Source organism: Cetorhinus maximus, chromosome 15, assembly GCF_964194155.1.
Source record: "Cetorhinus maximus chromosome 15, sCetMax3.hap1.1, whole genome shotgun sequence".
NCBI lineage: Eukaryota > Metazoa > Chordata > Chondrichthyes > Lamniformes > Cetorhinidae > Cetorhinus > Cetorhinus maximus.
The window spans coordinates 94,298,252-94,586,609 of NC_135893.1; the positions used below are offsets into that span (position 1 = coordinate 94,298,252).

The following is a 288,358-nucleotide window of genomic DNA, read 5'->3' on the forward strand; positions in this document are numbered from 1 at the left end:
ATTGGCCTCCAACAATCGCAAACATCTTCCTTGGTGCTAGGTATGACTCTAACCAATGGAGAGTTCTCCCTCTGATTCCCATCGGCTTCAACTATATCCAAATTAGGATGGCGTGTGACTTTGGGTGGTTGTGGGGAAGCTTCGTTCTGGTTGTTAGTTGCCAAATTTAGATTTGAAAAGCATTCAGATTCAAGAAAGAAGGTAAGACTGAGGGAGGCATGAGGTCTTGTCCTGGGGGAAAAAAATGAGTTACAGTAGAAACCAAAGCAATGAGTTTTATTAAAATGCAGTTAGAGTGTTGAAAGAGGAATAGCATGTATGAACGACAGGTAGGATGGTGTGTACTTGGAGGGAGGAGAAAAAAAGCTTCGGAGGAGCAATCGCCATAAAGAGATTAAAAATACAAACTAGATCGTGTTACAATGGGAAGTGAGAGGTGAGGGTCGACCTAAGCGATGAGGTCAATCAATACCTTATCCAGAAGACGTTAGAAAAACTTCCCCTGACGTGGGAAGGTTCTTCAAGCCTTGGGAGGACGGAAGCTTTTATAAAAAGGTTAAGAGCTGTTGTGCCAGGGATGAGGGAATCAAAATGACTGGAGCTATCGCAATGAAATGGCTCCGCTGCAAATACTTTGAAAGCAAATATAATAATAACATTTAATAACAAACTCAGGAATACCATATTATCACCGCAGTTTACTTGTAAATTTGGTTAGTTGGGAGTGCGGCACGGTGCATTATCCTTATACCAAGTAGTCTTTGTCTGCTCTACTTTCCTTTATGCCCGTCAACCAAGAAATCAGGATGCACCATGAGTGAACCCCTATCTAGCAGCAGGCTAGTTCACTCTGCCTTTCCCCTTAGGAGCATTGATGGTTAGGTTATAAACTTTGTAAATACGTCACTGAAGTGCAGTTATGTGACAGTACGCACTAGCAGTCATGCTCACACTTAGTCCTGAGTCTGTCGAAAAGTCCAAACAAGGAATGACAAAGAGAGTGTAGTAAAATACTGTTAAAGAACATAAGTTCATCCCAAATCCTTATCTCAAATTCAGAACGCTAATCTGATGGCCAGTCAGTATTAATGCAGGCTTGCTGTTGTAAAGGTCACTGCCCAGTATCTTTACAGGCTAAAGCTTTTAAAGAACTCCTTAACAGATGGCTTTTTTTTTCAGGTTAAGTAGCATTAGAGAAAATCAATCACTGGAATATCACAAAAATGCAGCCTCCCAGCTGGCAACGGGGGCTGCCATTACTTTTTTGTCGCGCGCTCTCTGAGCTCTGGCAGCGTCAGCATTTCCGGGGCAGATTTTTTCCGAGGTCTGTCCTTTGGCACGCTGAGGAAGTCGGGCGGGTCGCCACTGAGCGGGGTGGAGGGCGCGCTGGCAGGGGCGCTGCGGGTGGTCGAAGGCTGAGCAGCTTCGCTGATGGAGATAGTGGGGGCCATGATCCCAATCTTCTCATTCGTGGCTTCCTGAGTTTGCTTCTCATATTCTCGAACTTCGTCCATCGTCATATCTGCAAAGCAAACGAGGGCGGGGTAGAAACAACAGAGATGAGCCACGTATTGAGCCTCTGGGGCTACAGCCGCGCCCGCGCGTTTTTGTGACCACCGTTGTGGAAAACCCATCAGCTCAGATCGACAAACATGCGCGCGGTTGCTTAGCAAAGAAACCCCACCATTTTGTGATTCCCTCATCTCCCCAGTATCAGATAACCCCACAAGATTTACAGTCCACCCAAGTAAGTCAGCGATAGGTCAGGAACATTCATTTGACATTTCCTCACATATAAATATACAAACATCATGGATGACTTAACACGCTTCATTTCGGAATGAAGGGAAGGCAGGTCTGTTTGAGACATGTGACTTCATACTGTGTTCCTCGGCTTCCTGTACCAAATATAAGAAACAGCAACAGGCCCCTCAAGCTTTCTCCGCCATTCAGAAAGATCATGGCTGATTTTCTACCTTAACTCCACTTTCTCACCCTACCCCCATATCCCTTGATTCTTTTAATGTCCAAAGAAAACGGAGGGAGGTTTAAGGCAACTCATTGATCCCAGATGGTTTCAGAGCAGCTCTGAAGAAGGGTCATACGGACTCGAAACGTTAACTCTGTTTCTCTCTCCGTAGATGCTGTCAGGCCTGCTGAGTTTTTCCACCATTTTCTGTTTTTATTTGGTTTCAACTGTTGCCGTGCTGCTTTGAAGCTTTCAGCCATTGTTACCCAACCTCAGCAGTGGAGAACTTTCTGGAAGCACTGACGTTTTGAAGATTATTCATTAACATCCTGCTGGATGAGCACCTCATCCTGGAAGACCCTCAATCTGAAGCTGTCAGTCAGAATGCTGTGCCTCCAAATGCAGGTTGGAAGGCCTGTTAAAAAGTCTCCTGTACCAGGGAAATCTTGGGCAAGTTTCTAATATGTACTCAATTTATATTTGACTTGCAGAGTTAGCGTCTTAATGCAGGAGCATCTGTTGAATTCTTTTCTCATCAGGGAAGGGAATACAACCAAAGGAGGGTTACATCAATTGCAGAATATGATATACCGTTCGTTATGTTGTGATATGATTCATGCCGTAACATTGTGGGTCTGTAAACAAATGAAAAAGGCTTGCCAAACGCTTTCCCCCAAAGTTTGCTGACTCTGTTGAGTCAGCAAATTGTGGGCTCAAGTCCCGCTCCAGAATATCGGGCACATGCTCCATGCTGCTATTTGCAGTGCAGTACTGAGGGAGTGCTGCACTGTTGGAGGTGCCGTCTTTTGGATGAGATGTTAAACTGAGTCTTCCCTCTCAGGTAGTTGCAAAAGAACTCCTAGTACCATATGAAGAGCAAGGGATTCTACCCTGTGTCCTCACCAATACTTATCTCTCAACCAACATCAGCAAAACCGATAATTTGGTCATTATTTCACTGCAGTTTGTGGGAGCTTACTATGCACAAATTGACTGATTGTAGCATCTCCTACACCAGTGACTGCACTTCAGAAGTGCTTCATTGGCTATAAAGTGCTTTGGGATATCCGTGTGGTTGTAAAAGGTGATATATAAATGCAAACTCTTTCTTTTCCCTTTTAAAATCGCATGGCTGCCAGTACTTAGTGCTGCTATATGAAGTTATGTGGAACTGTGAATAAGCATGCACACAAACATAGGGCATAGAAACTTGGATCGATCTAAGTGAGGTTTCCTCATCAGGGTGCAGCATTCTCCATCTGTAGAAGTAAAAGTTAGCCATATAACTTCTTTCGGAGCTAACTAGTCCCACCATAATTCCTAACTCTAAAAGCTTAGCGACATTAGGCTGAATTTTTATGAAACCTAATAAATAAAAGTGATTGGAAAATACTGTTTCATGTAGCTTTGTTTAGCGCACTGCACTTACAGATCTGTCCATGAGAATATTACACTAGTGACATGAATATTTGTATGATTCAGTTGATCTCGTAACTGATGTTTACCCAAGTGAAGTTTAAATCTACAGTTACTGTAAATGGGATAGATATTCAATCCCTCTCTGTGTTTGCTTTTAAATGTGCCCAGAACAACTAGGTGGTATGGAATTTTAAATAACAAACACACCCATTTATTATAAAAGCAGCTATTACTTTCATTACAGTTTATCTGGATTTCTCTTTTGCTCAGAATTAGTGACATCCACAAAATAATCTACACTGAAGAACAGGATAGGTTCATCTGCGTTGGCACGATTTATTCCAACCTCGATGCTGTAAACCATCTGATTACTGAATATTCAGGTGCCGGGAATTCCCTCAGGATTGCTCCCACCATACCGTAAACGCAGGGAAAATTCTGCCGAGTGGCTCCCAACAAACCTTCTACCATAGGAGATCCAGAATAGAGACACTAAGGATGACAAGTAAACTGGACTTGGCACCATGGGAGCCAAGACAACATTTCAAAGGGCACAATAAGCTCTCCGAATGAAATTCAAAACTTTATTCAATAGGCTTATTTTAGCGGTCATAGAGTGAGCTCAATCTGAAAAATGTTACATGGTGCTGGTAGCTCTTTTGAAACACCAGTTTGTCCTGTGCATTGATGTGAACCTTGGCGGATTCATGGCTTCTTAATGATGTTTTAAAGAGCTCCGTCCTGATATTTTGTCATCTTGGGTGCAAACCTACGGAATTCCAGTAGAGGGCTCCCAAAGCCTTGAGTTCCAACTAATCTATACTGGTGTTTATGGTCTTCAACAAATCCTTCTATCCCTTTCTCCCTCTCCCTAGCTTTCCCTTAAATAAATCAATGTTATTCACCTCAGCTGCTCCCCGTGGGAGTGAGTTTCCACGTCCTAATCACTGTCTGAGTAAAGATGTTTCTCCTGAATTTCCAATTGCATTTATTACCAATTATCTTATGGTTACGCCCCCCTAGTTTTGGTCTCCTTCACAAATACAGAGGATGTGGACATAAGGGCAAATAAAGGTTAAAATGTATTTTGCTTTTAAATAAAGATCAGCTTTAGCCTCCGGCTAAAATTGCAGTCATTGGCAATCACAATGCTTGAAGAAAGATCTTGCTTCTCACTTGCCTGCTCAAAAACAGCAGGTCAACAGTGGGACACTATGGTATCAGAGGGAATAAGTCATTGCCTCCGTTTCCAGCCCAGTTTCCAGCAGGCCCGATGAGTTAAAATTGGAACCATAATAATCTCAGCCCTAAATTTGCTTCAGCCTGCATTGTATGCTGTTATAATGCATAGTTCATTATAAATACACAAAAGGTACAGCTCCTGAGAAGGAGTATGTGCTGAACAGCTAAGGAATAGCAATTCACAGACTCAGTGAGTAAGAAATGGAGATGGGATAATGTAATGGAAGAATAGAAGACAAAACCGCCTGCGATGTGACAGCCCTGCGGGATTGTAACAACCGAAATGGTTTTTTGTTCTGCTGTTATTTCTCCTTAAACGTGGTTTACTGTTGAGATTAAAAAGGAAGAAAACATCTAAAGGTTTCATGCTGGAAACGCACAGCATGTCCAGTCAAAGACAAAAACCCTTGAATATTTCAGCACTTTCTGAAACTTTTGTGCGCCAAAAGAGTTTTTGAGAGTCAAAACCTTGCACTTGGGATTCTTCCTTGTTCCGATTCTGACTGACACACTGAATATCCACTTTTTAACAATAAGTTAGCGCTATATGTAATCAAGTTCCTTCGGTGATTATAATACCACTCAACAAGAAGTCAAGTAGATGTTTGAATGAAAAGTATTCTTCAGACATCTTTCAGCACCACTTGAGTGCTTCTAAATGCATTTCACCTTTTCAGCACAATACTGTAAAATTATCCTGTCAACTTGTGGTGATAAAGAGAACGTTTACAAAAAGGACGTGCCTTCTTTTTAAGAATCGTAATTTCTCACATTAACTGGCAGACTGGCCTCTACATGGAACCCCAACATACTAGTCAAAGCCAGCAGCATTCACCTATTACACTGCAGCTATTGGTGCTTCATTAAAATATGTGCAAGAAACACCAGTGATAATAATGTAACGCATATGAAATTATCATCAGCTTAAAGGGCTGAATGCTGCACAGGTGACATTAAACGAATGTCCCTTTACCCGGACGGAAGAGAGAAACCGAGAATAAAAACCAAATGACCATTTTAATCCAGTCATCATCGGTTATCACAAGTGGGTCTCACTGATCCACAAATAGTGATTAACCTAAACAATGGGATGTAAAACAAGCTGCTGCCTTGACAGCGCCCGAATGCCAAGACCAATTTCAGCACCTAGGAGTCTACAGAAGTCAGGTCGCTGTGATCTTGGGGGGGGAGGCAACACTTGGAACACTGGGAACTGCCACACTTCATAAGGGGCATCCACACGTGGCTGCGCAGTACAGCAAACACAAGAGATTCCAAATGTGAAATCAAGGCAGTGTGAAAAAAGGTTAGGGAAGCTTAAATCCTACACTGAAGAAACAGGAAGATTAAGTGGTACTTCGTTAGGGTTGATAAGATATTAAACAATGAGTTAGACCCAGTGGGAGATAATGGGGAAAAAGTAGGGAAAAGCAAACTCAAAGCAGATTTCAGAAAAAGGGTGATAAGTGTTCTGGAATAATATACCAGTAATCAAAGGCACTAACGGAATGTAAAATGCAGTTGGACGCTCGGGTTGGACCACCAGAGGAATATGCTTCAAAAGGCAGAACATGCTCCTCAGTTGTTTAATGCAACTATGAAAGGAAGGCAAAAGCAGAGCGGTTTTAAAGCATTACTTGAAGCGTCTTTGGAGCAATCAAGAACTGCTGTAAAGGTAGATTATGATGTTGTGAAGCTGAGAGGATCATTAGATAGATGAAGTGGAATAAGTGGGTTGTTGTGTTCGTTTACAAGGATGTGCAATTACACTAAAATTACCCTGAATCATATTTATCTTCGCTAAATCCCATCATTAATCATTGAAAGGGCTGGCCTGGCCTGGTGCCAAAGACTGAGAAGGCTGGTACTCTTTAACAAAAGCTATGTGTGGGCATCTTCAGGGTGTGCGGAGAGCATAATCTCTAACCCAAGGGGCCGTAGTAGGAGTCCATCTCTGTGGAAATTCAAAAAGTTGCTGGGGTTGGATAGACTGGGGAACCCTTCTGATCAGAGTTAATGTGTGTTCTGTATGGATTAATGGTAAAGTAGTGGGCTTTGATACTGAATTCTTAAAAACTGTTAGGAACAGAGGAACATAGAGCTTAAGAGTAGGAGTAAACCATTCAGCTCTTCGAGTCTGCTCCACCATTCAAAAAGACCATGGCTGATCTGATTGTGGCCTTAACTCCACTTTACCATCTGCCCCCACCCCCCGATGATATGGAGTTTACCCTTATAGTCAGGGGACAGAGTAGTGATTATGTTACTGGACTAGTAATCCAGTGTGTTCCAATCCAAGCAGACAGTTTGCGAATTTGAACTCAATTTTAAAAATAAACTCAGGAAATAAAAAGCTGGTGCCAATTCAAGTGGCCATGAAGGTGTCTTACTGTGATACTGCCTCACTGATATCCTTGAGGGAAGGAAACCTGCCTGTTTTACGTGGGCTGGTCTATATGTGAGGCCAGTCCTGCACTGTCAGTCCAGCAGACACTCGAGTTGTACCAAAGCCCACTACCAGTGGTTTAGGAAGTCAGGAGTGCGAATGAATACTCTCTGCATGCCTGGATGAGTGCAACTCCAACAACACTAGCGATTCGATGCATCCAGGACAAAGCAGCCCATTTGATTGGCACCCCATCCAACACCTTAAACATTCACTCCCTCCACAAATGGCACACAGTAGCAGCAGTGTGTACTATAGGCAGGATGCACTGAAGCAACTCACCAAGGTTCCTTCTCCAGCACCTTCCAAACCCACGACCTCTACAATCTCTTTTTAAAATGTGTTCTTTCTTGAGATGTGGGTGTTGCTGGCTGGGCCAGCATTTATTGTCCATCCCTAATTGCCCTTGAGAAGGCGGTGCTGAGCTGCCTTCCTGAGCTGCTGCGGTCCATGGGGTGTAGGTGCACCCACCGTGCTGTTAGGGAGGGAGTTCCAGGATTTTGACCCAGCGACAGTGAAGGAACGGCTGATATATTTCCAAGTCAGGATGGTGAGTGGCTTGGAGGGGAGCTTCCAGGTGGTGCTGTTCCGATCTACCTGCTGCCCTTGTTCTTCTAGGAGCAGAACTTTACGAGTTGGCGAGTCGGGGTGGGGCCTGTTCACCGACGCGTAAAATGACGCACGGTGACTTTGAGGGGGGAAACTCCTGACGTCACTGCGCCCGATTTAAATTTTCAGGAAGGCGGGGGCGCAGCAAAATCAGCTGCGCACCCGCCAACCTGTCAATGGCCAATTGAAGCCATTGACAGGGTCAATTAAGTAATTAAAGTTTGGCGGGCAGGCCAGGAGCCCAGGCGGGAACTAGAAAAAACATCAAACTTCACCCTTGGGCGGGATGAGGTTTCATGTAGGCTTTAAAAAATTTTAATAAAGATTTTGTAAAAATTATGGACTTGTCACATGAGGGGACATGTAAGGGAAATTTTATTTTTCTATTTTTATCTTTTTTACATGTACAGCCGATCTCCCTGAGGCAGCACTTAGCCTTAAGATGAGATGACTTAGATGAGTGCGCTCTTTCCTGTGCATGCGTGAAAGAGCGCACTCTCGATTTTGGGATTCCCCCCCTGCCCGCATAGTGCTTCTGTGCGGATGTCACGCTGGGCGGGCCTTAATTGGCCCGCCCACGTAAAATGGCACCACGCCTCTGATCAGTGGCGTCGATCGGAAGCGCGCCCGCACGTGCCCGCTCATCAACTTCCCCCCTTCCGACGGGGGGAAAATTCAGCCCTAGGTGGTAGAGATGAGTGACTATGGTGGAACCCAATGTAAACATCAGTGAGCAGGCTGCTGCCGAACATATGTGCTGCTTGATAGCACCATTGACAAGGTGAAGAACAAGTGCAGCAGATGCAAGGGACCACCTTCTCAAGAGCAATTAGGGATGGGCGACAATAACTGCCGGGGGGTGGGGCGGGGGGGGGCAGCCCTACGTCCTATGGACGAATAAAAAATTAAAGGCGCAGGACCATCTCCTACTTCGGAAGGAGAGCCAATGAGCACTCGAGTGAGACAAGACCAAATCTCAACCCAACAACAGGATTAAACTGAACAGAGCACAGCTGTTAGTACAATTCAATCTGTTTCCTACTGCTCTTCGAATCATTGCAAAAGGAGAAGTTATGTAAACATAGAACGATAGCCTCTGCCACCCCCTCAAAAAGGAGCTTAATGGTTGTGAGATTGCCTGCCGTGCAGTCATTTTAACCGATGTTTGCAGGCTCTGTCACTGTTCCTTTTCCTCAGTTTGGATTCACTGCAAGAAAGCGAGCTACACAATCATTCAATCTGAAGCATCATGGTTCTGATTTTGCTTCCCCCTCGTTGTCTGCCTTCTCCTCTTAAAGAGTGGTACGTCACAGAGGTCTGGTCTCAGCTGTGCCAAGTAGGCTTATAATCCTTCTCCCGCATGCCATTCATCAAGTGTGATCACTGAGCGCTGGGCGTTACCAGGCTACCTAGCTACCAAGGTTAGTGCAGTCAAGCCTGAGCCTGTTTGTGCAAGCACCCTGTTCAGCCTGGGTCACAGGGTGAGAGAGACGTTCGACAGTTTAACAAATAGTATATGATTACAATAGTGCCCTGAGACCATGGTTACTTCTTTCAGAAGAGGATGCAACCTGCAGCGGGGGAAACAAATCAGGAGAATCTGCATATGGCAGAAGGGTTGGTCACCAGAGGATGCAACTGAAGGGATTGGCAAAGGTAATCAGAGGGGGAGAGGAGGAGGAGGCTTCCTTTAAACAGTGATTTGTGATCTGGAATTCGCTGCCTGAAAGGGCAGTGGAAGCACATTTAACAGTAACATTCAAAAGGGAACTGGGGATTATTTTTGAAAGAGAAACATTTTGTGGGCCTGGGGTCGGGGAAAGAGCAGGGGAGTAGGGATGGTTGGACAGCTCTTTCAAGGGGCCAGCACAGGCAGGGGTGGGCTGAATGGCCTCCCTCTGTGCTTTTATGATTCTATGACTCAATGCTTTCTGGGGTCTGGGTTAAAAGTTCAATTTTTGCAGTTGGGTTTAATTGCATTTGAATATTCCGGCCAGTTCCGAAATGCGTTATTAATGTGCTGTTCTTAACCTAACCATGGCATTTGATACAGTGAAAGAATGTTTACAATGCAGCAATTTGGCAACAAAAATCCCCTCACTGCTTCCAAATTCAGTCAAACAGAGATTAGGAAGATTTTCACAATTTAAGTAACTAAACTTTGTAACTTTGAGCAAACAAGTCAGTATGGGTTTCATCAAGTTACTTTAGTAGAATTGATCTCATAATTCCACACATTTAATCAGAAACAGGGTCAAATGTCACTATGTGGATGAGCTGAGGCCTGAGGGGCGTAATGGTTGTGTCACTCGGGCTGACTTTGGCAAAACATCATATTTTTGTATATAAATGTTCGCGTATAAGCTGCGGGGGAGGGTTATTTGGTCTGGGTTAGGAAGAACAGCTGTTCCTGCCCTGGGGTGGCGGTGGGGAGTGGGGGAGGGGGGCGGGGAGCGGGGGGGGGGGTGGGAAGAGAGGGTGGGGCTGAAGGAGCTGAGAGGCACAGAAGAGGTTGGGCCTGGGCCTGCATGGGTCTGGGTCTGGGGTCTGAGGCCTGGGCCCCAGAAGAGCTCGGCCCCCCGAGAGCAAATGATGGTGCCATCTACGGGGGTCCGCGAGAATCTGGGGTGCGGATCTGTGGCTGGGAAAACCCCCGAGCTGGATTTATTCGGAAGAATTTGAAATGTGGGGTCTGGAGCAGGATGGCCAAGCACCCTGGATTTTAAGGAATAATCCCATTCAACCGAGGCGGATATCCTGTGGCCCAGGCTGTATGTCCCCGGGACGCGGTTTTTCCTGTCAGATCCTTAAATTTCGTGCGTGCCGTGTATGTATCTGCGCACTCGCATTGCTCCCTGGCTGAAGGAGCTGATCGGTTCGCCAGGACTCCCACCCCTTCGCGCTCTGGCGTGTTCGCCAAGGATTCCCGCCCCCCCCACCCTCCCCCAATGGTTTGGCCCAGCACCACCCCGCCTGCCTTCACAGGTCTGCCAGGAACCACCCTGCCCCCACTCAGACAAGTTCACCGGCAACCCCTGCCCACTCATATGGTCCCCACGCCCCAAAGTGCCCCTTAATTTCACCCAACCCCCACCCCCCACCTCTTGAGAGGTGGTCACCCTGGCTTGGAGCTGGGAGAATGTGGAAGAGCTGACCTGGGACTTTGGAAACTCAGCCTCTTTACATAGAGAAGCAGGTTGTATTTGGCATAACCAAAGAGCGACGGTGCTCAGGGTTGACTTACAAACCATGTGGTATATATTCCATCTGCTCTGGGAGTTGGAGCAGCGTACCCAGTGCTGGAATGTCAGGTCAGGACATGAAACTCAAACACAGCGGCAGTGATCCAGGGCAAATTTTCCTGCTGTTGCTTCTACAAACCTACATTTGCACAAGAAATTGAACCAGAAAGAGAAAGTACCGCCGTCCCCTTCTTCCACCCCACCCCCACAAGGGCCATCTGTCACTTGTTCATGTTGTTCTTGCCAGAGTGCTTACCCTTGTTCTGCTATTACCACATTCTGCTTTCTGACCTTAATGCCACCATCAGCACCTCCTTTAGCCAGTCCCACTACCCTTAACAACCCTTTGTCCTTTTGTTCACGACATCTTCGTCAATCTCTCCTTTGCCTCTACCTATCACTGGCCTTCTATCCAGCTTCACCCGCTCCACCCTCCCTTAAACAGTACAAATTTCATCACATTTTTACTTCTCTTTAGCTCTGATGAAGAGTCATACGGACTCGAAACATTAACTCTGTTTTTCTCTCCACAGATGCTGTCAGACCTGCTGAGTTTTTCCAGCATTTTCTGTTTTTGTTTCAGATTTCCAGCATCCGCAGTGTTTTGCTTTTTATATAAATCCAAGTCTTTATTGGTTAAAAGTCACTTCTTATTTCTTATTAGCAACTTAACTTTTTGAACAAAGCAGGAGATGAGCCCGAGAGAGGAAGTCCTTTGCAAGGGGAAGTCAGCAGGTGGTATTATGGAAGATGGGAGCATCGAAGTATTGTAATTCTTTACGAGTATTTAATTCTTTATGTGTTTATGTCATGAATGTAACTTTTAGAGGCAGTGAGGTGAATGGGAAAACGAGCATGGTTGCAAAAGATAAGCTTTATCTGTCTCAGGGATTTGATTGGTTCGTTTTGAGATGGTTGCTGGTCGTTTGTTCAATACATTTTGATTGATTTGATTTTTTTTTAAATGAAGGAGACAGTTAAACCAAGCAGGACTTTTTTCGGCAGGTGGACATTTTTCCATGCCCCATAGATGGCTGCCAGACCCAAAAGGCTGGATAGTCACATAAGGACTGGGGTTTCTTATAATTGAAGAGCATCCCTGGGGTGCAGGGTTGGGAGTTTGAGGTGGGGGGGGGGGGGGGGTGGGGGGGGGGGAATGGCAGAGGTTGTGGGGGGTGGTGGAGACTGGGTATAAAGAAAGGATGGGATGTAACCTCTTGACTTTTAGGGGTTGGGCCTGTTGATCCTTGCCAATCCTCAATCATTGGGATCATTAGTATTTTGGAGGTTGGCTCCAGGACGTCTGCTGGAGACTTGGGCCAGGCCGGGGATTTTTGCTTCAATAGCCTCAGACACCTGCCCATCACCGTGGCGATGCAGACAGCCTCTGGGCTGCTTGAAGTCCTCCTTTTAAAGATGTTGAAGCCGCCTCTCTGGCCTGTGCAAGGCCTCACTCTGAACATTTGCTGCTTCTACAACCTAGGCTGCAAAAATGATTCAGGGCCCCTCGCCCTTTGACCTTCGAACTCTGGGCCGAATATGCATCCCTTTCGTCCACCATTCAAACCAGGCGAATTTGCAGAGAATGTGTAGGAGGCTGTCCCTCCCTGATTCGTATTTAATTACCTCATGCCTGCCCAGAAACCCAATTGTCCAGCCCTACTTATACCTGGGCTACCAAAAAGAGGCCTTGAAATCTAAGTAAAGCTTATTAATTTCTGAAGATCTAATAACTGGTCATTTAACGTTACATGTACAAGGCTGAGGGAGCATTCACAAGGACATTACTCTACAATTATATCAAACAGCACACATCCCTTCAGCAAAACTCAGCACATAATGTCTAACGTTAGATGTGATTGTGTGATTGGACAGCACTTGCTAAACAATTAAATAATCCTCAATGTGCTAAGAATTACACAAACAACCAATTTAAGATTATCAGTTGGGCTTGCAATATAGCTCACTTAGGCTTGATGGAAACTACACACATACATACATACGATGGGACCTGCCCTCTTCAGGCAAAAGGAATATGTCGAGGCATTGGTACCTTTTTTGAATTAAACAAGCAAAAGCATAGGGTCAATATTTGCCTGGAACATTTTACATGGCAACGCCTTGTCCAATCAGAGTCGACTTGCCAACCAATCAGCACTCTTTTTTCGATGCTGTACAAGATGCTGCTCCCTTTGAAATTTGGTTTTCTTGTGTCTGTCCTGATGATTGCGAGACGAAAAGCTTCAACAGCATCTTTTTCTTCAGCAATGCTCTTCGAGCAGAATTTTCCCCTCATCGGGCGGCTGTGCGCCCGACCTGAACGGGAGTAAAATAGTGCGCGGTGATGTCGGGCAAGCGTCCTGACATCATCGCGCAGTCTTGCATTTGTCATGAAGCTATCAATGTATATATTATTGGAAAATATTTTCCTTTTAAAATAGAGGTTTACCTTGTGGGTGTGGCTTAATTGAATTAAAGCCAGCTAGTCTGGGTGCTTTGATGTGTATTAGTTTTGATATGTAAGAGAGGTGGAGTGCATTTTCATTTCTTGAATAGAGCATTCAAGAAGTGGGGTGAAAACTACCACCTAGCTAGCAGATACCAAGCAATATGCTTATATTACTAATAAAATTGGTGCTATGAAAGGGGTTTTATTGTTAAAAGATGAAGTTCAAAGAGGCTGGTGATACAATGAGAATTTACATTCAATGAGTGGTGCTAGGTATAACTTCAGCAGTTTTATGCGTGTAGCACAGAGGCAACGTGAGATCAAAGCAGCTGTAAGCCTCCAACTGGCTCCACAGGAACCAAAGTGAAAAGAACCTAATTTTGAATTTGTGAGGTGAAAATGCTTTGCCTGGTGTTTGGTTAAGTCTATGGGTTGCTGTTGCCTTAATGGAGATTAGTTTGGGAATTTGTTAAAAGTTATGATAGTAGTAATTTGTAGCCATGTATCTGTGTTTAATGTGTTGTAACTTATTAAAATGTTTCATCTAGTTTAATATAAAACCTCTCGAGAACTGGTGGTCTGGTTCCTGAAGCTATACCTTTAAGAAATATTACAACTAAGAAGATTGTGGAGGAGTTAATTCAATATTTCAAACAAAATGGTTTGCCTAAAGAAATACAATAAGATCAGGGGTCAAATTTCTTGTCACAGCTGTTTAAGGAAGTAATGGACAGCTTGGGGAGAAAACAGTTTAAATCAACAGTTTATCATCCGGAATCACGAGGAGCTTTGGAAAGATGGCATCAAACTTTAAAAACCAAGACGAAAGCATACTGTCAGGATTATGTACAGCATTGGGATATAGGAATTCCATTTTTGTTATTTGCTATTAGAGGCACTCTTAATGCTTTGATTGGTTTTTAGCCCTTTTGAACTAGTTTATGATCATGAGGTAAGGGGACCACTGAAATTGATTCATGAGAAATTGGTGGGTCAAAATTCAGAAACTACTCTCCTGAATTACATATCAAATTTCAGTGAAAGATTGAACAGAGCGTGTGAGTTGGCTAGGAAACATTTAAAGATATCACAGCAAGTGATGAAAATGAAAGCAGATAAGAAGGCTAAAATTCGCAGTTTTGTTTCTGGAAAGAAAGTACTAGTTTTGTTAGGTGATTCATTAAATGCAACATTTAGTGGGCCTTACAGGATTGAAAATAATTGAGCAAAGTAAATTATTTAATAAATACTCCAGATAGAAGAAAGAAGCAGATGGTGTGTCATGTAAACATGTTTAAAAAGTACGTTGACAGGGAAGAGGAACAAAAAGAGGTTTTAGTGATGGTGGATGGTAAGAAAGAGGTGGAAGTGCAAGACTCTGAAATTGATTTTCCTCTAAACAAATTGGATAATGAGGGGGTACTTGAAAATTTAAATGAAATATTGAGTTACCTTCCAAACAAGTGTCAAAGTGATTTGGGAAAGCTATTGCAGTCACACAAACCTATTTGTGGAAATAAGTTGGGAAAGACACATTTAGCTTTACATGATGTACGTATAGGAATATCATCTACAACAAGGCACCAACCTTGTAGATTAAATCCAGAAAAGTTATCATAAGTGCAAAAAGAAATTGATTTCATGCTTCAAAATGATATCGTTGAGTCTAGTTGCTGTAGCTGGAGTTTGCCTATTGTACTGGTAAACCAGATGGGACACAAAGACTGTGTGGGGATTATCGAAAGGTGAATGCGGTGACAAAAGCAGATTCATATCCCATACCATGGTTGGAGGATTGCATTGAGAAAGTGGGACAATCGAAATTTATCACAAAGATTGACTTGCTAAAAGGATATTGGCAGGTACCGTTGTTGGAGAGGGCAAAGGAGATATCAGCTTTCGTAATGCCAAGTGGACTATATCAGCTTAGTCATGCTGTTTGGTATGAAGAATGTACCTGCGACATTTCAAAGGCTGACAAACAAAGTAATTGTGAGTCTAAGGAATTGTATGGTTTATATTGATGATCTAATAGTTTTCAGTCAGACGTGGGAGGAGCATTAACAGCTTCTGGAAGAATCATTTGTTCAATTACAAGAAGCTAATTTGGTGATGAACTTGGCTAAAAGTGAATTTGCAAAAGCGCAAGTTACGTATCTAGGCCACACCATTAGATATGGTAAGGTGGCTCTGTGAGATGCGAAAGTCAAGGCTATCGTGGATTTCCCCCTGCCTACAACAAAACGAGAAGGTTTGAGATTTCTGGGCATGAGTGGGTTTTACCTGAAATTTGTACCAAATTTTAGCAGTGTGGTTGCTCCACTGACTGAACTATTAAAAAAGAACAAGATGATTCAATGGTCACTGGAGTGTCAGAAGCCATTGAATAGTTTGAAAACTGTATTAACTGCGACACCAGTGTTGGCAGTACCCAATTATGCCAAGCAATTCAAATTGACCACTGATGCAAACGATATAGGCATTGGGGCTGTACTGTTACAAGAAGATGACATTGGAATTGAAAAACCAATAGGGTATTTTACACGGACGCTGAGTGTACAACAGAGAAGATATTCAATGATCGGAAAAGAGTTTGGTGTTAGCATTGCAGCATTTTGAAATTTATGTTGCAAACAATTCATCTTGGACAATTGTTTATACAGACCATCGTCCTTTGAAGTTTTTGGACAAATTTCGAGCTAAAAGTGCAAGGCTTTTCAGATGGAGTCTATTAATACAACCATTTAATCTACGTATTAAACATGTTGCTGGAAGAGAAAATCTGTTCGCAGATGCATTATCAAGAGTTTGAAGCTTAAAGGAAAATGGGGCATTTAAAAACCTGGGCACTGAACTGGAGTGATTGCTGTTGATACCAAGGACTTGTGTGTATATATATATATATATATATATATATATATATACACATATATTGTTATGCTAATGCATGCACCTGGTAATGTAACAGTGTAATAAGTATAGGAGATAGTGTGAGATGGGTTATTAAAAATGAAGCCATCTTTTAGAATTATGACAGTTCATTTTCCGATAAGAAGGGGGACGTCATGAAGCTATTAAAGTATATTTTATTGGAAAATATTTTTCTTTTAAAATTGAGGTTTACTCTGTGGGTGTGGCTTAATTGAATTAAAGCCAGCTAGTCTGGGTGCTTTGATGTGTATTAGTTTTGATATGTAAGAGAGATAGCGTGCATTTGCGTTTTTTGAATAGAGCATTCAAGAAGTGGGGTGAAAACTACAACCTAGCTAGCAGATACCAAGCAATATGTTTATATTACTAATAAAATTGGTACTATGAAAGGGCTTTTATTGTTAAAAGGTGAAGTTCAAGGAGGCTGGCGATACAATGAGAATTTACATTCAATGAGCAGTGCTAAGTATAACCTCAGCGGTTTTGTATGTGTAGAGCAGAGGCAACGTGGGATCAAAAGCAGCTGTAAGCCTCCAACTGGCTCCACTGGAACCAAAGTGAAAAGAACCTCATTTTGAATTCATAAGGTGAAAATGCTTTGCCTGGTGTCTGGTTAAGTCTGTGGGTTGCTGTTGCCTTAATGGAGATTAGTTTGGGAATTTGTTAAAAGTTATGATAGTAGCAATTTGTAGCCATGTGTATATATTTAACGTGCGTAAATTAATATGTTTCATTTAGTTTAATATAAAACCTCTTGAGAACTGGTGGTCTGATTCCTGAATTTAAAGTTGCATCTCAAACTTAAAATTATAGGTTATGACAGTTGTTTAAAGTTTCCCTCTGGGATTTTTAAATAACTCAGCTTTACCAACTGCATTGGGTATAACACAATATCTTGCTCGGCGGGCGCGAGCGAGAGGCAGCAGCGCACTTGCCGACAATTAAGAGGCCTACGAAGGCCCTTAATCAATTAGTTAAATCGAATTTTTTGCTGCCCGTCCAACTGTTCGGGTTGGCAGGTGGGCGAATAGGCAAGACGGCCTTTGCATTTTTAATGAAACCTGAGGCACGGGCGGGATGAGGTTTCGGACATTAAATTTAAAAAAAAGTTAATAAGAACTCATTTTGAACATGTCCCTGCATTTGTGACAGAGTCACATGAGGGGACATGTTTTCCTTATTTTTGAATTCTTTCCTTTTGGTGTTAAAAATCTCCAGCTCCCTGAAGGGAGCTTTCACTGAGCGCATTCCCCCCGCACGTGCGCACACTTCAGCACTCGCGCTCCTCTCGCTGCTCCCCCCCCCCCCCCCCCCCCACCCAGGTAGTGCTGAGCCCCTCAGCCACTAATTGGCCAGTCAGCGCGAAATCGCGGTCGAGGCCCGATTGCGGGTGGTGGCCGATTTCACGGCCGCTCCCGGGCCCACCCGCCGAACGAGGTAAAATATCCTGCCATTCATTTCCAAATCCTTGAGTTTACTGCTGGTCTTAGAGGTGTGGGAAGCCACGAAACAATACTTTGCTGCATTCAGTTGTTGTAAAAAAAAAAGAAACCTTTAGAGGCTCAGTGGTATCCAGACCTTAAAAGTTGAATGATGCCCAGCTGTTCTGTATAAAACACTTACAGTTTGACCACAATCCTTGAGAGGGCAGGTTCAAAGCATAATTCCAAAAAGATATAAAATAAAATATGTATATGTAAATACTCATAAAAATAATAAAGGAAACAAATAAATCATAAAAAAACATACATTTGTCCAACAGAAACTTTATGGGTCGGGGGAAGCAGGGGCCTGTGATCCAATTTTTTGGTTGGTTTCAACTTGCATCTGGCACTCGAATTTGCGGACTTCCTCCAAAGTCAAATCTGTGAAAAGGTCAAATAGGCTGCTGACTGCGGTCATGTAACCCTTCAGCCGATTCAGTAAAGGTGGGGGAGGGGAGAAAGTAAGTTACAAGACAGGAGCAGCTGTCGCATTAGTAAAGAGCCAGTGAGAAATGTCGGGTGTTAGTATTTTTTTTATTGGAAAGAAGCAGAAGTTGGAAAAAAAAACAAATCGAAGATTTTTCGGAGATTGGCAAGCGGCGATGAAAATACACTGAGCTTCGATCGAAGATCAACTTGCAGCGCGAAGATTGCAACACTCTCGTGTGTTGCAGCTGCAGGCATAAAGTGCAGATTTGGTCAACGAGAAGAGACATTTCCTCAGAGAGCCTGAGGATTCAGCTCCTGCGCACTGACGAGACTGAACAGTGGGCTCGTTGACCCAGACTAATAGATACACTGTGCAGGTCGGGGTACAATGTTGTAAAATTGGAGAGGTGGGAAAAGATAGCTGGTCAATCAAGTCTGCCTTGTGCTTCAGGATGGCCGGGGATATAGTGGGACCGAACACCTTCCTCCTTGTCCTCCTCCTGCTCCCCCTGTACATTTTGCCCTTCAATAACTAGCCAGAGCAGATTGCTGCTTTATTGTAGAACTTGCCGGAATTTTCACCCTGACATTTTAATCGATTAGCTTGGCTGGATTACCAGATTATCTCCCGGGCAATGGAGACAATTTTACCTCAGTGCCTTTAAAAATGATTCATTGTTACCACCTTTACCTCAGCCAACAGTGTTGACCAACTGTGGTCAAAAGAACAATCCTCTGACAAATTCCCCAACGTATCCTGGCCAATTTTAACCCTCACTCGACACAGTCCAAAAAAACCACCTGGTCATTATCGCATTGCTGTTTGTGGGACTTTACTGTGTGCAAATTGACTGCCGCATTTGGAATGTCCTGAGGTTGTGAAAGGCACAATACAAATGCAACTCTTCCTTTCTTCAAATCTGCACATAATTAAATGCAGCCACAGTATAGACAGGTTTAAAACCAGTGTCAACTGTTCCCATTGCATCCACTACAAAAAATATTTTTCAAATAATGTCTCTAAAAATTCAACTTAACCGGCCCTCCAAATCATTCCTACCCCAAAGAGTGTTATTTGGAAACATCGCAATGCCTTCTTGTTTTAGGGCTTTTCTGCATCAAATCTGAATTTAATTTGAAAAAAAAAAATCAGAAAATAAGAGGCTGGAATCAGAGAAATTGAGGCAGCTTTGTAGGATCGTCATTAAAACAAAAATCAAACTCCTTCAACAGTGTCCTACAGGGAAAGGAACCAGCTGCCCTTACTCAGTCTGCCTCACAGGCGACTCCATTCCCATAGCAACCCGGTAGGCCACCTAATTAACCCACCATCACCTTCTTAGAGTAACTCCGGAAGGTAATAAATGATGGCCATGCCAATGATGATTACGCTGGGAGATTGAAATCAAAAATCACCCAGTTTTTTTTATATATATATATATAGTCGATACCTGTGCAGACAAGGCACCATTTTGAATGTAGAGGTCCCTTTGCACATCTTTTACATGCCAGGCACAGTCTGGGGCATCGAGTGTTCCATTTATCAAACTGTAAATGTGTCAAAATGATGCAGACTTTGGGAAATTTATAGAAAACATGGGAATAATGGCAACTCTCACGCATTTATTTCTTTTGACACAGTCATCAGGGAGCCTTCTATTCCGCAATGATCACCTGTCAGTGTTGGCAAAGCTCTCTCTAAAAAGCTCTGAAGGCGTGCTCTGTTTTTCTAGAAGCTCTGGGAAAGTACCAAAAAAAAAACCAGCACATCAGCTGGGAGTCTGACGGAAACCCACAGGGGATCAACTGCCTCCCGGGTCCAGCTGAACAACTCCACTATCAGCTGCGCAATTGTTCTGCCAACTCTTAGTGTGGAGGGGGCTGGTGGGGTGGGGGAACGGGTGGGGCATTCAGAATCCAGCTGCTGCAATGCAGTGGCCAAATGTCTCTCCAGCCTCTTAGGCCCCATTCAGGGCAAGCGTCAGGTGCCAGTGGCCCACCCCAGGGTAACGACGCCAGGCTCAGAAAGCTGCCAAAGCAGTCATCAGGAATTTTGGGGCCTAATTAAATTCCCAACAGGAAAATGATCATATGGAAACCACGCTGAGCACTCGTTCTTGGAAAAGGAAACAGGGAAGGAAGCGGAAGCTGAGCGTTAGCCTGTGGCCCTGCACCGGTGATCTCTCAGCTTGCCACGGGTGCTTTTAACTTGCCTTGTCTGCAATACACCTTTAAACAAGGACAGGCTACACACGGAAGATGAGGCCAGAAGATCATCTTGAGGAGCTGACAGCTGCATGATAGCAGCCGAGGCCTGGGATCAAGTTAACTAGCCCACAGCCACAGCTGGGGAGCTATACATTGTGTGGGAACAAACTAACCTTGGAGAGATAAGACCCGTTAGAGAGGGAGGGGGAGTTCGAGAAGCAGGGATATCTGCACGGTTATGAGACAAATTGTTAATCTGATAATGCTGCTATTTATCTACCTAATTAAATATGCATCAAATGGAAAGCTATTTGTGTGGTTTAAAACTTTAATTATCTCTCTCCTTTACGCAAATTTATAAATGCCTAGCTCCACAAGGAGGATCTGAATCATTCTTAATATCTGTATTAGCAGCATGCGGCTGCTGGTATTTAACTGACCAACATATCCACCGGTTACAAATCTGCTTTATCGTGCTGTCCTCCGTCTTCTGCACTATAATTTCAGCACTACAAAAACTCTCATTAAGGATTTAGCTGGTTCCAAGGTCTATTTAATGAGTTGGGATGAAAGGTTTAGCATTTTATCCACTCCACTTTTCTTTTTCACTGGCGGGGGGTGAGCGTTGCTGGCTGGGCCAGCGTTTATTGCTCATCCCCAAGTAGGGGGTGGTGAGCCGCCTTCTTGAACCGCTGCAATACCTGTAGTGTAGGTGCACCCAGTGCTGTTGGGGGTGGGGGGGGAGGGGGTGGGGGGAAAGTTCCAGGATTTTGACCCAGTGACACTGAGGGAATGGCAATATAGTTCCAAATCCTGTGCTAAAGTCTCTCACAATCAGCTGCACTGAAGAGGCAAAGCAACAGATTTGCTGCAGTGTGTCATCTCCAATTTCTCCAGAGTAGGGTGTTTTGCTGTGAAGCTCCAATGGGATTCCTATTGTACACTCCTGTTATTTACATCCCTCAATAGTGCACAAGGATTAAAGCAGTTTCTGATTGCCAGTTTAGCTTCTCAACCTCTTGGTGGGAACTTTCTTTATTTTATTTGTTTTTTTTTTAAACTCATTATTGGAAAGTGAGTGTCGGTGGCCTGGCCTGTATTTATTGCCCATCCCTAACCGCCCTCCAGAAGGTGGTGGTGAGCTGCCTTCTTGAACCGCTGCAGGCCATGTGGTATAGGTACACCCACAGTGCGGTTAAGGAGGGAGTTCCAGGATTTTGACACAGCGACAGTGAAGGAACTGTCTCCTGTTTCCAAGTCAGGATGGTGAGTGGCTTGGAAGGGAACTTGCATTGCAGGTGGTGGTGTTTCCATGTGTCTGCTACCCTTTTGCATCGGTGGTGGCAGGGGTAAATGTTTAAGGTGGTGGATGGGGTGCCAATCAAGCGGGCTGCTTTGTCCTGAATGGTGTCGAATCTCTTGAATGTTGTTGGAGCTGCACTCATCCAGACAAGTGGAGAGTATTCCATCACACTCCTGACTTGTGCCTTGCTGAACATTTTGTGAAGATCCATTATTTCTTGTTACAGGAGAAGAACCCTTTCCCCAAATGGGCTTTCTACTAGCACAGGGGAATTTCCTCTCTATTTCAAAGGGACAGGACAATTAGGGGGAAGTAGGATAAGAAGAAGCTGAAGGATATGTTGTTACCCTTTTCATGCCTCCCTCCTTCATTCATTCATTGGGCTGAATTTTCCTGGCCCATTGGAGATGGGCTGGGAGGTGCGAGGGCTGACAAGATGGCAGCAGAAGGTGTTGGGATCATAAGGAAGAGGGGAAGTAGGCCATTCAGCCCACTCCACCATTCAATAAGATCATTATTGGATTGTGATCACGTTCCTGCCTGCCCCCCCCATAGCCCTTGACTCCCTCGTCAATCAAAACATCCGTCTAACTCATCGACCAATGTCTTCCTGCCATCATGGCATATTGCCAGTGGTGGGGACTTTGACAGCATGGCCACTCCCAGGCAACCAATTAAGGGTCACTTCCCTCTTCCATGGGCATAGTATAATGAAGAATTTACATCCATTTGGTATTCAACCACACCTTCAATGTGTAGACGAGTCTAGCCCGTTGGCAAGATGGGAGCACTGTGCCCTTGTGATCAATCACCCAGAGTAGGGAGGAAGAGATACTCACTGGTCCAGTCCTTAGACAGGGCAACATCACCTGTCAGCTGGAAACACTGCAAGGTTACAGCTGGATAAGAGAAAAGAATGAACACTTGCTCTCCTGTCACCTGAGTCAAAGGAAGGCGAAATGGTGGGCCCTATACAAAGGAGGAAGGAATGAACACGTTCTACGCCTCAAATTCAAAGCAAAGGGGCAGTTCTAACCCAACCCTCTCAGGAAACTGATGGGATCGGGTGCAATGCTAACTTAACAACTCCTCCAGATTTCACCCTCCGTCTAAGTCATCCAATCTCGTGGGTTTCTTGCCTGGTGTGATGGGTTCAAACGCCAAGACGTGTTTGCCCGATGCAATAAGAGAGGCAGGGCTGCAGCGCTTGACAGAATTTGTTTCAGTCAGGATGACAGTCTGTTAACTCCAGTGTCATTTCAAGCAGAGAAGCCCAAAAATTTTAATGGAAATAGTGCGAACATCAGATCTCGTGGGCTTACCTCCGCGGTGCCCATTTTGGGACTACTGTCAAGATGATCAAGCGCTCTTGTTAGTAGAGGTTAGGAAAGGAAAGCACAGGTGACAATCATAGTTATCTCAAGATCTCAGGGGAAATGCCACATCCAAAAGAAGGGGCAGTAATATGATTTGCTCATTCAATACTCCTGCAGAATATTTTGACAGGAGCTAACAATCAGATCTCTGACATTTTAGTGCAAGTGAGCGATTAGCAGCAGAGAATGTTAAGAGCTTTGCTTCATTTGCCAGAACGGTTTGACAGGAGACAATATAAACCACAATTTTAATTACAGTAGATCTACAGGGGATCTGAGAATTAATAAGAATATGCTGCAATGCATACCACAAAGCAACTTCAGGACAATTCTATTTTTTATTTTAAACCTAACTCACTTTAACCAGAGCTCTCAAAAGGTTCCAGTGCCATTTTCCAGTGAATTCCAAATGCACACTTAATTGCAAGCTGATAGAGAGAAACCTGTCCTTCCATTGGCATGAATATAATTAACTGCTCTTGTACAGTCAGAAGACTTGAATAATGCTTATGAGTTGTGACTAAGGCCAACATTTGGGCTGTCAAGCTGCAAGACTGATGAAGTGGATTTATGCAAAGGTCCTCAAAGTCCCGTAAAGTAATGTTTTACAAGCTTATGTAAGGGCTTCATTCCAACCACAAAAAGCAACAAAGCTAATATTTCCAGTACTGTGAGCTGTGCAGTGTGACATCTCGTTAGTGTACTTTCCTCCCGCTAACAGGAAGTAAATGGCAACGGGCAGTCTTTCTGTTATACCAGAGCTAAAACAATTCCAATCATAACAAGAGGTGATGAAGCATCAGGGAAGGATTCAGTGGTGAGAATTTTGGTTTCCTATTTCCTTCACTGAATCATGCTCAAAGGCAACAGGAACTAACGAACGTGAATCTGTGTTTTAAATTTTTTAAAAATTCATTCACGGGATGTGGGCGTCGCTGGCTGGGCCAGCATTTATTGCCCAGCCCTAGTTGCCCTTAAGAAGGTGCTGGTGAGCTGCCCCCATGAACCGCTGCAGTCCATGTGGTGTAGGTACATCCACAGTGCTGTTAGGAAGGGAGTTCCAGGATTTTGACCCAGTGACAGTGAAGGAACGGCGTTATATTTCCAAGTCAGGATGGTGAGTGACTTGGAGGGAAACTTCCAGGTGGTGGTGTTCCCATCTATCTGCTGCCCTTGTCCTTCTAGATGGCAGTGGCTGTGGGTTTGGAAGGTGCTGTCTAAGGAGCCTTGGTGAATTCCTGCAGTGCATCTTGTAGATGGTACACACTGCTGCCACTGTGCATTGGTGGTGGAGGAAGGGAATGTTTGTGGATGTGGTGCCAATCAAGTGGGCTGCTTTGTCCTGGACGGTGTCAAGTTTCGAGTGTTATGCTGCACTCATCCAGGCAAGTGGAGAGTATTCCATCACACTCCTTACTCGTGTTTTGTAGATGAGGATTTGACATTCAGATCCTAATTTTCTGAATGCTCTTACATCAAAATGTGCAAATTATTTCCTTGGCATTTCACACTCCTCCTGTCATTTGCTGCCTCTCCTGATGGGAAACGGTTATCAAAAACCACCAGTTCACCCCCAAGTAGTGATCTTGTTTTGATGTAACTTCAGTCTTTCCCAGTACGGAAACAATGCTCATAAAATATATATTCAGGACTTTGGACAACACTAATGAAGGATGGGATGATGTGTGGTGTCCAACTTTGGGTTGTGGGGGCGCAGGGGGGCAGGGGTTGGAGGTACATATCTCAACCAGCCATTACTGAAAATGGAATGGAACATTCCCGACTGAAGCTGTCATTTTTCTCCCCAGTCTTATTACAACAGCCTTGTTGTCATGGTGATGCAGCGTGCTGTAACATCAGTACAATCGTCATTTCTCATACCACTGAATTCTTGAATTCTAGACGCGGCCACAATCATTGCTTAGTAAGTCCACTGCAACTGTAGTACCAGCATTTGAAAGGGTGCAAATAGTGAAATGGAGATTTACTCAAGTTCTTCCAAGGGATGTTTTCAGGAATTGAGCTCAAATGGGAGGAATGAGTCACCTATTTCTTGGTAGCGTGTCTGGAGGCTTTGTACGTGACCTCCCAATCACCTTGCCCAAACAGCCTGGTTTCCCACCACCAATATTGCTAAGTTCAAAGTAAATGAGCAAAACATAATTTTCTTCAAATGCCCCAAAGATTTTCCTACATGGTTTGCCCCCAGCAGTGTCACAGTTATTAATCTTTAATTCCTGGAGACTCCAGGGCAGCCCCTGGGGGCAGTTGGCAACCTTACTTCTGACACGTGTTGTTACAAACTTGGTTGCGGGGGGGCGGGCGGTGGGTGGACTTTGTGGTAGTGGGGCGTAGGCTGATTCTGTGGAGCCTGGAGAGGGGATTTGCTGCTCCTCCCAGCCCCACAGAAACAAAGATGCACCAACTATCAGGGTCCTCTGGCCACCAGCTGATGCCAGTCAGAGAGCTCCGAGTGCCAACTCTACCCAGTTCAATCCAAAACTGGCAGCCCAGCTCCAATGCGCACCACAGGGCACTAAGCAGCATTGTAAACGACCCTGACACAGGAGGACTGCTCCAGTTGCCTAGCAGTAGGCCTGGGGGAAACGGTGTTGTTTCCATAGTGATAAAAGGGGAAATGGGTCATTGCCCATCATACTTTGGGTGGGTACTATCCCCTCCTACCCAACACCCCCCCCACAGCCACTGTTTCCACAGGGTTGGAGACCTGAAAATACCACCCCCCCCCCCACCCCCACCCACACACAAGCAGGATTCCTGCTATCCTGGTGCATTATAACCTCACATGGTGGAATATCATAGTCTTCTGTGACTAGCAGAAGGAAACCTCCAGGTATTTATAAATGGAGAGTTGAACCGGAGAGTAACTAATTGAGCCCAATACGGACTCTTTCCCCAAAGCCTCCTGTGTGCTAATTGGTAGTGCAAAGCTGTCTATGGAGAAACAACACTGAACAGACACAGACAGACTCGACACTGACAATCAGATTGTCTGTGAAAGCACTGCCCATATAACTCTCAGGTGAAACCTGCCCACGAGCTGCATCAAGCCTCTGCTGACTGGCAGTCATTAATTTTAATGATGGTTTAGCTTTTGTCAGCGCCTGAATGAAATGGCTTTGGGCTGGACTCGTGAAGATATCTGTGGAGAGGTGAGTTGTCACTTATGACCTTACTGATTTGGCCAATTCGCAGGAACACTCACCGAGTTTAACAACCAAGCTAAAAATCATCAAAATCGTCTTCTAACCTCCACGTGTGTGCAGTGAAACAAGTTACCACAAAATGGTGGGGCAAATCATATTATTAGAATGGTTACAGTACAGAAGGAGGGGCTATTCGGCCCATTGACGCTGAGCTAGCTCGCTGCAAGAACAATCTGGCTCGTCCCACCTCTCCATCACCCCCACTCCCTGATGCTCGTTCCTGTAGACCTGAAAATTCTTCCTCTTTAGGTGCTTATTCAATATTCTTTTGAAAGCACGATTGAATCTGTCTCCACTGCCCTTTCAGGCAGAGCATTTCAGATCATAATCATTCACTGCATTAAAAAAAACTGTTTTCCCACGTGTCGCCTTTGATTCTTTCGCCAATCGCTTTAAAATGTTTCCACCGGTTCTCGTCCCTTCTGCCGGTGGGATCCGCTTCTTCCTCTCTACTCCCGTCAAGTGTTATATTGACCCATTCTGCTAAGTCCCAAATTTCCACTTTGCCACTGGGAATGATTTTCGGCCCCCGCCTCTACACTTTACGCTGGGAAAAAGGGACTCAGCTGAGTGTTTCTTACAAATCAACCCCCAACCCGATTTTCAGGCGAGCCAATAGGTGGCCAGCACCCCTGTGGATAAAAGGCGGGAGCCAAACTTGCCTCTGTACACTCGAGTCTTGGGCCTGCTGCTAATTTCCCCTTTGCAGTGTCGACAGGCGAGTCTTGTACTGAGCATGTGCCGCTTATTGGAACTAGACCTTGAGAGGACTAGTTCTCTACCTGACCCCACAAAGAAAAACACTGCGACCTGCTATTGGCTACTCAATGTGCTCCCTCCTCCGTTACACGAGTGTGCCACTGCGCTAAAGAGGCACCAGGTTTCCCACCTTCCCCCATGCTTGGACTCATGAGCTACCCGATAGTGCTCATTAAACACTCAGGCCTGGATTTTTCCTATGGCGGGCGGGCTGGGCGGGAGCGGGCGCAGAGCTGATCGCCGCTCGCGATCAGCTGCGCGCTGCCATTTTACGCGGGCGGGCCGATTAAGGCCCTCCCAGTATAACATGCGGCCGGAAGCGCTCAACACTACCTGTGCAGGCTGGGTGGGGGGGGGTAGAGAGGGTGGAGGAGGGACAGTCGGAACCTGCGCTCTTTCGCGCACGCGCGTGAAAGAATGCGGCAATTTCCCTGCGGCACGGAGCTGCCTCAGGGAGATTGGACGGTTATGAGAATTAATAAAAAAAAAATAGATTTAAAAATTTATTCAAACATGTCCCCTCACGTGACTGTGTCACATGAGTTGGGACACGTCTGAAAAAGGTGGGAAAATTTATGTATTTATTTCATTAAAGCTTCAGGAAACCTCATCCCGCCCGTGGATGAGGTTTCCCGAAAAACACGAAGGCCGCTTGGGCTTTTCACCTGCCCGCCAACCTTAAGGTTGGGCGCGCAGCGTTCCGAACTATTTTAATTACTTCTTTACTGGCCTTAATAGGCCATCGACATTTCGGCAGGCGCGCAGCTGTGTCTGACTCGCAGCCGCTGAAGGAAATATCAAGATGGCGCACGATGGCGTCGGGACGCACGCGCGCCATTTTACGCGTCGGCGTGTCGGGCCCCGCCCCCGCACGCCAACCGGACGATTCAACCCTCAGGGTCAAGGGCCATGGGTCACAACAATCTTAGCAGCGCCCAGGGCAGATGGGCGCCCACACCACTGAATAACATTCACTGGCTCCCAACAGAAACCTCTACTTGCGACTGCGATCCTGGACCTAGCAGCCCAGCGGAGAACGCTTGTGACTCGGACCGGGCGGCTTTAAAAAGGCGATGAGGGCCAATTCACTAATACATGGCTTGATTTGAACTCCACCCACGAATACCGATTCAGTGAAAAACAATGGGTGGGATTGTCCCAGAAATTGGAAAAGTCCGGTATCGGGCGGGGAAATCGGCGTGTGGTTGTCGGCGTCTTCTGCTGTATCGTACGCCACTTGGTTTAAAAAATTAAGAGGCACGGGTTTTACACCGGATCTCTGATTCCCCCACCCTGTCCTGATCTCAGGCCTTCAGTAAACCAGGCGCTATATTTAAAGGGTGCCCCTGCACAGAGCTAGCTCCCTTCAAGGGATAGGGAGCTGCTGGTAACTGCTTGCTGCCAAAGGGAGGGAACATGCTGCCCCCAAATTTAGTAATGCTTCCCTTGGGCACCTGCTGGACACAGTGCAGGCCCACCGTAATGCCCCTACCCCCTGCTCTGGGTGAACAGCCTCATCCGAGGTGACAAATCCAGCATCCAACACGGCAGGCAGTGGCAGCGGTGGTCGGCGCCAACGCCCTCCAAAAGAGGACAGCCACCCAGCGCCGAAAGAGGGTGAATGATCTCCTCTGTTCCGCCAGGGTGAGTCACTTATCACTCTCAACTCACCCACTCACAAACCCATCACACACCCACAGGGATCTCACTCACTGCCAGCTCAAGGGGCATCACCATTCATTCTCCCACATACACCTTCATCTGCCCTGCGGATCCTGCCCTCATCCCGTCCGTGGCACCACTCAGCACCCGCTTATGCCAGGCATCCTTCTCACCTGGCCTGGCAGGCATCCTGCTTTAGACTTTCTCCATCTGTATTCATGCAGGACAAGCTGGCACACAACAAAATGGAGAGGTCGCAAACTGGTGAAGGGATGCCTGTTCACAAGGTCCTCACAGGGTTTGAAAACAGAGCCATCCAGCTGTCCGGCGATGATGTAGGCCATTCCTGTGCTGACGGTGAGGTCGCTAGCACTAAACCAAGTGAGGATCCAGCAGTGCAACATCCATCAGACAACCATGCTGTGAGTCAGTTCCCCTATTCCACAGTCCCCTGCCATGCACTAAATATCTCTCCTTGCTTTCACAGGCACATCTGAGAAGCAGCCGAGGGGGTCCATGACCCAGGTCCACGACTCCAGCCCCGAGGACAGCATGCAAAAGGAATCCATAGACACCAACAGTGAAGATCTGTCACAGCGCTCACCCACACCCTCCACCAGCGCAGAGACACACACCTCAGTGGGACCTAGTTCTAGAGTAGCCTCAGGGTGGCAATCTGGTGAACACATCGCACTGTCTGATCCACAGCAGGTGGAAGCCGCGACTTCCCAGGTTTCTGGCACTCAGAGGACTGCTGGAGGCCAGAAATCTGCTCAGTCCAAGTCAGATGAAGAGACTGGACTCCGTCAGACCTCAGTGGCAGGAGCGGCAAAGGCAAGCTCGGGAACATCGGGAAGGGATGTCCGCTGCACTCCTCAGATTGCAAGGCACGATGGAGGTCTCCTTCCGCCTTCAGCCGGAGGTGATAGTGCCGGCATGCCAACGCGCAACGGTCAATACTGGTAGGATGGCGGCCGCCATGGAGACATTGGTCCAGGACATTGGTCCTGCACTGCTGCACTCCATTGCCAAGGCACTTGCAGGCATCCAGCCAATAGCAGAGGAGCAATCATTGGCACTGTGAGGAATTAGTGCCGCTTGAGTGCGCACAATTGCTTAACTAAGCCGATTTCAAGCATGTCAATTGAGCTCAAGCTAAATGCTCTCAGATGCGGAAGGGTGCTCATCTTTGACATGTTTTGGAATTTGCCTGGCTGTTTTCTTCCCCTCCTCCCCAGCAAGTGTTTATGCTCAAGCTTCAGTATGTGCTGCCATGAACCCTTCCCCTTGCACTGTCACCCTTGCCCTGAGGTTCCCTTCCACCCGGCACTGTCGCCCTTGCTCTGGCACCACAAGCCAGCCGCGGAGAAGCCGCTGCGGACACTTTCCTGTGACCCACCCCCCCACCCCCACCCCGAATCTGCAGAGCAGCTTTCTTGCATTGGGATCATCGCGAGTGTGTTGCGCAAAGTTATGTGCTCTCACCTCCAAGTTCCCCTCAAAGTTCAGGTTGCCAGGTGCACGCCTTTTAAAGGCAGTTGTAATTCGTTCAGGGGATCTAGCTAGGCCAGCATTTATTGCCCATACCTAATTGCCCTTGAGAACTGAGTGGCTTGCTAGGCCATTTCAGAGGGCATATAAGAGTCAACCACATTGCTGTGGGCCTGGAGTCACATGTAGGCCAGACCAGGTAAGGATGGCAGATTTCCTTCCCTAAAGGACATTAGTGAACCAGATGGGTTTTTACAACAATTGACAATGGTCTCATGGTCACCGATAGACTTTTAATTCCAGAGAGTTATTGGAACCAAGTTTCACCATCTGTCATGGTGGGATTTGAACCCAGGTCCCCAGAGAATTACCCTGGGTATCGAGTCCAGTGATAATACCACTACACCACCGCCTCCCCTAATCACCCTCATGTGGGGGTGATTCCGACGTGTGGCCACAATAATAAGGTGCAAATACATTCAAACTAACTCCCTGATATTCAGTGGTGGGAAACGCGGCTTGCCGTTGATTGGGGGGGTGGGGGATGGGGCGGGGCGGAAGGGACAATCGCTTCCTGGGTTGCCGGGAAACCCCGCCTGGGGTTTTCTCGCGCGATCCTCCAATCTCACCACCGAACACGCCCGTCATGATCGGACGCGGAAAATCCTGGCCAATGTTTCTGCTCTCCTATGCCTGGGTCACCAATAGTATAAGAACAACCCGCAATTACTGAAGTGATGCACTATGACATAAAAAATGTGACATCAACTATGAAAGTTAAATATATATATTCATGACTTGGACGAAGACTGAAGTAGAAATTTGGAGGAAAAAAAATCAGCGGAAGACTTTTGCGTTCAGTTACACATCAATGGTGACTGTGAAGATTATTAAGTGAAATCTGGCGTTTGGAAGTCAACAAAACTTTGATTTTGCACGACTCTCATAAGAGAATTAGCTGAAAAATGTAGTTGTATGGCAGGCATGACTCTGGCAGGTAAAAAGCAACCCCATTTGTCCAATCTGCTAAGACAGGTTGTGAAATGGTTTCGAAAATTGAAACGTTAGACATTGAGCACCTTCCTCACTGTGTGCTGAACTGAGTGGGTGCCTTTGAAAAATAGCCTATGAAAGACATATAGATTGCGAAATTTGATTCATCTTCTCAACGGGTCTTAAAAAAAATATTAACTTCAGAAGTCAGAAATGGATGTGTCAAAAATATAAAACAAGTATTCCATTTAAACTGAACATAAAAGGTAATGATACATTCACTGATGCCAAACTCCCAATAGGCAGCTTCTTGCAAAGGGAATGTTGGTTTGGTGATAGGGGTACAATACCATAGTGACAGCTTCACTTAATTGCAGTTCCCCGCCAGGAGCATGCATTCATGAATTGGCCCTCACTACCTTTTACAGGGTGCCTACTAGCTGCTAACTGGAGGAAAAACACGGTTCACTGCCGTAGGCTAATGTATATTCTTGATGCTCGGAACAGATAATTTTCCTGTTACCATAGATTAAATTTCAGCATGCTGGTGCTTTTAGCCAGGGATTTTTTTTGTGCAATTCAACAGAGCTTAACTCCACTGTCAGGACTTAAGCACGTCATGTAGACTGACACCGACACTAAGGGAATACTGTCGGAGGTGCCCTCTTTCAGATAGTGGGCCAATGTTTACCTGCCTCCTCGCGAGTGCAAAAGATCCCAAGGCACGATTCAAAGAAGCACAGGGAGTCCTACTGATGTCCTGGCCAACATTCCTCCCTCAAGCAAAGCTGCCATTTGTCCATTTGCCATATGTGAGGCCGTGCTGTTCATAAATCGACCTTAACTTTGGCCTACATAATGATGACTGCACTTTAAAAATAGTTTATTGGTTGTGAAACCTTTGGAACAAATAGAGAATGCGATAGGGTAAAGGAAAAAAATACTTTTATTTTTATTCATTCATGGGATGTGGGCTTCGCTGGCTGGGTCAGCATTTATTGCCCATCCCTAGTTGCCCTTGAGAAGGGGGTGGTGAGCTGCCTTCTTGAACCTCCGCAGTCCATGTGGTGTAGGTACACCCACAGTGCTGTTAGGGAAGGAGTTCCAGGATTTTGACCCAGCAACAGTGAAGGAACGGCGATATATTTCCAAGTCAGGATGGTGAGTGACTTGAAGGGGAAATTCCAGGTGGTGGCGTTCCCATCTATCTGCTGCACTTGTCCTTCTAGCTGGTAGTGGTCATGGGTTTGGAAGGTGCTGTCGAAGGAGCCTTGGTGAATTTCTGCAATGCATCTTGTAGGTGGGTACACACTGCTGCTACTGTATGTCGGTGGTGGAGGGAGTGAATGCTTGTGGATGTGGTGCCAATCAAGCAGCTGCTTTGTCCTGGACAATGTCAAGCTTCTCGAACGTTGTGGAAGCTGCACTCATCCAGGCAAGTGGGGAGTATTCCATCAGACTCCTGACTTGTGCCTTGTAGATGGTGGACAGGCTTTGGGGAGTCAGGAGGTGAGTTACTCAATGTACAATTCCTACCCTCTGACCTGCTCTTGTAGCCACAGTATTTATATGGCTAGTCCAGTTCTATTCTGGTCAATGGTAAATCCCAGGATATTGATAGTGGGGGATTAAGTGATGGTAATGCCATTGAACATCAAGGGGTGACGATTAAATTCTCTTGTTGGAGATGGGCATTGCCCAACACTTGTATGGCACAAATGTTACTTGCCACTTGTCAGCCCAAGCCTAGACATTGCCCAGGTCTTGCTGCATTTGAACATGGACTGCTTCAGTATCTGAGGGGTCACGAATGGTGCTGAACATTGTGCAATCATCAGCGAACATCCCCACGTCTGACCTTATGATAGAAGGAAGGTCATTGATGAAGCAACTGAAGATGATTGGTCCTAGGATACTACCCTGAGGAACTCCTGCAGTGATGCCCTGGAGCTGAGATGACTGACCTCCAACAACCACAACCATCTTCCTTTGTGCTAGGTATGACTCCAACCAGCAGAATGTTTTCCCCCAGATTCCCATTGACTCCAGTTTTGCTAGGGCTCCTTGATGCCACAGTCAGTCAAATGCAGCCTTGATGTTAAGGGCAGTCAATCTCACCTCGAGAGTTCAGCTCTTTTGCCCTCGTTTGAACCAAGGCTGTAATGAGGTCAGGAGCTGTGTGGCCCTGGCGGAACCCAAACTGAGTGTCAGTGAGCAGGTAATTGCTAAGCAAGTGCCGCTTGATAGCACTGTTGATGACCCCTTCCATTACTTTATATGTTGGAGAGTAGACTGATGGGGCAGTAATTGGCTGGGTTGGATTTGTCCTGCTTTTTGTGTACAGGACGCACCTGGGCAATTTTCCACATAGCTGAGTAGATGCATCTTTCATGACCTCAGGTCGTCCCAAAGCACTTTACAGCCAGTTAAATATTTAAAGTGCCATAAGATACAATTTCTTTTCTTCCGTAAATAGGTTCAGTGATCTGGATCCGAGCCCTTTTCTTAAATTTTGCTTTGTCGTCAAGTGCAGTTCAGTTTAACCTCAGTCAGACGGAGCAAATGGAGAAAGAGCATAACATGCCAAAGGCTTGGGGTATTGCAATTTAAAGCAGTCATAGGCAAAAAAAGTGTGGGCGACTAACGTTTTTTTTTCCACTCTGAGGGGGAGGAGCTGCACAACATTCTACTCATGGCAACACTGTGCACAAATAATGCGATAATGCTTATTTATGGCTTTGTAAACAAATGGCTAACTTAACAAATAGATGTACATAAAGGTGGTACACCCCTTCCCAAGCCTCTCTTTTGACCTTGGTTTCTCGTTGGAGTGCGATGGAAAGCCTATAGATTTTCACTTCTCTTATCTTATATCCTGTAGCCAAGCTACACAATGGAAATTGCACCTTAATCAGATTTAACTTGTTGCAGTAGGAACAACATTCCCATGATGCAACGTGTCATGTAATTTGCTAGAAGGCAAATAGCAGAGAATATTCTGAACAAAGAGAAAGTCTTTTTTTTAAAAACAAAAAGGCAATTTCCACACAGACGTACAAATTAGGAGCACGAGTAGGCCATTTGACCCCTCGAGCCTGTTCCGCCATTCAGTCAGATCATGGCTGATCTGATTGTGGCCTCAATGCCACTTTCTTGTCTACTCCCTATACCCTTAGATTCTTGACCAACAAGGGAATCAATCTACCTCTGCATTAAAAATATTCAATAAACCTGCCTCTACCGCTCTCTGGGAAAGAGAGTTCCATAGACGCATGACCTGCAGAGAAAAAATTCTCCTCGTCTCAGTCTTGAATTGGATACTTCTTATTTTTAAACTCTTCAGGTAGATTCAGATTTCAGACCAGCAACTAGAACATCCTAAGCTTGAAAGCAACTGACTACAGTCGTTTTTACCAGGACTAATGCAAATATTTCTCCTACTGAAGACACCTCATATGATGAGCACACAATTCATTACACTGCAATGATGTTTAAGAAACTCATGGGAACCTGGTTGAATGCAACCGGTAATAACAGCCTCAGAAGGCTACTGATTGCCGGTTGGGTGGTGTAAATCTGCCTATTAGAGTAATTGGGCAATGCAAGCACTGTTTCAAAAACAGATAAAAGCAAAAAACTCCGGATGCTGGAAATCCAAAACAAAAATAAAAATTCCTTGAAAAACTCAGCAGGTCTGGCAGCATCTGCGGAGAGGAACACAGAGAGAGGTTCTGTTGAAGAGTCATACGGACTCGAAACGTTAACTGTGTTCCTCTCCGCAGACGCTGCCAGACCTGCTGAGTTTTTCCAGGTATTTTTATTTTTGTTCAAAAGCAGATGTTTGCCTCTGATCCAGTTTTTTACTGCCAGAAAACACAAGATACATATGCATTAGGAGCAGGAGTAGGCCACTTGGCCCCTCGAGCCTGCTCCGCCATTGAATAAGGTCATGGCTGATGATTGTAACCTCAGCTCCACATTCTTCCCTACCCCCAATAACTTTCGACTCCCATGTTAGTCAGGAGTCTATCTACCTCTGCTTTAAAAATATTCAATGACCTTGTCTCCACCGCTCTCTGTGGAAGAGAATTTAAAGATGCATGACCCTCAGAAAAAATGTCTTCTTATCCCCGTCTTAAATGTTTAAACGTTAAACTGTGTCCCCCTAGTTCTAGTCTCTCCCATAAGGGGAAACACCCTTTCAGCATCCACTCTGTCAAGTCCCCTCAGGATTTTATATGTTTCAATAAGATCACCTCTCATTCTTCTAAGCTACAATGGATACAGGCGCAGTCTGTCTAACCTTTCCTCGTAAGATAACCATCCCCGTCCCACGTATAAGCTGAGTGAACCTTCTCTGAACTGCTTCTAACACATTTATATCCTTTCTTAAATAAGGAGACCAAAACTGTATACAGTACTCTAGATGTGGTCTCATAAATGCCCTGTAGCAAAATATCCCTACTTTTATATTCCACTCCTCTTGCAATAAACGACAACATTCCATTTGCCTTACGAATCACTTGCTGCATCTGCATACTAATTTTTTGTGATTCATGTACCAGCACAGATCCCTCTATATGTCAGAGTTCTGCAATATCTCCTATTTAAATGATATACTGCTTTCCTATTCTTCCTGCCAAAGTGGACAAGTTCACATTTTCCCACATTTTACTCCCTCTGACAAATTTTTGCCCATTCATTTAACTTATGTCCCTTTGCAGATTCCTTATGTCCTCCTCAGTTTTGCTCCTTATGTCCTCTTCACAACTTAAAATAGCTGTGCTTCCCTCTGCTTTCAAAACACCACAAGTTGTCTCTTTGTTCATTTTTTTATTCATTCAAGGGATGTGGGCGTCACTGGCTAGGCCATCATTTACTGCCCATCCCGAATTGCCCTTGAGAAGGCGGTGGTGAGCTGCCTTCTTGAACCGCTGCAGTCCATGTGTAGGTCCACCCGCAGTGCCGTTAGGAAGGGAGTTCCAGGATTTTGACCTGGCAACAGTGAAGGAACAGCGATATATTTTCCAAGTCAGGATGGGGAGTGTCTGTCTGCTGCCCTTGTCTTTCTAGGTGGCAGTGGTTATGGGTTTGGAAGGTGCTGTCTAAGGAAGCTTGGTGTGTTCCTGCAGTGCATATTGTAGAAGGTACACACTGCTGCTACTGTGATGACTATGTCAGGCTGATGCTCGACTAGCCTGTGAGACAGTTCTCTCAATTTTGACACTAGCCCCCAGATGTTAGTCAGGAGGACTTTGCAGGCTCGGTGTGCTGTTGTCATTGCTATTGCCTAGGTCGATGCCAGGCCGTCCAGTTCTATTCCATTTAGGCTTTTTAGCGGATTGATACAACTGAGTGGCTTGCTAGGCCATTTCAGAGGGCAGTTGTGAGATAACCACATTGCTGTGGGTCTGGAGTCAAGTGCAGGCCAGACCAGGTAAGGGCGGCAGATTTCCTTCCCTAAAGGACATTGGCGAACCAGGTGGGTTTTTACAACAATGGTTTCTAGGTCCTCATTAGACTTTTAATTCCAGATTTTTATTAAATTTAAATTTCATCATTTGCTGTGGTGGGATTCGAACCCAGGTCCCCAGAGCATTACCCTGTTCATGTGATGTGACACATCCAACCAGAGATGGCAACTCTGTCTGGAAGGTGGCGAGAAGGAGTCCCTCTACAACTTAAAAGGGGGCATTAGCTTGCCTCAAGCCTCCAAACGAGGCACTCTTTTCAAAGATACTGCTGAGGGGGGCCCATAACAGCAGGCAATCAATGGCTGTCAGTCCAGGTAGCCGAAATGCACCATTGAAATAGCCTAGATTAATAGGTGTTAATAAGGTCGCTTCGATCACTGTGGTCTGAGGGCAACCAATGCTGTCACTGGATTGCTATAACGACACAGCATTATTTATATCTTTTGGAGAAATGAAGTCAGTTTCATTGTTAATAAGCAAGAGCTGCATAGAGGGTTGAAGCCGTTTATAACCACTGGGGTTATCAGAAAGTCCTGCTAACTAGGGCTAATTTGAGATCACATTCTCTTTATTGCTGCGATTTTTATTCCTTACCAATTATTTACTCCTTTCACATCCCCACTACTTGTTTTTCTCCAGGAGGGGAAGGAATCAAAGGGAAAAAATGAGAGCCTGCCTTTCCTGATCCCCAAACTCTGTTGCCCAGGTTACAGGACAGGTGGCATGCACCTGAAGTGAGCACCAGAGGTCCTGGTCCCGGTGTGTCTGAACTCGGTGGGCTGGCTGATTATTGTGGCCTCTTGTGCGTTCCCAATTTTCATCGCTCTCCCTCTGGCGGCCATGCCTTCAGCCGCCTGGACTCAGCTCTGTAATCCCCTCCCTCCCTCAGCCTCCTGGGGGTGAGAGGGTTGCCCTACAAGGAAAGAGCAAGTAAAATGGGCCTACATTTTCTGGACTTTAAAAGAGCGAGCAGTGATCTCATTTAAACATATAAAATTCTTAGATGGTGGGGCAGGGTAGATTGAGGTTGTTTCCCCTGGCTGGAGAGTCTAGAACTTGGGGACGTAGTCTCAGGATAAGGGGTTAGCCATTTGGGATTGAGGTGAGGAAAAATTTCTTCACTTAGACAGTTGTGAATCTTAGGAATTCTCTACGACAGAAGGCCGTAGATGCTCAGTCATTGAGCATATGGAAGACAGAGATCGATAGATTTTTGCAGACTAAAGGAATTAAGGAATCATGGGAAAAGGGAGGGAAAGTCGAAAGGTTCAATCATGATCTCACTGAATGGCGGAGCAGGGTTGAGGGGCCGAAAGACTATGTCTGTTCCTAGTTATGTTATTACCCCGGTGCCTCCATTAAGGTAGTCCGTAAAACCGGAGGCTGGAATTTTCCAGCCCCTCACGTTGGTGGGATCTTCTGGTCCCACCGATGTGAATGGACATTTCAGTGGCTCGCTGACCCCACCATAGTGGGGCTGGAAAATTCTGGCCTGAGTCTTTGACCAAACCTTTGGTCAGTTGTCCTAGTATCTCATGTTAATCCACCTTACATTTTGTTAAATAATCGCTCCTGTGAAGCACCTCGGGGTATTTAACTATATAAAAAGGCACTATATAAATGCAAGTTGTTGCTGATCTATAGGTACCATTACATGCAACTGAAGCTTCCTGTAGGCTATGTTTGCTCTCCATACATTTATTTTTCAAGGGTCACCAGTCTACAACCATCAAAGGAGATGCAGCACACACTATACACAGCAGATTGCAAACTTCTTCATTCATTTCTTTGACAGGGGCAAGTTGACCAGCAGAAATGGAAAATAACCCCAAAACTGAAATTAGCTCTGATTAACATTGATGATGTCTCAATTTAACCTGCAGCACCGCTAGTCAGAATTCCTTAAAGTAAGTTATTTTCGGAATTGGTTGTCCTGGTAACCTTGAGAATAGTTTTATGTCAGCATCTCTGGACCCAGTCACCTCGAACTCTTTAAATGAGAACAGGAAATGCTGGGGGTAATTCAGTAGGTCAGGCAGCATTGGCGAAGAGAGAAACAGAGTTAACGGGCTGGGTTTAACAGCCCCCGCCGGGCGTGTTTTTGGCGGGGGCGGCCACACGTCAAATATGTTGGGTGGCTAGCCCACTAGACCACCCACCGTAGGTCTACTGAGGCCCTTAGGTGGCCAATTATTGCCCACTTAAGGGCCTTGATCTGTCTCCAGTGCCACACTGAACAGTGAAAGGTGGGCAAGAGTGAGAAAGCTGATTTTTAAATCAACTCGGTGAAAAGGTGGGAGTGAGGGGTGGGGTACACCTGCTCTGTGCAATTGGGGACCCCCTCCCCCACCATGTTCTCTACCTGCCTAGCCTCCAGACCTCCACCCACCCCCATCCCTAGGGGGCCCAATCCCTCCCTGCATTAGAAGTCCAGGACTTACCCGGTTCTGGATGCCACGATCGTATTCCCAGGACCTCCTTGCAGTTCCAGCAGTGCCCACTAGTGAGTGGCGGCACTATTGGGACTGCTAGAGTTGCTGGCCAATCAGACTGGCAGGCAGCTCTCGAGAACGGGGCTTCCTTTCCACTGAGGGGTAGAAGTCCAACACTCACCCTGTTCAGACCATTCCCGGTACGTTATCGCTGCAGGGCAGGCTTTTTAAAATTTTCTGTCGGGGGGAGAGCAATATGCACCCCCTGACCAGCCCCTGTAAAATTCAGTCCAACGTTTCAAGTCAATAAACCTTGGTTAGAACCTCAAAATCTTTGGGCTGAATTTTCAAATGGTCATGGTGGTGGGACTGAAGGCGGGATGGGCTTGCAATTTCCCACCACCAGTTGACCTGGTGGTCTCCTACCACGGTCCCACCTCTTGAGGCATTTCCACTCCTGAAAGTGAGGGTGGGTGAGGGGGTGGTTGTTGCCTCAGCCTTGGGGTGCCCCCTCTCGCTCTCCTACCTACATCGACAGCGCCCACCTCTGATGGTGGGGCTGCCAATCTCAGTGCTGGAGGGCCTCCTATTAGCCCTTCAGCCTTACGCGCCAACCTGCCATCCTTAATTGGACAACATTAATTGGTCTGCTTGCTAAAAATCACTTCAGACATCAGGCAAGTGAAGCAAAGTAGGGTTGGGACCCAGAAATGCACCTGACATCGGGGTCCTGACCCCAGAGCCCCATACTTTCCCCCCCAAGTTCTGAGCTGACACTTACCAATGAAGTATATGATATGATTATTGCAAATTAAGTACCTAACCAGGACATCTTGCACCTTAATGCTTGCAAAGGCAGGCCAAACACTCAACAAGCCATTAAGTTTATTTTCCACTGTGTTCCATCAAGCTGTGAAAGCGTTCCAATTAAAGTGGAGCGCACACTAACTCACAGCTGACTCAACAAAACAAAATTTGGTGGTGCTGTCAGCAAAAATACTGTCCTTTTCAAATTGGTGCTCGATTCCACAGCAAAATGGCCTGAAGGATTTTAGGAAATTGAATTTCCCCCTTCTTGTTTCGATTTGACTGTCGAGATAAGTTTATAGCCTTTGAGGCAGACAAGTATTTCCTCCTCCAGAGGATTATGTAACTTTCAGATATTGTATGAATGACGTGTAGCTACAATGAGAGTGCTGGAAACAAGTACAGACCGTACGTATCCACGGGTCAAACATGAATGATATCCATTATTAAAAGTCACCCCTCTTGGGTGTTAATATTGAATTCAACTCGAGTGGACGTACATGCAGTAGGAACCTGCTTATCGGAGTGCAGGGCCAGCACTCAGTCAGAAGGGACAAATCTGCATTTTGTGCAACGCCAAATAAAATCTAAAAAAGCAAAATACTGCAGATGCTGGAAATCCGAAATAAAAACAGAAAATGCTGGAAATACTCAGCAGGTCAGACAGCATCTGTGGGGATAATAGAGTCAACGTTTCAGGTCAATGATGAACGGAAGATTTAAATCTAATTGTGGACTCGCTATCACCTGCTATATACTACTGTGTGGCACTAGGTCACCCAAAGTGTCAAATTGCTACTGTTGGGATTCATTGGAAAATGGTCACCTTGAACTATTGTCATCGATAGTGCTAAAGCTCTTAATATATCTGTCAAAGAAACCAAACTCCTTTCCTTTTCCTTTCCCACTTACATACACAATACAAGAGAGCTCTGGTTAAGAGATATTGATGATGTGCTATTGCTTTACATATATTAAAAACAATCACAATTGTTTAGATTAACTCACCACACCATTCATCCACCCAGGCAAAGGCTTGCCGATGACCTATTAGCAAGATGTCCCTGATGACCTGCAACAAGAGAAAAAAGCATGATTGAATTCATTTTGGCAGTTACCTCTTTGTTTAACCTTTGAAGCAATGCTGATAAACAATTATGGACAAATGTTTTATTCCGCTGAACATCACTTTATTTTATTTGGCAATTAAAGATGTGAACACAACTTATTTCTGGTTCATCTCAGTCCAGTGAAGACAAATCATTGAAAAGTTCAAATTTCACCTAAAAATAATGGATTCATCCCCTCCCCTTTAATTTCACCGCTCAGGTATCTCATTGCCTTATTGGGCCAAGGTCTCCCACTTTAGAAGCTAGACACCATCCAGGACAAAACAGGCCGTTTGGTGGGCATCCCTGCACACCACCTTAAACATTCACTCCCCCCACCAGCAGTGCACAGTAGCAGCAGTGTGCACCATTGGCAAGATGCACTGCAGCAACTCGCCAAGGCTCCTTCAACAACACCTTCCAAACCTGTGACCTCTGCTACTGAAAAGGACAAGGACAGCAGGCAAATGGGAACACCACCACCTGCAAGATCCCCTCCTAATCGCATACCATCCTGACTTAGAACTATAGCTCTGCCCCTTCACTGTTGCTGGATCAAAATCGTGGAACTCCCTCCCTAAAAGCACTGTGGGCGTACATATACCAGATGGACTGCAATGGTTCAAGAGGCAGCTCACCACCACCCTCTCGAGGGCATTTAGGGATGGGAAACAAATGCTGACCTTGCCAGTGACACTCCCATCCCATGAAGGAATAAAGAAAAATTGCTCTCTTTCTCCTACTGCATGGAGTCTCCTAACAGGAATTCTCCTTTTGTTTGGAAGTAACTGAGACTTCAGACCAAATATTTTCCAAAGGCTGACACCAATGTTGCTAAAGATCTCTGCGCTTCTCCAATTCTGGCCCCTTGAGCATCCCTGATTTTAGTAGCTCCCAATTGGCAGCTGGGCCCTCAGCTGCCTAGACCCTAAAAGCTCTGGAAGTCCCTCTCTAAACCTCTCCACCTCGCTTCCTTTAAGATGTTCCTTAAAACCTACCACTTTGTCCAAGCTTTTGCTCACCATCCTAATATCGCCTTACGAGGCTCTGGGTCAAACTTTGTTTGATAATTGCTCCTTTGAAGCACTTTGGGATGTGTGATGACATTACAGGCATTATGTAAATGCAGGCTGTTGTGTTAGGAATGTGGGGAGGTAGAATTCAGATATAACACAGCTGGCTGTCTCTCCCCACCCGTCCCTGATTGGTGCAAAGTGCCAGGTGAAACTCCACCAAACTGAGCGTTGGTGACTGGTGGCCTTCAGGGATGGGAGTAGAAAGTCTGAAGCTTACATTAACAAAGCGAAAGGTGGAGGGAAAAGTGTTGCTCTGACATGACTGTCAAAACAGCCTTTTCTAGATCGTCCGGACAGCAGGAACGGAGCGTAGACTTTTCCCCAAAACCTGCCTCTCTGACCAAGATTTTGGTTACTTGTCCTAATATCTCTATGTCATTCAGTGTCATATGGTGCTTGGCAATGCTCCTGTGAAGCACCTCAGGATGCTTTACCATGTTAAAAGCGCTACATGAATGCACGTTGTTGTTTTTGCATACAAAAGCCGATGACACAAACCAGGTTATGTGCCCTGGGCAGTCTCACTGGGCTGTTTGTGAGGTATTGCTGCTTTCGCTTTTGGCTCCCTCCAACTAGTTGAACAGTGCCAATGAGCTCTTAATAAGTCGGTAAATAAAGCTTCCAAAAACTGTGCTGCCAGGTCCTGTCTGGTTGTATGAGTGACAGTGAGTACGCAATTCCTAATCCTTGGCTCCCAGGTCTCGACTGTAAATATCCTTGCGGAAAAGTCAACGCCCCAAAACAAAAGGAGGGAGAAACAAATATCGCAGCCACCTCAGTTTATAATTCTAGTGTCATGCAAACTGGCCATGGGTTCTGCTGCTCCCCATTGATCAGAATGGCATTATTTGTAGGGGGAATGTTATACGTGTCCGTCAACAGAGCTTCAGCTAGATTCCAACTCAGCTTTCCTGGAATTTGAGAATGCATCAAGGAAATAACTGAAGTATCAAGAGTACAAAACTCATCCAAAGTCACAGAAATATTTCATGCGGGGCAGGATTTTTCAAGTGGCAGGGTTTCCCGCCCCGCCATCCCAAGGGTCGGCGGGGGGTCGTATCGCTGCTGATCGAGGCAGTCTCATGTCGCTTTACGCTCCAGGGGTAACTGGCTGCCTCGGGACCTCCACCCCTCAACTCAGGCGAGGTCCTGCCTCAGAGCAGCTGCCAGCTCCACAGACCCAGCAGCGCCAGCAACAGCAGTGGCCAAGACCACCTGCGGGAGGCAGACATTGTGTGGGGGGGGGGCGAGCACCCGATGTAGAAAGGGGCCCTTCCTTTTCCCACCCAAATCCCGACCAGGGTGACCTGCCGGGTATCTTCCCCTGCCCCGATCCCCCTCTCAGAAGCCTCAAAATTGAGGCAGGGCAGGAAACGGTGGACAATAATCGACCCAGTGACTGTGAAGGGACGGTGATATAGTTCCCAATCAGGATGCTTTGTGGCTTGGAGGGAATAACACCCCCAAGTTTCCCATGTGCCTGCTGCCCTTCTAGGCTGCAGCGGTTTGGAAGGTGCTTTCAAAAAAGGATGCAAGTGCACCTTGTAGGTGATGCACACTGCTGCCTCTGGTGTGTTGGTGGTGGAGGGAGTGAATGTTTAAGGTGGTGGATGGAGGTGTCACTCAAGGGGGCTGCTTTGCCCTGGATGGTGTCAAGCTTCTTGAGTGTTGTTGGAGCTGCACTCATCCAGGCAAGTGGAGAGTATTCCCTCACACTCCTGACTTGTGCCTTGTAGATAAATGGTGGACTGGCTTTGGGGAGTCAGGAGGTGAGTTACTCACCACAGAATTCCTAGCCTCTGACCTGCTCATGTAGCCACAGTATTTATGTGGCTGGTCAACGGTGACCCCCAGCATCTTGATAGTGGGAGATTCAGCAATGGTAACACTGTTGAACATGAAAGGGGGTTTTTTAATTCCAACATAGATATGGCTACTGCCAGGCACTTGGGTGCCACAAATATTAGTCCTCACTTTTCAGTCCAATCCTGAATGTTGTCCAGGTCTTACTACATGCATGCACGGACTGCTTCAGTAGCTGAACAGTCTCAAATGGTACTGAACACTGGGCTTAAAAACCTCTAGCTTTTTTCAGCCCTGACGAAGGGTCATCGACCTGAAACGTTAACTCAGTTTTTCTCTTTCCACAGATGCTGCCCAAGCTCCTGAGTATTTCCAGCATTTTCTGTTTTTATTTTAGATTTCCAGCATCCGCGGTATTTTGCTTTAGACTATGAATTCATATAGTAATTAGCAGCAGGGCATCTGGTGCATTTACAAAGCTATTTTTACTCTGTGACAACGTGCTACAGCATGAAGTGTGAACGTTATAAATAGAACCACAGTTAGATGAGTTTCACTAATGACACCTTCTCCAGCTAAACTAATTACTTCTGAAAAAGAGGAACCAAACTGTAAGCCAAGGGCAGAAATGATTTTCGTTTCCTGGGCAAAGTGGAAAAAAAAAGCCTCATTTGATGATTGCAAGGATCAATTACAGTAAAAGACTGATGACCATTCAGCATTAAGACCAGAGTACCAGAATCACGCCAACTCAATACAGGCAGTCGGATAATCCCCGTCACAGTTTACCTTAACTGCAAAATGTAAAGGGCCTTAATGGTTTCCGAAGCAAGTTCGGATTCGGAACCTGGCAAAAGTCCATGGCTGCGAATGCAGCTTTTCCAATTTAAAACAAAGACCATCATTCAGCATTTGCTAAAGCAAATCCTATCACTGGGTATCAGGTGGGTCAATGGTGACATTTTAGGTGGTGTTTAGTGGAGGTGACAGGGATCTCGTTCGCCATTTAGAAAGCGGGAGATCCGTATTAGGGAAGGCCTGCCATATTAAGGACAACTCGGGCACTTCACTGGAGAGTGTTGGGCCTTTCCTGGGATCAAGGGCCCCAAGAACAGGGGCTCTGCCTGCTCGAGAGCTGCTGACCAATCAGAGGCTGATGGCTCTATTGCGCGGCAGCACCACCAGGGAGGTAGTGGTTGCTGCCGGTACTACAAGCACCCGAGGCTCAGGGTCACCCATGGACCCAGGCCATAGGTGAATGATGGCGGGAGGGGTGGGTCACAGGGGGAGGTGAAGGGTGGGAGTTGACAACAAGGGCAGGGGGGGGTGGTTCTCAGCTTCCCCTGTTCCCAATACTAGGTCGGTCAATCAGGCACTGAGTGCCTTTGAATGAGGGACCTTCTCTGGGAGCCGCAAGGAACCCTGCTTCATATCAGCAGCCTTTAAGCTGGCATTAATTTCCCATCCTCCTGACTTGGTCAGGACAAGGGGTGGGGAGGCAGCATGGTCTCCATCTGCCAATCTCCTGCCTGATTAAACCACCCCACCCCCTGCTACCAAACTCACCATGGGGGGAGCACATTAAATTCCACCCTGTGTAATGAATGATACCTGCCAGCAGGGGGCTCATTTGGGGTGCCCTTGTCTAAATAAAGTGCCTCTGTTCAGACTCACGAGTCATTCTGTTAACATCCAGTTTACATACATCGCGCAATAGAAGTATCGTTACTGCACAGTCATTATTAACCATCAGTTTCTTTAAGAGGTATAGTTTAAAATAGCATTCTCAAGTTAGTGCAGCTGCAACTCGCTAACTGTTACCAACGAGAATTAACTCATGTCTATAAACATTGAAGGCGGCCAAGGAAATGGGTTTAAGATTCAAGAAGCTGATTCCAGATTCACTTCATGTTATTAGAGATCCACAGAGCAGGTGGATAGGTGACCAGTGATTGACCTGTAGAAACATCAGAAATTTACAGCACAAAAGATGTCCATTCAGCCCATCTTCTGTGCTGACTGGAAAGGAGTTATCCCATCCTCCCAGCTTGTGTTCTATAGCACTGCAGGTTACAGCACTGCATATCCAAGTGTTTTTTTAATGAGGGTTTCTGCCTCCACCACCTTTTCATGCAGTGAGTTCCAGGCCCCTATAACCTTTCGGGCAGAAAGGTTTCTCCTCAACTCCGCTCTAATCCTTCTACCAATTACTTTAAATCTATGCTCCCCGGTTACTGATCGCGCGGTTAACAGAAATAGGTCCTTCATAATTTTATGCGTCTCAATTAAATCTCCCCTCAGTCTCTTCTGTTCCAAGGAAACCCCCCAGCCTATCTAAGACTTCCTCATGGCTAAAATTCTCCCATTGCTAGTAGCATCCTTCTGAATCTCCTCTGTACCCTCGCTGGTGCAATCACATCATTCTCGTAATGCAGTGACCAGAACTGTATACAATACTCTAGCTGGAGTCTAACCAGCGCTTTATACAGTTTAAGCATAACTGCCGTACTTTTCTTGCTCTATGCCTCTCTCAATAACGGAAAGTGGCCAATATGCCATTTTAACCATTATATGTACCTGTCCTGCTGCCTTCAAGGACCTGTGGGCATGCACCCCCCTATCCTTCCGTTTCTGTACACTTCTGGTCAACACATTACCAGGAGGATATGGTGGCGTTGGAGAGGGTGCAGAGGAGGTTTACCAGGATGCTGCCTGGTCTGGAGGTTATTAGCTATGAGGAGAGGTTGGAGAAACTCGGATTGTTCTCACTAGAGCGACGGAGATTGAGGGGCGAATTGATAGAAGTTTACAAAATTATGAGTGGCATGGACAGAGTAGATAGTCAGAAGCTTTTTCCCAGGGTGGAAGAGTCAATTACTAGGGGACATAGATTTAAGGTGAGAGGAGAAAACTATAGAGGAGATGTGCGGGGCAAGTTTTTTACGCAGAGGGTAGTGAGTGTCTGGAATTCGCTGCCAGAGGTGGTGGAGGAAGCAGGTACGATAGTGGTGTTTAAGAGGAAGCTTGACAAATACATGAATAGGATGGGAATAGATGGATACGGACCCCGGAAGTGCAAAGTGTTTTAGTTTGACAGGCAATCTGATCGGCGCAGGCTTGCAGGGCCGAAGGGCCTGTTCCTGTGCTGTACTTTTCTTTGTTCTCAGTATCCTATTGTTTATCGTGTACTCCCTTTGCCTTGTTTGACCTCCCCAGTACTTTACTGCAGATTCCCCGCAGGGCAGGTCGGGGTGTCAGTAAGGGGCTAGAGAGGGAAAGACTCACATGTGATAGAATCAGTACTCCGATGAATATCAAAGCTGGAGAACAGAACTGATCTGCTCCCCTCAATCAAAGCATGAGGTACATTCTATAGATCTTCTGTTGAGGGGAGGGTTGCAGGAGAAGGTTGTAATATGATTGAAGCAAGCAGTACAGGCTTTGAAACGTTCTAATTACCAAGAGCAACTGTCGGAATAGAAATGTTCCAGGCTGCGGTCATTGAGATTGCACACGTCTTTCTTGCAAGCTTAACTTTGAAAAAAAAAACCCTTTTAAAATGCCAGGTAGTTATTATTCAGTCCTTTCCTCGTTTACTGCCAATATTGCAGGGTGCACCTGCCCAATTGTTTTCAGCAATTGCTCTCCTGGACGCTTTTTCCTCAGCATGTTTCCCATCACTCACTGGACTTCGAAGCAGGTCTATCAAACCATGAGGGCCACCATAGCCAAGTATGACCCTGGCCTCACTCGGTGGGGGGTCGGTGGGAGGGGGAGGGGTGAGTCATCTTATCCCAACTTGCTGGGCAGGGAATCCATGATTTGGGTGGGAATGCTGGTTTTACTCCCTGTCCAGTAATGCGCCCCGTGAAAGTGGGAGAGATGGAAAACCAGCATTTCAAAACTGACAAGATCATTTCCCGACGGCCTTATTCAATTAAAGTTGCTCCCTTGACCTCTAACCCTGCGTGTTCTCTAGCAGGAACCCCAGCTCCTTCCTAGAACGGGGGTGGGAGGAGTACTAACACACAATGCGGGACATTCCTACCACTACTGGGCTGGGGGTCGGGTTACCTCAGCAAAAGACTGGGAAATCAAACCTGGGATCTTCCTGTGCTATGTGGCTCAGCCACTCAAGTGAGTAAACTTGTTTTTTGTCTTTCATTATTTTGATGTTCATCTTCAGGAGCCCAGCTGTCTCAGATCCCAGCTGAATTGATAAATAAGCCGCTTGTAAAATGGCCATGCACAGTTATGAAGGCATTTATATTTATCAGTGTTCCCATAATCCCATAAAGTACTTTCACTTTCCAGCTTGTAAAAGCTGACTTTAGAAAATTCTCGAGATGTCCTTTAAAATCTGATTACATATTTTCCAAGCAGATGGGGAAAGTCAGTGGCAATGATTAAACACAAACAATAGAGCCAGCAACTGAAACCTAACTTCATTCAGAGAAAAACTGACCATTTTCAGAGTCTTCCCGAACTAGAATAATACACCCGGACCATTTCCCCCACTTCTGCCCTCACCCCCTTACCCTCCCTCCCAGAACCATGATAGGGTTTCCCCTTCGTCCTCCCTTTCCATCCCACCAGCCTCCGTGTTCAAAAGATCACCCTCCGCCATTTCTGCCAACTCCAGCATGATGCCACCACCAACCAAAAACATCTTCCTCTCACCCACTCTATCAGCACTCCGTAGGGACCATTCCCTCCAGGACACCCTGGTCCACTCCTCCATCACCCCCCAACTCCTCATCCCCCTCCCACGACACTTTCCCAAGCAATCGGTGGAGGCGTAACACCTGCCCCTTTACCTCATCCCTCCTCACTGCCCAAGGGCCCCTTCCAAATGAAGCAGCAATTCACTTGCACTTATTTCAATGTGGTCGACAGCATTCGCTGCTCACAACGCAATCTCCTCTATGGTGGGGACACTAAACGCAGTCTGGGTGACTGCTTTGTGGAACACCTTCACTCAGTCCGCCAGCGTCACCCAGACCTTCCTGTCGCTTGCCATTTTAATTCACCATCTTGCTATCGCGCTCCCATCTGTGTCCTCGGCCTGCAGCAATGTTCCAGTGAAGCCCAATGCAAGCTGGAGGAGCAGCATGTCATCTTCCGATTAGGTACCTTACAGCCTCTGGACTTAACATGGCATTCAACAATTTCAGACCATGAAATTTCTTTGATTTCCCCCCCTCCCCTCCCCACAAAGTGACAGTATGTAACTTGTTCCCATCTTTTGCTTTCAGGAATTCCTGACCCTCGTTCTGCTATTGACACATTCCGCTATCTGACCTTTATGCCGCTATGAACGCCTGCTTTAGTCTTTCTACCACTATCATTACCACTCCCTTTGCCTTGTGTCCATGACATCTTCGTCATTTAATCTCTCCTGAGCTCCCACCTTTCCCTGACCTTCTATGTTGCTCCACCTACTCTACACTCTCTCTTCAACAGCACATTCAACCCATCACATTTCTACCTCTCTTCAGAGCTCTGAAGGAGGGTCATACAGACTCAAAACATTGACTCTGTTCCTCTCTCCACAGATGCTGCCCGACCTGCTGAGCCTTTCCAGCCTTTCCCGTTTTTATTTCAGATTTCCAGCAAGTGCAGCATTTTGCTTTTAGACTGACATGATCCCCCCGAGTGAACAACCCTGAAATTTTTGCAGTTGCCGTTTTATTTTTGGAGGGCTAGCTGAGGACAGAGTTGCCCCCCCCGCCACAGCATTTTGGTGACCTTGTCACTTCTGGACTGCGTAAAGTTTTTCATTGTGAGACAGGACAAGACGTTTCGCAGTTCTCAAGCCCCAGGTGATGTCTTGTGGGCAATGCGGAGCACCCCGCCTTAGTAAAGGCCTTAAAAAGGGCGCAGGGCCAGTTGGCCTGGATCTTACCAGGGATGGGGGACTTCGGATATGAGGAGAGGTTGGAAAAGTCAGGACTGTTTCGCTTTGGAACAGGGAAGATTAAGGTGGTCTCAAGAAAAAGAGGTTTTGATGCAGCAGGTTGAGAAAAACCATTCCCTCCGGTCATAGGTTCAAAATCACTGGCAGAAGACCGAGAAGGGGGAATGAGGAGGGTTTGCTTCATTTAGAAAGTTGTCAGGATCTGGAAAGCTCAATCTGAAAAGGTGAACCAGGATACGAGGCATCAGAGCCGCGATCGGTGGCTAAATGGCCTTGGGGGTCCTAATGGCATCATTGGAACCTGATGTTCAAATAGTTCCGAGGCCGTTGGCAGTTAAAACGAAGGTGGGTGCGAATGCTTCAGGAACGCAGCATTAAGGGCCCAGCCGCCATTTTAACCACTCACCTGCCCCATTACTGCTAGGTGAGCAAGGTTAAAATTGGGCCTTAGTTCCATGGGAGTAGCCTGCAGTTCAGGTCTTAGTCATACATTTTATCTTCGTAAGATGGAGGTGGTGTGGGGAATGTTAAGAATAGCATTGGAGATCATTCTTTTCTATTCTTTAATGGGATCTGGGCGTTCCTGACAGAGCCAGGCTTTTGATAAACCGAGTGGTTTGCTAGGCCATTTCGGAGGGCAGTTAAGAGTCAGCCATATTTCTGTGGGTGGGAGTCATGTGTGGGCCAGACCAGGTAAGGACGGCAGATGAAGGGCACGAGTGACAACAATCAATGATAGCTGTCATGGTTGCCATTACTAAGGCTAGCTTTATATTCCAAATTTATTAACCAAATTCAAATTCCACCAGCTGCTGTGGTGGGATTTGAACCCCTGTCCTGAGTCTCTGATTTAGCACTCCAGTGATATTACCACTACGCCAGCATCTCCCCCTGGGGACAACACGAAGGCAAGTCAAACACACCAGGCTGAACAGAAGCAAGAGGTCCCAAGTAACAATCGCCATCGCTTATGTGAGCGCAACCCATCTCTCAGTAGCACTCACCTTCTGGACAAACTGTTCCACTCTCCCCTGCAGTCCCCAGACTTCAAACTTGACGGTCACTTGTTTGTATGAGCACATGACGGGTGAGGGGTCATCCCGCCAACCCTCCTTTAGGGGGCCCCGTCCAGTCTTCACTGATGCAAAATACCTGAGGTCCTGTTGGCACAAGACATTAAAATGGAGCTGATTAAAAGACGTGGGCCATGCTTAAATCATCGGGCGAACGGTCTGACGAATCCGTTACCCATGTTCAAAAGCTTTTCGAGGGCAAGTAGAAATGAAACAACCGGATCAGCTTTAGGTGATGGAGGAGACTACTGCTAGGCTGATGGAGTACCACAGCCACTCGCTATTTCTCTTCCATTTTGTCATCCAGCATTTCGCTGTCAGGAAGGTGACTCTCTCACATTGGTGCCCACATGGCCCTTATTATTTAGATGTCAGCCGTGGTTCAGCCTCAGAGTCAGAAGCTTCTTGGTTCACCCCTACTCCAGGAATTTGAGCGCTAATCTGGGCTGACGTTTCAGTGCTGCACTGCCAGTGCTGAGGGAGCGCCGCCAGTGCTGAGGGAGCGCTGCCAGTGCTGAGGGAGTGCTGCCAGTGCCGAGGGAGCGCTGCACCGCCAGTGCCGAGGGAGCGCTGCACCGCCAGCGCCGAGGGAGCACTGCACCGCCAGTGCCGAGGGAGCGCAGCGCTGCCAGTGCCGAGGGAGCGCAGCACCGCCAGTGCCGAGGGAGCGCCGCACCGCCAGTGCCGAGGGAACGCAGCACCACCAGTGCCGAGGGAACGCAGCACCACCAGTGCCGAGGGAGCGCAGCACCACCAGTGCTGAAGGAGTGCAGCACCGTCAGTGCCGAGGGAGCGCTGCACTGCCAGTAGTGCCGAGGGAGCGCTGCGCCGCCAGTGCCGAGGGAGTGCTGCACTGCCAGTAGTGCCGTCTCTTGGATGAAACGCTAAACTGAGGACCCCGGCTTCTCTCAGGTGGACACAAATCTCCCCAGTGTCCTGGCCAATAGTTATCCCTCAAGCAGCATCATTGAAACAGATTATCACATTGCTATTTGCGGGAACTTGCTGGGCACTGATTGGCTGTGACGCATTTCAGCATATCCTGAGGACGAGGTGCTATATAAGTGCAAATATTTCTTTCCTTTAAGAGTGAGCCAAGGTGACACCCATCTCATTCCATATCCTCCCCTTCCCACACCTTCTGACCGGAAGTGCTTGCCATTCTCTGGATTAGGTATGCAGGAACAAAACCACAAACAAAAACAAAAAATGCTGGAAAAGCTCAGCAGGTCTGACAGCATCTGTGGAGAGAGACACGGAGATAACGTTCTGAGTCCGTGTGACTCTTCTTCAGATCTGAAGAGTCATAAAGACTCAAAACGATATCTCTGTCTCTCTCTCTCTCTCCACAGATGCTGTCAGGCCTGCTGAGTTTTTCCAGCATTTGTTGTTTTTGTTTCAGGTTTCCAGCACCTGCAGTATTTTGCCTTTATTATAACAAATTCACAATGCCAACACTTACAGAATGAAAGACATAGCAATGCTCTGGCCAGCTGTGACAAACTTTGGCTGTTCCGAAAATAACATGATCTGAAATGCAAATAACTTGCACTCAGGCGACATCATTTCACAGCATCTTATCCACCCCTGGAAGGTGAGGTAACAGATCATTTCTCACCTTGATGAGACAGGAGTGTAAACAGGCATGCCTGCATACAGTGACAGATACAGCCAATTACTCCCATGCAGGCTGACTGACCGATGCAGAGAGGCTGACAAACAGGTGGGCAAGGGTACTAGAGTGGCACAAACAGGTCCAATTAAAGCGACAGTGGCCTCGCGGTGTGCACATGGATAAAATGGGGAAAAAAAATCGAATCTGGAGTAACATGACCTGGACAGCATTTGCTGCCGATTGTTGCACTGCTAACGCTGCCTTGGAGATGACTCAGCTTGTCCGCCGCTGTCTGAGCGAGCTGGAGAAGCGGGAGACAAACGTCTGTCGACCCTATTGCTGACTAAGCCCCGGTACCATAGTGGGTGTTGCACGCAGCCAGCTCACAGCGTCTTTCTAGCAGAGGGGCAGCAGCAGCAAAGTACGGGCGACTGATTATCAGGAGCTGACTTCGCTTACCGTCCGTCAAGGAACTGGCCAACACTCGCCAGATTCTCAACAGCTCACCGCTTTTGTTGCTGGTTCTTAGGATGTGCGCCCCAATCTTTCCTCAATTCCTATCACCTGCTCTTACTCACAACTACAGCATGCACTCAATTGTCACCGCGTTTGCAACATGGATATGATGGATGAGGCAGAAGCGGAGAGATTTTCACCCTGTAGACTTTTCAATACAGAATCCAGCTGGAGGCACGCTCATGAATGACACCAGCCGGGTGCGGCATACAGGGTTCCTCAGTGGTGCACAAGAGATGAGAGAAAATCAGTGACGTGCAGGAGAGAATGGGACATTAACCACCAGAAACCATTCACAGTAGATTTGTCGAGAAGGCAAAATAAACTTGTGGAAAGTGATTTTTTTTTCAAGAAAGGCAGGCTTGGATTTATGTAGCACTTGTCACAAACATAGGATGTCTCAAAGCGCTTTACAGCCAATGAAGCACTGTTTGAAGTGTAGTCACTGTTGTCATGTAGGGAACACAGCAGCCACTTTGCACACAGCAAGCTCCCACAAATGGCAACGTGAAAACGGCCAGATAACCCGTCTTCAAAATGATGTCTGAGGGATAAACGGGACATCTCGGAATAACCCCCCTGCTTTTCTACGGAATTGTGCTACGGGACCTCCTACAGCCACCCGAGCAGGCCAACAGGGGCCTCACTTTATCATCCCATCCAAAAGATGGCACAGTCAATAGTGCAGCACTCCCCATGCACTGGAACGTCAGCTTATATTTTTGTGCTCGAGCCCTGGAGTGGGGGCTTGAACCCAGAACTTTTGACAGTCCGAGGCAAACGTGCTACCGACTGAGCTACAGCTGACCAAGCTAAGGATGAGCTAAGATTGTGTGCGTAGATTACTTAGTAATCCAGGTAGAAATTGAACACTGCAAATCATTAACTGTGCCTTCACCCCCACCCACCTCTGCTGCTCAGGCTGTCAAAGGGGCTTACCTCTGAACTCTTGTAGTAACGGTCCGGAATTTCATCATAAGCAATGTCTAGGAAACACACCTCATGATCCGTGTGGTTTTTGTCAGAGTCAAAAATCTGTGGGGATATAGGAAAGGAAGCTAATTAGTGACTGAGCATGTTCACCTCGACCATAATGCAACATTTGGGAACACTACTATTGGACGAAAGCTTTCATTTCTTTTGAACTTTATACCCTCCCGCTCTCCATGGAGAAGGGAGTTGAAGATTGGTGCAGCATACACATCCTTACATACATCATACATAGGCTGTAAGAACAGAGTCGCTGGTTGTGAGAGAATGGTATAACACGAGTTTCCCATCAGCTCTTCAGTTATCATGAATTGCTAACAAGCACGTTTCCCATAGCTTTTTTTATTCTCAAAAAAGGCATCTACCAGAGCTTTACATCGAAGAAGAGGCGAGCTGAGGCCTTTCTGTGCCAGCTCTTGCCAGTCTTTATCTAATGGAACCCCCAAGACAAGTGGGAGTTGCGAGTGGGGTATTTCACCTCCAGGACCTAGTCCGCATGCCACTGGTCAGTTGCCCGCAGAAAGTGGGCAGAAAAGTGACGCCTGGTTAGTGGTTTCAGGCAACTGGGTAAAGTCACGGGGAAGGGCTATGAAGCATAAACACGGAAAATGTGAGTCAAGGCACAACGATCTTCAGTCAGGAAAAACAAACATTAGAATAAATATGTGCTCAGCTCTACTGCACAATGATTGCTATGTGACATAGTCTAATGCTCTGATCTGCACGAGGACTCACATGATCATTGCACCCATTGTTGTCTTCGTATTTCGTCTCGATGTAAATGGAGAATTTCGGCAAAAAGGAGCACTAGGGAAAATGGAGGAGAAAAAGTAAAGTGAGTCAAGAAACACACACCTCACACAATACACAAGAAACACACTTCGGTGCAGTACTGAGGGCTGCCTTTCAGATAAGACATAGAACTGAAGCCCTGACTGTCCTCTCAAGTGAGTATGGGCCAACCCATAGTGGCACTATTTTGAAGAAGGGCAGTTAAAATCTCCCCAGTGGCCTGGCCAATGTTTAAACCTCAACCAGCAGCCAAAACAAATTATCTGGCCATCTATGGCATTGCTGTACACAGATTGGCTGCCACATTTTCCTATATTGCAACCTTCATTAGCTGCAAGGCACCTTGGGACCTTCTGAAGTCGTGAAAGGGATTGTAATGTGGGTAATGCAGCAGCCAATTTGCATACAGCAAGATCTCTCAAACAGCAAAGTGACAACAACCAGATAACCTCTTTTTGTGATGCGAATTGAGGGGTAAATATTGGCTAGGCCATTGGGGACAGCTCCCCTGCTCTTCATCGAAATGGTGCCTAGGGATCTTTTACATCCACCTGAGAGGGTAGACAGGGCCTCAGTTTAACATCTCATCCAAAAGACAGCGCCTCTGACAGTGCAGTGCTCCCTCAGCACAACACTGGAGTATTAACCTGGGTTTTCTTTTCCACTCAAGGCCTATAGAGAGACTATGAACTCAGAACCTTCTGACTGAAAGGCGAAAGCACTACCATCTAAGCCGATTTCTGGATATAATCTTAAAACTAAAGCTAGGTCATTTGTGACAGTCACCTCCTGCCCATAAAGATAATTGGCAGCGGACGCTGTACTTGAAAGTGACATGCAATAAAGGACACTGTACCCTCTCAAAGTAGTTTCTGGAAAGTCAGGTGACTTTTGCTTGTGGGTTTCTGGACAGTGTCATGAAGCTATTAATGTATATGATATTTTGGAAAATATTTTTCTTTTAAAATAGAGGTTTAGTCTGTGGGTGTATCTTAACTGGATGGGTGCTTTCACTCTCCCCCCACCCAACGAAGCATATCCCCAACCCCGCCAACCCCCAACATTTACCTTTGGCCTGGGCTGCTCTGCAATCCCGGGGCTCTGGTGCCTGTTATTTCTGGCAGCAGCCACGGCCTCCCCTGTGGTGCTAATGAACGCAAGAGCTGCCAGCCTCTGATTGGCAGACAGCTCTCAGTAGGTGAGACTTCCGCCCCGGGGGTCTTGATTCCAGGGGAAGGCTCACCGCTGCCTGATTGTCATGTGATTTTTTTTTTGGGGGGGGGGGTGGGGGGTGGTGTTGGGGGTGTGGGAGGAGAGAGGTGGCCTTCCTGAAAAGAGGCAGCGCAGGTCTTTCACTGGCTTTTCTGTGACAGGCAAGGCCTCGGACGCCTCAACAAGATTCCACCCAATAAGTCTGGGAAGCTGCTTCAAAATGCAACTGGATTTTCCCTATCGACTGCCCCCCGTCATTTCAATGGAAGAGACTTAAAAGACAATGGCGACCAGACCTGTCGACCCCATAAAGATGGAATGTCAAATAAAGTCTTTCAGTGAACTAAACCCAACTGGTATGTTGTTGTGATGCCAATCACACCTCCGCCTCCCCCTGAACCATGTGTATCAATCACATCAGCCTCACCCCATTATGTGGACAATGGGAAACCTTGAAACTGCTGTCACATGACCAAAACCAGCTGGAGAAGAGGTCAACGGCTTATTATTTCACAAGAGAACCCAGCAAGGCAATCTGGAACCAACAGAGAGACTACACCCAACAAAGATGAAAAGAACCCAGCTTTTAAAAGGCAATCATCTCAGGTAGTGAAAGGGGCTAATTTGTTTCACCTGCAAGATTATATTTCTTATCTATAGAAGCTCGGCCACAAGTTCATATGAAATACCCAGAAATTTCCAATCTCTGATGTCTTCACAGAACCAAGAGAGAGAATCCTTCAAGTCTGCAATGCTTTTCATTTTAAAGAACTGGTTAAGAACATGTGACTTGTCTCTTGTTACTCTGCTAACAATCGAAGTGCATGTTTCATCTCTCGAACTCACCTTTTCTTCTGTGCATGTATGTTTCAGGCAGTGGGTGTTTCATGGTGTTTTGTTTTGTCCCACAATCCCACAGTGTCGCCAGTATTCCTCCCCCCACTCCCCCCGATTCCTACGGTCCCCCAATGCCAAAGCGTCCCTATGTTTTTCCCTCTGCGAGTTGGTCTCCCTGCTATCGAGATCGTTGGGCTTTTGTCAGCAAGGCGTATCAAGGGATATGGAGCAATAATAGGGTCTAACTGAATGGCGAAACAAGCCCAAAGGGCTGCATAGCCTACACTATGTTACAGGGCAGTGAATTTGAGACGTTTGTTAATGATGTACTTTACAGCCTTGGATCACACTCTGGACCAAAAAGAAATCCATTTCTAATTATTTTCTGTTCCCAGTTTCTGTTGACAAATGGCGTGTCACATCAGTGATGGGTAGCAAGACTTCTGCAATCAAATTGTGCGATTTGACAAACAGTAACAGAGAGATTTATCTCACTATAATATACAGTAACTGTGATATTCCCCTGTGAGTGCTTCACCGACTAAACAACTGACAACTGCTGCATCCAGCACAGAACCATGCTGACAGCTTTGCAATTCTGCTCCATAACGAGCATTAATTTTTTGAACAGCAGCGTTGCAGGGTACGTGGGGAATCATAAAAACAAACTGCAGAGGTTACAAACAGGGGAAGCGAAAGAGACAAGCATGGCACAACTCCCGAGCACAAGATCGATACGAATGACGTGGATATTCCCCAAATTCCTGGGACTAGAGATAGACTTCTTAGTTTCCTGACCACTCTGTGAACTTTAAGAAAAGGTAGCTAATTATAGCACCGACGAGAGCTGGACTGCGCCTTTCAATCAGAGGTTCACCATGGCAACCATAATGCATTTGTTGATCGCCTGTACAATTGCCCAAACCGCCATACCCCACAAAATGACTTGACCCATCACTGGCCATCTGCGAATTAAAAAATCATGATTTTTGGAACCTTAGAAGATTGGTAACATTATTTAGTGAAGCAACACTGGGAGGGAGACAAAGCGATGGTGTCAATGATAATTTGAAGCTCGCTAAAATAATTACAAATCAAATGATACTTTTTTCACACATGGCAACAGTTATCTCTGTGCCCCATTTGCTCTCCTTTCTTTCACTTTTTCTCCCAATTGGATTACCTTGTGTGTGTGGCATGGTGGGGGGGAAATTACAATTCTCTGTCTGTTCTCATCACCTCAGAATGATACTCCCTCAGATTTTCTCTCACTCACTTCAGGAAAATGCCAAAACACTGCGTTGATGCACAGCAGAGCTGAGATCACGAGTTCACTGGGTGATGAATGGCTTTCACTAATTTGTCACCTAACATGCTGCGGCATAATGCACAACACCACAGCAATGACGGTGATCAGATTGTATCATTTTGCAGCAAAAGTTCATGTGCTCCTCAGGTCGCCACTCTGGTTGGCCATATTCAGGAAGGCTTGATCACTTGGACCTCCCGATTCCAAATGGCCCAACCCCACACTATTGCCCGACTTGTCCATCCATGGGGTCCATCCATTTTCCCACCAAATCGGCAAGTGGACTCTTCACAACACAATGGGTAGATTCTTGACTGTCAAACAGCATTTTTTCCAAATATTACCATAACTAATAAACAGAAGTGCACAAAGGAAATGAGAAACACACTCAAATTTCTTTTTAATGTGCCTATGATTTTTTTTCTCCTGGGTTTTCCCGATGCAGTGTCCTGGGGCTTAATCTTTAATTGCTGGAAACTCCTGACCAACCCTGGAGGATTATCAACCTTGTGTGCTCCTCAATCTCTGGTATGCATATCATATCGTGAATATTGCAGAAAGGAGAGACGTGTTGCCGAAGCTTTTTTGACTCATCAGGACAAATTTCAAACGATCACAACACTTTGTACGATAGGAGAAAAGGGTGCTGATTGGTTGGCAAGTAGACTCTGATTGGCTGAATATTGCCATGGAGAAAGCAATGGGGAGCTATAGGTTCCCCAGCTCCCAGGTAATTCGCAAAAGGCGCAAGGCTTGAACATGTTCCTTTTGTTTACAGAGGACGGGTCCCTGTATTTCACTTCCAGAAAGCTCAACTGATTATCTTGAAGTGGCTCTTAGTGTAGTTATTAGCACACTCGGGGTTGTTCAGCAAGTGCTGTCCAATTGCAGAATAACATCTAACAGTGGATGTTTTGTCATTTCATATCATATATCATACCTATATCTTTAACTTTAGTACGTTGTAGAGCCTTCTTAAACTCAGCAGGGAACGTGGGGATATTAATATAGGGGCTTCAAGTACACTTAATGGAGCACCAGCTTTAATTCCTGTTCCATTTATTCAGCCTCACTCTCTGACAAGCTCAGCATCCCTTTAAGCATCAGGAGCTGAGACAGATAATGGCTACAAGTCCGATTATCCGCAGTACTGCTACTAGCCAGCAAAGTCGATGAGAATGATCCTTCAATTCTAGTTACAACTGGGGCTTGCTATAACAACAACTTGCAGTTATGTAGTGCCTTTAACATTGTAACATAGGAGTGTGAACAAACAAAAATTTGACAGCCACATAAAGGGATGCCAGAACAGGCGACCAAAAGTCTGATCAAGGAAGTGAGTTTTAAGAAGCATCTTAAAGGGAGGATAATGAGGTAGTGAGGTGGAGGTAATTCCAGAGCTTAGGGCCTTGGCAATAGCTAATGGTGGGGTGAGCGAAATTGGGGATGAACAAGAGACCAGAATCGGAGAAGTGTGGAGATCTGAGAGTGTTGTTGGATTGGAGGAGATTACAGAGATAAAGTGAGGAAATTGAGGGATTTAAACATGGATGAAAATTTTTAATTTGTGTTGCGGTACCAGGAGCCAATATAGGTCAGCAAGCACAGGGGTGATGGATGAACGGTACATGGTGCAAGTGAGGATACAGCAGTAGATGTTGCAAAATAAAACTAAAAATAACTTTTAAATTAATACCTGCTGCAATTTTTTTCAGGTGGTGAAGACAAACTAAATTCCTCTTCAGCATAACATATTTACTCTATTTTGATTAAATATTTATTTTGTTGCAGAAGGATGCTTTTTGCATTAATATATTCATTATTTGTTTTAAGAAAAAAAACACGCGAGCTTGAACATTAGGAAAAGAGGAGAAAGCGGAGACAGTAATAGAGTAATCGCCCGCCACGATCTCGCGGTTGTCATACTTGCATTTTAGAACATTTAAGCTTTGAGCTATGGTGAAAAGAAAGATGTTGATGTGGTATCCATTTTCATTCTCCTACTATCCAAATGTTTTGATCCTGGATCAAATCATTCACTTCATTGTAGTTAAGAAATTTGTAAAGCACTCAATGACAGCTGGTCGTGTTTGCCTACATTCACTACGATGGACTGAAAGGATGGCCAGCAATTACTCACTGCCCATATGACTTGCATTATGTACTTATTTTGAATTGATTCCATTCACAGTGTCTTCCGCGTATCCTTTAATCCAAACCACGTTCTGATTCCAATTTCACCCAAATTGATAGCCCCGATGAATGAAGGATTTGTGTCTAGGCCAGGCAGGGACACAAAGGCAGAAATTAATTTATATCTTTCCTTGTTCCAATACGCTCGGGTCTAAAAAATTGTTTGTTGTTAACCAGAAACATGTTGAAGTGACTGAGGCCCAATACTGCAACAGGCGACCTGGGAAGGGGGTCTATGAATCTCCGGCTTGCGCTGTCAGACATGAGGATGATCCCCTGCCCCCCGCACAGCAGGAAGGGATCTGAGCAGCTCATCGGCACACTAATTATTAAGCATGACCAATGTATACCTTAGGTATGCTATGGTATCTTCTAGGCAGTACACACAGGCAGCAGATAAATGATGAAGCTTGCTGCTTCACACGTTATTAACTGTTGCTAACCAGTGCCACTTTCTCACCAAATAGTCTATCATCTGTTGGGAAGGTGATAAAACTAGTTTCTCAGGTTCTAACGATGTGGTTATGAATGGGTTTGACACAAGAGTCCTTTAACACAGCACGTTTCTACTTACAATGGTACCAAGGCATTAAAACTAAAGCAAAATAAATGGGGCTGGTGAAGCTTAGTGCTCCTCCACATACGCATTAAATTGAAGGACTATGTTGAGTTGTGACTCAGGGATGCAGGTCTTATTTGGTACAAGAGACACAGTTGAGATCGGCTTTAACTACAGCGTAGCCATTTTCCACTTGACCTTGCTATTTTGCTCTGACAACTTTCTTTCACAGAATCTTTACAGTGCAGGAGGCCATTTGGCCCATCAAATCTGCACTGGCTCTCTGAAAGAGCGATCCACCTATTCCCACTCCCCTGCCTTGTCCCCGTAACCTTGCATACTCCTTCTTTTCAAGTAGCAATCCTATTCCCTTTCGAACACCTCGATCGAACCTGCCTCCACCACCCTTTTAGGGAGTTTGCCCCAAATTACAACCACCCTCTGGGTGAAAAATGTTTTCCTCATTTGATGTTTTCTTGAGCGGGAATAGTTTCTCAATATTTACCCTGTCCCTACCCCTCAGGATCTTAATAACCTCAATCAAGTCTCCTCTCAACCAGTAAGTTTCAAGGTACTGGTGGATAAGGATAACAGGAGTCCTCGGGTTAAGGTGCTTAATTGGGGGAAGGCTAATTATAACAATATTAGGCAGGAACAGAGGAATCTAGACTGGAGGCGGATGTTTGAGGGCAAATCAACAACTGACATGTGGGGGGGCTTTCAAACGTCAGTTGATAAGAATTCAGGACCGGCATGTTCCTGCTAGGATGAAGGATAAGCATGGCAAGTTTCAGGAACCTTGGATAACGAAGGATATTGTGAGATTAGTCAAAAAGAAAAGGGAAGCTTTCATAAGGGCTAGAAGGCTGGGAACAGATGAAGCCCGTGGAGAATATAAAGAAAGTAGGAAGAAACTTAAGCAAGGAGTCAGGAGGGCTAAAAGGGGTCATGAAAAGTCACTGGCAACCAGGATTAAGGAAAATCCCAAGGCCTTTTATACATATGTAAAAAGCAAGAGGGTAGCCAGGGAAAGGGTAGGCCCACTCATGGACAGAGGTGGGAATCTGTGTGTGGAGCCAGAAGAAATGGGAGAGATAATAAATGAATACTTCTCATCAGTATGCACCAAAGAGAAGGACTTAGCAGTCAATTTGTCTAGGGAAGAGTGTGTAGATAGCCTGGATCATGTTGAGATCAAAAAAGGTGTTAGGTGTCTTGAAGAATATTAAGGTGGATAAGTCCCCAGGGCCAGATGGGATCTACCCCAGAGTACTGAGGGAGGCAAGGGAGGAGATTGCTGGGGCCTTAACAGAAATCTTTGTATCCTCACTGGCTACGGTTGAGGTCCCAGAGGACTGGAGAATGGCCAAGGTTGTTCCATTGTTTAAGAAGGGTAGCAGGGATAATCCAGGAAATTACAGGCCGGGGAGCCTTACGTCAGTGGTAGGGAAATTATTGGAGAAGATTCTTTGTGACAGGATTTACTACCATTTGGAAGCAAATGGGCGCATTAGTGAGAGGCAGCACGGTTTTGTGAAGGGGAGGTCGTGTCTCACTAACTTGATCGAGTTTTTCGAGGAAGTGACAAAGATGATCGACGATGGAAGGGCAGTGGATATTATATACATGGATTTCAGTAAGGCCTTTGACAAGGTCCCTCATGGCAGACTGGTACAGAAGGTAAAGTCGCACGGGATCAGAGGTGAGCTGGCAAGATGGATACAGAATTGGCTTGGTCATAGAAGACAGAGAGTAGCAGTGGAAGGGTGCTTTTCTGAATGGAGAACTGTGACTAGTGGAGTTCCGCAGGGATCAGTGCTGGGACCTTTGCTGTTTGTAGTATACATAAATGATTTAGAGGAAAATGTAACTGGGCTAATTAGTAAGTTTGCAGACGATACTAAGGTTGGAGGAGTTGCAGATAGTGAAGAGGATTGTCAAAGGATACAAAGGGATATAGAGCGGTTGGAGACTTGGGCGGAGAAATGGCAGATGGAGTTTAATCTGGACAAATGCGAGGTAATGCATTTTGGAAGGTCTAATACAGGCAGGAATTATACAGTAAATGGCAGAACCCTTAAATGCATTGACAGGCAGAGGGATCTGGGTGTACAGGTCCACAGGTCACTGAAAGTGGCAACGCAGGTGGATAAGGTAGTCAGGAAGGCATATGGCATGCTTGCCTTCATTGGCAGGGATATTGAGTATAAAAGCTGGGAAGTCATGCTGCAGCTGTATAGAACCTTGGTTAGGCCACACTTGGAATATTGCGTGTAATTCTGGTCGCCACATTACCAGAAGGATATGGAGGCATTGGAAAGGGTGCAGAGGAGGTTTACCAGGATGCTGCCTGGTCTGGAGGTTATTAGCTATGAGGAGAGGTTGGAGAAACTCGGATTGTTCTCACTACAGTGACGGAGATTGAGGAGCGAATTGATAGAAGTTTACAAAATTATGAGTGGCATGAACAGAGTAGATAGTCAGAAGCTTCTTCCCAGGGTGGAAGAGTCAATTACTAGGGGACATAGATTTAAGGTGAGAGGAGAAAACTATAGAGGAGATGTGCGGGGCAAGTTTTTTACGCAGAGGGTAGCGTGTCTGGAATTCGCTGCCAGAGGAGGTGGTGGAAGCAGGTACGATAGTGGTGTTTAAGAGGCAGCTTGACAAATACATGAATAGGATGGGAATGGAGGGATACGAACCTCGGAAGTGCAAAATGTTTTAGTTGACGGGCAATATGATCGGCGCAGGCTTGGAGGGCCAAAGGGCCTGTTCCTGTGCTGTACTTTTCTTTGTTCTTTGTTCTTTTCTCCAAGGAAAACAATCCCAACCTCTCCAATCTATCCTCATAGCTGCAGTTCTTCATCCCGGGAATCATCCTCGTGAATCCCCTCTGTACTCTCTCCAATGCTTTCACATCCTTCCTCACGTATGGTGCCCAGAAATGGACACAATGCTCCAGATGAGGCCTAACTAGTGTCTTATACAAATTCAACATGACCTCCTTACTCTTATACTCAATGCCCCTATTAATAAAACCTAAGATACTATATGCTTTATTAACTGTTCTCTCAACATGTCCTGCCATCTTCAATGATTTATGTATGTATATGCTGAGGTCTCTCTGTTCCTGCACCTCCTTTACAGGCTCTCCCTTTGTTATATATGTTCTCACCATATCTTTCCTGCCAAAGCGAATCACCTTACTTCTCTACATTGAGCTTCACCTGCCACTCGTCTGCCCAATCCACCAACATATCTATGTCCTTTTGAAGTTCAAGACTATCCCTATCACAGTTGACAACATTTCCAATCTTTGTATCATCTGCAAATTTTGAAACTATGCCCTGCACACCACAGTCTAGGTCATTAATATATATCAGGAAGAGCCAGGGTCCCTACACTCACCCCTGAGGAGCTCCACTACAAACCTTTCTTCAATCTGAAAAACAACCATTTATCACTACTCCATTTCCTGTCACTCAGCCAATTTCTTATCCAAGTGCTTACTTTCCCTTTTATTCCATGACCTAGAATTTTACTCACAAGTCTGTTGTGTGGCACTGTATCAATTTTTTTTATTCATTCATGGGATGAGAGTGTCGCTGGCTGGGCCAGCATTTATTGTCCATCCCTAGTTGCCCTTGAAAAGGTGGTGATGAACTGCCTTCTTGAACCGCTGCAGTCCATGTGGTGTAGGTACACCCACAGTGCTGTTAGGAAGGAAGTTCCAGGATTTTGACCCAGTGACAGTGAAGGAATGGCGAGATATTTCCAAGTCAGGATGCTGAGTGACTTGGATGGGAACCTCCAGGTGGTGGTGTTCCCATCTATCTGCTGCCCTTGTCCTTCTTAGGTGGTAGTGGTTGTGGGTTTGGAAGGTGCTGTCTAAGGAGCCTTGGTGAATTCCTGCAGTGCATTTTGAATGCTTTTTGAAAATCCATATACACCACATCAACAGTGTTTCCTTTATCAACCTTCTCTGTTACCTCCTCAAAAAACTCCAGCAAGTCAAACATAATTTTCCCTTGATGAATCCATGCTGGTTTTCCTTAATTATCCTAAGTGATTACTGATTTTATCCCGTATTATAGTTTCCCTACCATTGAGGTCAAACTGACTGGCCTGTAGTTGCCAGCTTTATCCTTGCACCCCTTTTTGAACAAGGGTGTAACATTCACAATTCTCCAGTCCTCTGGCACCTCCCCTGTGTCTAAAGGCGACTGGAAGATTATCACTAGTGCCTCTGCAATTTCCACTCTCACTTCCCTCAGTTCCCTTGGATGCATCTCATCTGGTCCTGGTACCTCATCTATTTTAACTCCTTTTGATATTGCTCCAATATCTCGGTAGCTACTAAACCCAGTGGGGTAGATTGGGTCCCGATGTCCATTATACAAGTGTCACCAGAATGAGAGGTAATAATAACATTTTGCCGCAATTAGGCAAATAAATGCACAAAGAGCAAGGGCAGACACTTTGCCCACTTCTCATAAAAATATATCTGAAGACAATGAACACATACTCCATTAGGCGTTGTATAATAAAGGATTTTTTTTGGGAGGGGGGGGGGGGGGGCAGGGGGGAAGAGGGGCATTACAAAGGGAAGAGGTATTACTACTCGAAATTCAAACATTTTTTCATTCACGGTTTGTAACAATCACTCCCGTATCAGTTAGAAGATTGACTGGTCCAGAGAAAAAGTTATTTTACTCAATCCTAAGAACAGGCCTAACCTTAAATGGGCATCTTTTACACCCAGGTAATATTTGACTAACTATAGTGTCCATTCTTTGGTCACTAACTGTTGAGTAAATACCAATGAGCGCTGAACTAAGGCCTCATGTCCACTGAATACTAAGACCCATCTAAAATCACTTCACGTTAGTCATTTAGGGCGTGTGGCAGAAATGGGATATTCCATCAATCTTGGTTGGATTCAAAGGTGACTCGGTTTTGTGAGTAGGACCATTTAGTGTATTATTGCCAGTACTCCAATTAATAAATCTCTTAAAGCCAGAGCACTTCAATATTGTGTGATATTCTTGTTTTATATTATGATGAACAGAAGTGGGCCACTCAGGCTCTTGAGCCTGTTCTGCCACTCAATTAGATCATGGCTTAACTCCCTGTATCTTAACTTCCATTGACCCAGGGGATCCACATCCTTAATTAATATTCTTGACTAACAAAAATGTAGTAATCTCAGTTTTGCAATTTTCAATTGACCTGGCTTCAATATCTTTTTGGGCAGAGAATTCCTGATTTCCATCATACTTTTTACACTCACCATCCTGACTTGGAAATATATCGGCCGTTCCTTCACTGTCGCTGGGTCAAAATCCTGGAACTCTCTAACAGCACTGTGGGTGTCCCTACACCACATGGACTGCAGCGGTTCAAGAAGGCAGCTCACCACCACCTTCTCAAGGGCAACTAGGGATGGGCAATAAATGCTGGCCCAGCCAGCGAAGCCCACATCCCGTGAATGAATTTTTTAACAAGTGCTTCCAATATCACCCCTGAATGGCCTAGCTGTAATTTTAAGGTTACATCCCTCATTATTGCCTTTGCCATCAGGGGAAATAGTTTCTCGCTATCTACCCTGTCAAGTCCTTTAATCGTGTTATTGTAGTGAGGCTTCTGGCAGCAGGTGGCAATGGTGGGGAAGAGCCCCGAGCAGGGGAACTGGTCGGCCCCTCTGCGCAGGGAGCAGTGCCTTTAGCAAGCTGAGGGGGTGGAGCCAGGTGCCATGGGGTGAGGGAGAAAGCAGCAAGGACAAATCTAGGCCTTGTGAGTGGCAGTGTGGCAGGAGCCAAGGCCACCAATAGGGGAGCTTGAAGCCCTCGATGATGGCTCAAGAGCCAGGAATGGGGAATTGGGGAGCTAGTCAGGCAGACTGGCAGCACCCGAGTCTGAGGAGCCTCATGGAGAGAGGAGGCGCGCAGGTCTGCAGCCAGGAGCTGGAGCAGCAGGTCAAGGCTGGTGAGTCGCTGCGTTGAGGAGCTGAGGCCACGAATAGGGCAGAGATCTGGAGCATTGGCCTTGACTATACAATAGAAATAGTTTGCTCCTTGAGAGTTTATACAGCTTTGATGCTAATGGATTAAAGGAACCTTGTTCTTTAAACTTCGTGCACTCTGTGCTCTTAAATTGCATATTACATTATGCACTACTTAAATATTCCATATTCAAGGAAATACAAGTTTATGCAACCTGTCCTCATAATGTAACTGCTTGGTTCTCATTACTTCAGCCCCTCAAAGTGTCTCTCTCACTGCCACCAACAATGACAAGTTCGTTCGTATCTACCAGGTTTTTTCAAACAGCTCAAGTGGAAATTGTAGAAACATTTTACACATAGGCTGTAATGGAATGCTAATAAAAAGACTGATAGCTGTGCTAGAGGTGAATAGACAATGTTCTGATCTGCTGCACCATCCAAATTAACCAAATTTTTTTAAACCCTCTCCACGGTCACACACAGTTTGAGTGCTGAGAGAACAGTCAAGCGCACAGTTAGCCAAAAAGCACTCGAGGTTCAACTACTCTTCCTGAGCTGGCTGCTCAGATGTTTATCTTCACCAGTGAGATTTCGGTTCCTTCTTTGGCCCTTTTGAACAGGCAGACTTGCATTTGTATAGCGCCTTTCACAACCTTAGGACGTCCCAAAGCGCTTTACAGTCAATGAAGTACTTTCCTGAAGTTTAGTCACTGTTGTAATGTAGAAGACATTTAGAGGAACCTTTTTTTTTTAAGTACAGTTTTTCCCCACTACACCCCACCCTTGAGGGAACCGCTGGCAGGTCTCTGGCATGTTGTATCGTCTTTTTTTTCCCATTTCCTGTACAAATGTTCTTCTTTCCTTGGTGGAGATTGCATTACCCGGGAACTTGGCGAACACAAGCCTCACTTGGAGAGTTTAGTTGCTTGGTGGGGATGGAAAACTCTCTGGGGTGATCCATTCTCCAATTTTCCTCCACCTGCCCCTTCACCCGGAAGGCCAGGCTGAGATCCAAGATCATGTTTTGTATGTGATGATGAGCACCCATCCTGTCACTTCACAGGATATTCGGTGCACCGCACATCAACGTGAATAGTTTAATAGTACCGGAGAGCTTTCATTCTAAACAGATGCTTGTTAAAGTCACAGCTCAAGAGGGAAGGAAAGCCCCAATATGAACAAGATGTCACTATGCTGTCCTAAACATGCCAATCAAGCACATAGTTAGCATAAGCTTTTGGATGACAAGTTAAACTGGGGCCCCGTCTACCCTGGCAGCTGAATGTAGAATATCTCACAGCTCTATCCAAGAAGAGCAGGCGAGTTCTCCTGGCATCCTGGCCAATATTTATTCCTCAAGTAACATCGTTAAAATAGATCATCTTGCCATGATCACATTGCTGTTTATGGGAGCTTTCTGTGTGCAAATTGGCTGCTGTGTTTCCGACATTACAACTGTGACTATGCTTCAAAAGTGCTTCATTAGCTGAAAAGCGCTTTGGGGTGTCCTGAGGTTGTGAAAGGCCCTATATCAATGCAAGTCTTTCTTTCTTTCAATTCAGGAGCGAGTCTAACACTGGCAGCAAGAGGAGGAGGGAAAACCATCTCCTCTGTCGGTATCTGAGATGTGGGACAACAGAACCACTGAGAACAACGGGAAGGAAGACACCTCTTACCTACTGGTGCTACACTGATTGTTTGATTTTGGCATTTTTACTCTCAACTCATGCAAATGACACATATTTCAGACTTGCTAAGTAGTTAAAATAACTGCTGGTTCAGTCTAATGGTGCAAAAGACAAAAAAAAAAAAAAATTTTTTTTAAAGGTAGAAAGTGAAATCACTGAATGTGCGAAAAATCAATCTTCCACCTTTGCTGAGATTTGCTCTGTCAGTAGCTTCCAGCCGAATGCAAAAAAAAAAAGCATCAACTGGCCCATTCCATAGCAGGAATCATCTCCAATTACAGCTATCCCTCCTTTAAATAGCGTGCGAAATGGAACTCACTTTCCCATATGAATAAAGGTGGCTTACTTGTAATTTTTATATTAAAAGCCTATTGGCTGCCTTGAACCTAACTGGCCAAAAAATCCTCTTCCTAACTCTTAAGAACTCACTCTTCCAAATTACATCAGCTCACCCCTTCTCCCCACTCTCCCCAAACCCTCCCACTTGCCGTCTCTTCCAACTCGTCGCACCTCCAGCTCACCGCTTCCATCCCCAGCCTTCCCGCTCACCGCCTCTCCTGCTCACCGCCTCTCCCGCTCACCGCCTCTCCCGCTCACCGCCTCTCCCGCTCACCGTCTCTCCCGCTCACCGACCGTCCCGCTCACCGACCGTCCCGCTCACCACCTCTCCCGCTCACCACCTCTCCCGCTCACCGACCTTCCCGCATGCCGCTTTCCTCTCCTCCTTCTTGCTCACCGCTTCCCTCTCCCAAACCCTTGGGGTGAGTGAGGGCCCGGGAGAAGGGCGGCCAGCTGGGGGGGAAGCGAGCGAGGGAGCAAGGGGAGCGGTTGAATGGAACAAAGGGGTGTTGAAGATCAGGGAGGGAGGTGGCAAGCAGGAGGGTTGGCAAGCGGGATGGTCGGGGAGAGGCCGCAAGTGGGAGGGTCAACGAGTGGGAGGGAAGCAGCAAGCAGGAGCGTCGGGGAGAGGCGGGGAATGGGAGAGGAGTGGCAAGCGGGGGCATTAGAGAGAGGCAGCGAGTGGGAACACCGGAGAGTGGCGGGGAGCGGGAGGGACACGGGGAGTGGGAGGGGTGCAGGGAGCTGTTTTTAAAATAATCTGAACATACTCAGTAACCACAATAAAATGAAAATGGTAGCAGTGCTATTCAAGGAACATCCCTAATCTACCAACCATGTTAAAACAAAACGTGCTCTTAGAACACGCTTTAAACAGAGGATACCTGTACGGGAGATGAAGCGACCAAACCATAACTCTCACAGAAATTTGAAGTAATAGAAACTTACCAAGCCAGTGAAAACCTAATCTCAACATAAGTGATTTTTTGTTTCCTTTTTTAAAGGAATTATCTTCCCCTCTCCTTTTTCTGATTTGTCTCTTTTAAAGAAGGCTATAATTGTAGCACCCGTGTACGACATGATACATCTAAGGCAGCCAAAGAGCTTCACATTAGCAGATCACCTAGAACTCTTTACTGTACTCTTGGCTGGTCAACAGAAGTGACTTCAATACGAGACCTACACTTGATGAATGTCAGTTATATATAAAAAATGAGTCTTCCATTTATACCTTGTCTTTGGCTCAAAACGGAGGTATCAATGTGATCGACTCTCAACGCCAACAATCTCTCACCGAGAGTATGTGAATTTATTTTGCAATGAAGCTGTGACAATGCTTTCCATCACTGAGACAAATAATGAATTCCTTCAGGCATTTTCCTGCATATTATTAATGAGAGAGAAGTAGATAATATTTCACTATTCAGCTATGACGAGTAGACTACATTTTTCTCCAACAGTAGTTTTGCTCTTCCCCTGGCGCCCATCTTATAATCAACGTTCGAGAGCAGGACACTCGTCCTCAAGAGCTTGATCATTGGTTCTTTACCCACCCATGAGCAACCTGGCCATTCCATTCCCTCCATGGAGAAATATCACCCCCCCTATGTAGGCTGTAAACAGGATTTCCCCACGTGGGTGACGTCAAACTTCCATCCTAATCAATCTTCAAATGAGCCTCTTTCCAATTGCAAACTGCTTATGTCTAACTGATTGGGCAATGATTGAAACATGGAAAGTAGGAGCAGGAGTAGGTCATTCGGCTCTTCGAGCCTGCTCCGCCATTCAAATGATCATGGCTGATCCTCTATCTCAACGCCATACTCCTGCTCTCTCTCCATACCCCCTCATGCCTTTAGAAATCTATCTATTTCCTTCTTAAATATGTCCAGGGACTTGCCCTCCATAGCCCTCTGTGGTAGGGAATTCCACAGGTTCACCTACTGAGTGAAGAAGTTTCTCCTCATCTCAGTCCTAAATGGCCTACCCCCATATCCTGAGGCTGTGACCCCTTGTTTTAGATCCCACCCCCCAGCCAGAGGAAACATCATCCCTGCATCCAGTTTGTCCATCCTTATCAGAATTTTATACGTTTCAATGAGATCCCCTCTCATTATTCTAAACTCCAGTGAATACAGGCCTAGTTGGCCCAATCCCTCCTCATACGACAATCCTGCCATCCCAGGGATCAGTCTGGTGAACCTTCACTGCATTCCCTCTATGACAAGTGTCCTCAAAAAACTCCTGAAGAGGTCAAACCATACCCGCCAACTTATGGGAGATCCAGGCGTGTGACCAACTGAAAATAGGGAAGGCTCATTTGGGAAGGTACCAAACACATCAAGAAACTCGGTCGGGAACATGCAAAGGCAAAGCCGAGGCACAAACCTCCAAACAGCCTATCTACCCAAACCTTCAAGCAGCACCCGCCCCACATGTGGCAGAGTCTGCAGATCGCACATTGGGCTTATCAGCCATTTCAGAACCCATTGAACCAGAATGGAAGCAAGTCATCCTCAATCCCAAGGGACTGCCTAAGAGAGGAGGAGGAGGAGGAGAAGGAGGAACACCAGAGATAACTGTAGATATCGGAGGGAAAAACTCGACTCAATGGATAAGCGCAAACTGAACTGAATATTTTGGTGAGGAAAGTGGAGAAACATATTTCAAAATTAAACAAACTCAAGAATTGTTCATGAATGTTTAGCACAGTTAGCCCTTGGCCATGTTTTTATTTAAATTAGGGATGTTGCTGCTATTGTTGGAATACATTTTGAAGCTACTGAATTGTCACATTAGTTGTCCTGTAGAACATGATGGGAACTAATCACTGAGAATGTGTCTAGTTTGTTTTTCCTCGAATAGAATTTAGTAGGGCTGTGATGATCTAGTCAGATCAGCTACCTAGCCACATTGCTGATGAACTATAGTTAGAAAAGGATCCTTGTCCAGTCTCAGACTTGCTGAATTCCCAATAAGCCTGATTAAAGTACAAAGGATTATTGATCCATTCTTCTTACTGCCTCTGAAAGAGGGAGCAAAGAAGCCAGTGAAAGGAGCAGGAAAAGGTTAATGTTTGCTTATTAGGGCCTAGCCAAGGTCATTAATGAAGACCATATTATTGATGGACTTCTGTTGCTGCACAGCCAACTCAAATGAGCATTTAATTCGTCATCAAATTGGGTGTTTATGGTTTAATGATTTATCACCAGTGCATCAGTAAAAGGAGCAAGTAGCACACAGGGGGTTTCTGGCTGTAATGGCTGTTGGTGAGTATAAACATTAAGCAAGGCTTTCTCCCGTGGGCTTTGGGACTGTCTGTTGGCAACAACTGGGTGTCCTGAGCCCACGCTCGTCAGGAGCCTGACTGGAGGGAGCTATTTTTCTGAAGCTGACTCCTAATTGGTTGGCTCCATGCTCACCATCCTATTAAGGATGGCGAGTGGTCTCCCAGCCCAATCAGCATCTCTAGAGCCTCAGCAGTCCCACCGGGAGAGGAGGACGCTGCTAAGGTACATAAGAGACCTCAAGGGCACCTCACAATGGAGGCGCCCTCGGAGGCATAAATTTAAACTATAAATTCCGAGGGGTCGAGCAGGCAGGCCCCTTTGGAAAAAGGGAAATTCCTCTGGCAACAGTGCTTGGGCCTAGGGTGTGGCCTTTGCTGCCGGTGGCTCCCTCATTAGGGAATTGGGCATTCAGCTCCAATGGCCTCCAACCCTCCGCAGGGGGGATGCCACCATTAAGATGCCAGTCTTCCCAGCTGACAGCAGCATTTTGCTGGTGGGCCCTCTAAATTGCCCCCTACTTGGGCCTTTAATTATTTAAATTGACTGCCCGGCTCCGTTCAGCAGGGGGGCAATCTGCATCCTGGCATGCCTCCGGGAAACTTCCTCGGCAGCAGGAATGAATGCGAAGGGGAGCAGCCCTGATCCAGCTCCCTATTTCCCCAGCAACCCACCCCCATGACCGCCAACCGGGGCTGGGGAAATTCTGCCCACAGGGACAGGAGTAGGCCATTCAGCCCCTCAAGCCTGTTAAGCCATTCGATTAGATTGTGGGTCAATGGTCCATTTATCTACCTTGGTTCCACATGCCTTAATATCTTTGCGGTTCAGCAGAAGGAGGAGGGATAGGACAAGTGGGTGGCTCAGAAACCTCGAGCCCACAACTGGTCCGACCCCAGGCAATGGGTTTGCTGCAGCGCAGTCATGGCGTGTTATGAGGCACAGCTTGCCAGGGGAGCCACAAAAAGCCTGCGGGGACAATCACCCATTAGCTGGACTCCAAAGTGCCCTTGGCAGTAAAAGGAAGGATTCATGAGAGATGTCCCCCGCTGTGTTTACAACCTAAATGAACAATGTCTTCAGCGTGGGCATCATTGGTGTTGCTGCGTGCTGAAAGCAGCATGCAGTGTAGACAACCAGTGATCCACACGATCACTCAGGCAGTACCTTCAATCTAAGCGCCAGACTCCTCCACACTAGCCCAGCTACCTTCTAACATTGTGGGCCAGCTCTTGTGCCAATCTCCATTCAGAGCAAGCCCGCTCCAGTCCACGTTGCAAGATGGAGACAAATGGAGATGACTATTCTGCCCGAAGCAAGTAATGAGCCCTCGGCAATTAACATTGTGTCGACTCTGTGTCGGTTTCACAAATTAGAAAGTAGCCAATCTCCTTAATTAGGTTAACCTCCACCTCTCAATTAATGTAATTATAGAGGCTGATCATCTGTGAAGAAGCAGATTACAACAATGAATAACCTTCACAGCAAAATGGAAAATGCACCAGAAGATAATGTTAAGCACTGGGATGATGTTTCTTCATAAGTATTCTATATGGGTTTTTAAATTACTGGGAAGCTTTTTGTGGCAATTGACATTGTGATAAGTTTTCTAACTCAATCTTGGGTTAGAAAGCCAATCTCCGACTCTATGCACAAGTTGGTTTTCTATGTATTAATTCAAGTGAATAGCTGTATCAGATTTCAGTAATATCATGGTCTGGGAATTCAGAGAACATTAAGGTTTATTTAGAATCGATTTCAAAGATCATTTCTTCAAAATGGGGACAGTTCATAGCTCTAATATGCTAGCGAGGCTGAAATAGGGGATAAATTCAAAATACGTGCACCAAATGGATTAATTCCTTCAGGTCTTCACTAGGTAAACACATACTCGCCATAGCTGGTCATAATTCAGACAGGATCGGCAACTGCCATAAATGAGATACATAACTCAAACAGAGTAAAAAGGGTTCAAAGTTAAAGTCCTTAGTGATGAATGGCATTCATCCTAAGGGTTTAAAGAATGAAGACTTGGGAGTTTCTGCGATGCCAGAGAGGTCTTGCTATATATAAAGGAACGAGTTAATGTGGCATCCATTTTCGGACAGAACTAACCTATTAATCTTTCATCAATACTTGGTAAAACAGTGGAATCGGTTACCCATGATTGACCTGTGACATTAATATTTATGATCATGGTCACAGATATTTATGAAAGGAACGTACCCAATATCATTAAAACACAAGAGATCTATGTCACCTGCAGCGCATCTAATCCTATGCATTTTGTCACGCAAGAACATCCACAATAGGAGGAGTAGGCCAATCGGCCCCTCGAGCCTGCTCCCCCATTCAAGAAGATCTTGGCTGATCAGATTGTGGCCTTAACTCCACCTTCCTGCCTGTGCCCCCATAATCTCCCCAACCAATCAAAAGTCTAACTCCGCCTCGCATATATCCAGTGACCCAGCCTCCACTGCTGGTTGGGGAAGAGAAACGCCAACGATCCTCAGGGAAGAAATTCCTCCTCATCTCCGTCTTAAATGGGGGACCCCTTATCTTGAAACTGTGCCCCTTAGTTGTAGATTCCCCCACGAGGGGAGACATCCTCTGAGCATCTACAGTGCCAATGGTCACAAAGCTTCATGTTATCCCTTCACTAGAAACTTCTAAAAGCAACACTAAGAACTTATGAAAAGTGCAGCAGACTATTTTTAAAAGGTATCTTTCAGTATAAAATTATTTCCCTCATGTGTTTGCCAATGCAAGTTATTTATTGCTGTAACCTACACCTTCACCAGCAGTTTCTGCAATTGCATTAATTGAGAGAAAGAGATTGACCTGATTATGGAGATTCAGTGCTTTCTAGTTTGTGACTAAGGCTAACATAGTGTTAATTGTAGAAAGCTTATTGCTGTCTTAAGCAAGACTAGGGAATCTCCTTCAATGTTGCTTTCATTCATAGTATCAGGAAGTTTTAACTAGCTTCCAATGCCAGATCAATGCTAAACAGAAAGAGGTTTCTTTTCTAACTTGTTAATAGGATGTGGCATTGTTGACAAAGTCAGCATTTATTGCCCAATTCTAAATGCCTTGAGAAGGTGAGCTGCATTTTTGAACCACTGCAGTCCATGTGGTTTAGATGCACCCACAGTGCTGCAAGGGAGGAAGTTCCAGGATTTTGACCCAGCGACACTGAAGGGACGGTGATATAGTTCCGAGTCAGGACGGTGTGTGTCTTGGAGGGGAACTTGCAAGTGGTGGTGGGGCTGAGGGTAGCTTGAGGCACTGAGGGAGGGAGTGGGAGGGAGCCAGAGCAGGAGGGAGGAATAGGTCAACTGGATTTGAAGAACTAAATGAATTGGCATTGGTGGGTGGGTAAAGTCTTGGGACATGTGCAAAATTAATAAGCGAGCTGTTTTTTCCCCTTACCCTTTTCTGTAAACAGCATGATTAGTTCAAAGAGCAGCTCACCTTCCCAAGGGCATTTAGAGGGAGGCAATAGACACTGGCTTTGCCAGCAATGCCCATGAACAAGCTACAAAACAAAACCTCTTTCTGTTCGGCATTGATCAATTGGTTAAAATTCCCTGATACCATGAATGAAAGCAACGTTGCAGGAGGTCCCCTAGTAGTCTTGCTTAAGACAATAATAAACCTCTCCAATTAATACCATGTTGGCCTTAGTCACAAATTAGAAAGCTACTTGTGAACTAAATCGCTCTGATAGGTTTCAAAACTGATTAACTGGGTCTACGCTGACCACATGGATAGCGTAGCAAGGACCAACAACACAGGAGCTAATGTACAATCAGGCAGTGATATCATAGAATCATAAGGCACCAGAGGCCATTTGACCCTTCACACTTGAGCTTATAGCTCTTTCAAAGGGCTAATCAGACAGCTCCACTCCCCTGCTCTTTCCCTGTAGCCCTGCAAATTTTCCTTCTCAAGTATTTATCCGACTCCCTTTTGAAAGTTACTGTTGGATCTGCTTCCACCACACTGCAATTCAAATCAGAACAACTCTGTGGAAAACAAGTGTTTCCTCATCTCACTTCTGATTCTTCTGCCAATTATTTTAAAACCAACACCTTCGAGTTCCCAACCCTACTTCCAGTACAAATAATTTCTCCTTTTTTCACTTCACTCACTTTTCCAGAACCTCTTCATCCAAATCAGGGTTGCAGGGAGTCGGAGCCTATCCCGACAGGCAGCGGGCGCTAGGCGGGGTACACCCTGTATGGGACCAGTCCATCACAGGGCACATACTCACACGCGCGCGCGCACACATAGAGGGACAGTTTACTAGAGCCAATCCACCTGAGCAGTACGTCTTTGGACGGTGCAAGGAAACCAGGGCACCCAGAGGAAACCCACACACAGACACAGGGAGTACGTGTAAACTCCACACAGAGAATCACCCGAGGTCAGGATCAAACCCGGGTCCCTGGAGCTGGGAGGCAGCAGCGCTAACCACTGCGCCACCCGAATCCCTTAACATTTTGTGCATTACCATTAAATCTCCCTTTAATAATCTCTGTTCTAAGGAGATATGCTATGGGTCACACCAACATATTAAATGTAGATGACTCTCTCATCAAATATCATGCTAAATGGTACAAGTGGGCAGTATTGTGTTGAAACTTATCTAACTTATTCAGGAGAGCGATGGCCCCAAGTAAGTTTTGCATGTCACCTATAAATATGGCAGTGGGGGGGCGTGGCTCCTTTTTACTGGATATTTGTTGCATCCGTCATACCCATTACATGCTACATTACTTATTTATCTATGCACAGAATATAAAACCTGAGAGTACTCACTGTGTATTCTAGTTGCGCAGGACGGAAGAGAGGCAATGAAGAGGAAGAGCGGGGAATAAAAAGAGAATAAATTATTAAAACGATCTCAAGCCTACACCACCTCTAAAAGTTACCTGAGAAGGTAATTTCGATCAACATGCCCAATAAATAAGCTGCTTGAGCAAATAGGTTTAAGTGAGTTCATCCTGTGCCTAAAGGACTTTGCAGTCTTTTATGAATCAAGAACAAAAAGCTGTTGCCTAGCAGCAAGGTCCTTAGGAAGAACAGCATTGCATTTTCCAGCAGCTAGGGTACAGAATACAATCGTTCTTCACACTCCAGTGTCGACTGTAGTGTGAGTTAAAGGGAAAACAAACATGTGACCCAAATTAAAGGCTGCAAATCAGATTTTGTGGCATTTAGCGCACAAGCAATTCTGAAATTTGACACTGTTCCAAATGCGTTTTCCTCAGCACAAAGGGAATATATTTCTTTTAATCACCAGTAGAATTAAAAATTGGCAGGGCTGCAAAGACTCCCTTGAAAACCTCCATCTCCACCCAGCCACCCACACTTTCAGCAATACCTCTCAGGATCCGATAGGTGCTACAAGCCAGCCAAGACCACTGGTCACTGGAGCTCTTTAAAACGTCACTGGGCGCTTAAGGCTGTGCCTTTCCAGTTTAACCCAGGAGGTTTTTTTTCTTCAAAACCCAGCCTTGGCAAATTTAAATGGAGCCTGTTTATTCTCAGTCCAGTTGCTAGGCGGAACTCCATGGGTGGGGGGTCAGTAAGAGGAATCAGGAACTGCTCCCTTGCCATTCACCAAGCGGCTCAGGCAGCAGCTGTGGAGAATTACTATCTCCCCTCAGTGGAAGAAAGCGTCAGTCAACCCCTTGCAGCCTCTGTGTCAGAAGGTTGTGGGTTCAAACCCCACTCCAGGACTTGAGTGCAAAAATCTAAGCTGACACATTTCAGTGCAATGCTGAAGTAATACTGCACCATCAGAGATGCTGCCTAGTCCTGGCCAACATTTCTCCCTCACCCAATACTGACTGAAACAGTTTAGCCAGTCTTTCATTTCATTCACTGTCTGTGGGTCCATTCACGCAAACTAGCTCCCATGTTTGCCTGGGGAGCAACCAAGACTGCGTTTCATAAGTACGCTATTGGCTGCAAAGTGCTTGGAGACATTGCAAGGATGTGAAAGGTCCCATAACAAATCTTAACTTCTAGCTTTCTTTCCAGGTAAATTCCTCTGCGCAGGTTACCCGAGTTTAACAATCCTCATCAAGTCCGAATCACACTGGGTAATGAACCCTAACCACGGCAGCCCATTTATTACTGAGCAGGCCTGACAAAATTGTGCTTTCATTGCATTGGGGGCTATTTAAGAGCAGGCACAAGTTCCAGGCAGTTAAGTGCATGGTTCGCAGTAAGTGCCAAAACTCACTGCACTTGTCACAGCATATCAAGCTATGCCAGATACTTTGTCCTTTTTTAGTTTGCTTCCTTGCTGAAACAGTGCACCTCTTGTCTTGAGCTTCACCTCATACCCAAAAGGCAGAGGGGATGCAAAGGAACCCAAAGGGTAAATTGGGAGAGCATGCAAATCACAAATTCAACGACATAAAACAGGAGTACTTGTGTGCTGTTCAGAAGCGCACAGGCTTATGAATCCTGGAAATGCACAACGCATTGCTGCTCTGTCGGAACACATTTGGCAAAAATTTCCATCTTAATGATAATTCCAAATGGAAAACAATAATTGGAAAGGCTTCTTACCTGTGATAGTATAAGGATAGTAGTTCCAGGCCTTTTCTGTGATATAAAATATTCGAGGTACCACAGCCCTAGCCCAGCTAGGGAGTTTGCTGTAAAAAAAAAGGTGAAAATAGTATCAGTAATGACAGAATCCCACATTGAACATGAATGCAAGGTTCTGTACAATAGCCAAGATCATAGGCTAAGCTTATAAATATTCTAAAACATAAGAATCGACAACCATATATGAATGAATCCCAAATTAGGTGCATTACTCCTTGCGTTGCACAGCCCAGTTATTGTATATCATCATGATATGTCACATGTGCTCTGCCTGAAGGCAGGCCCTTGGCTGATCGTCAGCTGCAGCTTCACCCTGACCTGTTTCCTTGCCAGATTTTGTCAATGGCGGTTTGCCATTACCTTCCACTCTCAGAGGCAGCTCGTAATTCTACCTCAGTCAGAATAGGAATCAAACCTGCACTGTTGGCGTTATTCAGAACCACATGCTAGCCATCCAGCCAACTGAGCTAGCCAGCCCCCTATTGTATATCGCATCTCTACACAAATGGACATACGAACATGCAAATTTGGAGGAGGAGTAGGCCACTCGGCCCCTCGAACCTGCTCCGCCATTCAATAAGATCATGGTTGATCCGATTGTAACCTAAGCCCCACATTCCTGCCTACCCCCGATAACATTTCATCCCCTTTTTAATCAAGAATCTAACTAGCTGTGCCTCGACTTCCAAAGACTCACGGCCCTCAGAAAAAAATTTCTACTCATCTCGGTCTCAAATGTGCGACCCCTTATTTTTAAACAGCGTTCCCTAGTTCTAGATTCTCCCACAAGAGGAAACACCCTCTCCATATCCACTTTGTCAAGATCCCTCAGGATCTTAAAGGTTTCAATTAAGTCAACTCTTACTCTTCTAAATTCTAGTGGATACAAGCCTAACCTGTCCAGCCTTTCCTCATAAGACAACCCACCCATTCCTGGTATTGGTCTAGTAAACCTTCTCTGAACTACTTCTAACGCATTTACATCCTTCCTTAAATAAGGAGACTGGTACTGTACACAGTACTCCAGATGGTCTCACCAGTGCCCTCTACGACTGAAGCATAACTTCCCTGCTTTTGTAATCAATTCCCCTCACAATAAATTATAACATTCTATTAGTTTTCCGAATTAATTGCTGTAACTGCATACTAGCCTTTTGTGATTCGTGCACTAGGACACCCAGATCCCTCCAAATCTCAGAGCTCTGCAATCTATCATTCAGATAATAATGAGCTTCTTTTTTATTCTTCCTGCCAAAACAGACAATGTGTGCCTCACCCATACCTCAGGATATCACTGCTGTCCATACTGAAATCTGCATAACTCTCTCCTTTTTATACTTCAGATATATCAGAGCAGAGTGTTGGGTCTATTAGGGTCATTATTATAGGGCAGTATTGGAACCGACCATAGGGTCTCGTTGTGCCTAATGAGGGAGTAGAGCTGAGAATCCGCCTGCCAGGTTTGTGAAATCAAGGCAGTTGAACCCAGCAGCAATACCAACATAAAATGTTTTCCCTGGCTGGGGAAAATCTAGCACATGGGGTCACAGTCTCACAATAAGGGGTCAGCCATTTAGGACTCAGATGAGGAGGAACTTGTCCACTTAAAAGGGTTGTGAATTCGCTAGCCTAGAGAGCTGTGGATGCTCAGTTGTTGAGAATACTCAAGACAGAGGTTGATCGGTTTTTGGTTGCTAAGGGAATTAAGGGACTATGGGAACGGTACGGGAGTTGAGGTAGATGATCAGCTCTGACCTTGTTGAATGGCGGAGGAAGCTCAAGTGGCCAAATGACATATTCGAGCTCTAATTTCTATGCTCTTGTGTTCTAACATTGATGCAACAACAAATACAAACATGGCATTGCCAAGGCTGAGTATGTTTGGATAAATCGAGGGTTTGGTAGGCTGGATTTTTGTACCTTGCAAAGCCAGCGCTGCTGAACCAGTAGAACTACGCTTTTGTCAAAAACCATCCCAGCTCTGGTTATTCACCCTCCTTCAGGCAATGCTTTGTATTTACAGTGCTGTAATGTTTATTACATTAAAATTATGGTTACACCCACACAAAACTTTATAGTCCCACAAGTCATGAAAAATGGCAAATGCCAAAGAGTTGCAGTGAAGAAAAATAGACCCTTTAGGGCATTGTTTAAGAGCATGACAGGACACGGATAAATGACAAATGATAAATGGCAAGCTGATCGGCATCCTTAAACACCCCCTTGTTGCTGGCTTCTGACCTCAGCAATCCCACTGTGGGGAAATCCTGAGGCAGGTCTTTCCTATGGAAGGGAGAGGGAATAACATCCATCTCTTACACCGACCCACCCTCATCATCCTCCCACTGCCCCCGCCCCACCCCCACCAGCAGGCTTTGTTGATGGAAGTGCAAAATTACAGAACAACAATACCATTTTCTGACACAAGGCTTTCACATTACAGAAATACAGTCTTAAAAAAAAAAGCACAGGATGACAAAGGCACTTTTACATTATGCCACTTTTTACAGGGTACAAGCAAGGAAATCATTCAACGCAGGCCATTTATTTAACAGTGACAGAATGGGATTGTGTGTATTCAGCTGGCTGCCTTTGACAGATATTTCACCATCACTTGGTGTGGTGTATTCTGCAAGAATCTATTTCACTGAATAGACATGATTCAATGTTTGAGACATGCTGAGTTATAAAATGTGTTTATATAAACTTTAAAGATTGCCATTGGTTGCAAGCCAAGTTCTGATGCAGATTCATAATGTCTATGTACCAAACTGCACTCCATTGCTTTCCATTGTTTAAATTCCAATACAGAAAAAGAACATTATCCCATTTTACTCCTGCTGTGTAGAATGCCGCTTTTCCCCCTCTTCTTGGCCCATTGACAGTCCCCCATCTATCTGGCCAATCGATATACAAACTCCATTAAAGGCTATTCTTTAAGATGGATAACAAGAGAGTGAGTTGACAACTTCATCTTCCCTCTTCTCCTTTCTTTCCTGTGGGGGAGTGGCTTCCCCCACCCTTCCCAGAGGTTTGCTGCACAGAAAATCCCAGACATGAAGTTATGCAACCTGTTCTTGAAGTACAAAATAGGCAGTGCCATTTCAGTCTCTTAAGGCGTACTACTAATATAGAGAGGCTTCCCTTTTCAACAGGTTCAGCCTTAATTGTTCCTACCTCAGGTTTTTCAACAAAGGTCTTTCAAGACCTCAGGATGTCCCACAAGCAGCGACAAGGTAATTTTTTTGAATGGTATTGATTGAGGGATACCAGGAAGCACTCCCCACTCTTCAAAATGGCATGGGATCTTTTACCATCCATCCCAGAGAGCAGATGGGGCCCCAGTTTATCTCGTCTGAAAGATGGCATCAGCTGACAGTGCAGTACTCCCTCCGTACGATTAAGTTCGATTTTAAGTCGAGCACTGGAGTGGGACTTGAACTCTCAAACTTTCTAACTCAGGGGTGACTAACAGCTGAGTCACTGCTGACAATGCTATACCACTAGCTTCTGGTAGTTACTTGCAATTTTGTTTTCAAGCAAGATTTATAGCATAAAGCCAGCAAAAAAAAAGAGGCACTGTGACTTTAATCCATGCTAAATGCTTGTTGGTCATTAAAGCTTGACTGACCTTTGCAAGTGTTGGAGTTGCACATAATGATATGGCTTTATTCAAAAGGTCAGCTCCAGCAAACTGGCTGCAACAAATGGAGGGTCCATCAAGTTTGTATAAAATTTATTAGAAGTGTCTATTAATTCTCCTTCCCATCTTGTTCCATTTTCATTCAATAAATTTTGTGAATTAAATTAATCTGCCGTGGCTCATTATTGTTCAGCGCCTGATTCTCTTGCGAACGCCACATGAAAGTACTCGCACTCCAGTCTTTACTCCGGCACTGAATGATGTCTGACCCTAACCTGCTAAATTAGGCCTAATAACACTTGGGTAATGTACCGCGGGACGAGAACAAACATCTTGCCAAACTGCTACCAAAATGAAGATAAATGCCCTCTCGACTAAAATGGCGGCAGCAGGCAATTTATTATCACTTGTGCAAAATATTGTCACTCCCAGTACAAGGCTCCAAGGCAGGCTTGAATAATGTGGTGCCAGAAATAGCAGCCTCGGGATTTTAAATTGAAAAATTGCGCTGGGGAAAGCGAGACAAAAATAATTGGATAATGGGCTTCATCGCGTCTATATTTAGCTGCACAGATTAATGTCTGCTTAATGAAAGAACCAATTTCACGTGTCGTCAATGCAAGTTTATGCAACCCATCCCCCCGTCATCCCTCACTTACTAGATCTTTGAGCCTAAAGTACGAAATGAGAGCCTGTTAAATATAGAGGTCCATGTTTTATTTAAAAAAGAAAAAAAGAGGGTGCTACATTGTTAATTATTAAATCCATATTAAAGAAGGGAAAGATCTGCTTAAATTAGACTGAAGGTGTTATTAAATACTTTATGCCTCACAGCAATGGATAGCCGTGACTGTTTAATCAGGAACGGACTGGCATCCAATGGAACTTTTCTGTCAATAATTCATTTCCATAGTGACTAACAAATCAATAATGTATTGATACTCACTAAAGCAAAGAATGCACTTGGAAATGTATTAAAAAATCGATCTTTATGCAAGAAAAACTTTTTATCACCCTATTTTCGTTGCTATAACTTATTAAACATCTTGGAACTTTATAGCACACAGAGAGCTAGGAAGATGTTAATATTCTAAACTAAAGATGTGGAAGGCAAGAGAGGTACTCTCTCCGATTGGGTAGGGTTGCCAACTCTGGCTGAACATATTTCAGGAGATTTACTGCCTGCAAATTAATTTTTAATTCTTGGAGATTCCAAGGTAACCCTGGAGGTCTGACAACCTGACTGAAGTGGGGTTTCCACACTCTTAGTAGGAAAGCCCCACGCAGGGAGCCCAGGTTAGAGTTTCAGAGCTACCATGTTAACAACTCTTATCGTCAACCTGTGCCCTCTGATAGCGTGGCTTCCCCTTGGGGGACAAGGGGCGGTGGGATCATCCATTGAACTGGAGAGAGGAACATTAAGTTCAATGGCTATGCCCAAACTATACAAACCAGAAAAATGCAGTACAAATCAGATTTGTTTGGGGGGGGGGGCAGGGTTTTATGCCCCGCAGGCGGGCGCGTGCCCGACCTGATCGGGCATTAAGTAGCACGTGATGGCCGTGGGCGACGTCGTCTCACAGGCATGTGAGAGAGAGTTGGCAGCACGTCTGTCAACAATGAACAAGCCTATTAATCGATTAATTTAAAGCTATCTTTCGTTGCCCGTCCAACCTCACGGTTGGCGGGTGGACGAATCAGCCAGGCGGCCTTTGGATTTTTTTTTTAGGAAACCTGATCCACGGGGGTGGTTCTTGTGAGTGAGTCTTATGTGGGGATTTGTTTGTTTTCAGATTTTCGAAAGCTTTATTTTGGATTTTAGACGTCTTCAGCTCCCTCAGGCAGGTCCCTACCTTCAGGGAGCTTTCAGCACACGCTATCCCGGCGCATGATTTAAATGAGGCTTGCATGTTAAAATGCTTGGTATGAACGGTTACCTTTAATTCAGGTGTACTGCAGGTTAGTTTCAAGGGGATTTTTAATGCAAGCTGAAGTATTTAGCTGGAAGCCCAGGCTAATGCTCTGGGAGACAGGGGTTCATTGCAGCTGGTGGAATTTAAATCCAATCAATGAATAAATCCAGAACTGAAAGCTAGTTTCAGTAATGGTGACCATCGGTCGTCATAAAAACCCATCCTAGATGTGACTCCAGACTCTCTCACGTGGTTGACCCTTAACTGCCCTCTGAAATGGCCTAGCAAGCCACTCAGTTCAAGGGCAATTAGGGATGGGCGACGAATGGTGGCTTTGCAGAAAATGCCAACATCTCAAGAGAGAATAAAAAAATTCTTGTTGTGGAATCTTGGAATATTGCAGCACAAAAAAGGTGAGCAAACATCCAATCCCACCAAGCCAGCTCGCTAAAAGAATGATCCATTCAGTCCCTTTCTTCTTCAGTTCTCTGCCTGAACTTCAGTCCAACCTGCAGCTCCACGACCTCCACCACAGGTGGGGCAGGGAGGCGGGTCCCAAACCCACCCCAGCTGGGACGGGGATTGATACCCATGCCGTCGGCACCAACCGCAAACCCCACCTCCAAGGGGCCTGTGTTGCTGTGGCAACATACACTTTCACATGCGTGATGTAGTCAAACTTTCTTTCTGCCACACGTCTGACCAGGAGTCTTTCGCACTCTCCCTGCCTGCGTGCGTTGGAAGGATTTACAAGTTGGTGCTCAACCTGTTTGGCTGCATTATGAATGCACCTTCCTTGGTCATCAAATCCTGGAGTGGGACTTGAACCCGGATCTTCTGGCTCAGAGACAGGGGCGCCACCCACTGCGCCACAAGGTCTCTTTGTTATCCTTTTAAAAGGTGTATTTTTCAAATGTTTATTCTTCTCTGTTTAAATACGCTCTTAGATCTCCTTCCACAATGTCTAGCAGGATGTTCCATGTCTGTGAAACCGTGCGTGTCAGAAGGTTTGTTCCCCTTGCACACTGCATTATTGTAATCAATTCCAGTGTCAGGTAGGGCCAAACAGGCTGTATCATGTGTTTTTTATTCTGATCTGATGATACTGCATGTTTTCTCTTCCCCCTCTCAGTCTACCCAGCCTTTCTGCCTCCCACCCCCATCTCCAGCAGCCCCATGCACCTCCCCCCACCTTTTCCTCACACTGTGGCTGTGGCTCGGGTATGGTTCCATGCGGCTAAGCACTCTTCAGTGTTGCATCAACCGTGGCTCTCTTGGTCGCACTCTTGTCAGAAAATTGTGGCTTCCTGAAGTTGGACTCGAGTACAAAAGTGAATCTAATGCTGCAGTGCAGTACTAAGGGAGTGCTGCACTGTTGGAGGCTCTGTCTCCTGGGTGAGACGTTAAACCCAAGCCCCATCAGCCCTCACTGGTAGTAGTGAAAGATCCCATGGCACTGTTTGTAAAAGAACAGGGAAATTATCTCTGGAGTTCTGCATCACTAAAACGGATTGTGATCATCATCTCATTGTTGTTTTTTTTTGTGTGTGGGATCTTGCTGTGCACTAAGTGGCGACATTATAACAGTGACTACACTTCATTGGCTGTAAAGTGCTTTGGGACCTGCTGAGGAGGTGACAGGTGCTATAAAAATGCAAACCTATCTTTTTTCATCCAGCTGGTTACTCCTCACCTATTAAGCGGTGCGCAGCTGCAGGTTTGGCTGTGTTGGTGACATCACAGCCAGGCTGATGCTACCTTCGCCCGGTACCTGCTTTTCACTGGGGAAGCATCGAAACGTTGAGTAGCCGTCAGGAGCAGAATCTCTGGCCGATTGCTCTAATTAACCCTGAACTGCAGAGATAACGGTGGGGAATCCCTGGCTGAGATGACTTAGCCTCGCACTGACTGGTAGTAAAGCCCGAGCCCCTCTGGTCTCGGTGGTGGAGTTGCACAACCACTTCACCACGTGAGGCATCGCAGGAACTAAAGCAGCGTTTCTAGCAACACTGAAATCATGGTGAATTGTTTGAAAAAACTGAAGTGTTCATCTTAGCAAAAAAAAAATAAAAATGCAGTAATCAAATAGCTGAGCTCTTAGGACAATTATGTGCCTCTCTAACAGGAGCACAAAGGCTCTTTAAAAGGGACTTGTCGTACCCTGAATTGTGCATCATTCCAAATGTTGTAAAGGGCAGTGGAAATGCTAATGGGAAACTGAAATATATACAAAAAATAATTACATTTATTGCACTGCTTCGTGACTACAAATTCAAGGGCCTGTTCTAAGTGTGTGTTGTTTTTTTTTGCCAGTTAGCACCCTTAGAAGATGAAGGATAATGTTACCCTGGGCAGGATTTCTGAATCGTTGGGCGGGCCCAGGAGCAGCTGGGAAACTGCCTTCCGCATGCAACAGTGCACGATTTCACAGAGTTAACGTTTCGAGTCCGTATGGCTCTCGAAGAGTAGAGTGGGACTCTTGAAGAGTCATCCGGACTCGAAACATGAACTCTGTTTCTCTCTCCACAGATGCTGTTAGACCTGCTGAGTTTTTCCAGCGTTTTCTGTTTTTGTTTAAGAAACAATAAGACCCTTTTGTCAAGAAAAGGATCTAATACGCGGGCAAAGTGATTAGTGACAGCAGGCAAGAGCCGCACTGTTAAAGAAGATCTTGGATTAATGTAAAATTACTTTGAGTTCAGGCAAATGAGAGTCTGCATCCGATTAATGCCTAATGAAATTTCAATGTGCTGGTGAATGTTCCTTCGAGGGAATCTTCTGACAGGCTGCTAGCTGCGATCGGGTCTGCATCAGAAACAAAGACTGAGCTAACGTGTTGTAAAAATAGAGGGCTCAATGGGATGGAGGAACAGCTTAATGGTTATTACTTTGTTGCACATGTTGGACTATTGGCCTGCACTTTGCTGTAGAAATAATGGTGAGGCTCACTGTTATTGAACAGAAAATGGGACAGCAACCACACAAGCAAAATTAAACACAGAGTTACGCACTCCTCTAGAAGCTTCAATATACAGGAAGTTCAATGAGACTTGCCATTGAAACACATACAGCAGCGTGAAGTTGTTACACTAAACAATCGTGAAAAAGTTATAGCTGGTGCATTCAGGTGTCAATGAATTGTCAATGGTGTAATTATTTCCAAACAACCTCTCTGGCCCTGAAAATTTAGTTTTACATGTATGGAGTCTCAATGCCTCAGAATTTAATTTGTGTTGGAGATTTTTTTTATTAAAAGTTCTATTTTTATTTTGTTCCTTCTTTTACACCTCTCTCCCTTTCTCTCAATTACATCTTTCTTGAACTCCCCCTGAGCTACATTACAACAATGGCTACACCTCAGGAGTACTTCCTGGCTGTGAAGTGCTTTGGTCATCTGGAGGTCATGAAAGATGTTACAGAAACAGAAATACTTTTTTTTCTTGTAGAATCTGACTTTGATGCATTTGGTGGATGGGGCATGGAATAGCACTGGATGCACAATATTCCATTTATTATAAACTCGCCAATCGATGCTGCACAGCATTCCATGACATCTCAGCTCACTTCAGTAGACAGATAACATCAGCCACGTCAGACAGGCCAAATTGGTTTATTCACAAGTATTTTGTTTTTTATATATACAGAAGCAATGTCCAACGCAGAACCAGAATTTTCAAACAACTGATAGAGGTGAATCAAAAGGAAATAAGTATTTTTGAATTGTTTCTACAGAATTCTGAGATGACACAGCTTCAGAAAAAAAAAAAGCAACCTTGTTCTTCAGTAAAAGCAGAATACAGTCACTGTAACCAGGTTTCTCACTGCACACCGGACCTCCATCCAAATCAAAAGATTTGCCCTCTGTACTTAACAAAGGAGGATAATGCATAAATCACACCAGGGACCAGCATTGGCTGTGCAGAGCTGGAAGGGAAAGATGCTTGAATTGATGCTCCTTCACTCCCCTACCTCAGGAGGAGAAAGTGGTTTATGGGCAGACTGAGTCCCACTAAAGGCCAGGGATACCAAAATGAGTGACATAGGAAAGAAAGTGAAAAATAACAATTACATGCACGAGGAACATAAGGAACTGGAGGAGACCATTTAGCCCCTTGATCCGATTCCACCATTCAATGAAATCATGGCTCATCCACAACCTAATTCTATATACCTGCTTTTGCCCCATATCACTTAACAACTTTGGGCAGCAAATATAATTCATTCTCAGATTTAAAATGTACAACAGATCTAGCATCAGTTTCCACTTGTGAGAGAGAGAGCTTCAAACTTCTACAGTCATTTGCAAGCAGACATCTTTCCTAATTGCACTCCTGTATGATCTGGCTCTAAGTTTTGATGATGTCCCTTAGTCCTAGGCTCCCAGCAGAAAAAGTTCCTACTCACCCTAACCTGCTTCCCTTAATATCCTTAAACTTTCAATATATCAGCCTAAATGTCAAATGGAAACAGTTACTCAGTTGGCAATGTATGCCAAATCACACCGCCTCTGACAATAGGAAGCCATTCAATGATGATTTAAAGAGCTTTTTCAATCTGGCTGAGAGTGGTGGGAGGCAGGTTATACATGGTGCAAATTCCCAATCATAGCTAAGCTTTCAAAAGGGCATGCTTTCCCCACAGGGAAGGGGCAAACTGGAGCTGTGAATCACAACTGCACAAGTTCCTGACTTCACAAACAACCTTGGCAGCAGCTCTGCTGCGGTGATGCAGAGATTAATGAGAGGTATCAGCTGTATCTGAAATACAGAAATTGTTCTTTCAATCGCTCGGTAGGACAGAACTTGAATTCGCTGAGAAGGGAGACCTGTTGCCGAAACTTTTCGTTTTGCACTCATCAAGGAAAAATGCAAGAATGTCAAATTTCAGACGATCTAGGGGAGGTGATGGCGCAGTGGTGTTGTCACTGGACTGGTAATCTAGAGAGCCAGGGTAATGCTCTGGGGACCTGGGTTTGAAAATTCTACCGTCTGCCATGGTGGGTTGAATTCAATAAAATCTGGAATTAAAGGTCGAATGATGGCCATGAAACCATCGTCAATGGTCATAAAAACCCATCTGCTTCACTAATGTGGTTGACTCTTAAAATGCCCTCGGAACAAGGGCAATTAGGGATGGGCAATAAATGCTGGCTTAGCCAGCGACGCCCACACCCCATGAACGAATTTTAAAAAGATAACAATTTATACTATAGGAAAAAGGGATGCTGATTGATTGTCATTGAAATGAGTGGCTTTCTAGGCCACTTCAGAGGGCAGTTAAGAGTCAACCACGTTGCTGTGGATCTGGAGTCACATTTAGGCCAGACCAGGTAACGATGGCATTAAAGGGCATTAGTGAACTGGATGGGTTTTTACGACAATCAGTGATGGTTTCATCACTGAGACAAGCTTTATATCCCTGATTTTATTAAATTGAATTTAAATTCCACCAGCTGCGATGGTGGGATTTGAACCCGTATACCCAGAGCATTAGCCTGGGCCTCTGGATTACTAGTTCAATGACATTACCACCATGGCACCATCTCCCCTCTAAGCATTGCCATGGAGAAAGCAATGGGGAGCTATAGGCTACTGCGTAATTCAAAGCAAGGCGCAGGGCTTGAACACATTCCCTTTGTTTGCAGAGAACAGGTCCCTGTGTTTGAATGTGTGCCACTTCTAGTGAATGTAAATGAGCCACTGTATGAGCTCGACTGATTTATCTTACATTGGTTGTTAGTGTAGCTATTAGCACACTCAGGATTGTTCAGGGAGTGCTGTCCAATCACAGAATCGCATCTAACCAGTAGACATTTAACTTTGGGGTTTTGCAAATCTGAGCTGGTTGAGTATATTCCGTACTCTGCCTGCTACTTTTGTTCTTTGTGTTGACACCTCTTGGTGTCCCACCCAAACTTAAACTTATCACTGAGCGATCTGGAGGTGTACGACTATACAGACTCTACACAAGAGGAGGAACAGAGTAGGGCGAGTTTAAAATCTGGCATTTAGTCCTGCACAGGCTCTCCACCAGAGCACGAGAGCTTTACACTGCATCTTGACTAAAATATTCAGCGAGGGCTTCCTGGAAAAGTGCTCAGGCTTCTCCAGAAATTGCACCGCTCAGCATCCTGATTATGTATCCCTAGCAGAATGGATTAAAATGGAGTCAGGAAGGACCATTATGATGACAGTAGCACACACTCGGAGATAATAGTCTGAAGGTGAAGCTAATTTATGCCAAGGAAGGAGTGAACTCACCAACAATAAAATCTGCAAGATTTTGCGTTTTGGGTCAGAACCCCAGTGTCAGGGTGAAAGAGGGGTCCCAACCCCACATCGTGTTGGGAACAGTCACTCCAAATTGATTTTGCCCAGGCTGACCGATAGGCGGCCAGATGGAGTGCTCATTATCCAATTAAGGGTGGCAGGCAGACTTTCCCACCTGGAGGGCCAATAGGTGGTGCTCCAGCATGGAACACGCTGATGCCTGCCATCAGGTAAGGACAAGGGAGGCAGCGAGAGGCAGGCAGCGAGAGGGAGGCAGTGAGAGGGAGGCAGCGAGAGGGAGGCAGCGAGAGGGAGGCAGCGAGAGGGAGGCAGCGAGAGAGAGAGAGAGAGGGGCAGAGAGAGAGAAAGAGAGGGGCAGAGAGAGAGAGAGAGAGAGGGGCAGAGAGAGAGAGAGAGAGGGGCAGAGAGAGAGAGAGGGGCAGAGAGAGAGAAAGAGAGGGGCAGAGAGAGAGAGAGAGAGAGGGGCAGAGAGAGAGAGAGAGAGGGGCAGAGAGAGAGAGAGGGGCAGAGAGAGAGAGAGGGGCAGAGAGAGAGAGAGAGGGGCAGAGAGAGAGAGAGAGAGGGGCAGAGAGAGGGAGAGAGAGGGGCAGAGAGAGAGAGAGAGAGAGGGGCAGAGAGAGAGAGAGAGAGAGAGGCAGGGAGAGAGAGAGGGGCAGAGAGAGAGAGAGGTGCAGAGAGAGAGAGAGGCAGAGAGAAAGAGAGGGGCAGAGAGAGAGAGGGGGGCAGAGAGAGAGAGGGGGGCAGAGAGAGAGAGAGGGGGGCAGAGAGAGAGAGAGAGAGAGAGAGAGGCAGAGAGAGAGAGGCAGAGGGAGAGAGAGAGAGAGGCAGAGGGAGAGAGAGAGAGAGGCAGAGGGAGAGAGAGAGAGAGGGAGAGGGAGAGAGAGAGAGAGAGAGGCAGAGGGAGAGAGAGAGAGAGAGAGAGGCAGAGGGAGAGAGAGAGAGAGGCAGAGGGAGAGAGAGAGAGGCAGAGGGAGAGAGAGAGAGGCAGAGGGAGAGAGAGAGAGAGAGGCAGAGGGAGAGAGAGAGAGAGGGAGAGAGAGAGAGAGAGAGGCAGAGGGAGAGAGAGAGAGAGGAAGACGGAGAGAGAGAGAGAGGCAGACGGAGAGAGAGAGAGAGGCAGAGGGAGAGGGAAGGAGAGAGAACAAAGTTCTGTCCCAAATAACAGAAAGCTTCAGAATATCCAATGAGAGGATGGTTGAACAAAGAGACAAAATCAGAATGTGTCATAGGGAAATCTAAAGCAATCTACTCTTGCTAAAAGTCAACATTTGCAACTCCCTTGGGAGTAAATCTTGGCTCTGTGACCTCATATAAAACAGGTGATAGCAAATCAGTCTTCAAGCAGGAATGTTAAAGAGGCAGCTGTTTTGCACTGAAACGAGGAGAAATGTGTTCACTCAGGGGATTTAATATTCTCTTCGCCAGAGGGCTATGGATGCTCCGTCATTGAGTATATTCAAGGCCGAGATCGACAAACATTTGACTCTTAAGGGTTTCAAGAGTTTTGGGGAAAGTTGAATTTAAATCCAGGATCAGCCAAGATTTTATTAAACGGCTGGAGGGCCTCATGGCTTATTCCTGCTTCTATTTCAACTTCTCAAGTTCTTAAGCAAAATGGGTCACTGACTCCTTATCACCCATGTTCTCCTTATACACTAGGGCAAAACAATGAATGAATTCAACAAAATGCTCTCTCTCCTGTAAAGTAACTCTTGACAAAGAGCAAGATCGACCAGACATCCTGATAAGAATATTGGCGAGATTATGGTCAGCCTTAAAAAAGGTTCAGTAAACGTTGCTGAAGTGAAACAAAGCACAGGCAAGAATGAAACAGGATGTTAAGCACCGATACATTTTCTAATATGGTCGTTAAAGTGGGCAGGGTCCTTTGATTCTCAAGCCTTTCTGGTGGTCACCAAACCCTCAAGGCCCTGTTGCGTTTGTGCAAATGCAGGCGTGTGCCCAATATTTCCTGCTTCATTTGAAAGTGGTAATTTGACCTTTGCAACTTTAGCAGAAAAGCTAAGGCTTTCTTTTGCAAGCGTTGCACCTGAGGCTGGCTTTGGCGCCGGACATTTTCTCCGCTCAAAACAGCGTGCAGATCTTTGGCGAGATAAAAAAAGATATTTTGTCACTCGAGCAAAAGATCAAAATGGTACTCGACAGCCTTTGGAGGGCCAGGCAGAGCATTTTCTTTCCAATGCGGTACAATATCTGACAGGAAGTATTACTCACTAAACATTTAACAGCATCAATGCTTTGCTGCAGGGCCAATTCGGTGGTTGGGCCAAAATGGCAGCAATTGTTGATGGAGGTTGAGTTCTATGAGAATATGGCTGCAAGGCCTCTCAAAACAGATCGCTCTGACAAAGCTATTCGAGGAGGTGGCTCTGCGAATGTGGCAAATCTCAGGGGAAGATAGAAACCATGTACAGTGAAATCAGATCTTGTACCTTCCTAAACGCACTGTGGGTGTGCTTACGCCCAATGGACTGCAGCGGTTCAAGAAGGTTGCTCACCACCACCTTCTCAAGGGCAATTAGGGAAGGGCAACAAAATGCTGGCCTAGCCAGCGATAACCACACCCCATCAATAAGTTTTTAAAGAAGGACAGGCCCTGAAATGCCAGGCTGGAAGTGTAACTAGGACTGAGTTCACCAGAAACAAGCTTAAATTTCATGCAGAGTATTTGATTAATTGGGGGACTGGAATTCTTTTAACAATGAACTCCGGTGAGACAACATGTCATAGACATGGCATTTACAGCATGAATACAGGCCATTCGGCCCTATTGTCCCAGGCTAGTGTTTATGCTCCACATGAGCCTCCTCCACTCTATCTACATAACCTTCTATTCTTTTCTCCTTCAAGTTCTTATCTAGCTTCCCCTTAAATGCATCTATGCTATTTGCAACAATTCATTTTGGCAAAAATAAAAATACCTGGAAAAACTCAGCAGGTCTGACAGCATCTGCGGAGAGGAACACAGTTAATGTTTCGAGTCCGTATGACTCTTCAACAGAACTAAGGAAAAATAGAAAAGAGGTGAAATATAAGCTGGTTTAAGGGAGGGGGGGAGTGGGACAGGTAGAGCTGGATAGAGGGTCAGTGATAGGTGAAGATAGCCAAAAGATGTCATAGACAAAAGGACAAAGAGGTGTTGAAGGTGGTGATATTATCTAAGGAATGTGCTAATTAAGGGTAGAAAGCAGGACAAGCAAGGTACAGATAGCCCTAGTGGGGGTGGGGTGGGGTGAAGGGAAGGAATCGAAATAGGCTCCTCTTCACCATGGACGTCCAATCCCTCTACACCTCCATCCCCCACCGGGATGGTCTGATGGCTCTCCGCTTCTTCCTCGAACAGAGGCCCGAACAATCCCCATCCACCACTACTCTCCGTCTGGCTGAACTTGTTCTCACACTGAACAATTTCTCCTTAAACTCCTCTCACTTCCTCCAAATAAAAGGTGTGGCTATGGGTACCCGCATGAGCCCCAGTTATGCCTGTCTCTTTATGGGGTATGTGGAGTATTCCTTGTTCCAGTCCTACTCCGGCACCCTCCCACAACTCTTTCTCCGGTACATCGATGATTACTTCGGTGCTGCTTCATGTTCTCGTCGGGACCCGGAAAAATTTATTAATTTTGCTTCCAATCTCCACCCCTCCATCATTTTCACATGGTCCATCTCTGACACTTCCCTTCCCTTCCTTGACCTCTCTGTCTCAATTTCTGGTGATAGACTGTCCACCAATATTCATTACAAGCCTACCGACTCCCACAGCTACCTCGACTACAGCTCCTCACACCCCGCCTCCTGTAAGGACTCCATCCCATTCTCTCAGTTCCTTCGCCTCCGTCGCATCTGTTCTGATGATGCCACTTTCAAAAACAGTTTCTCCGATATGTCTTCCTTCTTCCTTAACCGAGTTTTTCCACCCATGGTGGTTGACAGGGCCCTCAATTGTGTCCGGCCCATCTCCCGTGCATTTGCCCTCACACCTTCCTCTCCCTCCCAGAACCATGATAGGGTCCCCCTTGTCCTCATTTATCACCCCACCAGCCTCCGTGTTCAAAGGATCATCCTCCGCCATTTCCGCCAACTCCAGCATGATGCCACCACCAAACACATCTTCCCTTCACCCACCGGCGACATTCCACAGGGATCGTTCCCTCCGGGACACCCTGGTCCACTCCTCCATCACCCTCTACACCTCAACCCCCTACCACAGCACCTTCCCATGCAACCACAGAAGGTGCAACACCTGCCCCTTTACTTCCCCTCTCCTCACCGTCCAAGGGCCCAAACACTCCTTTCAAGTGAAGCAGCATTTCACTTGCACTTCCCTCAATTTAGTCTACTGCATTCATTGCTCCCAATGCGGTTTCCTCTACATTGGAGCGACCAAACGCAGACTGGGTGACCACTTTGCAGAACACCTTCAGTCTGTCCGCAAGCATGACCCAGACCTCCCTGTCGCTTGCCATTTCAACACACCACCCTGCTCTCATACCCACATGTCCGTCCTTGGCCTGCTGCAATGTTCCAGTGAAGCTCAACGCAAACTGGAGGAACAGCAGCTCATCTTCCGACTAGGCACTTTACAGCCTTCCGGACTGAATATGGAGTTCAACAATTTTAGATCATGAACTCTTTCCTCCATCCCCACCCCCTTTCCGATCCCCCTTTTTTTCCCAATAATTTATATAGATTTTTCTTTTCCCACCTATTTCCATTATTTTTAAATGTATTTCCATCCATTGTTTTATCTCTACCTTTTAGCCTATTTCGATCCCTTCCCTTCACCCCACCCCCACTAGGGCTATCTGTACCTTGCTCGTCCTGCTTTCTCCCCTTAATTAGCACATTCCTTAGATAATATCACCACCTTCAACACCTCTTTGTCCTTTTGTCTATCTCCACCTATCACTGGCCCTCTATCCAGCTCTCCCTGTCCCACCCACCCCACCCCCTCTTAAACCAGCTTATATTTCACGTCTTTTCTATTTTTACTTAGTTCTGTTGAAGGATCATTCGGACTCGAAAGGTTAACTGTGTTCCTCTCCGCAGATGTTGCCAGACCTGCTGAGTGTTTCCAGGTATTTTTATTTTTGTTTTGGATTTCCAGCACCCACAGTTTTTTGCTTTTAATTAATTTTGGCAGTTCATTCCACATTGTAACCACTCACTGCGTAAAAATGTTTCTCCTGAATCCTCAATGGATTATTAGACACCGTTTTTTTTATATAAAGAGTACCCGAGTTTTTGTCTCCTACAAGTGGAAATATCTCACCTACCTTGCCAAAACCCTTCAAAATTTTGAAAGCTTCTATCAGGTCACACCTCAGCCTACTCTCTTCGAGATGAAAAAGAGCTCCAACCTGTTCCACCTTTCCTGTTATTCACTGTTCATGTAAATCTCTTTCGCACTTTCTCCACTACCTCAACGTTCACTTGGTAGTCTAGAGACATGCGATCTTTCAATTTCTGTAGCTTCTAATGATCACTGCCCCTTTGTCGCAGTATGTATTCCTGCCACACAACTCTGCAAGCGCAGCTCTGGCATCTGCCCTGTCCGATGGCTGGAGTCGGACAACCACACAAGTTGGTTCATGGCAACATGAACTGAAAAGCCAATAGCATAAGCACTTCACTGATAAGTGAGGGAAAGGGGATTAAAGCCCTTCAGCGTAACACACTCACAAGCGCCATGAAGGGCAGTCATAAAGCAGCCACTGACTAACATGCACCTACTCTTTCCATCTGGAGGAGTCAGAGTCGAGAAAAATATGAAATCCATTGTCATTTAATTGCACTGGGTCATTATTTTAGCTGTTTAAAGGCAACAGCCATTTCAGAGCTCACACTGTTAATTTAACTAAATGTGAAATATTCTTCAGTTTTTTTAAAAAAAACAGAAATTTTCAATAGTTAAGATGCAATTTCCAAAATTTTTTTTAAATGGATTAATCCGCATTTCACATTTTGGTACAAAATCGTGCATGTTTGGTTTTACTAGATTACTGATTTTCTGAAGGTGTGAGACAGATTATTGTTCATTAAACAAAAAGGGCCATACAACCAAATGAACGGGTCTAATAGTACAAGCACCAGTTTTGCAGTCAGCAATTCAAGGTGGCAAAATAATTATCATAATACGTTGGAAACAGTTGGTGAAACACAATCCTAAAAGCGTCTTTCTCTCTCTCCCTCCCACAGTATTGGCACAAAGTACAGTAAATTCCTGTTACCTATCATACAGGGGGGAGCGGGGGGTTGGGGATGCATATTGCTCGATCCTGCTGCCCCACCTCATTCCAGTCACGAATCGACCGATTTTAAGAAAGGCTGACCCACAGTGATATTGCATTGCGGGTGGTCTTAACAAGCAAAGAGTATGGGGCTTGCACCCTCGAGAGCTGCCAGCCAATATGATTGGCCGGAGGCTCTTGGGCAGTCCCAGCGCTCAGTGGCGGGCGCTGCTGGGACTGTAAGTAGGCCCACAAAGACGACAACATGGATACCAGACTAAGCCAAGTCCAGGATTTTTTGGGCAGGGAGGGATTGAGCACCCTAGGGAGTGGGTGGGAGTCGGGTTTAGGGGCCAGGCACTAGGAAAGTGGGGGGGGGGGGGGGCGCGGAAGAGAAAAGGGGCCCATTTTGAGCAGAGGGGGTTGGGTGGTGCCCCTATTGTGCATAGGGTACCCCCCTTCAAAAGGAGGTAATCCCCCTTCCTCCCTGCCTTTTCTCCAGAGTTGGAAAAAAGTAGCCTGCCCATTTTTGCCCACACACCTCTGCCAACCATGTTATAGCAGTGGAGGTAGAATTAGGCCATTATTTGTCCCTAACTGGGGAATAAAAAGGGTTTCAACAGGTCTAAGGGCAGGCAGGCCAGGAAACACCTTACCCACCCACATTAGGAGGAAGGGGTCTGGTGTGAGCAGGAAGGCAGTGGGCTAGTCACCTGCAATATTTTACATGCAACCTCCCCCCACCCCACCTCACCATCAAAAACATGCCCCACAGGGGATGGTAAAATCCAAGCCCACGTCATGCTGCAAAGCCCGCGCCACACTGACACTTGGATGGAAATCTATAGAGAATTTAGAGTGTTGGAGCGCAGAGCACATATGGAAAGCCAAGCAAAATTGCAACGTAGAGTAAGGAATGGATTCTCTGCAAAAAAAAGGAATAGCGGCAAAAACTAAATAGCAGCCATTAGGGAAACTAAAGGGAGTTACAGTGAACCTTTACAAATCACTGGTTCTGCCTCAGCTGGAGTAGTGTGTCCGATTCGAGGCAACACTATTTTTAGGAGAGGAGGGGCTGACACAGGCGATTTGATAAAGGGGTTCAAAGTCATGAGGGGCCTGGACAGGATAGATAGGTACAGACTGTTCCCATTGGCGGAAGGGTAGAGAACCAGAGAACACCAACTTAAGATGAATGTCGAAAGAACCTGAGGCAACATAGGGGGAAAAACCATTTTTAATGCAGCAAGCGGTTAGGATCTGCACTGCCCGAGAGAGTGCGGCGGGGGCCGATTCAATCCTTCCTTTCAAAAGGGAATTGCATACTTATCTGAAGAGAAAATAAAACCTTGCAGGGCTCCAGCTAGGGTAAAGGCAGAGGACTGGGATTAGCGGAGTTGTTCTTATGGAGGAACAGCACAGGCATGAACAGGCTGAATGGCCTCCTTCGGTACTGTAACCATTCTATGATTCCACAATAACATAAACACAAAACATAACGGTGTGGTTAGGATGCAGTGGAGACACTGGAGCTTCTTGATGGAGAAATCCAGTTGAGGATCATTTATTTACTTTTGAGCCCCAAGCTTGCTCAGTTGGCACCAGGGAGTTTGTCAACACTGATCCTCTGAGTTGGCACACAAGGGGAGGCAACTGTGAAGGATGCCAGGCAGATCAGGTTACCTATGACAGAAGCTCTATGCCTCCTGACACCTGCGTCGCTGCATTGGCAGAGCAAGTCAACTCGCTTTGGCAAGTGCAGGATCCTCTTCGCAAATTGGCTGACTTGAACTTGTGAAAGAAAAACCCCAATATTTTCCAACCTGTAATTCCAGGATTCGGGTGCTCTTATTGACACGACAGTCTAATCCTGTACGTGTCCCTGCTGGTCAAGAGCAACACGAAGCTGGATGATGGTAGAACCCGCGGGGTTGCAGAAGCCGAGGGCTGGAGCCCTAATGGGAAGGAACTCGATGAGGCATAGGAAATAGGAGGAGGCCATTCAGCCCCTCGAGGCTGCCTCGCCATTCAATTAGATCATGGCTGATCTTCTACCTCTGCGCCATTTCTCCACACTATCCTCCTATCCCTTGATGTCTTTACCAACTTGAATTCTATTGATCCCTGCCTTGAACATACTCAATGAGTGAGCCTCCACAGCCCTCTCTGGGGTAGGAGTGTTCCAAAGATTCACCACCCCGAGTGAAGAAATTCCTCCTCACCTCCATCCTAACTCTTATCCCGAGACTGCGTCCCCCCGATTCTAGAGCACCCCCACACCAGCCAGGGGATATATTCCCCCCAAACAGGGGAAATATCCCCCCCAACCAGGGGAAACATCCTTCCTGCATCCACCCCGCCAAACCCTGCGAGAATTTTGCGGTGTTTCAAAGAAACGGGCTGGGGGCTTCCTCCAGTTGCCCCCAACCACAGCCCAGGGTTTCATTGTCCATCGGTGGGGCTTACAGGGAAATGGAGGGGGGTGCTGCAGCAGTGGTCCGGGAAGGGCAGGAAGAAAAGCAGTCCCAGGGCCCTGGAAGGGATGAACCGATCATCCATTAAAAGGCCTCAAGGTGAAACCAAGGTCTTCCAGCACATAAGTGATTGCAAAGGGGTGGATTGCAAGGTCCCCCCCTTTTGTTTACAATAGTTGGGGCCGTTGCCACAGTTTCGGGGGCCTACAGCCCCCTTTCAGGGAGGCAGAGTGCCAGAAACCGGGGTCCTATCCTCCCCATTGGTATTTGTATGCAGCAAGTTGTGAGTGGGGGGTGGGGGGGAGGGAGGGCAGCAGCAGTGACCTGAAGTTGGGGTGAGGAATCAGCTGCAGCTCTTCCTGCTCTTTCCATCACGATTTGGGGCAGATTTGCACAGCCACATCTTGTCACTACTCCCTATCTGGATTCACCTATATATTAAAAAAAAGAGAAATTGGGCAATTTACCCAGAACAAGACACTGCCAACAGGGGGGCAAAAAGCTGCTGCACTTAGCTTCATCCTCTTCCCAACGTCCTTTAAAACTAGTCTGTTCCCTGCCTGCGAGGTTCCAATCACACATCATTTTAATTCTCTGACCTCTCTGCTCTCAGCTTCCTACGCAGCCTCTTTGAAACCAGCCTGAGAGAGAACACACAGTGGCAGGAACGCAGTTAAAAGCAGAGGACCCCGATTTAAGATGATCGGCAAATAGCAGCAATGGTAACATGGAGAAAAGCTTTTTTCTTTAAGGGCAGTGAGTGGTTAGGATCTGGAATGCGTTCCCCGGGAGTTTGATAGAACTAGATTCAATCATAGCTTTCAAAAGGAGAACTGGATCGTTATCTGAAGAGGAAAAGTTTGCAGGGCTACAAGGAAAAGACAAGGGAGTGGCACAACCTGAGTTGCTCTTGCCGAGAGCCAGCACAGACATGGGCCAAATGGCCTCCTTTTGGGCTGTAACCATTCTCTGATCCTTCTATTCCCAGATTCCGTTTCCCTTTTTTTTAAAAAAAATTTGTTCCTGGGGTGTGGGCATCATCAGCATTTATTGCCCATCCCCAGTTGCCCTTGTTCAGACGCTGTGGATCTGGAGTCACGTGTAGACCAGACCAGATAAGGCAGATTTCCTTCCCTAAAATTCCCCTTAGTGAACCAGATGGGTTTTTAAAAACGGCAATCTGCGATGGTTACGTGGTCATCCGACTTTTAATTCCAGATTTTTAATTTATTATCCCACCATCTGCCGTGGTGGGATTCGAACCCGGCTCCCCACAGCATTACCCTGGGACTCTGGAATGCTAGTCCAGTGATAATACCATTATACCACCACCATTTCCCTCAGTCTATAAACTAAGAGTATTTTTCTCACCCTGATCTTGCCAGGCCGTAGTGTCCCATATGCTTCACCATCCATGGGAACTCCTTCCAGACCTTAACAATCTCTCATTAATCTTTTGCAGACACCCAGCATACACTTGGTGGGCCAAATGGCCTCCTTCTACACTGTAACCATCCTATGATCCTAATGGATGCCTTTCTCCTTTAACTTTGAGGCAGGAGCAGGGTTTAAAGAGCTGCATCCAGCTCAAGGAGTTGAGTCGCTGGCAGGAGGTTGGCACTGGTCAAAGCAGCCGACGTAAGGTGGGGTGCTGAAGCTTTGCAGACCACTTTGTAGGAGTGCTGCTGGCTGAATTAAGGCAGAAAAGGGTTGGGATTCTCAGTTGTTGACGAGGTAAGAGGCCCCGATATTTCAAAGGCCGTGGCAGGAGCGGTCACGGTCACCAAGGGCTCCGTCCCCTGGCAAGAAATTTACTGACCTCATCAGGGCAACAAAGGTAAGTGACATGAAATTTAAGTGCCCCGACAGTCTTCCGGAACTCCTTTGAGAAAATTGATCGCTCTCAAATGCTGAGCTTTAATACCCCAGGGGATTGACAGAACATATACTGTTCCATATTGCTCGTTTGGCTGTCACATGCACTTTTACTTAACATTCCCTCACATCCGACTGTGTAAGTTGTCCTTTAAAGCTCACCTCCCCTGTCCAAACGCTCAGACACATCAGTCTGTCTTGCTACACACCTTAAATACAGACCATCGATCTGCGGGTGTTGTGCGCTCTGCTGGAAACCGTATCGTACAAGCCCTTTGGATTAACGTGTTCGTGTCTGGTCACGGAAACACAACTCGAGGCTGCTCAGAGAGACGGACTTGACTTTTGTCAAAATGTCAAACCAATTTGGGCTTGGCAGCCTGAAAAGGAGGCCACTGAGAAGAGAGCATTGCAAAGGTACACAGGATAGTAAACGTGTGAAAAAGACAGGTCCAGAAAAACTCGCAAAACTTACTCTGAGTAAAATGACGAGGGCACATGGGGCTCAAACGAAGGACTGGTGTCAGAAACTTTTTCTTAACACAGGGAGTGATCAATACGCAGAAAGGATTCCTGAGTAGAGGCGGCAAAAAACTTGGGGATTAATTAAAAAGAGTATCGGAATTAAGTGACAATGGGGAGGGTGGATGGTGAGGAAGAATTTAAGGATTTTTTTTCCCCCTAATGAATGACAAGCTTTTCTCTGGCCTATCTCACAATCTGAGCAAGCGCAAACATCTGGAAGATTGAATTATATGAATCATTCCTAAACAAGCTGAAAAATGTTGTTGCATTGAGTACAGAACAGCGCACCAATTGGGCCTGGGTGTTGCGTATCTGGGTGTCGTGTTCCCTTCTCTCATAATCTGAGTTACAGATAACTTTGAAAAGGAATGGATCTTGGAAAAGGGAGGGAGCCAAATGAGAATTCCCAATGTTTTCTAGCATTTGTTGCCCAATTTTAAGAAGCAGGATCGAGGGCTTTGCTGCTTTTTTTCCCCCCCCAGGAAGTAAAGGGGTAGCAGCAGCTCCTGGGTTAAAGTGCGGCGTGCTTTGATTTGAATGGCACACGGAGGGAGGAACATATGCAGCCGAGATAACTTTTCTTTCATTTTGAAAAAAATCAGATAAATTAGGAGGCTGCATTCCTAAATCTGACTGAACATCTGGCAGGCATGTTAATCCTGGCCTCTTGAAAAGGTCAGAGTTGAGTACCGCAGCTGTACACAATACCCTGCTCACAAAGCTCTGCTGTTGGCCAATTCGCAGACACATTTTTTTTTAAAAAAAAAGTTAAGCCAACCTTTCAATCCCCCACAGTTCTCAGTTTCAGGAAAGAGGATGCGACATTGGAATTCCAAAGAGGAGGCAACGCTGCAGCAAGCTGTGTGGGAGTATCTCCTTTGTCCTCTGTCCGAACTGCATTCAACGTTTAATCATCCGCTTTGGGAATGAGAAACTCTTGTCCGGTCCTCCCGTCCCCTTTTAGTGTTTTTTTTTTCCTTCCCTGTTGTCCATTTTTACCATTCGTTCCCTTGCCTCGGATTGAATGCAACATGGCCGCCGTCACTAATGCTGTCTCAGTCAGCGGGGCGGGTCACTCCATTTCCCAGCAAGCACTGCGTTTTAAACTATCAGAAGTGCTGAGCAGGGTTTGTAATGGTGCCCACACGAACCTCAATGGGGATGGGGGTCCTCTGGCTGGCTGGCTAGCCACCCGTGCCTGCCAGCTTCGAACAGCTTACCTGGACAAATGCACCCTTTTCTCCGTGAACTGTCCTTTTCCGTGGACGGGATCCTCGTGGGGTTCGTTTTTAACCACTTCCACCCCCTCGCCCTTGTCGCTCTGTTCGTGGCTGTGTTTGCTGATGGTGTACAGCTGTCCTATCCTGTACTGTGGCAAGAAAAGAAAGACAGCCGTGTTAATATCAAAAATTGTCCGATTCCCACCCGACGCAGAGGGAATACTCCACCAGAACCCATGATGGGAGCAGCAGCTGCCATTAGCTTTAAAAAGGAAAGTGGCTAAATGTATCAAAACAACTCATAGGGGTAATGGAAACTTCTCTCAGAAAGCCGATGGAGGAATGATGGGCTGAATGGCCTCCTGCACTGGAACATTCTGAGATTCTCTGACTTTGAAGTAAATCTAGTGAGCTTCAGATTATTTTTCAGCTTTTAAATCCCCCAGTTAGCGAAATCGTTGATAGTTTGGTAGGTGACTATTAAAAGGAGTAAAAAAAAAAGGACTTGCATTTAAATAGTGCCTTCCATGACCACAGTCCACCCCAAAGCGATTTACAGTCAATGAAGGGCTTCACTTGCTTTTGTAAATGTAGGAAATGAGGCAGCCAGTTTCTGCACAGCAAGCCCCCACTAACAACAAAACTAAGGGAAAGCCATTCTACCCGGGAGAAGGCAGCAGTGGATAATTTTTATGTAATGATTACAAATAATGACAACATCCATTATCAGCAAAAGTCCTGGAGTCAGTGACACATAAGGAAGAGAGGGACAGAAAGAGCTTGCATTTATATAGCACCTTTCACAACCACCGGACATCTCAAAGTACTCTGCAGCCAATGAAGTGCAGTCACTATTTTAAGGCAGGAAACCCGGTTGCCAATTTGTGCAAAGCCAGCTCCCACGATGTGTTAATGACCAGATAAATCGGCCTTGGTGATGCTGATTAAGGGATAAACATTGGCCAGAACACCAGGCATAACTCCCCTGCCCTTCTTCAAAATAACGCCATGGGATCTTTTACATCCACCTGTAAGAGCAGGAAGATTCTCTGTTCAACACCTTCTCTGAAAAATAGCACCTCAAACAGAGCAGCACTCCCCTCAGTACCGCACTGGAGTGAAAGCCTCGATTCTTATGGTCAAATCTCTGGAGTGAGACTTGAACCCAAAACCTTCTGACTCAGCGGGGGGGCGAGAGAGCTACCAACTCAGCTGAAGCTGACCATGGGAAACATTGCTAAGAAACCAAGTTATAATGATACTGCTGACAAATGAAATAAATCTAGTGCCTCATAAATAACAATGAGTTCTTTAGACAGTTGAAACTGAAAAACTACTGCGCCTGGGGGGAATTCAGAAATAAAAATAAAAGGACAAGGGAAGCTGATAGATGGGAACACCACGGGCAGAATTTTCTGCCTGTCAGGCGGGCGGGCCCGACCCAATCTCCGGCGGGTGGGGAGCCGATCCCTGCTGGAGAACCGAGCCCCGCCGCCATTTTACGTGGGTGGGCCAATTAAGGCCCGCCCAGCGTGATGCCCGGTGGGAAGCGCTATGCACTCCCTGTGCGGGCAGAGGGGGGATTCCCCAAAAGCGAGAGTGCGCTCTTTCACGCATGCGCACGAAAGAGCGCACATCTCCCTGAGGCTAAGTGCAGCCTCAGGGAGATCACTAACAGTTCTAAAAATATGAAAATTAGAAAAAAAATTCCCTAACATCCCCCTCATGTGACAATGTCACATGAGATGGGACATGTTCATAATTTACATTATAAGTTTATTAAACTTTTTAAAATCCCTACGTGAAACCTCATCCCACTGGTGGATGAGGTTTCATGTTTTTTCTATTTGCCTTAAGGTTGGACGGGCAGGTCCTTTAATTGTTTAAATGATCCTGTCAATGGCCTCAATTGGCCGTTGACAGGTCGGTGGGCGCACAGCTGATTTTGCTGCGCCCCCGCCTTCCTGAAAATTTAAATGGGGCGGGGTGACATCGGGGGTTCCGCTCAACATCATCCCACATCATTTTACGAGTTGGCAAGCGGGCCCCGCCCCCTGCTCACCGACGGCAAAATTCTGCCCCACCACCTGGAAGTTCCCCTCCAAGTCACTCACCATCCTGACCTGGAAATATATCGCCATTCCTTCACTGTCACCGGGTCAAAATCCTGGAACTCCCTTCCTAACAGCACTGTGGATGTACCTACACCACATGGACTGCAGCGGTTCAAGAAGGCAGCTCATCACCACCTTCTCAAGGGCAATTAAGGATGGGCAATAAATGCTGGCCCAGCCAGCGAAGCCCACATCCCGTAAATGAAAAAAAAAATTGGCCCTTTCCTGACAAGATGGCAAAGATCATCCAAATTATTCAAATCAAATAGTCACCGACACTTTATTTTTGATCCCCTGATCAATTTTCCCAATCTCTTCCCTCTCAGACATGTTGACTCCTTGTTGGGTTTCTGTCCTACAGGGTGCTTAGTTGGCTCCAGTTCATTTCTGAACTTAGGATCAGCAGGCCATTTGACTACTAGGGACATCACACCAGAGCCAAATCTTGTCCCGACTTGCAGCAGAGGTCATTTTTGGCACTGACCAGGGGAGGGAACCCTGGTCAATCAGTCCCTTCGTAACTGTGGCCTAAAATAGTTCCTCTACCTCTTATGTGACCACGGTGATTACACTTCCAAATACTTCGTTGGGTGTAAAGAATTGTGAAAAAGGGCCTTTAAAAAATTCAAGTGCTTTTGTTTTTTTCTCCATCAGCGCACCAACTGAGATTAGATAAATTGGCACAGATCCTGGATTAAACCTAGGGTTGTCTCCATATAATCCATATGGTTTAGCTATCTCCAGCATAATCTGCTAAATCTTCATGGTTGGGGTGTGAGGTGAGAGGGGCTTGAAAGGTGGGCAGCATAAAAGCTGTAGAGAGAGGGTTCAGCAGGAGGCCGACAGTTGTGGTCCCACAAAGACATCGCACTCAAGTATCCCCAGCGTCAGCTGTGGCTGAGTGCATAGCACTCTCGTTTCTGAATCAGATGGTTGTGGGTTCAAATCCCACCCCAAACACTCGGGCACAAAATCTAGGCAGAGTGCCACACCTTTGGAGCCGCTGTCTCTCATGTATGACACTTTAAACAGAGACACTGCCTGGCCCTTCAGTTGGCCCCCTACGTCTAGGATGACCAGGTGGGTTTCTCTGTTTATCCTGCAACCAACGTCGCTTAAAATAAAACTGATTATTCGGCCATTGCCACATTGTTGCTTGTGGGATCTTGCTGTGCACAAACTGGCCGCTGCTTAACAATAGCGACCACACTGCAACAGTCCTTCAGCAAAAATACTGCAGATGCCGGAAATACTCAGCCGGTCAGGCAGCATCTGTGAAGAAAGAGACAGACGTTTCAGGTCGATGACCTCGCAGCAGAACTGGGGGTAAAAAATAGGGATATGACAGCTTTTAATCGAATATAGAAGCAGGGGGGGTGTGGGTAAAGAGCAAAGGCTGTGTTTATTTGTGCCAGAGCGCTAGGGGGAAACGCTCCTTCCTGCACATGCTCAGTTGCAGTCTCAATGTCAGTGTCAAGTGTCCTATTATCTACACATGGAGGGACTTGGAGGTGTAGAAACTTCTAGGTGCACAAAGTCTCGACCGACTGGATCTAGGTTAAGGAGGCAGCACTCAAAATCTTACTCAAATCGCGACCTGGCCTGAGCTGTTACCAGCAAATCATGTTTTTCTACGTGCGATTAAACATTGAAACACTACCCTGGAATTCCCATGATAATGGCGCTGGGTGGTATTGCCGGCAACGTACACACAAGTAAAGCATTGAACGTTAGCATTAGAATTCCCATGGGAAATGCCGGTTCCAATGTCATGCGAGGCTGCACAGCTTTTGCCAGACCCAAGCTCCGGCCGCCGACCAGGAAGGCGCCAGGAGCAGTTGCGCGATGGGCCCCACAGCCGTGGCGTGGGCCGAGTGCACCCGCGTAACTGCCCTCCCGACGCTTTTCCAGTCGGCAGCCGGAGTTACGGTGAAGGACACAAGAGTGAAGGTCAGCGATAGGGTGGAAGGCAGGAGAGATTAGGAGGCCGTAGAGTGCCTAATCGAAAGGCGTGATGCTCCCCTTCGAGCTTACAATTCTGATAGACATGCTCCAGTCTCCTGGGCTCCACATTGAGTTCAACAACTTCAGATCACATCCCCTTTCCAGTTCTTTCCTCCTTTAACTCCCCACCCGCCCACCTACCTCCCTCCCTCCCTCCCTCCCAGCCCCCCTCCCCCACCTCTATCCTCACTTCATACCTGCCACATCTCTCATTTTAACCCGGTTCTGATGAGAAACGTCAATCCCATTTCTCTCTCTCTCTCTCCGCAGACGCTGCCCAGAAGCTGCTGAGTATTTCCAGCCTTTACTTCAAAAAGTGCCATTGGTTGTGAAGTGCTTTGGGACATCCCGAGGCGGTGAAAGGGCGCTATGTAAATGCAAGTCTTCCTTTCAAGCGGGGCGATCTTGTTTTGAAACAAATGAGCGTGTTCAAAAGGGGGGGTGGGGGGTGGGGAAACAATCTAAAGATTGGGGTATGTTTTTTCTAAGCTTTTTTTCCATCAAGAGTGAAATTACCGAAGGTTGTGCAATCTCCCTCTTGGCACTGGAGGTTGCAAAGGAGCAGGCTGTTCTTTCAGATGTGCGGTTACCTGCTTTAGAAAGCACCTCGGTGCCACATTTCTAAATTCAGCCCCCTTCCATATTCTACACACACAACCCATCATCACAAGCAGGGTCTAATTCCCCTCACCCGGGCAGCGCGATGTTTAACAGATGAGCTCTTTCCTTCCCCGGGCTCCTGAAATAACACAAGTGAGGCAACCACGTCACTTTGATGTCAAGAGGTAGCTAAAAATAGCCGCACGCTTTGTTGCAGTTAATGATTTGGTCACGAATGACAAAGCCGGCCACACTTCAGTGCTGCTCAGGCACATTCTCCGGAGTAAAAGTGCTAGGGCTGCAAGAAATCACCAATAAATCTTTCAGCGTGTGAGGAGAGGTCATCAATTGCTTCAAAGTTTTCTGTGCTATGACATACAATAGGGTACAACCAGACAGCATCTGTCTACCCGACAGCATCTCGTATATCACTGCACTCTTTTTATGATAAACAAACAACTTGTATTTATAGAGCGCATTTAACATAGTAAATGTGTTTTACGTATATATTTGTAAATAATGGACATAGTCAGCTATGACTCAGTCGGTAGTACTCTCACGCAAGCCAGTAGGTTGTGAAGGTTCAAGTCCCATTGCAGAGATTTGAGCACAAAAATCTAGGTTGACACGCCAGTGCAGTACTGAGGGAGTGCCGCACTGTCTAAGGTGCCATCTTCCAGATGAGATGTCAATCCCTCTCAGGTGGACATAAACGACCCTGTGGCACTACCATGAAGAGGAGCAGGGGAGTTACCCCAGTGCCCTGGACACTATCCCTCAATTAGCATCAATAAAAACAGATTATCTGGTCATTATCTGATTGTTGTGTCTGTGGGAGCTTGCTGTGTGAAAATTGGCTGCCACATTTCCTGCATTACAATGGTGAGTACACTTGAAAAGGCACTTCATTTGTCGTAAAGCACTTTGAGATGTTCGGTGGTCGTGCATGGTGCTATATAAATGCTATGTAAAATATAATTTTAAATAAGCATCCTAAGGTACTTCACAGGAGCATAATCACAGGAAAAAATGGGCACCGAGGAAAAGGAGATGACATTAGGACCACTGTAGTACACCGTGAATCACCCAGACCTTGGGCTATTTTTACTACGTTAAAGGCCCTATGTTAATGCAAATTAGGTTTGTCCTGAAGTCTCCAGAAATTGAAGATTAACTTTCTGGACACTACTGTGAGCAACACAGGAGAAAATTTCCATTATCTTTGAACACCTTGAAAAAAAATTGGAGATGTGGGGAGAAAGGCTGTGAGATTAAGAATGAATAATTATCCAATTGAGTAATGAAGAGTATTATCGCTTTCCAATTGTCATGAGAAGGCAGTGTGTGGTGAGGATGGATGGACTGAGTGGCCAGTGGTGGGACTGGACGGTTAGGAGGACACAGGAAGCCTCCCAAGAGTACGCAACGCGCATCGGCAACATGACTGCAACATGGTCTCGACACTCAGTGTTTGCACATTTGTTGCTTCCTTCCCTGTGTGCAATCACTAAAACATCACCAGGGTTAATGGTCCTTTACTCACATTAACAACAAACTAGCTGGAATGGCAGTTCCTCATTTACTAAATGAGTGCAATATTTATGGCTGGACTGACAGCACAGTCTGAAAATTAATTATTTTTGGCAGTTTTACATCACAAGAAATGGATACAAGTTACTGCCCACGTAAATTTGAACGAATTTAGAACAAAATTGGGAAGCTCTTCCTCCTTTACTGTGCCAGCTTGCAGCTCTTAGTGCATCAGGTCCACTTTGTGCACTCAGTGGCGTCTGTGTTCATTATATTATCATCCAACTTGCTTTCAACATGAGATGTTATATTATAGCTGCATTCTTATCCTTGCCTTCAAATCACACCATGGTGTTGAACCTCTCTAACCTTAACTCTCAGATCTCTTCGCCCCTCTAATTCTGGCCCCTTGTGCATCCCCGATTTCCTTCACTCCATTACTGGTGGCCATGCCTTCAGCTGCCAGGCTGAAAGCCCTCAGATTCCCTCCGTAAGCCTCTCCTCTAAGATGCTCCTTAAACCCACCTCTCGCCAAACCTTTGGTCACCTGTCTTAATACCTCCTTTTGCGGTTCAGTGTCAATTGTTGTTTGATAACGCTCCTGTTAAGTGCCTTGGGACATTATACTCCATTAAAGACTCCACGCAAATACAAGTTGCTCTTGTCGAATGGCGCGCTGTGGAGGCACAGCCCATGACTTTCACCTCATTAAAACTAATCACGAGCTGCGCACCAGAATTTCCCCTCAGTGCATTCTCTGAGCTTCCCATTAGAATCAGCCTTCATATTGCGTCGAACAGGCTTACCCAATGATGCGCCAGGATTTTTGGCATGAGTGATTCTCTGAGTAGCAAGTAGAGTTATGGGGAAAAAGCTGAGGCGACAGCGGTGGAGATTGGGACTAATTGTATGCTTCTTTCAAAGCCAGGCACATTGAGACAAATGGTCTAAAAATTCTATGATTTTTTTTCTTGGCGAGAAGGGGCAGACAATGAAAATGACTGAAACAAAAATCAAGGCCATCATGTTTCGTGGTCACTAGGGGGAGATTTCTGACCTGGCATCCATGATGAAAACTAGCGTTACAGGGCAGTTGTCTTTTGTAGGATCGATTCTCATTTCCATTGATTTCAATGCTGCTCAGTTTAAATGCACATCACTATGTTGTAGCATTAAAGTGTGGCATATTATGCCAATTGTTACCCCAATAGTCAACTGGCTCAATTATACGTCTCCATGGAGCCAATGAAATCAAAACAGTCAGGCCTCGTTTCTCTTTCCAACAATTTTTGTGCCAAAATACCTCCATCAGCAAGAAAATTGAAGGTTGTTCCAAATTCAGGACCATGTTTGTTGGGTTCAGGTGTTTCCAGTTGCTCCCTCTGCAGCTGATTTGAAGGAAGGGAGTTGACCGATGTTGCTCTGCAACTAGGCGTGCTGGCTGAGGGTCACAATAATAACACCCCTTTGTGATCTGAAGTGGATATTCAAGTTTTTTGCATGCGTTTTCTTACACTCTCTCTGCAGGTGGCCTGGACAAAACACTTGGTGCATTGATACGAATCATTACACTGCTTTATTTCAGCATGATGGTACATGCAGAGTAATATTTAGAATGGCTTTCACTCAGTTCAACTGTTCTTCACATTGTGGTACAAAAATAATGACCATACTACACTTTCACGCATTCGCCTTGTCTAACTGCTCTCTTCATCCAAGTCCGACTGATTCTAGCTTTCTTATTTAAAAAACGTGACTGTGTAACATTCACTTGATACAAGCCTACCTCCCTGTCTTAACATGCAGCAAGCCCTGTTCCCCTATCACCCCTGTGTTCACTGACCTACATTGGCTCCTGGTTGTTGTATGCCTGCACGCCATTGTAATGTAAATTCTTGGCAGAGCAAGGGTTAATGTGGGACTGGACCAATGGTATGATGCATGGAGTCACATGGTAATAGACTGAGAACAGTCCAGAGAAAACACTCTGGAACCAGCCAGCATGGAGCTAAACAGCACCATGCATTACAGTAACCTTTGATCTGTAAATAGCTAAAGACTACCAATAAACAGTTCATATTTAAATATGCAAGTCTCAATCTCATCATTGAGATATTTAAAAGAACCCATGTTACAACACCAGTCAAGCAATGTCTCGATTTTAAAATTATCACCCTTGTTTTCAAATCCCTCCATGATCTCGCCCTCATTTCTGTAACCTTGTCCAGTCCCACAACTCATAACTACATTCCTCTAATTCTGACCTGTTGTGCATTCCAAATTTTAATTGCTCCACCACTATTGGCCATGCCTTTAGTTGCCTATAGGCCCAAACTCTAATTCCCTACCTACACCTCTCCACCTCATTTTCCTCCTACCTTAAGACATTTAAAACCTACTTCCTCGACCAAGCTTTCAGTCACCTGACCTAAACGTCACCTCATGTGGCTCAGTGTCAGTTTTTGCTTTATAATGCTCCTGTGAAGCGCCTTGGGCTGTTGTATTACATTAAAAAGGTGCTATATAAATAAGTTGTTGTTGTTGTTGATGTTGCCTGTGTCCCTGTCTCCGTTTTGTATCTTTCATGTTCACAAAGGGATCAAAGACTATACAAACATCGTTAGCAGCAGAGATAAGCTTAGAAATTTCTTATTGTTTGCAATCTATTTGAAAACAAATGTCAAAGCTGTCTCATCAGCATCTTAACTACCGAGCAACTCAAACCTTCCCCCCACCCCCCACCACCTTTTTAATTTGCACAAATACACCTCGATTTATAATACAACGCTGCAAAGCAACCTCTTTTTGTTATCTCACAGAAAAATCGTTAAATGATACAAACACACAAGCGTAATGAGGGTATCTCACACACTAATGTTCCTCTGACAAATGTTGTAGATCAGAAGTTAAGCATTCTACCTGCCTACCCTGAACAATATCAGGGGATTAAGGGGCTATTCTGAAAACAGAATAAACCCATAAACTAGTTCATTAGAAAGATTTGTACCTAATGTCAAACAAAAATGTGACCAACGGAAACAGTGCTTGTTAGAGAGAGAAAGTTCCCCAAAAAGGGTTGTACTCCAGATTAAGGCAGGTGAGCAGCCAGGAAAAAGTGCCCTGTTGAATCCCCAATTTCAGCTGTGCCATGGTCGGGGGGGTCTCTGTTAAACATTCACTTGACGCACAGTGTCAGCAGTGTGTACCATTTACAAGATACACTGCAGCAACTCACCAAGGCTCCTTCGAGAGCCTTTTCCAAATCCACAACCTGTACCACTTAGAAGGACAAGGGCATCGCACGCATCGGAACACCGCCACCTGTAAGTTCCCCTCTGAACCGCATAGCATCCTGGCTTTCAACTATGTCACTGTTCCTTCACTGTCACTGCGTCAAAATCCTGGAATCCCTCCCGAACAGCACTGTGGGGTGTACCTACGCCACATGGACTTGAAATGGTCCAATAAGTTGGCTGACCACCACCTTCTCAAGGACAATTAGGGATGGGCAATAAATGTTGGCCTAGGCAGTGAAGCCCACATCCCATGAATGATTTTTTTTTAAATTCTGAAGGACAATTACACCAATCAGAACTTGCAGTGGCAGGAAAGGTAGCTGGTGAGTTAAGAAGTGAAGAGAGAGCGGGGCAATTCTCAAAGTAGCTCAGTGCATTCAAATCAAAACGGCCTTTGTCCAGTCAGATAACCCAGACATTAAAGTAAAAAGAGCTTGGTTAAAAGCAAAACAAATTTATTAGAGTTTTTTTGAGCGTGTAACTAGTAGGGTAGTAACAGGGAACAAGCAGATGCAGTATACTTGGGTTTCTAAAAGGCATTCGAGAAGGTGCCATACAAAAAGGTTAATAAGAACTCATGGAGTTGCAGGGATATGTTAACATCCAGAGAGGATTGGTTAACGGACAGGAAGCAGAGAGTAGGGATAAATGGGCAATTTTCAAGTTGGCAGGCTGTGACTAGGGGAGTGCTGCAGGGATCAGTGCTGGGGCCTCAGCTAGTTACAAACTATATTAATGACTTGGACAAAGAGACAGAGAGTAATGTATCTAAATTTGCTGATGATACAAGGCTAGGTGGAAATGTGCGGACGACACTAAGGCTACAAAGCGACATAGACAAGTTAAATGGGTGGGCAATAAGGTGGTGAATGGAGTTTAATGTACAGAAGTGGGAGGTTATTCACTTTGGTCATAAGAATAAAAAAGCAGAATTTTTTTTTAAAAACATGAAGCATGCAAATGTTGATGTTCAGAGAGTGTTAGGCGCACTCAAACAAGGACCATAAAAAGTTAACATGCAGGTACAGCAAGCAATTGGAAAAGCAAATGACAGGTTGACATTTATTGCAAGGGAATAAGAGTACGAGAATAAACAGGTTTTGACTTGGTGAGACCACACCTGGAATACTGTGCACAGTTTTGGTCTCCAAATCTAAGGAAGGATATACTTGTGTTGGAGGCAGTTCCCTAGATTGGTCCCTGGGGTGAAAGGGTAGCCCTTTGATGGAGAGGCTGAGTAAATTGGGTCAGAGAGCATCTAATGCATTGGCTCATTAAGGGGAACCATGACTGTTAAGTTTAACTTCACCGAAGAGTTATCAGATAGAAGTCTAACTGGAGTTGATTCTAAGAATTATTATGAAACACCTAGTTCCTGCAGCAAAGTTTTCACTATTTAGCTTTTATAAACCTTACTCAAACTTACAAAAAGGATTTGAGCCACTTAGATAATTGAAATTCAACTTACACATTCATTGAATTTTCACAGGAAGATTCCTGAAGATGCTATGCTAAACCAGTGAAAAGTTACTAATTAAATGAGAACGACTAAATAGTCTAAAGGTTACATTCGTCACAAGGCTATGTCCTTTTATTTTTCAAAATATGACTTTGTAACTTTTAGCTGACTGGAAATTTTGCAATTTGAAATGAGACGGAACAAACTACTTAAAAATGAAAGGTCACCTTCCAAGGTGAAGGTGTAAAAGCAAACAAGACACCCTCAGAGGAGTGTTGAGAGAGGGACACTTCCTATAATTCAAGGATCCAGCAAAGCTCATCACTGTCAAAGGAAGCGACATTAAAATGCAAAGTGCTGGATATTGAAACAATGACTGCCACAGGCAGACACACCCAAAACCCCTTGGAAATACACAATGGGTGAAGTGTAACAGGCCAGGCTGCAACCAATGCAGCGAGATTGCAAGTGACACAGGGAGCGTCAAGAACATTTTCAGCGAGGAAACAGGGTGAAAAGCTGCGCTCTCTCCTTCTCCCTTTTGAAAGTGTGTGTCTCAGTTTGAGAAGTCAACTATCAGAGACCTACCAGCGAACCGAGATATCGTAACAATTGCAACATTTTACATCTGACCGCATCCAAGAAACCAGCAAACCTAAAATCAGCCACAAGATTTAAAATCTACACCTCAAGGACAATCAAATGATAGTTAATTGAATATTCTTTTAATTTTTTTTTATTCGACTAACTTTCCTCATTTCTGATACCTGTGTGTGAAGCATCAGGTTTTTATTATTTATTTTCTCTTGGGTTTAGCAGTTAATGAATTTGCTCTTTCTCCAACTCAAGAAAACCTTGTTTGATTGGCTCCTTATTGCTCACAACTTAAATAGCTAAATACATTCTGATTTGGAAAAGGCATATCCTTGTGAAAAAGGAACTTAAACCTTTGTTGTGACCGACCGAGGAGGCTAAATAGAGGGCGGCCAGTTCACTCCTCTTTACCTGGTCATAACCCACCAGAGTAGTTTTGCTTCCATTGATCACCTTACATTGGGTACATGCTACAGGCAAGAGGGTAATCAGCTTTCGCTAAGGCCCTATCATTGCTCTACTGACTGAAGAACAATGCTCAAAGATCATCCAGGAAAAGAAAGACTTGCATTTGGATAGTGCCTTTCTTGACTTCAGGCTGTCTCAAAGCATTGTAGAGTCAAAAGGGAGTACTTTCGGAGCACAATGTTGCAATATAGAAAACGTGGCAGCCAATTTACACAAATTCTCCTTACTCCCATTGGTCAGGAGGGTCTCAATCTCTTCCCGTGCCTCACAGCAGAATGCCAAAAATGAGAAATCTGGAGGAGGTGGGATATCAAATCTGCACCCCAACCTTCAGATTAATAGCAGTGTACTTCAAAGGATTGGATTTTCCATATTCTGAAGTTGAGCGTGGGAATTTAAGGGATGATGGAACAATCAAAAGGTGAAAATGATATTTTATGAACTTGAGGGTTGAATGTCCAAAATTGAGTCAATTGTCCAAAGAGTCTTGGAAGCAACATCTGTAACATTTAAATTGAAGGTTAAATCCTGAGCGGATACTTCAGGGTCTTTGTTACTAACCTGAACACATAGTATTATCTACCGTTTTGCTAAGCCCCTGTGATTTTAGAGCATTATTTTGAAAGATAAGGTCCACGACCACCCTTAAAACAATTTCTGGGTCCCAAACAAATTATCAGAGACCAGCAATCCTGTTAAAAATCATTTAGCAAGCTTTGATTAGGGCAAATTATTATTAAAGTATGCATCAAGAGGCGATTGTAAATAGCTTGCAACAGATTGCAGAGTTGATCGATATTCTCCAAAACATAACTTCCCACCTTAAAAACGACGCACCCAGCTGAGAAAAATCTTGCGATAATCTAGAAGGCACATTTAATTGATTTTTTTTTTTCAAATTTGGTCCTGACTTTCTCTTCCCTTTGTTTATTCTTCCTCCCTCTCACCAGGTACAGTGATATCATGATTGGTGGGCTGAACAGCAACCAAACATGCTGCATTTTTGACAATTAGTGACTAGTTTCTTTAAATTCATTCTAGGTTTTGGGCTTCCCTAGCAAGTCCAGCATTTATTGTCCATTCCTAATTGTCCTCGAGAACGTACTGATGAGCTGTCTATATGGATCACTGCTCTTAGGTAAAGAGTGCCAGGATTTTGACCCAGTTGTGATAAAGGAACGACAAAATATTTCCATGGCTTGACGGCGAACCTGAAGGTGACAGCATCCCCGTGTGTCCGCTGCCCTTGTCTTTCTAGGCGTTGGAGGTCATGGGTTTGGGAGAGGCTGCCAATGGAGCCTTGGGTGCTGCAGTGCATTGTGTAGATAGTACAGACTGCAGCCACGACAGATTAACTGTTAGAACATGGTGGCCGTGAACATTCGAGCAAGAAAGATGTCATTATTTTGGAACTTGTTATCATGAAGGAACTAACTGTCAACCCACCAGGGGAGGTTGGTATACTATCAGCAGATAATCCAGCCACCATTGTGTTTGAGGAGTGATAGCTTCAAATGCCTTCAAAAATCAGGATGCAAGCTACCCATTTCATGCAACTGAAATGTCCCAAAGGATGTTTCTGCAAAAAGATGTTGATTGACAGCTCAGTGTCCAGACCAAAAAAAAAAGCAGTAGATTTTGATTAATTCAGTTTTTCCTATCTATAATACTTAATCCTGTTTTAAAATGGGCATTTAGTTCCAGTTATTGGGCGAGTCCACCTTTGTGTGTGGACTCAACCTTGGATATAAATTATGTTACAAACACTGGCCCAGGCTCAATGAAGTGCTTTTGAGTGTCAATTTTTTTTTATTATTTGAACTGAAGATTTTTAAGCTAGATGTTGCAATCTGCTGTTTTCTTACTAGTTTGTGCTTTTCCCTTTTGGAAGCCCTAGTTCATAGATTATAGCTCAAGTCTTATGGTCAGGTAGAGTATTGATTTTCCATTATCCAGAAGCACCTCCAAAGGCTATGTTACCCAATATTGTGTATTTAAGGTCATAAGGAACGAAGGTGGACCTTGGCACTGGCCATTAAAGAAATGGCTGATGCAACTCAAAAACTGTAACACCGACCACCCTGGCAATCCCAATATCCGAGTCTCTCTTGCTATTGGCTGAGGTAAAGTTAGCTTCATGCAAATTATAACACAACACCTACTGCACAGAACAGGTAATCTTTGCCTTCATGACCAGCAACGGTCAGGCCTGTAATATGCAGCACCTGATATTCAGTTACATTGGAGTCAATGGAATTAAATATAAGGTACTGCATATAAGCAGCAGCTGATCAGACAGACTGACTGGTGATTTGCCCTTTACGAGGACTTGCTGAATGTATCTTGCTATGTGAGAATGGATGGCAAACCCGAGTGTCAACCCCCCTTCAAATCAGTGAGCCACAGGTTGTGAATCACTTTACAACATCATGGGGAGGGGTTTGTGGCTGTGCCTTCAGCTGCCTATGGACCCCAAGTTCCAAAATTGCCTCTCTAACCCTATCCATCCACCCCTCTGCCTCAATGTTTGTTAAAACCTACCTCTCTGGCCAAGATTTTGATCACCTCCCTAATACCTCCTTCTTAGACACTGTCAAATTTTGTTCAGTAACATTCCTGTGAAGCATCATGGATGTTTTGCTACATTAAAGCAGGGGGGCGCGGCAGGCAGGGGAATGAGAGGGTGGAGGTTGGGGGAGATAGAACCAGATGAGTCAGGCTCTAAGAGGTATTCTCAATTGCCTGCTGACCATCACCACCTCCACACCTCATCCAATCCCCTGGCTGCAGTCTCCCACACGTGGAATGTGATGAACTATTGGAAAACAGCCAAAATAAATTGAAAGATGGGTGCTTTTAAAGATCTGGTGTAGGGAACAGACAGGCATAATAACCTGCTTAAAAAAGTAGACGATTTACTAAGAAAATCAACATGGAAAAACAAAGGAGTGAAATTTATACCATTCATATATTTAAGAACTTGGTGGGGTTGACATTAAAACAACTTTTATCAAAAGTATGTCAGTGTTGGGAAGGCTCCTTGTGGATTTTTACAGCTTTTTCAGCCATTTTTCAGAACTAGGCTGGGCCCAAGCAATAGGTGGTTTTAATAATCTGCCTCTTTTCTCTTTCCTGGGATCTACCGGTTTGTTAATTGGATCCACACCGGTTGGTGGAGGTAAAACGAAGACACAGCAGTTTTCTTTGCTGGAAAGTTCACAGTCAACTCTACTCCAACACACCAGTGTCCCCATTTCTAGGTGTACACATACCCATTACCTCTGTGTGATTGCCATTAAGCTTTAATGTGATTAATAAGACATTGACACTACTCATGGTACAACTGATTCTTATCAGCAATATTAGGCCGTTGCTTAAATTCTAAGATCAGAGCAGTTTGTTCAGCAACTAGTGCTCGACTCATGGGCCTCCCCCTTCACAACCTCCACAATTAAACTCTCCTCTGCTAACAGAAATGATAATTACTGATCCTAATTATTCTTCTACAAGAAACAAAGCTCCTGTTGTGTCCATTCTGTGGCTTTTGGAAAGTTGCCACCTGCTACCAAAGCAAAAGCTCATCTTGCTCCAATGCACATCAGAGGAGAAATTCCAAACCTCTTTTACTGAGGATAAAAGAATTGTGCTTACAGAGTTCCTTCATTTGGTTATGGGTAACATTGCTGCAAATGAGGTGCAAGGTCAACTTCAGAGACAGAAATCAATATGCTTAGGCTGTTTTATCTGCCAAACTTTTCAAGGCTTAATCAACACGAAAATTAAGACTAATTTGCATTCTTCCAATTGAAGTTAGGATAGGGATTAGGAACATAGGAATAAGAGTTAGCCCCTCGAACATGTTGCACCATTTAAAGAGATGGCCGATGCGCATTTCTTTTTATTCTTTCACAGGATGTGAGTGTCACTGTCTAGGCCACCATTTATTGCCCATCCCTGACTGCCATTGAGGCGGTGGTGAACTGCCTTCTTGAACTGCTGCAGGCCACGTGGTGTAGCTACAGCCACAGTGCTGTTAGGAAGGGAGCTGACCCCCTTCACCACCTTGGCTCCATAGGCCTTAATATCATTGATAGAGTTTTGCTAGCCAATCTCAGGTTTAAAATTAATAATTGAGCCAACAACTACTGTTGTTTATAGAACGAGATATAAATGAAGGGACGATGCACTTGGGTATGGGAGGTGGTTTGGTGGTGAGGGGGTGCTGACGAACCTGAGAGAGCAGGCCGCCCGTAGGACAACACAGCGTGCAGTGTTGGCAAGTGCTTGAGAGCAGGGGGAGAGGGACCTGCAACTACCCACATAGATTCAGATTCCCATCGGTCACCTGCAGGACATTCCCGATCTCAAACCATAAACATGCAGGGGCCAGGCAAATGCGGGGGAAGCAACATCACTAGCAAAACAAGGAATCCAGGACAAACCGCATCCCGGGGGATTAAGGCCTGACCCGGAAGTGGGATGAAAGGCCTAAATCCCGGATGATTGGTCACCCTGGAAGAATCCTCCCCGTCCTCGACTCCCCCCCACCCCCACCAGTGGAAAACATCCTTCCCTATTTACGCTACCAATTCCATTCAAAATCCCCAAAAAACTGAATCAAATGGCTCCTTAAATGTTCTAAGGGATACAAACCTAGTTCACTCTCATAAATGAATCCTTGGCAGAAATACCAGATGGTGATTCATAAGGCCAGAAAGACACTAAGGGTTAGGCAATGGTGAGTCTTTATTAACTGCTACCTAAAGAAAACCCAGGAACCAACAGCCTGTTTGACAATGGCAATAAGAGGGAAACAAAATAAAAACAAAAAAAGACAAAGGAGAATTGTGGAATTGCCCAGTAGATCACCTGAAGGTAGACAGGCTATTGCTTTGGGATAACCTTTTAATCTGACCTTGAATGACCCCGTACCCACACTGCTAAGCGACCTGTTTTGCATGCTAAGTATTTTCTAGTGTAATGCCTTTATGACAATGCTTTGTTCAACCACCGTTCAGCACTGAGGAATTCTTGCACAACATGCTGTAGCAAATGAAGCAGTTGTTCTTTTTATTACTGTGTGGGGAGCGTTGCTGTGGTCAAAATTACTGCTGTATTGTCCACATAACAGTGACTGCATTTCAAAGTACTAAGTTATATGTGGAGGGCTCTGCAACATTTCTGAGAGAAGTGATAAGGTGCTTGAAAATGTATGGTTTATATCCTTCCTGTGTCAAATGTTGCTACTGTTTCTATTGCATGAGAATGCTAAGAATTGTACTTATATAGCATCTTTCACAGCCCCAGGATTGAAGTACATTCAAAAGGTTGGCACTGTTTGCTGGGTCAAAATCCTGGAACTCCCTCCCTAACAGCACTGTGGGTGTACCTACACCGCATGGACTACAGAGGTTCAAGAAGGCAGCTCACCACCACCTTCTCAAGGGCAACTAGAGATAGGCAATAAATGCTGGCCCAGCCAGAGACACCCACATCCCATGAACAGATTTTTAAAAATGCAGCAGCCAATTTATGCACAGCAAGCTCCCCACAAGTAGCAATGGGATAAATGACCAGATAATCTGTATCTTGACATGTGGGTCAAAATATTTACCAAGGCACAGGGCGCTCATAATCTCTCTCTGAATAGTGGCATGAGATTTCTCGCATACTAAAAACACCTCAATTCAAAAGCCTTAACCATCGCGTATAACTCCCAACCTGTTTCAACAGGGAAAGTGTGGGCGACAGGAGGTGATTTCTCCCCCACAACTTGCAGTGTCCATTTGATATATATGAGGAATAGGAAGAATGAGCCCCATTTAAATCTATAACATCCATCAGCGTTGCTGGTCAAAAGGGGAAAAAGTCATCTTTTGAAATGGATGATTCTGGCAAGTCCACTGGAATAAATTGAAAAGACGACAACCCTGCTCCGTGAAACTCTTTTGACGTTAATCCTAACCTACCCCTTCACAGGATGGCCAATAGCTATTATTAGCCTGCATTACTCTGCTGACTCAACAGTAAACCCTCATTTCATGCACTGTGCGAGAAAGACCGATCAATTATTAAAATCAACAGAGAAGATTCACTGCCAATTCATCAAAGGTGCCCTTTTCAACTCAACACGAAGCCAACAAGGTGCCATACGACTGTTTTAATTTTCCTCGCCATGGTTACATATAGATGAAGGGGTAGAACGAGGAAACAGCTTTTCTTTCAATAAGTAATGTGGTTAAAATAAATATATTAGAAATATGAATGAGTTAGAAATGTATTGAGTCAAGTACAAAAGTTAGCACTAGGTACAGGATCAAGCACTATCTGTAATGGCCTAAACTGACTGGATTAACCCTGCTGATACCTTTTTACCAGCTCATCTTGTTGACGGCGCAGTGAGCTGAAAAGTCGCTAGCTGGTCCTTCCCTCGCCCCGTACTTTAAGAGCACTGAAGTTGCCAACCCTCCAGGACTGCCCTGGAATCTCTGACACTGCTGCCAGCAACCCAGTTAAAAAAAAAACAACGGGGTATTTTCTTCATATTTTATTCCAAATAAACTTTTGCTTATTAGTCATAAAAATGATAAGAAATGGAATAGAACAAGACTGTAAATCAAGAATCATCTGAGGGGAAGACAGAGTGCCACGAAGGCGGACGTGTTGAGTAGACTAATGGGCTGAACAGCGAGAGTCAGGACGTCATATGGTGATACTTTAGGGAATACAAGCAACCACAGTTGGCAACCCTAAATGGCACTGATTTTCAGCTGAAAATGCAAAGGAACATTACGTTCTCAGCACTGAGTGTCTGTATGAAACAGCGAGGTTAGTGCACAGAGTCCTGTCTGGCTCTCCTTCAGTTTGGAGGTGGAGGTGGCTGCCTACAGGTTTGGTCCATGACATTCTCCAGGCATTAAACAGGAATCAGTCCACCTCTTAAATTTCTCTTCTCTCTCCTCCTCAACTCGGAGAAAAAGTACAACAACACACTCCATCTAGCAGCCCTACCAAAAAGGGTAAAACCCACTCTGTGCCCCCACCGATGCTGTAACTTAATTCCTCAGGCCAGTGAAAATCTCATGCTCCCGGGAGCTTTTGTTCAGTCCTACTAACTTACAGTTTTAAATGTCCGTACAAATTCCGTATTAATATAAACTGAATGAAATGGCAAGCCTTTCAAGTGCAGTTGCCAACTCTTGTTGGATATTTTCCTGGAGATTTCATTACTTGACCTCCCAATCAAACAGCCCTTCCTCCACATCTCTAAATCCCAGCATGATGGTAAGCCTACTTTCTAGAGGGGGGACAAATGTAGTGTTCCCCTGTGCACGTTACATGTTTCAAATTTAGCATAGTTCATCAACACCAGTCAACCCTAGTCCCACCTTCCCAATTTGAGATGGCTGGGCCACTCTTTCCCTCCATTCCCGAAGACATCATGTATTGAGCTCAACTTTTGACTCTTCTTAGCCAGGCAACAGACTGTCTTGATACCTTCTCCATTTTCAAAAATTCAATAAGAACTTATGTCAGGAAGAATGGGACTCCTAAATACACAACACGATTGAATCAGTATCCTGCAGTTGATGGCTCAAAGCAATATAGGTTATTATCTTTCATTATAAAGTGCGCAGATGGCTTTGAAACTGTAATAAAGAGAGGAAAAAACTTCAGAGAGCAACGAAAATCCAAGAGTCACCCTGAAAATACTGAAATTATGTTTCGTAAACAAACATCCACCATCCCAATAAAAGGAAACCTGAAAATATTTCCCCTCTGTGCAAGATATTTTGTCCTCCTGCAGAATTCTTCTTGGAGATGGGAAAGGTTGAAAGGATATTTGGTAGAGGTGTTCAAAGTCACGAGGGGACTGGGCAGAATAGATAGGAAGAAACTGTTCCCATTGGTGGAGAGCTCGAGAAATGGAGGCCACCACTTCAAGGGGATTTGGAAAAGGAACCAGAGGCAACACGAGGTGGGGGGAGAAACATTTTGTGCAGCGAGTGATTAGGATCTAGAATGCGCTGCCCGAGAATGTGGTGACAGCAGGTTCAATTGTGGCTTTCCAAAAAGGATTGGATAGTGATCTGAAGAGAAAATAAATTAGAGCTATGGGGAAAAGGTTGGGCGGGGGGGGGGGGTGGAAGGTTGTGTGGAGCAGAAAAGGAGGGGGCAGAGTGGGATTACCCAAGTTGCTGTTGCAGAATGCCAGCACAGACATAATGGGCTGAATGGCCTCCTGTATCTGTAACCGTTCAATGGATCCAAGTACATTTTTCAGAAAAAAACACAAATCAATACTGTTATGTTGCTCATGTTCTTCAATTAAGATCACTGTCAAAAGAAAGATAGATAAACTGCATTAATTTCTGCAATGGACAATCTACACATATAACACCTACTTCCGTTGAGGTCTACACATATCATTACTGATAAATAGGTAGACTATAAACAACCAAGTTTCCATTTGAACATGCAAATCACAGGTCACTTATTCATGCAGGAGTTTACCAAACTTTTACAAAACCACCTTATTCTACTGCACTTTTTCACAAATCATCACAACAAGAACTTGCATTATATAGAGCGTTTGGTATGGATAAACAGGCTAACTAGTGCTCGAGGTCAGGCCTCTCGGTCAGAAGGTTAAAGGTTCCATTCCCACTTCATAAGCTTGAGCAGAATTTACACGATGATACATTAGTGCAGAACTGAGGGAGTGCTGCACCACCAGAGGGTCTTTCTTTGGGATGGGACATTAAAACAGAGGCCCTGCCTGCTCTCTCGAATCATAAAAGGTCCCATGGCATTATTTTGCAGAAGAGCAGGGGAGTTAGCCCCCATATTTATCTCAATACTCATCCCTTAAATCAATATTACACGGGTTCCTATCACGTTGTTCTATACGGGAGCTTGACGTGTATAAAATGGCTGCCATGTTTCCCACATTACAACAGTGACTATGAAAGTACTGCATTGGCTGTAAAACCCTTTGGGACATCATGAGGTCAGGAAAGATGCTAAATAAATGCAAGTTTCTCTTTTTCTATTTGTTAGATTTATGTCACTTTAATCTAAATACAGCAAAAAAACGAGTCATCGGAGACTCAGAGTGCTTTTGGAAACTGTCGTCTAGCTGTTTTCACAATAAAACTGATGACCAAACTCCAAGCAGTAACATTCCCTTGTCCTTTGTGGAGTCCTGGAATCTCTAAGCTTGTCAAATCTGAGATTCTGAGTTCCTCACCTAATCAATTTCAATCCTAGTAGTGTCTTGCACATTAGATTTTGCATCTTCATCAGTGTTTCTTGATTAAAAATAAGTAAGTGCCTCTTTCCATATTTGTGACCTCTTTTGGGTGATTTTGTTTTTTCAAATCGATGAGCTGCTGAACCTATGTATCAACGGGCACCATGATATTCATTCCTGGTTCAAAGCCTGGGTCTGGAGCCCATGCAGCACATCACAGGTGCTGACTTGAATTAGAAAAGAAAACACAGTTTCCAAAACATCCAACATCAAAGGAGACACAAAAGTGAGCAATGTGGAAAGAAAAGGAGACTGAATCTCACAAGAATAACGCTAAGGTGATGAATTATTTAACCACAGATGAGGCATCAGTTGCCCAGCTCCAACTTCTCAGCCAAACAGGAAGATTAAAAACTTAAATAGCAGCAGGAGTGTCTCTCAAACATCTGCTGGTTGACAATCTGAGTCCTAAATATAAAACATATGGATGTCTTTTTGTCCCCCCCCAGTAGGCTCCATTTAAAATTATTATGCTTCATTACTCTGGGACATGGTGGAAGTAATCTGCCCCATTAAAAATGGACTTCTGGTCAGGACACGTGTACACAGCTCCGAAAGCCCACTCCTAATCATTTTCCTATCCTTCCTGTAGTAGTGATCTGCCTAAAGGTAGATCCTCTGCTCTCCACGCCTCATGGCCCTGCATTTCCCCCTTCAGTTGCTCGCAAGAGCTGCCCATTTTCACCTTCAATAAAGCAATGTGACTGGGGAAAGGAATACATGAGGTGGCTCCCCATCACCCCACCTGCAAGCAGCCATGGTCCCCTGAGGCTCTAGCTCTCCTGACACCACCACCAAAAATTCACTCGTGCTGCCACTGGCTGTGGCTCGTAACCCCGAACATGAGCTGGGCCTGGGAAGACTGGCAAAAGGGCAGGATTGACCACTCCCGAAGTCTCAAGTGACCCTGCCACCCGATAAATTGGAACGTCTCATTGAAGTGAGATCTGATCACTTGTATCCTTATTTTGGTCATCACTATCCATTAAGAGATAAAATACACACACACACACAGGCAGGCGCGCGCGCACACACACAGGCAGGTGCGCACGGGCACACACACAGGCAGGCGCGCGCGCGCACACACACAGGCAGGCACACACACACACACACACACACACACACACACACACAGAGGCAGGCGCGCGCGCACACACACAGGCAGGCACACACACACACACACACACACACACACACACAGAGGCAGGCGCGCGCGCACACACACAGGCAGGCGCACACACACACACACACACACACACACACAGAGGCAGGCGCGCGCGCACACACACAGGCAGGCACGCGCGCGCGCACACACACAGGCAGGCGCGCGCGCGCACACACACACAGGCAGGCACACACACACACACACACACACAGGCAGGCGCGCGCGCGCGCACACACACACACACACACACACACACACAGGCAGGCGCGCGCGCGCACACACACACACACACACACAGGCAGGCGCGCGTGCACACACACACACAGGCAGGCACGCACACACACATACAGGCAGGCACCAGCAGTGCTGAATAAACTGAATTGATTTGTGATCCGCAAAACCAGGCAAGCAACTGATGAGCCACAAACACACGAATTCCAACAGGGCCACTGGGCACCAGACAAGGTTGGGGATAGTGAACTGTCCAGTAAAGAATCAGGATTGTTGTAGCCAATTGTGGCACCTCAATTGAGATCAGCTAACTGCAGTTTTTTTTATTCTTTCACGGGATGTGGGTGTCCCTGGCAACGCCAGCATTGAGGATGCTGCCCATCCTTAATTGTCCTTGAATTAAGTGGCCAACTCAGCCATTACAGAAAGTAGTTAAGAGCCAGCCACATTGCCGTGGGTCTGGAGTCACATGTAGACCAGACTAGATAAAGATGATAGATTTCCTTCCCTACAGGGCATTAATGAACCAAATGGGCTTTTACAACAATGATACTTCATAATCATTACTGTTCATAGCATTACTGAGACATGTTTTCAATTCCAGATTTATTAATTGAATTTTAAATTCCACCAGCTGCCATGGTGGGACTTAAACCCATTAGCCTTGGTCTCAACAGGCAAACCTGTTAAAATGGAAGTAGACACGGGAGCTTCCACTACAGTAACTGGGGAACACACTTTCAGATATTTGAATTATGGTGAACATCAATTAAGCTTGGAATGAACAGCTGCCAAGCTAAAAACATAGGAGGTGAAGACACTCAAGTAAAAGGCATAAGCAGAGTAACTGCACATATGGGAGCCAATCGGCAAAGCTACCAGTGTTGGTATTGAGGGGTAGAGGACCAAGCCTCCTAGGGCGAAATTGGCTAAGGGAAATCAACCTTGATTGGCTACTGAGATCCCGAAAGGAAGCTGGAAGCATTCTTGGTTTTGAAAAAGGAGTGTGTAAGGACTCAACAACCTGAAGAAATGCAGGCTGTCTTAAGCCAAAACCTGGAAGGACAGCAGAAGAAACTCGAAGAGACCCTGCTTGAAGGCAGAGTTTGAGACGAGGTGAGCAACCTTCACAGGGAAAAAGAAAATCTGTTGAAAGACCTTCACACACTACAAGATTCCCACAGGCCAGAGTTTGTACCTCTGGTAAAATAAGAGGAGAAACAGAAAGAATTCAGCACCTCTCTGAACAAACTGAAGAGTAAGTTGGCAGAGAAGACACAACAATGTTCAATTTTCCAGGAGGCAGTAAACAAATACAAAAAAGGGACGGAAGAACTGAAGAATCAGCTAAATGAAGCCAAAGAGGCTTTGGAAGCAAAAGTTGTAGATTTCCCAAGAAGCAGAGAGATAATGAAATTTTGGGAGACTCAGCCACTGAACTGGCACCTGATGAGTCTGGCCAACATTGAAGTCAAAAAGAAGGCCAAGAAAGTCTGTGCTAGAAAGGAGAAGGCACGTAGAAAGGAGATGCATAAATATTAATAGGGCTTTAATCCTGGCAGCGTACGAAAACACTTTTGTACATAGTCCTGGCAATCAAATCGCAAACACCAATGCCCTTAGTCGTTTGCCTTTACAAGAAAATGATGAGCATGTCCCAGTTCCACAGGAACTTGTTTTCCTGTTAAATTTCTTAGATTCCTCGCCGGTGTGGGCTCGATATATCAGAAGCTGGACAAGTCGGGACCCAGTCCTATCTCAAGTACGAGAACAAGTGGATGGTTGGTCACAGGAGCCCGTATCTGATGAAATGAAACCATACTTGAACAGAAGACATGAAATAACCAGTCAGGATGGCATCTTATTGTGGGGAGCACGAGTGATAGTTCCTCCAAAGGGAAGGGAGCCTCTTTTAGTTGAACTACACAGTGCCTATCCAGGAATTTCCCGAATGAAGACCATAACACACAGCTATCTATGGTGGTCAGGGATGGATGGTGAAAGAGAGAGTATGGTAAAGCATCGTGGGCAATGTCAGGAACTGCAAAAGTTGCCAGTGACAGCTCTATTATACCCATGGGAGTGGCCAGGTAGATTCTGGGTGTGGTTAAACATTGTTCCTGGAAAAGGTCCAATGTAGTCAATGTTTCTGCTCATTGTCGATGCCCATTCAAAATGGTTGGACGTATATGAGGTGAAGTCACCAACATTGGGCACTATAATTGAGAGGCTACATCAGAGTTTTGCCATTCACCGACCAACAGAAGTAGTCATTTCTGATAATGGCACAGTATTTACAAGTGATGAGTTTCAACAGTTTATCAGCCTCAACGGTATCACTCATGTAAAAACTGCACCGTATCACCCTTCCTCAAACAGACTAGCCGAAAGGGCAGTTCAAACGTTCAAGAAAAAGCTAACTGGTGATTCCTTGGCAACCAAGCTGGCATACTTTTCTTTTTCATTACAGGATTACCCCTCACACAACAACAGGTGTCACACCGGCAGAGTTATTGTTGAAACACCGTCTCAGGACGAGATTGAGCTTAATAATACCGAATTTAGAGGGGAAGGTGGAAAGGAGTCAGGGAAGCCAGAAAACTAACATGACTGGCATATTCATGAGAAGAAATTTACCGTGGGAGAGCCAGTATCCATGATAAGCTTCGGGGAAGGACCAAAGTGGTTACCGGGTGAAATAAGTGTGATGATTGGACCTCTATCATACCACGTGGAGGTGGAAGGTGGGATCATCCGTAAACACGTGGACCATTTAAGGAAGAGACACACAAATCATCAAGATTTGGTTCCACCGGTGACCATGACCGGGTCTGCGTTTCCTGTTGAAGATACTCAACCCAGGACTGACATGTCTGATGTTCCTGTAAAAGTTGAGGATACCGAACTGCAAGTGTCCACCAAAGCACCTGATGTTCAGGCAACTCCGGAAAAGGAGGTTCCCGACAAAGAATCTGAAGTTCTGGAGCTGCGACATGTATCAGGAAACCACCTGAAAGACTGAACTTGTAAATTCCTTACCCAGTGCAAATATTATGCTGGCTTGAAAAATATGTACTTGTAAATATAATATGTATAGCTGAGTTAAAGGAGGAAGAATGTAGTAATTATGGTTTATGTAATGTGTAATGTACCTTTAAGAAAAATACTTAATGGTCACATGATCTGTAGTAACCAATAGGAGAGTAGCGCAGGCTACCTCAGACTGTGTAGAGCTAGAGTTGGAGTTGAAAGCACACGTGTAGTTGCTGCTGAGTATATTGTAAATAAACTTAAAATGTTCCCACTCAAGAAGTGTCTGCAGATCAATTCTACTTACTAATAGTACAACTCGGCCACCATACAACACTGGGGCAATCCAAAACTAACCCATTGTCCGGCTGTCTCCTCGTGCCCCTGTTGATCCCTCAAGCTTCAGAATCATTCTCCCTTCCATTTTGGCGCGGTCAGTTTTTTTTTTAATATAAACTGCTTCGAACCAAATCCTAATTCTTTTGATAAAAGCAAAAAACTGTGGATGCTTTTCCTTCATTTTATTATCCATCTATTCACAATGTATCGAAGGATTGAAAGCAACTTTAACGTGTGCGGCATGGTGCTTTAAGACAATGCACTGCAGCCACATACAGTCAATCTGCACTGCATCAGTAAGACAGAAATCACCAATTGCCTGGTTTACTGGAATTAAATCAATGCCACAGAAAGACCACCAGTAATGGAAAGATCTTCAAAGCGGCACAAAGGTAATTGTGTTATAGTGCAATTCATCATCAAAGCTTAAAGCAGAGGTTCGATCCAGCAACTGATGGCAAAGTAAACATTATTAAAATTGCAGAACACTTCTGTACAATGACTTCTTTTAATGCGGCCTAGATATTCAAAGCCTTCTGTGACAAAAATGACTACGTTGCTAATGTGTCAAACTCAGTTAAAAACTGGAGAATGAGAGTCTCAGCATGAGGGTTCAATAAAAGCAATGTGGAAGGGAGGAACAGCCATTACAAACTATTCCATGCCGAGGGCGGGATTGCAGCAGTTTAGTGCACATTTCTTCATATACGTCAAATTTATAGCACAGAAACAGGTCATTAAGCCTAACTGGTCAATACCAGTGTCTATGTGCCACATGAGACTCCTCACATCACATCACCATAACCTTCTATAAAAACAAAAAACTGCGGATGCTGGAAATCCAAAACAAAAACAGAAACAGAAATACCTGGAAAAACTCAGCAGGTCTGGCAGCATCGGCGGAGAAGATCACAGTTGACGTTTCGAGTCCTCGTGACCCTTCAACAGAACTAAGTAAAAATAGGAAAGGGGTGAAATATAAGCTGGTTTAAGGGGGGGGTTTGTTGGGACAAGCAGCCAGTGATAGGTGGAGATAACCAAAAGATGTCACAGACAAAAGGACAAAGGTGTTGAAGGTGGTGATATTATCTAAAGGAATGTGCTAATTAAGAGTGGAAGACAGGACAGATAAGGTACAGGTAGCTCTAGTGGGGGTGGGGGAATACTAAAAGGTATAAATAAACAATGGGTGGAAATACATTTAAAAATAATGGAAATAGGTGGGAAAAGAAAAATCGATATAAATTATTGGAAAAAACAAAAAGGAGGGGGAAGAAACAGGAAGGGGGTGGGGATGGAGGAGAGAGTTCAAGATTTAAAATTGTTGAACTCAATATTCAGTCCGGAAGGCTGTAAAATGCCTAGTCGGAAGATCCTCCAGTTTCCAGCTTCACCGGAACATTGCAGCAGGCCAAGGACGGACATGTGGGCATGAGAGCAAGGTGGAGTGTTGAAATGGCAAGCGACAGGGAGGTCTGGGTAATGCTTGCAGACAGACCGAAGGTGTTCTGCAAAGCAGTCACCCAGTCTGCGTTTGGTCTCTCCAATGGGAAACTTGGTTTGTATTGGATGTAAATCCCTAATTCTAACCTTACACATATAGGGCTGGATTTTCACTGATTGGTAGGGTTGGGAATGGGTGCAGGCACGATTTAAAAATCGTGCTCCTAGCGAGGGTGCCTTTGATCATGACTCCTCTGGGACGTGCTCTGATTTTCAGAGAGGGCAGGGGAAGGGGACTGGAGAACCGGCATTGCCTCTAACAGCCCATTAAGCTCGTTAAGGGGTTTAATTAAAGGGCTTGGGAGAGCAAGAATGGGATTTTCAAATATTGGGCGAACCCGAACAGCCTGGACCACGTGGTCAGGTCCTGGAGTCTCATCCAAACAGTCTTTCAGGCTCCTGCCTCATAGGGAGACATCCTCACAAGGGGCCTTAGGCCTCTTTCTCCATTAGAGACGCAACCGGTTGAGTAGCTTAAGGGGCACCATTCCACATCAAGCACAAGGCCAGGCGAGGGGCACCATTCCACATCAGGCATAAGGCCAGGCGAGGAGGCCTCCATTCCACATCAAGCATAAGGCCAGGCGAGGAGGCACCATTCCACATCAGGCATAAGGCCAGGCGAGGAGGCCTCCATTCCACATCAAGCATAAGGCCAGGCGAGGAGGCCTCCATTCCACATCAAGCATAAGGCCAGGCGAGGAGGCACCATTCCACATCAAGCATAAGGCCAGGCGAGGAGGCCTCCATTCCACATCAAGCATAAGGCCAGGCGAGGAGGCACCATTCCACATCAAGCATAAGGCAAGGCGAGGGGGCACCATTCCACATCAAGCATAAGGCAAGGCGAGGGGCACCATTCCACATCAAGCACGAGGCAAGGTGAGGGGCACCATTCCACATCAGGCATAAGGCAAGGCGAGGGGCACCATTCCACATCAAGCATAAGGCCAGGTGAGGGGCACCATTCCACATCAAGCACAAGGCAAGGTGAGGGGCACCATTCCACATCAAGCACAAGGCAAGGCGAAGGGCACCATTCCACATCAAGCACAAGGCAAGGTGAGGGGCACCATTCCACATCAAGCACAAGGCAAGGCGAGGGGCACCATTCCACATCAGGCATAAGGCAAGGCCAGGGGCACCATTCCACATCAAGCATAAGGCAAGGTGAGGGGCACCATTCCACATCAAGCATAAGGCCAGGTGAGGGGCACCATTCCACATCAAGCATAAGGCAAGGCCAGGGGCACCATTCCACATCAGGCATAAGGCAAGGCGAGGGGCACCATTCCACATCAGGCATAAGGCAAGGTGAGGGGCACCATTCCACATCAGGCATAAGGCCAGGTGAGGGGCACCATTCCACATCAGGCATAAGGCCAGGTGAGGGGCACCATTCCACATCAGGCATAAGGCAAGGTGAGGGGCACCATTCCACATCAGGCATAAGGCAAGGCCAGGGGCACCATTCCACATCAAGCATAAGGCAAGGTGAGGGACACCATTCCACATCAAGCATAAGGCAAGGCGAGGGGACACCATTCCACATCAAGCATAAGGCAAGGCAAGGGGCACCATTCCACATCAGGCATAAGGCCAGGCGAGGGGCACCATTCCACATCAAGCATAAGGCCAGGCGAGGGGCACCATTCCACATCAAGCATAAGGCAAGGCAAGGGGCGCCATTCCACATCAAGCATAAGGCAAGGTGAGGGGCACCATTCCACATCAAGCATAAGGCAAGGTGAGGGGGCACCATTCCACATCAGGCACAAGGCCAGGTGAGGGGGCACCATTCCACATCAAGCATAAGGCAAGGCAAGGGGCACCATTCCACATCAAGCATAAGGCAAGGTGAGGGGCACCATTCCACATCAGGCATAAGGCCAGGTGAGGGGGCACCATTCCACATCAAGCATAAGGCAAGGCAAGGGGCACCATTCCACATCAAGCATAAGGCAAGGTGAGGGGCACCATTCCACATCAAGCATAAGGCAAGGCGAGGGGGCACCATTCCACATCAAGCATAAGGCAAGGCAAGGGGCACCATTCCACATCAAGCATAAGGCAAGGTGAGGGGCACCATTCCACATCAGGCATAAGGCCAGGCGAGGGGCGCCATTCCACATCAGGCATAAGACCAGGCGAGGAAGCCTCCATAATCGACCACAGCTGGAACAGGGACTGAAACCACGCTGTTGGTACCATTCTGCAACCCGCTCTAGCCAACTGAGCTAACCAACCTCACCTCACACTGGGTCAAATTTGTACTCTGCCTGTGGAGAACAGAACTCTCTCAGGGAGAACAGTAACTGAATTGAAGAGTGAAGGTTACGAGGAAATGGGCTCTTGTAAGCAGTCTTTATAAAAACAGCGGGTCATAAGGTCGGGGGGGGGTGGTGGTATCTGGAATTCACTGCCTGAAAGAGTGGTAGTGACGGGAACCTTCAACATTCGAGTAGTATTTAGATGAACACTGGAAAACGCTGCAGCATACAAGGTTATGGGCCAAGTGCTGGAAAATGGGATTAGAGTAGATAGCGGCTTGATGACAGGTGTGGACACGATGGGCCAAAGGGCGTGTCTCTGTGCCGTAAAACTGACTCTATTTTCGCCTCCACCCCGTGGCCATTAAACTGGCAGAGCAGATCACCCACCCACTTAGAACCTGCCTGATTCATTTCCAGTATTTGGTGAGGGGGGAGGGTGAATGGGGAAAAAGCTGCTGAGCTGCAATACATGACAGATATAACCTTTTGAACGGACTGTGTCACCAGTGACTTACCTTGAAGAAGAAACATTATTCCTTGCAGCCACTGAACATAAAAGGATTGGAATCCTCCATTTCCAGAGTTTTAATTGCACACATCCTGCATTTGTATGCGTGCAATGAAAGTGATCATTGTTGACAATAGTAAATTATACTATTAATGCTCCTCGGAACAACTTTTAATATCTGATCAGATTTGAGGAGACATTAATTATTGGTGAGGCAGATGCGCTGAGCACAGTTGTACACACAGTGGAATGGCAATGAGACATGAAATTCAATCAGGCCACATGCTGGTGCTAATGCTGTCCTTGGGTGAATCACATCATACACAGGATAATAGATTTCTGGTAATTTAAGAATACGGATTCACTAAACACAATCCTTCTTGCTATGCATTAGGAACTGTCGTCTGATCAAATGATATGCAAAGCCTCTGCACAACATTCATATAACTGAGAGCTCGCAAATAAATTTGTACTGTTCACGGGCACCTGGATCTCTGTTATCGGACTTGCTGAGCGTATTCAGTTACAGAGATAAAACCTTTCAGAGAGCACCTCATTGGGATCTGACGCTGGTGATTAAAACTCCTTTGAGGGTACTTCCAATCAGTGGGAACATGTGTACCAAAGCTTAAATTACAATTCCTCTAAGAGCTTCTATTGAGCAGCTGAGGTAACTAATTCAATATCACTGCGATGTGGTTGGTGGTGGGGGCGGGGGGGTGCGGAATGTGCTTCATATATTTTTGACGTTGTGTAAAGGGAGTTTTAGGTTGGGTTATCTTACACAGAAATAGAAATGAATGAAGGAGGGACAAGATTAGGAGATAAGAAAACGGCTGACTTCCCCATATAGGGAGAGAAAAAAATTCAATTGTTCTCACCTTCCTACAAGCCATCAGCATTGCACCCACATCCACTTGCTCGGTCTCACACAAGAAGGAAAAGATCAACTTCTTTCCAGTGGTGATGTGGATTGACATTGTCAGATGAAGGTTGAAGACTGATGGTACGAGATCACTAGGAAGATGGAACTAGGGGGTTTTTCAGGGCCAAACATTTCTTTGTTATATTGGTTGCATATGAATGAAGTTTTCTTTCCCCCAACAATAAGCCGATCGTTCCTCAGGGTATCAGGTAAATTGATGCTTTCTGAGAGTTGTAGCATTCAGGCATGTTTATTTAGTGTTTGCACGATAAATTAAAATAAGCTGAATAAAATCTTGAAAACTTTCATCACAACCATCCGGGATACAGTGGGCTGCTGTCTTATGTAAATCATTGGTTTCTTCAAGAGTGATTGTAGCTGCTTTTTGGAGGTAAGGAAGGTGTTCCCTGATCTGAATGCATTAACAAGCACTTTATGGTCACTGCACTTTCACAATGACCAGGGTTTTGAATATAGGGATTGGGGGGGCACAGTGATGACAAATTTAAAAAGCTACCTTGGAACTTCCATATTTAGCATTTTACTACAGAGTATTATTACTGGGGCTGTTCATGGGTGAAATGTACTAATGGTTCATCAGCTCTGACGAAGGGTCATTGACTTGAAACGTTAACTGTTTCTTTCTCCACAGATGCTGCCGGGCCTGCAGTGTGGTTTAACTCTCTCTGTGCCCGCGGTCCTGCTCTCCTCGACTGGGACTCCCGTTCACCCACTCCCGCCTGTATCCAATAGCGGGAGTATGCAGGATGGTCAGTGTGGAACTGAAATCAGATTCCCCACACTCAGGGGAGTGACGGTGAATGATTCACACAGCTCACACATCTTTCAAGAGGTGAGTGTGAAAAGCAGGGCACTGCCTCACACGCAAGTTCTCACACCCTCACTCACAGGCTTGGAAACTCCACGCTAAAACATTTCTCTTCAAAAGAGAGATTAAATTCTGCTATTTTTAACCACAAAACATGCTAATTGCCAAATTAAGCTTCGAAGATGTCAAATGATCTTGTGCAGTTTGATGATCAGCTGTTACAACCGTAGAAAAAAGTTACAGCACGGAAGGAGGCCATTCAGCCCATCTTGTCCATGCCAGCCTGAGGACACCCAGGTGCTCTTTCTAATCCCACCTTCCTGCACCCGGCCCATAGCCCTGCAGCTTACAGCACTTAAGGTGCAGATCCAGGTACTTTTTAAAAAAGAGTTTAGAGTTTCTGCCTCTACCACCAACTTGGGCAGCGAATTCCAGTCAACCACTACCCTCTGCGTAAAAAAGTTCTTCCTCATATCCCCCCTACACCTTCTGCCACTTATCTTGAATCTGTGTCCCCTGGTTCTAGAATTCTCCGCCAAGGGAAACAATGTTGTGAAAGAACAGAAACAAAAATACCTGGAAAAACTCAGCAGGTCTGACAGCATCTGTGGAGAGGAACACAGTTAACGTTTCGAGTCTGAATCAAAATAGGCTAAATTTCCCCCCCCCACCCCCACTAGGGCTGTCTGTCCCTTGCTCTTCCTGCTTTCCACCTTTAATGTCCCCATTAGCACATTTCTTAGCTAATATCACCACCGTCAACACCTCTTTGTCCTTTTGTCTGTGACATCTTTTGGTTATCTCCACCTATCACTGGCCCTCTGTCCAGCTCTACCTATCCCACCCACCCACCCCCTTAAACCAGCTTATACTTCACCTCTTTTCTATTTTTCCTTAGTTCTGATGAAGAGTCATTCGGACTCGAAACGTTAACTGTGTTCCTCTCTGCATTGTAATATTGTTTGTACTGATGCACCTGGTGATACATGTTGTAAAATTTGAACCTGATTGTACCTTTGTAATGGTGCTTTTGAAATGGTTTAGAATGTGGTTGAAGTTATTTTATGAATAAAGTATATTTTTGCAAAAAATAAAAAAGTGTTCCTCTCTGCAGATGCTGTCAGACCTGCTGAGTTTTTCCAGGTATTTTTGTTTTTGTTCTAGATTTCCAGCATCTACAGTATTTTGCTTTTATCTTAAAGTTGTGAAAGAGTTGGGTTTTGCCCCATTGGGCCTATATGGAGACTTTAAGATCACTGATCCAACAATTTGTGCTGATACAATATATTTAATGAGCATCACACAAAACACACTACTTGAAGACACTCCCAAGTTTTGGTCCACTCATATTTGCTTCTGCTGTTTAAGCCAATTAGAATATCATGTCAATTAAGAGAATAGTGGATAATTAATCATTAATTGACAGATTATCTACATTAATTAGCAACTAGAAATTTGCCACTGAAGCAGCAATGGTAATCTCTACAATTCAGAATACTTGCAAGACCTTTGCCCACAGGTATGCTTAGACTAGTTGACTAAGGGATAATCTCATTTAAATCCTTAAAGGTGATTAAAGCTGTTAATATGGTGGAGAGAGAAACTATTTCCTCTGTTGGATGAGTCAGAACAATCTTTGAATTGGAGCTAGACCCATTCAAGGGTGATGTCAGGAAGCACTTCTAGATACAAACGAACTTGGAAATCTGGAACAAAAAATAAAAAATACCTGGAAAAACTCAGCAGGTCTGGCAGCATCAGCGGAGCAGAGTACAGTTGACGTTTCGAGTCCTCATGACCCTTCAACAGAACTAAGTAAAAATAGGAGAGGGGTGAAATATAAACTGGTTTAAGGGGGGGAAAGGGGGGGGTGGGGGAGGTGGTTGTAGGGACAAGCAAGCAGTGATAGGTGGAGATAACCAAAAGATGTCACAGACAAAAGGACAAAGAGGTGTTGAAGGTGGTGATATTATCTAAAAGAATGTGCTAATTAAGAGTGGATCGCAGGACAAGCAAGGTACAGATAGCTCTAGTGGGGGTGGGGTGAAATAAGACTAAAAGGGCATAAAAGGTATAGATTTAAAAATAATGGAAATAGGTGGGAAAAGAAAATCCTATATAAATTATTGGAAAAAACAAAAAGGAGGGGGAAGAAACGGAAAGGGGGGAGTTCAAGATCTAAAATTGTTGAACTCAATATTCAGTCCGCAAGGCTGTAAAGTGCCTAGTCGGAAGATGAGGTGCTGTTCCTCCAGTCTGCGCTGAGCTTCACCGGAACAATGCAGCAAGCCAAGGACAGACATGTGGGCAAGAGAGCAGGCTGGAGTGTTAAAACGGCAAGCGACAGGGAGGTCTGGGTGATGCTTGCGGACAGACCAAAGGTGTTCTGCAAAGCGGTCACCCAGTCTGCGTTTGGTCTCTCCAATGTAGAGGAAACCGCATTGGGAGCAACGAATGCAGTAGACTAAGTTGAAGGAAGTGCAAGTGAAACACTGCTTCACTTGAAAGGAGTGTTTGGGCCCTTGGACTGTGAAGAGAGAGGAAGTGAAGGGGCAGATGTTGCATATCTTGCGTTCGCATGGGGAGGTGCCGTAGGAGGGGGTTAAAGAGTAAGGGGTGATGGAGGAGTTGACCAGGGTGTCACGGAGGGAACAATCCCTACGGAATGCCGCCAGGAGGACTTGGCGAAATCTGGAACTTTCTCCTCCAAAAGGCTGCTGAGGTCAGGGATCAATCAAAAATTTCAGAACTGAGATCGAGTCATACGGACACAAAACATTAACCCGGTTTCTCTCCCCACAGATACTGCCAGGCCGAATGAGCTTTTCCAGCATTTTGTGTTTTCTTCAGATTTCCAGTATCTTGCTTTTATTATATCGATAGATTTTGTTTGTTAGGCAAGGAGGCTAAGGGTTATGGAAGCAAGGTGAGAACGTGGAATTAAGATACAGATCAGTCATGATCTAGTTGAATGGCAGAACAGTCTCGACGGACTGAATGGCCTATTTCTGTTCCTATGTTGCATGGGGGTTTTTACAAACATGTATTGGAAGATCATTGGTTGCCAGGGTATCCTGTGACCTCCTAAGTTCCAGAAACACACCAAGAAAATAACTGAGGTAGGAAAACAAGACATCGTGAATCTTGTTGTATACTTGTGGGCTGCAAAAGCCCAACCACACACATGGGGGGGATGGGAGGAGGTTTGCGGAGGTTCTAGGTTAGAATGGCCATGCTGTAGGCTAACTAATGCTCAGGTGCTTAAAGCAGCACTAACTCCAATGACAAACCTTCTACCCTGCACAAAAAGAGAGGACATTCTGTCACAAATCCAGGAGCGAACTTTCCCCAAATCACACCCAGTCGGTAACAAAGCCTACACCGAAACTGTTCAACAGATTTACTGACGGCCCAGAGCAGATGAACACTAATGGCAAGAGAGAGATTACTGCGGGAACGATTGGGCGAGATGTCTACCATAGACAATTAACAGCAAAATCAAGGACACATGTATAAAGAATATTTTATGATTCATCTTTCAACAGTGAATAATAACCCCCTTAACAGTCCTGTGGCGCATTGGCTAGTGTCCCTGCCTTTGAGCCCGAAGCCCTGGGTTCAAGTTCCACCCCAGGATTTGATGACCAAGGAAGATGCATTCATAATGTGGCCAAACAGGATTAGGATCAACATGCAAATCCTTCCAACACCAGTGACAGGTGCTAAGAGCTGGAGGGATTCCTGGTCAGACATGTGATGGAAAGAAAACTCATCACTATTCATAGCTCTGGAATACAACGTGTGTATAAAACTGCACGTTGCCAGTTGACTGGGCAACCGGTCTGGATCAGATTGGCACCAACAGCATAGGGCTCAATCTTTGTTTTGGGCGGGTGGATTCGGCACCTACCTCCTTGCCCTGCCTGTGGAGGTCGTGGCACAATGGGTTAGACCTGTCCTCAGACAGAGAGAACTGGAGAATTCTCCATGTAGAATCATGAAGCTGTTAAGATATTCATAAAGATCCATCCGGTTCATGAGGGCAGGAAACCTGCTGTCTTTACCCAACCTGACCAATGACCCTAGTCCAACACTGTGACAGGCTCTTAAATGCCCTCTGAAGTTGTTAAGCAAGTCATTCAGCCGTTTCAAACTCGAGATGGGCAATTAATGCTGGCCACCCCAGCAACGCGCACCTCTTGAGAAGGAATTAAAAACAAACAGTGACCCTTGAGTCACCCTCCCCGGTAATACACTTGTGACCTCTTGGAACAAGCCCCAGTAATACACTACCAAGTGGAACCTCCAGCGATACACCCCTGCACCACAGCCCAGTAAAGTACCGCCACAGAAAAGTCCCAGTGATGCAACTCTACTCATGCACTTGTTCATCCGGAATCAAAAGCAGCAACAAACTGAGAGCATGTGTTTTAAATTAAAAAAACTATATCTGCTAAATGTCCAATTATCACCACTTTTCAGCCTACCGTTAGAAACAGAACAATATCCGGCCGTCATTTTGAGCATGCTGGCTTGGCAGAGATAAATAAAAATTCGGTAAAATTGATAGACAAATAGTGCAAATCGAATTTAACATTTTATTGCCTGCAAAAGGGGACAGCAATAAAGAAATCTTCAAATTTTGTCATTAAATATTTGAGTCAGAGCTTGGAGCAGTCTCGAAGCAAAAATGAACTGCAACAAGTCTATTCAATCAGCGACAGTTTGCCAGAGTGAATGGTGACAGCTAATTATTCTGCTTTGGCTTGATAAAATAAAGGTATTGTTCTGCTGCTCCACTTGCTGTTAGTTATTTTGATTAACAGAGCAACAGCACTTGTTTTCTTTGCAGCAATTTGCTTTTTAGTGCAGTGAAATTAAGCTTTGGTGCAAAATATTGCACTTGTATTGCCGTGTGTGTGTGTGTGTGTGTGTGTGGGGTGAGTGACTGGCAAGATCTGGGGAATAGGATTACCAACCCTCCAGGATTATCATGGAGTCTCCAAGACTCAAGAGGTAATCCCTAAGGGGTAAACCCACTACAAGCAGTGTGAAAATAGAAAATTATTGGAATGTTGAAAAAAATAGCAAGTTTTTTTTTTAAAAAGAAAAATCTTTGAACACTTTAGTTTAGAAAAAAACACGAACGATGGGAAAAAGACCGTTTGGCTGACAGTCAACAATCAGGTAACAAAGAGTCTGTTCGCTTTCCAATTGGCCTGGGAAGGCAGTACATGGTGAGGACAGGTATGTTATTACACCAATGATGGAAATTTTGGGGGTCAGGCAGTTAGAGGCAGGAGATCATGTGATGGAACCTCCAGGAACACAATCAACCAGAGTTGGCAAGCTGACTGCAGAACGTTCCCGGGATCTCCTTGAATGCATTCAGTCATTTCACTCGCAAATGTGGCTGTGTGACAGTGATATCATTGAAACAACAATAGAGTAGGAACTGCTCGTCAGTTAATTAGTCCAGTTAGGGAGCTTTAGGATTGCAGGGCTAAACAAAAACAGAAGAATGTTTCTGAAATGAACTTTATGAATACGCAGGTTATGAAGCACCTATGTAAACAAAGCCACCTGTGAAGGGGCTATTGGTATAGTGCGACCTTGCAGTATTGTACATCACTTTAGAGTATTCATTATCCACAGCTATTAAGACTGTCCATAAAGGGCGGGCGGGCAGGCAGGCAAAAGAAAGGACGAAAGGAAACATGGCAACCAATTTGCGCATAGCAAGATCCCACAAACAGCAAATGTGACAATGACCAGATAATCAGTGATGTTGATTAAGGGACAAATGTTGGCAGGATAATGGGAAGAACGCCCCTGCTTTTCTTCGAAATAACGCTGTGGGATCTTTACCTATACTAGAGGGGACGGACAGGCTTCAGTTTAATATCTCATCTGAAAGATGGTAGCTCTGACGGTGCTGTACTCCCCGAGTACTATTGCCCATTTAAAATTCCTAGCTCCTGCTCCATTAGAGATACGCCCATCGGTCCTACAATGACAAGCTGCAAGAGTTGTGACTGTAATTTAAACTGACAAATCTTCAATCAAAAACTTCTCAATTTTTCCAAAGTATTCATCAGAGCAGTTGACTTGTGCAACCCTCGCTACTGTTCTGTAAATACCAGGGAACACATCTTTATCAGTAACATCACATCACGGATATTCTCAGGTGCAATTTTCTACGCTGGAAAAAATAATAATAATAATAATAATAAAAAAAGAGCATTGCAAAGAACGAAGTTGCCCAAAGCTGTGGCCTCTCCTTCCAGTTAACCATAGGGGATTCAGTTTCTTAAGATTGTTTTCAGATCAACACACCGATTGCACAAGGTAATTTTTCACAAAGCCATCATAAACTTGCTATGAACAGGCACGCACTGCTTGGGTGTCTGAAGCAGATTCAATAGTAACTTTGGCAAAGGAGTCGGGTATTGCCAACAAGTTGCAAAGCACCCTTTAAAGTAGCCAAACATCATTGCTTCACAAGACTGATCAAACAAAATTGTACCAAACGTCATATAGAGATACTTAGATAGATGATCAAAAGCTTGGTCAACGAGATAGGTTTTAAGTAGAATCTTAAAAGTCGCTACCTTACAATCCCACAGGCACTGTCGATCAGACATACAGCCATTTTGAACATCAGGCAGCCATTTTGAACAGTTCGATGAAAGGTCACAGACCTGAAACGTTAACTCCGTTTCTCTCTCCACAGATGCTGCCTAACCTGCTGAGTATTTCCAGCATTTTCTGTTTTTATTTAAGCCATTTTCAACAAGTTGGCTTAATTGGTAGAGATAAATCCAATAAAACAGATGGTATAACTGAAATATGATGTTTTATTTGAAGACAAATTGCAGCTGGGTTTAAACTTAGGGTTACCAATACAGCAGTCCAGCGTTTGACTACTGGGATCTCCTTGAATGCATTCAGTCATTTCACTCGCAAATGTGGCTGTGTGACAGTGATATCATTGAAACAACAATAGAGTAGGAACTGCTCAGGACAGCAGAGTGCAAGCTTTGCATGAAGACACCAGCTCGTTTCCAGCCTTTAACCGAAATAACGGTCTTTATTTTAAAAAGAACACCTCACGGGAAGATTTCAGCTAAATCTTTTGAAAAGAAACTGCTTTAAAAAGGTTTTTAGAAGGTTGTGTGTCTTATTTAATTGGCTTGTTCTTTGTACTGGCATTAATCACGCTAAGTTAATCACACAGTTTGCTCTTGGACAGATTCTGTCATCAGAAAAATCAAGCTGTTATGAAAGTAAAGAGAACGTTTAACATCTCGAAGGAAAAGTGCTCAGAAGCAGGAGGTTTGGGGACTTTACCTCTCAGTTCGAGTGTATCGGGGACCGTTACCTTCACTATTTAAAATGTGTGACATTTCTCAGCCTAAAGTGGGATGGGGTGCAAAACGAGACGGTACTTACAAAAACAGCAGCTATCAGTACAACCACATCTGCTGGCATTTCAAACCATTAGCATAGTCAAACACTTCTAGCTTCTACACAGCAGGTCTGACAGCATCTGCGGAGAGGAATACAGTTAACGTTTCGAATCCGTATGACTCTTCATCAGGACTAAGAACAAATGGAAATGAGGTGAAATATAAGCTGTTTGAGGGGGGGGTGGGACAGGTAGCTACCTGTTTTGCACTCCCCCTGAAATCTAATGCCACGGCACTCCCTCAGTCTCACGCGCACAAACACACTCAAGTAGAAGGCAGGAGAATGGGGTTGAGAAACTTATCAGCCATGATTGAATGGCGGAGCAGACTTGATGGGCCGAATGGCCTAATTTCTGCTCCTATGTTTCATGGTCTAAGTACAGTTGAAGAGAATACTGCACTTTTACAGGTTACAAGCAAAAGAATAGATAACAATTCATGTGAATGTCTTCTTTTAGAAAATACACGTTGCACACCTGATGAAGGTGTCTTCACTCCGGAAGGGGAGTTTAGGTGAATTCAGCAGCAGAGGTCGTCGTTTCAGGATTCTCTTGAAGAAATGGACTCTCTACAGGTCACAAAGCTAGTTGCTTGTAGTCTCATTACCAGGAGATTAGTTGACTGGATTCATGGACCTGAAAAGAAACAGGCTTGGAGACCTTGCCGTGTTATAGCCTCTGGTTCTTTCAAGGCACAGGTTTCGCTGCTGTTGCCTCTTACTGTCCGCAGTCAGGTGAAGATTGAAAAAAAAAAAAAGAGGACAAGCATGGCTGCCTCACCATGTAAATGCTCACACTGTGGTCTCTTTACCAAATGCAGTGGTGGCCTCGGTGGAGGTTAGCCACACCCTGGTTCACTGTTTGAAGGCATTCAGCCCGAGGAGCTTAAGGTAATCATAATTTCCGCAAGCATTACCCAGACCTCCCTGTCGCTTGCCATTTTAACACTCCATCCTGCTCTCTTGTCCACATGTCTGTCCTTGGCCTGCTGCATTGTTCCAGTGAAGCTCAACGCAAACTGGAGGAACAGCACCTCATCTTCCGACTAGGCATTTTACAGTCTTCCGGACTGAATATTGAGTTCAACAATTTTAGATCTTGAACTCTCTCCTCCATCCCCACCCCCTTCCCGTTTCTTCCCCCTCCTTTTTGTTTTTTCCAATAATTTATATAGATTTTCCCCAGCTACTTCCATTATTTTTAAATGTATTTCCACCCATTGTTTATTTATACCTTTTAGTATTCCTTCACCCCACCCCCACTAGGTCTATCTGTACCTTGTCTGTCCTGCTTTCTACTCTTAATTAGCACATTCCTTTAGATAATATCACCACCTTCAACACCTCTTTGTCCTTTTGTCTGTGACATCTTTTGGTCATCTCCACCTATCACTGGCTGCTTGTCCCAACAACAACCCCACCCCCCCAAACCAGCTTATATTTCACCCCTTTCCTATTTTTACTTAGTTCTGTTGAAGGGTCACGAGGACTCAAAACGTCAACTGTGCTCTTCTCCGCCGATGCTGCCAGACCTGCTGAGTTTTTCCAGGTATTTCTGTTTCTGTTTTTGTTAAGGCAATCCATCTATTTTGTTCCAAGAAAGACCCATTCAATTTGGGAATATCTCTTCATAGTCTCAAGATATGGGTAGTTAACACCTTTTCGTCTGGGATGTGCCCTTTTGTCCCCGTTAGTCAGTTTTTGAATACGCAAGCCAGATCAAGCTGACCTTTGGTGGCCATCTTTGCTGCACACTGAAATTGATTTTCCCAATTTTTTTAATAGATGTGCCATTACTGGGCATGCCAGCAGTTATTATTGTAATGCAGGAAATGCAGCAGCCAATCCGTGACTAGTGGGGCTTTTGCTGTGAGCAAAATGATAATAAGGCTGCCAATAAAAACAGAAAGCGTCAGAAAAACTCAGCAGGTCTGGCAGCATCTGCGGAGAGAGAGAAACAGAGCCAACGTTTCGAGTCCAATAAGGCCCTCCTTCGGAACATAGGGTTGTCCAGCTCTGTCTACCCCAGGAGACATCAGCAGATGTGATGTCACAGGTAGCTCCCGGAAGCGATGTCACGGAAAGCTGACAGTGCAGCGTAAGCGGGTGAAACTAGACCCTCCGTTAAAGGGGAATCAAGGCGGCGACAATAATCTTAAAGTTTGGGCTATACCCGCCAAACGGGCACACCCACTGCCATCTGCCAGTTTCAGGTGGTCAGCTTTTACAGTGAGCCAGCCAACCCCTTGGCAGCAACGTTCCCATTAAACGGATCCCGTGTGTGGCTGCAGGGTAGCCTGGAAGGTACTGCACAGGCCCTTGTTCCATGTTAAACGTCCGGCACGAGCAGCTGTGCAAATTTATTAAAAGATACCACATGTGGAAGAAATCGGGTGCGCACAACATCCTTTGGGAATATAAACACAGGCTGGCACCAAGTCTCCATCTGGTCTCAACAAAAATCTGTTTTTTTTTGTGTGGGGGAGGGGGTCGGAAATCGGATGACCTTTTCCTGACCAGACTCCAGCAATCCCCAGGAATGGCTGTGATCGTTGAAACAGCAAAGCAAAACACCGAGGGTGCAGGCCCCGCACATGCAGCGTCAGCCACCCCCAGATTAAAAGATGGCACAGACCATACAAGCCCAGAAGAATGCTTCCCCCCCACCCCCCACCCTCCACACTTCCCCTGCTCCCTTCCACTGATGTTGCAGCACATGGACCACATCATCGCACACACACGGGGCAGGATGGATACTGGCAAACAAGGAAGCAGGCACGTTCCAATCGCCCGGAATGCTTTCTTTGGCCACCGGGAGATCGATGCCGATTCCGGTTGACTGCCGGCCATTCTGTGAGGGTTGGCAGCCCAATGTGATTATAACCAAATGATCTCTTTTAGTGACGTTTTTCAAGGGATAAGTAGTGACCAGGACACCGGGGGGAGGGTGGGGGTGGTTAGTCAGGGAGCTTACCTGCTCTTCTTTGAAATTGCACCATGCAATCTTTTATATTTGCTCACGAGAGCAGATGGGGCCTTGACTTAAGGCTGTCATCTGAAAGGCAGCGCCTCTGACAGTGCAGCACCCCCTCAGTGCTGCATTGGGAGTGTCAACCTGGATCAGGTGCTGCAGGTCTCCAGTGAGGTTTGAACCCATGACATTCTGACTCAAAGGTTAAAGTGCCAGCAACTGAGCTCTGGCAGACTGCATAAATGCTTTCAAACTTGTAGGATGATACCATTTCTACATTGGTCTTAAACTGTTTCAATATTGTGAAACCAGGGTTTTTAAATGGATCTGACTGTCAGGTTTTTGGCTCCCCCTCCCCCTGCCACTCCCAAGTACATTCCTCCTCCGCTTCATACATGTCCTAACTGAAAGGCCCCAGATTTCCGGCAATGACAGGATTGGCGACCTACCCCAGACATTTGCCCGTTTCCCATGCCAATGTCGAACTTAATCCAAACCTTGCTGGTAAACTAATCTGAAGGTGTCACAATGGTGGGAAGTGGCTAGCATGTCACGTTCACCTATGTAGATGTGTCTTCATGTGACACTTCCGTTGTATAATTCAAGAGCTTTAAATTAGAAACGCCAAAATTCAAAACAACCACAGTTGCTTCGTTTGCTGATTGGAAATCAAACCTCCCCTCACTGCACTCAGAAAATAAAAATCGGGGGAGGCGATGGTATTGTCGCTGGACTAGTAATCCAGGGACCCAGGGTTATGCTCTGGGGACCCGGGTTCAAATCCCACCACGGTAGAATTTGAATTCAATAAAAATCTCGAATTAAAAGGTTAACGATAACCACAAAACCATTGTCGACTGTCGCAAAAATCCATCTGGCTCACTGATGTCCTTTCGAGAAGGAAATCTGCCATCCTTACACGTGACTCCAGACCCACAGCAATGCCCTCTGAACTAGGGATGGGCAATAAATACTGGCCTAGCCAGCGATGCCCACACCCCATGAATGAATTTTTTTTTAAAAAAAACAACGGCCTACTTAACTACGTTCAATCTCATTTAGTATAAACAGAAATTACTCAATACATCAAAATGTAACCAGCTAACTGTAAATAATGGCGTGATTCATCATCAGAACAACAGCAATACACGGAATGGAGCTTTGTTACAGCTTGGAATGTTGGTGCAAATTGCTGCAGATAGTTCCCTCCTTGTAATGCAACAGAGATTGACAGCAAAATCCAATGTGAACCCAGTAACAGGCTAGTCAAATTCTTCAACTGGTCTTCAAATCGCTTGTGGACCTCTCCGTGAAAAAGCTATACAGATGTTGGAGGAAAATTGGAGCTTTCAAGACTGGCATCGATAGATTTTCATTAAAAGGGTAATTTAAGAAAAGGAAGGGGTGCAGGAGCAGGCCACACCGCACTATCAACCTGTCCTATCGTTTAATAAGAACATGGCTGATCCTCTCCATTAGCTCCACTTTCCTGCCCTATATCAATGATCACTTGGGTCCCCAGTATCCAAGAATCTAATGATCTCAATCTTGCAGATACTCAGCATCTGAGCATCCACAACTCTCTGGGGTAGAGAATTCCAAAGATTCACAACCCTTTGGAGTGAAGAAATTTCCTCTCCTCTCATCTGGAGGCAAAGCAGGTCACAGAGCAGTGACGACCTATCTAATTGAACAGCGCAGTACAGGGCGAGGTCCATTTGCTATTCTGATGAGGGAGCGGACTTGTTTCATTTTAAACAGGTTAATGCCTGAGCGCGCGAGGGCGCGCGAGAGAGAGATTCCAGACCAATGTATCACAAGGTCTTAGGGTATTAATTCACAGGGTCTTTGCAGGATCAGGATCACTGGCTGTAGCAACGAAAGGCGTTTGAGCCTAGGTGGAGGGCGCCTTGGTCACAAGAGCAAAAACACAGCAGCTCCCATGTACCCTATTCTAGTTGCCCTCCTGAGCATTGAAACGAGACCTGCCTTCAACCAGGTCCCTCTTCATATTGTAAAACAAAGCGGGACCACATGCCATAGTAAAAATCAAACTGTGCATTTAGCTCTCTGGGAACACACAGCCTCAGTGACCTCCCTTATGCAACAGCCAACGGCAAAACTGGGAGTCCTGCAGATATCATCTGCTCCAGCCTGGAAGAAGCCAGACACATAAAAGTTAATTGCCAAGATCTCACCTTCACAGCCATCAGCAATGCCCTCCTCACCCTGCTGAGGATGCTGTTGTGGCTGCAGCAGGTGCCAGATCGCAGTGAACACATCCTGACATTTGACACTGCTCCTCACCAAGGCCGAGATGAGAGAATTGAACACCTGGACAGCTATGGCCTCCTCCTGCTGCTCCTCCTCCTCCTCCCAGCAACTCGTCTTACTCTTTGTTCACAAGATCGTGAGATCATCAGAATTTAGGAGGAGCAGGCCATTTGGCCCATCGAGCCTGCTCCGTCATTCAATAAGATCATGGCTGATCGGATTGGGGCCTTAACTCCACTTTCTTGCCCGCCCGCCCTCAAAACCCTCGACTCCATTGTAGGTCAAGAACGTCTAGCTCAGCCTTGAATATATTCAATGACCCAGACTCCACTGGTCTCTGTGGAAGAGAATTCCAAATACTAATGACCATCAGGAAAATTCCTCCTAATCTTGATCTTAAACAGGAGACCCCCTATTTTCAAACTGTGCTCCTTGGTTCTAGATTCCCCCATTGGGGCAGGGGAGGGGGTTGTGGAGAAGGGTTCATCAGCGTTACCTTCCTCATTCCTTCTGCCATGATATATTCTAAGGGGGATGCATATCATTGCACCTATGTCTGGAAGCAAGTGGTTTGTGTAGAATCCTTGGAGTCAGAACAATGTCCTACAACGTACCACTGCCTGGGCTAGAGTTTACCAGGCTCTGTGCTCCCCGTGCCCCCCCGGCCTGAAAAATTGGTCGGGTACCCGCCCACGACAAAGTCGGCTGCCCCACAGCCAATGCTCAGCGGGCCATTAATTGGCTCAGGGCGAGACTTGAGCCCCCATATGGGGAGACAAATCAGGCCTTAAGAGAGCTGCTGGGCCAATCGTATTGGCGGCAGTTCTGTACTCCCAGCAGCGCCATGTTCAAGCAGTGGCCACTGCCGGGACTGCAGCCAGTTCCCAAAGAAGAGGAGCAAATGGAGGCCGGACTTCCGGTGAGTCCAGAGCATTGCTGGGATCAGACTGGCAGGCCTAGGAGGTGGGTGCGGGGGTAAGGGTTTCAGAGGCCTGTGGGGTGGGGGAGCGGAGGTGTATGACATTGGGGACGGGGTGCCTCCGATGGGCTCAGGGGACCCCCAAAAGGAGGTCAACCCCCCAACCCACGCAATGCCAACTCTACAGTAAAAGCTGTCGGGCTACCCATTTTGTGGGCCTCCCACTGCCATGGGCAAAATAGAGGCAGGAGTGGGATGAGCCAAGTGGCCATTAATTGCCCCCTTGAGGGCTTCAACAGGCTCAAGGGCAGGACTTCAGACAGCCTCTTGTAGACTTCAGAATTATGCCAAAAATCCCTTTAAAGAGCACCGGTGGGAGTCGCTCCTGCTGCTGGACACATGTTCAGTGGTTTGAGGTGAAGAGAGCGCCCAATCGGGGCGATGTGCTGCAAAATGGCAGTGCAGGCACCTAATAGCATTACACTCCGACTGAGGCCAGGATCGGACTTCTCTGCATCCTTCCGGAGGATGCTCCTTCCACATGCAGCGATGTCCTCATCAGAATAGTGTCCAGCGTGGCACGAAACGTGTAAGCACGCGCCATTTTGCTCACTACAGGAGCAAGTAGAGATGGTGGCGCAGTGGTAAGGTCAGCAGGTTAGCGACCCAGAGGCTCAGGTGGGGGGCATGGGTTCAAACCCCACCATGGCAGCTGGTGGAGTTAATAAATCTGGAATTGAAAGCTCGCCTCAGTAATGGTCAATTGCAGTAAAAACCCCATCTGCTTCCTTAATGCCCCCATAGTGAAGGAAATCTGCCACCCTTACCTGGTCTGGTCTACACGTGACTCCCCACCCACAGCAATGTGATTGACTCTCAACTGCCCTCTCTGAAGTGTTCAGTTCAAGGGCAATTAGGGGCGGGCAACAGATGTTGGCCTCGTCTGTATCCCTTCATTGGATGTGGGCAAAGAAAAGGAAGAGTTACAGGAAGTTTATAGGCTGCTGTGGAGACAGGTTTATCCGGTTACCTTCAGAGAAATTAACCACATAACAGCAGTTTCCCACCGTGCCTGAAATTGTTAAAATTGCTACGTAATTAGGTTATTTGGTTTTACTTATTGGAATGCCTCCTACAAACGCCATATGTTAATAAAATAAATGACTTAATTATAACTTATTAATCACCACTTCAGGCTAATTGAAATGTAGACTGGAATAAAATGTGAACATTTTTAACTCTGGTCCAATGCACAAAACACAAGTCATTAGATATGATGCTTTAATCACAGTAATGCTGCAACCCTCACAATGCAATTATACTTTATAGGCTAGTTTAAATGGAACTAAATGGGATAGAAAGTAATCAGGTCTGAGAATTTGGGTCCATTATATTCACTAAACCCTTTCTTGATCTTCTGCTCACCCCCCTTTGTGAATACCTTGAGGGTAGATGTTAACTTTGGGCAACAGAATAAACCAGGGGCAGAATTTTCCCCGTGGGTCTCTGAACCCCAATGTCAGGCCCAAACGAGGAGTCACAAACCCGCACTGTATGGGGAACAGTCACTCATCCATGGTTTCCCCTGAATTGGCTAACTGATGGCCAGACAATCCAATTAAGGCAGGATGACCAACTCTCCTGTATTATACAGGGTAGGCCCGTTATTTCATTGTTTGTCCCAAATCCCGTTCTGTCTCTCCTCAGGACACCACGTGTCCCGTATTTCTAAGGGAAGACTGTGGGAGACTGCTGGGAATCCGCTCGTCACCGCAAACGTGTCCCTGCCTTTCGGGTGGGAGCACAGTGCCCCTGCACATCAGCCACGAGGCGCGAGGAGAGCGGGACTGCTAGATCGACATGCAAGTTCATGCACAAGGTGGGAGAGGCTACCCCACTCCCCCTCATCCCCCATCCAGTCACCCCCCCCCCGCCAACAGTCCCAGCCCCTGCTCAAAATGTCCCTTATTTTATTTCCTAAGAGTTGGTCACCCTGAATTTAAGGATGGCTGGTGGAGTCTCAAAGATGGAGAGGTCAATGTAAATGTCAGGGGAGATAGTGGTGTAGTGGTACGGTCTCTGGATTAGTAATCCGGGTGCCCAGGCTAATGCTCTGGGAACGTGGGTTCAAATCCCACCACGGCAGCTGGTGGAACTTTGAAATTCAATCAGTAAATCTGGAATTGTAAAGCTCGTCTTAGCAATGTTGATTATGTCAACTGTCAATTGTTGTAAAAACTCATCTGGTTCACTAATGCCCTTTAGGGAAGGAAATCTGCCACCCTTACCTGGTCTGGCCTACATGTGACTCCAGACCCGCAGCGACGTGATTGGCTCTTACCTGCCCTCTGAAACGGAATGGCAAGCTGCTCCATTCCATTCAAGCGCGTTGAGGGATGGGCAACAAATGCTGGCCTTGCCAGCAAGGCTCACTTCACATCACGTGAAGTGAAAAAATTTGCGGCCCTCCTGCTCAGGAGCAGCAGCAGGCTCTCTTTTCGGTGAAGTGCCAGAGAGCGCACCCCAAAATGGAGGCACGCTCTTGCCAACCTTTATTAAAATGCAAAATAAAAAGCTCCCTCAAGCAGCTGGGCCACCATCGTGAGGTCTGCTGTTAGGAGGCCGCCTCCAGGCATCAACGACTGGGACATTCCAGGTGGCCTCAGGCAATAGGCCTTAATATGCCCCTTAACCAGTTCAACCACTGATTGTGGGCAGGAAGGCCTACTGGACCACGCCTCCCTCCCCACCACCCCCACCACTCCCCAATCCCAACCCTGCCTCTGGGAAAACAGCACCACGGGTGCGATGAAGCCAGGGAATCAGCTTCGCAGCCACGTTGTGATCCTGCCACTCCCTTCCCCACCTCCAGGCCCGCCCCCTTCGGGCTGCAAGTCCTCTCCAGGTGACTAGATAGCAACCCCATTCACACCTCTCCGGAATTTTATTTTTAGCTGAAGTGAGAATTTCTGGAGGGGTGTAAAACAAGCTGCTGACTCGCTATCACACTCCTGCACAAGGCGACCGTCTGACTCCCTTTGGTCCCAACAACTGTTTCTCCATCTGTCTTAACTGCTGTTTCTCGAGCCCCGAGATCAGGCAACTGGCTGAAACAACGCATCGCCCCGAAATCCATTTCTACAGTGCTGACAAAGACATTAAACCCATTCATTTTAAGCTGGCCAACACTGAAATAAGGAGGGGAGGAGCTTCAAGAGAAACATTAAGGGCCAATCAAACGGCATTAATTTCAATTAGGGTCTGATTGCTGTGTGCTCATTCTTTCTTCCTGTCCAATTCAATTCTTCATCTTATTCTGTCCAACTTTAAAGACAGTGACTTTAAATCAGGCTCCCCAAAACCTCTCCCCACTTTCTCTCCCTCCGCTTCATCCCAACGGACCTTTCATTATATGTTCCATTTCCCCACTAAATTTCTTTTAACCTCGTTTAAAATATACCCCTAACTCTCTTCCTCTAACCAAACGGCAGGAAGACAGGGGACTTTACTCGAGCCTGGCCTGATGTTGTGTTACCCAGGAAAATGCATAAACGCTGCCAATATGCATAATCCATGGGCGGCATTACAATGGATTAATTGAACAAGCTCTGGGAGCCATTATGTAATGGAATCGCGTGCTGTTACAAATATGGGCCAGGGTTTTATGGCCTCTCCCGCCCAGCAGGATATTATGGTTCTGCCGAACTGAATGGAGATTTAAATGGCCCGCCGCATTCGCCGGCGGTGGGGGAGGGGTGGGGTGGTGCAGGAGACATGCCACAGTGGAGCCGTAAAATCCTGGCCATGGCGTTTAAAAGATTGAGAGATGCGCTTTGGGACTGTGCCCTTTAAATTACGATAAGATGAAGGATGTCATGTGACCGGTCCTAAAAAGTCTGCCTAACAAAAGGCGTGGGCAATGTGGCGGCTAAAATTTAAAGGGAGGCCCAGATTGCTTTGCTGAGAAGGTGACGTGAAAAAAGCCCACACTTGGGAGACAATGGCAGTAGCAATTGTATTTACAGTAGGTGGGCTGCTAGTCTCCAAAGTCCTAGGAAGGTAATGAGAATGTTGGGATGTAACCAGTTATGCTTTAAAATGGCCACTTACTTCCAAAATAAAAGAGAACTGGGGTAATCAGCATTTCTACCTGGATACAAAGCCCATGTGATTCACGTAGCCATGGAGATGGGTTTTGAGGAGGGAAGGGTTTCCAAGATATTCCTGAAACTCACCAACACAGGCAGTCTGCCAGGATACAGGAGAGGGGGAGCAGCCAGAGGCAGAAAGTCTTTATGGCTTACCATGCGGGAATTCGGGTGGGAGCTCACGTTCGGATTGAAAAGACCGAATGTGTGAGGATTTGAAACCAGGCAAGAAGATTTGCCTAGCTTGCACTAGAGGGAGAACCACCAGGAAAAGCCCTCACTGTGGAAGTTAGCTCTGGGGTTAAACGTTACTAAGGTAAGAAGGGAAAAGAATGGAAGTGAACCCTTGGGAGCTAAGAATTGCTTTGGACTGGGTCCAGCAAATTTGAATGATTATTTAAGGGACAGTGTAAAGTATACCTGTAAACTGGGTTTTAACGGATGTGTTAACAGGGGGAAAGTTCTGTTCCATAGTTTAAAGTACAAGGTGCTTACTAAAATAGTGTTCAGTCAATAGTCTTTTTAGTCTGTTTGTCACACATGAAAACTTGTGTGTCATCCTTTCAGCTTTCAACTGGAAGTTCAAATTTCATTTTTTTAAAAAAAGTTATCCATTTCTACAGGGTTCGTAACAATGCACATTATAACTCGGAGCTCAGACACACTGTGCAGAACTGAGTAACGTGAACGAATGGGGTTTGAATTTGTGAATTCTTTATTCATTTATAATCTTCCCTTCTAAATGTTTGCAATGATATTTAAAAGACCAATTACTAATACTTTTCTCATGTAACTGTTCTTCAGATGATATCTTGTCAGATGATTATACAGCGTTCTCATGATTATGCAATAGGTATGGTCAAAATCTTTGGGCCCTCAAGCTGCCAAGGTCTAAACAGTTTGCCTGCTCCCTGGCTGGTATATTGACACTGTTGCCTGACTAACATGTAAAAACTCTTAACCTACTTCAGGCCTACCTAGTTATATACAAACTAATAGGCCATTCACCCCCTCTAGCCTGCTCACCTTTTGATAAGATCATGACTGATCCGATTGTGGCCTCCGCTTTCCTGTCTACCTCCTATAACCTTTGGCCCACTTGTTAATCAAGAATCTAACTCCGCCTTTCAAAATATTCAATGACCCTGCTTCCAATGAGAATTCCACAGACCAATGACCCTCAGAGAAAATTATTTCTCCTCATCTCCATCTTAAGCGAGAGATTCCTTGTTTTCAAAAATGTGTCCCCTCATTCTAGTCTCTCCCACAAGGGGAAACATCCTTTCAGCATCCACCCTATCAAGTCCTTCAGGGTCTTGTGTTTCAATAAGGTCACCTCTCATTCTTCTAAACTCCAATGGATACAGGCTCAGCCTGTCCAACCTTTCCTCGCAAAATAACTCCTCCATCCCAGGAATCAGTTTAGGGAACTTTCTCTGAACTGCTTCTGATGCAATATATCCTCTCAACTTACTTTCCTACCTACTTTTGTGTCATCAGCAAATTTAGCAAACATACATTTGGCCCCTTCATCCAAGTCATTGATATGGATCCTATGGTGATCGAATGTCTCGGCTTGGCCAGGACTGTCCCAGCTTTTCATTAACATCCCAGTGTCCCGATAACTTACTCAAAATGGCTCAAATATCCCAGGTTGTAGCTCTTCCCTCTTTCCATGAACTATATCAGAGATTCCCATCAGCACTTCACCTTTTCGCACAGCATCAGTGTCTCTTCTCTTCGCTTTCTCTCCCCTTCCCTTTACCTCGCGCTCCACTCACTGTTGGCAAACCCTCTCGGCCGCACCCTGCCAATCACCAAACGTTGAGCAGCTCTGCCTCTTGCATGCGCAGAGCTCCTGCGCGCCGGCAACCAGAGCTGGCGCTGGGGGTGAATTTCACCCCCCACCCCCACCCCACCACTCCCACCCATAATGGACTAGTTCTCAATGGGCAGCCTTTTGCTGCCCTGGTCGGTTCACCTTTCAGTGCCCCGATTGGCCGATTAGGGATTCCGTGGAGGAGGCTATAGCAGGAGAGAGCCAGAGGCCAACGGCAAAGAGTAGGGGAGAGCTGAAGGCAGGGGGGGTGGGGGACACTGGGGGTAATTCACCCTCATGACTACCTAGGAGCCAGGAGGGAATCAGCCTCTGGGTCATGACAGAAGATTGACAGTGGCGTCCACCAGCCACAAGCCGCATTTGAAGGGGCAGTCAGTTGATGCCCATCAGTAAACCAATCAGTGCTGAGGAAGGTGGCAGGCAAGTTCGGTTGAGCCGTGGTACATTCAATCAAAAGTCATTGAAAGACCGGTGTCCTTTCCTGTGTACAAATAAAATCTCAAGGAGGTACGTTTGCTATTTTAAAATCCAGCTTCTGACCGAAAACCTCTATTGCTAGAAGCCAAGTGGGCAATGAAAATATACAAGGTTTTTAGATGGAGATTGGTTTTACTATTGTGCATTGCACAATAAAGTTACAGAGGAGAGAGGATCTAGGATCTTGTGACAAATGTAGCCTTGATTCAGTTCTTTAAGAAAATGACTCAGAGGGGGAGGCGGTGGCATGGTGGTATTGTCACTGGACTAGTATTCCATAGGCCCACGGTAATGCTCTGGGGACCTGGGTATGAATCCCACTACAGCAGATGGTGAAATTTGAATTCAATTAAAATCTGGAATTAAAAAAGTCTGATGATGACCCAAAACCATTGCCGACTGTTGTAAAAACGTATCTGGTTCACTAATGCCCTTTAGGGAAGGAAATCTGCCACCCTTACCTGGTCTGGCCTACATGTGACTCCAGGCCCACAGCAATTTGGTTGACTCTGGAAAGGGCAATAAATGCTGGCCTAGCCAACAACGCCCACATCCAATGAATAAAAAATATATAATTGAAACAAAAGTCTGTGATCTCTAACTGCTGTATTTAATAACTGGGTGCCTAATAGGGTTGCCAACACTGGTTGGACATATTCTGGGAGATGTCATCACATGACCTAACCTCAACTGACCCTCCCTGACTCCTGCCATTGGTCGCCCAACATATGCATCATTAAGTAGCCCCACCTTCCCAAGACTTTTCATTATGTCATGGTTTTGACTTTTGTAAGTCTGGTTACCCTACCTTTCCCTGGTAATTGTAATTGTTTCAAGTTCCTCCCTCCCTTTAACCTCTTGGTTTACAAGTATTTCTGGGATGTTATTGATGTCTTCAACTGTAAAGATAGACACAATATCTGTTCAATGCTTCTGTCATTTCCTTATTTCCCATTATTAATTGCCCAGACACACTCTCTAGAGGATCAACGCTCACTTTAAATACTCTTTTCCTTTTTAAATACATGTAGAAACACCTTTGTTTTTATATTTCTACCTAGCTTTCTCTCATACTCCAATTTCTCCCTCTAATTTCTAAGTCATTATCTGCTGGTTTTTAAATTCAGTCCAATCTTCTGACCTACTGCTAATCTTTGCAGAATTATGTACACTTTCTTTCAATTTGATACGATCTTTAACTTCCTTAGGTAGCCACAGACAGTGCATCCATCTCTTAGAGTCTTTCTTCTTTTCTGAATGTGATGAAATCGCTCCTTAAAATGTCTGCCACTACATCTCTACTGACCTATCCCTTAACCTAATTTCCCAGTTCACTTTAACCAGCTCTGTCCTCATACCCTTGCAATTGCCTTTGTTTAAATTTAAAACACTAGTTTTATGGAAACAAATGTTTGGAGTGAAGAATGCAAACCCCAAAACCTACATCTTTCTGTTAATAATACTAATAAGATTCCCAACACTAAGCTGTATATGCTTTACCAATCACTCTTCACATGTCACTAAATAACCTGAGCATAGACAGAACACAATGCTCATTTATTTAGACCGTCTGAGTTACCATCAGCTCCTTTCTGCTGCTATTAGAAATAAAGACAGAGGCTTGTGGTCGTTATGTAAAGAGTTCCCAACTCCAGTTCCCACCTTGGGTATTGGATATCTGTAGTGCCTTCTCCCAAAAACTTGTTGATGCAACTGAAAATGTCAAGCAAAGATCAATAGGTTTTTGTTGGGCAAGGTATTGAAGGTTACAGAACCAAGGTGGGCAGATGGAGTTAAGATACAGATCAGCCATAATCTAACTGAATAGTGAAACAGGCTCGAGGGGCTGAATGGTATACTCCTGTTCTTATGTTCTTTTCAATGGGTATTCAGATATGGGAACAAGGTCTTTAAATCCATAGATGACAAACGTCCTCAGGAACAAAGGCACCAAAAAAATTTTTTAAAGAACCTTAGTATAAGGTTTACCTAATTTTTAGGGTTTGTTCTTGGTATGTAGCATCAATGTGTTTTATTCTTTAACCACTTTTTAAATTAAATAGTTCAGTTTGAATTTCTGTTAGCGAGGCAATAGACAGTGAAGGCAGTTGGGATACTTTACCAGATGGCAGCTGTTGACAGAAACTACACTTAAATGGTTTGATGACTAAGTTGGCCGAGAGTCTGGATTCAGCAGCTCTGTGCTTGGAGAAATGGCGGAAAAGTAGTTTGAACTTAGGATGACACCTTGGCTGGAATTTTCCAGCATCCAGCCCGTCCCCTCCCCCACGACGGGGCAGGTGAACCATTGAAATTTCCGTTCACATTGGCAGGTCCGGGAGATTCCGGCCCTGACTTAACTGTATTTGTCGGACAGAACATCTGTATTAGAGGGAAACTTTTCTTTCTTATCTGACATGAGGATAGAAGTGCTTTTAACATTTGTTCTTAATGGTTTTAGTGTTTGTGGGAATGGGTTAGGGTACGTTGATGTGAACGTTGACGATAGGGGTACTTTTGGCAAGAGGATGCGATGTTGCTGATATGTTAGATACAGGTCACCAAAGGATGTAGTGTTTGTGCACAACGGAATGTACACTCTGGGGTCCCGGGGGGAAAAGGATGGGCATTTGCCTTTAGTCTACATGACTCTAGTCACAGAGGTGGGGGTGACATCGGATGACTCGCATCTAAACCAATGGAAGAGGTGAATTTGGACTATTTTGAAATAAGGGATTCAGGAATAATGAGAAGTGGGGATAATAGTTGGAAAATCAGATTCTTTGTTGGCACTGTTTAACCATGGCTTCTGGGGTATGATTCTCCTCAACCCAGTTCAACATCACTTCAGAAATAGAAGGGGAAGACATCGCCTGTGCTGGCAACACTCAAGGAATCCTGGGAACAGGAGGGATGAGGAACTTCCATGTTGTCTTCACTGTTTTTGTTCAGTATATGTAAAATCTTGCTTAATAAATTCTACTTGATCCATAAAGGCTAATTATTTGTACCTTGTCAGGTCAGGCACAAATGAGGACCCTAGAATTAGAAATTAAGAATTAGGAACTTAATTAGGATTAGGAATTAGGATTTTAATTAGAAGGGTTGTATACCTCAAAACCCCTAAAATCTTACATTAGTTTCAAATCTCGGTGGTGCTCACATAGTTTAAAGTAGTTTGCCCATTCCTGCACCAGTTTACTCAAAAAGTTCTCTTTTAAACGTTCTCTTTTCCTCTTTAAAAATTCTTTTCCATGAAATGCGCATTTATTGCTTTTAACATGGAGGCAAGGCGACATGCTTCAAATCAGTTTGATTAGTGAATCTTCCAGTGAATCAGTGAAACAACCTCGAATATCCAGTAACTGTTCACTTCTGTGTCTCTCAATGAATGCATAAAAGGTCTGTATTATGAGTACAAGACACTATCCCTTTGTACTTACAAATCAGCTCAAATCATTTGACAGCACAAGACAACATTCATAGCCATGTGCTTTGTAAATTTTCTATCCTTTTTTGTCTCCCCTCCTCATCACTCCTTCTGCACTCAACCTATCCTCCCTTTATTCAGGCCAATGAGCTATCACCTCTTACTATTATATTATTCCCAGTATCTGGCTCAGCAAAGGCTCAGAGTGATGAAGGGATGTCCTGCTCTCGCCCCCACTTCCCCACCCTAAATGTACACCCCAGGTATGTGGAAGGTCCCTGTTCTCTCCCTGCTCAACCCATAGCATTCTTTCAAAGAAGAGCAAGGGAGTCAAACTCAGTGCTCTGGCTGGTATTTATCCCTCAATCAACAGGTCACATTGCTGTTTGTGGGAGTTTGCTGTGCACAAATTGGCTGCAACGTTTCCTACATTACAATAGCGACTACACTTCAAAAAGCACTTCACTGACTGTAAAGCGCTTTGAGACATCTGGTGGTCATGAAAAAGGCAATATACCTCAGATGTCAACCTTTGAAACTTCAAAAATCCCTCCAAAAAAAAAATGGGGGTGGCATTATATGCCAAGTATGAAAAAGTGAACAGCCGGTGAGAGTTTGGATGGTCACCATTTTGAAATGTTATCGGCATCTGATGCAAAACCCGGGCGTCTTAAACTCCTGCACATTTTCACAACCACAGCCCGTATCGCCTACTCGATCCCTTGTGCCCAGTTAAAAGGTCCCAGTAAGTTAAAACATGCATTTGTGGAGTGAAAAAAAATTGAGGCTGACTATTAATCGGACATGATATTTGGAGCCAGAAAAATGGACTTGTCTTGTGCACCGGGTCAACTTACATGCTATAATTTATGGTAAATTCAAATCCTTTTTTCCCCCCACCCACTCTGATGAGAAAAAAAATCATCTACATTTCAATCCCTTTTCTCCAGACAGACCATTCCAAACCCTGTTGAAGATTGGTGGAAAGTCCAGACAAGACATGGGGCTGGATTTTTTTTTACAGACCTCACCAGCATACTGGCAGGCAGGGGGAAAATCTCAAAATAAAGCACATGGCCTTCCTGCCCTGTCTCCCATATTATGGGGGGCTGGAGGGGATGATGGTGTTAGGCAGTCCACCACCCTTCGGCCTCTCGTGCTATACGTTATATTACGTGTGGCAGGGGAAGGCAGAGGCAAGGCAGGTAGCCCGGTAGCTTGCACTGCACAGGCAAGGAGTGGGGAAGGGCTCCTTTGGGGAATCCCCTGTGCTCACTGGAGGCACCCCTCCTCCACCGCCCCCCCCCCTCCCCCCACCCTTAACCCTCCCCCCACACGCCCCTTGCTGAGGTCTGCCAGCCAAGCCTGTCCAAGCACTGGAGGTCCAGTCTCCATCACTCCCTCTTCTTGAGGGCTGCCTGTAGTCCCAGCATCGGCCACCACTCGAACCTGGCGCTGCTGAGACTACAGAAATGCCAGCCAATCAGCTTGGCTAGCAGCCCTCCAAGGCGGGACTCCTTCCTCAGACGCGGGGTGGAAAACTCACCCCGAGATAATTAAGGCTGCTCCCAATGTAAAATGGCTGCGGGGCAGCCAGTTTTTGGGTGGGGCTGGCTGACTACCAACTTTTCAGTTGTGGTGGGGGAGGGGGGGTGACGGTGAACATGGCCTCTGTAAAATCCAGCCCACGAGTCTTTTCCAGGACTGGTTCACAGCTGACATTTCAACCAATCCAGAATTGGATTAGCAATAAAATAGTTTAACTTTACTGGAAATAAAATGGATTACTGCTTTGATTTAAAGTTCATTTGCATGGCCATCAATGACAAACACCAATGTCCACAAGAAACAAAGTACAGCTGGCTTGATGGAGCCTCCATTATCACCATACAACGCTTCTCAGAGCTTACTGGACTAACTTGACATCTTGGTAGCACCTAGTGTCATGTGTTAGAGAGAGAAAACAAACAACAATCCTAGTTGTTTCCTCCACAGCTGAAGACACATTGCTGGCACCTGGAGGTCTTGTAAGATGCTTTGCCTTTTTTAAAAATAAACATTAAGGTTGCATGAGCCAGTGATATGATTATCACGTTGCCAGCTGACTTTGTCACTAGGTTTTATTTCATTGTTAAAAGACAATCAAAAATGTTTTGAAATTATTTGCCAAAATTCTTCCCCAAATGCTCCATTAAAAAGGTAAAAAAAAGATTTGCACTTATATAGAATTTATCCCAAACTTCCAAGACCCCGAAATACCTTGACAACCAAATATGTACTTTTTGAAGCGTAGCCACTTCATGTAATGTCGGCAGCACAGCAATCAATCCCACAAACAACCTGGTGATAGACTCCAAAAGCAAAACGCTGCAGATGCTGGAAATCTGAAATAAAACAGAAACTGTGGGAGAGACTCAGTCAGCAACTGTAGAAATGACCCTTCACCTTTCCTGCGACTGAAAGAAGACTTATCCCTCAGCGGTCACCGCCAACATTTTTCTATCCTTTCCGCTTCCAGATGCGGACTATGTTGGCATCCTCGAGAGTGCAAGGTCCTGTGCAGGTTGACCAACCGTCTCTTATTTTAATAGATTGTCCCACGTCCCGGGTTGCGAGAGTTGGTCACCCTGGTCCTGTGAAGCTTTTTCCTGACCCCAGAGACTCTTAAAGATGGCTGCAAGCTTGTTAACGAGCTCTGTGCTGTTACATTTCCAAATCTCTGCTGGAATGCCCTCTTAGGCCATGGGCTTTTCCTCATTTGGTTGATTTGATTGCCTTTATCACCTCTTCCGTGGAAGGAGGGAGAGACGAGCATTCGTTTCCTTTTTTGGCCTCTCTTCCACAAACAGCAATGTGATAATGGCATGATAATCTGCTTTTGGCAATGCTGGTTGAGAGACAGGTATGGTCAAGGCACTGGGGAGAAATTCCCTGTACTTTTTAAAAAAGTGCCATCAACTTTAAGCTCACCTGCGAAGGGACACATGACCTTGGCTTAAATCCTCATCTGAAAGACAGGTGTCTATGCACCACTGACACTGCAGCACTCCCAGAGTACTGCACCAGGAGTATCAGTCTAGAATGTGTATTCAAATCTCTGGAGTGAGAGTTAAACCCACAATCTTCTGACTCAGGTGAGGGTGGTACCAACTGAGCCACCACTAACACTTTGCCAACAGTGCTGTGGTTAATTTAGTAAGTGCGAAGGATGAAGGGACACTTTGCTTGCCAAAGTAGTGCTGCCATTAGCAGGTTTTTAAGTGTGCAATAGTTACCAGGCTGTACAGAACCAAGCTGTATAACCTATGTGGTCAATTTACCACATCACCATTGATTAAACAGATTTACGCAATCAACGGATCCAACTGCAGTTCACATGACTTGGCCCATTGGCTGACGCGAGTTTCCATCATGCTAAGTCGCTACGCTGAAGATTACTTACAAACAGGATATGGTGTCTAAAGGTGTTTCCTGTAACACAATACGGTGAAGATTCAAAAACAAAGGCAGCAGAAGTGTTGCCTTTGCAAGTCCAAATTGAAACTTTAAAGCTACACAGGCTTTATCGTGTTGACCTGACACTAAGTCGCTAACTGTGTGCTCATTCGTCAGGACATCTCATGCTGAAGCTGGATATAAATAAGCCAAATTCACATTATTGGACTTTATTCTTTGCCACCATTACTTGAAGATGTTAGTGCAATCTTGAGGCAGAGTGTTAATATTAACCCTTTATTAAAAACTTCAGGTACACCAATTTTCACGTTAGTTAGATAGATTCTTCTCACCACAAAATCCACTTTAAACCGGTGGATAAGTGCGGCACACGGTGCGGCACAGATTGGTTCCTGTGCAGAGCTGGCTAAAGGTAAACTGGGATGGCAATGGAAAACTACTCCGATAGATAGATTTTTGTTAGGCGAAGGCATTAAGGGTTTACAGAACCAAGGCAAGTAAGCAGCATTAAACCATGATCTGCCAGTGGGACATCATAGTGTGGACCATAACAGGCTATTTCACCTAGTCCAGGCTTGAGGGGATGAATGGCCCTACTCCCGTGCCTATATGCCTTGTGTTAAGGTGAGAATGGAAGCTGGTGGGGCAAGGGGATCAGATCAACCAGAGTTCCTTCTTTCCAACTGGGATTTCACTCCTGACCATTATCCAGTGATTACCTGCCAGGAAGTGGACATCAGTTGAGGTCTGGATCCAGTTTGGCTATGACACGCCCACATGAAGATCAGCCTAGTTGTGATCACAGTCCAAACACACAAGGATCACTATATGGACAGGCAGCACTGAAGCACAAGCCATTACAATCAGACAGGCTTGGACAGCTTCACATGGTTAATCACAAATTGAAGGGCTGCATTTTCACGGTGCTCCAGATTATAATGATGATTACGGTGGTATGGTTAATCTGCTTTGAGTTGAGGGATAATTATTGATCAGGGCACCAGCAATAACTCCCCTGCTCTTAGTCAAGGGCCTTGAAGATGCAATGAATGGAGCAAAGTCCCAGAATCATTGAAGCAGGCCATTCAGTCCATCATGTCCATGCTGGCTTTCTGAGAAAGCTACCAATTGGTCCCAATTCTCCTGACCTTCTCCCCACAGCCCTCCAGATCGTTCCTTATTAAGTGTATTTCCAATTCCCTTTTGGAAGTTACCACTGAACCTGCTTCCACCACTCTTTCAGACAGCGGATTCCAGATCATAATCCCCATGTCCTCTGGTTATCAACGCTCTTGCCAGTAGTCTAGGGGAGAAATTGGCGTGCGTGCCACTGCTTATTAATATCATTCATGAACTCTCCGTACATGTGGCAGCCCACATTGCTACCTGCCCCCCCAGGGGATCAACTCTAACCTGAGTACGCAAACAAACTTCTCCTCTTTTCTCTCTGTCTACTCTACCAAAACCTTTGATCACTTTGAACATCTCTATTAAATTACCCCTTAACCTTCTCCGCTGTAAGGAGAACAAAATCCTAAATAAAATCGAAGACAAATCACCACCATTGAACTTGGAGAACGACATGTGCAAACAAGATTTTTCAACTGTGCCGCGTGTGTGTGTGTCGGGGGGGAGTTAGAGACATTGCCATCACCCTTTCCCAAATCAAACCGGTTTCACTCCTGCTGGCTTTTTATGCTGCAGGTCGTATGAACTTTGAACATAAAATTCTTCCTAAACAACACGGCACTGACTTTAATATTGGTTTAGTGCCGCTCACCACTGTCATGGACTGTCACGCCCACACCATCAATAATGAGTTTACAAAGCACACGAATCTCCAACTGAAAACACTGAAGAGAAATACATTTCCCTATCCCCACCTTACCCCAATGTTTGCTGAGATTACAACAACAATTTAGATTTACATGTTTATAATCGAGGATGCACAAGAGGCCTTTAATATAATGAAACGTTCTAAGGTGCTTCACAGAGAACAAGCATGACACCGAACCATATAAGCTTTTAGTCATCTGACTGAACATCCCCTTAAGTCAGAGGTGGGTTTTAAGAAGTGTCTTAAAGGAGGAAAGTGAGGTAGAGAGGTGCAAGGAGGGAATTCCAGAGTAGGGGGCCTGGGAAACTGAAGGCACAGCCACCAATGGGGGAGCAATTACAATTGGGACCGTACAAGGGGCCAGAATGAGAGGAGCGCAGGTGTTTCAGTGGGTTGATGGAGATAACAGAAATAGGGAGGGGGGAGAACATGGAGGGATTCGAAAATAAGGATGGGAATTTTAAAATTAAGACGTTGCTTTATGGGGTACCAATGTAGGTCAAGTGAGCACTGGAGGTGACAGACATTCAAATCCAATCTGTTAAAATCTGGCCTCTTACCTTCTTGCTTGTCTTGACTACATGCTGCTGTGCTATGCAAAATGTCAGCTCGTGACATTACCCTGCAAGGTCCCCCATTACTTCCACTTCCTACAGCCCATTGCTGTGGTCAACTGCTTCCCCGTGATTGCGAAAAATATTACAGAAAGGAGGTGAATAACAACTCATATTAACATGGCACCTCTGATGTAATTAAACACCTCCCAAAGCGATTCACAGGATATATTAGGGCAGGTGACCAAAAGCTTGGTCAAAGAGCGAGGTTTTCCAGAGTGTCTTGGAAGGAGGAAAGAGAAGCAGAGAAGGAGTGATTTCCAAAACTCAGGGCCCAGGAGGATGAAGACGTGGCCACCAATGTTAAGAGGTGGAAATCAGGGGTGCACAAGAGGCTGGAATTGTAAGAGAGTAGAGAGATCTCGGAAGGGTATGGGGCTGGAGGAGGTTACGGAGATGGGGAGGAGCAAGGCCATGGAGGGATTTGAAAACAAGGATGAGAATAGTCATTTGGTAGTACAGAGAGTCCACTTGCCAACCAATCAGCACTCCCTTCTCACATAATATTGTTCCCATTACATTTGGTATTCTTGTGAATTGTCCTGATGAGTGCAAGACGAAAAGCTTCGACAAAGGATGAAAATGTTAAAATTTTAAAAGAATTCATGTATGTTTTACTCCCTTGAGATGTAATAACATGCCAACTTCCTCAGAACAGCTTTCTGATATTAACACTATCATAGCTTATGGCAAAGCTAAGATAGTGTTAAGTTCCTGCCACTCTTCCTCTTCCAAAGCTGATTCCAGCCACCCGAGATCCCTACCTCAAATGTTATCCATTTCCCTTCACAGATGCTGTTGAGTATTTCCAGTATCTTTTATATTTTTTCTAGATTTTCTCTGTTGAATCCTGATTTTAACTCCAGGGGGGGGCATTCGACCTGCCCTGGTGATTTAACCTTGGATACTTAATCGGCCTGGCCAAATTTAAGTGTCACATCCTTCGTACATTAGAAACAATGGATGAATATTATGTGATGTATTTCCTCCCAGCCAAGCAGACGTCCACGCAATTGATTTGATTGCCTCAGATGGGTCCTGCCCGCTAACTGAACCTCAGAATTCAGAAAAAAAGCTCAAGTTTCTTTGTGAAACACTAAAAGGTTGACAGATGGGATGAAAGGCTGACTTGTCCAGTTTAAACACTGACAGATGGTGTGTGTGTGTGTGTGTGTGTGTGTGAGAGAGAGAGTGTGTGAGTGTGTGAGAGAGTGTATGAGTGTGTGTGTGTGTGTATGTGTGTCTGTGCCTGTGTCATGCTGCTTGTGAGTCAGCCGGTATAGAGAATGGCTATCATCCTGTTAGCAGCACATTGAACTCAAAGCGCGCACACACACACACACACACACACACACACACACAGTCATTCACAATGTAACATCCACATGTTAACAGTGCTTTGTGCTGCTATTCTTCAGCTTGGCCTTCTCAAGGATACTTGGGCTGTATCGTAGCAACATAACTGCTGACTTTCACATGAATGCCCTAAGCTTCCATGACAGGGTGTGGGTGAGGTGCATTTGCTGCTGTCTGTCAGGACAGTCCTCTAGTTTCTCTCTGCCACTTTTTGCATATGTTTCAGCCCCTCTGCACACACACTGCTTTTGCCCATTTAAAGTCTCCTTTCTTTACATATATGCTCATCGCTTCCATTGTTGTAACCTCACAGACATCCAGTGATACATTTTCCTTTAGAGGGAAAGCATTTTGGAATTTAGGGAGACTCCTTAGTGTTCACAAGACCATTAGCTCAGGATCAGTGTTTTGGCACATTTGCCTGCACTCCTGAATTTGCTAGAGGAGGGCAAGTGGTGGCGTGAGGTAACACTAACAATGACATGCATTTATATAGCACCTTTGACACAGTAAAGCATCTCAAGGTGCTTCACAGGAGCACAAATCAGGCAAAAAAAAAAAATTGATACTGAGCCAAAGAGTCAATTCAGGGGGGTGACCAAAAGCTTGGTCAAAGAGGTAGGTTTTTCGAAATGTATGAAAAAGAGAGAGAGAGAGGTGGAGAGGTTTACGATTGGAATTCCAGAGTTTAGGGCCTAGACAACTGAAGTTACAACCGCCAATGGTGGGGTGTGGGAAGTCACATACACAAGGGAAATGTTTGGTTCTCGAAGGCTTGTAAGGCTGAATGAGATTGCAGAAATAGGGAAGAATGAGACCACAGAGGGCTGATTCTAAAAAAAAAAACAGCTTGCTAAATGCCAGCACTTTAAAATTACAATGCTCAGGTCAAACTAAATCCAACCAGCGACCAACAAAGAATGGGGCGCAGCAGTCCGGGGTTCCCATACAAGGTCTGACTCTAACTGCTAGAGCCCGCCATTGGTCCCAACTGTTAAGCTGTAACTTCCCCACATCGTAAACAATGCAACGTTTATAATGTTGCACCAGCTCATTTGCATATGGCTTGTCACCTGTAACATACCAGCCACACGCTGCGAAGCTCAATTTGACATTAAATCTTAAAATAAATAGGAGCGGGGGGGTAGGCCATTCGGCCCTTTGAACCTGCCTCACTGTCAGGCTTGATCTTCTACTTCAACTCCCCCCTCCTCACACTGTTCCCATAGCCCTTAATACACTGAACACACTCAACAACGGAGCATCCACAATTCCCTGGGGTAGCAAATTGCAAAAGATTCACAACCTTTTAAGGTGAAGAAATCTCTTCTCGTCTCAGCCCTGAATGCCTGAGCCAAATTCGGAGACTGTGATCCCACGTTCTAGTTTCCCAGGTAAAAGGGGTGGCAGGGAATGATAAAACACATAAAAGGATAGATATTAATAATCTGTCCCTGCTACATGGTTTTGCTACAACCCAATGCCAGTTGAATGGTCCAGTTCTTTCAGTATCAAAATCCTACGTGGGAGCCACTCACCCCTTTACTCAAGCTGTTTAATATCCCTTTGCTTTTAGCCATCTCCAGACAATTTGCGTGACAGCTTTTCTACTGAGCTTGCATTACACTCCACTTAATTACTGCCCATTTACAGGCTAACACCTCGCCCACTATTAATCAGCATTGTGAAAGAAACGGCTTTCCCAGTTTCCAGGGATCAACATTTCCACCGTGGGGCCCTTTATCATCTTTGTCAGCAGGAACTATTGATTATTTGACCGAATTCTGCTCATTTCTTCCCAGTAGACCCAGGGCCTTGACCATCAAGGTACTGCATTCTTTTCAGCAGCTGGTACTGCTGAACAAGATGAGACTGTTTTCGTGAACTACAGGATCAACTGGGAGGCCATTTGGCCCTTTATGCCTGGACCATCTCTTTGCAAGACCTAACCAACTAATCCCAACTCCAGTGCTCTTTCCCCAATGCTCCCTTTACAGCTACTATTGAACCTGCTTCCAGCACCTTTTCAGATGTTGCATTCCAGGCCATCATAACTCACCACCTAAAATTAATTTCTCTCGCCCCTGTTTTTTTAGGTCAATTATCTTAAATCTCTATATCTGGTTACCAATCCTCTTGCCGTTTGAAACAGTTTCTGCCTATCCCCTCACAGGCTGAAAGAAGGGTGGTAGAAGCAGAAATGCTCCTAACATTTGAAAAGCACTTTGATGTGTACTTGAAGTGCTGTAACCTACCAGGCTGTGCAGCAAGAGCTGAAAGTGGGTTTAGGTTGGACGGCTACATGTCAGTCAGAGTGGGCATGGTGGGCCAAATGGCTTCCTTCCATGCTGTAAATTTCGATGGTCCCATGAAAACCCTTCATAATTTTGAATGTCTCCATTAAACTTCCCCTTAGCCTTCTCTACTCCAATAAGAACAAATCTCAGCCTCTCTAGTCCATCCAACTAACTGAAGTCACTCGTGACGGGTGCCTTTATTGTGAACCTCCCCTGCACTCTGTCCAAGGCCTTGACATCCTTCCTAAAAAGTGTGGTGACCAGAATTGGACACAATACTCCAGCTGGGGGCCTAACCAGTGATTTGGAAAGGTTTAGCATAACTTCCCTGTTTTTACTATTGCAAAATGAAGGCAGAATCAACATTTACCTTTAAAAAAAAAAGCAGCTACTGCAAAGACAGAGGCACATGCACATCAAGGCAAAACGCAGATGGTTACCATAGAGACCAACAGATCACATCCACAGGAGCATGGATAGTTGTCGTACATAGATAGCTGTTCAACCCTCTGATGGACGGAAAGAATAGCTATTAGACTGCTCCCTGTAACAAAAGATATACAATCTTTCAACGTTATGGTGGGAGGAGGGTAACGTTTTAAAGGGTTTTCAAACGAGGCCTCATCAGTCCAGGCAGAGAAATTGATGCTAAACATTGATTTGGAAGCTAAACTAATAGACTTGGCTTTAAAACTGTGCTCCAGTTGATACCCAGTGCTAATGCTAATCGATGCACCACATTTTGGGCCACAGCCTAAAGACATGCTTCTTTGTATTGTAAAGACCTCGTTTTAAGTCACTGCTATTTATCATTACTAAAGCAAACACTCAAGACACAAAACATAGAGACCTAAACATGAGCGCTGTGTTTACTATTAGATTACACTTTGCTGCTCTTTTTCCATTTGAGCTGTCGATGTTTGAAGCTGCTCAGAAATGGAGCTGGGTGTTAAAGTCTTTAAATAGAGACAGATAACAGAGAAAGAGTCACACCTCATTAATTTGACCTTCATCAATCACTGAAACATCAGGTATACAGAATTCAGTCACAAATGGCATAACCCTCAATATAACAGACAACCTGGCTAATGACCAAACACTTTCTGATTTAGGGGGTCCAATCATACCAGCGATCTAGCTGGCAGCTATGAAAAGCCCTGGAAAGATCAGACAACACCACAAATTATTTGTAAAACAGCAGCAAGCCTTCATGTATAAATGTAAACAAGGTGAAATTTATCTCAGGGCAATCCAAACTGAAAGGAAGTTTCTATCCGGCCAGCTAAGTGCCTGCATCTGCTTTTTTTATTATTATTTCATGGGATGTGGGCATCACCAACATTTATTGCACATCCCTAATTGCCCTTGAGAAGGTAGTGGTGGTCTCCTGCCTTGAACCGCTGCAGTCCATGTGGTATAGGTACATCCACAGTGCTGTTAGGGAGGGAGTTCCAGGATTTTGACCCAGCGACAGTGAAGAAACGGCGATATATTTCCAAGTCAGGGTGGTGAGTGACTTGGAGGGGAACTTGCAGGTGGCGGTGTTCCCATGCATCTGCTGCCCTTGTCCTCCTAGATGGTACTGGTTGTGGGTTTGGAAGGGGGCTTGGTGAGTTCCTGCAGTGCATCTTGTAGATGGTACACACTGCTGCTACTGTGACGGTGGTGGAGGGAGTGAACGTTTGAGGAGGTGGATCAGCAGGCTGCTTTGTCCTGGATGGTGTTGAGCTTCACTCATCCAGGCGAGTGAAGTATTCCATCACACTCCTGACTTGTGCCTTGTAGATGGTGGACAGGATTTGGGGAGTCAGGAGGTGAATTACTCTCCAAAGCCTTCGCATCCTTCCAAAAGTGTGGTGCCCAGAAACGGACACAATACCCCAGCTGGGGATGAATATTTTATACAAGTATGGCATACCTCCCTTGCTTTTGTACTCTATGCCTCTATTTATAAAAGCCCTGGATCTCAAAAATATGCTTAACTAACAGCTTTTTAATATGTTATGCTATCTTCAAAGATTTGTGTACAAAAACCCCCAGGGTCTCTGTTTTTGCACTCACTTTAAAACTGCACCATTTAATCTGTATTGCCTCTCCTTATACTTCCCACTAAAAATGTATCATCTCACACTCTTCTGCCTATGTCCTCTTGAAGTCTGCCTTCTACTGCCTTCCTCACTGTTTATGAGCCTTCTCGGTTTTGAAAACTTGCCTTTAGCTGTGGGTAACTGCTTTAAACAAAGCAAGGAAGGGAAAAAAAAGCAGTTTGATTCATACAGTGGCTGTCATGACCTCAGGATGTCCTAAACCGTTTTACAGTCAATGAAGTACTTCTGAAGTGCGGCAGCTGTTGTAATGTAGCACATAAGACAGACTATTAGCCCACAATCAGCACATGTGAGAGTGGCCATAGAGTCAGCTTTAGTGATTTTAGTCAAGGGATAAATATTAGCCAGGAGGCCAGGGAGAATGCCCTGATCTTCTTCACAACTGTCCGCCTGGGAGGGCAGACGTGACCTCCATTTAACATCTCATCTGAAAATCTGCATTTCCAACAATGCAGCACTCCCTCCACTCTAAAGTGACCACAAATGACCATTTGTTTTTGAATTGCACCTTTGCTAAAGGAAAATGGCATCAAGGTGTTTCGGAGGTGTAATGAAAGTATGAGGCATCCAGGCTCACATCAAAAGGTCCACCAGTTATTGATGATCACCATCCATTTATGCTTCTATATTTGACACAGGTTAGTGCAGCATACCGTTAATAAGCATTTAGATAAGCACTTGAAACGCCATAGCATACAGGGCTACGGGCCAAGTGCTGGAAAATGGAATTGGGATAGATAGGTGCTTGATGGCTGGCACGGACACGATGGGCCAAAGGGCCTGTTTATGTGCTGAATAACTATAACTCTACGACTATGGCGACGTTCAGCCTCACTAAGCAATTAGTTACTAGAAATGGGCTCCTACACATCTTTCATCCTGAACATGGTTGCCACATCAAAGGAGGTCAATCTGAGAAGGTTGAGAGTTTAAGCCTCACCCAAGGACATGGGACCCATAGCCTAGGCTGGATCTTCAGGGCAGTGCTTTCCAGATAAGACATTAATCCAAACCCTCATTTCCTGTTTGAGCAGATGATCAAAAAACCCTTGATAATGTTCAAAGAGAGACAGGTATCCTGGTTGTCACGACAGCCACACAACTTGCATTTATATAACGCCTTTAACAGGGGGCAGCTGTCAGACAACAATTTGACACTGAACCACAGAGGGAGATGTTGGGGCAGATGACCAACACATTCAGTGTTCTTGGATACTCTTTTATTCATTTACAGGACATGGGCGTCACTGGCTGGGCCAGCATTTACTGCCCATCCCTAATTGGCCCTTGAGAAGGTGGTGGTGGTGAGCTGCCTTCTTGAACCGCTGCAGTCCATGTGGTGTAGGTGCATCCACAGTGCTGTTAGGGAGTGAGTTCCAGGATTTTGACTCAGCGACAGTGAAGGAACGGCCGATATATTTCCAAGTCAGGATGGCGAGTGGCTTGGAGGAGAACATCCAGGTGGCGTAGGCAAACTGGCTGCCATATTTGCCCATAAAAACAGCAGCAACTGGTCTTCAAAAAGTAACTTATTGGATCGTGAAGGGTTTAGGAACAGCCGAGGGAATGATAAAACACAGATTCTTCTTCTTGAGCAAAGGGTGGGAAAAATAAACCGTCTGAGAAACTGCGTGGAGTATAAATGCAGCACGAGTGTACCTTTCAGAAACCCCCCGCTGCTGCAATAACCTGACAGGTGGCACATGAGAGCCACTCTAGTGTGCTTTGAACAGTAAGCAACGTTTTTAAGTTCCTTCCAGCCACACATTGTAAACAATACCCCTAATAAAGTTAGGCTACTGCAGCTTTCAATGATCACAACGCAGTGTTTGGAAAGTCATAAATACCTCCCTCACCTATCGGAAAACCAACAGACACATAAGGCCCGATTTTCACTCTGGCCGGGAGTCAAGCAGAGGTCAACAGCCAACCGCCCCTGACCTCAACAGCACGAGGCCCGACCACTTTAAACCCCCAGGTTTTATGCACGTGCTCCCGATCGGTAGTCCGCATGAAAAACTGGTGGGAAGCAGCAGCCGGGAATGGGATTGCAAACGGCAGGAGGCCGTAGGAATATTCAGGGTCTCCACTGCACTTGCAGTGAGTAACATCAGCAAAGCGGGATAATAGCCTAGGGAATTTCCCAGCTACTCTGCCCAGTGTTCTCTGGTGAAAAGCAAGCTCCCGCAGCAGTGAGGAGGTAAATATTATCTCTCTCTCTTTTTGTAACGGTGGCTGGCGGTGAACAATGATGAGCAGGAAAAGACGCTCTGACCTATCCAGACCCTCCCTCACAATTGGGGTAGCTTAGCAGAATATAATGAAGATGGGATAATACGAGTACACCAGTGTTGGCCAGGCCGCCAGGAGAACTCCCCTCCTTTTCTTCAAAAAAAAAAGCCATGGAATCTTTAGCATCCACCTGAAAAGGACAGATGGGGGGCATTGGTTAAAAGACTCATCTGAAAGACAGCATCTCCAGCAGTGCAGCACTCCACCCACTGCTGCACTGAAGCCTCAGCCTAAATGTGTGCAAGTCTCTGGTATGGGACTTATCCACATTGAACCAAGGCTGCTAACAACTGTGCCAAGTCTGGCACTACTACGATCTCCACTTCGATGAAAGCATTGTTTTTGTATTATTCAATAAGAGGCTTTTACCACAAGAGAGAGATCAAACTAAAAGCACGGCAGTATCATTTTGCTCTGTTGATGCCACGACTTTCATTTTCCTTTTGAGTAAAACTGGCTATGTGGGGGTTGAGGAAGAGCTATGGGTATTGCTATGGTTAGAATACAGGCAGCTCAGACATGCAACATCACACAGTGAATATTGGGCAATGTACTTCCTTTACAGTAACCTGCCTCTTTGCTGTCAGGCACATTGCTTATATAACCGACGTTACTGCAGCGTACGCAGTCAGTGTACTTAACGTTCATCGAGGTGAATGGCGGCAGTGCTGGGAGAAGGATCATTTTTCTATTTCACACTCAGTTCCAGAATAGAGCAGACCATGGGCCCAGTATAGTCTGGGTGAGATAAAGGCCAAAGTTGCTCCAATGTTACCTTGACAGTATCCTTTAAACACCAATCTCAGAAGTCAGCCTCTATCTCAAACACACGTAGGGCACAACACACAAATCATTCTTCAACATTTACCCAATTGCCCATCCTCCAAACCTCTTGCAGCAGAACCACTGAATAAGTGCTAAAATGCAATTCAATTTGGTGCTCAGGTGAGTTTGGGTTTTAGCTCAAGTTCATGCTTAACTCAAAATTAGTCTCAATTACTAGTTATAATCAAAGCATATTTTCCCACCAACATCCATTGGGAACTATTCAGAGACTAATACTTAATATCTTACACCATTGAAAGAGCTAAACAACAACCTGCATTCATATAGCACCTTTCGCATAGTTATAAAAGAGTCACAGAAGCATCATCAGACAAACTGAGCCACTAAAAGGAGACATTAGGGCAAGCGACTAGAAGCTTGATCAAAGAGATAGGTTTTAAGGGACGATTGAATGGAGGAGGGAGAGGGAAACCGATCATTTTTTTTCAGCTTGGCTGCATTCACAGCTAGCCCCTGGATCAAAAGGGAAGGGTCTAACCCATTCAGCCCATTGTGTCCGTGCCAGCTCTCTGCAAGAGAACAGCCCCAGCTTCTTCAATCTATCCATGTTGCCGAAGTTGCTCATCCATAGAACCATTCCTACGCATCTTTTCGGCACTCTCTCGAATATACCTTCACAACCTTTCTAAAGTGCAGACCTGCAACCGGACACAATGCTCCAGTTGAGGCCAAACCAGTGTTTTATATAGCAGATGTAGTTAAATTGAATGACCAGGCTATAAACTCTGATAAAGGGGGTGGGGCGGGGGAAATTTTACCCCTTCCCACCAAGCAGGTCGGGAGCTGTAATGAGTTACTTACCTGCCCTGGAGTTGCAGAAATCGGCAGTTCTCCTCAACGCCCCAAAGCTGGAGGGGCTCCTTCTTTATTTGTGCATTCGTCAGCTCTCAAAGGCATAATCAGGACTCGGCCGCAGTTTTAACCCAGAACCCGAGCTCCACCTTTCCTGTCAGGGCAACCCAGGGTTCCTCCTTTGTGGAACTAGAAGCAGGATTGTTCCTCAGTGTCCGACAAAAGCAGCTTAGTCCTCCACTGCCCTGGATTTCCCTCATCACCCCCACCCACCCCGCCCCCAGGTGAGATACACCAGGGAACCTGATCCTTGTGTAGGCCTCTGGCTTCCTGGTTACCCAGGAAGTGGGCTGGTGGCTGGTATTAATGAAGCCCAAGTCAAACTGATTTCTGTATCAATGGCCGAATTTCCAACTCACCTTGCTGGCCATCTACCTAAAACTCAACAAGAGATAAAAAAAAAATCAGGCCAAGTGTTTTAGTTTATTGTCATGTTAAGCTAATAGCCAAGGAAAAATAATGCTTAAAAGCTAGAAGACAGCTCGGCTAATAATTTGACACAGAGAAGGATTTCCAATGAGGTATTTTACAACACCAATACAGACCCTCTCATCAATTTGAAACTAAATCATTGAAATGTTATTAAACAGGACAAACCTCAAGATCATTCCTCCTGAAGCCTAAAGGCACAACAGCCTCTGAAATGAACTTATTGCTTTCAACTTCGTAAAAATCATTACTCAGCAATGTTGCGATCCACCCAGGTCTTCCAAAGTAATGAGAGCAATCACTAACCAATGAATTTTTGAGCTGGTTTATGGTTCAAGGTTTGCAGTCTGAAATGTGATGCAGCAGTTGTTGTGCCTGTGCACCATGCCTAGGTTCATGTTATCTCATTAACTGGGAATTGGAAAGGAGTCTACAAACACACATACTCCACAAGATGTTATTTCAGTTCATTCCTATTCATTACCACTGACTCATTCTGGGTTAAGCACTGTAAATGCAGAGAGCTCACACACAAGACACTTGCCTTGAGACCTGAATCAAGTACGTGTCCATGTAAAAAGACCTTGTATCTGTGAAAGAGATGCCTTAATAATTTAGAGGCGTCAAGTGGACAGAGTTCACAGGAACATCTCCAGCAAACCTTTGCTGTTTGAATAGAAAGCAAAGTGGGCAGATTGAGTTGAGGATGTGTCCCATCAAATCTACCTCACTTGCACCAGGCAGTGCATGGTTCTTAAAAAGGTGCCTTTAAAAGTAGCTGGAGAAGGTTCAGTAAAAGCAGGACATCCACCCCCCCCCACTACCCAACCCCACAAAATAAATAATCCCCCACCCCCCCCGACTCCAGCTCCTCTCCCACCCAGACCTTCTTTCCCTATACCAAGGCACCTCTTATCTTCAGTCATTTCAGCCTCCATCTTAAATGTTCCCTTCCTCAACTCAGTTGATTTTCTTTGCTCGCTTCACCTCCCTCAAGCTCATCCCACAAACATGGCCACTGTCCCAATATTGTCTGGCAATCACTGGCAGGGTGGGGGCAAGGACAATGAAATATCTGAAGTGATTAGAAAGACAATGGCTTCATTTATACACTGCAAATCACTGTTATCAATGGTATTCCCTAAACGAATGCCTTTCTAACATTAGAATTTAAAGAAAGGACTGACAATCCATTTCTACAAACAGATGACAGGGGCTTGAGTGGAGCGATCTGCATTATCCAGATTAGTAAAATTCACCAGCTTCTATCAGGCTCCACGCTACTATGAAGAACCTATTAGCTTTTACCTTCCACAGCCCAAAGAGCTTTATAGCCAGAAGTACAGTCACTGTTATAATGTAGGAAACACAGCAAGCTCCCATGTGACAACGCCGAGGATAATCTGTTTTCGTGACATTGATTGAGACACAAATATTGATCAGGAGACCAGGGATAACACCCCTGCTCTTCTTTGAAATGGCTCAGGGGATCTTTTACGTCCATCTGAGGTGGTCAGACAGGGCCACTTCTGAAAAACAGCACCTACTGATAGTGTAGCACTCCCTCAGCACTGCAGTCCCAGCCTTCACCTTTGTACCCAAGTCCTGGAGTCAACTCAGAACCTTGTAAGAACACGTTTTAAAGATTTGTTTAAATTTGCTGCAGAAATGAGCAGACAATTCTCGGAGCACGTTACCATGCACTCCAGAAACAAATCAGAGGCTGCCAATTGAGTGGCTCAGGGAGACTGAACACGTGAACAGTTGCCTTGCAGCCAAAGTAGAAAAATCAGGCAAAAAACCCTCCAGACGGCGCAGTCAGGATCGAGACCGTCAATGTGAGCCGTTCTGCTGGAAGGTGGTCAGTCCTAGTCAGTTCAGATCCAATTGACCTGTAGTCAACCTAGCTTGGTTACATGGGTAACTGCATGTTTTGAAGTTGAACACAATACAGAGGGATGTAAGTTTATGGTAACAAAGCTGTTGGATTTGTAGCGAAACTGAGATTCTCAATCTCTTGGACGTTACCAATGAACTCACAACCTACTGACTCACAGGTGAAAGTGCTACCGACTGAGGCACAGCTGACAAACACACTTAGGGAGGGAATTCCAGAGGGCAGCACCTTAGCAGCTTAACGGCCATTAATGCTGGAACAACGAAATTCCCAGATGCCAGAAGAACAGCTTAAACCATGACACACTCTTGTGTGCCGAGGGACATATCATAGTGCTGAAGAGAGACGGCAGTATCTGGAAGACAACTCCCAGTGTGCCACTTAGCTAGAGAAAGCGGTAGCAAAAATAACATATTACTAAAACTTTCTACGGATCTGCATAATCATCATAGCAGATTGACAGGAAATCATGTTCCAATCTTCCCCAAACAGAAGGTGGAGAAAGGATTTCCGAGCTTGGCAGGGATTACAATCCACGCCTGGATTTATTTAATTCGGATCGTCAGCGTTCAGACTCTCCTTCTTTCCACCCACCCACCCACCCTCTGCACTGAACTGATCACGGCTGGGGGAAATGAAGAGATGGAGAGAAGGATGGGGGGGAGAATTAAATCTGGTTCTTGAAGGAAGTTCCAGAATGAAAGAATGCACGAAAATTAAAAAAAGAGGGCCAATTTCCTTCCTGGATATCCTTATGGTGACAAGCTATTGTCTGGGCAGGGGCCATGCTTCTGCCTCTCATCCTAGTTGATCCAACTATTTTCAGCAGGTTCCCCATCAGGATTTCCATCATCATTGGGAAATTTGCCTCAGGAAGATGGCTTGGAGCTTGGCAGGGGATGGGTGGGTTGTGGGGGTGGGGGGTGGTTGTGCACGCATGATAGAAAATCCCTGCAGCAGCCTGGCATGGCCTGCAGCCTCCAGGACATCTGCAGAGAAAGGCGAGGGCTTTTTTAAAAATTAATTAAATCAGAGACCAGGAATTGAATTTATCTTGGGCCAATGGATTCAGATCCCCTTTGTGGATTAGCACTGCTTCCACCTGTAAAGCTACAGCAGCCGTAAACATCATAAAGCTCAATGGCGTTCCTATTGGCCAGCAATGCTTATGGCCAAGCTGTGGCTCAATCGGTAGCACCGTCACCTCGGACTCAGCAGGTTGTGGGTTCAAGTCAACATCCTGGGGTGGGTTACTGTTGACCAGAAACTGAACTAGCCATATAAATACTGTAGCTACAAGAGCAGGTCAGAGGCTGGGAATTCTGCAGCGAGTAACTCACCTCCTGACTCCGCAAAGCCTGTCCACCATCTACAAGGCACAAGTCAGGGGTGTGATGGAAGACTCTCCACTTGTCTGGATGAGTGCAGCTCCAACAACACTCAAGGAGCTTGACACCACCCTGGACAAAGTAGCCCGCTTGATTGGCACCCCATCCGCTACCTTTGACATTCACTTCCGTCACCACCAATGCACAGTGGCAGCAGCGTGTACCACCTACAAGATGCACTGCAACAACTCACCTTCGAAAGCACCTTCCAAACCCACAACCTTTACCACCTAGAAGGACAAAGGCAGCTGATACTTGGGAACACCACCACCTGAAGTTCCTCTCCAAGCCACAGACCATCCTGACTTGGAAATATATCGCTGTTCCTCCACTGTCGCTGGGTCAAAATCCTGCATCTTATGACGTATTCCCAGCATTTGCAAGCCATCTCAGTGTGCCCACCAAATTCGGACAGATGCACTGTGCGCCTAACATCACTTCCTTTGGGGAATCCTGGAAAATATGTCTTTTTATTAAAAAAGCCAATGATGCTGCTTCAGTATTTAATAACTAACAAGGTTATTATTGCCTTGACAAGAGGTGGAGGTGGACCTCTCTTGGGTGATATCAGGGTTACGAGGAAAGGTTCAGGAAACTGCTTCATTTCTTTGGAAGAAATGAAACCTCAAGGGTGATTCAAATTTTAAAAAGGTTTTCAGGATGAGGAAACGGATGGAAAACAAAAATTGATCCAACAAGTGTTCTGCCTGGGAAAGGCTGAAAACGTGGAAGAAGGGAAGCCAGCGGGATCTATTTTCGCCAAGGGTGATAGAATTGGGGAATGTGTTACCAGGGAGGAAGTCACTGAATCTGTCAGGATAAGCTGTTAGAAGGGACATTTTCCTCATGGTCAATCGAGACCATAAAAGGAATGTCTGGACGGAGCAGAATCTGTCTGAGACGGATGTGGGTGGATTGTGTATCGGTGACAGAGCCTTCCTTAGTGGAAAACTGGGCAGACTTCTTTATGGTCCCCCTCTCCAATTCCCACCAATTTAAAATAATTATCTACTAAATTATGGGACGCAAACGTCCATGCCAGATATTCCTCCACCCATTCCTGGGTGATCCTTGATGCCCAAGTGCATAGAGAGAAAAATTGACCCTTCACTCCTAAAAGGGCAGAAGGGACGTGGTGAGTAAACGAGCAGGTGGAATTTATTTATGAACCACCCTGGAACATTTACACTATATTAAAAAAGGTGCTATATGAAAATGTAAGTATTGTTCTTAGAAAAATGGACAGATTTGTTTGGCTGTTTCCTGATTACAAAAGTTCTCACTACTAGACACAGTGCACGGCCTGAGCATTTCAACTGCGATGGCCACCAATCCCTTTCTGCATCATTTCCCGGGATAATCAACAACCACACCAACCTGAACAGGGTAAGTCATACACAACAAAACCTATCCCAAGTTTTCCGAATTCCCCAATCCAACAGCCTCCCAAACATCACCACTTACCCCACTCTCCAAAAAAAAAGTTTGTCCCGCCTGCCAGCATTTTGCTTTGGTCTTTTTCATGTGTTTTACAAACACTATTCCTGGCCCTCTACCCATTTACACAAATTCTTCATTTCCTCCTCTTCCTGCCCATGCTTGGACCTTTTCCGCCCAATCTTATGCCAAACCTACATGCTGGCTTCTAGACAAACTTGACTTTAGCCTCAAAGGCATATTAGCATTTTCAGGAAGACTTTAACTGTTTTCCCAAAGCCCTGTGTACACACCACATTACAGTTTGCTGGTCTCAGTAGTGCATGCATTAAAAAGGGGGACGCAAAGATCATCCCTTTTAGGAGGAGAAAGGGATGATGAGTGACTACAACAATCACTCCCGTACAAATAAAAAGCAGCAGGAAAAGAAGCTGCAGTCCATTTAACACTTATGTTCAGGTACAAAATTGGCTCAGGCAATTTGAACTTCTCTCCTGCATGACACTAATGCCCCGGTTGAAAAGACGGCTTTTTATTGTTCCAAGTGATAACTTTGGGATCTTGGACGTCATCTCGCTCACCGCTTTGTGGTAACCTTTCCAATCATGCTGGTTTGATGAGAATGGACATGCTGCAGAGTCTCCACAGTGGCAACGGGGACAATTTTAAATGAACCTGCTCATACTAATGGGACTGGGTGTAACACTGGTTTTGTATCACCCCCACCCATTTTATTCTCCATTGCAGTCGACATTGACTGGGGTGTAACACCAGGGCTTTACGAATCCCATGGATTTCCAATCCAGCTAACATGATCGCTACAGTGTGCGACCCCAAAGCCAACAAGGATATTTCTCTAAAAAGACAACTTTTTCACAATTTGACAGTGTGATGAATTCAGTTTCCAACACAAGAAATGGAGAGACAGAGATAATTCTATGATTTCTTGCGATTATCACACACGATCACCAGTGCACTGAATCATCATTGTGCGTCAAACCACTGGACAAGAATAGTTACCGGCAAATACATCCAAGAAAACTGTCGGAAAATTGCAGGAAACACACTTCAGAATTATATTAGAAACAGCAGGACCAGTAGCAAGAATCTGGGATCAGATAAAACCACAAAGAATTCGCATTAACAAAAAAAGTTCCAAACCATTGTGTACTAAACAAGCACTCGAGAGACTGGCAGTCTGGTCTGTTATTGATGTTAACAGCAATGGAATCTTTTTGAAAACAGGAAGTATTCTTCAAACACTTTTTTTTTAAAAGAAGAAAAACAAAGTTGATTCCCTGGTTACTCCCAGTGCACTGGAAGCTTAAACCTTCTCGGTTCAAAATATCTTCCTCGTTCAAACTGAATTTAGTGAGCACTCCAGAATATTTTGTTTTTGATGATGGGAAGAAGGGGAGGAATAAAGCAACATGCCTTTTTCATCATAATGTCAGTCCTTACATCTAGTATCAGAGGTTTTCCCAAACTAATAACTCCTTTTACATTATCATATCATATCGTAGGATAAATAAGAGATTAACCACTTAACAGTTTTTCAAATAGTCATTTGGTAGTACAGAACTTGAGTATTGCTGAAAAACGAGACATGTCTAAGCTTTTTGTCTTGCAACTCATCAGGACACTGGCAATACCACCAATAATCGGGGGAAAACAACAATTTATTCTGTATGTGATGAGAGTGCCGATTGGTTGGCAAGTGGCGTTGCCATGGAGAATGCACCACTGATGATGACTGACAGTCAACTGCCAAGCATTGTTTGAAATTTAAACCAGGCAGCTCGACCCCAATTGGTCAAGGCATTGCCCCAAAAAAATGAGTCAGCGAATGGCTGTCACTTAGTTTGTTTAGCTGAAAAAGGCGCAATGTGTGTACACGTTCTGTCTGCAAAAGACTGGTGGATCATATCAAACAGCATGTCCCAAACGCTGTTTGCAATGGGCAGAGCACAGACCCTGCCCAACCATCCCTTGCAAAACTGAGAAGTGTCCAACATTTGATACGATTCCACGATCGGACAACATTTGCTAAATAATCCCCAACGTGCTAAGAATTACGCTGACAACCAATTTAAGATCAATCGGGCTTGCAGTGTGGTACATTTGTATGTACTGGAAGCTACATATTAATACACGGGGCCCTGTTCTTTTCAGCACTGCACTGGAGCACAAAATCCTAGGCTGACATTCAAGTCTCAAGAGTGTGCTTTGAACCCATGACCTTCTGGGTGCTTCACCGAGCCATAGTCAGCAAGTGGCATAAATAACATAAGACCATAAGGCATAGGAGCAAAAGTAGGCCATTCGGCCCATCGAGTCTGCTCCGCCATTCAATGAGATCATGGCTGATCCGATAATCCTCAACTCCACTTTCCTGCCTTTTCTTTAGGGGCCTTGACAGGGTCAATGTGGAGAGGATGTCTCCTCTTGCAGGTGAAATCTAGTACTAGGGGCCACTGTTAAAAATAAGTGGTCATCCATTTGAGACAGAGATGAGGAGAATTTTTCTTCTCTGCTTGGGTCGAGTGTTTTTGAAACTCTCTTCATCAAAAGGCAGTAGAAGCAGAGTCTTTGAATATTTTAAGGCCGAGGTAGATAGATTCTTGATAAGCAAGGAGGTGAAAGGTTATCGGGGGTAGGCAGGAATGTGGAGTTGAGGTTACAATCAGATCAACGATCTCATTGAATAGCGAAGCAGGTTTAAAGGGCTGACTGATCTACTCCTGCTTCTAATTCCTATGTTTGAATGCCCATACGTACATCACAAAGCATCATCACTAACACTTGCTGCCCCAGCTCCCACCACCACTCTCCCCATAGTCTTGTAATCTCCTTGGAGAGGCCAAAAAGAAGTCTCAGATCTTACTCTCTGACCCTCTCAGACGATCAAAACCAGTCCAAGAGATCACAAGGACCAAGTGTGGTCCATAAAAGCTTCTGTATAATATGATCTCTAACCCATTCAGAAAGCAGTCCAATTCCCTCTTGAAATGTCATTAATAGGGATTATGGTCAACTCTACCACAGGGCTACAGGTACAAAGTTGACGGTGCAAATCTAGAGTTCCATCAGTTGATAGAAAATGTTTCAGGAAGCTTTTAAAAATTGACAAAAATATTTAGCTGGTCCAAAAGAAACAATAAAAGATGAGTACAAGTTATTCTGCATAGTTTAATTAATAAAGACAAAATCAAAAGCTATAAATAAACTGCAGTGGTCAGCAAACCTGAGTATTTAGCAAATGAATTACTTAAATTTGGCAGAACACCCGTGGCTTTTAAACTTTTTTTTCTTCCCCCCCGCCATATCAAGCTTAAGTGAAATGGTCTGCAGCATTAAACTGGACAGGTTTGACAAGCTTTGCATTAAATAATTGACTGTTTTTGGCAAATACAGACTGCTCTCGTTAAAGGCCCTCAGGAGCAAACTTTATGTCTTAGGAATGTCGTGTGTCTTTTTAGTAGTGGTGTGTGTTATTAGTGGCTTTTTCCCTATATTAAAAGCAGTCAATTTTGAACCATTAATAATTGGCTCCACTTATGGCAGATTCAAAGAAAAAATGATTCTCATTACTAACTGGAAGCCATCAGCACCACAAGTCCATCAGAAGCACCCTCACGTTGAAAGCAGCTCCTCCATTCAAATTTCACCTCCAAGCCTCCAAAACACGATCCCAATGGGCAGAACATTATTCAGTCGAGTTAGATTGCCCTGTTCCCTCGCCTCCCCCCACCCCACCCCTCCTCCCCACCTCCAGTTAAGGTTCTGAAGTGGGGCACAGTAGTTTTCAATAGTAGAGATTCGGTTGTCAAGGCAATCTGGCTTTTATAATACAGCGCTGTGTGTTGTCAAGGCAGTCTGGGTATGCAGAGTACAATGGGCAATTAGCACAGAAAACGATGAGTCAGTCAGAAAAATAACATTGAGAATACTAAACCTTGGCGGCTTTAAATATTACCTGATACACACACACAGAAAATCACACTGACAACTTGAGACAAAATGACCGTAAAACGTTCTCTCCATTCAAATTTCCAATGCCAATTTCACCATCCAAAAAAGACACTTCAACTGTTTATGCAGTCACACATAATACCAAAGATAAATCCTACAAAGCATCTTAGATTTGCAAACATTCAGCATAAGAATTGCCATGACAACTAGTGCAAGTGTTAGACTGGTGTAAAGGTAACGCCTATGATTTTTACACTGGCAGTGTGCGTGCAAAGATCCACTTGACAGCGCAACCTGCCCTCAGAAAGCCCCTTAAAGGTCTATTTTACGCACTGGGTTTTAAGCGTAAGGATGTTGTAGCACACTGAATTGTCTAATTCTGAGCTGTCCAAACGATGGACTTTATGAAAACTGTGGCCTCTGGTGTTCTGGCCTGTGGAACCCTTAACAATTCAAGCCTCCATTTGCGTTACCATCCCTCACTCAGTTCATTTTTCCTCGATTCGATGTGCTAGGCCCGGAGATTGAGAAAGGCCTCTTCTGAGCATTTTATCCCTGCTGGATAAGATGTGAAAGCTATTCTGCTGAAAATGTGGACACCTTTAGGGGTTCGCAAATTGTGGGCAATCTGATGTAATCTTCTCGCGGGGCCTGTATGGCAACATCCAAGTGGTGAATGAAAACAAATTGTTTCAGGCCACCTGCACTTGTAACTATGGGAGATCTTCTTGTCACCAAGGCCATGCGGGTGGAAGGACGTAGAGCTCAAAAGACTGGCTTGGATCGATGTTGGCCTCAGAGCCGATTGCAGGCCTTTTGGGCCAATTCAAACTGATCTTGCTTAAAGAGCCACTATTTCATCCAAATAACATCACTGATTGAAATGACGTCCGATGCAGTTTTGTTGCTAGTTAGGATGGGTTTGAAAATTCAGAGCTCATATATCAAAAAGAAATGAGATGTGAAAAATGAACCCCTGCAGTGCAAACTTTCATGGGAGCTCAGGAAACAATGTGAGAAGCTCTTTGGTGGGTGGCAAAGTCAACTTGTGGGGCTGCTATCACCGCTCCACTAATATATCATGGATGAATGTAAGGTGAAAGAAGGATGAATGTAAGGTGAAAGAAGGTAGTAAAGGGGGATAAGCAGGCCTGATCCCCACCCTGCAATATCTGCAGGTCTGGCCCTGGCCTAGACTGTAGCTTCTCCATAGCTCCATACCAGCTGCTGTAATGGCGTCTGCAACCAGGGGTGAAGCACTGCCACTGGGAATCAAAACCATGGCCTCCCTCAGCAGCTCACTAGGCATGGGCCTCCCCCTGCTGTGGATTCATTATGGGCGGGGCCAGATGAGGCTCTGTGGCCATTTAAGAACCTCATAGCCCTAAGGCCAGATGGCCCATCCTGACACCTCCCCCACCCCTTTGCAAAATTTCAGACAAGTCTGGGGGGGAAGGGTGGCGGGGTCAGTGGTGGCAGGTAGGCAGCAGGAAGGCTAGCTGTTGGATTTTACATGACCCCTCCCCTTCAGAGGGGAGGGTAAAATCCAGTGCCACAACGGCTTGGTCAAAAGCTGACAAAACCTGCCCAATGGCAGTCAATGTGGAACATTCTGTTAGGCTTTGGGGTTTGAACATAGACCTCTTGATTCAGTTGGGGTTCAAGCTCGAGTGAGGACCACTGGCCCTCAAAATAGTCTGAGGGGTACTGACCTCTGCAGCTATCCCTACACCCACAACCATTACGGGGGTGGGGTTGGGGCGTGGTGGGGGCAGGAATTTCAAGTTTCTACTCTCCTTCGTGTGGAAAGGTGCTCCCCAATTCGGCAACTGAATGTCCCGGCTCTAAAATTTTAAAGGTTCTGAAACCCCCTCTTGCTCTTGATTCTCCTCAGCGGAGCAAATAGTTTCCCTGTCTCTACCCCATTGAATCCATTTAAATGCCCATGTGCAAGAGCTGCTGGGTTACATTGCCGTATAACAACAAGGTTTAAAAATTCCAACAACTGCGATAAACCCTTAGTCTAAGGTGACAGAAAAGACATGCTGAGCTCAGTTCATTCAAACAGCAGGGTACAGCACAGTCAAGTCAGCGGGATAGAGGTGAGCTTTCGCAAAGATTAAAGTCACTAAAGTGTTGATCCAACCGAACAAGATTTTTAAACTACCGAGTTGTCCTTGCTGCTGTTACCACTTTGAAGGCAATTTCACACTGGATATGACATGATAATTATCTTTCAGTGTCGAAACACTTAGTATTTAATCCTTTGGATTCCCTTACACAAGAACCTTTCCTTTCATTAACTGGGAGGGAAGGCAGGCAGATCATCCTCCCCACATATACATTCTTTCAATGTTGTCATGTTGTGTTCAGCGCAATCTTCAGTGCAGCAGAGATTAAATTCCCCACAGAAAATCAGTGGCAAAACTTCAAAATTCAGGATTCTGCAAAGTCAAAATCAAAACCAACGGTAATGACCAATTGTCAATATTGCTAAGTAGACTTCAAAACACGGACAGCTCTTGTCCATAATTTTCAGCATTGACCTACTCTCCAATCTTGCATATGATGCTTATACAAATGCTAGGTGTCAGCTTTGGCTCAGTGGTGGCATTCTTGACTTGGAGCGAGAAGGTGGTGTGTTCAAGCCTGCCATGAAACTATTAACATATATATTATTGGAAAATATTTTGCTTTTAAAATAGTGGTTTAGTCTGTGGGTGTGTCTTAATTGGATTAAAACCAGCTAGTCTGGGTGCTTTGATGGGTACTAGTTTTGATATGTAAGAGAGATAGCATGCATTTGCATTTTTTTGAATAGAGCATTCAAGAAGTGGGGTGAAAACTGACACTGATCTAGCTAGCAGATACCAAGCAATATGTTTATATTACTAATAAAATTGGTGCTATGAAAGGGGTTTTATTGTTAGAGAGGTTTAGTTCAGAGGTTGGTGATACAATGAGAATTTACATTCAATGGGCTGTGCTGGGTATAACTTCTGCAGTGTTGTGTGCAGGGTAGAGGCAATATGAGATCAAAGGCAGCTGTAAGCCTCTAACTGTCGCCATAGGAACCAAAGTGAAAAGAACCTCATTTTGAATTTGTAAGGTGAAAATGCTTTGCCTGGTGTTTGTTTAAGTCTATGGGTTGCCGCAGCCTTAATGGAGATTAGTTTGGGAATTTGTTAAAGTTATGATAGTAGTAATTTGTAGCTATGTGTACACATATTTTAACCTGTGTAAATTAATAAAATGTTTCATTTAATGTAAAACCTCGAGAACTAGTGGTCTAGTTCCTGAATTTAGAGTCACATCTTAAACATAAGACTAAGATTATAGGTTATGACAGTTGTTTAAAGTTTCCCTCTGGAATTTTAAAATAACTCAGCTTTACCAACTGTTCGGGCATAAGAGAGCCCCACCCTATAGCTTTATCAGAAGAAAGTGGGTTCAGTCTCCTTAAATACTTTACAGTTATTCATTCAGTGTCATTCATTCATGCCATTGATCTAGCCTGATACATTGTGAAGTGAAAGGACAGTATTAATTCCCTGCACTTCTAGCCTAACTTTCCATAATGCAAGAGGAAGCAGAATTAAGACACATTTTCCTCTTTTGTACACAAGGATTAGCCAGAAATGGTGATCACGGTGTCCTGGCTTCCAAGTCACATATTCACATTTGGAAAATATGGTTGTCATTTCAACAAACCAAATATGGAAGAAACATGTATTTTTTTCTTGCCTCTGGGGTCAATTCAAAAAGTACAGGTGACTGTTACTGCAGTCAAACTTCTAACTCCATGCTAAACAGGCGCTATCGGACAGAGGAAGGGTTAACGTGAATAGACTAGGCCAAGTGTTGACATTGCTGATCGCTTTACTTCAAAACAGCATTAGAGATTAGAAATTGAAACATCAGTGGTAAGCCAAGCAAATCAAATTATACAATAGCTCTGTACACACACTTAGTCATTTGCAAAATCTCAGACACCACCACCACCACCCCCCCTCCCGAATCATGACGTATGTAACTTACAGGTACTGTTTGCTGACAGATTGGCCTCTTACTTGCACACTGCTCTTTTTCTGCATCAACTGTGGTTCAGCCTTCGGCCCTCAAGGCCAACATTTTATCCACAGAAGAAAAGCTAATCAGTGCAATGGAAAATGTTTTCTAGGAGGCGAAGCAAAAGGCCAGGTAGACAATACAGCTTGCCCCACTCGGAGGGAAGGCAGAATCGAACACCTACAAACCGCACAGGTCAATTTACTGTTCAGGGAAAAATTATAAAAGCATTTCTGCTGAGGCAACTTCAGTCTTGTTAAACTCTACCTAAATACTCACATCAATTAATGCTAGTGGCAGCAGCAATTAATATTACAATTTCATACCAATGCTCTGATGATTAAGATAAGTATGATTACATTCTTGGGAGGCTTTCTCCCCTTCTTCCCCAAAGGCATCGACTGGTCTTCCGGCCCATGCAACTCTCTGGCCTTTCTTCTTGTGTAGATCAGACAGCAAGACTCATGTCTCTTTGGCCATTGTGTCCCCATGGCGGAACCAATCCAGCCTCAACAAATTTTAGGAAGCCTAACCCTCATTTATTTATTTATAGGGAACAGACGTTATAAACATACATCTCCAAATCCAATGCCACGGTTTCATTCTGCTCCTATATACTCTTTTTGAGTGTGCCAACAAAGCAAAACTGATGAGCAAATAAACAGCCTCTTAAAGGGTCACTGTGAGAAAAGACAAAACATTTTAAAGGAAACTTATCTAAATAAATTAAAAGAGTGTTTCTGCTCGTATATGTAGGAGCACGAGTGAATCCCCCAGTTATGCCCACCACTTGAACACAATCAAACACTCAAATAATATACAATTAACGGATAGATCAGCTGCCCAAAAAGATAGAGAAAAAAGAAAACTGCACTAGAAAAGGACATTGCTGTTGCAACACCATGGTAATTCTCTCCCCTCCATTTTCCATAAGTGATTTTTCCGTCACTGAAGGGCAGATTGCTTTCTTGGCGGCCACACACTCCCTCTGCCCACATCTCACATGTTTCTCAGAGCCTGTATAGCAATGCTGAGGGATGGGGCCTGGTGAAATCTCATGCATAAGAGAGAGTGGGAGAGCACGAACCCAAACTCCTAAAGGAATAAAAGAGGGCAAGAGGCAGCTACACTGGCAGTAGACCAGTTGATTTTTATCCAGCATTAAAACTGGATGCAACACACAAAACAATCAATCAACAGCATTGAAACCCAGATAAGCCCAGTTGAGCAATTATCTGCTGGTGCTCAAACCTGCATAAACAATTAGAGTTTAGGGAAAGCTGATCTGTTACACGGACTACTCTACTAGCCGTCTTGCTTTTGCCATAATACCACACGACTCAAGATCTTTTTAATGAAACATGCCATCACACTGAGTGTTACTGTGCAATAGTTTTGTGCAAAACTGTTTGCTGTGTTATGGAAGGAGGCCATTCCACGCATCACGCCTGTGCCAGCAAAATCATTTGGATTTATTGTCCCTTCCCCAGTGCTCGATTCCCTATATGGGAGGTCCTCTCACCACTCAATTCTCCAGGTAGCCATTTCTCCAAGCGCTCACCAAACTCTGACCCTAGCAACCTGGGCATCTCTTGACTATTTGTGCTAACCTGCCCACAGGCCAGATCCCCCCACTTGCTAACATCTGCACCCTTTTGTAGTCTGCCCATCCATTCCCCTTTAAGTTTGCTCAGCTCTCCTCTTTCTGTCTGCGTACCTTATTCATCACTTTTGTTCATGGACTTGTGCACATTAGTACTGACCATTGTTCATCTCTCCCTTGGTCACTATAGGGCCACACAGCTGTCACTCAGTTGGTAGCAATTTCACTTGAGTCACAAGGTAATGGGTTCAAATCCCACTCCAGAAACTTCAACACAAAATCCTAGACTGGTACTCCAGCACAGTAATGAGGAAATACTGCTGTTGGATAAGGCGTTAAATTGTAGCCCCATTAGATCTCTGTAAAGTCGATGTAAGAGATGCCATGATGCCCTTTTGAAGAAAAGCAGAGTTACTCTGGACAATACTTATCCCTCAACAACAGTAAAATATCTGGCCGTTGCTGTTTATGGGAGCTTGCTGTGTGCAAATTGACTGTCACATTTCCTACATTACAACAGTGACAAAGCTTCAAAAAAGATTTGCTGTAAAGTGCTCTGGGATGCCCTGAGGTTGCAGAAAAGCAGAATGTTATTTAAGTGAAGAGACATGACAGAATGCTGCACTTCAGAAGGATCTGGGTGTCCTTGTACATGAAACACAAAAAGCCAGCAAGCAGGTACAACAAGTAGCTAGGAAGGCAAACAGAATGTTGGTCTTTATTGCAAGAACGATGGAGTATAAAAGTAGGGAAGCCTTACTACAAATGTACAGGACATTTGTGAGATCACATCTAGAAATATACTGTGTACAGTTTTAGTCACCTTACTTAAGGAGGGATATAATTGTTTTGGTTGCAGTTCAGAGAAGGTTCACTAGGCTGATTCCTGGGATGAGGGGTTTGTTTTAAGAGGAATAGGTTGAGCCCTATACTCATGGGAGCTTAGAAGAATGTGAGGTGATCGCATTGAAACGTGTAAGATTCTGAGGGGGCTTGACAGGGTAGATGCTGAGAGGATCTTTCCTCTAATGCGGGAATCTAGAACTAAAGGGGCACAGTTTAAAAATAAGGAGTCTCCCATTTAAGACAGCGAATAAGAGGAATTTCCTCTCGGAGGGTTGTTGGTCGTTGGAATTCTCTTCCCAGCCAACACTGGAGGTTGGGTCACGGAAAATATTCAAAGTTAAGTTAGACAGATTTTTGATCTACAAGAGAGAGTCAAGGGAATTATTGTGGGCTGGCAGGAGGTGGAGTTAAGGCCACAATCAGATCAGCCAGTATCTTACCGAATGGTGAAGCAAGCTCAAGGGGCCGAATGGCCTACTCCTGCTCCTGTTTCTTGTTATGTGTAAGGTGTTTTATAAATGCTAGCCTTTCTTTAAAGCATTTTCATTATACTATGCACCTAATTAAGTAAAATATGAGGAAGTGAAAAATCACTTAGTTATATAAAAAAAATTCAGAAAGCGATTTTATTAGAACACAATGCAGGTGTCGAGTTTTAAATGATATTATTGCAAGCAGCATTCTAATTTTAAAGCATATGAAATGGAAATGAGGTATATCATTCCACCAGATTAGAATATAACTATTGATTCAAATCAGATTGCATAATAACTTGTGATTTCCCACATATTGTAAATAAATAGTGGCCTGATTGATGGAGCAAATATATAAATAGCACTGTGATTTTTGTGATGTAAATTTAATTATGCCACAGTAATTATGTTGCTCGAGTTTCAATCTCATGCACAGAGTACGTCCATTTTAATTCCATGCTTTTTTTAAATGAAAATTCGATTTCACATTATGTCACAGGGATTACGTTCGTTCTATTCCGATTATCAACATTCATCTATTGCCAGATTATATTTCTGAAGCACTGTTATTTCGGATAGCCCCGAAATTCCATTGCAGATTCATTGACTTCCCTCCACAACTCCAGCGGGAGGCCAGGGGATTCTCCCGGAGAAGAAACAACAACTTGCATTTATATAGCGCCTTTCGATGTATTATAAAAGATGTCCCAAGGTGCCCCAAGGAGCAGCAAAAGTCAGGCAAAATTTGAAACTGTGCCACATAAAGTGACAGGAGCTTTGGTCAAAGTGGTAGGTTTTAAGGAGACACTTAAAAGGAGGAGAGATGAGTAGTGAGGTACAGAGCCAGAGCTTAAGGCCTAGGCAGCTGAAGGCACGGCAACCAACCACGGACAGATGAAAATTGGGGTTGTGCAAGAAGCCAGAATCGGAGGAGCACAGAGATCCTGGAAAGCTGTAGGGTTGGAGGCGATTACAGAGATAGGGAGGGGCAAGGCCACGGAGGGATCTGAAAATAAGAACCATTTAAAGCAAGTTGTTGCTGGACCAAGAGCCAAGGTAGGCCAATCTGAATGGCCCGCCAGAAATGAGCACAGGCTTCATTTCAGTATGGCTCATATTTCAGACTTTGCACTCAATCTGCCCTAGTCAGAGGTTGCGATACCCGGGTTGACGATTTCAGGCATGGGGCAGCCTAGTCAGAGGTCCTTAAAGTCGACAGCTGGAGGCCGCTCAAAGACTACCGCAAAAACCTTTGAAAGTTTTTAGTGTTTTGTGGAGTCAGAGGGAGCAGGAGTGGATGTCCTGGTTTCACTAAACAGCAGCAGGCCACCCCCTCAGCACTCTCTACCTGACTGGCACCCAGAGTTCACCAGATGTATTCTGATGAGGAACGAGGTCAAATTTACCTCAGTCCTCAGGCCTCTCCATGCTGGCCTGCCACTGCTGCCGCTACTTGGAATCATGGACACCGAGCTATGTAGGCTCCATCGAGTATCTGAATAACATAATAAATGGACTTGGATGTTCAGTTGCTGGCACAATGCGGGATGCCCAGTGTAGACGGATACCGGGGACCACAGACGCCAGAAGGCTCGAGCTGTAAGCTGCATAAAAACAAACTCACTTATGTCCCCAGGACTCTCTGCCAAATAGAACTGGGGTGCAGGAAGGCCAGCTCTGAACCGCCAACTGGTGGAGCTACCACTCTATACAGTTGGGTACATCCCCATTACCTGCTCAGAAAACAGGTAAAACCATCACCCATACTACTAGTACTACAACAACACCAATACGTACTTATATAGTGCCTTTATGATAATAAAACGTCCCAAGACACTTCACAGGCAAGTCAATATTTACATTTTATGGCAAGTTGTTCTTTTCGCTATGCTGGGGTGAAGAGCTCCTGCCCATCTAGTGAGCGATCAAATTACACTTGTAAATTGTTTCAGAAGCAGCTGGTTTCTTAGAGAAGGTAAGCCTGGTCTCGGAGGTCAAGGTGACTCCCAAGATGAAATAGCTGATGGTGAAAGTTCGGAACCTGGTCAGCCCACACAGCAGTCCTCAGGTAGGAAAGCAGTACCAGTTGACTGATTGGCCAGCCAGCTTGGCTCAGTAATAGAACTTGGATAGGGGGGACCCCCATCAATGGAGTGGGAGATCCTTCCTGATCAGTTCCAGATCACTCCCCAAGTCAATCCATTAACAGCTAAGCTGCAGCTAGCAGGACCAGCATTAGGAAGCTTACTGCTGGACTGACTGGTTTTAACTGGCTAAACTCCATCATTACCACAGCACACTCCTGGAGAAACCCAAGCTCTGTTGACCTGCATCTGAACTCCCTAGACCTAGGCAAGTGAGATGAGATCCTCCGAGGAGGGAGTCCACTCTCCAAGAGCAGGAGTAGGCCATTCAACCAGGTCATGGCTGATGTGTGTCCTATCAGGTAGCTGCAGAACGCAATTCTCAGCATTTTGCTCTGGAGGTTTTCAAACATGGTTGTGGGAGTTCAGCAACGCAGCGAGTTGCAGGCATGGAGCAGTTATTCTTGTCAAGGCACACTACCTGCTTGCACCGTGTTAAGCTACAAGCACTTCTACTGGAGGATAAAGGCTATTTGTGGCCTAGTCACCAGGTCCACTCATCTGACAAGCACATGGGAGCAAAAGACACTTGCCCCTGACTCCAAACTGGCCACCGCATTTCCTGCTGTATAAACATCCATGTAGAAATATCCATGCAGACAAAGAACAAAAAAACCTGACAACGCTGAAGTACAATTCTCCAAACGCATGCACACACTCTCATCAGATCTTACTTCATCCATACACCGAACTCTTCCTTTTAAAAAGGAAAGAGTGCAGCACAAAGTAAAACTTTAATGAAATAAGAAATCTTCCACTGCCTCGTCATTTAATGTGCTCTCTAGCTTTCTTTCATACAGAGCCAAAATAACAAAGATGACATTTTTGGTAAAAAAAATGTTAAGACACAACAGAAAATTACTGCAACTTACAGCACAGAAACAGGTTACTCGACCCAATCAGCATATACCTCTGTTTACTTGTGACTAACTTATAGTTACGGCCCTAAGAGGTGGTGGACAGATGGACTGTTTTCTCACTTCACCTCTACCAGCACAATTGAAATTATCCTTCCCACCCACATCGAAATGCAATTAATTACAATATTGCTGTTGTTAGGTAACTACATTTAGTAGAACAGTTGTTTTCACTTTGTACAACTTTTAGTAGTCACTTCGAGGGCTACATTGTGATCATGCGTGTTATGTATTTCCAAGCAATTCACTTCAAGAATTGAGCATCTGCAGCTCAAATGGAGGGTAGTGTCAAGTTTTTTTCCTTCAGAATTCAAATTTTCAATTTTAGCCATAAAAGGGCTTTAAGGACTCGTACCTGGCTATCAAAGGGAGCTGTAACTAAATGACGAACAAAGGAAATCACTCACCTCTTCCACAGTGAGAGGCATGCAGATCCTGTACTCTTTCATCAACATAATGGTGCTTCAGCCTGGATGAGGTACGAACTTGAAGGCACTGAGAGGATCACTTCGGAAACCACCGACGGTTAACTGAGGTCATACATTAGTCCTCTCACCAGCCACCGATATAAAAACAGTCCTGTCTACAGTCTAGTGCTGAAGTACTGCAGCAAATACCACCAACACCAAGCCTCGTGTAGCAAGATCCCCAAAGCCAGGATTCAAAGCTCAGCTGTATTATTCTGGGCGGGAGAAAGAAAAATGCAATGCCTTTATTAAAATAAGAATTCCTTTTCATGTGTTTTAGTTTATTAAAACCTGTGTTTGAAGAATTTGGTAACACTTTTACTATAATAACTGCAGCAGACTTAAACATGCGTTGTTGGCAGAATGGTTAGATTAATTTACCACTTTGTGGTAAAAGTCAAGAGAGTCAGCTCCGAGTGTGATACAATGATATAATTTACTAAAATTGTGTTGTCAATCTCCTGGAAGTTGCATCCACTCACATTCTGTACCACTCCAGTAAAGTTAGCACTTTCCTAAGGCCAGCAACTGCAAGGAAAGCAAGCACAGATCATGTCTATAGTGTTATGTTCAAAGGAGTCATTTGGAGAAGGATAGTACCAAAGCCAATCTTTACTCAATCTAATATTTATTTACAGGGTGAAACATTACAAGCATACACCTCCTAACTCTACTAGTTTCAGTTTCAGCTCTTGTCTCTTAATATCTGCTCAAGTAAAGCCTTCCACCTGCATATAATTAAACACCATTGATATACACTTGACATATCACTGAACAGATTGCACACTTGTACTGCTTAAGCAAATAAAATATTAGCAAGTTGGTAAAAATTCAATATTGATTTCATAGCAAATATGCAGTGGCACTGCATTGAAAGGTTAGCCTTTTCCCCTAACACTCAATATATTCACTCCAGTTCCAAGCTGTGTTCGCTGTATATTTATGCAATAAAGCTATTTGAAAATGTCAAGGATGTTTATTAAGGAAAAGCACTAACAATGTTTAATGCACCACCACTTTTTTGCTATTGTCTGCAAACACAAGCTTTCATCTGTGGTGAGTCCAACCACAAAGATTGCAAGAAAAATAATTAGGGAAGCACTTTTGCTTCACATAATTCTTGTAGAATACTGAAGATTTAAGTAGCTTGATACTTTCAATGCACCCGTGTTGACAATTAAAGCTTGCTCCTATGGGGCTGTTATTGGGGCATTGAATCTGGTACATATTGGAGCCAACTTGCATGGGTTAAAACGTACAGCATAAAAACAGGCCAACTGGACCATGCCATGGTTGTGCTCCACATGAGCTTTCTCCCATTGCTTTGTCTAACCCTAACCTTCTATTCCTCCTAGTCTTCTTCATCAACCCTATCAGCAGAGCCCTCTTCTATTCCTTTCTTCCCTCATGTGCTTCCCCTTATATGAATCTATGGTATTCACCTCAACTACCCCTTTTGTTCCACATGGAACACAAACTAAAAAAAGGGAAGTTTTAAAAGTCATTTGCACAATAATGACGATTTAACAGGTCGCTTAGCACATTCCAAGTTTTTACTTAATTTACAACCAATTGTACCCAAGTTTATTTTTCACTTTAAAATGTCTAGCTCTAAGATTTAGAAAAAAAATAAAAGTTGACAGTGTTGTGATCAATTAGGGATGAAGCATCGCCCAATATAAAAAAAAAGGATGTCCGTATTCTCCATTATACTCTATTTAAAACTGTTAATGTTGGCAGGAAGCTGAGACTTCGAAATGCACAATTTCTGACCATGGCAGAATTTCGCCAGTGAGCCACTCTCCCACTTTTCACTGAGAGGAGTTGCACTACCTCCTTACGTGACCAGTTCACATCACTGCACAGTGGCTCCTGTCAGCAGCCAACGCAAGCAGCTTCCTTCCTGAGCTCGGAGCCGTCAACTTGCCAAAAAGCATTCCAGACAAGCAAAAAAAAAACCCCCCCCAGCAATTTGGAGTTTATAAAGTGAATAAAATTCCTACATATAACCAAATGTGTTTTACAACGTGTAGAGTTAACTCTTTGGGGGGGAAAACAGTTTCAGTATGATATCCATAGCATCTCCACACCAGGAGATCAGGTACTGATGTGAACAGTTGATTAATACTGTAATTAATTGTCCTATTAATTATTTCAGTTAACACACGACTTTTGTGTACTAAGTTCAGATAAACAATACTTTGCATTCGAAATTAACGCCAGGGCTCTAATATATATATATATATGTGTGTGTTTATATAAAATAAATATTGCACTTGAAGCCTCAGTTACAGTAAAATCGTTCTCTACAATGGACATCATAACCAGTCGAGGTCACATCGGTTTTAATTGTTTGTGATCATTTTGTTTAAAGCACAGCACTGCACGATCTAAACACTGCACATGTTCCACACAAAGCAGCACTCACCTCCAGATAATTCGCCAGAAAGTAAGCGTGCTTCCTTCGGATGAAACCTCTGCATTGGAAAAGTTCACCGTCGATCCGCTCGGCTTTTCTTCGATCTTCCCGCTAGCATGTGGAAAGGGGAGTTTCCGAATTCTCCCAGCAAGGAATCCGCCAGATTTGGGGGAGGGGTGGGGGGGAATAAATAAAATGATGTCTTTAGTTGCTTCTTAAAGATGCATGTCCTGGCTTGGCAAACGCAAAGAAAATGACAGCCCGACGACAGAGCAAAAACTTTCGTGCTGCCTCACAGAGGCGAGCAGTTGGCATTCTTCACTGGTTTCTGACCTTTTTTGTCGGTTTCAGTCCCAAAGGGGGGGGGGGGGGGTGGGCGGGAGGTGTGAAACTGACCAAAGCCCGTTGCGTCCTTCACAGCCCCGTTCAACTCTCCATGGCTCAGGAGCCTTAACTCTTTCCCCTGCCTGTATAAGCGGTGTCCCTCCTCTCCTGAGCCGGTTAGTTAATATTTTGTTCCTTCACGCTCAGGACCGGCTGGGAGACGTCGGAGAAGATAAAGGAAGAATAGAAAGAAAGAGAAAGAGAGAGGAGGAGGAGGAGGAGGAGGGGGGAACATCAGAAACTAAAAAAAAAACGCAGCCCACAGCACTGGAACTGGTTCTTTCACATTGCAGGCTACACACTGCCTCCTTTAGGGGAATATCAGCAACTGCTGCCAACACACACACACACAGAGCAGGAGGATGCAACCATACAAAGCACAGTATAAACGAATGAGCACTCAGCTGTAACCGTGCCCTTAACTTGTCAATGTTCTGTTCCACAGTTCGCACTTGAAGGATCACACGTTTGCAAAGCTGGGTCCTTACGAACAAAATAACGCTAAGTATGCAAATTAATTCTGCGCTCCTTTGAATTGTAGTTTTGCATATTTTAAATGTCAGGTAGGTTATGTGCACCATCTCCGTTGACTGTGTTAACATTTTAAGCATCTAGCTGTTGTTTTTTTTTTAAAAAAATTTCACAGTCCACGTGTTGTTTTCAATACAACTTTACATATTGGCTAAGTTTTTGAGTTGGAAGGAGAAGTCATCGGCCTGAACCACTGGGCGGAATTTAAAGCACCCGCCCGCCCCGGGAGCCTGGTGGGCGGGCGGGCTATTAATCGGGTGGGAAATCATGGGGTGGAGAGCTCGTCACTTTCCCAACTCCCCTACCCTACCCTACCCCCTTAAGTCGGAGCAGGAAAGGTCATTCTGCCTTCCCGCCCCTAGACCAATTAAGAATGACCACTTCAGGACCTCATCCTATCACTGCTGGTATTCTCCCAGCAGCAAGGGGGCTCTCCTGATTGGATACCTTGTGCCACATAGAAAGCTCCTCCCCCCGTAGCAAGGGCCACCCCCAATGGAAGAGCCATTCTGACCTCGACAATGACCCCCAGGGCCTGCCCATGGCCCCGGCCAGCCCACCTGGCGTAATGGTTATCACGTTAGCCTTACACACGAATAGTCCCTGGGCCGCAACATTGTCAAAATGAGCTCACCTTCTGGGACCTCTGTTGGTGCTATTGCTATGGGGCCCCCTGCAGTCCCAGTCGTAGCCACCGCCCCTGGTGGCGCTGCTGGGACTGAAGAGCTGCCAGCCCTCTGATTGGCTGCCAGCCTTTGGAGGCGGGCTTTTTGCATTCAAAGGCCGAGGAGCCCCAATGAAAGGCAGCAAGCTGCCTGATGGGTATCTAATCCCATTGCGGCTCCCAGAAAAGGGCACGGCGAGTTTGCCTCCTGCTTTCTGGTGGATGGGGCCGCTGCTGCAGATATTAAATTCAGCCCATTATCTCTGTACCTTGCTGCCTGACCTGCTGAGTGTTTTTCAGCACCTGCTGAGTGTTTTTCAGCGCCTTCTGTGTCTCTTTAAACCTCAGAATTCCAGCATCTGCAGTATTTTGCTGTTATTTTAACACATCGCCTGTGGGGCTTTTTTGGTATGCATTTGTGACCGATCTAGCAATTTAGACACCCTCTGTCTTTAGTTGTTAAACCAAAGTGATGGGGCCAACACCTCGAGCAGGACATTTGAATGTTGAAAAGAGCAAAACATGAGGATACACTAGATTAGCTCATAATAACGTACTAATGCTGAACCGCAGGTTATCGCAGTTTGAGGACTGTAGGAAGAGAAACCTGTTGGCATAAAGGACAATGGACTGCCTGCCTCTCTGCCCCAGTACACAATAGACAAGTCCATAATATAGATTCCAGAAAATAAATTTTATTCAAAGATGCTATCAATGAAGCTTCAAGCTTTTCAGAGGCAATTTCACAAGGGGTTTCAAGATGCACACTGTAAAACTTCTCATGGGCTTGTATCTAAGTTACCATCTTTGACCATCCTGAAATGGCTGCTTTTAACCAAAATGATACTTTTTTTAGATAGAAAACATCCCCGTTATATTGGAGGAACAGTGCGCAATCAGCTATGGAATTCTCGAATGGTACAGCACAGAAAGAGGCCATTCAGCCCAATGTGTCTGTGCCAGCTTTTTGCTGTCCAATTAACTACCCAATTAGTCCCACTCCCCCTGCTATTTACCCATAGCCCAGAAAATCCTTCCTTTTCAAATATTTACCCAATTCCCTTTCAGCGTCGTTTCTGAATCTATGTCCACCATCCTTTTGCAAGTGCATTCAAAATCATAACAACTTGCTGCTTAAAAAAATGTTCCTATCCCCATCCTGCTTCTTTTGCCAATTATCTTAAATCTCTGTCATCTGGTCACCAACCCTTCTGCCATAGTTCCTCTATCAAAACCTTTCAGATTTGGAACATCGCTATTAAACCTCCCTGTTCACCTTCTCTGCTCTATAAGGAGGACAATCCCAACTTCCTTAGCCTCTCCACACAACGGAAATCTTTCATCCCCAAAACTGTTTTAGTAAGTCTCCAGGTGATGCACTTGACATCCTTTCTAAAACCTGAGAGCCAGAATTGGCCACAATACTGTAGCTGGGGCCTATAACCAGTGATATGTAAAGGTTCAACATAATGTCCTTATTTTTGGACTCTATGGCTCTATCTGTGAAGCCAAGGATGGTGAACACCTTTATAACAGCCTTCTCCTGTCACCAGCTCAGAGTTAATATTCTCCCTCTCAAGTCAGAGATCTCTCAATAATTTGTTATCGGGTCAATAATGCATGCTCTCAATCACAGGACAATGAGACAACAGGAATTACGGTGCAAAAGGTATAGTCTGTAAAATGCCTCAAAAATCTGCACCAAACCTGTGAGACACCGCATTTATCAGTAGCCTGTTGCTTAGCCTACTTCAGCATTCCTAATCTGATGATAGAGTCATACGGACTCGAAACGTTATCTGTGCTCCTCTCCGCAGATGCTGTCAGACCTGCTGAGTTTTTGCAGCTATTTTGGTTTTTGCTTCAGCATTCCTAATGTTCATCGTGTGACTACCTCGAGGGATGCGACTGAAAACAACACACCCACAAGGCACAATGGTATAAACATGGAAAGATCAGATTAAGGGTCATAATCAAGAATTTTGGCTCCAGATTGAAGATTGGGGTGAGCTCTGAAAGCAGATGAAGCTCCCTCACCCTGGGCTGAAGGCAACTCAAACTTAGCCCCTGCAAATCTACCAGAGGGTATTTCAGTCTCAACACGATGATTATGGGCACCTTTCAAGGAGATGGATCAGCCTCAGTCTTTCCAAAATACAGGCTTTACTGTGGCTGTCCATTCCTCTGGGAAGAAGCAACTCTTAATATAAAGAAAGACCTGCGTTTATATAGTGCTTTCTGTGACCATTAGACGTCTCAACACACTTCACAGCCAACTGATGTGAATAATAAAATATGATATCCAGCTTCATAACCTTTAAGGAAATAAATTATGAGCTCTTGAATGCCTGGTGGGGAAAGACATTCCCCAGCGTCCTATTAGATGGGCCAGGTTTCGATCATGATCTTCACTGATTTGGCTCTGCTTTGGGGGCATTAGGAGCAGTGCAATTGGATTCAGGAGAGTCTGTGCAAAATCCAGAACTCCTGCTTCTGCTTGTTAAAGAGTGCCTCCAGTTGCAAATGCGTCTGTGCGGACGTCAGCTGCGGACCTGCCATGGTCTGTCTGGGCTGTGATGCCTTACAGCGTGGAATAGCACAGTGCCCAAGCTGACACAAGAAGAATGGTCAGTTGGACCAAATTCCCCAGTGCTGTCAGCACCAGTGGGACAGTAAGTCATTGTGAGTCCATGCCTTCAGGATAGTGGGGAAATAAGGACATATAGTGTTTCATGAAACATTATTAGCATTATGTTCAAAAATAGAAAGCACCAAAGTGGGTCCATGGTGAAGTGATGGATGAGCAGCACTTTTATCTCTTGACTCTGGGGCTTGTGTTCAAATCCTCCTGTTGGGATCAACATCTTTTTGTGAAGCAATTGTGAGCAAACTTGTGAGCAATTTTGGGCCCCGTATCTCAGGAAGGATGTGCTGGCCCTGGAGAGGGTCCAGAGGAGGTTCATGAGAATGATCCCAGGAGTGAAAGGCTTAACATATGAGGAACGTTTGAGGACTCTGGGTCTATACTCGATGGAGTTTAGAAGGATGAGGGGGGATCTGATTGAAACTTACAGAATACTGAAAGGCCTGGATAGAGTGGACTTGGGGAAGATGTTTCCATTAGTAGGAGAGACTGGGACCCGAGGGCACAGCCTCAGAGTAAAGGGAAGACCTTTTAGAACAGAGATGAGGAGAAACTTCTTTAGCCAGAGAGTGGTGAATCTATGGAATTCATTGCCACAGAAGGCTGTGGAGGCCAGGTCATTGAGTGTATTTAAGACCGAGATAGATAGGTTCTTGATTGGTAAGGGGATCGAAGGTTATGGGGAGAAGGCGGGAGAATGGGGTTGAGAAACTTATCCGCCATGATTGAATGGCGGAGCAGACTCGATGGGCCGAATGGACTAATTTCTGCTCCTATGTCTTATGGTCTCCTCTGTCTACCAGGTGTCAAAACTACCAAGGAAATGAGCTTGCCAGTCCAGTTCTAGGGAGTGTGATTTCACAATGCTACCCTTAATGTGCCTAAAAGCTAACAATGCACACAGAATTGCGATAAGGTTCACAGTTGTGGGATATAGGAAGTACCTTTCACATCAAACCAAAGCAATTCACTGCCAGTTAATTACTTTGTGAAATGTAGCCACTGTTGTAATCTAGGTAAATGTTTCACACACAGCAAGGTCCCGCAATTGCCGATGAGTTGAATGGCCTCCTTCTGTGCCATCGTTCTATGATTCCAAATAACAATGAGATAAATGACCAGTTACAACAACAACAACTTCCACTTATATAGTGCATTTAATGTAGTAAGCCATCCCAAGATGCTTCAACAGAAGCACTATCGAATAGGATTTGACACCGGGACACATAACGTGATATTAGCACAGGTGAACAAAAGCTTGGTCAAGGAGCTGGGTTTTAAGGAGTGAATTAAAGGGGGAGAGAGAGGCAGAGAGGATTGGGGAGGGAATTCCAGTGTTTAGTAGTTGATTCTGGAAGATGATCTTGTTCAGATTCCTGCTGAAGGGGTGCTCTTTTGAATTTAAGGTTATAGCACATTATTGGAACATTGTGGGATGTTACTATTCATTAAGCTTTGCAGCGGCTGACCTGAGACTTCCAGGTGCCAATGTTGAATGTGAAAAAGGGACATAAGGAAATAAAAGTTATAAATTCCAAGCACTGAGGTCCTTTACATTGGTCAGGATAGAAACTCCCCCTTTAAAAATAAAATTAAAATGCTGCAGTGTACTGGTGGAACAAACGCATTTATTAACATTTTGCTGGAAGGCTGTAAATACAATCTCTCACTCATCTTAATCTACAATTTATCTCATACATTGGTGGAGAGGAAGTGTTGGCAGCTGTAACAGTCCTCTGTAAGCAGAGGGAGCCTTGGATGGGGCTAGTATACCCAGTCACCATCACTCAAGGAGAGTTGCACTGTGGGAGGCCCATCTTTCAGACAAGGGCCTAAACTGAGGCCACACCTGCTCTCTCAGATGAGTGTAAAGATCCCACTGCACTATTCCATAGAGTTCTCTCAGTCTTCTGGCCAACAATTATCCATCAACCAACATCACTATAAGCAGTTGATCTGGTCAGTATCTCAGCACTCATTGAATGAAACAGGGTAGAAGGCAGCCATTCAGCCCATCCTGACTGTACCAGCTGTTTGGTACAGCCAACTACTTAGTCCCATTTTTCTGCACTTACCCTATAATCATGCATTTTTTTTCCCCTTTCAAGCATTTACCCATAGGGGGAAATGGTGGTGTTGTGGTACTATCCCTGGACTAGTAATCCAGAGGCCCGGCCTCACACTCTGGGGAGATGGTTTCAAATCCCACCACAACAGCTGGTAGAAATTACATTCAGTTAATAAATATGAGAAATAAAACTAGCCTCAGTAATGGTGACCATGACAACTATCATCAATTGTTGTAAAAAAAACCCATCTGGTTCGCTGATTCCCTTTAGGGAAGGAAATCTGTCATCCTTGCCCAGTCTGGCCTACATGTGACTCCAGACATGAAGCAATGTGGTTGACTTAACTGCCATTGGAAATTGCCTAGCAAGCCACTCAGTTCAAGCCCAATGCAGATGGGCAACAAATGCTGGCCTTGTCAGCAAAGCCCACATCCCACGGAAGAATAAAAACAATGGGCAGAATTTCACCCATGTCAGGCGGGGGCGGGCAGGAAACTGACCACCGCCCGCGATTGGGGCCGGAAGGCAATTTCACCCTGGCGGGCCAATTAAGGCCCATCCAGCGCTCAGCGCTGCCTGTGCGGCCGGGGGGGGAGTGAGTGAAAGCCAGGTGATTGCTACCTTCGTGAGTGCGCGCTTCATAATTTCCCTGAGGCACAGAGCTGCCTCAGGGAGATGAAGAGATTTTTTTAAAAATGTGACGAAACATGTCCCCTCATGTGACTCTGTCACCCGAGCAGGGACATGTTATAAATGAGAAATTAAAGTTAAAATGAAAGCCCGTGGATGAGGTTTCCAAAAAAAAATGCAAAGGCCGCTTGGCCTTTTCGCCTGCCCGCCCACCGTTAGGTTGGACGGGGCAGCGAAAAATTTTAAGTTAATTGATTACTTAATGGCCTTAACAGGCCTTTTAATTGTCTGTGGGCCTGCTGCTGACTCCGGCCCACCGAGCTATCCCGCGACTCCGCGTTAACGTCATCACGCTCAGCCAACGTCAACACGCGTCATTTCACGCTCGAGTGGGTCGGGCGCGCGCCCACCTGCCAAGCAAAAATATTTCTGCCCAATAATTCCCTTCCGAAAGCTATTACTGAATCTACTTCCACCATCCTTTCAGGCAGTGAATTTCAGATCACAGCAATCCGCTGCATAGAAAAATGTTTCCTCATGTCGCCTCCAGTTCTTTTGCCAATCACTATAAATCTTTGTCGTCTGGTCACAGACCTTCCTGCCTCTGGACGCAGCTTCTCCTTGCTTGCACTATCGGAACTATTTGTGATTTTGAACCTCCTTTGCAGGAGTTCTCAAACTGTGGGTCATGACCCCCCGCCCCAGTAGGGTCACGGGACAAGATTTTGGGATGGCGAGCTCCAAGGCAGCAATGGCGGCCATGGAGCTTGGGCTGAGTTTTGAAAGCCACGAAGCCTCCTTAGATGTTTGGGGTTTTTTTTGTCAGTGGGCATGATTGGAGCGTCTGTTCCCTGAGGCCCGATTGCTGCTACAACCACAGCCTGTAACAAGGTGGGCTTTCATTTTTTTTCGGAGCGAACCCAGCAAATTTAAACCCCGCCCCCACCGCCCCGAACAACACTTAAAACCATACCCCTCACCTGCTCAAGAACTCTCTAATCACCCTCTTCACCTGCTCAACTACCCATCTCCCATCCTAATTTTTACTCTGGGGCCACACGAAGTCTGAGGCATTAAAATGGGGTCACATTGGGAAAAGGTTTGGGAAGCACTGCCGTTTCAAATTTCCTCTTAAACCTTTTCAAGATCAGCTACCTGTTTGCTTTTAATGTAACCATCCATTGTGATGATGCTATTTAATTCCACCATCATAATATCTGATGGAAGCACAAATTGGTTGCTGTATTTCTCCTACCACAACAGTGCCTACACTCCAAAAGTACTTCACTGCCTGTAAAATGCTTTGCGACATCTTGAGGTCCTGAGAAGTGTTGTAGAAATGCAAGCCTCTCTTTTCTTGCATTTATTTCCTGTTGATTAGCTGAAAATGGATATTTTTAAGATGTCTGGAAACAGGATGACCACTCCTGAAACTGCAAAATGTACAGCCTACCTACAGCAGGGAGATAACAGCATGCACGGACTTTATAGGAGATTTTTAAAAAGTCATTAGTTTAAGATACGTTGTCCTCGTGTGTGTTACCCAGGCCTCTGTTGTGTCAAGAGCATCACTTGGAGTCTGGTGGAGAATAAAATCTGCTTCATTGAAATTTCCTGTCTGAAGGCACTTATAAATTGTTATGGACAGGAGAGAGACAGGCAAGCTGCACTTATTTCCTCTCACCACCTGTCTGTAAGCAGAAGGTGTTTTGAATTATTTTCAAAATGTGCAGCGGCGTGCTTTCCCAAGCCCTCAGTTTGTATGATCCAATTTACTATTAATCCGCAGCAAATTTGTGTTGTGATAAACTCAGAAGGTTAGTTTATTTCACATTCAAAACCCAGGGGAGGAGTGTTCACAACTTCCCAATTCATTACACACACACACACACACACACAGAGTAAGAGGAGTGGGGGATAGAAAAAGAAGTTTTACAACTTTGGATAGTAACAGTACAAGAATCACAGAAATCAATATTAGTTCACTTGATTTCCAGAGTCCAGGTTCAGAATCCAATGAGGAATTCTTTCACGTGGGAGTTCACGTTTAGCTGGCTAAAGACTGGCATTGTAAAGTTTGCTTTACAGTTGGCGTTGATACCATAAGATGAAATAGGTACACAGAGACTGAGTTTGTTCTGCAGGCAATGGTAGAAAATCTTATAGGAGAGCTAGGCTTCAAGGAGCAGGCTGTTGTTCTGCCTGGAATTCCACTTCTTGGATGTTAAACAGTGGACTACTTGTGAGGCTAAAGATGTAATGTTAAAACTGTCCAAAAGGCCAGAGGCTTGGGTCAAGTGACATGGTCCATTAATGATTAATTGCAGCTTAACAATCAGTTTCTGTGCTTCTGGCCAGAATTCCATTGTTCCTCGTTAAGGGAGACACAAGCTGGTTATTAGCATCTCTTCTGATACAACAAGCTTTGATCTCTCTCTTTTGTGATGGTTTAGTTTGGGGAAATCAGTTCATCTGCGCTTCCTCTGCTTTTGTTTTTTACAAGGGGTCCATATAATGAGGTGTGAGATTCCACAGGCTGAGCAAGGAATTCTTTTGTTCTAGTAACTTCCAGAGCAAAAGGCCAACCCTGTGGTCATGTGACTTGTAGCAGCCTTTTTTTGGTTCAGCAGAAAGTCATTTTTTTTTAAATGGCAAAAGAATAAAGTTCTCGGTTTCTTTTCATGTCATATGACCCAACAAAATAAATATGGTTATACATTGCAGGAAGGACAACACTTAATATTTAAGAGAGCAGTCTTGTATGATGAGAAACCCCCTATTTGTTGAGAATGGTTACATAATAGGAAATGTATTATTGTTACAATCCAGTTAAGGACCAGTAACTTCTTGTTTAAAGTAGACAAAATTTAAAATCCCAGTTACCCACTAGGAGAATAAAGCCATAAGATTCCGTGGTTTTAATGAACAAAATAAACTTTACTATACAAAGTCAGAAATGTAAAATAATTTACAATGCCTATCTTATACTCTAACATTCAGGATTAACATGAGGTAAATATGAATTAACAGGCAAATTGTGGTTAAACACACCACATGGCATATTAAATGACAGATGCGACCAGGGCAGATCCCACAGATTTCTCAGCAACCAGCCAGACATCAGTGACCACTGTGAATCGCACAAAATTTTGTTAAAACTCTATCTCCCTCGTGAGGGATTTCAACTTGCCTCTTTTGAAGACCTAGCCTCTGAATCCCCTCAAAACCTGTTCTAACTCAGATTGTCAAAATGGCTGCTCACCTCCCAATGGTTCATTCTCTTCTCCGTAGACAGCGTTCCATGGGATTCACAAAGCTGCACTCCTGCCTCTAATTACCAGCACAATTCCAACTCTTTTACAAACTGTTAGCTTCACGAAGCTGCACTGCAGCTGGGCTTCCCCAAGCTCCAGTCTCCCAGCTGCATCAAGCTATAAATGGTTTCCAGGGCTTCCCCTGAGCACTAACTCTCTCCAGCACAGAACCAGTGACCTTCCACCACTTTCTCAGCTCCCTAGGACTTCCCCTGAGCCCTAACTGCTTGGTGCCTGCTAACAGAAGCACCTTTAGAGTCTCCACCCGCTTCCCATTGCTGTAGAACACTCAGGACAATTGCAACCAGGTAACTTCTTAAGCTCCAACCACCTCCATGATGACACAACCTTTCAAAAGTCCACTGAATGCTTTTAAATTAATTTAGCTCTAACTCCCAAAACAAACAATCTCTCTGGACTGTCATTACTGCAAGGAGAGCAGACATCATGGGTAGGATTTTACGTGTCGGTGAACGGGGGTGGGGCCTTATCGCCAACACATAAAATGACGCACGATGATGTCAGGGGGAACTCCCGATGTCACCGAGCCCCATTTAAATTTTCAGGTAGGTGGAGGCTCAGCAAAATCAGCTGCGCGCCCGCCGACCTGTCAATGGCCAATTGAGGCCATTGACAGAGTCAATTAAGTAATTAAAGGACCTGCCCGTCCAGCTTTAAGGTTGGCGGGCAGGCCAGGAGCCCCGGCGGGGAATAGAAAAAACATGAAACCTCATCCACGGGCGGGATGAGGTTTCATGTAGGTTTTAAAAAATTTTAATAAAGGTTTTGTAAAAATTATGGACATGCCCCATCTCATGTGACATTGTCACATGAGGGGACATATCAGGGAAATTTTATTTTTCTATTTTTAGGTTTTTAACATTTTACGCCGATCTCTCTGAGGCTGCACTTAGCCTCAGGGAGATGAATGTGCTCTTTCGTGCGCATGCGCGAAAGAGCGCACTCTCGATTTTGGGATTCCCCCTCCCACCCGCACAGGGAGTGCACACCGCTTCTGTGCGGACGTCATGCTGGGCGAGCCTTAATTGGCCCGCCGACGTAAAATGGCGCCACACCGCCGATCGGAATCACGCCTGGGCACGCCCGCCCTTCAACTTCCCCCCCACCCCCGACTGGGAGAAAATTCAGCCCCATGTCTCCAGCTATGTAAACCCACCTGCTGTTTTACAGCTCTCTCTATGCTGACCTTTTTAACCTACAACCTAAAAATTATATTCCTAAAGCTAAGAATTATATTCCAAAACTCATGAACCAGGAGCTAGATATTCATAACATTATTCATAGAAGAATGAAATCGTGGTCAAGCGGGTCAGTAAACTAGTTCAGGTTAGCATTTGTGCTGCCTGACAGACCTTTGAGAATTGTCATTAAGATCACGCGATTTATACAAAGGTGAGTTGATTAGACTGGCACGTTCACCAAACCTTCTTCCCATTCAGCCATTTTTTTGTCCGCTCTGCTCCAGGTCTTCAAGCACACACCCAACAGTTGATGCCACCAGTACATTAAGTACCATAAAGCACAGCAGTCTATAATTTGGAGCTGAACCCATCTAGTAAGTGTGTTTGGAAACCTCTCCCACACCTGCTTTATTAGACATGCATCCACTCCAGCAATGACGACAGCATGGAGATTGATCATGCCAATAACCAGTAGGATGTAATGTCGAGGCATTGATCCAGCTGTCAACTCTAATTATAACAGTGAACATTAGACAATCAATAAAAAAAATACTTTGGAGCAGAACAGTGCATGTGATTTGTTCCAAAAATAACTCAGTAATTCATTCTGCAGTTACTTCTTCTATTTCAATCTCTTTCCTCCCAGCCTAGTATTCTCTTGGCTTTTAAACTCCTGTATTACCCTGTGCAGATAAACCACCTCAAAATATAAGGCGGTATTTTACCTGTGGCACTCCGCTCCTGACGGTAGAACTGGAAGCGGGCGGCACTCCCGCTCTCGTGATTCTAATTAAAATTTAAAGTGCTATTGGCGGGCATGGGAGACATGTGCAATCGCACGGCTCGGGAAGCTCCTCAATGGTGAAACCCGCCATCATCTGGCAATGCAGCAGGTACGGGCAGGCTATAAAAGAGCCTCCTGGGCAAACAGGTCACAAATATCCTGCCAAACTCCATTACCTCAGTAATCTCGTTATATTTTTGGTTCAACAGATCGTGACCCTCGCACCCATCCCCTCCCCAAACTTCTCCCCACATCACTCTCTACCTTATCATTTACTGTCATTCCACCCCCCCCCACCTCCCCCTCACCATACCAAGGACACCAGGCCCTTCCCAATTCACTCCTCCGTGTGTCTCTAACGTCACCCTCTGTCCTCCCTTGGATCCCTCTTCCACTCCTCCATGCTCCTGACCCCACTCCGCTAACCCCCAGAACCCACAACCCACCCATAATCCACACCCCCCCCAACCCCCTCCCCCCTCCACACACACACACCCACCCCCACCCCCCCATCCCCAATCAGACCTGACTCACCCTTGCCGGTCCCGAGCTGCCGATCTCCTGCTCCCCTCCCTTGTGCCGCAAAGTTCAACAAAGAAACCCACTGCCCTCAGACACAACTGCACAAAGCCGGCTGGCGCACGCCACCTTTAAACAAACGTGAACCGGGCACCAAGAGATTCTTGTGCGCCCACTGACTTCATCTTGAAGGTGGCACTTAATTTCAAAAATTTGAAAACAATAGGCGGAATTTTCCATGCTCGCTGGCGGCGAGTGTGTTTGGTGGCATGAGCGGACAATATGACGAGAAGGCCAAATATTGGCTTCACGACGTTGAGAAACCAGTTTGCGATCGTCCGCTCTGCCCGTCATTGGCGGGTCGTGTTTCCCGCCGCCGGACATCAGGAACTTCATTGTAATACATCTGCATATCATCATAAGCCCAGCTGACTGGAATCATCCCCCCCCCCCACCCCCTACGTTGGATCATCCAAGCACGTTGGCAGGATTGCACGCCAACATGTTTCACACCTGAACATGAGCGACGTGCACCTGGCGAACTTTGCTCAGGACTTTCTGCTGAGGCTTGTTTGCCCACCTTGCTTCAGGCAGCGCTCGTGGTCCTCAGCGCCAGGCTTCTCAGGCAGCACCACATTGCTTTTAGGGGGGCTCATGGGCAGGTCCCTACTTACAAGACCAGCCGTAAGGCAGGGGTGGCTTTTCAACGGCTGCAGGGCTAGGGCTTGCTTGGGGAAGGGGGGGAAGTGGCCTCAGGAAAGGGAAGAGGCTGCAGGGCTAGGGCATTACTGGGGAAGGGGGGTAATCCAGGGTGTGTGTGGGGCACATGTTGATCTGTGCAAGTGGCCTCAAGAGGGTGAGGGCTGAGGAGGCAGTCTCCAGAGGAGATGAGGCCAGATGGAGATGTGAGGATATGTGTGTGAGAGAGTGAGTGGTGATGTCCCTTGAGCTGGCAGTGAGTGAGATGCCAGTGAATGCGTGACGGGGTTGTGAGTGTGTGAGTTTAGAGTGATGAGATGGTTGCCATACCCTGGCTGTATGGATGAGATCATTCATCCTCTTTCTGCACTGGATGGCCAACCTCTTCTGTGCAGCGTTGGCACTGATCACCACTGCCATCGCCTACCGAGCTGGAGTGGTGAGACTGATGGGCCCCCTGCAGCCCGGGCAGGGGTAGGCGACATCGCAGTGTCCAACAGCATCCACAAGGCACCCCAGGGAGGCGTCACTGAATTGGGTGGGCTGCAGTCTTCTTGCCTTTCGGGGCCATGCCTTCTGTGCAGCAGCTCTGGGCTGGAAGCACTGAGAGGTGTCCGCACGGCTGCACTTTAAATATGGTGCCCAGCATGAGGAAGCGGCGAGGTGACAGCGTGGTGGGCGAATCGGAGGCCTCCTGCCAGAAAAATGGCGTGTTTCCCAGGAACGCGTGACTAATAAACTGGGATTGGGGCTGAGATTACGGCGCGAAAACCCGCCATTATGGCCTGCGGGTAAGACATCCTTTTTCCCACCCGCTACCTCCCTTAGTGCAAATCTGGGACGATTCCACCCAATGAGTAGTCATGCAAACATATTCCAGTTATGAACCTGCCATGGGACCGTGTGACGCCCAACCTGCCGCTGACTTAATCTCTGTATCTCAACCCTCCATTGGGAAACCGAAATTTCGGCTCTCGCCGAATTAACTCAGCCGCCTGCCACATTTCCTGCTGGTACGGGTCCCATAAAATACCACCCATACTTTTCCCACTTGATTCACTTGTGCTTTCCTTCTCTCATCGTTTTCATTCGCTAGTCCGTCTAATTATATCATCTTCAAGGTCCTTCTTAGGCATTGCCTTTATTTTAAGTGACCGTTATGGCTCAGACAGTAGCATGCTTGGCTCTTAGGCAACAGGTTGTGGGTTCAAGTCCCACAACAGATACTGGAGGATAAAAATTTAAGCTGGAAATCCTTTGCAGTATTGTGAGAGCACAGCACTGTTGGGTGTGCCGTCTTTTAGATGAGATGTCAAACCGAGTCCTAACCGCTCTCTCAGATCGGACCGAAAGATCCCGTGGCACTATTTTGAAAAACAATAGAGGAATTATCCCTGGTGTCCTGCCCAGTATTTATCCTTTTATCAAAGTCACTAAAACAGATTATCTGGTGGTTATCGCATTGCTGTTTGTGGGAGTTTTTGCTGTCTGCAAATTGGCTGCCACGTTTCCCACATTGACTACACTCCATTGGCTGTAAGGTGCTTTGGGATGTCCTGAGGTTGTGCAAGGTGCTATATAAATGTAAGTCTTTCTTTCCCAATAATAGCGGTCTTTTACATTGCTCATTTTTTCCCTAACAATCTTTCTCTCCTCCACACTGAGACATGTGCTTCTCCAGTGCCATGCCTAAGTAGCCATCTCTCACCTGTCAGTCTAGACCATGAGTATCGGTAGACGGACAATATCACTAGGCATCATTATGCTCTCATTCCTCAATGGCTGCATATGCTGACTTTCCCGCAGAGACGTCACTGAATCACAATCGAGAAGAACAACCCTGGTAGAGTTTTCTCCCTTCCCAACTCAAGGAAGCAAAGGCCATGGACCACCTTGGACTAGATCAGCTAAACCAGCACAAATCAGTGATTGAACCTGGGATCACCCTGTGCTGTCTTGTTGTAGGGATTTGGATACTGTTCGGTAGGTCTTAATGAAGTCTACATAGTCTCAAGTAGGTTAACCAAATGCATCTATTAACTACAGGAGCTATGTACATATATACAATAAAGAATTCAAGCTAGGAGCTGTCTCCATGCTTGTTTGTGCACACGGCTCTGTCCAACATTAGACTGACCCCTAAGTGCAGGTCATATGTTCTTTTACATCACTGTATGGGTGGTACTATACTCAGTCCCATGATAACCCTATATGTGCCAGACCCTTATACTACATCTCCCCCAAGTCTTTATCCAATATATCTCAAGTTATGCTAGTTTACCCCATGTATCTACAGCATTATTACTACCCCATCTCCCACTTTCAAGTCCTCTGAGTTCATAGGTTCAGGCGTATCTCTTTCGCACTACTGTCGGAGGAGTTGTGGGCTCTGTTGCTGCAGGTAAACTCTGTTGAGTTGGAGGTTGCCCCGGCATCTGGATATCTTTTCATCCCCTTTCTCCATTTCTTGGTATTGAACCGCTCTTTGTCGATTCGGCCGTTCTGGTGATGGGTGGTTGTTGTTACACCCTGTTTCTAGTGGGTGCTCGTCTCCATGTCATTTTTACCTCTTCTTCCTTTGTCATGTGGGTCATCACGATGTTCTCTGTGATGGAGGATGGCCATTCCTGTTAAGAGGATGTGGATTTTTAGTAAGCTCACCTTTGCGTTTGGCTGTGTGGTGTACTGTCAGCAATGGATGGCTGCTACTTGGTTCCAGTATTGCCTGTGGCACTGTCATGCTGGCTGGGAGTTGCAGTGTTGACCTCATCAGCAGGTGTCGAAACTGGAGGTTGAGGCTGTTCTGGTTGCCGGTTGCTCTCGCCAGTCCTCCATTGGAGGCATCATGATGACCGTCTGAGCGGTTAGCTGGTCTGACCAATGAGGGCTTTCCAGCACCTGTAACAAAAATGGACAAACCTCCTCTGCAAAGAGAGAAGGCAGTTCAGAGCTGAAGTCCCAGTCAGGATACTCTTTCTAGTTTGAGCTCTCGGGAACTTACAGCTCTGTATAATTTACGACAAAGGTTGTTGCCGTTTTGAGGAGATTCAGGCCTACACAGGCATCTCTGCTTAAGACTGATTACAAATGACGTACATCAGCTTGAAGATTTGTTTGCCGCCAGACCTTATTTGTTCCAGAATCATGCCTAAGACTGGAAGTTGGATTCCTCCGGGCCTATAGAGCGGTGTCTGGTGTTGGAAGTCAGAGGCCTCTCATGCCACGGTTCTTTGTCCAACAGGATCATAACACTGGCTCCCCTGTCCAATTTAAAGTCTGTGGGATGGCCATTGACCGAAATGTCTGCATTCCAGAACGAAAATCCAGGATCTTTGCCCTCACCCAAGAAGCATGGCCATGTGTCCTCTTGGCGTGCAGTCTCGACCTCATGAATCATCTTTGGGTCTTCTGTGTGTTTAGGTGTTTTGGCCTGGCACAGCTTGCTGAAATGTCTAATTCTATTACATTGAAAGCATTGGGCTGAAATTGTAGGACATTGATTTTGCCTTTGCATTGACATTGCTTTGCTCCACAGCGCTGACACGGTCACTCTATTGGTTGGGTAGGGTATTGCTTCCCTTGGCCTGGAGTGTCCCAATTTCTGTTCTGCTAACAAACAGGACGACGGGGTTTCCTTTGTACCACGGTTTACTTTCTCCTCTTAAAATGGGCCTATGCTGCACATGGAGTTCAAACTGTCTAACAATTTGGATAGCTTTCTCAAGGGTTAGATCTTCCTTCGCTTGCAGCATGCCTGACAGTGCGATTTCCACTAATCCTACAACTATCCTATCCCTGATAAGTTCAGATTTTAGGTGTCCATATTCGCAGCCTCCAGCCATCCTGTACAGATCATTAATGGATGAATCGACAGGTTCTCCTGGCTGATTTTGTTGCTTCTTAGGTTAAAATAAACATCAAGTGATTTGAGTACTTCTTCAAATTTAGCAGACGATTTGCCGATTCCTTGTCCAGCAATAATGTCGTCTACCATCGGACCTACCGAGTGAAGCAATGTGTGAACTTGTTGAGCTTCTGTCTTTTTTAGCAGACCTGAGGCAATCGTGTATCTAAGGAATCTTTTTCTCCAGAGTCCCCAATTATGTGATTCATCTGGGCCTTGGTTAAGTCCAAACTGATCTGGAAGAGTGGATTTCTGATCCATGGTTAAAAAATTTTAAAGTGTATGTTCAACTTTAAGAAGTTGCTGAAATTCAAGATGACGCCGCCATTCATTTGAAGACAAAGAGTTTACCTGCACTTCCAGGTTTTGACAGGCACCCCTGCAATGGCACTCGCGCTCAAACAATTTCAAACAATGGCTGCTTGGATTGACTAGCTGCAGGCTTCTCTGTTTCTGCTTAAGTCTCATGACAGTGTCAAATTCTGGCCTTTGCTGGTCTTTAAAGCTGATTCTTTAGTCACGATTCTTCAGAATTAATTAATTATTTTTTCCCTTCATGGAGCGAGCTTGGATGCCACATGTTCAGTCGCCAACTCAGGAATCTGGTTCTTCCGATGGAGTTTTTAAATGGCAATTTCTGACCACTGAACTATTTAAACGTTTCTCAGGACTTGCTTTATCCTGGAATTTAAAAGTTCTATCTCAGCCCTGCTTGGCCTGCTGACTCTGCACTCTGGGAATTGAAGCTGGACTTCCGAAGATCCTATGGACTATTCGACTGCAGTAAAGAATTTTAAATTTCTGCCTTCAGCTTCCGACCCTTTTTTTTGGAGCTTTTCCCTGGTGATTTTCCTCTGCATGTCTGCTTCTTCAGCTTTTCTTCAGGTCAGAATACTTCTTAGACTTTTTCTTTAGTCTTGCAGGATTTTAGTTTCTCTTTGCACTTTTTTGTGAGGTTTTGGGTGTTTCCACTCACTGCCGCCATGTTGTAGAGTGTTGGATACTATTCGGTAGGTCTTAATGAAGTCTTCATAGTCTTAAGTAGGTTAACTCTATGTATTTATTAACTACAAGAACAATTTGTGTATATATATGATATATATAGTAAAAGGTTCAAACTAGAAGCTGTCTCCATTGTGCACATGGCCCTGTCCAATACTAGACAGACCCCTAGGCGTGGGTCATGTGCTCTCTTACATCACTGTGTAGGCAGCACTATACTCAGTCCTATGTTAACCCTCTCTGTGGCAGACCCTTATACCACAAGTGTGTGAATTTAACTGCTGAGCTTTAAACAAATCCCATTGCTCATGTTTCATGTTGAACTTCAATGCTGTCACATTGTCCTTGTGAGATTGACATTCCCATTGTCTGAATCTTGTTCAGTTTTTCTAATAAACTGATTGACAGGTATGTCCACGTGCAAAAACATCGCAGAATCATATCTTGCTGTTAATACAGAAGATTAATATTTCAGGTTTGAATACCTTTCTGAGTAGCTCCTCGTATAAAAACAAGAGCTGGTTTGTTAAAACAGTGGTATTCATTATCCACTTGACAATTTCATTAATCTACATTCTGAGAGTCATTTCTAGATTAGCCAATGAGCTGGGCTATTGATAAGTCACTGCAGTAAAATGCAAATAACTTGTAACACAACATCAATTTTGGGATACAGTGCATGAATAATTTGAGACATGACATGTGACAAGGGTAGCATGCTTGGAAAGAACTTTGTAGCCTTAGTTTTCTTTGTCACTGGGGTTTACCGTGTGTCATGTCTGGGTCAGTTGTGGGTTCCTTGATGGAGATTGGTTGCTAGGACTAGTCAAGAACCCCCTTCATGTATCATGTGACTACCAAGAGGTTTGTAGGTTAACCAGTTGCCTCTTAGTCATTTTTCATCTAACAACTTTTTAGGTAATTGGCAAAAACTACAGAGGGAAAATGAGGGGAATTTCTTTCACACAGCAAGCTGATATAATTTGGAATGCACTGTCTGAAAAGGTTGTAGAACCAGTTTCAGTACTAGCTTCAATAGGAAATTAGATGTGTACTTGAAAAGGAACTTTGGGGAAAGAACAGTGAATGTTTAATTGGTGGATATCCAAATCAGGTAGCAGAAGACACTCTGTGAATCACAACTGTTTTATTGTTAACCTATAGTTCAGTACAAATACTCTTCCCTTCTGGCTCTTCTCCCTGTCCAGAAGCAAAAAGCCCCCTACTAGGGAAAAATCCAGCAATTCAGCACAGGCTTCAATAAACATCATCTGCTCTCAATTCACTCTGAAGCTTGTCCTGGTTTACTCTTAAAGGGACCTGCATTTCAAACATTGTCAGTGAAGTGGGACTAACTGGATCGCAAACATCATCACAACAAACTATCTGCTCATTAAATACACAAATAACATACCAGAAACACAGGGGAACACAGGGTTTAGTCAGAGGAAGGAACTGAAAGAAATCAGTATTAGTAGGGAAATGGCGTTGGGGAAATTGATTGGACTGAAGGCTGATAAATCCCCAGGGCCTGATAATCTACATCCCAGAGTACTTAAGGAAGTGGCCCTAGAAATAGTGGATGCATTGGTGGTCATCTTCCGAGATTCTATAGACTCTGGAACAGTTCCTACAGATTGGAGGGTAGCTAATGTAACCCCACTATTTAAAAAGGGAGATAGAGAGAAAACGGAATTATAGACCAGTCAGCCTGATGTCGGTAGTGGGGAAAATTCTGGAGTCTATTATAAAAGATTTAATAGCTGAGCACTTGGAAAACAGTGGCAGAATTGGACAGAGTCAATATGGATTTACGAAAGGGAAGTCATGCTTGACAAATCTACTGGAATTTTTCGAGGATGTAACTAGTAGAGTTGATGAGGGGGAGCCAGTGGATGCGGTTTATTTGGACATTCAGAAGGCTTTCGACAAAGTCCCACATGAGAGATTAGCGTGTAAAATGAAAGCGCACAAAATGAAAGCGCACGGGATTGGGGGTAGTGTGTTGAGATGGATAGAAAACTGGTTGGCAGACAGAAAACAAAGAGTAGGAATAAACGGGTCTTTTTCTGAATGGCAGGCAGTGACTAGTGGGGATCGGTGCTGGGACCCCAGTTATTCACAATATATATTAATGATTTAGATGAGGGAACTAAAGGTTATATCTCCAAATTTGCAGATAACACAAAGTTGGGTGGGAGGGTAAGCTGTGAGGAAGATGCAGAGATGCTTCAGTGTGATTTGGACAAGCTGAGTGACTGGGCAAATGCATGGCAGATGCAGTATAATGTGGATAAATGTGAGGTTATCCACTTTGGTAGCAAAACAAGAAGGCAGATTATCATCTGAATGGCTACAAATTGAGAGAGGGGAATGTGCAATGAGACCTGGGTGTCCTCCTACACCAGTCGCTGAAGGTAAACATGCAGGTGCAGCAGGCGGTAAAGAAGGCAAATGGTATGTTGGCCTTCATAGCAAGAGGATTCGAGTACAGGAGCAGGGATGTCTTGCTGCAATTATACAGGGCCTTGATGGGACCACACCTGGAATATTGTGTGCAGCTTTGGTCTCCTTATCTGAGGAAGGATGTTCTTGCTATAGAGGGAGTGCAGCGAAGGTTTACCAGACTCACTCCTGGGATGGTGGGACTGACATATGAGGAGAGATTGAGTCGATTAGGGTTATATTCGCTGGAATTCAGAAGAATGAGGGGGGATCTCATAGAAACCTATAAAATTCTAACAGGACTAGACAGGGTAGATGCAGGAAGGATGTTCCCAATGGTGGGGGAGTCCAGAACCAGGGGTCACAGTCTGAGGATATGGGGTAGACCATTTAGGACTGAGATGAGGAGAAATTTCTTCACCCAGAGAGTGGTGAGCCTGTGGAATTCGCTACCACAGAAAGTAATTGAGGCCAAAACATTGTATGTTTTCAAGAAGGAGTTAGATATAGCTCTTAGGGCAAAAGGGATCAAAGGATATGGGGAGAAAGCAGGAGCAGGCTATTGAGTTGGATGATCAGCCATGATCACGATGAATAGCGGAGCAGGCTTGAAGGGCCGAATGGCCTACTCCTGCTCCTATTTTCTATGTTTCTATGATCACATTGCTGCTTGTGGGAGCTTACTGTGTGTAAATTGACTGCCATGTTTTCCACACTACAGCAGTGACTACACTTCAAAAAGTGCTTTATTGGCTGTTAGAGTGCTTTGGGACATCCTGAGATTGTGAAAGGTCCTACATAGATGCAGGTCTTTCTTTATTTTTCTTTCAAAGAGCCACCAAATACACCATTAGCTAAATAGCCTTTCTGTGCTATGTTTCTATGTATCCTTTACAAGAAAGTTCTCTGTGGCTATCCCGTTTATTCTCTTTATCATTATTAGGAATATGAATGAGATCCCCTTTCTTCAGCATTATTTTCCCAGTTTCACTGCTGAAACATACTTTTCCCATAAAAATCAATGCTTTCCTGAACATTCCGGGTACCTTTTCTGGGACAAAGAAGGAACTCTTTTTGCGCTTTATTTTTGTACGCTGAAATTTCTAATTTTCATTAACCCTTTCAAATATATTTAAACTTTATACATTCTGTAACGTCATTGCTTAAGCTTTGATATTAGCCTTTTACTTACTTAAAACATCTTCACATTTAATTTGAACTCTCCTCTATGTGTGTATGTATATGTATATACATAAATATGGAATGGATATATATATACACACATATATATATATACATAAATATACATATATACATAAACATACATATATATGTATATACATATTTGTATGTATATGTATTGTATATATATACATATTTTAAGTATTCAATTTGTTTAGTTTTTTTTTCTATCCAAATGTACTTTCTTCACTGCTTCAAGCCAGCCTCCTAATAGCTGGTACATACCTTGTAATCATACTTTGCTCTATCCAACCTGGTAATCATACCTTGCTCCAATCCAATGTCACAAGGTCAAATCTGACACCAGTATGATCACTGCTTCTCCAGTGCTATCTAACCTCTCAATTATCCTCCATCTGCAATGAATCCCGGCTCCAAGTTACATCTCCCCCATTTTAACCTGTTGCTTCAAGAACTACCTTTTGCACAAGGTTGTTGAGTTTGAGAGATCATCACCAGTACTCCCCTTAATTCTGTGATTATTAAAACCAGCCATGGTTAGAAAGTTTTCTTTCTCCTTGGCAACTGAAGACATCATAAACTTTTCCCATAAATGACTGCAACTGTCAGCCACACACAACGCCAAGCAGAGGGGCTCAAAGGAACACATAAGTACTCTAAAGCTGTAACCAGGCTAATCCTACCCACTGCCAACATTTTGTCAAAATGAAGTTATTAACCAAGTTTGCCCTGACTCACAACGGCTGTGTGTTTTGAAGCCTGCATGCAGCATAAATACATCATTTCTGGGCGTCTGCTGGCTTCAAGGAGCCACGGAAGCCAAATTATCGCAACTCTATATAAAAAGATTTGAAATGACAACGTCCCTTCCTTTCCAATGAGCATTTTTTCAGAGACTTGTGTTGGCAGCTTAGTTTGGCAAGTATTTTAGCCTGTTTAAAATGACCTAAATGAACCTGGAAAGCTGCACAGAAACAGTTGGGCAAATAGCTAAAAGAGAGAATTGCTGACCCCCCCAACCCCACAGAGGATGTAGGCTGCTTACATGTCATGCCTTATACTCTTAACTGGAATTAGCTTCAAGTTCAGTTAGTATTGCAGAATTGATTGGATAATGGGTAACTTTGACTTTAGACTTTGACATCAATGGGAATAAAAACGGAGAGAGATGTGTAACGGGCTGCCGATTCACCACCACCCGTTCCAAACTATTGCACAGTCGCAATTAACCCCATCCTTCCTCTGGGAGCAGAGGCAATGGAAGGTGGAGGCATTCACATCACCCTGTTGTATTGTTGCCGTAGCCCTGCTTTCTCCAACTAAGAAAATCGGAGGGGAAAAAAACATAGCACTTCACAGAATCACAGAACTGTTATGGTGCAGAAGGAGGCCATTCGGCCCGTCGTGTCTGCGTTGGCTCTCCAAATGAGCATTATGACTTAGTGCCATTCTCCTGCCTTTTCCCCGTACCCCTGCACATTGTTTCTATCCAAATATTCATCTAGTGCCCTCTTGAATGCCTCGATTGAACCTGTCTCCACCACACTTCCAGGCAGTGCATTCCAGACCCGAGCCACTCGCTGTGTGAAAAAGTTTTTCTCACATCACATTTGCTTCTTTTGAAAACCACTTTAAATCTGTGCCCCCTCGTTCTTGATCCTTTTATGAGAGGGAACAGTTTATCCCTATCCACTCTATCCAGCCCCCTCATGATTTTGAACAATTCTGTCAAATCTCCTCTTAGCCTTCTCCTCTCCAAGGAGAACAGTCCCACTTCTCCAATCCATCTTCATAGCTGAAGGTTCTCATCCCTGGAACCAATCTTGTCAACCTCTTCTGCACTCTCCCCAATGCGTTCATGTCATCCCTATAGTGTGGCGCCCAGAACTGTACACAATACTCCAGCTGAGGCCTAACTTGATAGCATTCTCTCATCTTCTGGGTATAAAAAAGCCGCATCATTTACCTGACTGCATTACTCACAAATTGAAAGGTTGCCACTAAATGTATCCAAGTTGAATAACGTTATGTTCAGCCCCATACTAACATAACATATAAGCATATTGCCTGACACTCTAGCAGCACAGGATATTGAGAGAATATTATTTTCGGCATTGAATTATATTTTCATTTGCCCGTTTTCTCTATCCCTGTCCTAAAGATGTTGACTAGGGTATAGTTGACATGCAAAGGCTGCCCTCCTATATCAGCCACTGTCACCTAACCCTAGCACTCATCAGGGACATATTTAACCCAGGCGATGGTTGTCTTGTCACCAGCTAAAGAGCCGGTGATAGCCCCTCTTTACCTCCGTTGGGGAAGGCACACCATATTACGTGGTGATCAGGGATTTGATTGGCCAGCAGCAGGCCTTCCCCAGATCAAAAACCCCTGGGGCAGAAATCCGGTCCCCATGAGAGCTGCCAGCCAGTCAGACGCCAGCAGCTGTCTGTTGCAGGCAGTGGTGGTTGCTGCTGGTAATGCACCCACCAGAGCCCCAGGATCAGTAAGGGACCCACAGCACAGGTGAGCGAGGGTGGGGTGGAGTCATGGGTGTTGTCTTTTGTACCTCAGAGAAATACAGAGATGATACATTCCAGGTTATATGTATGCAACAGGGGTTTTAATCAATGCTTTAAAATGTCTGCTCCCCTGCTTCCAGCTACTTGCCTACAGCTTTGTTTCTTTTTATGTCATCACACCCGAGATGAACTAATCACACACAGAGAACAGAGAACCAATACCAGACACACATAATCAAACACCGAACAGTTGAATAATTGAAAACTAGAGCAGGATGGGAGTTGGGTAGAGCAGGTAGGGGGTTCAGCAACAAGGGTAGGGTGTGGCTCTCAGTGGACCCCACCCCCTTTCTGAAGCTGGGTCCCTCAATCAGGCACTGTTTGTCTGACCACAAGGGATTCCCCTTGGGAACCCACAATCAATCCTGATAAGGTTTCACTTTTTGAGCTTGCCACATGGCAAGGTCCCCACACATCGCTGGTTGAATACCAGTGGCGGCAGGATGAGGCCCTTAAGTGCCTCATTCCCGGGCTGTGCGATTTTCAGGGATGCCTTTAAAGGTGTAGACTTGTTCCTGTCAAAAGCCCGCATCCAGCACCCTTGACCTGGCTGGCTCCATTGCAGAGATCGGCATCTCCTACCCCTCCACAGTTTTCAATGGTCTCGCAGAGGAGTCTGAATGAGGGGACGTCTAAAAGATAAGTTCAAAAGGTCCCCCTCATACCCCCTTTGCTGAGCTACACCCCCATCCACCCCAATGGCCCCTCATGCTCCGATGCCAAGGTACACCCCCGTCCACCCTTCATGGCACTCCATGCTCCCCATGCCAAGTTATAACCCCTCTCATTTTGTGTGCTTGGTTGAGTGCCCAAACAGCTATTGGAATATGAAAACACCTGCTTCCCAGAGGAAACATTGTTTGATCAACAGCTCAGGTTCTCTGATCTCTGCTGTCAATTTCACAATATTTGTTTGCAGAAGCTAAGTGGTTTCAAGGATCTGTGGTTTGTGGCTTTTGAGACTTTAAAGAGCCTGTATGTTTGACACTTTCATTAGTTTGTAGTGCAGTCTTTTTTCAAAAATAGGAGAAAGTTATCAATGAATTACTTTTTGAAAAGCTTTTTTTAAAAAAAACACATACTGCATACATTATAGGGTTCATTGATTCTAGAAAGTGTACAGTTGGTCAATGGGCATGGAAGTGCCACAGCTTGGCATAGGGGGCATGAGGGGCCATGGGGGGGTTGAGTGGAGGGGCATAGGGAGCATGGGGTGGGTGGGAGGCATCAGGTGGCATGGATGGGGCATGGGCAGTGTTTGGAGGGTGAAGGGAGTGTGAGGGGTGAATGATGGAGGGCCTTTGTGTTTTTATTTTAACTGGGATAAAGTCCCACAATACCGAGGTGAGCCTTTTAAATAACCTACTCCTCACTTCTTCCCGGGTCAGCTGGCCCAACAGCAGTGAAGATCCCGCCTCTGCAGGCACTTTCACCCGAGGTGGGTGGGCTGAACCGGGAATCTCCCCGACTCCCCCTGCCCACCTCGAGGATGAAAATCCAGGCCAACGTGTCCACACTCAGGCACCTCCCAGCTGGAGTCACTGGTAGCAAGCAAGCAGAAGGTGGACCCTGGGCCGATTTTGCCCTTCCCCCGGAGGAATAAGATCAATTGAAATGAGTTGTTTCATAACTGACTAGGAATCAAAAACTAGGGGCAGCTGGATCCAAATGGCGTGATGCCCCATTGGCGGCTACGTTTACTCATTGTGCCATTGAAAGAGTCAATGTTGGAGTTTAGAATGTCTCAGCCATGGCTCAATGGTAGCTTGTCTCTGAGTTAAAAGGTAAAATTGTCATCCTCGATTTCAGGTCCCTACATAGCCTTGAGCCCTACCGCCCTCTGAGATTTCTATGCTCCTCCAATTCGGACCTCTTGCACTTCCCTAATTTTCATCATTCCACCAATGGCAGCCATGCTTTCAGCTGCCAAGGCCCTAGGCTGTGGAATTCTCTTCCTCAACCTTTCTGTCTCCCCCCCCTTCTTTTAAGATGCCCTTTAAAACCTACCTCTTTGACCAAGCTTTGGTTCAGTGCTCTAATATCTCCTTATGAGGCTTAGTGTCAAATGTTGTTTGACAACACTCCTAGTGAAGCACTTTGGGACATTTTACTATATCAAAAGGCAAGTTGTTTGTGCTGTTATATGGTGTGGTAGACAGTTTGGCATTGTGCCACTTTGCAGATGGCAGCTGCTTGTCCACAGTATCTTTTCTTCGTAACAAGAAAGGGATGCATAAGGGAGGCGTTAAGGAGATAGAAATGGACAGCGTGTACACTCTGATTTGTATTAGAGACTGAAAAACAGAGACATGTCTCTGAACTCTTCCTAGAATTTTGGCAAAAAGGAGAAAGAGGTTTATTTTGTCAGATGCTTGGATTGTCTGTGCTTTGTGCTTTATTTTCTTATCCATCGGCTTGAACATCAAGATGTTTATGTGCAGCTATTAGTTGATGCTTCCACACCAGAGAGAGTCCATTTATCTGCTTACAGTGTCTCTTTCAGTTGTAACTGGTCAGTGTCAAATTCTGAATGCCTGAGTGGGACATTCAACTTGCCTTTTTATCCGAGCTCCAAGGAATTGCCTCTTGCATGTTCTGCACATTGTAAAGCTGTCACCAACAGAACTAACAGCTATAATAAAATCTTAAGAAAATGGAAGGAGGTGAAGCAGAAGGCCATTCAGCCCATCTAATTTGCACTGTCGTTTTGGTGCAACTTGCAAAGCTGAGTGCATCAGTCGCTTCCCTTGCTTGATACCTTTACCTGGCTGGTGGAGCTGGTGCACAACTTTCTCCTGTTAGAAAGATGTGATAATAACCAGATAATCTGCTTATTCAGGTGTTGGCTGAGGGATGCCTATTGGCCAAGACACCTTGCTGTTCTTTGAAGTAGTTTCATGGGATCTGACAGTCCAGGTTTACTTTAGTTTCGAAAGTTTTTTGTAAACTCACAGAAGGGTAGGGGCATATTCCAGCACAAGTCCAGGACCTTTGCCCTTGAACCTGCTGAATTTTCCCCTCACCCTCATTGTATATGCAAATGAAAGGAGCTGTTAGCTGTGGCTCATTGGTCTCTGGCCTCGGATTCGGAAGGTTCTGGGTTCAAATCCCATTCCAGAGACGTAATGCATGATCTAGGCTGACATTTCCAGTGCAGTAGAGGCTCTTCTCCCAAATGGGATCTTTGACATCCAGTACTTTGAGGTTGGATTTTAGGGTCCCTGGTGGCAGCTTTGCAGGTTGTTGGGGGAGCCCATAAAATTGCCAGGGTACGGTGTCTGCCCCTGCTGTAATTTTACCAGAGGCAAGGGAGACAGTGAGCAGCCCACTCATGGGCCAATTGAGGCTGTTAAGGCACCAATTAATGGCCTCATCCTACTACCACTTGGATTTAATCAGCGGACAGAGAGGCCCAAGACAAGCGTCCAGCCCAATGGTTCTCACTGCTTAGGCTGGTGGCAGGCAGGCAAAGAAGGGGTGCCTCCTGGGCCCATCGGAGAGCCCACTACCACCCCTTTACCTTGCACTCCAGCTCTGGCTCCTTAGCACTGGGGACTGTTGTAGTCCCAGCAGTGGCCACTGCACCCAGTGGTACTGTTGGGACTAGAGAGCTGCCAGCCATTTTATTGACCAGCAATTGTCTGAGGCAGGACCTCCTGCACAGATATTCCACCTTAAATACCTGCGGGACAAGTTTACTCCCGACGTTTTCCTTCGGATGAGCAGGGACCCCCCGCCACCCCAACCACCCAAGCACCCTGTTAAATCCAGCTCGTGATCTTTGTTAAGATACTAGCATTATATTCCAGATTAATTAATTGAATTTATGTTCCTCCATCTGCCATGGTGGATTTGGAATTAATGTTTCTGAAGCATTTGGCTAGATCACTAGTCTAGTAACATTACCACGACACTATGGTGCCCAGAATGGTAGAAGATGGACTTTGGCCTTTACTCAGCTTGTAATTCCTACGTTCCCATCTATCATTGCTGAGATATTAGCTAATATAACATTTATATTGGACATTAAATTCATCAGACACAGATTAATTTTTTTGATGAATTGGTGGCAATGCACCACATTCATTAAATGTTCTAGGCAAATAACATTGCAGAATGAAATGGAATGGATCTGACAGGCACACTGCCACTGAAACATACTCCAAACTGAATAGGTCCTTGTTGCTTTCCTTTTAACATTAGAATAATGTGATTTCACAACTGATATTTAATCTGGATTTACAGGCAAGAGCTTTGAAAACCTCAGTGTTACAGTTTGCAATTATCTGGCGCCTAGAGTTTGCAAGGCTGCCTTGCAATAACTCTACGTAGTCATTATTCTCTTGAGAAAAGTGTCACCGTTCATTCCTGAGATCTCCACTGAGCTAGCAAACAAGCTTGATTGCTCCATTTTTTGCCTCGCCACATCAGCATTTTTACTCAGCTTCCCCCCCCTCCACCCCCCAGGGAAATCTGTTGGAATCTGCAAAATTATACTCACTTGCGTCAGTTGGAATGACTGAAATTAGAGGGGCACAGAGGGTTGACTTGCTGCTACATTGGCTCTGGAAAACCGCCAAACTATAGATTAAGTGGCTGCGGTCCTTCTCAACAACGCGCTCGTCAAATTCAGCGCCGCCTAATCCAACAGCGACACCTCCCAGTTTCTCGATTGGGACGTATCCTCGGACAGCTGAGGCCTTAACGGTGGATTCTGTACAAGGTCGCACACACAGTACAAGAACAAACCAGTTTCATTTTCCTTTCATTTATTACAATGTACTTATAGCACACATTTATAACACAAACAATGGAGGGGAAATGAGCCTGTTGATAATTTTGGTGAAAAATCACGTGCAAATTTCTATATTATCTTCAGCCACCTGGGCTCTGCATTTCCAACACAACTGCCTGTGGAACAAATGCCAATGTAAGTATTTTATACCATCCTAAAGTAATTGTTGAAACTCGGTTAAGAAGGTGCTTCTAGACCAGCTTTCAGCATACAGTTCAAAACCAAGAGTATAAATACTGTAATAATGGCAAAATACTGAGAATGCTGGAAATCTGAAATAAGAACAGAAAATGCTGGAAAAACTCAGCTGGTCTGGCAGCATCGGTGGAGAGAGAAACACAGTTAGCCCTTCAACCATAATATAAGTCTTTATCAACATTTATAGGCCTGATTTTCACCCACGGTGTGGCCGGAAGTGGATGTAAAACCCAATTAACAGCCAGCCAGTGTGAAACGTACCCGGAGAAAGGTTCAGCATTGGTGATGGGGGAGGGAAGAGGGCGGGCATTGATTTCACCGCGGGTGCTGGTGGGCGTTTCCACTGAGCTCCCTGAAGGCAGACAGGGAGCTGCCTCAGGGAGCTGCAGACCTCCAAATAATAAAATAAAGCACAAAAAATGCCGCAAAAAATGTCCATGCCCATGCAATCAAGCACCTGAAAGCTGACCTCATTAAAAAAAAGTCCCCAGATATTTCTTTTTATTTTAAATCCTAACGGAGATTTCATCCCGCCCTTGGATGAGGTTTCATCAAAAATGATATCTTGCTTCCTACGGCACCTCCCCATGCGAACGCAAGATATACAACACCTGCCCCTTCACTTCCTCTCTCCTCACCGTCCAAGGGCCCAAACACTCCTTTCAAGTGAAGCAGCATTTCACTTGCACTTCCTTCAATTTAGTCTACTGCATTCGTTGCTCCCAATGCGGTTTCCTCTACATTGTAGAGACCAAACGCAGACTGGGTGACCGCTTTGCAGAACACCTTCGGTCTGTCCACAAGCATCACCCGACCTCCCTGTGGCTTGCCATTTTAACAATCCACCCTGCTCTCTTGCCCACATGTCTGTCCTTGGCTTGCTGTAATGTTCCAGTGAAGCTCAACGCAAACTAGAGGAACAGCACCTCATCTTCCAACTAGGCACTTTATAGCCTTGCAGACTGAATATTGAGTTCAACAATTTTAGATCTTGAACTCCCCCCTTTCCGTTTCTTCCCCCTCCTTTTTGTTTTTTCCAATAATTTATATAGATTTTTCTTTTCCTACCTATTTCCATTATTTTTAAATCTATACCTTTTATGCCCTTTTAGTCTTATTTCACCCCACCCCCACTAGAGCTATCTGTACCTTGCTTGTCCTGCGATCCACTCTTAATTAGCACATTCTTTTAGATAATATCACCACCTTCAACACCTCTTTGTCCTTTTGTCTGTGACATCTTTTGGTTATCTCCTCCTATCACTGCTTGCTTGTCCCAACAACCACACCCCCCCTTCTAACCACCCCCCCCCCAACCCCTCTTAAACCAGCTTATATTTCACCCCTCTCCTATTTTTTACTTAGGTACTTGAAGGGTCATAAGGACTCGAAACGTCAACTATACTCTTCTCCGCCGATGCCGCCAGACCTGCTGAGTTTTTCCAGGTATTTCTGTTTCTGGTTTTGTCATATTCTTGGCAATATCACTGCAAACAGTTGCTGAGCAGATGCCAGGCACTGTCCCACAGGGAGAGAAAGAAAATCAGAAACAGTTTTAAGCCCCATTTAGTCCACTCCCATTTGGTTCCCAGAATCCAGTTACATACAAACATATGAATTAGGAGCTGGAATAGGCCATTTGGTCTCTCGAGCCTGCTCCGCCATTCAATAAGATCATGCCTGATCTGATTGTAACCTCAGCTCCGAATTCCCACCTACCCCCGATAACCTTTCACCCCCTTGCTTATCAAGAATCTAACTACCCCTGCCTTAAAATTATTCAAAGACTCTGCTTCCACTGCCTTCTGAGGAAGAGAGTTCCAAAGACTCTCAACCCTCTGGGAGAAAAAAGTTCTCCTCATCTCTGCCTTAAATGGGTGACATCAGATGATGATGTAGAAGGCAAGATCTAGGAGTAAGGGAAATAAGTAATTTTAACAGATCTTGACCTGCAAAATGAAAATGAATAGGTAATCTGCTGTTTGCATATATATTTAAATGGGAGAAATGTTCAACATTAATGAACGTGCATCTCAAAAACCCCCCTAATGATTCATGGGTCCCTTTATTCCATTCCTGAAGATTGGTGAGTGTGCAACATTGAGTTGACGATACAAGTGATGCTAACGCTGAAGAGCAGCAAGTGTGAAAACCATTCAGAAAACAATAGTTGACATCGACCACAGGATGTGCAAAATGAGATGCGAATACAAGGTCGTTTCACAAATGAGAAGGTGGTAAAGGAATGCACATATTTAAATGCTGTTGAAGTTAACCAGCTGAAGATTTTACTGATGTCAAGTTTAGCCTTATCAAAATATTGCCCTATTAAAGAAGCTGAAGCTTGAACAAAAGAAACGAGCAGCTTCTGGTCAAAATGGTCATTATTTACATTTGCACCTGCGATTTATAGCACAGTTAATTTTAGCTTGTGCTATTTTGGGCGAGGAGAATATAGCGTGACAGTGATGAACGTTAGGGCTTTTAATAGTGCAGCTCAGATCCATGCGTTAAAAATAAAGTGAAGGACATAAGGTTGAGCGATCAAGAGACTTGATTTATCTGCCCTGCGGATGCGAGATGGGGTGCACAGCAATTTATCAAGTGTCGAATAGTGTCTTTTTGAGCCGCATCAAGATTGATGGAAATCCACTGGGTGATCCATTAGACATCCTGTAAGCTGCACCTTTGATGAAGCATGACTGACTGACTGCACAGAACTACAACATACAATTCAGCTTTGCAACGGTAAAAGTGAATAGTTCCTGGTCCAGTGTAATGTGGGGATAATTTCATTGCCCAATGGAGGCAGAATTCACGCTAACCAAAAATAAGAACAGTGTATTAAAAACGTCACCAACGCATGCATTTGGCACAGAATTATCTCCTCTTCCAGCATATTAAATGTCACAGAATTTCCTGTAAAGCCCTGATTATCTAACTGAAACATATTGGGCAAAATATTGTGCTTGTCAGACGGGCGCGTGCCCGACCTGAATGAGCATAAAATGACGTGCGATGATGTCGGGTGAGCGTCCTGCATCATCGCGCACTCGCGCGATACTTCGGTCGGCGGGTGTGCGCGGGAGTCAGCAGGGCGCCCGCCGACAATTAATCGGCCTGTTAACGCCCTTAATCAACTAATTGCTTGGAATTTTTCGCTGCCCATCTAACTGTTCGGTTGGCGGGCGGGCAGAAAGGCCAAGCGGCCTTTGCATCTTTGGCGAAACCTCACCCACGGGCTGGGATGAGGTTTCGACCAGCGATTAATAGAAAATAAAAACTTTTTGCAGATGTCCCTGCTGTTGCGACAGAGTAACATGAGGGGGACATGTTTTAAAATTCTTTATTTATATTGATAAAAATCTTCAGCTCCCTGAGGCAGCTCTGTGCCTTCAGGGAGCTTTCACTACGCCCACCCATGAGCACGCGCGAACTTCAGCGCTCGCCCTCTTGCCGCTCCCACCCAGGCAGCGCAGCAGTGTGTAATTCACGCCGACTGGCTGTTACTTGGCCAGCCAGCGTATGAAATGGTGGTCGGGGCCCCGATTGCGGGCTGCGGTCGGCTTCTCGACTGCTCCCGGGCCCGTCCACTGAGCCCACCCGACGAGGGCAAAATTCTGCCCGTAGAATTCTTAAGGGGGATCAACAGGGGTGGATGCTGAGAAAATGTTTTCCCTGGCTGGGGAGTCTAGAACACAGAGTTACAGTCTCAGAATAAGCTGTCAGCTAATTAAGAATGAGGTGAGTGGAAATTTCTTCACACAAAGGGTTGTGAATCTTTGGAATTCTCCAGTCCGGGGGGCAATGGGTGCTCAGTCTTTGAGTATATTCAAGACAAAGATTGATAGATTTTTGGATATTAAGGGAATAAAAGGATATGGGCATAGTGCAGGAAAGTGGAATTAAGGCAGCAGATCAGCCAATGTCTTGTCAAATGGCGAAGCAATTCCAAGGGCCAAATGGTCTACTACAGCTGCTATGCTTACGTTCTCAGGTTGAAATGCATCCCAGTGTTCAATTAGCTGACCTCAGCCAGGGAGGGCTATAGGGTTTCAATAGTTAACCTCAGCATCCTGGGGCTGTGTTGGGGAAAGAGTGAAAAATGGAACTTGTGCAGATGTTGAAATGGAGGCCCACCATGATTGAATAGTATGCTAACAATGGCATGAGGTGCCATTTGGCTGATATGCTAGTGCTGCATTTCAGAGGTGCCATCTTTCAGGTGTGCCCCATCTACCCTACTGGATGGACTATTTGATGGAGAGTAGGGATGTTCTCCCAGTGTCCTGGACAACATCCATCCCTTGATGAGCCATTCCTAAACTGTTTGATCAGTCATTTACCTCGTTGCCAGTTTTGGAGCCTTGCTTACTTCGACTCAGTAGCTCCTTCGCATGAGGCAGACAAAGCTCTCCATTCTCTCCTGTCCACAGCCAATGTTTTTGCGTCACTCCAGCATCTGTTGACCAGCTGGAAATCTCTACCGACAGCCTGGTGCCAGTTGCTCTTGGGTTGCCTTCTTCCTGTACGACTGGTAGGGACCCACAGCATGACCTGATGGGTAGGCCGCGATGGCAGAAGTTGGCTGACATGGCCAAGCCAGCTGAGCCTTCTGTACAGATGATGGATTAAACTGGAGGCTGTTTTGTGATTTTTTCTTACTTCAGCATTGAGTCTGAAATCCCTCCAGTGAATGCCTAGAATCCTTCAAAAGACACCTGGCATCAAAGGCATCCCATTTCCCTTCTTAGCAGTTTTTCAGGTTCCAAGTTTGGGGCCTGGCTCTTTGCAAATGCCGATGAAGCGCCAATAACAGCCAATTAAAGTAATTTGGCTACTCTTTTTCCTAATCAAACAAATCTGTACAACTCATCGACCTTACTACATAACAGCAGGAAGGCAAAACACTAATGTCTTTTGCCTGATCAGATCTAACATAAACACAGCAGCACATCAGGACCCATGTGCTGTTTTATTTATATAATAAAAGGACAGAGAAACATCTGCCCCTCCATTCTATCAAGTTACCTCGCATGGAAAGGCCTCGATTTTAAAACGATCTTCCCCTTGTCTTCAAATCCCCTCCATGGCTTTAGCCCCCTCCTTATCCCTGCAACCACCTCAGGCCCTCCAAGATTGCTGCACTCCTCTAACTCTAGCCTCTGGAATATCCCCAGTTTTCATCGCTCCGCTATTTTAGGCCATGCAGGGCAATGAGCAATAACAAATGCAGTTGGAGGAGCACAGATATTCTTCCAGTCATACTCAATTCCAAGGAGGAGGCCTACGAATGCACCCATGCCTGGGAGCAGTTACTTTGTGCCAAAGTCCTGAATTCAGGAAAAAAAAACACAGGCCCCACCACTCCCTGTAAAAGTTTGAAACTTGAAGTGACTATGGAAAGCATCAAAAACGTGTAGGATCGCAACATCCAGAAGAAATAAACCGGCAACTAACATCTATAGTTGGACATAGAGTCATAGAGGTCTACAGCACAGATAAAGGCCCTTCGGCCCATCGAGTCTGCGCCGGTCAAACAAGTACCTAACCTAATCTAATAATGGTGGTCGCTTTAAATAGCGCTGATGGGAGGGAGGGGGTCGTTCACAATGCTTAGTGCATTTTCTGCTATGTGAGGTTAAGAGAGGGCATCAGCCATGTTTCCCACTGCGACAGTCTGCCTTAAATCCAGCCCCGTCTTTGGGCTAAAAGATCCAATTGAAAAGAACAATATTTTGAAACCTCGACTTGGGCTCTTTATGAGACAAACGAGAAGACAAACAGCTGTGCTGTAACAGACTAAAACGATTTGTGGCGTTGTTTTAGTCAGTTAATTTATATAAAAGCCTTTTGACATCAAAGTACTCGCGCAAAAGCAAAAGATAAGACAATTGTAAGCGTGACCCAGAAAAAGAATGCCTTACAACTCGACACATTTCCTGCAACAACACTTCAAACCTTGACAGTCTGACACATGTGAGCAACTTCAGTGAAGATGAAGCAAAGGCTTAAACCCAGTCATGAAAGAAAGGCTCTTTGACAGTCTTCCCAACCTGCACAGCCAGATGGCTGTAGACTGAGCTGCCAGTGTGTACTTGTCAGGTCCGCAGCCCCATAATCTCACCCCCGCAATCTCACCACCACTCATCCTCTCACACCTGTTCACAACCCCCCCAACCCCCCACCCCTTGCATGCCACACTCACATTCACCACCGGCCCTCGTCCTTTCCTTCCCCTTCACTCGCCTCCCTTCCCCATTGTCTTAGCCTCCTCTCTCCTGCCAGTAGGCCTGTGTCTGACACCCACCTGACCAATTTTGCTCCGGCTGTCCCCTGTTGAACGCAAGAATGTCAACAACGCACGGTTCACTCGCCAATCAGTTAAAGGGAATTTAGAAGAGTAAGAGCCAACTTGAGTGAAACATATAAGATCGTTAGAGGACTTGACAGGGTGGATGTGGAAAAGATGGTTCCTCTTGTGGGAGAATCTAGAACTAGGGGTCACTGTTTTAAAAATAAGGGGTCATCCATTTAAGACAGAGAAGAGGAAAAGTTTCTTCCTCACAGAGGGTTGTGACACTTTGGAATTCTTCCTCAAAAGGAGGTTGAGGCAGAGTCTTTGAATATCTGTAAGGCAGAGGTGGATAGATGCTTGATAAGGGGGGAGGTGAAAGGTTATTGGGGGTAGGCAGGAATGTGAAGTTGAGGTTAAAATGAGATCAGCCATGATCGTATTGAATGTCGGAGCAGGCTCGAGGGGCCATTTGGCCTGCTCCTGCTCCTAATTCATATGTTCGTATGTGTACGTTAATGGTGGGATTCTTCGATCAAAATGACCCATGGCAAAAGGAACCAAACAGAAAGGACACATTTGCTGGCATTGTGCTTTTTAGATGTGCACAATACAATATCAGCCGGAAAGCAATAACAACAACTTGCACTTATGTGGCACCTTCAACATAGTAAAATATATTAACGTACTTCACTGGGTTGTCATCAAAAATAAAATTGACACCAAGTCACTTAAGGAGATATTCGGGCAGGTGATTAATAGCTTGGTCAAAGGGGTAGGTTTTAAGGAGGGTCTTAAAGGAGGAGGGAGAGCCAAAGAGGCAGAGAGGGAGGGAATTCTGGAGCAGGACCCCGGGCAGCTGAAAGCACAGTCAGCAAAAATGGGACAAATAAAACTGGGGATCCTCAAGAGGTCAGAATTGGAGGAGTGCAGATATCGCAGAGGGTTATAGGGAAGGACGTGTCCAGGCTGAGACTAACACAATCCATGGGGTCATCCACAGGTTTCATATAAATGCATACAGTACGACTTACAGCATTATGCCATGGACCTGGCACATCCATGAACAATGAGATATATTCCCAAACAAGAAAGTAGCAAATGTGCGTCATTGTCCATCAGGGGAAGTATTTTAAAAGGTTAGGACTGGGAAGCTGTGTTTTTCTTGGGTTTGTTCCTATGTTGTTTCTTAACTTCCGCCTCCTTTATCCATCCGAGCTTTTTTTGTCCTGTTATTGTCCTGGTGTTAAGGATCATCTCTTTAACAAAATGGCCTGGGGCTGGATTTTATGCCCCCCCCTCCCCCACAACCACCCCGCCAGGTCTGGTTTGATATGAGGCCATCACATTCCTACCCACCCCGAGCTGTCCCCCATAACATGGTAGTTGGTCAGGGACCAAAATCAACAGCCCGCTCGCCATGTTTAAATAAAGAATTTAGGGTCAATTGAGCTGGTTACCAAGCCAATTGAACCGGATAATGATCTGCTCACACCATAGTATAGTTGTTGGGGGCAGGCAGGAGTGGGAAGGCCATTCTTTTTTACACAAACTGCTTAAGAAGTGGTGATTATGACCTTTGGGGGGGTGGGGGGTGGGTACCTTGTGCACTTCCCCGCTTCGTTCCTTCCCCACCAGGCCTCCAAAACCCACACCACCCCCCTCCCCCACCCCACTCACGCCCCTCCATAGGTCGCCAGCTCCTCCCCGCCCTATAAATCCAGCTCTTACCTCACTCCAGACGCCATCGCTCTTCCTCATGGCCCTCCTTGCAATCCCAGCAGCACCCACTACCGAACTCTGGCACGGCTGGCACTTGCCGGAGCTGCCGGCCAATCAGATTGGCCAGCTGCTCTCGAGGGTGGGACTTCCTCCCGCTGAAGGGCTTTGTGCTGGATAGCCCGCCGGCAGTGCGCTGTGGACGCAGGGTGGGCTTCTTTTAGGTGCATCAGCTGCCCGCCGGCTCTTGCATCAGGAGTGCAAGCAATACGCCCCCTGCACCCACCCCCCACCATGAAACCCAGCCCCTGGGTTCAAACAAGATATATTGGTCGTGATACTATCCATCACATACTCTATCGGGACCAGTCAGTTCCCAGAACCTTAAGAAAAAAGCTGTGGAGTTTGCCTCTTACCTCGCCACCTGTGAGTTACAAGTAATCTATTGGTACAGAATGCAAATATATTTATTATCCACATAATCTTTTGTTTAGTGTCATGTGCAATTGAATCTTTTGAGTCCTTTTGTCTTTCAAATAGCCAGATGCCAGTCATAGCTCTGTTGGTAACACTCTTGCCTATGAGTCAGAAGGTTTTGGGTTTGAGTCCCACCCCAGACATTAAGCATTAAAATGGAGGCTGCCCTATTGGAGGTGCTGTCTTTCACCTATTACGATATTAAACCAAAGCCTCATCTACCCCTGAGCGAGTGTAAAAGATCCCTGACACTATTTCAGAGAAAGAGCAGGGGAGTTATCCAGGGTGTCTTAGTCAGTACTTATATGTCAGTCAACATCATGAAGATTATCTCATTATTATCATATTACTGTTGGGAGCTTGCTGTGTGCAAATTGGCTACTGCATTTCCTACATTACAACAGATACTACTCTTCAAAAGTACTTCATTGGATGTAAAGTGCTTTGAGATGTCCGGTGGTCATGAAAGTTGCTACGTATATGTAAGTTTTTCTTATGTACATTTTTCTTTACAGGACGCCGCCTGAATTGATTTGCTCCAAGTTTATAAGGAAAAGCATTATAATCGCAATTATATTCACCTTTAACCTTGCAGCTTTGTGGGACTACGACAGCAACGCTAAACCCAGACCAAGTATGATGGTTTAGGTCATAATCCCTACAAGAGAAGGAGATTGCAAAACGTTTGTAGAGGATATTACTCAAGATATGACTGGACTTGATTCAATGAGCTGTGAAGAAAGGTCATGGATAAATCTGCTCCCATTGGAGCGAGGAAGGCTGAGAAGGGGGAACAAGAAGTTTTTATAGTCCTGAGAGTTTTGTATGGAAAGTACAGGAAGAAAAGAATCATGCGGTGTGATCGGAACCTAGGAAATCTCAAGGGAAAATGTTGTTAAAGGGGAAAGCCATAACCTAACCTTACTTTTATTTTTATTGCCAAGTGATGGCCAGAACATCAAGGCCTAGATATTCTGCATGGTTGCTTCCTAGCTCCACAATAATTTTTGCCTTTTCTCCAGGAATTCTCCTAATCGCTAGCTAAAGTTACGAAGAGAGAATAAGAGAACCCTGCAGATTTTCTGGGCTCTAATACTTGGATCAGTGGCTGCCTCAATGCCACTGGGAGCTTGGTGTTTTATCTAAAGTTATTGGCTGCCACTCTGAATTGATAACTTTACATTTACTTATTAGGAAGGCTCACAGCATCGTCACAGAACATTTATGGCCCTGCATGCAAGTCTCACTGTATCCTTATGGTCCTGGGAAACCAGTTTCATAGTGTAGTAACTGAAGGTATAGCCTCTCCTGCTGTCTATCAGGGGTCACATGATGTGCTGGGAGGCTCTGACCAATGACCCCTAAGCGCAGGTAATCCGGGAGGGGCTTCCTGATGAGAGTCCTGATCGAGCATGTAGCACCTGAAGAAGCTCCCTGTAATAAAAGTTTATCTGTTTCTTGTTGAAACCTGTCTGCTCCGTCAAGTCATTACATTTGACGATGAGGGTAAAATTGCTCCAACGCTGCACCTCACCTTGTTAACTTGAGTACATTGAATCTTAAGAAAAAAAGAAAAGACTGCCCATCAATCATGCCACTCTTTTGGCAGAATCAATCTTTACGATGCGACTATGGAAGACTGGAGCCAGTATGTAGAGTGCCTCAGTTTTTATTTTGTAATGAATGAAATCACAGCAGAAGAAAAACAGAAAGCAGTCCTTTTGTGTGTATGTGGTAGCAAGACATATAATCTCATCGGCTCAGACAGCCCCGAACTTGGCCAATTCTAAGTCCTTTAATGAATTAATGGACCTCGTGAAAACGCATTTCCAGCCGAAGCCATCCATAATAATGCAGCAGTTTAAATTTAATTCCAGAGCTAGGGCCCCGGGAGAGCCCATCACAACTTATGCAGTGAAACTGAAGCAGTTGACAGAACACTACGACTTCAGGGACACACTAAATGATATGCTGCCGGATCGATTGGTTTGTGGAGTTCAGGATGATGCCATTCAGCGCCCTAGAAATCTCCCTCTCCATGGAAAGTGCTGCGAGAGACTCGCAGTCTTTACAACACATACAACATTGCGCCGTACTTCATATGGAGCGGGAACCTACCGCTAGACGTGGCATGAAAACTTAGGCCCACAGCATCGAAGCGAGAGGCAGTGTCTGCTGTTAGAAACATGAAAAGGCCTAGTAGGGACACGTCAGCAGCAGCTCCAAGGTTAATTTGTTATAGATGTGGAGGTGACCGCAGACCGGACAACTGCAGATGCGAGAAGGCAGAATGCCATTACTGCCATAAGAAAGGTCATGTAGTTATGGCAATGTAGGGCAAAGTTGAAACAGCCCATAAAGCAGCAAACCAACATGACTGAATTAAAAAATACAGCAGCACCTGAAGCTGCCGATACCGACGTTTATTCCCTGTATAACGTCACAGCTGTAAAAACTGAACCTATCACTGTCGCAATCCAAGTTAATGGGAAGCCACTAATACTAGAGAAAGATACAGCAGCCTCAACTACAGTGATGGAACAACACACACTTAAATACCTAAATGAAGGTACCCAGCCACTAAACCTGGAGTGGACAACCACTAAATTAAAGACATACACTGTGGAATCTATTCAGGGCAAGGACATCATCACAGTACCAGTGTCTTATAGGCAACAGATATAGACCCTCAGGTGACATCCCGTTTCTTTAAGGCCAGACCTGTGCCTTATGTGTTGAAGGAGAAGGTGGATGCAGAACTGTGCCGGTTAGAAAAGCTGGGCATCATCCAACCTGTCCAATTCTTGCAATGGGCAGCACCCATAATTCCAGTGGTTAAGCCTGACCAAACCATACACATTTGCGGGGACCATAAATTGAATGTAAACAAGGCAGTGAAACTAGACAAGTACCTCATTCCAGGGATAGACAACTTATATGCAAAGCTGGCTGAAGGCAAGTCCTACACAAAATTCGATATGAGCCATGCCTACCAACAATTAGAACTGGATAGCATGTCAAGAGAATATATGACTATTAACACACACAAGGGTCTTTATCAATACACTCGCCTACCCTTTGGAGTATCGTCTGCATGCGTTATCTTCCAGAGAACAATGGAGAGGCTTTTGCTAGGACTTCCCTGAGTGGTAGTTTACCTGGATGATGTTCTGATCACAGGGTCAATCTAGACTGAACACTTGGCCAACCTGGAAGAGGTACTAAGAAGGTTCATGGAAGCCAGCATACAGTTAAAGAAGGAACAATGCACATTTCAAGCACCAGAAGTTACTTATTTGGGTCACCGGGTGGATGCCATGGGTTTACATCTAGTAGAAGAGAAAGTTCGGGCAATAAAAGCTGCACCATCACCATCCAATATAATCAAACTCAAGTCCTTCCAGGGTATGATCAACTACTGTAGCCGCTTCCTATCTAACATTAATTGTGATGGCACCATTACACTCGCTGTTAGAAAAGAATCACTGTTGGTTGTGGAATTCACAACAAGAAGAAGCCTTTGTGAAAGTGAAGAAACTGTTGCATTTGTCATGTTTATTGGTACACTATGACCCATCGAAAGAGTTGGTATGAACATGTGATGCCTCTCCTTATGGTGTGGGAGCCGTGCTATCACACAGAACGGAAAATGGATCAGAAGGGGCCATTTGTTATGTCTCGAGAACCCTCTCCACAGCCAAGAAGGGTTATTCCCGGCTAGAAAAGAAAGGTTTATCGGTTGTATTCGGAGTGAAGAAATTCCACCAGTATCCGCATGGACAACATTTCACCATTGTGTTGAACCATAAACCATTTTATGGCCGGACATTGACAGTGACATTGAAAGTATGGTCAAGCACTGTCTCTATTGTCAGCAACAGCAGAAGTTGCCTGTTTCACCTCCCCTGCATCCATGGGAGTGGCCTGGTTAATCTTGGGTTAGACTACAAATCGACTATGTAGGACCATTCTTAGGTACCATTTTTTGTTGATCACAGATGCACATTCTAAATGGATGGATGGATACAAAGTCAAATCACCAACATCGAGCACAACTATCGAGAAGTCGTTATTTTAGCATAAATGGCCTACCGGAAATCATCGTTTCTGATAACGGTACCGTCTTTACCAGTACAGAGTTTCAGAGATTCATGAATCTGAATGGAATCAGGCATACTAAAGCAGCTCCTTACCATCCCTCATCAAATGGCTTGGCCGAAAGAGCTGTGCAAACTTTCAAGTCTGGAATGAAGAGGTTATCTGAAGGCAGTCTAGAAACTCAACTTTCCTGCTTTCATCTCAATTATTGTACAATGCCTCATTCGACTCCGGGTTCATCATTGTCTGAATTATCTATGAAACGCCACCGACGTACAAGGTTAAGTCTAGTGTTTCCAAATTTAGAAGGGAAGGTAGAGAGGAATCAGTGTAATCAAAAATTGAATCACGATATTCACAGTAAAGCTCGCACGTTCAGTGTAGATGACACAGTATTCATGCAAAACTTCTGAAGTGGACGTTGTTGAGTTCTTGGAACAATTGTCCAACAGACTGGTCCCTTATCCTTCCAAGTGCAAGTGGAAAATAGAATTGTTCATAAGCACATGGGCCATATTCATGATACAGAGACATTCCAACAATCTATTATTCCGCCTGTGATTAACATCAAACCATCAATTCCTGAGGTGACAGATCAACCTAGAATAGACATGCCCAATGTCTCTGTAGAGTTGCCAAACCCAGAACTACCACTTTCTAATGATGTGTCTCATGCTACAGTTCCTGATCATGTCGCCCCTGTTGAGGAACCTCAAGTGGTAGAGCTACTCTGCTCTAGCCGCATAAGGAAAGTACCTCAGGCACTTAATCTTTAATCACCTGAGTTGTATATATGCATATGTTATTGGATATTCAAATATTGTCTGTAAATAGAAACTGTAAAGAATTAGAGGGGGAGGAAATGTAGGAACTGAAGGTATAGCCTCTCCTTCTGTCTTTCAGGTGTCACGTGATGTTCTTGGAGGCTCCAACCAATGAGCCCTAAGCACGGGTAATCTGGGAAGTGGGGCTTCCTGCTGGGAGTCCTAATCGAGCATGTAGCACTTGAAAAAGCTCTCTGTAAAAAAGTTTTTCTGTTTCTTGTTGAAACCTGTCTGCTCCATCAAGTCATTACACACAGTAAAGCTTGTTCTCTGTCGTTTCCCGAGGGAGCTTCTGCCGGTTTTCTATCAGATTTACAGTGGGAGACCAGAAGTATCTCAGCAGGATTTCAGGTTAGGTACATTTCATTGTTTTATCCCATACCTTCTGGCTCCCGCAAGCCCTTGAAAACACATTAGAGAGAACTGATTACCTCAGCATTTGACCATCTGCATATCTGGGGCAAGGATCCAAGCGATGGCATGGACAGGAAGAGAAATCCATATACAGAAGGAATAGGGTCTGAAGATTTACCAACGAGAGTTTGAACCAAGGAGGTGCAGCTACACAGACAGAAGAGTGTTCATTCATCTGCACAGCATCAGACGGCATTCAAGAGGTTAATTCTTTTTTCTGTAGCTTCTCAGTGCAGGTCTATGCACTTTCCCATTACTGGATGGCCACAGATCGGAGAGTAAACTAAATCTACCAATGGTCACCAAATTTTTAACCTTGCACTTCCAGCTTACTGTTGCTATTTATTTTCTTTAGTACAAGCAGTAACAATCCTGCCTGTGAGCCGATAGATGCAGGATTCGAATCCTGCTCCAGGCAGTTCCAGTGAGTGGAGACAGTGGCTCTGAAGTCTTGATAGACATTTAGCAGGTAACAAAAGCAGCTATTTATATAGTGCCTTTAAGGTAATAAAACATCCCAACATGCTTCACAGGAGCACTATTAAACAAAATATGACACCGAGCAACATAAAGAGATATTATAATACAAGAAGATATACTGGAGGTTGGAAAGACAGGTGGATATGGTCGTAAAGAAAACATATGGAATGCTTTCCTTTATCGGACGAGGTATTGAATACAAAAGCAGGGATGTAATGCTGGAACTGTATAAAACGCTGGTTAGGCTAAAGCTGGAATTTTGTGTACAGTTCTGGTCATCACATTACAGGAAGGACATAGTTTCTCTGGAGAGAGTGCAGGGGAGATTTACAAGAATGTTGCCGGGGCTTGAAAATTGCAGCTATGAAGAAAGATTAGATAGGCTAGGGTTGTTTTCCTTAGAACAGAGGAGGCTGAGGGGTGACCTGATTGAGGTGTATAAAATTATGAGGGGCCTAGATAGGGCAGACAGTAAAGACCTGTTTCCCCTAGCAGAGAGGTCAATTACCAGGAGGCACGATTTAAGGTGATTGGTAGAAGGATTAGAGGGGAATATTAGGAAAAACATTTTCACCTAGAGGGTGGTGGGTAACTGGAATTCTAATGGAATGTCTAAACTGGTGGTTGAGGCTGAAACACTCAACTCATTTAAAAGGTACCTGGATATGCACCTGCAAGGCTATGGACCAGGTGCTGTGAAGTGGGATTAAAAAGGAATGGCTAGCTTCTTTTTTCCCTTTCTACAGCCAGGGCAGACACGATGGGCTGAATGGCCTCTTTCCGCACCATAGCTTTTCTATGGTTTCTAAATTAGGACAGATGACCAAAATCTTGTCAAAGCAGTAGGTTTTACAGGAGTGGGGCAAAGGAGGACAACGCCATGGAAATGGAGAGGTGTAGGAAGAGTATTCTGCAGCTTGAGGTCTAGGTAACTGAAGGTGCAGCCACCAATGGTAGAGCGATTAAAATCAGGGATGCACAGGACAGAATTAGAGCAATGCTGATTATTTGGAGAGTTATGGGGCTGAAGGCGATTACAGCCTTGGAGGTAATGGAAAAGGAGAATGAGGATTTTAAAGTTATGATGTTGCTTGACTGGAAGCCAATGTAGGTCAGTGTGCGCAGGGGATGATGGGGGAACAGGGCTTGGTGTGAGTTAATACGTGGGCAGCAGAATTTTGGATGAACTCAGGTTTACAAAGGATATGGGAGACCAGTCAGGAGTGTATTGGAATAGTCAATTCTAGAGGTAACGAAGGCATGAATGAGGGTTTCAGCAGCAGATGAGCTGAGGCCGGGGCGAAGTCAGGTGATGTCACGGAAATGGGAAAAGGCAATTGTAGTGATGGTGCCAGTCTGAGGTCACAAGTTCACCTCGGGGTCAAATGTGACACTATGGTAAATCATGCAGTGGGTGTGGGTGACTCCCACCTCTGGGTTGAGGGAGCCCATGAAACTTTCCCACCTTATCGACTGGTATGCAGTTACAGAAATGGAAGGAGTGTTTATATCAGGCGACTACTCATTAAACGAATCCTTCCAGGACTTCACGCTATTTTCCAAAGGGAAAGAGCCAGAGGGTGTGAAACCACAATAATCTCCATGCAGAGACAAAGGTGTCCAGACCACCAGAGTGTGATCCTGAGCCTGCTCTAGATCTAGGTCTCATCGAGGCGAGTGTCTCTGCGCTGGTGAAGGGTGTGGGTAAGCACTGTGATGAGTCTTCCAGGCTGCTTATTTCCAGCTCTTCAATGGAGGAGGTGTCCTCTGGGCTGGAGGTGAGGACCTGGATGGAGCTCAGGGACTGGCTGGCTGAGGGTGTCGGTCACTTGGCAGAGCTCCCTGTGAACCAAAGTAGAGGTAATTAGTGCATGGCAGCAGAGGCAAAAGCAGGAGAGAGAGCACTCACAACTGGGTTATGAGAGGGATGATGTGGTGCAGGATTCTCACGAGGGTGTTCGACGCTGACCCCACCATCACCGCAGGCATGGTCCACGTCCTCACCAGTCAGTGCGATGGCACACTGCTCAAAATGAGTGAGGAGCCTAATGTGGGCCACTCCACCCCTGGTCTGGGAGCTCTCCCTGCTGTTGTGAGCCAGCTTCTCCTGCATGGAAACAGATGGAGAGAGTGTGAGCAGGACACAATGGCACTGCGTGGAATGTTTGTGTGGTGAGCGGAGACATGGATGGGATGAGGATGTGAGCCTCAGAGGATATGAGCCTGAGGAAGATGTGAGGGTATATGTGAGAGTTAGTGGTGTTGTCCCTTGAGGTGTGAGGTCCCTGTGGATGTGGGATGGGTTTGTGAGTGTGTGAATTGAGAGTGATGATAAGTGTGACTTACCCTGGCAAAATGGATGCTTCTACTGCCTTTTGAGGAAGAGAGTTCCAAAGACTCATTACCCTCTGAGAGAAAAAATTTCGCCTCATCTGTGTCTTAAATGAGTGACCCCTTATTTTTAAACCATGATCCTTAGCTCTAGATTCTCCCACACGAGGAAACATCCTCTCCACATCCAGTCTTCAGACAATTCGATTCACCTCACATGACATAAGAAACAGCTGAAGGCACTGGATACTGCAAAGGCTATGGGCCCTGACAATATTCTGGCAATAGTACTGAAGACTTGCATCCCAGAACTTGCCGTGCCCCTAGCCAAGCTGTTCCAGTACAGCTACAACAGTGGCATATACCCAGTAATTTGAAAAATTGCCCAGGTATGTCCTGTACATAAAAAGCAGGACAAACCAAATCCGGCCAATTACAGCCTCATCAGTCTGCTCTTGATCATCAGTAAAGTGATAGAAGTGGGTCATCAACAGTGCTATCAAGCGGCACTTGCTTAGCAATAATCTGCTCACTGATGCCCAGTTTGGGTTCCGCCAGGGCCATTCAACTCCTGACCTCATTGCAGCCTTGGTTCAAACATGGACAAAAGAGCTAAGCTCCTGAGGTGAGGTGAGAGTGACTGCCCTTGACATCAAGGCAACATTTGACCTAGTGTGGCATTAAGGAGCCCTAGCAAAACTGGAGTCAATGGGAATCAGGGGAAAACTCTCCGCTGGTTGGAGTCATACCTAGCACAAAGGAAGATGGCTGTGGTTGTTGGAGGTCAATCATCTCAGTCCCAGGACATCACTGCCGGAGTTCCTCAAGATAGTGTCCTTGACCCAACCATCTTCAGCTGCTTCATCAATAACCTTCCTTCCATCATAAGGTCAGAAGTGGGAATGTTCGCTGATGATTGCACAATGTTCAGCGCCATTCACAACATCTCAGATACTGAAGCAGTCCATGTCCACATGCAGCAAGACCTGAACAATATTCAAGCTTGGGCTGACATGTGGCAAGTAACATTCGCGCCACACAAATGTCAGGCAATGACCATCTCCAACAAGAGCGAACCTCATTATCACCGCTTGACATTCAATAGCTTTAACATCACTGAATACCCCACTATCAACATCCTGGGGATTACTGTTGACCAAAAACTGAACTGGGGTAGGCATATAAATACTGTGGCTACAAGATCAGTTCAGAGACTAAGAATCCTGTGGCGAGTAACTCACCTCCTGCCTCCCCAAAGTCTGTCCACCATCGACAAAACACAAGTGAGGAGTTGATGGAATACTCCCCACTTGCCTAGATGACTGCAGCTCCAACAACACTCAAGAAGCTTGACACCATCCAGGACAAAGCAGCCCGCTTGATTGGCAACACATCCACAAACATTCACTCTCTCCGCCACCGACGCACAGTATCAGCAGTGTGTACCGTCTGCAAGATGCACTCCAGGAACTCATCAAGGCTCCTTAGACAGCACCATCCAAACCCACGAAGGTTACCATCTGGAAGGATAAAGGCAGCAGATACATGGGAACACCACCGCCTGGAAGTTCCCCTCCAAGCCACTTACCATCCAGACTTGGAAATATATTGCTGTTCCTTCACTGTCACTGGGTCAAAATCCTGAAACTCTCTCACTAACAGCACTGTGGGTGTACAAACACCACATGGACTGCAGCAGTTCACGAAGGCAGCTCACCAACACCTTCTCAAGGGCAATTAGGGATGGGAAATAAATGCTGGCCCTGCCAGCGATGCCCACATCCCACCAATGTATAAAAAAATTAAGAATAGGGAAATTTTAATCTTCAGCATTCTTAGCATAGGTCTTCACGTGTTAGGAGCACATGTTGGAAATGTCATAGGAGAACTACAGATGAAATTTTACTGTCAGGAAGACCACAAGAATTTACTGTGTTGTATTGTGCCAAATACATTTGTGCCATTGCTGCACATTAGCATTGGCATAGACCTGCAAACAGCTTATCAGTGCGTCTCTTTAGTTAATGAAAGGATATTGTCCTGGTGAAATTTCTATAAGAGGAGAATAAAAGGGGACGTTAAACAGGACACAGTGACTGGTGGATTGTCAAAAAGTAATTTCTCTTTGTATCATTACATCTCAGCACGAGCTTACACGGGCAATTAATTGCTTTGCAGACCTTCTGGTTAGTCATGGTGCAAACACAAATAAGAATAAAAGCAGAAAGAATATGGAAAGGGAGAAACAGAGAATAGTGGACACAGGAAACGTGTTGCTGGCTGATGCTGATTCACTGAATTCCTACGAGTGTGACCAAGGGCAGAATTTTACGCATCGCGGGCGGGCGCCAGCCTGACCCGATTGGGAGTAAAATAGCGCGAGAAGACGTCAGGCCAACACCCCGACGTCAACCTGCACGCGCACCATCTTCAGGTCGGCGGGCGCGCACGTGTGTCGGAGCCTCGCCCGCCGTCAATTAAAAGGCCATTCAAAAGGAAATTGGTCGCGATTTTATGTTGCCCGTGCGGCTTTGCGCTCGTCGCACGGGCAAAACGGGCAGGCGGGTCAGCCCACATGTTGCAAAACCTCATCCAAGGGTGGGATTAAAATGTTCAGCAGCTTTGCCAGTGTGAGTAGCGAGGATCTCAGGAGATAGTTTGCTGCTGGTTGCCTATTTGAACTTGACAGCTTCACCTCTGCTACTGATGTTCCTTTTTAGAATTTCTAGGCTTCATTTCAGGACTCATTGGTGTCTCCAAGGCCCCGGGAGGACTTTGACCGTGTGGGCCCTTCCAGGTATCAGACAGCCTTCCGTTACCCTGGTAATGGGGATTGTGGTCTCCGTTGGAGGCACCTCCTCTGAGGAGGAAGAGAGGGGCAGAAGGGAGAGGAGGCCAGGGGTTCCAAAGTAGCTTTGCACAGCGACCTGTGGGAGGAGGGGTGCAGGCTCAAGCGGCGCAGGGCCAGCTGGTAGTCCAAGGTGGAAGGGGCTGCAGAAGATGCCACTGTCCTGCTGCCAGGGTTTACAGGTAGTGATGCACCGATCTCAACATGTTCGAGGTGCAATGCCGAAGGAGGCTCCACCTCTCCAGGGAGACTGTGGCCTTCATTGTCATATGATTGGTCCTGAGATCACCTCCAACTGTGTGGGTGGACACCCCATGCCAGTGGCTCTGAAGGTCACAGTGACCCTCAACTTCTGTGCCTCCAGTTCTTTCCAGGGCTCAGTGGGGGATCTGTGTGGAGTCTCCCAATCAGCTGTCCACAGTTGCGTCAAACTGGTGACAGAAGCTCTGTTCAGGTGGGTATTAACATTTATTCCGTATGGACAAGGCCAGCCAGGCTGAGCGAGCCAGAGTGTTTTCAGCGATTGCTGGGCTCTCCCGTGTCCAGGGTGCCAGCGACTGTACACATGTGGCCATCAAGAAGCCAGCGGGTCAGCCCGGTGCCTTCGTCAACAGGAAAGGACTCCACTCCATGAATGTGCAGATAGTGTGTGACCACAGGATGCAGATTCTGCAAGTCTGTGCAAGGTACCCTGGCAGCTCCCATGACACCTACATCCTCAGACACTCCCAGGTGCCGAGGCTCTTCAGTGCTCCAGCCCGACTGGATGGGTGGCTGCTGGGTGACAGGGGCTATCCTTGAAAAGGTGGCTAATGGCCTCTCCGCCACCCAAGAACAGAGTCAGAGCAGTGTTACAATAGGAGTCATGCTTCCACAAGGGCAGTGATAGAGAGGACCACAGCTCTTCTCAAGATGCGCTTCCGATGCCTGGACCATTCAGGGGGAGCACTACAATACCCCACAGAGCAGATGTCAATGATAGTGGTCGCATGCTGTGCTCTCCACAACCTGGCCCTGGCAAGGGGGGACCCAATGGGGGAAGAGGGTCTTGATGCAGCTCCACAGGCCACAAATGATGAATCCAGTACTGAGTCAGAAGAGGAGCACGGTGAGGAGAACACTGAGGGCGTGGAGGCAGACCTCTGTATCCTTCAGGGAGGCAGGGACACCAAGGATGCTTTGATCCAACGCTTCTTCAGCTAGGTTGCTGAAGATCTGCTCCTACCCCATGCCAGGGCTGCCGCTTCCATCGAGGATGTCTGAAATTACCCTTTCATTTGAACCGAAAGTCCACTCAGTGCCTGTGCAATAAAGTTTAGAGTCACTCACGTCCAGCATTACATACTGGCGTAACCTGTACCAAAAAATAAAAAGGTGAAGCATACTCAGGCCATTACGACAAAAGCAAAATTTATCTCATTTTCACAATCCAAACAAATTTGTCATAACCTTCTCTGGTTTTCATTCCCAGACCAGTAAACATAAACAAAACATTACAGAACAGAAGATCACCTGTGACCAGACCCCTTGTGCTCATGGAGCCTTAAACTTACGTTTGCGAGTGCTAAGTCTAGGTGCCCCCCGCCTCACCGGTATTGGAGACAGCTGCTGACTCTGCTGTCCTGTTGGCCTTGATGACCTTGGTGGTTGTCCTCTGGCCAATGGAGCCTGTGCTGGCACCGCCTGGGAGGGAGCAGCCAGTGGCATGGTTGGCATCTCCCCAGTCATCGCAGCCTCTTCAGATGCGACAGTCACTGGCAGAGGGGTGGAGGAGCTGCTGCCATCATCCAGAGCTCCCTGAGAGGAGCCCCGCAGAGAGGACAAGCAGCTCAGGTGCCAACATGAGGTTTCTCTGAACCTCCTTGCTTGCCATTGATGGACGGGCACCTAACTGGGATACTGGGTGCCTCATCCATTTCCCACACTGGCACTGACCACCTGAAGTCATTGCCTGTGTGAGGGTTTGCAGGTCAGAGCACAACCCCAGGAACCCCTGATTCTTTCCCTAGAGCTGCCTCTCCATGAGAGTCGCCACTCTCCCAATGGAGGAGGCAGTGCGCTCGGCCATGAGGGTCAATGCAGTGCTCCGTATGGACTCCCCCACAACAGAGACCATGGCATGCATACCCTCATGGATCTCCGCCAGATCCTCCCACACATCTCGCTGGACATCCAGCATCTGCTGCCTAATGGACGACTCCAGAGGCTCATCATCTGCTTTTGACTCAGCATCGTCCTGGTCTCCAGCAGCCCTCTGACTGCCGGCGCCCTGGTCACTCACTGCCTCCGTCTGCTTCTCAAGCCAATGTGGAGTGCCCTCACTGTTATGCTCCGAAATTCTGGCCAAAGATCTAATGCACACTGAGGTGCTGGTATCTGCGCTGGTGCCTGATTCAGAGATCGGGTGTGAAGCAGGTGCAGTTGAAGCCCGGCGGTCCTCTGGTGTCAGGGGTGGCCCTTCAGGGTACTGCAAATGAATGCATGGTGACAAATCTAAGGGAGAACAACGAACGTCATTAGCTTAAGTCATCACACTGTCACTGTGCATGCCAGGCACCCTGGTGAGACCATGGAGATCAATGATCAATAGGCAATCCAGTTTTGAGGCTCCCATCAATGAAGAGACTACACAAGAATGTTTGCACCATCCGAAACTCGCACCTCTGTGCACTGCACTCTTACCTTCCTCTGACACCCCAGCCTCTCCACCACTGGCTGACCGAGGTACGTGGCGCCTCTCCGGGTCCAAAGTGTCCTGATTAAACCTTGTAAGGATGAGGAGCTTCGGGGGGCTTCCTCCTGCCTATGACCTCTCAATGTTGTTATGGCTCCTCTTCTCCTGAAAGGAGAGAGGAGCATTGATTAGTCCGCTCTCTACCTGCAGCCCCATTGCAGCCTGGCCAACTCCACTGAGGAATACCTCGCAGGGCACATCCGAGTTGTGGCTTTCGAGCTGCAAGGCACTCAGTCCAAGCAGCCAGGGCTCACCCCCTTGGCCAGCTCCGGTGTCATTGACAGTTGGCACTCAGACTCTAACACCCCTGAAGTCCACGGGGAGATGGCCAGACCTTATCACTTCACCACACTGACCCATGCCAACGCGGTACTCTTCCCGAGCGCAGCAGGTCATTGAGCCTTTTGTGACACTGCACCCGTGTGCACAGCACAATATCCTGGCTACTGACCTGCGTTGCCACCTCCTCCCAAGCTCTTTTTGTCAGGTGCGGTAGCCTCATCCTTCCATCCCTGGGGACGAGGGTGTCGCTCCTGGCAGCCACTTCCTCCAGGAGGACTGTTAGGCACTGATCTGAAAACCGGTGGGGGCCTGAGTGCCCACATGACCTGCCCTCCTGCCTGGCATCTCCAGCCGCAGTTGAGGCCATAGCTTCGGTCTTCAACATGCAGAAGATATGTTCTTCCCTGGCAGCCTTCAAGGACCAGCCTGTGCCATTTTTAAACCACCACCCGGCCCTTCTTGACCATTGAGAAGACGCATTTCACGCTGGGTGGGCCTTAATCGGGGGCCGATCGCGGGCGGGGGCCTGTTTCCCAACCAGCTGTGGGCCCGTCGATTGCGCGCGCCCACCAACGGTAAAATTCAGACCCAGGACCTGATTATGGTCAGGGCAGTGACCACCTCATACAGGAGGTGGATATCTTGCAATGTCTTGCAGGGTCAACGTGATTTCTTGAACTACTTTTGACCACCTAAAAGGGGCGGACAGGAATTTTCCAGATTAAAGTAGGCCTTGGGTTTTATCTGTTTATTTGACTCTCCAGTGGATGACATGTCTCCAGGTAGCTGGGGAGTGCTTGTATTATGGAGCATATCTGTGTGGGACAGGCTGGATGGATTAATAGATCTTTCCCTGTCTATCATATTTTATGTGTTCGTATGTATGGAGTGCCAGTCACACCTCTCGGACATCTCAAAGCTCTTCAGAGGAAAGTGAATTATTGTGAAATGCAGTCACCTTGTTATGTAGGTAAGCGCAGCACCCAAACTGAGGACAGCAAGATCCCAGCAATTGCATCACAGAATGAGATAAATGACCAGTTCATCAGTTTTGTTGGTGTTCACTGAGGGATAAACATTAGCCTGGACGTTGGCAAACTCCCTTTTCTTCCTTCCGGTAGACTGTTTAATATCTTATCTAAAAGACAGCATCTCTGACAAGGTAGAACTTCCTCAGCTTGTGCTGGAGTGTCAGCCTGGATTATGTGCTCAAATTCATCACCAGACCTGAACCTACAATTTCATAACTCAACAGGGAGAGTGGTACGACTGGATAAAGTTTACAGCACTCAACTTCTCCAAAACTTATGGACAAGCACAAAGTAAATTTTATTGCTGGCAAAAGAGATAATTTATGACAGCGTATCATTGGACACAATTAGACGTAATATGTGGAAACTCATTTTGTTTATCATTTGTAATGGGCCAGATGATAGTACTGGGGTCATTTCCTCCACTTACTGCATTGGTTTTATTATGTAGATTTGTCTCAAGACAAATCTCTATAATTAGTTTTAGGAAAATCTAATTTTGCCAGAACAGTACATGGAACTTTTAAAAAGTACCAGATGTTTCTTGGTTTTTACAACAATAAAACACTTAATAAATGTGACCTTTTTTTAAATGACTTACACCCCAAGATACCAATTCTCCCATTGAAGCTACATCTTATTTGTCCTTTTTAACTAACTGAGTGCTTTATTACCCCGTTGCTTAAGATATAAGTGAAATGCCCATTTAGGAACATAGGAACAAGGGAGCAGGAGAAGGCCATTCGGCCCCTCGAGCTTGCTCCACCATTTAACTGGATCATGGGTGATCTTCTATCTTGACACCATCTTCCTGCATTATCCCTGTATCCCTTGGTGTCATTGGTATCTAGAAATCTATCGACATCTGCTTTGAACATAATGACTGACCCTCTGCAGCCCTCTGAGGTAGAGACTTTCAAAGATTCATCGCCCCTTAGACTGAAGAAATCCCCCCTCATCTCAATCCTAAATGGCCTACCTCTTATTCTGAGACTGTGTTCCTTGGTTTTAGACACCCCCCCACAAAAAAGGGAAACATCCTTTCTGCATCTACCCTGTCAATCCCAGTAAGAATTTTGTACACTTCAATGAGATCACTTCTCATTCTTCCAAACTCTAGTGAATACAGGCCCAATTTCCTCAATCTCTCCTCATAAGACAATCACACCATCCCCTTCACTGGTCTGGCTAATCTTCATTGCACTCCCTCTATGGCCAGTTTATCCTTCTTTAAGTCAAGAGACCAAAATACACAATACTCCAAGTGTGGTCTCACCATAAGTACAGCAAGATTTCTTTATTCCTGTACTCCAATCCTCTTACAATAAAGGCTAAAAAACCATTTGCCTTCCTAATTGCTTGCTGCACCTTAGCTTCCAGTGACTTATAAACAAGAACACTCTTTGGACATACCTCTGCAGGACTTAACTATCAAAATCAGGAGAATATGAACACAGAAGCTCATGATTTCGAAGAATGGGATTTCATTTGTTGAAATGAAAAATAAACAGAGCCATTCACAACGTGGCTGTAGTAAGATCTTTAATGTCCTTCCAGCAGCCAATGAGCGGCTCAACCATGTTTGTTAATCAAGCTGTGGGATGTACAGAATTTGTTGAAGAATGACACAAAAAAGAAATGTGTAGAAAATGTGAAAATCTCTGCCTCAAAAAGCTGAGAGTGATGGGACCTTTGGAGCAGAGATCCATAGATCCTTGTTATGCCCGGGCATCAAACAATATAGAGTGAAGGCGTGTGAATGGCGTGGAGGTGCAGATGGTCTAATTGAACAGCTGAGCAGGCCCAAGACTCCTGTTCTTAAATTTTTCAGGCAAGGCCAGATGCTGTAATGATTTTTTTTTAAAAAAACCTATTTTTGGTGGGGGGCGGGGGGGGATATGCAAATTCAGTAAAAAGCATGGGTGCACATGACCAAAAAAGTCAACACCGTCTCAACAACTCAAAGGCCTGACAGAAGGTCCAACAGAATTTACACAATCGAGAAAGAGTGCAGGGCAAGCCATGCATGTTACTTTAAAGGAAAAGCCGGGACATATATGGACAGGAAGGAAGTAGTTAGTAATTGCTAAAGGTACATGCTAAAATATGACACGAGCACAAAGAAAAGACGAGAAGGAGATAACAAGGGATGTAGAAGTGAAAATTACAGGTATTCACGAAAGCTGCCATGAAGGAGAAAGAATTATGAGAAGCTCAATCACTTTTCCACAGCTTATTGCTCATGTTTAAAAGAAAACATGTATTGAATCAATGACGCAAGTCCATGCAGGTGGAAATCAATTTAAAAAATCATAGATTTGATATGGACGTCTACTTTTTATTGTTATGATTCCTTTAGAGACCAATAACTTTTTAAAAAAGAGATGAATTTCCCAGTGACCAACGGAAAGAATTGAAGGACAAAGATTTCACGTTTTAAAGTTTTTACTGTAACAAACAGGCTAAAAATCAACATAGATCAAACATTACTTCAAAGGCAACTAATATACCAAACTAAAGAAAAGGTGCTTGTGCATTAATTAATTAACTCAATCAAAATCTACTTTATGGCACGTCTGCACTTTACCCCACACTGCCCACAGACATGTAGCCTTGAAGGTTAAGTTCCAAGCTCCTCCTGCTTTTCAGCAGGTTCCCTCCTCCTTGCCCTGTCAGACTGATTCTGTACTCAGGCAGATGAGACAACTTCCAAAGGTGGGAGGTTTGGAGTGCCAATCGTGAATGTCACCCTGTCATGTGGCAAAGCCCTGCATAAGTGATGGCAGATGCTACTGTTAAAAGCAATGAGGCCACGGGGACTTCAGTAAAGGGGACTCCTGGCACTGTTATAGACCCACCAGGGTTAAGTAGCAAAACGTTTGCATCTTCTGCAGTTCATCAGTTGCCCAAGCAGTTACCCATTAGTTTAGTCACCCTGCAGCAACCCATGCTGTCACCATTCTAGTTTCAAATGATTTCTTAAGCGATTCCAGTGTCTTTCCATAACTCAAGAGGTTCATTTTATACTCTTTGCATGTGAAGGAGTAGCTCCTAATAAGAGTCCCCTCTTTCCCTTTTACTAGTTTCAACTGGTTACCCTTGTCCGATAACCACCATTTAATTTAAAGTTATATCTCAGATTTGTCCTTTTCATACTTTAAATTACCTCTGCCAGGTCACCTCTCAACCTGGGAGGAAGTTGTGGCCTAAATTTTCAGGGTGGCCAGGGTTCAGTCCCTGCAATCCAAAGAGTCGGCAGAGAACACATCCCAATTGACTCCAACAGGCCCGATGCCATTTCACGCTCTAATGAGTGTTGATTGGCATAAGGCGGGACTTAAGCCCATCAATGGAAGGGAGTTCCGCCTTGGAGAACTGCCGGCCAATCAGATTGACTGGTAGATCTCCAGTCCCTCCAGGAACAGCGCTTCAGTGGTCGGAAGAGAGCTGCCTGGAGCTAAGTGCCAGGGATCGGAGGAGAGGTAAGTGGCAGGGGTCCCAGGTTGAAGAGGGTAAGGAAGGCCTGGGGGTGATCAAGAAGGGGCAATTGGGGTCCTGGGGGATAGGCCGGGGTGGCAGAGGTGGTGGGAAGTCCGGAGGTCACCAGGCCTTAAGGGCAGGGTGCCCCCAAGTCAGAGGGGGGCTTCTGATGGAGGTGCCCCACACCCCTTCCCACCCAAGATTGAATTCTGTTAACTTTTGAGTTTCCCCCCCACCGATCTGTCATTTGCCTGCCAGTTTAAAAATTGAGGCTGGGCAGGAAAAGGCCCTTAGGTAGCAATTAAGTGACCGCTTAAGGGCCTCAACAGGTGCAAGGTGGGCTTCCTATCCAAGGTCCTGCCCGCCCCACCATAAAACCGCGACCAGGTTGGGGCAGGCAGGATCCTGGAGGCAATCCCATCCATGCAATTTCACACTACCCCTGCTGCTTCAGAACCCGCCAGGCGGGGGGAGTGTAAAATATTTCTTAAGCGTGTCCAGCACTCGAAAAGCTTTGTGTTTCTTGGTGACCAGTACTGGGTGCAGTACTCAAGCTGTGGTCTGAGCAAAGCCAAATGCAATTTGATCATGACTTTCACTCTGCTTCTTCTTTTCGTGTCCATGGACAGTCTATACATGGCCCAGCCAGAACTGGACACATTTTTGCGCCTTGTTGTTGAATTCGGCAAGATCTGCAACAGTGCAGGGTTCCTCTCGCGATAGACATTGCAGGAGATGTTGCCTATTTCACCAATATGGTTTAATATTCCATGTTTTTTTTGCGATTGCTGCTGTGCACTGATCGGATGTGTTGAATTACTAGTCTGCAAGGTTTTGTTCAACTTTACCATTCGCTATTTCAAAACCATTCATACAGTCACTGATTTTTCTTTCCCACGTACAGTGCTTAGCGCTCACCTGCATTAAATTTCATTCGTCATCTCTGACTCCACATGCGTATTTTTTTCCAATTCATTCTGCAGTACCTGCACCGTCTCCCTTGATATGCCGCCCCTTTTAGCTTGACATCATCTACAAATCTGACTAGTTGGCATCCAATTAACCTCAAGAAACGGAAAACAATTGCTAAGACATCGGTGCAGTCGCATGAAGGCAAGAGTCACAAGAACATAGGCAAAGCTTATTGCAGCTGGGACAAAAACTACTTATTTCAAGTTTATATTTTAATCTTTGAGAAGGTTGTGTGTGGAAGGAAAGATTTTGGGGCTGGGGTATTTCCTATTCTTCACCTGCCCACATTTTGGCAACAGGAATATTCACCAGCCAGTAAACATGGTAAAACCACCAAATCTGGTGGGGTGGGGTGGGGTGGGGTTGGGTGGGGTTAGTGGGGTGTGGTGGTGAAATGACTGTTTTCAGATTGGTCATCCATTTTGACTTCAATGAGATGGAATTGGGGCAGGGGGTATAAAGGGCAGCCGATTCAATATGCCCACCTTATGCCACTTCTGAAGCGGTTTGCCTTTTGACAAAATGGAGATGAGGACGAATTTCTTCTCTCAGAGGATGGTAACACTTTGGAATTCGCTTCTGCAGAGAGCAGTGGAGGCTGTGTCATTGAATATGATACCGAGTCACATAAGGATGTTGGTCAGATGACCAAAAGCTTGGTCAAAGAGGTAGATTTAAAGGAGCGTCTTGAAGGAAACCAAGGTAAAGAGCTGGAGAAGTGTAGTGAGGGTTTTCCAGAGCTTAGGGTCTAGGCAACTGAAGGCACGGCCACCAATGGTAGAGCGATTAAAGTCAAGGATCAAGAGACCGGAATTAGAGTGCAGATATCTCGGAGGTTTGTGGTGCTGGAGGGACTACAGAGAAAGGGAGGGGCGAGGCCATGAAGGGATTTGAAAACAAGGCTGAGAATTTTAAAATCAAGACATTGCTCAACCAGGAGCCAATGTAGGTCAACGAGCACAGGGGCGATAGGGGAACGGGATTTGCTGCTGGTTAAGACATGGACAGCAGAGTTTTGGATGACCTCAAGTTCACAGAGAATGTGCGAAACCAGTCCGGGTGCATTGGAATAGTAAAGGCTCGAGGCAATGAAGGCAAGGTTGAGGGTTTCGGCAGCAAATAAGCTGAGACAGGGGCGAAGTCGAGTGATGTTAATGAGGTCTTAGAGATGGTGCAGATAAGACGTTGGAAGCTCACCTCAGGGTCAAATGTGAGGACAAGTTTAGAAGCAGACTGGCATAATCTCAGACTGTTAACAAGGAAAGGGATGGAGACAGTAACTAGTGAATCGAGTTTGGCGCAAAGACCGAAAACAATGCCTTCGGTCACCCCAGTATTTAAGTGGATGAAACTTTTGCTCATCCAATTCTGGATTTTGGATAAGTGGTCAGATAGTTAAGTGACTGTGGAGAAGTTGAGAGAGGTGGTGGTAGAGCTGAGTGTCATCAGAGTACATAATGTGCTGCCATAGGACGTTACCTACGGGCAGCATATAGATGAGAAATATGAGGGAACCAAGGGTGGATCCTTGGGAGCGATGAGAGATTACACTGCAGGAGCAGGAAGACAAGCCATCAGAAGTGTTGCTCTGGCAACAATTAGATTTTTTTAAATTCATTCATGGGGCATGGGCTTCACTGTTGGGCCAGCATTTATTGTCCTTGAGAAGGTGGTGGTGAGCTGCCTTCTTGAACCGCTGCAGTCCATGTGGTGTTGGTACACCCACAGTGCTGTTAGGGAGGGAGTTCCAGGATTTTGACCCAGCGACAGTGAAGGAACGGTAATATATTTCCAAATCAGGATTGGAGGAGAACTTCCAGGTGGCGGTGTTCCCATCTATCTGCTGCCCTTGTCCTTCTTGATGGCAATGGTCATGGGTTTGGAAGCTGCTGTGGGAGAGGCCTTGGTGAATTCCTATTCCTGCAGTGCATCTTGTAGATGGTACACACTGCTGCTACTGTGCGTCGGTGGTGGAGGGAGTGAATGTTTGTGGATGTGGTGCCAATCAAGCGGGCTGCTTGATTAAAGAATGGAACATGACGGCAGTTCCACCCAGCTGGTCACAGTGGAGAGGCATTGGAGGAGGATAATGTGGTCAATTGTGTAAAAGGCTACAGACAGTTCAAGAAAGATGAGAAGGGAAAAATTGACCATTGTCAAAGTCCGATGGGATTTCATTTGTGACTTTGATAAGAGCAGTTTGGGTACTGTCACAGTGGCAGAAATCCAACTGGAATTCCAGGAAAATGGAGACAAATTTGGGAGACGACAATACTTTAAAGGGCTTTGGAGAGGAAAATGAGGTTGGAGATGGGGTGATAGTTTGCAAGGACAGGGGAGAGAGGTGTTGACTGCAGATTTAAAGGACTTTGGCTCATACGGATACCAGGAAGTGAAGTTGGGTGGTAAGCTGTTCATTGGGAACAGCATCAAGGGGGTACGGTGGCACCTCTGACAGTGCAACATTGCCTCAGTACAACACAGGAGTCTCAGTCTAGATTTTTGTGCTCAAGTCCTGGAGTGGGACTTGAACCCATAACCTTCTGACTCAGAGGCAAGAGTGTTACTAACTGAGCAAGGGTTGACTCTCATGCAATGATAGAGAGTGGTATTTACTCAAGGTGACAGGGGTCTCGTCCGCCAACTGGTCAGCTGGTGAGAGCCCTGCGTTGCCTATTTTAGGGAAGACCCTCTGCTGTTAGGTAGGCCTTCCCGGGGATCATGGTACCTGGGGATGGAAATCCTGCCCCCTGAGAGCTGCTGGTCAGAAGTTGGCAACAACACAAGTGTTAGAGAGTTGATCTTCAGATAACTATTTTTTAGTGGAAACATTTAACCTTATATACAAGACAGCAGCAGCATCTACACGTGTGCATCAATCTCTATAACTAAAGAAGAACTCTCTTGTAGAGGTTCCCCACGCTGTTAACGCATTGGTTTACACAGATCATGTGATCTTACAACACAGGATTATTCTGAAAGCTACAGTCCTACGTTTATCCAAACTATAATTACTACATTCCTCCCCCTTTAACTTTTCTGTGCATTTTGTATTTACAAGGATATTTATCTCATGACGCTACAATATTTACACAGGTCATGAAATTACAAGTTCAGTCTTTCAGGTGGTTTCCTGATTCGTGTGGAACGTTGCAACTCCATGACTTCTGATTCTCTTGCAGAAACCACATTCTCGGGAATGGCGTTAACATCAGGTACCCCATTAGGCACAGGCGGTTCAGTGTCTTCCACTCCGACAGAGACATCGGGTATGTCTATCCTTGGTTGAGCAACTTCAACACGAGCCACTGGTTCAGTAATGGTTACAGGTGGAACAGCATTTTGTTGGGGTATCTCCATTTTTCTTAAATGATCCACATGCTTACGATTGATCTGGTCCTCCACTTCCACATGGTATGACAATGGTCCTGTGACAGAGCTTACTTTACCAGGTAACCACTTCGGTCCTCCACTGAAATTCCTTACATATACTGCTTCTCCAACAGTAAATTGTCGCTCATGACTTTGCAAATCATGAGTCGCTTTTTGGTTCACCTTCCCCTGCAAATTGGGAAGCATCAGGCTTAGTCTTGTCCGAAGATAGAGGCTCATCAGTAATTCTGCAGCTGTTGCTCCTGTCGTAGTGTGGGGGGTTGTTCTGTAGTGAAATAGGAAACAAGCAAGTCTAGTTTCCAACGATTCACCTGTTAACTTTTTCATTCCTGCCTTAAAAGTTTGTACTGCTCTTTCCACCAGTCCGTTAGATGGCAGATGGTACGGTGCAGGCTTCACATAGTTGATACCATTGATGCTGACAAATTGTTGAAACCGAGCACTTGTAAACGCAGTACCGTTATCTGAGATGATTACCTCTGGCAATCCATGGATGGCGAAGCTTTGATGTAGTTTTTCTATAGTAGTGCCTGACATTGGCAACTTTACCTCATAAACGTCTAACCACTTGGAATGAGCATCTGTAATCAATAGAGACATGGTTCCAAAGAAAGGACCGACGTAATCTATGTGCAATCTCACCCAGGGTCTACCAGGCCACTCCCGTAGGTGTAATGGGGCTGCCACCAGCCAGGTTTGTAGCTGTTGAAATTGCACACAGTGTTTTATTACCTTTTCAACATCGCCGTCCATCCCTGGCCACCAAAGATAACTTTGCGCTATCGTCCCCATTCGTGAGATTCCTGGATAGGCAATGTGTAACTCCACTAAGAATGGTTCCCTTCCTTGTGAATTAATGTCTACTTATGCACCCCATAATAGAATGCCATCTTGTCTGCTCATCTCGTGTCTTTGGTTGAAAAATGGCTTCAATTCGTCAGAGACTGGTTCCTGGGATCAACCGTGTAACACTTGGTCTCTCACTCGAGACAGGACTGGATCATGATTCATCCAGTCTCTTATCTGCCTGGCACAGACTAGTGAGGAATCCAGGAAGTTCATCACTAACACGGGTTCTTGGGGAATTGGGACATGGTCATTTTTCTCTTGCAAAGGAAGGCGACTTAGGGCATCAACATTTGCTATATGAATCCGTGTACGTACAAAGGTGTATTCATATGCTGCCAAAATTAGGGCCTATCTTTGAATTCAAGCAGAAGCTGTGGCAGGTATAGCATTTTCCTCGCTAAACAGGCCCAAAGATGGTTTGTGGTCTGATATAATCGTGAAACATCGCCTATGTACCTATTGGAATTTTTTTACACCAAAGATAATCGACATACCTTCCTTTTTGCTCTGAGAATATCCTTTCTCAGCTGTGGTAAGTATCCTGGATACATAGCCTATCGGCCTCTCTGTACCGGTGTCCATCTTGTGAGATAGTACCGCTCCCACTCCATAGAGGGATGCATCGCAGGTTAGCACCAATTCCTTGGTCTGGACATAATGCACTAACAAATTTGAAGAGTGCAAGAGCTTTCATGAAGGCTTCTTCTTGGGGTGACTCCCAAAACCAACGCTGGTTTTCTCTTAGCAGTGAATGTAGAGGGGCTAGAACTGTGGATAAATTTGGTAGAAATTGCCCATAATAATTTACCATCCCTAAAAATGATTTAAGTTCAGAGATGTTCTTAGGTGCAGGTGCCTCTCTGATTGCTTTAACCTTCTCTTCAACAGGGTGTGCTGATTGGTGGTCTATAATGAACAGTTGCTCTGCTGATACCTTTTACCTGGATTTCTTCACCTGTGTACGTTTTCAACTTGGCAGATGTTTGTTCCAAATTTAAGTGTTGATCACCTTTATTTAAATATCTGAAAGTGTGTTCACCTATTACGGTGGTAGAACCACTGGTGTCTACTTCCATTTTTAAGGGTTTACCATTCACTTGCACTGTGACAATAATTGACTCTGTCTTCCCAACTTTCATGTTGAATAATGACTAAATGTTAGAGTTGGTTGTTTTTGGCTCTTCTACACTGTAAACTTCACTGGACTTTGTTTATTGTCTGGAAGCCTGTTTAACCTTACTTTGCACTGTTTCATTATGTGTCCACTTTTGTGACAAAAATAGCACTCTACTTTTTAAAATTGCCAATTGTTAGGAGAATGATTGCTTCCAAGTCAATAAAAATTAGCTTTCGCCTTTGTTGCTAAGCTGTTTCCTCTCAATTTTTGGTTAGCGGGAGCTGTTTTCCGCTTCACGGTGGAGTCCTGGCTTTTGGTGCCAATTTTGGCTGACTGTTCCCACCCAACTAGGAGAATGGCGCCATTTTGCACCCCTTGAATTGCCTGTGAATCGCTTACAGTGCTTTCCATTGCAAGCACTATTTCGAAAGCTTTCTTAAAATCAAGATTCATTTTAGCCAGCAATCTTCGCTGAATAGCATATTCCTGCACACCACAGACCAAACAATCCCTGAGCATGTCATTCAGGGTTTCACCGAAATCACAAAATTCCATTAGTTGTTTTAATTTTGCCATGTAGGTAGCAATGGTCACCCCGGGGCTCTATTCCATGAATTGAACCTGAACCTCTGCATTGTGACCGAGGGCTTGGGTTGTAAATGTTCCTTAATTCACTGAAAGTCTTCGAATCTGGGGCACTGGGGTCCATCAAGCTTCGAATTAAACTGTAGGTTTTGCTCCCACAAATACTCAGGAGAATCGCTGTCCTCTTTTCCTCCCCTGTGATTTCATTGGCTTGAAAGTAGAACACAAGGCGTTCTATGTATTAAGACCAGTCATCTGTGGCTGGTTCAAAGAGGTCGATTCTGCCGAACTGTGGCTTTTCAGATGAGTATATCTTCCTTACTTTTTAATGAACTTAGATACTCACAATTGCTGCACGAGGTACAGCACAAAATCTGATCCCATCCTCGTCACCAGTTTGTTATACAGTTGATCTTCCAGACAACTGTTCTTAGTGGATACATTTAACTTTACTTACAAGACAGTAGCAGCAACTACACGTGTGCATCAAACTCCAAAACGAAAAAATAAATCTCCCTAGGGGTTCCCCACACTGCTAAACCATTGGTTTACACAGATCATGTGATCTTACAACACATGATTATTCTTAAAGCTACAGCCCTACGTTTATCCAAACTATAATTACTATAAGCAGCATCATCAGGGAGGTGGTGGCCGCTGCTGGTAGGACACCCACCCCAGATCCAGGATCATCGCTGGATCCCAGGCCACAGGTGAGTGATGGCAGGAGTGGGGGGAGGGGGATGGTTTGCAGGGTGGGGACCATGGGGGAGAGGTTCAACAGCAAGTGCAGAGGGTGGGTCTCAGCGGGACCCCCTTCCCGATGCTGGGTCCCTCAATCAGGCACCAAATGCTTTTGAATGAGAGAAAGCCCCGCACTCCTGGGAACCCACAAGCAACCCCAACAGGGTTTGCTTTTTGAGCTCCCCTCGTGGTGAGCTACCCTGCTCACCACATTAATTGCCCACTTAAGGGCTTCAAGTGGCGGCAGGGTGGGAGGGCTGTCTACATGCCTTCCCAACAAGCACTTAATTGGGGTGTAGGCGGGAAGGCGGTGGGGTTTCCACCCGTCACCCTCCCACCTGATTAAGTGCCCCTCCCCACCCCGCCTCCAAACCCTCCATGGGAAAGGGCATTAAATTCCACCCAGAGTCTCACTTGCCCATCTCCCTTTTGAGTACTTGATGTGAATTTGCCCTTACTACATGAGCTGGTTAACTTAAGTCCAAAGGCGAGTGTTTGTTTAAAGACAGACGCCTGATGTAGTTTTACACTTAGGCAACTGATTTGCATGTCCCCTCATTAAACATTACTTACCTCATTCAAATAGCCTATCTACATGGACACAGTCTAGCCCCTTCATTGTTTTAAATATCTCAATCAAATTTCAGAATGTTTTCTAGAGTAAAAAGACCCAGTTCTCTAAGTCTATCATGGAAATTAGGAGCATTTAAACTGGGCTTTAATCTAGTTGTTCTCCTTTGAATCTTTTCCGGGATCTGTATAATTCCCCCACCAAGTGAAATGACCAAAATTGAACACAGTATTGATAGAATGCATAGGAAGAGATTGCTTTCACTGGCAGGAGGGACAGAAACCAGAGGACACACATTTAAAGCAATTGATAGAAGAACCAGAGATGAAGTATGGAGATAAAAACAAAAAACTACTGCGGATGCTGGAAATCCAAAACAAAAACAGAATTACCTGGAAAAATTCAGCAGGTCTGACAGCATCGGTGGAGAAGAAAAGAGTTGACGTTTCGAGTCCCCACGACCCTTCAACAGAGGAGCTGCTTTTCCACACAGGGAGGTGTTATGCTCTGGAACGGACAGCCTGAAAGGGTAGTGGAAGCAGATTCAAAAATAATATTCAAAAGGAATTGGGTAAGTACTTGAAAAAGAAATCTTTGCTGGTCTAAAAAGCAGAGGGAATGGAGCACACTGGATAGTCCTTTCAGCGAGGCATGGTTGAGGCATAAGGCCATATAGCCTCCTCCTGTGCTGCATGATTCTGTGATTCCACATGGGCTAAACAAGGCAATGTACATATACATTATAATGCTTTTTGTCTTACATTACATCGTCTTGGAAATACATTTTTCTTTGATTCATTCTCGAACAACTTCAAGCGTGGCTATCTACAGGGAGCGCGGGTGCACAGAATTAACCCTCATATCTTGTTTGGATCAAGACTTCAACAAAAGTGATAAAATTGAGGGTTTAATCAAATGATTGATGCGCAGCTACCCCAACATCAGATCGATTTCTTATCTTCTTCAGCGACCTGTTGGCATTCTATTTTCAATTACTCTCGGTCAGCTTCATCTGTCGTTACTCACTTCCCACACTTTGAGTTCTGAATCAGATTCAGCTCGGGACACATTCAACTGTGTATTGACTTGATACAATGTACCTCAGCTAAGAAATCTCCCTATAAATCTAACGTATCAAAAGAGAATACTGCCCATTTCACCAACAAGTTACATTCACTTTTTTTTTAATGTGTCTGTTCCTGAGATGTGAGCATCACTGGCATTTATTGCCCATCCCTAACTACCCTTGAACAGGTGGTGAGACACCACCTGCACTGAGAGGGCAGTTAAGAGTCAATCACATTGCCATGGGTCTAGAGTCATACATAGACTAGACCAGGTAAGGATTCTTCCCTGAAGGATATTAGTGAACCAAATGGGTTTTTCTTTAACAATAATCCAGTAGTTTCATGATCATTATTAATGAGACTAGCACTTTATTTTAGATTTATTGAATTTAAATTCCCCCAGCTGCCGTGGTAGGTTTTGAATTCATGTCTGAAGCATTAGTCGAGTAACATCGCCACTATGTTACTGTCCCCAAGTAGCGCTTTTAATGTATAAAATGTCCCAAGGTGCTTCACTGGAGACAACGGTTAACATTTTAACTCCCCATTCACTTGAAAGAGTTAAAATCGGGCCCAATGTCTCCACACTGCACTCTGCGCTTGTCGCCTCCTAGGCCGGGATTGTCCAGCCCCGTTGTTGGTGGACCCGCCATGGGAGATTTGGCAGCCCAGCCAAAAGCCCATTGACTTTTGTTGGGACCGGACGATTCCGGCAGCGGGCACAGCTGGAAAATTCCGCCCACAGGGTGAAACCGCGGAATTAGCTAGTGACAAGGTTACAGTGCACGACCAAGCAGAACCAGAGGGTAAGAGTGCAAAGCATATCAGCAGCGAGTTACACTCCGGCCTGTGAGTCCCGTGGCAAGAGCTTTGGTTGCATGGTCATATACACTCCCATGGATGGTACGAATAATGTTTTTTTGCAAGTGTTGGCAGGGGCTCTGCTTTCTCGCAACATTGCAAAGAAATCTCTACTTAGATTGATAAAGAGTTGCAATGGAGCGCTGAGTGTTTTAAAGCTGACTTGACATCACAGTGAAGTTACGTGCCACACCATGTTGAGCCCCAAGTGGCATGTGACCACCTAGCTAAGGGGATGGGAGTCTCACCCAGCTCCCTTCTAGTCAGATCAGCACCCAACTCTGGAGTTATAGGGCTGAATTTTAATTGTGCGGGTTTGAATGAGTTAAAATATTTCCATACTCTCATTTTAACCTCTCAGTAAGCGGGAATCCACCCACAGCATTGTGGGAGTGGGAGTAGAGTTGTACCCTCAGTGGGAAATTAGGCGCGTTCTCATGGCTTTGACATGTGGGCTGAGATAATAGAAACCTTTCCCTCATTCTTCAAAATTAGGCGAGATATCAATCCTGCCATACTGGATCCAAAGCAAAAGTTTCAGTACTATAGGACATTCAAAAAATGGCGATGGCAAGTGTTTTACAACTTCCTGTGCTCAGCTGGACAAAAACATCCATTTATTGTTTTTTAATAATTCACTGTGGAGGCACTATGATTTTTCCGCCGCATTTATCATCCTAAATCTTAATCCATACAAGTAATCCTAAGGAGAATTTGAACAAAATATCCATCTATGTATGGCTGTTAGCAAACAACATGAAATTAAAGTAGTTTTATGAACCGCTGGATCTCTGGATGAACAGAAATACAACCATTGGACCTTGTAACCTTTTTATAATTTGGGAAGAATACCAATAATTGAATGCTTCAAAATACTACGCGACCCTTTACTGAGGAAACATAGAAACATAGAAAATAGGAGCAGGAGTAGGTCATTCAGCCCTATGAGCCTGCTTCGCCATTCAAAATGATCATGGATGATCTTCTATCTCAATGCCATATTCCTGCTTTCTCTCCATACCCCTTGACACCTTTGGAGTCCAGAAATCTATCTATTTCCTTCTTAACTATATTCAATGACTTGGCCCCCACAGGCTCCTGTGGTAGAGAACTCCATAGGTTCACCACCCTCTGAGTGAAGAATTTTTTCATCATCTCTGTCCTAAATGGCCTACCCCGTATCCTGAGACTGTGACCCCTTGTTCTGGGCTGCCCAGTCAGAGGAAACATCATCCCTGCCTTCAGTCTGTCCAGCCCTGTCAGATTTTTATACGTTTCAATGAGATCCCCTCCCATTCTTCTAAACTCCAGTGAATACAGGCCTAGTCGGCCTAATCTCTCCTCATACGGCAATCCTGCCATCCCAGGAATTAGTCTGGTGAACCTTCATTGCACTCCCTCTATGGCAAGTGTATCCTTTCTTAGGTAAGGAGACCAAAACTGCACACAATACTCCAGGTGTGATCTCATCAAGACATCCTTGCTCCTGTACTCAAGTTCTCTCGCAATGAAGGCCAACATTGCATTTGCCTTCTTAACTGCTTCCTGCACCTGCATGCTTGCTTTCAGTCATTGGTGTACTAGGACACCGAGGTGCCTTTGTACATCAATATTTCCCAATCTATCATTGTGGTAAAGTAAGGTACCCTGTCCCTTTAAGAGAATGCAAGTGTACTGACCATGTGATAGCACTGACGAATCACTGTACAGCGCGGGCAACTGGAAACTGTAAGTCTAGATCTGGAGGTTTCTGAGTGAACACGTATGATCTGGTGCTCTGCCCTATGTCTCAATAAACCATCACTGTTTACTCTTACATCAGTCCCTCCCTGTTATTAATTGCAAGCAGCAATTGAGGAGAACAGAGTAAGGTGTGCGGTTAGAGTTCGGTTGGCCACCAACTCATTTACTCAAGACATAAAAATCACCATTTAAATAATGTTCTGCCATTCTCTTTTTCCTACCAAAGTGAATAACTTCACGCTTATCCATGCTATACTGCATCTGCCATGTATTTGCCCACTTACTCAATCTGTATAAATCAGCTTGAGGCCTCTTAACACCCTCCTCATCACTCACATTCCCACCAAGTTTCATGTCATCGGCAAACTTGGAAATATTACATTTGGTTCCCTCATCAAAATCATTGATATATATATTGTGAATAGCTGGGGCCCAAGCACTGACCTGTGCGGTACCCCACTAGTCACCATCTGCCACTCCGAAGAAGGCCCATTTATTCCTGCTCTCTCCTCCTGTCTGCTCACCAATTCTCAATCCATGCCAATATATTACTCCCAATCCCATGTGCTTTAATTTTACACACTATCCTCGTATGCAAGACTTTATCAAAAGCTTTCTGAAAATCCAAATACACCACATCCACTTGTTCTCCCTTATCTATTCTGCTAGTTACATCCTCAAAAAACTCCAGTAGGTTTGTCAAACATGATTTTCCTTTCATAAATCCATGTTGACTTTGTCTAATCCCATTGATATTTTCTAAGTGTCCTGTTATCACATCCTTTATAATAGACTCCAGCATTTTTCCTCCTACTGATGTTAGGCTAACCAGTCTGTAATTCGCTGTTTTCTCCCTCCCTCCTTTTTTAAATAGTGGGGTTACATTTGCCAACCTCCAATCTCCCAGGACTGTTCCAGAATCTACAGAATTTTGGAAGATGACAAACAACTCATCCACTATTTCCATGGTCACCTCCTTTAGTACCCTGGGATGTAGATTACCAGGCCTTGCGATTTATTGGCTTTCAGTCCGATTAATTTCTCCAGCAATATTATTTTAGTAATACTAATTTTCTTCAATTCCTCCTGATCACTAGACCCTCGGTTCCCTAATATTTCTGAGAAGATATCTGCGTCTTCCTCCGTGAAGACAGAACTAAAGTAGTTGTTTAATTGCTCTGCCATTTCCTCGTTCTCTATTATAAATTCTCCCATTTCAGACTGTAAGGGACCGACATTTGTCTTCACTAATCTTTTTTTCTTTTTAATTACTTATAGAAGTTTTTACAGTCCGCTTTAGATTATCGGGCCCTTATGGCATTAGTCCTGGCAGATTGGAGGAAAGTTAGATAGTAACCCAGCAATGAGTTTGAAATCCCAGGGCTGTCCAACATCCAATTCAGTGGCCGCACTGTGACAAAATGTTGTTGACTGGGAATCCCAAAACTACAAGATACTACCTCAGGGCAAGAAGATGGAAACTTGCTGAATTTCAAAAATGGCAATGTCGCTGTGCTGGGGGTGTCCCAATGGAAGGAAAGGCCCATCTGCTGTGGGAACTGAAAGAAGAGAACCTCTGGGAAGAGGGAAAAATATTAAAACAAACATTCTTAATCTCATCGCCTCACAAGCTGAAAATGCATACTTAGCTATTTTCCCTAACAAAAAAGACTTATACATGAATGATTTGCGTCATTGTTGGAACATTGACGTCTTACTTGTTGCCAATAGCAACCACACTATCTGGCAAAATAATGGGCTGCTTGTCTGTTGCAATTTTCTTTCAACGGGATCTTTTCTTTGCATAAAAGTTTCTAGTTAAAAATCCTGCCAGTCCAACACAAAAATTTGATTTATTGAGAACACCGTATGGCATTAGCAGCCTGCCTCCATGTTGTTAACAGATTGTCTGCTCAGCTGCATCTGTCAGGAAATTCGAGTCTGCAGGCCAGAAAGTCCCAATTACAACAGTCCTTTAATTTCAAGATTATAACGAAGGTGTCACCTTCACAGCAGTTTCCCTTGCTTTGGTGATTGCACATTATAACAGGCAATGGAAAGACAAGACTTTGTACAGGCAGGTGTGTGATAACATTGAGAGAATAGAGTGTGAACATGAGGTAAAAATAGCCCAAAGACACATGGAGCCTCGCTGCAACTCTTCAGTAAGTAGCAGCTACCCACAATGCCAATTGTACTTCAATTTGTTCTATAGTCAAGTCTTACCAGTTACTTTAATAACCTGAAATGAGATGTGACCGAAAGATGAGACGACTGATAACAAAAAAATCCTGATATGTTTTTAAATCTGATCAATTGGTAATTCTGCACCAACGACAAATTCTCACTTGCTTATCCATCATGTACACGGGTTTTTATGGAATTTAAACTTTGGAATAGCCAACGTTCTCTCAATGTACATCAAACCTCATCTTCCTAAAACTGATTGTTGCTTGTTTTTAAAGAGCAAGTTATTGAGAAGGTGGAACTATTGCTTGGCAGCACAGCCCAGGACAGTCATATCTCAAATTCAGCAATTAATCTCAGCATTGGTTAATATTGATTCTCAGCTAGCCGCATATTTCACTGAACATCTGCCAGATTGCTCAACGTGCAGAAGAATAGGGCAACCTGATGTTTTAAAAAAACATTGTCAAAGAGTTTGGCCCAGACTTTCAAAGTCTATTCTTTGCAGACAGGGATCCGGAAGTCGATAATTTTGACCGCAAATGGTTGATATCAGATCAGCTCAATCAGGAGAGGTGCACAGCTGGACCCATATCACCATCGATAGTTAAAGTTGGAATTATCCCCACTGAGTGTAAATTCCCCACATTGGCTGTGGAAAAGTCCAGACGTCAAGTGGGACAGGCTCAAGGGCCTACCCCTGTTCCTATCAATAAACCACTGAAACCAGTTGTCACGTCAACAGAGATCAGTTAATTACACTTAAGACGGAGGTAAAATCTGGAACTTTCCTGGTTTGTATGGTCCCGCTGCTCACTGCCCTGGAGCTCATCCAGGCCTCTCGATTACTAATCTAGTAATATGACCATTATTACTACCATTCCCTCAAATAAGGCCTTGTGGTTTTTTTTTTCCCTTTCTCTAAGGGTAGTAGTTAAGTAGAATAGATCCCCAACAAGAGTAATTAATGTTACATTGTGCAGCACTCTTTCAAATTGACGGTGAGTAGCAGGACCATACGAACCAGGAAGGTTTCAGATTTTATCCCTATCTTGGTGGAATTAACTGATCTCATTGATGTGACAACTGGTTTCAGTGACTTAGTGATAGGAACAGGGGTAGGCCCTTGAGCCTGTACCGTTTGGCATCTGGGCTTTTCCACTAGAGAGCAGTTAAGAGCCACGTTGCTAAAGGTCAGGAATCACAGGTAGGCCAGAACGTTTAAGGATGGCCGATTCCCTTCCCTAAAGGACATTAGTAAACCAGATGAAGTTTTACGACAGCCTGGAAATTTCATGATCATTATTAATGAGACTACCATTTCATTGCAGATTTAGTAATTGAATTTGAACTGAGTTGTAGGTCACTTCTCAAGGGCAATTAAGGATGGACCAGTGGTATTTGCATCCCAAAACAAAAAAAACCCATTAATTTTATACTTAATATTCTCTAGTTTTAGGTGAATAACCTGTTTGATATTCATCCCTCCTCAGCATTTCACAGACTTGGATCACACGCTTATTGTACCATGAACAACGATAGGGGTGATCATGGCTGAGTCAGATTCTGTCTTCATCTGACGCCCACAATGTCCATCTCCAGCAGGGGTCAGTGCCTAGGACAAGCTGTGAGAATGCAGGCTGATTCAAACCTTCCTTTGAAAACAGCATCAGCCCATGAACTCACTCCTCCATCCTCACCCCCTTTTTTTAATCCCCTTTCTTCTAATTCATTTTTGTTTTTTATCCACTTGTTTATTTTTATTTTTATTCATTTATCTGTACTTTTATCCCCCTTTTTTTTAGCCCATTCTCTATCCTTTTCTTTCCCCATGACCACCCCATCCCCTAGGGCCATTTGTCCATGTTGTTCTTTCATGCAATGCTACTCTTGTTCTGCTATAATCACCTTCTGCTTTCTTACCTTTACACCACTATTAGCACCTTTTTTTTATCACTAACCACTACCATTAACAACCCCTTTGTTCTTTAGTTCATGACATCGTTGTCAATCCCTCCTTTGTCCCCACCTATCGCTGGCTTTCTATCCAGCTCCACCTGCCCCACCCCCCTTAAACAATATAAATTTCATCACATTTCCACTTCTCTTCAGCTCTGAAGAAGGGTCATACGGACTCGAAATGTTAACTTTGTTTTTCTCTTGCCACAGATGCTGTTAGTCCTGCTGAGTTTTTCCAGCGTTTTCTGTTTTTGTACCAGCCGTGGTCGAGTTGGGATCGCTCTCACCTGTCAGTCAGAGCTTGTGGGTTAAAGTCTTGCTCTAGAGACTGCAGCACAAAATATCTCTTGACCCTCCAATGCAGTACTAATGGGGGTGCAGCGCTGCCGGAGGTGTTGCCTTCTGGATGAGACATTCAACCAACTCCCTGCCTGCCGTCTCTGGCACAAAGATAGGTGGAGGACAGGTAGTATTGAGGAGGTGGGGAGGCTGCAGAAGGATTTGGACAGGTTAGGAGAATGGGCAAAGAAGTGGCAGATGGAATACAACGTGGGGAAGTGTGAGGTCATGCACTTTGGTAGGAAGAATAGAGGCATAGACTATTTTCTAAATGGGGAGAGAATTCAGAAATCTGGAGTGCAAAGGGACTTGGGAATCCTAGTCCAGGATTCTCTTAAGGTTAACTTGCAGGTTGAGTCGGAAGTTAGGAAGGCAAATGCAATGTTGGCATTTATTTCGAGAGGACTAGAATATAAAAGCAGGGATGTGCTGCTGAGGCTTTATAAGGCTCTGGTCAGACCACACTTAGAATATTATGAGCAATTTTGGGCCCCGTTTCTCAGGAAGGATGTGTTGGCCCTGGAGAGGGTCCAGAGGAGGTTCACGAGTACAATCCCAGAAATGAAAGGCTTAACATCTGAGGAACGTTTGAGGACTCTGGGTCTATACTCGATAGAGTTTAGAAGGATGAGGGGGGATCTGATTGAAACTTACAGAATACTGAAAGGCCTGGATAGAGTGGACGTGGGGAAGATGTTTCCATTAGTAGGAGAGACTAGGACCCAAGGGCACAGCCTCAGAGTAAAGGGAAGACCTTTTAGAACAGAGATGAGGAGAAACTTCTTTAGCCAGAGAGTGGTGAATCTATGGAATTCATTGCCACAGAAAGCTGTGGAGGCCATGTCATTGAGTGTATTTAAGACCAAGATAGATAGGTTCTTGATTGGTAAGGGGATCAAAGGTTACAGGGAGAAGGCAGGAGAATAGGGTTGAGAAACTTATCAGCCATGATTGAATGGCGGAGCAGACTCGATGGGCCGAATGGCCTAATTTCTGCTCCTATGTCTTAAGGTCTAATGGTGGAGGTAGAAGACCTCATGGCATTATTTTGATGAAAAGCAGGGGAGTTTTCCTCAATTTCCTGGCCAATATTTATCCATCAACAAACAGATTATTTGGTCATTATCAAATTGCTGCTTGTGCGAACTTGCTATGCGCCAGTTGGTTGATGCATTTTCTACATTGCAGCAGGGACTACATTTCAAAAGTACATTGGCTGTAAAGCACCTTGAATGCCCTGAGGTAATGAAAGATGTTATTGTTTTGGGCAGAAGAGAGACAGACAACCTGCATCGGTTTCCTCTTACCGCCTGTCCGTAAGCAGAAGGTGTTTTGAATTAATTTTTAAATGAATGACGTATTTTCCCAATCCCTCGGTTTTTTGTGATCCAAATTTACTAATAATCCACAGCAAGCTGAAGTTAGGATTAACTCAGGAAGTTAGTTTATTTTACACAGTAAAAACCCAGAAAAAGGAGTGCTCACCATTTCCCATTCAGCATGTGCGCACACACACTCACACTCACTAAAGGGAGGGGTGGAGGGGGGGTGGGGGGTAGGTGTGGAAATAGAGGAAAGGACTTTTACGGTATAAAGAACACAGAAAATAAATATCAGTTCACATCAGCTCCAGAATCCCGAGGGTGTTTCCTTCCTGGTGGGGTTCAGTTCCGATGAGTTTCCGGTTGGTCAAACGATACAAAAACCCTGGAAACGCACAATGTTGCAGACGATGGGCTTTCTGTGTTTAGGTTGCTTGGCAGGCATTGGTCAGAGACTTTTATAAACAAACAGGCTTCATGGAGTTGAGAGGTAGTAACCAACTGCTTACCCAGCCTGGTTGCTGGAGTTCTGTCCGGTTGATGTTAAAAACAGCAGCCTGACTGCGAGGCCCAAGGCTGCAATGTTAAAACTGTCCAAAAAACCAGAGGCTTGGATCTGTGATGTGGCCTATTAACGGTTAACTACATCTTAACAATTAGTTCCTGGGCTCCTGGCAGGATTCCCTCATTCCACCTTAGGAGAGAGATGACTTCGTTATTAGCATCTCTCCCACTCTAACAAGTTTTGATCTTTGTCTTCTGTTATAGTTCAGAATGGGGGAGCCAGTTCATCTGCACTTCCTCTGCTTTCGTTGGTTACAAAGGGTTTGTACAATGAAGTGTGAAATTCCAGAAGCTGAAAAAATAATTATTTTGTTCTTGAAACTGCCAGGGATATCTCCCAGACGGAGGTCCACCCATGTTCAGATGACTTGTAGCAGCCATCTTAATTTATTTTGTTCAGCAGAAAAAGTCCAGTTTTTAAAAAAAAAGCAATAAGGATAAAGTTTTGAATATATAGTGTTGGGTTTCTTTTCATGTCGTAGGACCCCAACACCATATTAATGCAAATCTTTCTTTATCCCTAGCAGAGGGCTAATAATGCCACCTGGAGCATCCCGATCATCGTACTGACTCAGTTAACACAGTACCAGAACTGAGCATGGCACTCTCCTGCATGGGGTAGCTAGGCTATCCATTGCTTTAGCGCAGCTGAGCCCTACAGACATGGGGTTGAATTTTCAGGTCCTCCTGAGTTTGGGAACAGAGACCAGGGTGGGGGTTGGCCTCTGGAAGATGCAGCCTGCAACATCTAATAACACTGCCAATGAAGGAATTACATCTTCCCAGAGGCTTTACCCCACTGTGGAAGTTCCTGTTACTGCTTTCACCATCACAAACCACTTTTACCGTCCCAGCAGCATTAAAAGGAGTCCCAGATGTCTGGCTTAAAATGACATGGTGTATATGGTTTATACAGTTCAGAGTGGAAAACATTAGACATAGGCAGTAAGAACATACCTCAGTCATCACTCAGTGCTCAACACAATCCGGTGGCCTCCTCCTGCCACTTTCTGAAAAGGGAACCTCCCTCGTCTCCCTCACGGCCTCCAACATTAGACCCAGGTCGGCTTCGATGAAACGAGGGGCTGCACTGCCCCAGGTGTCAGGCCCGCAGCGTTCCTCTGATGTCTCACTTCCCTCTGGCACTGTGGAGGCTTTGGCACAACCAGCACATTCCTCCCTCAGTGATGGTTGCTATGGGGAGTCTAAATTAGTCCCATATTTCAACTGAGCAGCCACCATTCCACCCCCCTTGACTCGAGACAGGGAACCATCTCCATATCACCTAAGGGCTCACCGCCACCACCCACCAACACCCTCCCACCCCCTCACCCCCCCCACCCCCACCCACCGCCATGGAAATCAGGACGTTAATTAGCTTCCCATTGCAGCCATGTTCTTGACCCAAGAATAACCCCAACTGGTATTTCCCACTGAAAATTTAGCCCACGGTCTTAACTCGACAAGTTGCTAAAATTCCAGGCTGCTTTTCTATGTGTCATTCTGTGTTTAGAGGATATTTCCCAAAGTTTTAAAAATATTCAAATGTTACCACTGCAGCAAGTAAATGTTTAGGTTACCTCAGCTGGAGTAGATTAGCATTTGGATTTTTTGGAAGGAGAATGGCAGGGAAATCTTTTCATATTACACTCGCAAAGTCAGAGGCTAGAGCATTTTCGTCATTACCCTAACTTGAAACATTAAAAATGCAAGCTAAACTATAAATACGGATTTAGCTTTATGTTTTATGTTAAGTTTTATGTCTGAGTTTCTGATGGCAGTCTGTTTTCCCTTTTGGCTACTTTCTCTGCAAAGCCGCACTGACATTAAATAGGAGGGAAGGCGGATACTGGAATAGTCCCCAGTGTAATACTCTGGGGGCCTGGTTCAAATTGCACCAAGGCAGTAAAAATCTGGAATTAAAAGTCTGACGATGACCATAAAACCATTGTTGTAAAAACCCATCTGGTTTACTAATGCCCTTTAGGGAAGGAAATCTGCTATCCTTACCTGGTCTGGAAATTAGCTGAACATGAGCAGAAAATATACAATTGTATGCATGTACAATACATAAAACAGGAGTAGGTCATTCAGCCCCTTGAGCCTGTTCTGCCATTCAGTTATTCATTAGATTTGTGTATCTTAACTCCATTTACCCACCTTGGTTCCACATCCCTTAGTACCCTTAACTTTAAAAAAAACTATCGATTTCAGTTCTGAATGTTTCAGTTGACCCCAGCCTCAACAGTTACTTAGGGAAGAGTTTTCCAGATTTCCACTGCCCTGAGTGTGAAGACATAAGACCATAAGACCATAAGACATAGGAGCAGAAATTAGGCCAATCGGCCCATCGAGTCTGCTCCGCCATTCAATCATGGCTGATAGGTTTCTCAACCCCATTCTCCCGCCTTCTCCCCGTAACCTTTGATTCCCTTACCAATCAAGAACCTATCTATCTCGGTCTTAGATACACTCAATGACCTGGCCTCCACAGCCTTCTGTGGCAATGAATTCCATAGATTCACCACTCACTGGCTAAAGAAGTTTCTCCTCATCTCTGTTCTAAAAGGTCTTCCCTTTACTCTGAGGCTGTGCCCTCGGGTCCTAGTCTCTCCTACTAATGGAAACATCTTCCCCACGTCCACTCTATCCAGGCCTTTCAGTATTCTGTAAGTTTCAATCAGATCCCCCCTCATCCTTCTAAACTCTATCGAGTATAGACCCAGAGTCCTCAAACGTTCCTCAGATGTTAAGCCTTTCATTTCTGGGATTGTACTCGTGAACCTCCTCTGGACCCTCTCCAGGGCCAACACATCCTTCCTGAGAAACGGGGCCCAAAATTGCTCATAATATTCTAATTGTGGTCTGACCAGAGCCTTATAAAGCCTCAGCAGCACATCCCTGCTTTTATATTCTAGTCCTCTCGAAATAAATGCCAACATTGCATTTGCCTTCCTAACCCCCGACTCAACCTGCAAGTTAGCATGCTTCCTGACATCGTCTCTGGATGGCCTGGCTCTGATTTTAAGGTTGCGCCCCCTTATTCTGGATTCCCCAACCAGAGGAAGCAATTTCTCTACCCTATCAATTCCCCCTTAATCATCTTAAACATCTCAATTACATCATTCTCTAATCTTCAATACTCAAGCAAATACAAGTATGGTCAAAGCTATCTGTGAAAATGTGAACTTGTCCACTTTGGCAGGAAGAATAGAAAAGCAGTATATTATTTAAATGGAGAGAGATTGCAGAACTTGGTGGTATGGAAGGATCTGGGTGTCCTTGTATGAGTCACAAAAAGTTAGTATGCAGGCGCAGTATGTGATTAGGAAAACAAATGTGGTGTTTATTGCAAGGGGAATAGAATATAAAAGTAGGGAAGTTTTACTGCAGCTGTACAGGACCTTGGTAAGACCACATCTGGAGTATATCGTACAGTTTTGGTCTGCTTATTTGAAAAAGGATATAATTACATTAGAAGCAATTCAGAGAAGGTTCACTTGACTCATTCCTGGGAGGAGGGGCTTTTCTTATGAAGAAAGGTTGAACAGGTTGGGCCGATACCCACTGGAGTTTAGAAGAATGAGAGGTGATCTTATTGAAACATATAAGATCCTGAGGGAACTCAACAAGGTGGATACTGGGAGGATGTTTCCTTGTGGGATAGACTAGAACTCGGGGACACAGTTTAAAAATAAGAGGTCTCCCTTTTCAGATGGAGATGAGGAAAAAAAATTTCTCTCAGAGGGTTGTTAATCTGTGGAATTCTCTTCCCCGGAAAGCAGTGGATTGAGGCTGGGCCATTGAATTTATTCAAGGCTGAGTTAGATTGATTTTTGAGAGACAAGGCAGTCAAGGGCCCTGGGGTGCAGACAGGAAAGTGGAGTTGAGACCACAACCGCTTCAGCCATGATCTTATAGAATGAGGGAGCAGACTTGAGCAAGTCCTGTGATCCTACCTGTCCCTTTCACCCCAGTATCATTCTAATGATTCTTCGCTGCACCTCCTCCAAGGCCAAAATCTTCTCCCTGAGATGAAGTGCACAGAAATGAACTCAATACTTCATAGCCTATATCCCCCACTGCTTTAAATATTTATTCAATTCTACTATAAAAGATTAAGCGGTCTCAGCTTTAATCATCACAGCTGGTAAGGTGTTCCATGATCTACATAAAGAAATTTCTTCCAACATCGCTCCTGGCTTTTAAATTGATGGCGCCTTTCACTGACTTCCCAACTGGCAAACTGCTCAGAATTTCTATTGAATCTCCTGTAAACCTTCTCAGCTCCAGTGGGAGTCCAAGTGTCTCAATCCTCCCCTCAATTATGGTTTCCGATTCCTTGTATCATCCTGATCACAGCCCTGCAAGAAGATTTCTCTAGGTTTTAACTAAATGACTCTTTTTCTTTGTCTTGCATCCTCTGGTCCATGTCATCTTCTCATCCTTATTAAGTAAGCAGGTGACTGACCTGCTCTCAGGCTTCTTCCGAATATTATTAAATGGAGAAAAACTACAAAATACTGCTGTACAGAGGGATCTGGGTGTCCTTGTACATGAATAACAAAAAGTTAGTATGCAGGTACAACAAGTAATTAGGAAGGCAAATGTAATATTGGCTTTTATTGCGAGGGGGATGTGGTATAAAAGTAGGGAAGTCTTGCTACAATTATACAGGGCATTGGTGAGACCGCACCTGGAGTACTGTGTACAGTTTTGGTCTCCTTACTTAAGGAGGGGAACGCTTGCATTGGAGGTAGTTCAGAGAAGGTCCCTATGCTGATTCTTGGGGTGATGAGTAAAGGTTGAACAGGTTGGGTTTTTGCTCATTGGACTCCAGAAGAATGAGAGGTGACCTTAATGAAACCTATAACCCAGGCCTGCAGGGTTGGTGCCGAGAGGATGTTTTCCCTCATGAGGGAATCTAGAACTCGGGTGGCAGGGTTTCAGAATAAGGAGAATCCCAATTATGACAGAAAAAAGGAGGAATTTCTTCTCTCGGAGGGTTGTTGGCCTTTGGAATTCTCTTCCGCAGAGAGCAGTGGAGGCTTGTTCATTGATTATATTCAACGCAGTCGACAGACTTCTGATCTATAAGGGAGTCAAGGGTTAGGAGGGATAGGCAGGAAAGTGGAGTTAAGGCCACAATCAGGTCAGCCATGATCTTATTGAATGGCAGAGCAGGCTTGATGGGCAAAATTCCTGCTCCTATTTCTTATGATTTTATGACCCTGCCACCTCCAACCTTTCCCTGATTTTAGTCAGGAAATAAAACCCACTGTGTAGAGGATTAATCTGTAAGTATACTTACAACAGTCCCCAACATCAAAAATATGAAAAGAGAAAACATGGAAATGAGCTTTACAAAAGTGCCAGACTTCGCAAGCCCCAATACATTAGCCACATCAATAATCTATAACCAAGCATCAGGAGAATGTAAAAGATAAAAGGACTTGCAGTAAAGAGAGCTTCTTCATGCCAGGATGCAATAAACCCAGAGTCTGAAAATTGAATTCTCAATGTGATCTCCCCTGTATGGAAGCGCTGTTCTGAGATTATTAAAGATGAAAATTCACCACAGTTTGGCCAGGCCTCAATTCTTTAGTGAACCCTGTCACTTACGGCAACATAAAACATTAAAAAGTTAATTGTAACTAAGACCCAACAATATCTTAGTTTATGCCATTTACTATTCCAATGTACTGCTTGCTGGTCTCCCACATTCCATCCTCCATAAGATCATCCAAACTCTGCTGCCCATATCCTCACTCGCACCAAGACTCCTTCACCCACCACCCCGGTCCTTGCTGACCTACATTGGCTCCTGATCAAGCAATGCCTTGATTTTAGAGTTCTCACCTTTCGCTTTCAAATCACTCCATGACCCCTCCCCTCCCTCACTCTGTAATCTCCTCCAGCCTCACAACCCTCCGAGATATCTCTTCTCCTCTGGTTCTGGCCTTTTGAGCATCCCTGATGTTAATCACTCCACCATGGGCTGCCGTGCCTTCAGCTGTCTAGGTCCTAAGCTCTGGACCATCCTCCACAAATCTCTCTGCCTCTCCACCTCGCTTTCCTCCTTCAAGACACTCCTTAAAACCTACTGCTTTGAGCAAGCTTATGGCCATCTGCCCTAACATTGCCTCATCTGGCTTGTTTTTGCTTTATAACACTGCTGGGACATTTTATCACATTAAAGGCACTTTGTACAAGTTGCTGCTGTGCCACCATAACCTTGAGGTAGTAGTTCTATCTGCGCAGACTTGCCTGACATGCAACACATGTGGATCAATAATCCTCTACACTGCAGGCCACCTTATGATGGCTCTCACACCATCAGCCAGTATGATATCCCTAACCATTCCAACCCGCTTGAATCTCTAGTTACCATCTACTTTCCTAATATATTTGATGCTGCAATGGGTGAGAGAGAGCTCAGTGAAGAGCTGAGGTCTGGATAAGCTCAAGAGTAGTAGTAGACAGAGAATTGCATCATCTCAGTGCCATGAGAGTTCAGTTCATGCTAGGAGGTCACCACGATATCCCTGTTTATTTTTTGGGGACATTTGGCAGACAATATTGGCTGGATCACAAGTGGTTCATAATCCAGCGAATCATTCCCGTTATGTTCGATGGAATAAATGTAATTTTTTTTGTAAACGTAGGTTAGCGTTTTCCTTTCTCCTTTTTGAATATTCTACACCCTTGTTGCTGCTGCCCTGCCAGGCACATAAGCCGTACATCCCAAAGACTGGCAGATCGTATCAAACGGCACGTCCCTTCTGCCGTTCACAATAAGCAGTGGACTGACCATACTCAGCCAGCCCAAGCTTGCAAAGCTCAGAACATTGGCTGGAATTTTCCAGCTCCTCACACCCAGGGGATCTTCCAGACCCGCCGATGTGAAGAGGTTTCAATGACTTTCAGGTCCAGCCATGGGGAAACCCGCTGTGGGGGTTGGGGGGGGGGGGTGGGGGTTGCTGGAAAATTCCAGCCATAATGTTTGACTTTAGATGTGATTCTGTGATTGGACAGCACTTGTTGAATAATCCCGAGTGTGCTAAGAATGACACTAACAACCAATTTAAGATTATCAGTTGGGCTCGCGGTGTGGCTCATTTATGCTTGCTCGAAACTACATACACAGGGACCTGTCCTCTGCAGGTAAAAGGAACAAGTCCAGGCATTGTGCCTTTTTTGAATAAAAAAAAAGTGTGGGGGACAGTAGTTCCCTGGTGCGTTCCCCACGGCAATGCCTGGAGCAATCAGATAGTGAAACGCCCTGTTTTCTCATGTGGCTGCCTACAGCAGTCTCTTTAAGGATCGATAGTGTGGCTGTTTCAGGGTCCGAGCTGACTACAACCTGCATGGGCTGGATTTTACAGCCGCAAGCCGGGCGGCCTGCTCACCCCAAGCCCTCCGCAGTTATCCAAACTATGGCATGATGATGTCAGGCGGGTAACCTGACGCCAACGCGCCAGTCTCCAATATTGCAGAAGGCGAGCGGGCGCCAAAATCGGAAGCTCGTCCGCCATTTTGAAAAAGAGGCTGACAATCTACTGACCTCGTTCATGACCCAATCGACTGCAACCTTTCATTGCCCGCTCCCTTTCGTGGCAGTCGGATGGGGGGAAAAAGTTTGGAAGTCTTTACGCCAGGTATGAGGAGATGGCACAAGTGTGGATGAAGAGGCTTGGAAATGGGGCCATGGCTGCCTGGAGAGGCAGAGTCTGCTGGTGAAGGTGGCAGTGATTGGATGTTATCAGATTTTATTTATTCACCGTTCACTGCTTTTGGTCTGCCGTAACAAATAAGGAGCGAGTGAGAGGGTGGGCGGGGCCTTTAACTTGGTGGCTGTGACTGATTTCCTGTTCACGGGATAATCACTCTCCCGCCTGATGTCCTGGCCTAGATGTCCGATTGGGCGCAGAGCTAATTGCACCATCTTCCTGTCGAGCGGCCGCTAATGGGCCGCCCGAAGCTTGATTCACTGTGTTGAGATGGTGGGAGCGGGAGCGGGAGCGGGAGCAAGCGGACCACGCACTTCCCGTTCCGCCTCCCTCACCCCACCAGAAACCCTAAAATCCAGCCCCATGGCGCATGGAGACAGGAGGAGTTTTTTTTTTGCTGAAATATATACTTTATTCATAAAATATCTGGAAGAACATTGCAAAACATTTCTAAGTCGCTATGACAAAACGTGCAATCAGATTCAAATTTTACACATGGGTCACGAGGTGCTTCAATACAATCAATGAATATTACAGTCATTTCAATATGGTCATTACAGACAGTCAGACAATGATATTGGAGTTATCAACATACATCATGTTGCACTCTGAGGTGCTTCAATACAATTATGATACAATTAGTATTCAATGCATACATTCATTGTGAGCCGTACAGCCTGAGGGGGTCTAAACAATTCTCAGCCCCTCGGTGCACTATGGCAGAAAGGTCCTAGACAGTGACCTTCCACATGGAGACAGGAGGAGTTAGCTTCAGCCAACTCCAGGGTGCCCCAAGCAATATGGCATATGGTGCTCTCTGTCACAGGATGAGTGCACGCTCACCTATTGAACTCGCCCTGAAAAATGTGAGGTGCGCCAACCAATTTCTAGCCCGTGACTTCAGCCCAGCTGAGGTTGGTTCATGACATATACTTGTTAAACCCAATGTACATCCAGTTATAGGCCTCTTTGGACAGACCCTGAGGTCATTGTGAATGGTATTCACTGTCGTAATGGCAGCCAATCTGCACGTCGCAAAGACCCCCACAAACAGCAACGAGATAATGAGCAGGTAATCTTTATTTTAGTGATGTTCATAAGAAATCAAATCCACCTTCTAAAAAAAAAAATCCGGTCGAAAAAAGTGGGCAATTAAGGAGAAAGTTAAAGGAGCTCAATGACTTAGCTAGAAGATCAAAAATTTACTTAAACAGGCATCCTGTCCTCAATACCCATTAAAAAAGTAATTAAATGGTTAGAAATAATTATATATTATTCATGTGATGTGTGGGCTCCCAGTAGATACAACAAATCATTTCGAGCAAATAGCTGATGTCATAACACTGGTGGCAAAACAATCAATAACGTGGACTTGCTACCTATTCATTTTGGTGAGTGGAGAGCAACTATTTCCAGAGGGTTGGTCAAAATGATTCATGCCAACGTTGCATCATTATGGTGTGTGTAAAAATAGTCTCCTATTTGTGGGACATGTGGAAATCAGCAATTTGGTCAACTGCTGTTTTGGTAAAAGGAAGGTAACCTTATACGAACATACGAAATAGGAGCAGAAGTAGGCCATTCGGCACCTCAAGCCTGCTCCGCCATTCATTTAGGTGATGGTTGACCTGTTTGTGTTTCAAGTTCCACATCCCCATCTACCCCTGATAACCTTTGATTCCCTTGCCTAGCAAGAATCTATCTTTTTCTTTATTCTCTCACAGGAGCTGGGCAGCGCTGGCTAGGCCAGCATTTATTGCCCCTTCCTCATTGCCAGTGAGCAGGTGGTGGTGAGCTGCCCTCTTGAACACTGCAATCCATGTGCTGTAGGTACACCTGCAGTGCTGTTAGGGAGGGAGTTCCTGGATTTTGACCCAGCAACGGGGAAGAACAGCGATATATTTCCAATTCAGGATGGTGAGTGGCTACCTCTGCCTTAAAAATATTCAATGATCCCGTCTCCACCAAGGCAGAGAGTTCCAAAGTCGCAAAACCCTCTGAGAGAAAAAAATTCTCCTCATCTCTGGCCTAAAATGGTGACCCCTAATTTTAAAACAGTGCCCATTAGCTCTGGACTCACCCACAAGAGGAAACATCCTTCCCACATCCACCTTGTCAATACCGTTCAGGATCTTATATACTTCAAACAAGTCACCCCCTCACTCTTTTAAACTCCGGTAAAAACAAGCCCAGTCTGTCTAACCTTTCCTCATAAGACAACCTGCTCATTCCAGGTAACATGGTTATTTCTGGTCCACTGAGAACACTGTGAAAGGGAGTAGAAATAGCTCTGCACAATAAAATAACAACCAGAACAACAACGACTTGCATTTATATAGCATCTTAATGTAGTGACTATGTCCCAAGGCACTTCACAGGAGTGTAATCAGGCCAAAATTTACATAGAGACAAAGGAGATGTTTGGATAGGTGACTAAAAGTTTGGTCAAAGTAGTAGGTTTTAAGGAAAGGTTTAGAGAGAGGCAGCAATTCGGAGAGGTTTAGAAAGGGATTTTTAGATCTTACGCCTTTGACAGGTGAAGGCACAATCAAGACATGCCCAAAAAGAATGAATTCTGCTTGTTCTCACTGCTCTTATTTCCCTCTTTAGATTTGGTGCTCATTCGGAGGTATCTGTACCTGATGCTCTCATGGGTGTCCAGTTCACGCTGATGGATAGAGGAGTAATTGTTCTAATTTTCCTATGTAGCCTGTGTGGTTTGGATGGTGGTAGAAGTGCATACTTGGATACTGGTCAATTAAAAGAGTTTGCACATTGGTTAAAAGGTGGTCCAGTGTTGAGCGTCTATCCTTAACACTTGGCTTTCTACTAAAGGGCCTTTGCAGCAGAAGGAGGTGCACACATTTCCTTCCATGGCTTAATGGGGAAGGATGTAATTTGATACAATATTACAATAACAACACCATCTGATATAGTGTTATTAAGGTAACAAAACCCGCTTCACAGTTGGGGCTTGAAGATGAGGAATAGGGGGTTTTGGTGGGAGCGGGGGGTGGGGGAGGGCGAAGGGGCAATATAGCCAAAGAGAGATGTTTTGAAGAGGATTTTCAAGGTGAGTTTAGATGCTGAGTTGGGTTAGATGCCTTAAGGTGCTCCCACTAACGGAAGGTAGGGGGAGCAGAGAATGTGAGAATGTGCAATAGAATATCGTAGCAGAGCGGAGAGTAGAATCAACTAATAATTTTCAACATTTTCATTTTTCCAATAGTTTAGGCCATATCTTCTGATTCATTTGTACAACCTGTGCTGTCTTCCTCCCTTGTTGGTTTCGCTCGCACAGATATTGGTTAACGCCTGAAGAAGAGTCATACGGACTCGAAACGTGAACTCTGTTTCTCTCTCCACTGATGCTGCCAGACCTGCTGAGGTTTTCCAGCATTTTCTGTTTTTATTTCAGATTTCCAGCATCCGCAGTATTTTGCTTTCATCATATTGGTTAACATCATTGGGTCATGTGGTATTTTCCATCTGTCCCCCAAGGACATCGCTCCAAGAAATTATAGGTGCAGCACTTTGAAATATATTTGAGATATTGTCCATCAGCCCCTTCACCATAACCCATGTATACGGTTCTACACTGATGTCAGACAGAGCAAAGTCAAGGAAGTATTTCTAAAATATTTCAAAATATTCGAACTATTCACTCGAATTGTAAAAGTAAATGAAGATCATGGTGCCTGTTGGTAGCCGAGGTGACAAGTATTACAGAGTTCCAGTTAAAAGGGGAAACAATGCAGATCAGGGGCTGAATTTTGCCATCGGTGAGCAGGGGGCGGGGTCTGCTCACCGACACGCAAAATGACGTGCGATGACATCAGGGGGAACCCCCAACGTCATCCCGCCCCATTTAAATCTTCAGGAAGGCGGGCCCACAGTGCACCTGCTGACCTGTCAATGGCCAATTGAGGCCATTGACAGGATCATTAAAATAATTAAAGGGCCTGCCCGTCCAACCTTAATGTTGGTGGGCAGGCCAGGAGCCCCGGCGGGCTTCTGAAAAACATGAAACCTCATCCACCGGCGGGATGAGGTTTCATGTAGGGATTTAAAAAGTTGAATAAAGTTTATTAACTTTAAAGAAATTTATTAACATGTCCCATCTCGTGTGACATTTTCACATGAGGGAGACATGTTAAGGATTTTTTTTTTCTCTATTTTTCATGTTTATACAACTGTCAGCGATCTCCCTGAGGCAGCACTTAGCCTCAGGGAGATGTGCACTCTTTCGTGCGCATGCGTGAAAGAGCGCACTCTCGCTTTTGGGGAATCCCTCCCCCGCCCGCACAGGGAGCGCATAGCGCTTCCCGCCGGGCGTCACACTGGGAGGGCCTTAATTGGCCCGCCCACATAAAATGGCGGCGGGGCCCGCTTCTCCGGCGGGGATCGGCTCCCCGCCCACCGGAGATTGGGTCGGGCCCGCCCACCCGGTAGGCAGAAAATTCTGCCCCAGGAGTTTGCATCGTCTTGGCTTGAACATAAGAACTAGGAGCAGGAGTGGGCAATTCAGCCCCTCGAGCCTGCCCCGCCATTCAATACGATCATGGCTGATCTCATTTCGGCCTCAACTCCAATTTCCCGCCCTCTCCCCATAACCCTTCAACCCATTACTAATTAAAAATCTGTCTATCGCCTCAAATTTATTCAGCGTCCCGGCATCCACTGCTCTCTGAGGTAGCGAATTCCACAGATCCACGACCCTTTGAGAAAAGTAATTCCTCCTCATTTCTGATTTAAATCTGCCACCCCTTAGCCTAAAACTATGGCCTCTTGTTCTAGAATGCCCCACAAGGGGAAACATCTGCTCCATGCCTACTTTGTCTATCCCCATTAGCATCTTATATACCTCAATTAGATCTCCTCTCATCCTTCTAAACTCTAGCGAATATAGGCCTAAACTGCTTAATCTCTCCTCATAAGACAAGCCCAGCATCTCTGGAATCAATCTAGTGAACCTCCTCTGAACCGACTCCAATGCAGCTACATCCTTCCTCAAGTAAGGGGATCAAAACTGTGCACAGTACTCCAGGTGCGGTCTCACCAATGCCTTGTACAGTCACAATAACACTTCCCTATTTTAATACTCTATTCCTTTAGCAATAAATGCCAAAATTCCATTTGCCTTCCTTATTACCTGCTGTACCCGTATACTAGCTTTCAGTGATTCATGCATGAGGACATCCAGATCCCTCTGCTCTGAAGTTTCTCTCCATTTAAATAATAAGTCGCCTTTTAATTCTTCTGACCAAAATGGATAGCCTCACACTTATCTATGTTAAACTCCATCTGCCAAATTTTGGCCCATTCACCTAACCTTTCCATATCCATTTGTAAATTTCTTATTTCTTCATTGCAACTTACTTTCCCACCTATTTTGGTGTCATCTGCAAATTTAGCTATAGCACCTTCTATCCCTGAATCCAAGTCATTAATATAGATTGTAAATAGTTGGGGCCCAAGGACCGAACCCTGTGGCACCCCACTAGTTACAGCTTGCCATCCAGAAAAAGACCCATTTATCCTGACTCTCTGCTTTCTGTTGGTTAGCCAATCCTCTATGCAAACTAATATATTACCCCTAACTCCATGTGATCTTATCTTGTGTATTAATCTTCTGTGCGGCACCTTATCAAAGGCCTTCTGGAAGTCCAGATATACTACATCTACAGGATCCCCATTATCCACTTTGCTTGTCACATCTTCAAAGAACTCTAGAAAATTAGTCAAACACAATTTACTCTTCATAAAACCATGCTGACTCTGATGGATTGCATTTTGATTTTCCAAATGCCCCATTACTACTTCCTTAATAATGGGTTCCAACAATTTCCCAATGACAGACGTTAAACTAACTGGTCTATAGTTTCCTACTTTCTGCCTCCCCCCCTTTTTGTATAAAGGCGTTATATTAGCATTTTTCCAATCCACTGGAACCTTTCCAGAATCCAGGGAATTTTGGAATATTATAGCCAATGCATCCACTATCTCCACTGCCACTTCCTTTAAGACCCTGGGATGTAGGCCATCAGGTCCTGGGGACTTGTCACCCTTTAATCCCAATAGTTTGCTCAGTACTTTTTCTCTAGTGATGGTGATTGTTCTAAGTTCCTCCTTCTCTATACCCTCTGCACTACCTGTTACTATTGGGATGATACTAGTGTCCTCCACTGTGAAAACTGAGGCAAAATATTGATTAAGCGTCTCTGCCATTTCTGTGTTCCCCACTATTAACTCCCCAATCTCATCCTCCAAGGGACCAACATTCACTTTAGCTACTCTCTTTCCTTTTATATACTTGTAGAAGCTTTTGCTATCAGTTTTTACATTTTGCGCTAGTTTTCTTTCATAATTTACCTTTGCTCTTTTTATTAATTTTTTAGTAACCTTTTGTTGATCTTTAAAAGTTTCCCAATCTTCCAGCCTGTCACTGACCTTTACAATTTTGTATGCCTTAGTTTTTGTCTTTATGTTATCTTTAAGTTCCTTGCTTAGCCATGGATGCTTTTTCCCCCTCTTACCATCTTTCTTCCTCTTTGGAATATATTTTACTTGGGAGGAAATGAATATTTCCTTAAATATCTGACACTGTTCATCAACTATCCTACCTTGTAGTCATCCTGCCCAGTCCGCTGGGGTCAAATCTGCCCTCATGCCTTTGTAGTTAGCTTTGTTTAACTGCAGAACACTAGTGTGGGACTCAAATTTCTCGTTCTCAAACTGAACTTGAAATTCTAGCATGCTATGATCACTCTTCCCTAGAGGATCCTTTACTATGAGATCATTAATTAATCCCATCTCATTACACAAAACCAAATATCGAATAGCTTACTCCCTGGTTGGTTCCACAACATATTGCTCCAAGAGACAATCTCTAATACACTCTATGAACTCTCTCTCGAGGCTACCCTTGCCAATTTGATTAGTCCAGTCTATATGCATATTAAAATCACCCGTGATTATTGCTGTGCTTTTCTTACATGCTCCCAGTATTTCCTGGTTTATACTGTGCCCTACTGCTGAACTACTGTTTGGTGACCTATAGATTACTCCCACCAGGGACTTCTTTCCCTTGCTATTTCTTATTTCTACCCAGACTGACTCTATGTCTTGCTCTCCAGTGCCTATATCATTCCTCACTATAGCACTGATCTCTTCCTTTACTAACACAGCTACACCACCTCCCTTTCCTTCCTGCCTATCCTTCCGAAACACTGAGTACCCTCGGATATTCAACTCCCAAACCTATTCTCCCTGTAACCACGTCTCAGTAATTGCCACCGAATCATACCTATTTATCTGTATTTGCGCTGTTAACTCATTAGTTTCATTCCAAATGCTACGTGCATTCAGATACAAAGCCTTTAAGTTTGCCATATTGTCAATTTTCCCCACTCTTATTCAATTCTTTGGTGCAATATGGCTTTCACACACTCTGTTGCTTCCCTTCACTTTTTGGTAACAATCAGCCTCGTCACTAACCTGCACTCTTAAACTTTGATTTTTTATATTTCCACGCAACTGAACCCTCCCCCCCACTATTTAGTTTAAAGCCCTATCTACAGCCCTAGTTATGTGATTCGCCAGGACACTGGTCCCAGCCTGATTCAAGTGAAGCCCGTCCAAACGGAATAGCTCCCTCTTTCCCCAGTACTGGTGCCAATGTCCCATGAATTCGAACCCATTTCTCCCACACCAATCTTTCAGCCACGCATTTACCTCTTTAATCTTATTGACCCTGTGCCAATTAGCTTGTGGCTCAGGTAGTAATCTGGAGATTAGTATCTTTTTGGTTCTGCTTTTTAATTTAGCCCCTAGCTGCTCGTATTCCCTCAGCAGAACCTCTTTCCTTCCTCTACCTATATTGCTGGTACCTACGTGGACCACAACAACTGGATCGTCCCCCTTCAAGTTCCTCTGCAGCCCAGATGAGATATCATTAACCTTGGCATCAAGTAGGCAACACAGCATTCGGGACTCTTGATCCTGGCTACAGAGAACAGTATCTATTCCCCCAACTATACTATCCCTGATTACAACTACATTTCTCTTTTCTCCCCCCATTTGAATGGCTCCCTGTACCACAGTGCTATGGTCAGTTTGCTCATCCTCTCTACAGTCCCCACTCTTGTCCACACAGGGAGCAAGAATCTCGAACCTGTTGGATAAGGGCAAGGGCTGAGGCTCCTGCAGTATTACTTCCTGGATCCCTCTACCTGCCTCATTCATAGTCACACCCTCCTGTCTCTGACCACTAGCTGAATTTACGGTAGTTAATCTAAGGGGGTGTGACTGTCTCCTGAAACACAACATCCAGGTAACCCTCCCCCTCCCTGATGTGTCACAGTGTCCGAAGCTCAGACTCCAGCTCGTTAACTCTGAGCCGGAGTTCCTCGAGCAACCAACATTTGCTACAGATGTGGTCGCTAGGAACCACAATGGGGTCCACCAGCTCCCACATCTTGCAGCTACAACACAGCGCCTGGCCCTGTATCTCTACTTTATTTAATTAGTTTTTCAATTTGCTTTTAAATTTCCTACTGATCTTTAGTTTATCCATCTGTAAAATATTTCTGTTATTTACCTTTAATTTGAAAGCAAGTTAAAATAGAGATTCAAAATACACTTTTTAAAATCAACTGGAACTCGCTCTCTCTGCTGAGTTGAAGCTGAAGTGTTAGGCCTCCGATCCTGGGCCCCAGTAGTCACCTTTAATCTGAAATCAACTTAGAATAGGTAGTTAAAACTAGCAGTTACTTACCAACCAAGGAATTTACGGTTTTCCTGTGATGTTACTCTTTGTTTTTTTTTCAGTTGGCGACAGTGAGTGCAGAGGACCCTCTTCCCAGACTGCTTCACAGTGATGGTGACTGCAGAGGACACTCTTCCCAGATTGAAGAATGGCTGAACATTTAAACAAGTAGCAGTTGTTCTGAAATAAAAACAGAAAATGCTGCAAATATTCAGCAGGTCGGCCAGCGTATGTGGAGAGAAACGAAGGACCCGCGCTGCTTCTTTTCGGGAAGGCCTGCTGGACCACATGCCAATCAGGCAATGGCGAAGCCAGCAAGCAGGCTTTCCCCTGGAACCAAGGCCCCCGGGGGCAGAAGGCTCGCCTACCGCAAGCTGCTGGCCTGAGGCTGGCTGCTCTTGGGCTTGGCAGCACCACCAGGTCGGCCGCGGCAGCTGCCGGAAGGACTGACACCGGAGCCCAAAATCGCAGGCAAGTAACGTGGGGGAG

At 45.2% G+C, this 288,358-nt stretch overlaps 1 protein-coding gene across 1 annotated transcript; it reads right to left on the reverse strand.

The window, feature by feature from the left end:
* Positions 1-1,126: 1,126 nt before the first annotated feature.
* On the reverse strand, positions 1,127-197,099 carry LOC144691008 (cytoplasmic phosphatidylinositol transfer protein 1-like). The gene is made up of 10 exons (XM_078558986.1): positions 196,527-197,099; positions 194,039-194,313; positions 103,093-103,241; positions 78,860-78,948; positions 77,096-77,103; positions 54,787-54,858; positions 54,001-54,096; positions 50,862-51,017; positions 40,961-41,024; positions 1,127-1,522 (listed from the first exon to the last, which is right to left on the reverse strand). The coding sequence occupies exons 2-10, from the start codon at positions 194,084-194,086 to the stop codon at positions 1,257-1,259; spliced, it is 948 nt and encodes a 315-aa protein (XP_078415112.1). The 5' UTR covers positions 194,087-194,313; positions 196,527-197,099; the 3' UTR covers positions 1,127-1,256.
* Between the last annotated feature and the right edge of the window lie 91,259 nt (positions 197,100-288,358).

Coding starts and splice junctions, on each gene's coding strand:
- LOC144691008 (XM_078558986.1), bottom strand. CDS start 194,086: ATGTTGATGAAAGAGTACAGGATCTGCATGCCTCTCACTGTGGAAGAG. Junction 78,949..103,092: donor AAAAGGGTGCATTTGTCCAG/GTAAGCTGTTCG, acceptor TTTTTTTTACAG/CAAACTCCCTAGCTGGGCTA. Junction 51,018..54,000: donor GTTACTACAAGAGTTCAGAG/GTAAGCCCCTTT, acceptor TTGTGCCAACAG/GACCTCAGGTATTTTGCATC.